At 39.5% G+C, this 227968-nt stretch overlaps 3 protein-coding genes across 10 annotated transcripts; all 3 read left to right on the forward strand.

The window, feature by feature from the left end:
• Nucleotides 1-11003: 11003 nt before the first annotated feature.
• On the forward strand, nucleotides 11004-212899 carry LOC147226309 (neurexin-3a-like). Of its 6 annotated transcripts, none has more exons than XM_086160544.1 (25): nucleotides 11345-11595; nucleotides 28343-29485; nucleotides 44130-44150; nucleotides 45156-45182; nucleotides 46601-46669; nucleotides 104060-104361; nucleotides 106290-106358; nucleotides 109271-109432; nucleotides 129695-129988; nucleotides 131538-131685; nucleotides 132997-133380; nucleotides 139379-139582; nucleotides 141313-141339; nucleotides 146088-146207; nucleotides 146457-146577; nucleotides 150509-150769; nucleotides 153279-153469; nucleotides 153748-153921; nucleotides 159490-159609; nucleotides 187663-187844; nucleotides 189687-189858; nucleotides 194160-194249; nucleotides 194732-195039; nucleotides 195232-195310; nucleotides 207631-212899. In XM_086160544.1, exons 2-25 carry the CDS (start codon nucleotides 28801-28803, stop codon nucleotides 207933-207935), a joined length of 4515 nt encoding a protein of 1504 aa, XP_086016670.1. In that variant the 5' UTR covers nucleotides 11345-11595; nucleotides 28343-28800; the 3' UTR covers nucleotides 207936-212899. The 6 variants fall into 6 exon arrangements, with proteins under 6 accessions (XP_086016675.1, XP_086016670.1, XP_086016671.1 ...); XM_086160545.1 differs by having other exon boundaries at nucleotides 106290-106337; XM_086160546.1 differs by lacking the exon at nucleotides 106290-106358.
• Nucleotides 206060-207645, forward strand: LOC147226310 (neurexin-3-beta-like). Its single transcript, XM_086161087.1, is given in 5 exon segments — nucleotides 206060-206063; nucleotides 207009-207247; nucleotides 207249-207299; nucleotides 207301-207410; nucleotides 207412-207645. Coding segments are annotated over 5 exon segments (501 nt in total). The 3' UTR covers nucleotides 207509-207645.
• A 525-nt stretch (nucleotides 212900-213424) lies between the features above and the next one.
• On the forward strand, nucleotides 213425-217672 carry ldah (lipid droplet associated hydrolase). Of its 3 annotated transcripts, XM_086160599.1 has the most exons (9): nucleotides 213457-213509; nucleotides 213602-213686; nucleotides 213854-213920; nucleotides 214719-214880; nucleotides 215176-215310; nucleotides 215949-216118; nucleotides 216281-216521; nucleotides 216673-216755; nucleotides 217227-217672. In XM_086160599.1, exons 4-9 carry the CDS (start codon nucleotides 214742-214744, stop codon nucleotides 217413-217415), a joined length of 957 nt encoding a protein of 318 aa, XP_086016725.1. In that variant the 5' UTR covers nucleotides 213457-213509; nucleotides 213602-213686; nucleotides 213854-213920; nucleotides 214719-214741; the 3' UTR covers nucleotides 217416-217672. The 3 variants fall into 3 exon arrangements, with proteins under 3 accessions (XP_086016724.1, XP_086016725.1, XP_086016726.1); XM_086160598.1 differs by lacking the exon at nucleotides 213602-213686 and having other exon boundaries at nucleotides 213425-213509; XM_086160600.1 differs by lacking the exon at nucleotides 213457-213509 and having other exon boundaries at nucleotides 213520-213686.
• The last annotated feature ends 10296 nt before the right edge of the window (nucleotides 217673-227968 follow it).

A 227968-nucleotide genomic window follows, 5' to 3' on the forward strand; every position in this document is an offset into this window, starting at 1 on the left:
AGTTTAAAGTTCCCATTAAGACTTCGTTAAAGAAGTCTTTTTTTTTTAAATTATTTTCTGTGTGAAATTGTAATTGTGGAATTTACTATTTTGCCTTTATATACATATTAAAAAAAAGACGAACTTTTGCAAGGTCTCGCAAAACTTTTAACTTTATGAGCAATGTCTTTCTGGGTCATCTACGGTCAGAGCGGAAACACAATGGACACGACAATGGAGTGGGAGAAGTTTATTGAATTTTATTTGTCCTTGTTGATTAGTTGTGTTCTCTATAAAAAGGGAGTCATGGAGGACGATTTACTGTTTCCTGCAGTTGAGTGACGACATTATGCAGATGAAGCGAGACAAGGTGGGTGTAACATTCATTCAATAACTTAAAGTAGCAACACAGTGTTCAAGGTAAGCTGATCTCATTATGCTCTAACCATTGAGCCTTTAACAATAAGTTATGCTAGTCCTGCCAACCTAACATGACATCGTTGGGGTAAACAGTCTTGCGAGATCTCACAAATGTTTGTGTTTTTTTTTTTCCCGCCACACTTTGCAAGATTTTGCAAAACTTTTGTGAAATGTAATCTTTTTAATTCATTTTTTTTTTAAACTTTCCCTCCATATCCCCTGAAGGGCTCTGTATGTTTTATATTTAATGAGACTCAAGCAAAAGTTGTTTTTTTTTTGCTCTGTTATTCTCTATCTTATTTTTTAATAGTTTTTACATTTAAATCCCTGACCACATCATGACATTTGCCATTTAATACCAACGAATAGTTGTCAATGGAGTCGAATCTACTCTCTACTGACTAGCATCTTACTGCTAACCCTCTGGACTTTCTCTTCCTGATTCTTGCAAGTACTCCTTATATCATGTTTTCTTCCAGCTTGCAAGAGCAGGGTTTATAAGTCTTCTTTGTAGTAAGGTTTCCATCAGTAATTTGACCCAAAATGTCTGATCAAGAAATATGTGTCCATGTGAACTCAGTGCCTGACTCATCTTTCACTGTAGCAGCTGGTAACTTATTTAAATGTAACTTGACATCAGTAACTGCAATGTTATTATTATTATCATTATATTATCTTGAAGAAGGGTGTTGCACACAACGATGGTGCGATTTGCTATTCTGGGTATTTACTTTTACAGAAAACACTTTGAGTGGAAGTGAGGAATTATTTTGGTGCGCTTTTCTCGATTCAAAGAAAACTTCTATATGATATCAACAAGTTGATGCGGTAAACTGGAGTCAGAATGGATCTTTGTTTTTTTTGCATAGGTTGCATAATGCAGCAGGATAGGAGGCAGAGTTTGGAAACCAAAGAAGAAAGTTCAAGGCTATTCTTTTTTAAACGTGTTGGGTTTTTATTTTTTTTTGACTTTTTCCCTTAAAATTCAACATTGTTGACCAACAACAACTTTTTTTCCCAGAGTAACTGCATTTTGGTCCAGTAGTGGATCACTACAGTACAAAGTAAGAATGTTTGAATGTGCAAAGAGGATGAGGAAAAAAATTAATGTGCTAATTGTGTTTGTGTGTATGTGTGAGCGGCGTGTGTGTGTGTGTGTGTGTGTGTGCGTGCGTGCGTGCGTGCGTGCGTGCGTGCGTGCGTGCGTGCGTGCGTGCGTGCGTGCGTGTGTGTGTGTGTGTGTGTGTATGTCTGTGTTATTTCAGGGTGACACTGCTAGTATTGAACTAACCACAGTGAATTTACATTGCTGTGTAATCACTCTACATTATGGAGGAACTCAATACTGTCAAACTGCAGGTTACTGGCATGTCGGGTAGCTTCTGCTCATTTCCCTACCCATAGATCTGCACATATTCAGCTGACAGCCATTGTTCTGTGGCTTTGTCCGCGCACACAAACACACACATGCAGATTTGTATCCAAATATTATGGAGACCTGGGATTATTTATTCCATCTGCACAGCGAGACGTTTGGCCCTTTCACTAAACGTCTAACTGAATTTGCTCACAAAACATCTTCCCTTATATTTTGAATATAAAATACATCAGGTACGAAGAAACTTGGTAATGTAGTATGTTAAAATCAGAAATCAGTTTTATTTCTACACAACAAGCCTTTTTTTCTCTTTTTGTCGTTGCTTACCAGCTCCCAATGTGACAACCAGAGTACGATCCTTAATGCAGCATCCAAGGGGCATCTTCGTTGGTGGGGCCAAAGCAGTAGAATGTGGTACCTTTACATTTTTTTGTAAATTCAACACTGTTTTGATGTTGCTGAAAGGAGGGGAAATTTTCTGAATTATCAAAAAAAAAAAAAAAAAAAAAAAAAAAGAAAACCATTATTGACTTTTGGTAAAACACAGCCATTAGCAGATTTGAGTCCTTTTCACTCCTCCATGTGTCACAACATGAAGTTGTTTGCTTCGAATTATTCAATAGAGAGAGGCTTTCTATCAAATTTGAGAAACTGCTTTAAACAAAAGAGATTGTTATGCCTAATCTTAACAAAATCCCAATTTTGTCATTAAAATTGAAACACATTGTTTTTAAGGATAACAGAATTGTAATTTCAAGTGAACATTTGGAAACTTCTCAAGTCAAGAAGGATCCTGGTTTGATTCTGACAAGATCGGTGTGTGTGTGTGTGTGTGTGTGTGTGTGTGTGTGTGTGTGTGTGTGTGTGTGTGTATATATAATATATATACACACACACACACACACATACTCACACATGTATAAGCTTCATATATACACACATATTATTCACAAACACATATTTAGGGTTCTAACCGCTGTGGAGTCTCTATGTTCTTCTTGTATCTGAGAAGGTTTCCTCAAGGCTCTCTGTGTTCCTCCCACAGCCCAAAATCATGCAGGAGGTTCACTGCAGACATGTGAATGAGAGAGTGAATGGTTGTATGTCTCTATATATGGCTTTGTGAACCCTACATCTTGCTGAAGGACAGCTGGGAAAGCCTCCACCCCACTTTGACCCCGAGTGCAGGTTAAGCCGCATAGATAACAAATAAATGAATGAATGAATGAGCTGACCAATGTAGAATCCAACATTAACTGCAGGCCATCACTTGATGGCAGTGAACCGTGACTTTTGCGTAACGATTATCTGAGTATTGACTTTCAGCTGATTTGATGTTATGGTGTCGATGACCGGCGATGTCAAAACAACGTGCTCTCAAGTGTTTCGGTCACCTCGTTGTTTTTTTCCAGCTGACTGGGTAGGTCCTGTCCCTTTTGTTCTTTTTTTTTTGGCACAACCAGTCGTTCCATTTCACAAAAATCATATTACAATGGTAATCCATTGCCGCTGGTCCTCCGAGGCACATAATGCTGTTTAAATCCATGTATCAACCCGCTGAAGGTGTCTTATAATGTGACTGGCCAAAGTGACCAGCCAAAGTGCCCTCACTGCAATAATTTAAAAAGAAATAGCCACACACACACACACACATTTCTGCACAGGTGCCAATGCAGGCACTTTCTTTATGCGGAGGTATTGTGCTGGCATGCAAATGCGCAATCTTCATTTCCCATACACACACGGCGAAAGCTTTCCCTGTGGGCAGGCATGACTTATATAGTCTGAGGATGAGGAGATAACGCTGATGTGATCAATAGCACTTTGGTGGTAACACTCCCCTGTTCCCCGAGGATATATACTCTTTGAAGGTAGTAAAAGTCCTAATGGATTCACTCTCTCTCTTTATTTCATGGTATCTTTATCACCATCGCTGTCCCTCAGAGCTCCGTCCTAAACTGTAAACCATCTGCTCGCAAAATGAAAAAAGGAACGTACATTTTCTGAGATTCATCCGCGGCTTCGGATACGGGTACGCAGAATGTTGTGATGTAATCGAAGCAGTTGATTGGACCAAAACGGACACAACAAAACCATAGGGTTTTGTACCAGTCACATCTGGAGGCCACTGTAAAATGAACTGGAGTCCGGGAATTATTGTTTGGAAAGAAGAAAAATCGATGCAGTGTTGTGTGTGTGGGGGGGGGGCAACATTGTGATATATTAATGCCTTATCGATAATTTTGCACAGCTTTATTCAGAGCCCTACGTCTCCCTTTTCTGCTTTCAATCCAGGGTGGGGGAAAGTATTACCGCACAGCTCTCTCTTGTTTAAAAGTAAATCTATCTGGCCCAGCAGCTGTTCTCCCTACTCCACTGTCTCTCTCTCCCTAATCATACAACCCTCCAACAAATACTAAAGATTCCAGTCGGAGCATTTAAAAAAAAAACAAAAAAAAACAAACAAACATATTTTCTTGCATACAATCTAAAAGCTGGTATTGCGATGAATGAAAGGTCTGTAAAAAGGAATTAATAATAAAGAAAAACAAACACGGTATCATGAAAATTGTCCCGGCAGGTGGACTCAGACAAAAGAACTTGTGGCAGGCAGGAGAGAAACCACCTCGTTTTTTATTTTTTCTTTCTTTCTTTTTTTTGTATTGTATGAACAAAAGCAGAGAGAGGGCTTCCGGGAGCAAACTAAACAGCCGAACGACAAAATGATAGATACGTTTAACAAAGACAAAAAGAACGGATGGAACTAAATTACTCATAAAAACAATAAGAGAGAACGTGAGGGAAGGGCAGGGAGCTCATTGGCTGAGCGACAACGGCATCGGGACAAAGATGACTGATGAACCGACAGCTGGGTAAAACAAACAACATTAAGCCCGAACAAAGATATATATGCCGTTCATCACGTATTATTATAATGGTTATATTCAGGCTGTTGTTTGTTTTTTTTGTTTTGTTTTGTTTCCCCGCAAATGGAGCTCACGTCACTGCTTATTGGCCTCACGTGCAGAAAAAGTTAGATCACATCACAGATGTCTCGGGGGGAAAAATTTAATACAATATAATAATTACATAATAATTGAATCATAATATGAATGATAATAATAATAAAAATATTAGTCATAATAGTGATATAATAATAATAATAATCTTTTAATTATTATCATTATTATCATGATGGTGGTCATCATCATGATGATAAGTATAATTTATAATTTATAATAATATAATTTATCCTTTATTAATTGCCGTGGGGAAATTCATTCTCTACAATTAACTCATCATGGATGAACCATGGCAGTAGGCATATTGTCGAACAGCACTAGGGGAGCAGTTAGGGGTTCAGTGTCTTGCTCTGCAACACTTAAACACACTAGGAGGAGCTGGGAATCGAACCAGGAATGTTCAGTCCCAAAGATGATTAGGCACCATGCCGCCCCAATGATGACAATAATAATAATAATAATAATAATAATAATAATAATAATAATAATAACAATAATGATAATAATAATAATAATAATAAATGCATGAAAGTGAGAGTTAGTGGTTGTATGTCTTTATGTGAGACCCTCGACTGGCGACACGTCCAGGATGAGCCGTGCTTTTCGCCCAATCACTACCCTGATAGGCTCCAGCCTCCCCGTGAGCCTAATACAGGATATGGTACAGAGAATGTATAAATATTTTTTTTTATGGTGCCAGCAATGTGCCTTATAAGTGACAACATTTGATCTGATGTATTCATTTTTCATGGCTGTTTCTTACATTTAAGCGGTCCCAAAATCTGAGTAGCCTCTTGAGATCCAGATGTAGATGTCTTGGGATATGGACTCCAGGAGCCAAGGTTCTTGGTCAACATCTTTGTTGTCAATCGGGGCGTCCTGTTTTTGTAACCCTTAAAATCTATCTGGTCACAATGGGTCAAAAATACCGGGCAAAGAAATCGAACATGTTATCCACAGGAAAAGAGGCTTTTACTGTAGGTAATGATGCAGCATCAAGACGTTACGTTTACACCTTTGTGTACTGGAACATTGGACACTCTATCTTGGGTGCTCGCAGCAGGTGTAGAGGGAAGCTGTTCTGTTGCAGACACAAATGGCTCCTCAGATGTTTCCTAACTGAGGAGTTTGAGGATCACTTCCTCTGCTGCAACAGAACAATCTACCGGGGAGAGACTTAGCAGGGCTGAGCATCACACTGCTCTTCAAATAGCCTGCAAAAAACGTTCCTTGCAGGACTTGGATCTAGATGTTTTCACGCTGTGTACTTTCAGAGTGTGACGCGTGATTTAATCTTATAGATGCACTTGCTTAGAGGTCCCGATGTTGCTGTGACAGTGGTAGCAGATGTTTTCTGATCTGAGGTTTGAATACAATTATCTTTATCGCACATATCACATATTTCCAAAAATAAGAGAATTGGTAAGGGGAAATACCAACCATTGTGTTGACAGCTGAGCGACCTTTAACTGCTTTAGGTCTTGCTGGTGAATTCGATCAGGGCAGATGCATCCAGGGGCTGTCAGGGTTCCATGCATCATCTTTAAGTTACACACATGTAATCTTAACAAGCACCAATGTAGTGTTGTTGTGTGGTTGTTAATTTAAATCATATTTTCTTCCTCCTCTTTGCTTGTTTGGTTTTTTCAGAGGGAATTATGCAAATGTAACAAACTTTTGCGAGTGTTCTCAAGACATAGATAACAAATGGCAACGACAAACTTACCATCCTCTGCTTCATGCTGATGATATTAGCATACTATATATATGTGTGTGTGTGTGTGTGTGTGTGTGTGTGTGTGTGTGTGTGTGTGTGTGTGTGTGTGTGTGTGTGTGTGAGAGAGAGAGAGAGAGAAAGAGTATGTGCGTATGCAATGTATTTGTGAATATGTATATATGTGTGTGTATATATACTATATATACATAAACATACATAAATGCACACGTATATACACATAACTACTGTATAGATATATTAATGACTGTTTATCCTTGGAAAAATTTACCCTTATTGCTGTAACAAGGGAGAACTACAATATTGAAATATTTGTTTATGTGCAGTAAAATGCATCAGAAAATTTAATATACTTTGTAACTTTGGTCAGTTATTCAGGAAAAAAATAAAACACAGCTGAAGAATAGCGAAATGTTTTCCTCATACTTTGGACTCCAGTGCCTCTGGAGGAAACTCCTTGGATTTTTTTCTTCCTTTTTTTGTCACATCACTTGTACTCTGAGCTGAGTCATTCTAGCATCCGAGTTTCGTTGAAAAGCATTGATTTTGATGTTGCTTGTTTTGTTTTGTTTTGTTTTGGTTTGGTTTTTTTCCAGGATCTGGTAAATGATGCATATTTTTTTTAACCAGTTTTAACAAGACAGTGTGGGATTGAGACATTCTGCTGATCTAGACTGAGTTCACTTGGGCGTGTTGAATTAATTTGATGCAAAATACAAATATAATGAAGTTCATGGGGTTAAACTGTAGAAATGTCTCTTAACTTCAACATTCCCTGTTCTAACTCAACTACGTATCTTTGTGCTTGAGCGTTTTAAACAATCCATCACCATTACGATAAGCCGTGAAATGTCATCATTTTTCGTCCCGGTCTTTAATGAGCCACAAAACAATCATGTTGTAAAAAAAATTAAAGACAAACAACACAACGATGAAACTCAACGCAAGCTGTAAAACCAGACGAGGCTACAAGGGCCGAGGTTTTAACAAATGATTCAGAGAGAAAGTGTATGAGGGGAGATAAAGGCCATCGAGCAGAGAGGAAGTGCCACAACAAGCCTATTAGCTAACGTATCACTGAGGAAGATAACAGGAGGCTCGACACACTTGAAGACTGCGGTGCACCGGCAGTGACAGTGCAAATAATGAACTAATCACACCAGATAGAAGAGACACGCCGGCTAACTAATTATTAGGTGCACCAGGATAAATCCCAAGTGTGATTATACAACAGTCTGTCAATTCGTTGACTATTTTCTGGATTTTGCAGTTTATGCGTTTTCGTGACCTGCTGCTTTATTTTGATGGACATTCGAGCTGCTGCATTTTTGTGTTTTTCTAGACCGAAAAAAAAAACAGTCCAGGTTAGCCACACTAATGTATTATCTTTGAAAAATTCCCCTGCCAGCTTGTATATGCAAGGTGGTACGTCTTAAAAAAAACCTTTCGATGAAGAACAGAAACACTTTGCAATTAACATTCATCAGTGTGGTAGAAAGATTGAAAAGTTAAATGCATCTGGTGAGTTTATTCAAGAACAAACATCGCCGCCTGTTAAAACGAATAAATTAAAAAGGCTGTTAATGTCAACAATTATCATTTATTAACCTTTATTTAGAATTGGTATGTAAATGAATTCAAAAAGAGCATTCACAAATGGTTAGCTTAAGTAATAATTATAACGCAGTGATGCATTTATGGAGGAACATATGTTCCACTTGAGAGTATTCAACACCGGCAGGGCAGATAAGGAATCAATAACATTCCCTAAAACGGCTACGAGTTAAGGAATGCTATATGTAGACAAAGGAAGAAGGTACACGTTGGTGGATTTCATCAAGTCCTCATTTGTTTTGTTTTACCCAAAATGCATTTAAAGGCTGACTGATTTTAGGTCTCAGTTTGAGTGTATCCAAATGCATTCCCATTGGGGTTTGCAGCATCCCCCTCTGGGATGCATTAGACTGAGAACAATCCCCCCTTACGGCTCTTTCAAATGAGGTGAACGACATAAGTGCCTCTGACATATTTGGACATTGTGCGTTTAATGTGGGGAGGGAAAATTATCTGAATAATGAAAAAGTAAAAGAATGATTTTGAACACTTAAGTTCGGTCACTGCCTTGAACATGTAAGGAAACATTTGTAAATGTAGCTGATTTTGTAATATTCTTATTTTACATGAAATTTCAAGACGGAGCCGTGTGAGTGGCTGTTTCTTTGAAAATATGTAGCAAGTTTTCTTGGATCGATAATGAACTGTGAATGATGTTGTATAAACTTGTAAGGATTTATTCAATGTGTTTTCTTTTTTTTTTCATATTGAGCCATCTGATCAGGTTTGAGAAGTTTGTTTGGTATCAGAATAAAGGTTTTGTTTTTTATGACAGGGCTGGTGATGAATAGATATCCAACCAGCGGCAATTAATGGCACCATGAATGGGATAATCCCTATACCATGGTTTGGTAGCATGTAGCAGTGGCTATTGCATATGCACAAAAAATGCAACACTCAAATAGCTGAATAGCTGAAAATATTAATCAAGGGATTAGAGATCATATTTCAGTTTTGGTTAATGTACGTCATGCTTCAGTTTGGGTTAATGTAAACAATATTTATGCCATCCTGCATTTTTGATTACTTAACTGCTGCTCTCATTGGCAAGGCATGAAACAAGATCTGTTAGTTATTGTTGTCAACAATTATCATCAGCCACCAATTAAAATAGCCTTTTCTGAAGAATAACAATAATTATATCCACAATATTTTGATTGAATATAATCAATTTGGGAAGCTATTCTTCTGACTATTTTTTAAACTGGCCCATTGAGGTTATTCTAAAACCAGGAAGTAAGTCAACTTTCAGCACCTTGGACAGCACCAGCACCCAGGACCGCCGCAGCTCAGAGGCAGAAGCTTCGTCTCGGCCTTTGCGGTGGAAAACACCAACATGCAGATACTCTAGAACTCATTTGAACTTCCAGGTGGTTAATTTTCACCTTGGATAGTAAATTACAGCTTTGACTCTGACTGCCTTATCAGGAGTTAACGTCTGAATGCGCTCAAACAAATTGGATTCAAATGTTTTTTTTTTTGTCTTAAAAAAAATACTGAAATGTATCCTAACGTTCAAATACTGACATAGTCAGGTGCAGTTGCTGGATGGAAGTAGGGGAAAGTCTAATCCTATGATCAGATTTAACCAATCGCTTCAGAGATATAACATATTGAGCATTTCTGCGTGTCCTGCCTCCATGTCTATATCTTTACAAAAATGCAATTACATACATATTAGCTGTGACCCCCAATAAACCGTACAAACCAGCAAATTAATAAATGTAGGCCCATGCAGCACTGGTCTACTTTTTAGTTAAACTTGAGAATAACATAAATAGATATCAATCAGTTCTTTGATATCCTTCATTCATGAATCCCCAAAACAAGGCATTTTTCCCATAGTTTCCTTTGTGTATTTCGTTTTATGTGAAAGGCAATGATTATTGTGCTGTGAAAAAAAAAAGAATAACAATTCATCATGTGATTGTTTTAATTAGTTTAAAGTATTGAATGTATTGTGTCATAAACACTCCTTTATTTCATTTTTTTTCCCAAAACTGTTCCATGTTTTGTACAGTGTATTCATACTTTTCAATAACCTAGTAGGTTAGTTAAAATACTGTGAAACTACTCTTTTGTGCTAATTTAGTCTTAATGTTGGACACATATTTGATGATTTGAAAGCAAGAGCGTGACACTTTTTGGGAAGTCACATGTGTAAACAGGAATCACAAATCACCCAGATATGACAAAGGTAATTAAATTGGTTAAAACGATAATATGAGAAATGCAAGGAGTAACACAGACACGGTTCATTTCGAGACATAAGATTGCAGTAAAAAATACAAAAACAAACCTCTATTATTTATTTATTTATTTTTTAATAGTGGGAAATTGTGACTTTTTAAGATGTACGGCATGACACAGCAAGACACCCCGTTTTCAAACAATCCCACACGTTAGAAAAATCGCGTTTTTTTTCACCTTCGTGTGAAAACAAGAAAGAATAAATAAAAATAAAATAATTTTCTATATCATCTCGAAAACTACCGACGACCAATTCACTGCGTAACGTACGGATGGAAGCCCCTAGGGGCGCGATCATTGGATCGTCCGGCGTCCAATAAACAGCGAGTATTTATATTTTTACTCTCATAATAGGAAGCCAAGATGAAAATAAATGAAAAATAGGAATTAAAAAGATGGATTTAGTGACGAGGCTGGATGACTCTTCCTCCCCGCCGCCTTGACGACTTCCGCCCGTCCGCCGTGCGCCTTTAAATGTCGCGTTGTCGGCGCGTAAGGGGGCGTGGCCTAACAGTGCGCGGCGGCTTCTCTCCTTCTTTTGCGTATGCATGCATGCATGCGTGTGCGTGTGCGTGTGACGCGCCGCGCCGTGCCGTGCCGTGCTACGACACACCTGTGAGAGGACGCTGAAGCCGAACGCCCTCCCTTTTCTCTCCGCCCCCCTTCCCACCGCCCGGCGGACACCACCCAGCCGCACCAGCACCGCCCGCAGCGGCTACGACCGCCGCGCACAACCAAAGCCTGGATATTCTTTTTTTTATTGAAAACAAACAAACAAAAAAAAAAAAGGAAAATCAACAACAACAACAACTACAACTACAAAAAAGGAGGAAGAAGAACTACATCTCTCAGGGGTGGGGGTGGGGGGGAGGGGGAGTTTTTACATCCGGATATTCGTGCTCAAGGTTCGGACGCAGGTCAGTAGCTTCTTCGCTTCCTTCCTCGTCGTGGTGGCTGTTTTTTTTTTTTTTGTTTGTTTTCTTCAGCAAAATGTAACTTGGAGAGGCAGGAGGAGTGAAGACGGGGAGATAAAGGGGGGGGGAGAAGAGGAGCAAGTCTGACTCCTGACGCACAGGTAGCGAGGAACTTGCCACTTTCTTTCTTCTTTTTTTTTTTTTTTTTTTTCTTCCTCCTTCCTCCGTCCACCTTTCCCCCCCGGTGCTTCCAGTTATTAGACGGCACCGGAAGCGGAGCAGGTGAGAAGCCGTTCGAATCAGATGCGTTCACGGGAAGGGGGGATAAAATCGTTAAAACGGGGATCTCATTTTATTTTTATTTTTTCTCTCTTCTTTTTCTCTGCCATGTTGAGGCCTCTGGATCAGTCCGGAGGAGCCGTGTAAAATTCTACCCCCATCCCCGATGGCCATGTTTACTCCACGAATGATCCATTTTAATGCCCCCCCACCTCCCCTTTACAAATACCATGCGATGCCAAAAGCTGTGTCCTTTTTTTTAACGGTAACCGAGAGCCTGAGCCCCCCCTCAAACCCGCGACCTGCGTGTTTTTTTTTTTTTATTTTCATTTTCCTCCTCCTTCCCTCCGTGGCGGCTGAATAATGGATGACCCGCACGCAGGTGTCCGGTGTCCGAGCATTGTTTCGCCCCTGCGGGTTCACGTTGACATGTCCGACGGATGCCGCGCGCATCCCTTTGCGCAGAACACACACACACACACATACATACACACACACACACACACACAGACATACACACTTGCCATCGAGATGCGGGGGGGGGGGGTGGAGGATAAAAACGTTCGTTATTGTTCTTAGATTATCTCAAATTCATTTTTATTTTGTTTATTATTTTATTTGAGCTCACAGCGAGTACGTGTACGCGCACGCACCGTCACATTCCTCCATGACGGCGCGTCCCCGCCGCCGAACAGCTGCTCCCCCCCCCCCCATCCACACACACATTTTTCCAGATGCGTCGAATCGAACGCGGCTGATCCGCGCGTCCCGGCTCCTGGAAGAAAGGGCGCGTCTGGGTGGAGGGGTATTAAAAGCAAAAATAACATTAGACTTCCACCGTAAAGCGACGGTTTGCGTGAGGAAAAGGTTTTTAAACAATATTATTATTTATTATTGTTATTATTATTATTATTAAACGGCTGATTATTCGTCGGGTCCGCAGGGACTGCAGGGAGGTGCGTTTTCTTGTAGCTTCTCCGCTCCGCATTTTCACCCTGCACCTTCAGCTGACAACTTTTTTTTTTAAATTATTATCTTTATTATTACCCCCCCCCCCACCCCTCCAATTGAAAACCCACCGGTTTGACGGGGCCTTTTCTCCGTAGATCAAGTTCAAACGCGTCCACCCAGGAGAAAAATTCAAATGTGAATCACAACCGGCGCCCCCCACCACCACCAAACCCTCCCCCCACCCTCTCCACCTCCTTCGCACCGTTTGTCATTGACACTGCGGCGGCTGCCGGATGTCGAATGTGGCGGATTGTCGGTGCAGAGAAGGAGAGCCGAGGCCTCCGGAATCCACCTGCTGGAGGATGAGAACCGGGGAGGAGGGGGGAGCCTCCATCCCTTTCTTATCCACTCCGGCATCTTTCATTCCCCCTGTCCCCTTTCTCTCTTGCTTACTTCCAACATTCGCAAAAAAAGAAATATATAGATAGAGATTTTTTTTATTTATTTTAATTGAAATTCAGATGTACCGCTTTAACCGGCGCTAATTGACGAGGCCCCGGACGACGACGAGTGAGTTAGATTTTCCTCTTCCTCTTCCCTCCACGTAGCCTTCACATGCATTTTTGGATGTGCCGGATTTGAAGCGTTAATCGGATTAGACGGTTCTTTTGCGTTTATGCGGGGGGAATTCCTAATCAGGGTTTATTTATTTATTTTCTTAACCAAAAAGGGAGGATGTGGATGGGCGTGACCCAGTGACAGGATGCGTCTCTCTCTCTCTCTCTCTCTATCTCTTTCTCTCTTCTCCATCCCTCTCTCTCTGCAAAGGGCCCCAAAGTTGCCTCGTCCGTTTGCTCCTGGAATAAACATTTCATTTTCCCTTTTATTTTCCATATTCGAGCCCCGACAGCAGTTTTTTTTTTTTTTTACACCCTCAGGACGGTTCTGTATTGCCGAGTGGAAACTGATCAGCTCCGAATAATCGTGAAAACCCCGCGATCTCTATCGATACCCACTCAGCCTTGAAATTGATCCGGTTTTGTTCACGATGCGCGTCCAGTGACCATTTTTTCTTTGCCCGTTACGCCTCCTCCTCCACCGGTATTTGTAGGGGTTATTAGGGCAGGATGGAGCGTAGACTGTTTGGGTACTTTTGGCTACCCCCCCCCCCCCCGCCCACTCGAACACCCACGCATACACACGCACACACACCCCTCCCCGGTTGGCACACGATTAACTGCGCTGACAAATCAAGCGCAAAAAAAGCCAAGGGCTCTCAAGGTAACTCTGATCCCTCCGGGCGGGGAGGAGGAGGCCAGTATCACAGTGTTTTTTTTTTTTATTATTATTTTGTTTTTTTTTGGGGGGGGGGGGGCGCATCTTTTTTCTTAAAAAACATAATTTTTTGGGTGTTTTTTTTAAAACGATGTTTTTTTTTTCTATTTTTATTTTTGATTTAATATTCTTAAAATTACTCGTTTTCTGTCTCATGCTTAAACGAAGTGCTAAATCGCGGGGCCAACCAAATGTTTTTTTTTTTTCAAAATTCTTTTTACCCGATCAAAATGCCTATAATTTAACCCCATGTTCAATAGATTTAGGAAACTAGATTTAAAGCAAAAGTATGCCGTATCTGTCTGTGTATTTTTTTTTAAATCACCATTATTATTTCATTTTTGCGGCCTTACAAGGGCGGTTCATATCCGGGAAAAATGTGCGTAAATCACGTGGAAAAACGTCTGTGCGTGTGCGTGCGGGCGCGTGTGTTGAGAGAGTGTGCACAAGACCGGAAACGCAGGATGATATTATATAAAGTGCTGTTGAGGTAAAAGGCGAGGTGTGTGTTGGCGTGTTGAAGTAAAACGTGAGCGCCTTAGAGTGAGTGTGTGTTTCGACACGGAAGTGTGTGTAGCCAGGCTTTGGTTGCTGGTTGGCGTGAATCGAATTTTGTCTGCAGTCATTTTTGAATGCGTGTGTGATTGGTATATTCCCGTGCGTGCGCGCAAGCCCTGACGAGGAGGTAATTGTCTGAGAAAGAAGGGTTACATGTCGTCTAGCTGCACAGACTGAGGTGTAACTCTCAGCTTGCGTGTGCGTGCATGTGTGTGTGTGTGTGCGTGTTGGGGCGCTGGGTGATGTAATGCCGTGAAGGGTGCTGCAGCAGAACCACGGAGCCCTGAGAAGGCGTGTCCTGCCTGCAGAGTAGCAGGATGAAAACACGGTGCCCACGCTGCACTCGCCCAAACACCAGACACGTTCGCCCACCCTGCGTCGCCACAACACGCACAAACACCCGCCCTAAAATCTTCTATTATTTATTCTTCTCCTTTCTCAATGCGTTAGATGAAGGCAGAGGACGCACGAATACTGAATTTTGAATTAGAAATAAAAATAAATAAAAAAAATCAATTAAACCAAATTTGTTTTTAATTATTTTTGATCAAATATTTTCATTATCGATTTCAAAAAGGGAATAATTCGATCGTGCCCACTCACACACACACACACACACATACACACACACCCATCCCACCCCCTCGCCTCCTCCAGTCGCAGCGCCGTGTTGATCCGTGGGCTGCGACGGCAGACAGACCGGTGAGACTTGGCACCGGGGCTGCGGACAGACTGTGCTGTGCAGCAGACCGGACCGGACCGGTACCCGGGCCAGGCCGGGGGGGCCCAGACCCCTCTGACCCCTCCCGGGTCCCGGTTCTCGCACGAACTCTCAGGGTAACAGCATGTGGGCAGACGTGCAGGAGCGGAGGGGGAATAGTAAATAGAGAGCAGGAGCGAGGCGGAGGCGCAACCACCGACACACCCAACCTGAGAGGACCTCGCAGTGAAATACCTAAATTGAATGAACACGACGTTTGATGAGAAACTGTAAATTTAGATATTTTATGACCTGAAATAGCAGGTTCATACACGTCGTTATTTTGGCCTCAGTCATCCATTCAAACGTTAAACAAAAAAGATTTTAATTATCATATATTTGTGATCGCATAATTGAATTTGCACTGTTTTTTTTTTCCTATGCGAAAATATTACCCATATCTATCCATTATGTTTATCCTAATATTTTTTTAATGCAAACTGGTCAAACTAATTGGAGCGGTGCCACATGACGATGTCATACATAAATCTGTGCTAATTATTGTAAGGTGTTTTTTTTTAAACACACACACACACACACTCAGTCCACCTTTAGAACACGGATAATAGACAAGGTGTTTTTTTTTTTTTTAATCTGATGGTACACGGTGTGGTACTGGTATAAGACACACCCTTACATCTTACTCCACACACACACACACAAACACACACTAGAAGCTCAAGCTGAACATGTTTTTTTTTTTTTCTTTCATGGATCACGACATTTACTAGGCCTTGTGTTCTTTGTCTGCCATCGATTTTTTTTTTTATATGACACCACATATTTTAATTAATTATCTTTGCATTCTCATTTATTCAAACGCGTCACCTTTTTTTGTGTGTGTGTGTGTTTTTAACGAATACTACAACTTATACCTATTCAGACCGAGCTCTGATGGTGGGGAGATGCTGCTGTTGCAGCTGGTTTGTGACTTTTCGGGTGTCTGCAACGTGATGAAGAGAGGGGAGGAAAAGCAGGGTACTGCTGGGCGGGTCATGAGACGCATGAGTGGGAGTGGATGAGGTGGAACGTCCCTCCTCCCTCGCTGTCACTCCATCGCTCTCCGCTTCCACTCGTCTCCTCTCCTGCTGCCTCTCCTCCTCCTCCTCCGCGTCCCGATCAAATGGTTCTGGAATCGTACCGCCGCAATGCAAACGTACGCGTCTCTGCTGCGTGGGAAAATCTCACGTGGAAAATGACGTCAACACATTTGTAAGGAAAAACGGCCGCCTGTCCTGTTTTTTGTTTTTTTTTCCCCGATGCCATCTGCAGGAAACGGAAGACATCTTGTGTGTGTGTGTGTGTGTGTGTGTGTGTGTGTGAGTGTGTGATTGAAGCACCTGCTGTAAAATTACAGGAGTCCATTTAAACACAAGGGGCTAACTGGTGGGTTGTTTTTTTTTTATTTTTATTTGCATTTACACACATGTACTCCATTCCAGTGTGTCTGGTTGTTAATAGGATCCATAGTGCTGCTGCCTTTTGTCAGTGTGTGTGTATGTGGACTCGTCCCTGTGGTATTCCTCCAAAAGGGCCTTTCACCGAGAACAATGATCCATGTCGTTTAGCCTTTTAACCCCTGACGCTCCTGCACGGCAACAAAAGAATGGCCTGTACACACACACACACACACACACACACACACACACACACAATAACTGAAAATAATGCAGTGACATTTATGTACACAAGTGTGTTTGTGCGTTTGAGGTGGAATCAATTTTACACATCAAAGTGTGTTTGAGATGCGGGTATGTGTGTGTTTTTAACTGAAAGAAAGAAAGTTCCTTTCATGCCTTTTGTGGCTCTGAAGAGTGAAATCTGATAAGTGTTCTTCATCACAAATCTCACAATGTTCCCCGAGCGCTGTGGACTATTCTTTTAGTGGGAATGGGGACATGTGTGTGTGTGTGTGTGCGTGTATACAATCCTGTGTCAGTGATCCATTTCCCCTCTCCCAGTGTCTCTGGCCTCAGTGTGGGTGCTGCTGGGTGGGAAAAAAAAAACAAAAAACTGATGATCAGCTGAGAGTGTGTGAGAGCCGGGCGGCCCTGCTCCTGCAGAGAAATGCGTCGATAGGATGAAATGAAAACCGAAGAGTAGCTTTGTGATTGTCTGAAAATGGCTGCCACCAGGCCGAAACTTTCTTTGCATTGAAGCTGCACAAGATAAAGGTTTACATTTAAATAATCATACATAACATCTTTCCGTTTTAAGAATAACATTTTTATGCATTTTGATTTACACTAGATTCATATATTGTTGCAACATTGTCAGTGTTTCTTTTAAGTAATGCATTGAAATGCACTTAGTGAATAGGAAGAAAAAATATCTAGATGTGTGTGTGTGTGTGTGTGTGTGTGTGTGTGTGTGTGTGTGTGTGTGTGTGTGTGTGTGTGTGTGTGTGTGTATTTAGTTGCTTTATAAAAATAATGCATTTTTAGACTTCCTTCAAATCATATTGTAGTATACACAATACTGTAAATGTTAGATCAAATGCTTCATTATGTTTAGTCAAAAGAATGACTAAACTGTATTCCACAAGGTTTTTATGAGGAAAAAATATGGACTCATCTTATGAAATGATGAATATGTAAATGTTCTCACACTCTTATTTCATCGCAAAACTAATTCATGTGTCTGTGGAATATTATATACGGATTGGCTTCCTCTTATTAGCACCTTACTGTAAATTATGTTCCCCATCAGCCTTTAAAGAAACAATCCAGAAGAGATAAATTGGTCAATTAATGTGAAATATTCTCTACAACTATACAAGTCTATATTTGCAACATGAAAAAATAGTTATTGGCCTAAAAGGGCATTTTAGATATTTAAGAAGACAATGGCAATGTTAGTGGTGTGTATTTGAGTGGAAAAAAAAAACATCAAAATGACATGCCTTTATAAAAATGTATCATTAAGTTATTTGTGATTTGATGTGAGCCCTCTGAGATGTGACAGATGATTTTTCTGGATAGAAGCTTGATAAGCAGCTCTGTTTGTATAGATTCAACCTGGAGGCTCCAGGGAGAGGCTGTGCTGTGGATTGATAACAGTGAAGGATTAAAAGCATTAAAAAAAACATGTTAATGGGTGAAGTCTGCCAGGGGGAGGCAGGACTGTAGCTGCCGAACAGAATTACTTAGCAGTAGAAATACGGTAGAAATTGACAAGTTATTTTGGCATACATGCTTAGTGTTCCCAATGATCCATGTTGTTGAAATATATGTTTTTGAAATAGAATATATATAATTATTTCCTATCACTTCAGGTTAATTCAAATATGTTCAAACTCTTTGAAAATTTCTGCTACTGCTCAGACTTTAAGTAGCTATTAATTAACAACTAGCCCAACTTAGAAGTTGCAAAAATACTACCATAATATGAGCAACGCTGTAATAAAATATACACGCATCAATATACAATGCAGCTCATTCCTGTATATCTTATTGTTCCGCAGTGGGTTGTATGGGAGCACACTTCTGTTACAGTGCTATATTCATAAAAATGTACCTGCCCTTTGACCTGGTCAGTGATGATGACAGAAAACAGTGTGTTTATATTGACCAAAATGATCCCTGTTTTTATTTCTGAAAGACCATTATCTCCAAAATGTCAATAAGATAAACACATTTTTTTTTTCTTAATTCACAAAACCGTCCTGTCTAGCATGGCTATTTAAATTTTATCATGTTACATAGAGGTATTTTCCACTTGTTATTGACACTTGTCTTCATATGCAATCAAATATCTATTAGTTTCAAGCAAATACAGTCAAAGAGTATCTGACATGTGTTTCAGAAATATGCACCAAAAATGTATTTACAGAGTCCCAAAGGGACAAAGTCCCTGTGTTAGTTCCAACAACAAAGCGGACATGTTTTTTTTTTTTTTTTTTTTATCAGAGAAAAATTGACAAAATTTTTCCAAATTAAACTGACGAGCATCAAGGAATGAGATGAATGTTAACTTGCGCTGCACTGGAAGCAGCATTTTCCGCTTACAGGGTTACCGTGGCAACCATCTCCAATTGACTTTCTCCTAGCATTTTGATAAAGGCCAAAATATGGTCACACCTCAGACTTAATCCTCTTACAGGGCTGGAAGAATTCTTGAGTGCTGTCACTGTCTGCCATGTTTTCAGTCACATAAACAATCCCACACTGTTTGCTACTCGGGAGACTTTTGCTAATGTTTGCTGGTGTCGGACAGAATCTCACCTGTTTCTTCCTAATCTTTGAAATGGGGCCGTAATTGCTTGTTCGTGTGACCTAATTGGTGGGCTGAATCGCAACATGGAGACGGACACTGGAGTTTCCAAAATGATTGTAATCGTGAACAAAAACAAAATAAGACCTAGCTAAGAATCTCTCTTTATACCATTTATCTTGCACAGCTGCAGCCTACCCCAGCTGTTATGGGGTGAGAGGTGGGGTTCACCCTGGAACCTTCGGCAGTCAGTCACAGGGCCACATGGAGAGTCATACAACCATTAGCTTACTCATTCAAGCATCTCGGCAATTCAGGGACTCCAATTAACCAGCTGCGTGCTTTTGGACGGTGGGTGGAAACTGGAGAACCTGGAGGAAAGCCACACAGACAAGGGAAGAAAGTGGAGACCCAGGGACTTTTCTTGCTGTGAGGTGGAAGTGGTAACCATTGTGCCCCTGTGTCGCTCACAAATCTTCAGGTTTAAATTACGACCATACGACAGAACCCTTTAAACCTCTGCAGTGTTGGGCAATCATAGTATTCGGCTATGAATGTAGTCCGACATCTTCACAGCACCTTCTAGACCAGTGAGGAGCTCCAACACTTTATTCATCATTTTTATGTTTTTTTGTACAGAATGTAGTCTTGATTGGGTTAATCATCAAATAATCTAGGCTAATTCAAGTGTAAAGCTCTCAATCAAATAGGCGAACTCCTCAAAACATGGTAAAGAAGTCCTTAAATGCTTATCGTCAATGAAGTGAAATCCCCATCCGCTTTTGTGGATGGGGATTTCAAACCAGGTTTGCTACTCTGTTGCCTCCAATGGGGAGTTGGGGTTTGAAGCAAATATCTCTATCGATATTTGCAAAGTTCCGCAGGCTCTTTAAGGCTGTGGCTCGCTACGTATTGACAGGCGTTATTGCTGCTGGATGCCGCTGAGTTAATGATCAACTCATTGTTGTACAGGATGATATCATCCAGCTGATAAAAATTAGGGACTAATCAAAGGCCACTTAGAGCAAGAAGCCAAAGTCTTTAAAAACTAATTTTCATCTTGCATAGTTTTCTCTCCTTGTGCTTTTCCTTACCAAAGTGGCTATCAACTCTTGCAAGACCTTTCCATGCTATCATATCCTTTCAAGATGCTGCACACCTTTTGGACACTTTCTTGGATTGTCTCTGCTTGAAAGATGTTTTGAAAAGTCAGCTGCATTTATAAGCATGTCTTTTGATTTGGAGTGAGTTGGTTGTTAATTCAAGTAGCACTTCTGCCTCATAGCACGAAGGAGCCTTGTTCAATTCAATTCTTTCTGTGTGGAGTTTGCATAATTTCCTTGCGTCTGCATGGGTTTTTCTCCAGTGGGTTCTCCATTTTCCTACCACAGTTCAAAAACATGCAGGGTGTTCATTGCAATAAATTGGAAAAATTGCCCAAATGTGTGACTGAGAGCGAATGGTTGTCTGTCTCTATACGTGGCCTTGCAATTGACTGGCGAGCACTCCAGGGTGTACCCCGTCTCTTGTCCAATGATAGCCGGGATAGGCTCCAGCATCCCCGTGACCCTAAATGATACATGGGTGGTTGTTAACCCATCTAAACTCTCTTAGATATAATCAGCCTGTATGTTCGTCTTCTTGCTCCAGTAAAGCTTCTTGCTTCTTGGCGACAGTAAAATTTTGATCTAAAGGCATCAGTCAACAGTGACCCAACGAAGTTTGCAAAAATATCAAAGTTTAGCTTTTATTATTTTCCATACTACAACAGCTGGTTTAAGTTCAGAAAATGTGATGACTACAGGCCTCCGAGGGCATACCAGCAGAGAGCTCTTCAGCCAAGTCAAATTCCCACAGACTGGTTGCTTTGACTTCTCTGTCAGTTTGACATTATTTCAGCTAGATCAAGTATCAGAGCCTGAACTTTGTTGGTGACAGCCCTGCTTGCATGTTATATGTCATGGCAACTCAATAGCTGAACCAAGCAGCACTTCCAAAGCACTCTTTGGGGTTTCCCGAGGAACATCTGCATTTCTCTGTTTGCATCCAATCAATTTCCGCTAACTTTAGTTATGGCTATACAACTTTGAATGGTAACAGCAATAATACCACAAGGAGGCACAGGAGCATTTCTGCATTTCTGCCTTTAGGCAAGAAGGTCCCTGGTCTGATTCAATGTCTGTGTGGAGTTTGCATGGCCTTCCCAGTGTCTACACGGGTTTCCACCATGTTCTCCGGTTTCCTCTCACAGTCCCAAAACATGCAAAAAGTTCATTGGAGACCCCTCAGATGTTTGAGGTGAATGGTTATATGGGCCGGCGATTGACTATCAACTTCTTCTTATGGCAACCTTCTTATGTCCCTACGCTGGCTCCCGGTAGCCGCCCGCATCACGTTCAAGACCCTGGTGCTTGCCTACCGGGCAGTGAATGGGACAACCCCAACTTATCTCCAGGATATGGTCAAACCACATGTCTCTACCCATCCCCTCCAATCTGCCACCTCTTAGCGACCGTCCACCACATCTCTCAGAGCCCCTGGCTGCCGATCGGACCGGTCTCGGCTCTTCTCGGTCTTGGCTCCTCAGTGGTGGAATGAACTGCCGAAAAAGGTCAGAACAGCAGGGTCGCTGCCCATCTTTCGTCGTGAGCTGAAAACGTACCTCTTCACCAAGCACTACCCCACTTATCGAACTCAGCCCCCATACCCCCCGAAAAAAAAAAAAAAGGAAGAAATGTATGTATGTATGCATATGGTTTTGAGATGGCTATTTGGCAGAGTGGTCACTTCTGACTTCCGACTACTGGTACTTCAGATCTTCGGTGACTGAATTGCACTTTTTGTAAGTCGCTTTGGATAAAAGTGTCTGCCAAATGACTGTAATGTAATGTAATGTAACTGGTACAGGGTGAACCCCACCTTTTGCCCAATGACAATTCTGAGTTCAGGAAAAAGTGGTATAGATAATGAATGAGTGAATTAATAATACATACAGCAATTATTTTTCTGCAGTAAGTTTTAGTCCTGGGTAGACAAGGTTGTCTTTCATGTCATGAGACACTCACTGTGCATGGTTTCATGGTTATCTGTTCTACGACTCAATGATGGCAGAGAGAAAGGCACCTCTAAAAATGGCAGTTGTGACAGACTCAACTATGGTGCTGTTTTTGATTAATCCGGAATACGCCCTGCTCACTCCTTTTTTTTTTTCTTTTTTTTTTTTTTTTTCCGCAGAGTGAAACGTGAGGGTGTTAACTCGCTATGGAGCTTTGAACTCAATTAATTTTGAATTACTGGTGGAGACAGTTTAGGAAATCAAAAAAAGGAAATTACACCCGTGGTCCTGAGGCACTCCACAGGATCGGGTTCAGGGCTGATCAGTTCCCCTAAACTTCCATTTATTATTTTGCTATCTAAACTGGATTTTTTTTTTTCCCGATTTATTTATTTATTTATTTCAATTATTGAGCTGTTGAAATTACGGGAGCATTATTGTATAACGAGTTTAAAATTTAATTTAACAATCCAACACAGTAATAAAGTTCAGCTAGAGGAAAATATTTTAAAAGTCACTGCCGCTACAGTGAAATGCAAAAGGCAAACGTACATTGGGAGGTTGAAAACATGCTTATACTTTAGGGGGAGGGGAGTAACCCGAATGCTTGGTAATAAAAGAAAGAAAAGAAACATATTTACATTTTCTTTCGTTATTTTAAAGAAAAAGTCCTCTTTAACCTTACTCCCACAACACTCACACCACCAATGACTGGTCTGCCTACATTTAAGTCCTCTCCACACAGCACTACAGCCTGGCAGTTGCTGTCATTCAAAACCTGTCGGGATTAGAGTTTGTATTGGGGATTGCAAATGTAACAGAAAAACTCGACGTATGTCCTCTTCACGCAGAGGCTGCCACTTGCAGTTGGTTGTAGGTCATCGTCCCATCTGATGTCTGTCATCCATCTACCATGACAGTATAAGACAGGTCATCAGCTGTGATTCTTTTGAATTAAAAACCAAAACCAGTTATTTGTATTGACTCCTTGTACTAAGTGCTTTTTTTAAAGGCAGAACTGTGCAATCCAAGCTATTTGGGGCTAAGTGTAAAGGACCCAGCTGAACACAAACAGGTGTTTATGTGGGATGTCAAAGAAACAGGCTGCTTTTTGTATGGGATGTGATTCAGTATAGCCCACTGTTCACATTAGAGGTCAAGGCATACAATCAGGTTTTTACATGGAATTTATTGGAGTATGATGTTGACAGGTCAACCTGCTTTATACACCGCGGCGTTCTACATAGTCTGGACTGTCCAAAATAACCATCTTTTAATTATATTTCATAGCAGAATGGTTTTTTTTCTTTGTTTTGCAAGTATTGAAAATCGTACCGCGGTAGCCTTGAATATACTTGGTAACCATACATGTGTACAAAGTTGGTGCTAAAGCTTCTGTCCTTTAGGCTTCTTGATAAGTGGCCCTTACACAAAAGGCTCCTTCTGCACCATTTATGCGCTGTTGTTATTTTTCAAACTCGGGGCATGGCGTTCTCACTCGAGTTTCGGTACGTAGTGTAAATATGTGCGCCCCTCTCAGAATTCGGTAAGATTCAGCAGAAAGCTGTCTCCCTCGACTCCTCATCAGATTAAGGGGATTCTGCTTGGCTGACTGATAGTCATGCACCGCCACGAGAATAATGAGACTAATTTACCCAGCAGATGACCGATAACTCCAAACAACCTTTGTGAAGGGGGGAAAAATGCAGCAATATCAGAGGGACTTTTTAATTAGGATAGGTGACTTCAAGCAGCACAATATGCACTTCACTGTAAGCAAAGTACATGAACAATATCAAATCATGTTCTTGTTTCCAAGGAAACATTTACTGGTATATTCAACTAAATACTGCTTGTGACAACCTTTCATTAAAACACAATTATAAAGCAATACTTTTGTCGTAGGAAAGAAGATATTTTTTTAGGAATATGATTCATTAATTTATTAGCTATACCACTAATCTTGCACGGAGGGGTGCCGGGGAGTTTGGGCGAAAGCAGGGCTCAACACGGTCCAATCTCCAGTCAATAGGAGGGACAAATATACAGACAAACAATTCACTCCCTCATTCACACATTTGGCCAATTTAGGGTCTCTTCGCAGCAATTTCAGCTTTTCCTGGGCTTTACTTAAAGAAGGCTGAAGAGCACATGTGGATATGATATTCATACTGAGAACAGGAATTGTCCTATAACCAGAGACGACATGGTACATGAAAGGCCAACATAGAAGCGATACTGCGCAATAATTATCGACTATTGAAGCCCTTGGCTTTGAGGACAGTGGCTGCAGGATAAAACAAAGAGAGGGACATTTATTTCCTTAAACGCAGGAGTCACCATGGTCTTAACAAGGACCGTGGTCTCTCTTCACTGCTGCAGTTTGAATATATAGACATTATTTAATTTTTTTTTGTTTGTTTGTTCATTCCTTAGAGTTTTTTTTTCCCCTTAAAAAGATCCTTTCAGTTACCTCAATCTGTCATTTGCTAAAACAGTTACTTTCATAATGATACGGTGCCTCAAATACTGCATTTTACATTATGTTGTCCTTCGTTGTCAACACGATAGTTACACAAATGGTGTTTTAACCAGTGTCAGTGTTGTGTGTATTTTTTTCATAAGATAAGATAAACTTACAGCAGCGTAGCAGATTATGTGTCAAATAAATATGAGCATAGATATAAATAGAGAGACAATTAGGAGACAATTAGAAAAACCAAATAAAAATAAATAAACAAAAATAGACAGGAAGCAAGTGGGATGAGACCAACAGAATAAAAAAAGACATGGGCATGACACATGAATGAATGAATGAGGTAGTGAATGGAGTGAGGTAGTGAGGTTGTGGTATCAGCACAGACGCACCTCAGGCCGGTCAGAGTTGTGTGCCGTCCAGACTGCTGTTATGCAGTCTGATGGCTGTGGGCACAAAGGAGCATCTAAAGCGTTCAGTTCTGCATTGGGGTGGGATGAACCGTTGGCTGAAAGAGCTGCCCATCAGCCATAATTTGTCGTGCAGGGGCTGGGAAGGAATGTCCAGGATAGCTCCCAGTTTGTCCTTCACCCTCCCCAGTGCCAGCGATTGGAGATGGTCCAGGTTCAGTCCCGCCACCAAGCGGGCTTTCCTCACTAGTTTTTTGAGCCCGTTGACCTGACCAGTCCTGGCACCGTCAAACCAGCACACTATAGTGTAGAAGACTATGCTGGCTACCATAGACTGATAAAAGGTCTCGAGGAGCCTTCAACTGACACCAAGCGACCTCGGTCTCCTCAGGAAGAACATGCTGCTCTCACCCTTCCTGTAGACTGCATCAGTGTTGTGTGACCGGTCCAGTTTATTCTTAATGTGGACCCCAAGTTACTTGCAGGAATCCTCTATTTCCACCATTTCACCTTGGATGGTGATTGGTACCTGTCTTCTCCGATTCTTACGGAAGTCCAAAACCTCCTCCTTGGTCTTGGAGATGTTGAGTAGAAGGTGGTCCTGGTTGCCCCACTCCACGAAACTCGCAATTGACCTCTGTACTCCTCCTCCTTGTCATCGTTGATGCATCCAACGATGGAAGAGTCATCGGAGAACTTCTGGAGGTGGCAGGAACCAGAGTTGTAGCGGGAGTCAGAGGTGAAGAGAGTGAAGAGGAATGAAGAGGAATGGAGACAGGAGAAGAGGGTGAAGAGAAATGGAGACAGATATATCACGATTATTCATTTTCAGCTGCCCTTTACAGCAAAAAAGTTATTGTAGGTGGGAAGACTTTTTTTTGTACATCCTGTCATATTCATTGGATGATCCGCCTAAATGCCAGAAATAAGATTGCAGATCTAACTTTTGTTTCCTGCGCTCTCCTCTGGTGACTCAAACGTACTTATCCTGCTATGTGGGCCACATGGAAATGATTTCCCCCAAGGTGGATATAGGAAAACAAAAAGCACTGGGCCAAGGAACAATCCCTGAGGTATACCAAACTGTCACAGACCTGTTTTTATTTTGTAGCTCATATATTGGGTGGTTCTTCAAACAATTAGTATTACCTGGATACTGATACTCTTTTTAAACCAGGCTGGCAATATGCAGACATCATAAGTAGAAATAGAGATACTACATTCACGTATATTAACACTAGTAATTCATTTTGTACGAAGATTATAGTGATTTTTATAGTCAGATTGGAATTGATGTTAAAGACTGTAGTTGCTAGTTAACAACTGACAGCCGTACCAAGACACTTTCACATGAGGTCAAAATTGGAAATGACTAGCGGAACAATCGTATATATTTTAGCAGTTTATGACAGCATTTTTAAAAGAAAGACAATGCTCAAAAAACCATCTCGGAAATACTGTTTCTACTGCGATGTCATTACATAGTTAAACATGAGAGAAAGCCTTCCAGCTAAAGGAATCTGGTGCAGGTGCCTGAAGTAAAAAGATGATTAAAAATAGATGCTTCATATTATTTTTGTTTCGATTTGGTCAGGATTTTTTTTTCCTGCAACTCTGCAATCCTACAATTTTGAAACTCTCGGCCCAGGAATGATGAGAACCCTCTTGTCTTGTGCCGATTGCATAAGTCTCCTCCAGTGAAGGAGTGTCATGTGAGACCATCATGCTGATTTGATCGGAAAGCATTTCTGGTTGTCAGAGGAGTGACTGAGTCAAGCAGTTCACGTACAGTGGCATTCAGTTGTTTTTTTTTTTTGTGGATGGCATTCAGTGTTGGGAATATTCATGGTACACATGTGGTTCATGTTAATATTGTGAACCTGGATTTATCAATCTGTGATAAACAGATACTGAAGATGTAGGCTAGCATTAATCAGGCATTCTGATGAAGTGGTAACCCTTTCAAGGGGGGAAAAAAATCACATCTTGCCTCCTGTCAGCTGTGATTAGAGCAAAGTGCCCGTGAATCTTTACATGATAATGGATCGGTGGACAATCCTTGGGTACGTTTGTGGATCAGGGATCAGCTCCCAGCACGGACAGTGACTTTCATCAAGTAACAGTTACATTCCCAGAAACTGTAACAGCTGGTTTGCAAAGGGGCAAAGTAAAGGCCTTACCTTATCTCAATATACAAAGGATCCTTAGGTTCAGAAATATGTTGGAGGTCTCCTTCTATTGGACAGATGGTCCAGAGTTTGACTCGGAGCGTATTTTTATATTTAACGATCAAACCAAATTTTATGAATTCGAGATTTGAAGCCTGATCCTGTGAGATAAATCAGCAACAGTCTTAAAGCAAAACATCAGAAATATACAGTTATTACTTCCTTCATGCAAAAAATTTAATAGGGTGGCTTGAATTTTTTTGCATATTTATTTAGAGTATTAGTATTACTTTTTTTATATTATTATTATTATTATACTATTTAGAAATCTATTAAATCTACAATTTTACAGAGTTTTATACCACATTTCTGAATATGTGTTTAATCATCATCGATTGAGCGGTAGACCTTCTTGTTCACCTAACATTTAGGCAATGCCTCTAGCAGTTATAGCAGTTGTCTGAAAAAGCAAAATGGGCTGCTTTCATACCATTTTTGAGAACAAATTTATGCCATGCTCACCTGTGACTTCTTGCTGCAAAGGAAAGTTATTTCAGTGTGTGATTACTTTATGTACCTGTGTATGGGCATGCATAGAGATCTGATTAATTGAAAGTCTCAAAGAATTTAAAGTTGTAGTTTGGGTTATGGTGCAATTCATCCCGTGTCTGTGTTCATTTTTTTTGGAGTTTTAAACTGTAACGTTACTTTATGTACTTTGTCAACAGTGGTTTTAACACAAAAATACCCATGCGATGCATGTGGTTGGACTCAAATCAATAGTGACAGATCCTTTATAATCCTCTGTGTCTTTGTTTTTGACAGTGATGGAACATAGAAAGGCCAGAAGATCGCTTGTCAGCTTTATTTCCCAGTGGACGACATGAAGCAAGAGGAGTAGGACCTTGCACCATGACTCTTGATTGCATCTGTTCTGAAGAGTAAAAGACATCACCTCCTCTTCATCCTCCTCCTCCTCCTCCTCCTCCCACTTTGCTGTTCCTCCCCTCCAGCACTCAGGAGGAAAAACCACTGCCTTGCAGTTTCTGGATAATTTACTGATGTAATCGGCCTCAAGACTGTTAAACACAACGACTGTTCTCCTGCTACTGCCCTTGTCCCTTTTAATTAAAAAGCATATTTTTTTATAACAAATATTTATTTGAATATATCTGTAAAAAATACATATATATATCGTGGATAAAGTTAAAGATCCCAGAAATTTATCTTAAAGTCCGAACTTCAGTCAAACATCTTGTTGGATTAATACATTTTTTGCAACCATGGATCTTATAGGTTTTTCTATCAGGCTGCAGATGTTTCTCAGCTCGTGTGTAGGACTGGAGTTTTTAGGCACACCGGGTCAGTGGGCACGCTACCTCCGCTGGGATGCCAGCACCCGTGGCGACCTCAGCTTCCAGTTCAAGACAGAGGCCTCGGAGGCACTTCTGCTGTACTTTGACGATGGCGGCTACTGTGACTTTCTGCAGCTGTCGGTGGTGGAGGGCCGGCTGCAGCTGCGTTTCAGCATTGACTGCGCCGAAACTACAGTAGTGTCTGACAGACGGGTGGATGACAGCAGCTGGCACTTTGCCACTCTTCGCAGGTATAACTTGCGCACAGTGCTGGTACTGGACGGCCAGGCCAAAGCAGATGAGGTGCGGCCTCAGCGGCAGTTCATGAAAATTGTCAGTGACCTGTTCCTGGGTGGGGTGCCTCAGGACATCCGCACTGGTGCGCTCACGTTGCCCACTGTGCGAAACATGCAGCCCTTCCAGGGCACAGTTACAGACCTCAAATATGGTAATTCGCAACCTCGTTTCCTGGGGAGTCTGAATGTGCCGCTGGAGTCCGAAGGCTGGTGCACGGTGAATCCCTGTGCGAACGGTGGGATGTGCTCAGTGGTGGATGGAGAGCCTGTGTGCGACTGCTCAAATACAGAATACAAGGGGCGCCTCTGCAACGAAGGTAAGCTATTTTAAATTTTTGATTGTCAAATTTCTGTTTCTACTGTCTGATTGTCACATTCATTCATTCAGAGATGAATGTTAGATGATTTATGATGATTTTTTTTTGTCACCCTGGAAGCCCTTTTTTTTCATCTTTTAACTCATTTGATGATTTGTGATGGAGCCCGTTCTGATATGATAACTTGAAGGTATTCACATTGTTTCTGATAGCAAATTTTAACCGATCGCACAAGGAAAAATTGTGATTGCTCGGATGCCAATATCAGAACACTTCCGATTCCTATGAAAATATTACAAATGCAAACATAAGGGGAAAAAAATGTGATCCCTGTGCTTGCAAGGTTAGCCACTGACCTGATAAGATGTAATTTATGAGCCCTGAAAACCTGCTACTTCCCTGCTAGTTGTGTTATCTCTGACTAATTTTACATCCAGCAAATTAGTTCCTCTTCAACGCTCTAACAGTAGCCTAGTCCTACACAGGAAGTAATGCTGTGCCGCCACTGGCAATGTCTGTTTTAGAGCAGCGTTATGAAACATTAGTCAGACAGAGTTGTCACCAATTTGGCAATTGTTTACACCGGTAAAACTGTGACAAGCTTGAAGGCTGTATGACAGAGTGTTGCTTCTGAAAATAGTCAAATCCGCATTTTGCGACCTGAACATTGATGCAACATGCTATATAGTATAGTTAGTAATATATAATATAATATATTTTTACCATTACGGGAATCTTGATCAGAATGGCCGTTATTTTCTTCTTTAAGTTTCAGTTATCCTTATTTGTTTTCACAGGGTGACACCCCTTGAGGTCAGACATAACAATCTCTGTCTTTCTGTTATTCGTTAAGAAAGAAAAGAAAATACATGAAAAACAACACCTGTGTGTGTGTGTGTGTGTGTGTGTGTGTGTGTGTGTGTGTGTGTGTGTGTGTGTGTGTGTGTGTGTGTGTGTGTGTGTGTGTGTGTGTGTGTGTGTGTGTGTGTGTGTACCCATGATTTTCATCATGGGTACACTTCAGCTATGAGAGATAGAATGGGGGGAAAGAATCCAAGAAATCACATCGTAGAATTTTTAATGATTTAATTGGGAAATTCCTTGGTAAAATAAATATTTGGTTACCTACAAACAAGCAAGATTTCTGGCTCTCACAGACCTGTAACTTCTTCTTTAAGAGGCTCCTATGTCCTCCACACGTTACCTGTATTAATGGCACGTGGTTGAACTGTTTATCAGTATAAAAGACACTTGTCCAAAACCTCAAACAGCCACACTTCAAACGCCACTATTGCCAAAACCCAAGAGCTGTCAAAAGACACTGGAAACAAAATAGACCTGCAGCAGGCAAGGAAGACAGAATTTGCAATAGATAAGCAGCTTGGTGGGAAGAAATCAACTGTGGGAAGATGGAAGACATGCACAATCAGTGCTTCCTCAGGACGGCACAGGCTGGTGTCTCCCTGAACTGGTCCCAAGCCCAGATAAATGCATGGGTTGTGTCATGAAGTGCATCTGGCGTAAAACTTTTACCAAAATCAAACATGTGAATCAAACCTAATGACCAGATCATACCGGATCAGTCGAGGCCTGGGTTAACAACAACCGCCATTGGTACACATGACCTACAGGGTACCAATAGACACTGGGCTACTGTAGGTGAAAGAACGAGAAGAGGACGGTGTGTTTGGAAGCAGAGAGAGAAGCGGAAAGGCAAGAGTCTGTGACTGAGAGTAGGGACTTTGAATATTGGAACTATGACAGGAAAATGTAGAGTTGGTCGACATGATGCAGTGAAGGAAGGTGGATAGACTTTGTGTCCAGGAGACTAGGTGGAACAGTAGTAAGGCTAGAAGCTTAGGGGTTGGATTTAAGTTGTACTATCATGGTCCTGACAGGAAGAGAAATTGGAGTAGGAGTTATCTCGAAGGAGGAGATGGTTAGGAACGTTCTGGAGGTGAAAAGAATGTCAGATAGACTTATGAGTCTGAAACTGGAAATTGAAGGCGTGATGCTCAATGATGTTAGCGGCTATGCCACACAGGTGGAATGAGTTTGAGGGGAAGGAGAAGTTCTGGAATGAGGTAGATGAAGTAATGCAGAATATTCCCTCAGATGAGACAGTGATAATTGGTGCAGAATAGAGAGGACGAAGAAGTGATGGGCAGATTTGGTATACAGGATATGAATGCAGAGGGACAGATGGATGAAAATGGCTGTAGTGGACATGTTTTTTCAGAAAAAAAAGGAACACAAGGTAACTTATAAGAGCGGAGGTAGGAGCATGCGGGTAGACTACATCTTGTATAGATGAGGTAAACTGAAAGATCAGTAATTGCAAAGTAGTTGTAGATAACAGCATAGCCAGACAGCATATGATGGTGGTTTGTAGGATGACTCTGGTGACAAGGAAGATCAAGAGGACAAAGGCAGAGCAGAGGACAAAGTGATGGAAGCTGAAAAGGGAGGAGTGTTGTATGGTTTTCAGGGAGGAGTTGAGAGGCTCTGGGTGGTCAGGGAGAGCTTCCAGATGATTGGACAGCTACAGGTAATGTTATCAGGGACACAGATAGGAGAGTTCTTGATGTATCATCAGGAAGGAAAGTAGATAAAGAGACTTGGTGGTGGAATGAGGAAGTGCAGGAGTGTGTACAGAGAAAGCGGTTAGCAAAGAAGTGGGACACTGTGAGAACTGAAGAGAATAGACAGGAGTATAGGGAGATACAGCGTAAGATAAAGATAGAGATAGAAAAGGCAAAACAAAGGGCTTACGATGACTTGTATGCTCAGTTGGACAGTAAAGAGGGAGAGAATGATCTCTTGTTTCACTAGGTTGGTGAAACAGAGAGATAAAGATGGAAAAGATTTACAACAGGTCCAGGTGACTAAGGATAGAGAGGGGAAGGTATTGACAGAATCTAGAAGAGGCATGGGAAGATGGAAAGAGTACTTTGGAGAGCTGATGGATGTGGAAAATGAAAGACGCAATTGTAGAAGGGGTGACTTTTGTAGACTAGCAGAGATTAGTAAAAGTGATGAACTTTTTGAACTTTTTGGTAAAAATACAACTTGTCGTGTTTTGAGGAGAAAGAATGCTGAGTTGCATCCAAATAGCACCATACCATCTGTGATGCATGGGGGAGGAAACCTCATGCTTTGGGGCTGTTTTTCTGCAAAGGGACCAGGATGACTGATCCGTATAAAGGAAAGAATGAATGGGGCCATGTATCGTGGGATTTTGAGTGAAAACCTCCTTTCATCAGCAATATGAATATGAAACATCGCTGGGTCTTTCAGCATGACAACAATCCTAAACACACTGCCTAGGCATCGAAGGACTGGCTTTGGAAGAAGCATTTCAAGGTCCTGGAGTGGCCTAGCCCGTCTCCAGATCTCAACCCCATAGAAAATCTTTAGAGGGAGTTGAAAGTCTGTGTTGCTCAGCAACAGCCCCAAAACATCACTGCTCAAGACGAGCTCTGCATGGAGGAATGGGCCAAAATACCAGCATCAGTGTGTGAAAACTTTGTGAAGACTTACAGAAAACATTTGACCACATTTCACCATAGTTTGCAAATAAATTATTTAAAAATCACGTATTTTTTCTGGATTTTGATTTTCTCATTCTGTCTCTCACAGTTAAAGTGTAGCCGTGATGAAAATTACAGACCTCTGATCATTTCAGGTGGGAGAACTTGCCCAATTGGTGGGTGATAAATACTTTTTTCTCCCCGTGTGTGTGTGTGTGTGTGTGTGTGTGTGTGTGTGTGTGTGTGTGTGTGTGTGTGTGTGTGTGTGTTCCAAATTGTAGTAATAGTAAAATGCGATATACTGTAAAATATAGTAAGGGAAATGGCTGAAAGACAAACACATGAATGAATATTATGTATGTTTCCAACGACATAACTACATATAACTGTGCTAAATCATCAAAAATCCAGATTCCATCAATTTGTGAAAAACCCACAGATCCTGGGCCTCTTTAATCACCCGCTTTAACGTGGAAAAAATTGTCTCAACTCTGATGCCTTCCTAAATTGTTTCCTGGTCATCTCTGACTAGAATGGAATGGGCGAAACAGCCATGTTTGCATTGTAACTATCAAAAAAAAAAATTGACGGAAGTGTTTCTTCTTCACAGTTGTTGTCACCTGTCCAGTGTGATTTTATGTTTTTTTCTTGTTTGTTTTTTTTTCCCACACTATCACATTTCACAGGAGTCGTCACTCTCGTGACCTTCAAAGTGCTTTTCCACACGTCTTTTATTGCCCCTCTTCTGCAAGGGGGGTTTCTACCACTGCACCATGGGGCTTGGAGCTGCTTTGACTGATGGGGGGCTTGTTTGGTTCTTCCAAGTGATTGTTATTATCCGTGTGTGTGTGTGTGTGTGTGTGTGTGTGTGTGTGTGTGCGTGCGTGCACACCCTTGACTGAGCAGTTAAAATCAGAAAGCTAATCTAAATGCTGTTAGCCAATGAGGCGCAGGTTAATGGCATGGGTCCTGCAAGCGCTGATAAGGATGCCTCCAGAGAGAATGGGGCTTCCCAGGACCCTTTTCTTTCCCCAATCACAAGATGGCAGGTGTTTTATATCACTCGCTTTTGTGCCTGTGCCAGAGCCGTGCCCCCAGCCCCCCACAAATTTCTTACCCCTGCAACCCCCCCCCCCCCCCCCCCCCCCCACACACACACACACACACACAGAAAAAAACAAAACAACAACCGTGTTCCAATCACTTTATACAGGCCTTCCTGAGTGAACACTGCGCACACATACACTTTTCCTGCGCTCTGGAAAAAAAAAAATGTATGTACTTAATTATGCACAATCAATACGCATTTTCCAATCCTTCTAGCTAGAATCATCTCACTACTTTATCAAGTAATCAATACTACTTTTTTCCATGTATTCAAATCTCTTTTTGTTTTATAAGTATTTGCTCGTTTTTTTTTTCTCCCCCACCTCCACTGTTGTATTTCAAGCTCTCGTTTTTTTAACCTTCTACAAATATGGAATTTACATCCCATTTGAGTTGACATAAAATCCCTGGCATGCAGACAAAAGGCCAGAGAATCTGGAATTTAAAGATTAGGATTTTTTTTATCTCTGTCTGCAGGTGTTTGAAATAAAGGGGTGGGGGCAAGGGGGTCCTGCCTGTGTCTTGGTGGTTAGCTAAAGGCTAGGAGTATTTGCACATCAGTGCCTATCCCAAGATTTTCTTTTAGTGCAGACATGTGACCGTAGCAGAAAGCTAGTTGTGTGCAAAGTAGTAAACATGATATTCAAGTTTGTTATTGAGTTTATATGAGTTGGTGTTTGTCTCTGGATCGATAAATGAACTGGAGCCGCTCAAAGACAAAGGAACACCTCCTCCGCTGCTAATTATTTTTCACTGAAATTAGTATTTTCCCAACAAATCAAGTCATCATTTCATTTACAAACAATAGCAGTACTGTGAAAATTACTATTATTTAGGGTTCTATTATTGAGGTTTTGTCTGACAGTCATTGATTGTGTTTTATTTGACACAACCAGAATTAACTCAACTTATAGGACAAACTTTATTGAGCAAATCTGTGGATTTAAAACTAAAACAACATGAATTAGTTGCCCCTCAGTTGTTGTTCAGTTGGTTTTTCAACAAAATATTGGGGAAAATATGCACTTGATTATGCACTAATGCATGCATAAGTGGCAATTATCACTTCTACTCATTACTGAAAAGTTAGTCTTACGTGATTGGAAAATATAAATCTGGCTTAAAATGATAATGCCAAAAGCTGTATATATTGTCAAAGTATAAATGTATACACACACAGAAATATTAGTAAATTCAGACTGATTAACATAATTGTTGCACAATTCCTTGTATATGAAGTCCTTTGAAAAACCGCAAGTGACACAATCAGGTACTTAGACAAATCACCTCTCTGTGACAGAGAATCCTTAAGAACTCCTCTAAATTTGACTTTGTCGCAATCACCAATCACCTATTTTCTACATTTCTCCTGTTTTTGCGTCCGCAAACGTGAACGTCACATTCATTCTCTTCATAGACATTGCAGAAAATATAGATGTGGATCTTTCAGCCCCGGCCGTATAAAATAAAGATGGTAACTATTAAATATTGGACAGGAGGTCGTAAAACAAGACAAAGATACTGGGCTGTTTACATAATTATTTTAAAAGTGAAGCAAGTTCCATCCCTTCAAGCATAGTGAATGACACAGTCACTCCCAGAGTCCATTGCAAATAACATCATCCCTTTTTGGTTGCTCCGTGCAGAGAAATGCAACACAAATCAGGTCAGAGTACCTGCTGCCCAGTATGAAACACTGTCAATACACTTCTGACTCATTTGATGATGTGGTATGTCTTAGCTACATTCCACATTAAGTGTGGGTATTTTCTTTAAACTTCAGGCACATTTAAGAGCAGATTCCATAGTTACACAGCCAGACAGCATGTGGACTAACTGTCCACATGCTTTTTTTTGCAGATAATAGAAATTCCTTTTGGCAATTCCCTTCAGGGATCGCCACAGCAAATAAACCTTGTCCAAATAACCCTATTCTCTATAACCTCCTCTCTCACACCAACCAACTTCATATCCTCTCTCATTACATCCATAAATCTTTACTTAAGTCTACCTCTACACCTCCTTCCTGGCAGCTCCAATTCCAGTATCTGTCAACCAATATATTCACTATCCCTCCTCTGTACATGACCGAACCAGCTCAGTCTGGCTTTTCTTACCTTCTGTCCATAACATCTAACATGTGCTGTCCCTCTGATGGACTCATTCCTGATCCGATCCATCACTCCCAAAGAGAACCTCAACATCTTCAGCTCTGCGACCTCCAGCTCTGCCTCCTGTCTTCGTCAATGTCACCTTTTCTAAACCATACAGCATCGTTAGTCTCACCACTCTCTTGCACACCTTTCTATTCTGGCTGATAGTCGTCTATCGCATAGTACCCCTGACACTTTTTCCTACCCTTTCCAACCTACTTGAACCTTTTTCTTTACCTCCTTTCCACACTCAATTGCTCTTGACTCAATTCCTCCATCTTCTTAATGTCCACTCCCTGTACCTTTCACCGATCCACCCGGGTTCCTCTTATTCACAAACAGATATTCTGTCTTGCTGCAACTAACCTTTATTTCTCTCCTTTCCAGAGCATACCTCCACCTCTCTAAGTATTTTCCTCAACCCGTTCTCTGCTCTCACTACGGATGACAATGTCATCTACAAAAATCATGGTCCATGGAGATTCCTTTCTAACCTCATCTGTCAGCCTGCCTATCACCATTGCAAACAAGAGGGGGCTCACAGCTGATCCCTGATGAAGTCCCACCTCCACCTTGAACTCCTCTGTTACCCCTACAGCATACCGCACCACTGTCTCACAGCTAGCATACATGTCCTGTACCAACATACTTCTCTGCCACTCCAGATTTCCTCATGTAATACCAGAGTTCCTCTCTTGGCACCCTGTCATATGCTTTTTCTAGGTCTACAAAAGTGCAATGCTGCTCCCTCTGACTTTCTCTGTACTTCTTTATTAACGTTCTCAAAGCAGATACCACATTTGTAGTTCTCTTTCTAGGCATGAAGCCATAGTGCTGCTCACAAATGCTGACTTCTGTTCTCAGTCCAGTTTACTACCCTTTCCCATAACTTCATTGTATTGCTCATGTACTTTATCCCCCAGTAGTTTCCCCAATTCTGCATATCCACCTGGACCTGCTGTGCGTCTTTTCTATCTCTATCTCTCAGTTTTGCCAATCTGTATAAATCATTCTCTCCCCTTTACTGTCCAACCGAGCATAGTTATCGCATCCCAGTCCCCTCAGTGTTCCGCTTCTTCTTTGCTAACCACTTCCTCTGTATATACCCCTGTACTTCCTCATTCCACCACCAGTCTTTTCATCTACTTTCCTTCCAGATGACACACCAAGTACTCTCCTAACTGTCTCCCTGATAACATTAGCTGTAGTTGTCCAGTCATCTTGGAGCACTCCACGACGACCCAGAGCCTTTCTCAACTCCTCCCTGAAAACCATACAACACTCCTCCCTTTTAACCTTCCACTACTTTGTCCTCTGCTCTGCCTTTGTCCTCTTGATCTTCCTTGTCTCCGGAGTCATCCTACAAACTACTATCCTATGCTGTCTATGCTGTCTATGGTCACCTACCACCACTTTGCAGTCACTGATCTATTTCAGATTACCTCGTCCATACATGATGTTGTCGACTTGCTTGCTTCTACCTCTGCTCTTATAAGTTACTCAATGTTTCTGTCTTTTCAGGAAAAAAGTATTTACTACAGCCATTTCCATCCTTTTTCCAAAGTCTACCACCAACTGTCCATCTGCTTTCCTATCTTGCATACCAAACCTGCCCATCACTTCTCCATCCCCTCTATTTCCCAGACCAACATGCCCTGTTGCAACAGTCCTGATAATCGAAGTCCCTACTTTTAGTCCCAGACTCTTGCCTTTCCTCTTCTCTCTCTGCTTCCACACACACCTTCCTCCTCTCCTTCTTCAACCTAGAGTGGCCCAATTTCCACTGGTACCCTGTAGGTTATCATTACCAATGGCAGTGGTTGTTAACCTAGGCCTTGACCAATCCTGTGTGAGATTCTTAGGTTTGATTCACATGTTTGGTTGTGGCACAATTTTACACTGGATGCCCTTCCTGACGCAAAACCTCTGTATTTAACTGGGGTTGGGACTGGCTCACAGAGACACTGGCTTGTTCCTCCTTGGGCTTCATTAGATAATAGAAATACTGGCTCAGAAAAATATAATAATAATTATCATAGATTTTCAAATCTTGAACCATAATGTCAAGCTCTAGTTCTACGATTTCAAAATTTTTCATTATCTTGAAATTTAGCCCTAGATTGACATTGTATAGTTTGGTGAAACCCTCCTCCCAGAGTGATTTTTAATCATTTCTATTTGAAACAAATTGTTTAATCTTAATCCACACATTATTTTATAGTGGAATACTACATGTCAATAAGGGAGTGTTCTTCAGTGATGCGATGATTTTCAATTTAGGATATGGGCAGCACGTATTGTGTAAAACACCCTGAAAGTCAAACATTTATAGAACTATTTATGGAATGATATATTTCTAGATATTTCCCTTCTCCTGAAGCCCCAATACACACAGACTCTCCACCTTCCAGCTCCCAAATACTTTGAAGCGTGACTCAGTGAGGCACTGACGCAAGGGCACCGGTGACCCATGTAGGCTGAAAGCCCACTTTTCCCACTGTTGATTTACAGCCTCCACATTGTGACCCATTCCCTGCGTTGATTTATGTCTGGTTCTCCCTCCCCACTGACCGGATGGCTGACTCTCGCAATCCACTGCAGAGGCAGCGTGAGACTCGAAATTGTTGATTGTAAGGGGATAAATAACACGCTTAATGAGGGTGGCGTAAGTGAATGGCTGTATTGGCCAGTGTAGACGACATCAGAAAGAGAGTATGACATGGCCGCATTGTGTTCGGAGAAGTGTACGCAAACTAATGGTTGTTCATGACGCTGAATTCGTATCAGCGGACAGGCGGGCTCAGGAGCTCTGAACATTTTGGAAAAATATGGCTCTTGACCATTTGAATGTGTTGAACTCCTTGGACTGACCCAATAGTATTACTGCAGAACCAATGTCAAGACAAGTTACAAAGACATCACATTGAATTACTTCAAGAAATTGAACAGTTTAGATGCTGAAATCCTTGTTATAATTGAAAAAAAAAATCATATACTCTTTTATGGGCCGCTCAAAGGTGCTTTAAAATACAATAAAAACGAGTATCTTTCTGTTTGAAGTTGATATTGTTACTTTATTGTCCCTAACAAGGCCATTACTTAAATGTTTTGAATTATTATTGAGATTTTATATTTGATCAAGCTTGGTTGTTGCATGTTTTAGTGTGCGGGTCTGTTTTGTGCACCAGCCGCCCCAAACAAATTGCTCTTAGTGAGATTGATAAGTTCTTGAGCTACTCTCAATTGAATCCCATTGAGCTGAATATTGATCTGACCAGGCTAATGCAGGCAGTGGATTAGCATTGACGATATTCCATATAAATCAGATAAGAGGTCAGTAAATTCTTGGGAGCGTGAGGATAAATCGCATGCCCTGGTTCATAAGCTCAACCACTTGAAACACCTATGAAAGATTTTAATCTGATGCGTTTGACAAAAACCTTCCTTCACCATCTTGGCTAGTTCCCGCCATCCGTGTCCCTCTCATCATTTTTATGTCTGTAATCAAAAATCACATTGGAAACCCTGAAGCTTAGAGAGAGTCCCTTAAGGGTTAAAAAAAACAAAACATATATACATATGTATAAAGAAAATGAAAAAAATACATTTATGATATATCCAGAGATTAAGATGTTGAGGTTCTCTTTGCGAGTGACTAGGATGGATAGGATCAGGGATGAGGCCATCAGACGGACCGCCCATGTTAAATGTTTTGGAGATAAGACCAGAGAAGCCAGACTGAGATGGTTCAGTAATGTACAAAGGAGGGATAGTGAATATATTGGTAGACAGATGCTGGAGTTGGAGCTGCCAGGCAGGAAGTCTAGAGGAAGACCAAAAAGAAGATTTATGGATGAGAGAGGATATGAAGTTAGTTGGTTTGAGAGAGGAGGATACAGAGAATAGTGTTAGATGAAGGTTTTTTGCTGTGGTGATCCCTGAAGGAATAGCCGAAAGGAAAAGACATATATATATAGATATATATATCTATATATATATATAGATTGATATATATATTCAACTTCACAATTTTTCTATTACAAACACATAATATGTTCTTTAAAAAAAGGAAAACTGTATCAAAAGTATATTTTGCATTCAACCCCACGTTCAACACTGAATGCCACAAACAATCTTTTTATTATATAATAAGGTTATTGAATGTCCCGTGGTTCAGATCGCCGGTTACACTCCAGCTGTGTAAGTACACACGAGGAAAGGGCAGGCGTAGGTTTAACACAGTTCTCCCCATAGGTCAGTTTATCAATATCTGATTTGGACAAGTGCAAATTGTTGCTCTCTTTTAATCAATGATCCTTTTAATGAAGTCAGGAAGGAACAGAAAACCGGAGGGACTGCTGAGTCGGACAAGTAGAATTGATGATGGGAGGGAAAAGCTGTGGCTAAAACTACTTAACTGTAAATAGATGAATAATTAAAGCATCAGCCTTTAATTATAAGATGAAAATCTCTCTCATTAAGGTAGTTACTTTACATTTGTTGCAATGGACATTATGCATTATTGACTGAACCACACCTCCAGTCCAATAGGTGGCGATGAGAATTTCCACCGAGTATTTTCCCCCTCAGACGTGTTGAAAAGAGCAGAAGGATTCCTGAAATATGTCGATGGGAACACAGCGGTGCTTTTTAGAATTCTGGTTAATTCAAAACCTACAGTGGAAGAGGGGCCTTAGATGCCAAAGACTGAAGAAACACAAGTGTTTTCTTTATATAATTTATCTTTAGTTTAGATCACATAGAGCATTGTGGAGTGGCATGAAAGAAACGTTTCGTTATCTAAACTCAAGCCTCCATCTTTTTAATCTCAATTCTCACCAGACTTTAACTGTCGTGTTGATAAATTCCGATTTTTACATATTGGGGTTGTCTCCAACATATAGCTAATTAAGTTTTGTGAGTTCATTTTAGTCTTTTCAATTTATTGAATGAAATACATACAATTAATATACATAAATATATGATAACGTATTGCGCAATATTTATTGGTAGACCTAAATAAGCAAGTAACCCATATCAAAATCCCCAAATAACAGCTGTCCTCAAAGCTGTCGGCTGAGGCTTCATCTTATTTTGTAAACCTATCTTACATTAACCCATTTTACAATCTGAAAAAGGTGAAAATGTTTATATTATTGATACAACACGCAGTTTATATGCACGCTGGTGTTCATTATTCAGTTTTTTTGATTATGAATAGTATAATTTCTAAATATGTTCTTAAATGTTTTAAATGCATAGCATGTTTTTTTTTTTCTATTTCTAAATTATCCCAATTATAGACTGGCTCCTCAATGAATGGACATCTTACAATGTCTTTGCCACTTTCAACACGATGGTGAAAGTGATCCCCCACCACTTTTTTTGGTGGGGGAATTACTGGGAATAGGTTTGTAATTTCAGCAAGAATATGACTCATATGCAGAAAGGAGATACTGACCGACGTCTTTATTTATTGAAAAATATAAATAAAACCCATCCAAATTTGACTGTCGCGCTGTCTTAATTGTATTTTTGCACCGACATGGTGTTGGATGATAGAACGACGCAAATACCAACCAGCGGTGTGATGACTCATATTGCTTTACCTTCAATGGTGAAATCGTGAGGAGAACAATTGCTTACCGTTAAGCCAGCAGTGACAAAATACACCAGAATATGAGCAAGGGAAAAAAAAAAACTCATTAATCACTGTATTCTCCAACATGTGGTGAATCATCTGCGGTAGTAATCCACTTTGAGCGCTAATCCCACTTCTATCCTCACCTCACCTTTTTGGGTTTTGAATTAAAAGACGGTGTCATATTCTCACCACTGATGAATAAATAAGTTTGTCAAAGTGCCACTGAGTCACCCTCAAAGAATTCATTAGGTGGAGGGAGAGCGGGCGGATATAGATTTATTACTACAATGACACTGTTTCAGAGACGAGTCGGTCTTTGTAGGGACTTAATGCTTCTTGGAATTGAACCTGGAAATGTCTCATTTGTTACCTGACCCCATTAAATTGTACTCTTGTGCTCCTCCTCCACAGATTCACACACCTAAGATAAAACTCTTGGGTGGGGAATAAGGTTATAAGAAATAATAGATAAGTTTTCAAATCTAAACAAATTATAGAGTACTATTCTTACTTTATGTTACATGTTCACTTCAAAATTATAATCTACAAAATCTGGAAAGTAGAATCAGAAAAAAATATATGATATTGACAAACCTCAACATCTTGGAAAGTCCAGGCTTCTCTACTTCGCATGTGGGTTGTGAGAGACAGATTAGCAATAATTTGAAATTACAGAAGTCAAATGCTGTAATTTTATATTTTATTTGAGCAGAATCATTTTAAGTGATATGTAATGTGTGTACAGTATATCTGATAGTATATTGTCAAAATAGTCCAACAAATGTCATAACATTTCTAAGATATTAAATGAATGGAGAATATACTTTTGATGGGAAAATATAAATCTATGTTTCACACATTATTTATTCATTTATATTTTTTGTTTTGAGATATGGCTCCAACTTGAATTCAGATACTTGATGCACTTGTACAACCACTAAATTAAAAAAATAATTTGTCAATGGAGTTTAGCAATAAAAATGCAGGCTTCAGCCTTATCATTAAAAAAAAAGAACATATATATATATATTTATATATATCAATCATTGTCTTGAGTTAATATACATTCCAATAACCCACCTTTTTTTCCCCAACTGATAACACAGCTTGGTTTCTGTTTAGTTTTTGTAATTTATGGTTGACATTTTACTTTGAATTTTTTTTTTTCATACATGCATACATGCATGGGATAGTTGCACACCGGTATAGCAGAAAAGTAGACCCGACAAAAGGAGATTAGAACAGATTAAGTGTGTATGTACAAACACACACATACTCATGGCCAGACTCCCTCCCTCGGATTCCCTGATGACCATTTGACCATGTTGGAGCACAGCTTACACCAGTTCTCATTTTAAAGTGAATTAATATTTAATGCATATCTGATTGACTTCCATCTGCTTGTATTCACATGGAGCGACCACACACCAAATTAGTCCCACCCAAGGACATGGAATGCATCTTAAGGCAATTACAATGTAATACATATCCCAGTTACGCGGAGCTGGCAGAACCAGACAAGTATAACGCATTTCTATATTCACTGGATTTATGATGAATAAATATTGCGGTTATCAACTTCTATAGTTTGTACATGTAATTTGTTAACTTATTTTGTGTCGTACATCCTTTCCTTGTACATTCCCATATAATTTGTTGAGAAAGTACTGTCCCTTTTTTAATTATTATTTCTTTATTATTTTAAGTTATATATATATATTATAAAATTAATTTTATATATATATATATATATATATATATATATGTATATATACATAAATACTGTTTTGACATTTTTTTTTTCAAATCTTTTGAATTCTCTGGTTTATATATGTCTGCCTATGTATCTTCAATCACCTGCTAAGTATTTGCCAGCACTGAAAGGGAAACTGATCGGTCTAAGGGTGTGCACGTATGTATGTGTGTGTGTGTGTGTGTGTGTGCGCGTGTGTGTGTGTGCACATGCGCACCAGGGTCAATTTTGTTTTTACCCTGTATTTTCTCTAATGACGCCAATGTTTTCCTGATTCCAGGTCTAATATTGCTGCTTTTAGCTTCGCTGTGACAAACATGCACATGGCCGTGCCGTCTGCCGGCCCTCTGTATGGAATCGCGTGTGTTATCAATTATTTGCATGATGTGAAACATGCAAGTTACAAGAGTGTTTCTAATGCTGCCTTTCTTTGCTTCCTCTTTGTCCTCTCCTCTAGAGGTCAACAGCAGAATACCAGGTGAGTTTTTATCAGAGTATAAATCAGAATTTGAGATTTTATAATAGCATACGAATGATGTGAAGACCCTCACGTGACTGAAATCCTTTGCTGAACTAATTTATCTGCTCCCACTATATGAATCTCATTTATCGGGTCTAGGAAAACCCTGAATGAATTATTTTGAAAAGTTCAGCGCCTCTTGACCAGCAGGGGCATTGTAAATCCAGTAAATAAATGAATAAATAAAGAAGTTCAGCCAAGTCTTTGATATGAATAAAAACAATTTCATAACAAACACCAACAAATGTTAAACAGAATAGTAGAACAAGGTACTTTTGTGCCACCTATTTTTTACTGTAATTCTTCCCGAGCTGCACACATGATCTGTGCAAGAAATGTATTACATATTGTATTAATGTATTACATATTATGATAGGTTTTATATCCCCCTTTCAACCCTTATCAACCTCCAGAATAAATATTTATTTCCACATATATTGAACAGAGATAAATGCATTCAATATGATTTCATATAAAATGCATATAGGTCTCTAGCCAAGACTAATTTGCGGCCGTTGTCCCTCGTGAGGCCTTTATTATAAAAACAAACGACCAAAAGCTAAGCTAAAGCTGTAAAATAATGTTCAAATACAAATCAAATCAAAACGCATATACATTTTGGATCTCCTCATTTGTTCCCATTGGCTAACTTAAGAAAATTCAGTTTACCAACATGTCCTGAAAGTGTCCTTCACTTGTGATCGCAGATATTATCCGATTGTCGGGTTCATACACCAGGTCCGTATACATGAACTATACTTCTGAACTTCAGCTTGAATCACAAACAACCTGTCCTGGTGTTTGTTTGCTTAAGGATTCCTGCTTAGCCTTAGGAAGCTTTGTGTTTCCTGTCAGTGTTTTTCTGATGCCATGCTTTCCCTCCTGGGGAGAAAACATGCGTCATCACAATACTAATCAGTATTGGAATCTAAGAGTTTTCCTGTCTCTTTTCCTTCTCTCAAGGCCTTGCACATATGATGGCAGAACAAGGTATGCACCCTGTTTTTCCTTACTTCCTTTCCTGTGTGGAGTTTTTTCTCATGTTACTGATGTGGAAAATGTGAACAAAGATGTTTTCTGTGCATCAGAAGACACCATTCTTGTTTGGTTTGATTATTTCGAATCGCCCGACAAAGCCGAAATGCAGCGTATACACATTCGACCAAAACTGAACTAAGACTCTTTGGGTGATATTGACTGCCTGTAGACACAATGTGAACTACGCAGTTAAATCAAAGTCAAAGTGAAATAACCCTGGCTCGATAACCACCAGCCTCCAGTAAGAGCAGGAAGGCTTTTAAGTTCAAGCCTGTCCTAAAGCTACATGTACTCACTGGTTGCTTGAGCAGCTTCTTGTAATTGAAAATTATTCATTTTGATTAAACAGTATCATGGTTCTTAATTCTAAACCATTTGTGTCCACCCCATAATGTTAAATTCCCTTTGGTTGAGACACTCTCAGGGATTAAAGTGTTATTCTTTATTCTATTTTATTTATTTTTTTGGTCTTTTCGCAGCGTTAACTCGAGACTGCAGTCAAATCCCTGTGCTGACTCTAAAATTTAAATAATTCATATTGAATCCAACATAAAATATTTTGTGATGTCGATAAATTGACATCGCTTCTTTAGATGTATGCCTATTTTGGATGGATTGACTGTTCAATAAAAAAACAAATAGATCATTTAAGATTTATTCCATCTCAGGCCTGGTTTTTAATAAATGTGAGCTCAAAAATAAAAGTTGAATATAAAGTTTTATTACTTTTTCCTTTAATGGGTACCAGTGAGGAAATTATAAAGGATTCACCACTGGCATACTGCAATTTATTCTAAAATAACGATGCAGCATTGGTACATTTGTACATCCCTAGTTTCAATCTCTAATGTCTAAAACTTTCATTTTGCACAGCAAAGACTATGTTTCGTGCCAATGTACCAAACTCTAATGACACACAAACCAAGTTCACTATGGATACACTCAAGCTCATTGGATGATTTTTTTAAATTGTTTCTGACTATCTAACTCTTTGAAATGGTCTGTTGACATGTCAACGCAGTCGCATTAACGCATCCAACTGCAAACGGGGAATCAAAATTTTATACTTAATCTGCTCATGAGGATCCTGCATGTCTTTGTTGGGCTGCAGAAAAGGAAAATCCTTATTTGTCTTGCCACAAAAGGACACTTTAATACCTGATGAGTTTTCATGTGTGAAGTGTTCAGTGTTGGATTTCATGACAGTAAATGCAGTGCATGGATTTTTACCCCCCTTATGACATGTATTTATAAATACATTGGTATACCTGCCAGAGTTTGACTTGATGTCTCTGTTTTTTCTCCGCCCCATTTTGGCTCTCTCTTGGCTATGGACTCTCCTCTTTCTCCGCCTCCTCCTGCTCTTCTAGCTAAAAGCAAAGGTACAGCTTTTTCGAAATCTTTCCTTTTTCGCCTCTATGAAAAGCGTCGCTTGCTCTGTGAGTGTTTTAGCGTAATTTCTTTGATGCTGAAATGTGTTTGCTTGTCTGTCCCTTCTGTAATGGTTTCTCAGTGACAGAGTGAGGATTAAGTGAGTAATTAAGCAACACTTAATTGAAAAGGAAGGGGAAATAGAGTGTGTGTCTTTGTTTTTCTTGCTCTGTGTTTTTTTTTTTAAAGGGTACACGGTGTCTGTAGGGACACTTTGACAACTCCAAGTGAACAACAGTCACAGTGGATAGGTTTCCACAAGAAAAGGCCTCTCCACACATTGTCATTAAACCAGCGTTTCAATTCGCTGGTGACGTATATCTTAGCTGAGTTACATGGACAGTGGTATAACTCATTGTTAGACTGCTTGAGAAAAAACAAAGGGTGGGCTGGACGTGGTTTCTATGGGCACAAGAGCTGAGAGGAACTTGATAAATCCTCATATCCCATTAAGCTTCACCCCCGTCCACCTACTTGAACTTTTCTTCATGGCGTCACTGAAACCGATTCTGAAAACATCAAACCGATGTATCACGATCACCCAAAATACTTCCAAAAAGTTACAACGCATATATTACACATACTCTACCAGGGATCAAAATTTGAAAGTTCATTCATTGATTCATTAATTCATTGTCTATGGTGCTTATCCTGCGCTCCCAGCTGTCGTTGGGTGTGAGGTGGGCTTCAAATTTCCAGGGTTTCCAGGGAACCTACTGCATATTTTTGGACTATCCCATAACATATAAAACCTGACATCATATTTTACAAGTAACTGCCATTCCTTATCCAACTACAACAAACCTCACCAAGGGCTCTGAAGTACATCCACATATGCTGGTAATCTTGTCTGGTTGTGGAATCTGTGTTGTTATTTGTTGTTTTTTTTAAATTTATTTTTCGCCCTTCTGTCACGACCATAGATCAGAAATATGACTCATTTAGAATACGAAATTTAGCCTTGTAGTTTGGTATCATTTAGTTAAATAGTCGTCTTCTGCTATATGCTCTTTTGAACTATAATAATCCCAACTGTGACCGCTAACATTAGCCCTGCTAATTAGTGTACATCGGCACTCTCAGGGATGTGTCTACAGCAGAACTGTCTGATCACAGCTGGGTTTTCCAAGGTCTGCACTGTGAACAACAAAACCGGGGGCCCAGGGTGACGCAACACGGGCACAACCCGGGCCGGATTAACTGTAAATACCGACATCCAGTGAACTGTATGTTGGCATTTCTTAAAACACATGCATCCTGCAAGCACTGCATTCTCCGGGAAGACCACAGGCAGATTCCGTAGAGGGACACATCTTCGGGGGCCGACAGTCACTGTCACGTCACGTTGGAGCATGTCTTATCATTGTGACAGCGGCTCCTCATACACGCTTACACTTTTAATCTGCTCAAATATTAAACGGAGGAAAAACAGACCGGGAATACTTGAGATGCGCTTCCGATAGAATTTATAACGTGTTGAGTTTTGCCTTACAGAGCCCGCTCACTGCACCTGTAGTGGCTTTCCCCATTCACAGAACTGTTTACTAAGCCCCCGGAGATTCCTCTGTCCTCACCACCTGTCTCCCTTAGTTGTTCCTGTGTCTAATCCCTGAGAGAGATGGCAGACATTATTAGGCATCAGACTCTTTGTCGCCTCCTGTTAGTCAGGGAAAAAGCTCATCTCTGACGCCAGTGTGTGACGGCTTGCTCGTGACTGCAGGAGAGGAAGAGATAATAGAAAATTGTGTTTCTGCCAGTAAGTATTCATATTTTACTATCGTTGGCTGAGCCATTGCTTGTCTCATCTCCTTCCCTGTCTCTCGCTTTTGGTTGCCATTAATATTCCCCCCTTGGTCATTATTCTCCTCTAGATGTGCTATCTCCTTTAGGTCACTTTTTCTTACCCTGTGATTAATCTATTCTTTGAATTTCTTTTGGAATTTATCCTACAATCACAGCCCCTTTACACTGTATATATATTTATGTGCGTGTGTGTATGTATATATCGATTTTTTTTTTTCACCCCTTGCATACATTACATACCCCTCACTCATAAAAACAGTCTTACGTCAGTGTGCGCAGTAACAGTAAATCACTCATCACAACCTTAGAGACTAAAACAGCAGTCAATGCAAAGCCAGTTACACAACACTTAACCCTACAACCTTCAGCCATATTATGATCAGACTTCACACTTCATCATAATCTTTATTCCCTTTATTTTGGAACAGACCCATTGTATTAAATGACTAGCCACAATACATATGGCTCTGGCAAAACAGTGACACACATTGAGCTGCAATTTGCTTGATTGAAGTTGCTCAAGAATACTCGGTTGTCAGCCACTAAGGTTCAGATGTAAAATTGAGAATCAGCTGTTCCTCAGTTTGGTCCTGGAATACATGTTGATAGCAATGGTGTGGCGCACATCCGGTCTCAACTTGTATTACAGGGAACTTGGAACAAATCACGAAATGAACCCCGAAGTGATGCCATGAACACCATTCATATCACATATGTAGATCATTGTTCTCAAACCTGCCTGATATTCTGAGAATGAGCGGGTTTTTAAAGTTTTGTTTTCATATAAATCAAGAACTTGTGGTTTGGAAAGCAGCTATACACTTTCTAACAATCATGATACTCAATTATGAACCCATCTCCAGCTCCACATTTTTTTAATTTTATTTTTTGCAGAAAGGGTACGCAATGATGGCACAGCTTGGTTCGAAATTATGCGTGATGGGCATGCTGGAGTAAGACGTGAGTCAGCAGGAGTTGACACAAAAGTCAGATGGTGAACCTAACAGGCAGGTTGACACCGGAGAGTTGACTCGCTTTAAATGACGGGGGCAGGAAGTGTCACACTGGAGGCTTTGATGGATGACATGACATAAAAATGAAGGAAAAGGCAAGGAACCCTGGACACGGGGTGAAACACGGAAAAACAAGAATTGTATCTTGGCTTAAACAGAGTTTCCCAAAAGAGTGTAACTCTAAAGTTAGCTTGGCTATAAGTAGATGAAATCTTAGCAATTATACACAACCAGTTAATAATGAATAACCATAACCCTTCCCATCACACTGTCTTCTTAACCTGATTATTTGGAAAGGTTCACAAAGCTTATAAAATGGGAGCCATAGTCCCGTACCGATGTGATAAACAGTTTTGGGGGGAGGCAAAAGAATTCTTTGAGTATTGGTGCAGATATTGTCTGTGGGCAGTTAAGGTCAACCAGAAGCATTCTTTGATAAAAGTCCAGGGTGTTCGGGGAGACGAGGTGGATGTCCACGCAGGAGGATCAGTTGCAAACTATATCGCTGATGCTGCAACACAGAGACAATTAATTCAAACCCTCAAAGCCAATTTATAAAAAGTCAAATGTGTTAAGAGCTACCTGGCATTGCTAAAACTGGAAATGCATGTGCAGGTTAAAAAAAAAGGTGTCAAATGAAATTCTTTAGGCCATACCATAAAACAAATTTCTCTGCAAATGCAAAAATTCAATTAGTTTCCCCAAATTGCATTTTCAATGTACAAAAGCAGCCACCAAGAGGATGCACCTTCCAATTCATAGGCATTCACTGCAAAGAAGACGAGTCAGATGTCCATTGTGTCTCTATGTTCCATCACCAGCAGATTAGGTTAGTTCGACATTCCAAAAAAAATAAAAAATAAAAATAAATAAATAAAATCTTGACAATGATTTCTTGAAATGATTACTTTCAAAACTCACAAACTTTGGATTTTTGTGTCCGAAACTAAATGAAAACATGCCAAAAATGCCAAACGTTTTATGTTTTGATACTAGGAATAAAGTCTGGCTCCTGACTTCCCTCGTTGCGTCAGCTTGTGTAACAACTTGAGAAGATATGAAGCACTATGACTATGGCTATTCACTTGGGAGATTTATGGGTGAGACAAACTGTCACCTGATGGACCTTCAGAATAAAATGCAGGTTGAGCATTTACAGAGCCCGTCACTGCGGTTGCTGTGAGAGGTTGACACAGGCTGTGATGCCGTTGGGCTGCCAGGCAGGTTGCTGACTGAAAACTCACTGGCTTGAAATGAGTAGTCTTGATAGGGACTGATAGGGATAGGGATGATGAGCTGACATGAGGAGGCAGGAGAGGGAAAACTGCACTTGGAGGAAAAGAGGATAACCAGCAAGGGTGAGCGAATTGACCTGGCGATTAGTATGAGATTAGCCAGGGTCGGTGAGGGGATTGGCGACGGGTGAGAGGAAGTCTGGACAATGAGACACCGGTGCTGAAGTTTGAGCCATGAGCACTGTGAGAAGCTTACTAGAATGTTTTAAACCCGATAGCTTAACGGCAATACAGCATTTCTAGCATCAGTTAGGTATTTAACACCTGTATGAGTATGTGGAATCTTATCAATGGTGTCCTGTACACTTATACAAGCTATTCTATTTTGTTATGTTAATATTACAACAACGTTTTTGTAGAAATTAGAAAATATCAGTGTCAAAGTAGAGCAATCTCAATGACTGTTGTTAAATCTGTTTTCCTTATGGAATCTGAGATTTCATAAGGAGAACTGTGACCTGGATGACTGAGAACCTTCAGTAAACCCAACTAGACTTTTGAGACTTTGAACCCAACTAGACCCGAATTGCACAATAACTTTTGGCTAGATAAAGGCGATCCCAGCTGGGTTTTGGTGCTTGCAGGAGATACTTTGGGAAAATAGCAAGCATGGAAGTGTGTTGCTCGCACAGAATCAAGGAGAGACGGGAAAGGCTTCTCAATTATTCTGTTACGCCCCCCCTTAGCAAGAAGAAAACAATTCGCGCCCCCCCACTCTCCGCTGTGACTATAAATACAATAATTTCTCTATAAAATTGTTATAAGTACACTTCTGCGTATATCCTTATTAACATTAAAGAAAACAAAAAAGAAAGAAATACACTTCAACTTATAACAAAGAATAACTTTATTAACATTGTTTTTAGGTCTTTCCTCATCTCCCGCTGTAGTCAAAGTGAAGTCAAGCGCTACATACGCTTTGTCATATTTCCTCGTCTTAGCTTTCGGGTGACTTTCTTTTGTCTCATTATCTTCCTCTCTCTCCGCCTTTCTTTTCATCCCTGTTAAAAAATTTTTTCATGTTGTCTCTTCAGGGCTTGTTTACTTCACTTCATATTGCCTGCTCGGTGCAAAAAAAAAAAACTCTACACTATAGAGCTGATACTCCGCGCCTCTGCCAACTAATGTAGTTGATGTGCAGTTACACTTTATTCTAGTCTAGTACTAGTACACTTCTTATTCTACACTTTATTCACACGCGCACCCCCTGGCATCGCACCCACTATTTGGGAAGGACTGCTGTAGTGACAATTGCCCAGAAGTAGTATTGATCAGGTATGTAAGAAGAATGGTACTTGTATTGTGTTCTGATACGGGCCCTGAAATGTATTGGAATAATTTAAGGAGTAAGGCCATTATATTCAAGTGGCAATGATGACAGTTGAAAAAGTAATATACACTATTCATTTTTTAAGCTCATGTCTGTCCTTCAGCAAAAAGTCTTTGTGGAGAGCAGATGTCAAGAGAACTGCCAGTGTAGGATCAGTCTTTGCAACTGACATTCTTTTGTGAGGTATTTTGCGGGTTCGCTTCAAAAAATACTGTATGCAGCCCCGACCGAAGATTCCAGACGGATTAAATCAATCACAAAAAGAACCTGCGCTGTAACATATGACACCCTGCACCACCACCACCACCACCTCCCCTCTCACCCCCCACCCAAATCCCTGCGCTCCCATCTGGTCCCAGACAGAAGCCTTCAGTCCAGAATACGGCTCATTTCAATTGACTGTCTGTCTCGGGCTGCAGTATGTGGAGGAGGGTTCCACGTCATATATGTCTGTTTTTGATAAGCATCACCTACATTTACGGGCCTTTGTAGGTAGTTAAATTAATCAAAACAATATTGAGAGTGGCTGTAAAAGACTAACACCTTGCCATATGACTCAGCTGCTCACAACCAAGCTGTCCATAGAGAGCCATACTGTGTGACGTCCTCTGCTGCCAGAGAGCCTGTAAGCCAACACACGACACACCGAGACATAACAGACACCCGTACGACAGAGACAAATTCACCATTTAGGTAAGTTTTGTAAACTGATAATCTCAGGAGGTGGTGTGAAAACCATATTAGCTGTTGGTGCTGACGTTATAAAGCAACTAGGATGTGAGGAAATCTCTATTGCCCTCCATCTTCTATTATCAACACTATGTTTTCAGGTTGTTCTCCGCCTGCCTCATTGTCTTGGCTCTGCTGGCGCAACACCATCGTGGGGATTTTCTTTAGATTTGTTGCTGATGTTTACTTGGACTTAATAATGAGGTGATTTGGTTTCAGTGGTCGAAAGTCAACGTCTCAGCTAGTTCGCAATTTCGCAATGATTTGGAAGACCCTGGAAATTGTAGTCCCTGGAAGTATCAAAGGTCCAGGTCAGTGAGACATGTGTGCTATATAATGTGATTATGTTAATAGCCTGAAGATTTTACAAAATAGAATAGAATAGAATTAAATGAGTTAGCCATTTAATTTGTATTTCCAATAGGTTAAGGTCAGTTTTAAAATTCAAGTGGAATTGAAATAGATAAGTAGTGTGTTGTCCATGTTATTGGCCTTCATACTGTAAACATGCTTGACAAAATATAACTGTAAAAATGTAAGAAAAGATATATTTGTAATTCAACACTTGAGAGTTTTCATCACTGTTTTCTGAGCATTAAGAATTTTTGTTGGAGCTCCCAATAAGAGACATGCATAAAAGAGGCACAAAAATTTTACATTTCGTGTCGAATATAAACAAATGTTCGCGGAAAGGAAAAACATAAATAAATGAATAAAAAGGTGGTTGTTGTGAATAAAGTGAATGCATCAAAATTGTACAGCAAAATGCAATATAATGCATTTACAGCATTGCATAATGTCTCGTTTAGAATCTTTTAAAATGCAAACCCCAAACAATATCTGCTATCGTGCCAGAATTACCACCCATAAATCATTTTTTGCATTACAACATGTACGGAAAGAACTTGCTCCATTTCCCAAGTTAGCACGATTTGTGCCAAAGTGATTAGAATAACACTATTCGTTTATGTCCTTATTAATACTACGATTAATACTACGATCACTAGCGCAGGTACAAGACCTGGTATTGCCTTGTATGCAATGTCTGCACGGGTATGTCAAGGAAAGGGATCAATGTTTTCTGGAGATAAATCTGAAGTTCTAAAGAAATCTGGAGTTCTGAAGAACTCCCTCAACAGCTAATGAATTGTTCTCAAGTAGTATGCTGATCATGTGTGATTATACTACAGAGAGAGCGTTCACTAACCTGCTACCCTTGATGAGACTCTGATAATCAGGCGTTGATGAGCACTGGGGATTTTTCAAACCACGGACACCTTCTTACCCCTCGCACTTTGGTTGCCCACTCTCACGGTGATATAAACCGTCAGAGGCCACCGGTGCGGAGTGGATAGAGCGGGTGAGTTTGTAATTTAACACCCAAGTTCCCCGGGAACCTCACTCGCGTACGTATTTCGAGCTTCATTGGCTTTGCCGCTCAAACCATTGGCTCAAAGTGAACATTTGGACGCTGGGGATGAGCTCTTTTTTTTTTTTTTTTCTCCGTTACCATTTGATTTCAAATTCAAATAGATTCAAGTATCTCAGTTTGAATTTAGATGTGTGGTCAGGTCTACCGTTCTCTGATGTGAGGGAAATGTAACCGTTTAAATGCGCACGTAGGCGTCTGCGCGGGCTCTATGTAGGTTACACTATGGGCCTTTAAGTGCTTCTACAGCAAAGTCAACTCTCTGTCTTCACAAGGCAACACCAGAAATAACACAACTTCTGCTGAAGCCCATGCAGAGGCCCATAAAGCTCGGCACATTAGGACAGCATCCTTATAAGACTTTTTTTACTGTCTATTTCACTTAATTATAAGAAACACACAGACCAAACAGGTTTGTGTGTACCTCAACTACATGTCTTTTGCACACTTAGTGCAGATGCAATGCTAACTGCAGAACCATGGTTGTGTCACTGTATACTAACATTGAGAGCAGCGTGAGAAGAGGAAGTTGGAGTTTATTCACTGAGCTGGTCCGTTTTTGTGGCGAGTTAGTGCACAAGCAGTTGTCGGGAAATAAGCTTTAATAGGGACGAGCAGCAACCTCTTAGAATTTAGAAATATTCCGCTCTCAAGTCCTTTTTTTTTTTCAACACCATGGCCTTTTAATTTTGAGGGTTTTAACATATGTACGCTCGTCTTTGCTTTCAAGTTACTCACACATATGATTTGTTTTGCTTGACTCGTGTGCAAAGTGAACATTCATACACACATTTACAGCTGCTTTCATGGATTTACTTATTTATTTGGTGGTGCTTTCACTCTTGGAGTTTATTTTGGTTCAGCCCTGTCATAATTCTCGAGCAAAGGAAATCATCTTCATGCTGCTAAAGATCCCTTGCTCACTGTAATTTAGTAATCAAGACAGGCAGAAATACTCCTTATAGGATATAATTGCAATGCAAGGGATTGTGTAACATGAGCGCATTTAGAAATGTAACAAAATCAGCTTTTCATAATAAATTGCAGTAAAAAACAAAAAATGGCAGGAGTGATTCACAGGGAGTCTGGCTGTGTTGAACCTCCACAAATATCAAAGACCTCAAGTATTTATTTATTCTAATTATTATTATTATTTATTTTAATGGTGAAGCTATGAAGTCAATCACTGAGACAAACCTGAGGTGGTGTCAGTTGCCAACAAACAGCTTTCCCCCATTTAAATGCATTTTCTCTTTGTCTTAGTAGGGTTTTGCACCCATTACGAAATGAACACAATCTAAAATAAATAATGAAAAATAAATATCAGATCTGCAAAACTCCAGTTTTTTCTCCCAATTTTTCCTGGATTGAGTTCCTCGATGCCATGTAGAGAGTTATAGTCCAATTGTATTTGTTGCCAGGGTGACTTGAAGCTTCAACTCCGAATTATGATATTAGTATTAGTATTAGTATGATATTAGTATTAGTATTAGTATTAGTTTCTGTGCAATATTTCATTTCATAACAGTACACTACAATTTTTCCTTTTATCATACTATTGTACACTCCTTACCTCACTTGTTACTAAGACACTTATAGTTTTATCACTTGTTTACTAAGACACTTTATAGTTTCACTGAGACACTTTATAGTTTATTTTATTTCTAATTCTGCCTTTTCTTTTTATTATTTATTACTGTTATATGTTCTGTAACTCTGGCACAACAATTTCCTTCGGGATTAATAAAGTTGTTCTTATCTTATCTTATCGTATATTTACAAACCATCACTAACATCTATGCTAGTATGGACAGATATCGGTGAGACGTCTTTTAGATGACATGAAAAGCCAGCTGTTGGAAATTAACCTACGTTTCATGTCCACCAGTTGTGCCTGTTAAGAGTTTAACCGCAGGTAGCGAGACATAGATGATCTGGCCGACAGAGCGGCACGCAAACTCAAACCCATTTAACTCTGTACTCGTCTCACAAATGCCTGCCCATGATTACAGCTGAAGTGTGTTGTACTTTTTTTTTTTTTTCGTTTTATTGCACGCTATGTTGAAAACACTTGTCGGCCTCACATGGAGCACCATGTTGATCAGCAATGCGCTTGAGTCATGCTTCAGATATAATATCCTGAGGTATCATTCACACAAATTAGGAGACTAGTGTGTGAAAACTGCTATTTTTATATGGTTCACTCCTGGTAATTTCAATAGAGTGAAAATCAATTGCTTTTTTTTTTTTTTTAAGAATTGGATGTTTACCATTCAGAATTCCCTGACATTTTAGAAAAAAACTTTCTTTGAAATCAGTTTCATGAAATAATCCACCCAAGTTCTTTTCATTCTTTCCTCTCACCAGAGCTAGTTTTGCTTTATTGCAACTTGTTTGTCTCGGTATTCTGTGTTTTCTTATCTCAAAAGATGTGTGACTGGAAGTCGAAATCCTTTTCCCCCGTCATACATCAAAGAATATGACTGATACCTCCGTTGTTTTATGTCGTCTCCTGCCGAAATCCACTTTGCAGACCTTTTACCATTTGGTGCCCATGCTGCTTGTTGCATCATATTTTGACTAAATACAGATGCCAAAGTGTTCTAGTTATTTCTGTGTCTTTCCTAGCATGGATTTCATCTTGGCCAGTAGTAGTCAGTGGTATTGGCTGGTGTTTCAGTTTTGATGAAAACAAACTATTCAACATAGGTCTAATGCACGATTTGGATTTTATTTGAATACTATGGAGTTGTAAACAAGTAAGAAAAGTAACAATGATCACCTTGATCTTGAAATAGCTTTTTAATCTGAGTTCTTCTTCAGAGAAATGTGTGTTACAATTGCATTATAAACCTTTACGCCTCAAACCAGAAACTCACCCCAAATTTTTGTTTTGGCACCTTTCACCGTGAAGTAGATCACAAAGGAGGAATGGTGTTTATGAGTATTTCTCAAAGTATGTTCTCAAATACCTAATTTTTGAAGCTGTGCAATTGACAGAATATGTGATTTCATGTGACGTGGCATTTTATTCATCTCTTTTACGATTTTCCTCAGCTTAAGAATGCAATTCAGCATTTTCACTTTCATTTTAATTCTCATTTTAAATGCCCAGGCATCTACAGTAAGTCAAATCGCAAATTATGTGAAAAAAATTGTAATTAAATAGAAAAGGTTTTTCTCTGATGACTGGTTAAACAATACGTTTGTGACTTGTACAAATGTGAAAATCAGATATCAGCATCAGCATGTTTGACAATTTTTCATTTTGATTAATCACATGCTAAACAGTCCTAAACTAAAATTCTATAAACACAGAAAAACAATATTTGATGACCTCAAACTAAATTGATAGCAATGGGATTGTCAATAAACCTTTTGAATTTAATTCCAAATTAAATCATTGAAAGAAATTTAAATGAGTTTATTCGTGGTATTTTGTTATCTAGTTAATTATTCATTAATATTATCTTTTAAGGTGGCAATAACCCTTCTGACAGTTTATAAAATGAATCAAATTAAAAATCATTTTACGGGTTGAATTACGACTTCAACCCCGGGCAATCAAGTAAGAAACTCAGGCGAGCGTGTCAAGGATTACTTGTACTTCATCACAATGAAATAGAGATAAACGACAGGGTGTTGAATTTGTAAATTATCAGCCTATGACTTTTCTCGGGACAGCGGTCGGAGCCAGTCGGAATATATCGAGAGGCAAAATATCATTAGCTATTTATGTTGTTGCGAAACTGTAAAAGGTTAATTAAAAACAAGCAAACCATGTACTTCCTAATGGGCAAAAGAATTACACGCCCGATTTATGTTTTGTTCTTCAGCATACGGTGTTCTTCCACCACTTACGCCGACGTAACACTGAACCGCATCTGCAAAGCAAGCAGGCACAGCCCGGCTGCGTTGTCGCACAGACCCCTACAATCATTTGTAACCCGTTCAGCTGAAGATGTCAAGCCCAATAGTCCAATTGCCCTCTGGCGAACACATTTCAGCTGCAGAACACTCCCTAGACGACATTTCAAAGAGGAGGAGGGGGGGTGCAAAGGATGGCGGTGGGGGTGGGGGGGGAGCGGGAACATGCTTCAGGCGTCAGAGGGAAAAAAAATGGCGTCGATCTGAGAAACGATTAAATCCAGATTCCTAGCGACAACTTTTCTCTTCCCTCCCCCCCGAGGGGGGTGACACAGGGAGCAGCGGCGCGGAGAGAAATATGGACGGAGAGAGAAGGCAAGAGAGACAGAGAGAGAGATTATGAGCGAGAATCTGCTGGTTATCATAATTAAATGGAAGTGCATTTTATCCTCCTCCTATTGATTTGTGCCAGGGGCAGCGTGTGTATTTCAAAGAAAAAGTCTGCTCTGTAATTCTGGTTCGGTGGCTGTGTGTTTTTCGCTTGTGGCGGCCGCGACTATTGCAGTCAACAAACTATTGAGATAGTCATTAAAAGGAACAACAAAGCTGAGCTTGAAGAAACAATGTGCAGCTGCCAGACTCAATTTGGCTCAGGCTTTAATAGTGTTGAGCCACAAGTACAAGTAGATGACATATGATATGCATGGCGGGGGGGGGGGGACATTTGCAAAAGGTGTCTGTTTGCATGGTTGCATTCTTTGTGTGTGTGCATGTGTGTGTGTGTGACTCTATTTGTTGGTGTCAATACCATCCGAGCCGCAACAGCCAGGCCGCAGACCAAAAGCAATCCATTTTGTTTTTATTTTCCTACCTCCCTGTCCTTCGATCATTCCTTTTGATTTTAGGAAGCGGATGTTCATAGTTTTTTTTCAAACGCACTGTGCTCCAGGCAACACTGCTTAAGTATATCTTTGCAATTTAAGTGACCTGCTTTCTGGCAGGGGCTTTTTCCCATTACTAGGAATGACATTTCATTTATGCACCATCATTCATCTCTCCTAGCTTTTGCCCTCACGCTTTCTCCCTCTTTGTTTCTCTTCATTTCTGCATTGCCTGCCTACACCTGTCCTTTCTTGCATCTGTTTGCATATTCATGGATGTCCCGAAGATGTGTGGCCAGGGAATTTAAGCTTGATAGAAGCATCAAATGCCAGATCGAACCAGTTAATGTTTAGTTTTCCTCAAAGTCTGCTTTTCCCCTTTTGCAGTACGCCAGTGGCGTTTACTCACCTTCACCTGCCAATCATTCAGTCTCCATCCATCAGCTGGTCACCACAAGGTTGACGTTGCACCTGCAGAGAAGCACATTTGTAATTAGATTATTTCACACAAAACATGTCCGGAACATGTTGAAGGGATCCCTAGTTATCGAGACGTTATCGTCCCATTTGATCAATATTTGTACCAGCTATATAAAAACAATAAACCACTCAACATATCTTAGATTGTATAAAATTGTAAAAAACCTTTTCACTCGTAGGCTGCCATTGTTGTTTATTTCGCCACACTGTCTGCATAGTGACGTCACACGGTTGGTCTGGGCTTGGTCTCTATCATTTTACCGTACAGTGCAATAACATGTCGTGTGCAACCCAGCTAGAAGGATAATGCTGAAGTCTGAAGCCAAAATGAGTCTCAAAATGAAGATGAACAAAGAGGCAGGAGTCGGGGGTGTGTATGCACCAACTGCGCTGCTATGCTAACAGAGAGTTGTGTATGGAGCTCTACTTTTTTCCATTGGCTGTTCACTGTTGTCTTACGGACCGCTGTGCTGACTGACAGACTTGACTTGACTGTCAGCTTCCTCCCTGATCACACCAATGCCCAGTCTTCCATCATCAGATGCTACTTCTGTAGTAACGGGTCATTGACGTCCTCTCAGGAGATCATCCGGTGTCTCCTGCCCGTGGCATTTCTTCGAGCGGGCGTCACTTGTTTCCCGAGGGCCTTTTGTATGCTTGTGAAAGAAAACTGCAGACACACTGTTTGGCCTTAGTGTCAGTTTAAAACTAGCAGCACCCGTTAGCTCTTTCAGCAGCTTAGCACAGCTATATGTGTTAAATGTATCTGGAGAAAAGCAGCAAACACAGCAGCAAGTCCTTAGGAAGTTGTGAGCATCAACAAACAATTTCACACTCATTTCTTGTCCCTTGGAGTCCCTTTGTTACCCTTGGACTGCAAATTGCCACTAAACACTAGCATGACGCCAAAGTTAGCACCAGCAACCTCTATATGTCATCAACCCAGTGTGCAATGTGCTAGTAAAACAATGGCCGTGCCCATGGTTTAAAATATGCGTTATAAAAATGGCGATTTTTAAAGAAAGAGCAGTTCTTGCTTTTCTAACACCGCATTCTAGTATGAGACAAACAGTGAAGCATATTTATGCCTATTCGTCTTGTCAGGCAGGCCTCCCTTTAAGAACCGTTCAAATTCCATGTATGAGGTAGTATCTGTATTGTTAAAACAATTTGCATAAAATGTGTTTGGATTCAAGTGTGTCCAATGAGAATATAAGGTAGGACTTTTGTTTTGTTGTGTTCTGTGACCAAAGTCCAATCGTCTCCATTTAAAAGCTTTTCCCTTCGGCACGAGTTTGCTCAACCGGGAGCCGGATGCTTGTTGTGCCCTCTCTGACTGTCGTCCCATCCCTGCCAGGGGAATTATATGGCTCTCTATAAAAGTTCAAATACGGCCCTGTCAGTATTTTGATGCTGAGCTGCTAACCCAGAAAGCACGGTGCCGATCAGGGTTGCTGTCAGCGCTGCTGATGCACTCTGTGAATCACACTGCAGGTCTTTTGAGCCAAACTTTCCTCTCACCGTGAGCGTCGGGGAAAAGTCTGCCTCAGCCAAAGAACTGTCACTGTGGAGGTGCACTAATCCCTTCCATGGTCCACGTGGAAGAGGTCTGCTCCGGGGGTACAACAGAGACAGCGTTTCCAGAGAATACTAAGACTCTTAGATGCGGCCAAGGAAGTGCAGATTCTACTTTGTCATAGCAGAACTTCGCCTGCTTGATTCATGGCTTGGTGACCTTATCGTGAGGTATGGCTCTGGTCCTATCTTCTGTATGAGAAACAAAGCCATCAGTCTGTCTGTGTGTGCTAATGTGATGTTTTGACTGAGGTTTAAGCTTCTATAGTAGATGAAGATCATTATATTGTTACATATTTTTTTGTTTGTTTGGTCATTTCATTTCCCTGTTATTAATGTTGCCCACAGGCCACTATTAATGCAATCATGTCTATATTAATTTCACCCTCAAAGATGAATCTCTCCTCTACTGGATGTCTGACCTGGTGCCTGCAGAGGAATTCTTTGATGTCGCGTATGATCACGTGTCTGTAAAGGGAATGACCTTTACCGTGCAAATTGACTTTGCGCCCATCAAACAAAGACTGGGAGCATTTACAGCTAATCAGAGCAGGCATCCCAGAAATCCATTTCTAGGATGCCGGAGCTGCGACTGCACAAGGCCTATATACAGTGGGGAAAACAAGTATTTTATACACTGCTGATTTGTCAGCTTTTCCCACTTACAAAGCATGTAGAGGTCTGTAATTTTTATCATAGGTACTCTTCAACTGTGAGTGACGGAATCTAAAGGAAAAATCCCGAAAAACACATGGTATGATCTTTAAGAAATGAATTTGTATTTTATTGTCCTATGATAAAAAATTACAGACCTCTACATGCTTTGCAAGTGGGAAAAGCTTTAAAATCAGCAGTGTATCAAATACTTGTTCCCCCCACTGTAGAACTGGTCCGGATGCCACACCACTTTGAATACTTAACGTTTAGGTTAGCAGTTGGTGTCACATAGCGTTTCAGCAGATTCATATAAGGAAGCTGCTACATGGCAGTAAGTGTAATTATATTTATATTACCGGAAAAGAAAAAATAAAACAAGGCTATATCCCGAAGTACAAGTCAGAATACAAGCAGTAATGTTGGCCCAATATCCATCTTAAGAATTAAACATGGCTACGTAACTTACTTCGCCTCAGTAAAGGTGTCTGTTCCTTTCTTAAGATATATTATTTTTGACACCCAATTTTTTACACCTGCCTTTGAGTGGGTCCCCTCAGGTCGCAGACTACACTGCCCTGCCACCAAAACTCAGAGGAGAAGGGCAACCTTTATCCCCAAACCTGTCCAACTCCTCAGTTCCCAGCAACCCCGTGAACCCCTCATCGCCATACCAGCCTACCCACCCATTTATTACCCATTTATTGTCTCTTACCAATGATACAATTTGCACAAATCTTTACAGTATTTATATTATATTATACTATATTATATTATATTGTATTATATTTACACCCATTTATTTATTGTTGTTCGTAATTTTATGCTGCTTCCCCTTGTGCCCCCAATGGCCCCTCGGGAACAAATATTTTTTTTCCAATTCTGATTTGTTAAAAAAAAAAAATGGAAATACATTTACATGTCATTTTTAAGCTGGGATCAACAAGTTCACAGAATATGTTCCCGAGGAATATTTACAGGTGTGTAATGATAATGCGGTCTAAACTGTCTTTTAATTGGGTTTTAATGGTCTTCCGTTAGGGAGGACCGCACTGTACCGGACTGCGGTCAGGCTGCCTAGTTTTGATGGAATGACTTGCAATAAATGAATCCAAGTTAAAGAAAAAAATAAATAAATGAAAAGAGCTTGCCAGGCAGCTACTAAATTCACCACTACTGCCCGTGTGTCTGTTTAATGGCCTTTTGCATTCACAAGAATGACATGCAGCTTGTATGTGGGCCGAAACAAAAGCCCAGTTGTCGCGGTAACATTTGACATCACTAAAGGTTAAGTATTTCTCTCCTTGAAGCATCCTTATGCTGAGCTTTATGTACACTGATTGTTTGCACACTTGGTTTTAGAGTCTTTTTAATAGCAGATTTAATAGGTTCGTATTTTGCTTGTGTTTTAAACCTGGAAGCATGAGTGACTCGCCTGAGCTTGTAGCCTAACCGCTGTTCAGCGAAAACCGTGCAAATGATGGGGACCTTGACCACAGTGTATGAAAAGAAATGAAATATCTGTATTTGATGAGGAGTCCTTATACATTTGCTGATAGAGATGAGTCGTCAGTGGGTGTCTTTGAGACTAGGAAATCAGTGAATTGGACAAAGAGCCCTTCATGAAAGTTAATGATCCAAAGGTACCCGCTAAATTGGTTGAAGTGGGTGGTAAGACGAGAGGAAAGAAAAGTCTACAAAGAAATATTGTTGTCTTGAGACCATCCAAGTAATCCTTTTAAATCTAAGCGTTTCGCATCCTGACCAAGATGTTTAAGTAGTAAAGGAATGCTATCTAAATTTAACTTCAAAACAACAGGATACTAAAAAAAGGAGATGAGAGGCAAGGTATCTTCAAGGAACTTTAGTAACTATCATCAAGAACTATGACCTGGAAGAAAGATGATCCTTGGACATGTCGTGGAAGCTTGAAAAAAAAGGGTGTGGAGTGCAAGTAGCAGGAAGAGCACTTATGGGTCTTTGGCCCTAACTGCAGCGGTTGCTGGTTTGTAGTCTGTGAAATTGGACTGACTTGTCAAATAACATGTAGAGTGGTTTTTCAAACTTTATCTCCGTCAAGCTGTGGGTTCTTCTCCAGGGCATAACCTGCAGCTTGACAGGGGTCATGTGCAATGACAGGGGGCCAGAGGAAAAGCAATTGACTGTTTATTCTGGATGTATGTCGCCGGGTATTTGTCAAGTAAACATGTTATTTTTTTATTTATTTAGTCCAAAATAAATGGAGTGGAAATGTGTCCGCTGTATGCTGTGTCCAGATGATAACATAGATTACATTGTTGCAAATTATAACCCCTGTCAGCGGTGCAAGTCAATTCTAATGGCTGTAAAATGGCTGTTTTTTTTTTTTAATGTTTAGAAAATATACAGCGAGGGTAGTTTCAACGAGACTTGTGAAAAAGAGAGGTCAACACTGCTTGCTTTTCAAGAATCACGTGCCATCAGAGACTTTCATTCGAGAGGCAATGTCACAAAGATACATAGAAATATTCACAGTCTCAGTCGCATGTCTGGGCAATTTGGGGTCCCTTATTTGCATCCTGGTATGGTGTGAAATCTTAGAACTTGGAGGAAACTTGTGCGGGCAGATGCTAACGCTACACTAAGAGGCCCCCTTTTGGAGTCCAACCAGCTGTGAGGCAGAAGCGCTAATGCCTGCGTGGTTGCATTACATGAATTTTTTAGTTTTACAGCAGTGGTTCTTAACCTTGTTGGATGTACTGAACCCCACCAGTTTCATATGTGCATCCACCAAACCCTTCCTTAATGGAAAAATAAAATGATGTTTTTTTCAAATTCAAGACATTTTACTGGTGCACGAAATGAACCGTGCGTCAACATCGCCGTGTTCAAGAACAAAACCAGCAAGACATGATTTTCACACAAAAACATTGTAATGAATACTTACTGCAAATCAGTGTGACTTCTGCTGTTGCCTTTGAGAGACCAGTTCAGAAATGCACGGTTTCACCTTGGCAAGTGCCACTCGCATGTCATTTTCACAACAAAGTCTGCTCCTTTTCCTCGTTTTTATGTCCAGCATCCTCAAAGGATTGCTCGCAAAGGTACGGTTTTGCCGGTGCTGGACTACAATTGCTAAACTTGGCACTACAAATCATGCAGTTCAGACGCTGATTCCCATCACGTTTCATTATACATGTGAATCCATATTGGACATATTCGTACGACCATTTTCTTCCTTTTTCTTGACATAATTAGTATGAAGGGATTAAAATATTGAAGAAATAGCACGACGTACCATCGCGACAGTCACAAGTCGACTACTGAGCACAGCAAAATCCCTGCAGTACGGATAGGCCAAGCTATGTAGCGTGATCACGTCCAGCAAGTGATGGCCAAGAAGGGCGTGTCATCACAAATTATGATTCAGGTATGTGTCTCAACCTCCACCGAACCCCTAAAACTGACTTACCGAACCCCCGGGGTTCAATCGAACCCAGGTTAAGAAACAATATTTTACAGTATAACAAAAGCAGCTAGTATAGGTCAGCCAAATAGATGTGATATGTCACTTAAAATTTAACAACTCATGGGCATGAGTTAAAATACAGAAGATGGTATGTTTAACCATTTGCAACACACCAATGTCGACTTCCAGAAGCTCTGTGAGAGATGTCAACATGCATTTATCATAATCTGACTTTCAAATTGCTTTGTGGGATTATGCACATTTGCAGGCATTGTGTGTACAGTGTACTCTCACAGTCACTCTTTCATTTTTACATGTATGCGTACAAGTGCATGTGAGTGGGAAGTGGATGCAGATGTGTCGTGTCATCGTCGTATGTCGGACTCTGGAATTCTTTGATGTGCTTCAAGAAATCGATTCACTATTATTCCATAGTTGATGCATGGACTGCATTGACTCTTAACCCATTATGCATCTGTCAACAGGCATGTTGAATAAGATAAGTAGAATTACATTAATCTCAATCTCAAAGTGCTGTATTTCATATTCTTCATGACAGGTGTCACAGTGCATTCAACAGTTCAGAATGCATGTTTCTTTAACATGACTGCCTTGCATGAGATATGTTAATATGTTATCCAGAAGATGAGTGTATTAGGAAAGATAAGTAATTCTGAATCGATTCTCTGTACGCTTGGCATCTTCATCTGTCACCGAGAGGGAAGAAGAGCAACATTGCCGTTATCTTTCGGCACAAAAATAAGGCTTGCATACATTTCCTTCTTTGCTCACTACTTGACAGTCTGAGTATGCCTTCCATGTCTGTCTATTTATTTATTTATTTATTTATTTACTTGCAGCTTTTGCATTGTTCCACATGACTGAATTCCAATGACCATCCAATCGTTTTTTTTTTTCCTCAGCTGTAACTGCAACGAATCATGAAGTTATGACCGAGAGATACAGGCCTTTTTTTGAGCAAAAAAAAAAAAAACAAAGGCTGAAATGCCTCAACGTTGGCCACATATTTTGGTATTCTTAAAGTCTGGCTGGTAGAATTAGGGCCCAGGACAGGAATTATCCCACTTTAGTATTGTGAAATGAAGCGAAGTAATGTTTTCGCATGTTGAAGGTGACCTGCAATCTTTCAGCACCGTAACTCGGAAAATTAGAAGTTTGGTGATATCAGATGGAGAAAGGCTAAGCGGATATACACACCGCATTCGAGATGGCTGAGGTGAATGCCTATCGCTGATTGATCTCCCTTTCAGATTAACTTGTCTCATGTAATTCTCCATCAGCATAATTCAGTCCACTAAATATTCCCCTCAGCCCTTAGGTTCATGTATATTCCCAGAGAGGTAGATGAGTGGGAAATATTTGTGCTGTGTATTGTTACTGGAAATTAGATTGCTTTTTTTTGTGAAATACCTCAAGGTTGTGCATCGGGCCCACAGAGCTTTTTACCATTTATAGGCTCAGATAAGAGAAGTCCATTGTGTCTCATGCAGAATACTTATTACACTCAAAGGCCGGCTTTGATGCCTCAAAAGCTGTGAAAGCTTATTTTCTCAGAGGTCAGTGTAGAATTCAAATACGATCGGTATCTTTGTGTCCGCTCATTTAGAGGAAACTTCTCACACATTTCACAATACTTTTTAATACTTAACCCCCCCTCCCCGATGAACGACCCCATTTGTCGCCTGTTGCAACAATCGAAGCTGTTTTTACGTTTGCACAATGTGCATCCCGTTGCCCAGAAGTCTGGAATTAACTGCTTTCCAATCAAGTAAGGTATGCAGAGATTGCCTAACACGGTACCACATTTCAAAAATGAAGCTTCAGGGTGTTGTGGAGAATACAAAATGCCAGTTGCAATAACAAATCAGTGTTGGTTCTTTTTAATCCATGTAGTTGTTATAGGCTATATTGTTTTTTGTGAGTCCTTGAATGCATGCATAGCCTTTATTCTCTGTGTCAATGTATGTTTTGTGGTTCACTGGTTAGCAGTAAAGAATCCAGGCTCCCCCGCCTCCCAGGGATAATCTGGTGAATCTCATTTTCTTTTTCTTTTTCTACGGAATAGCATTCAAATGCAATGGTCCACTATTGCCATTAGCCAGAATTGTGCTTTTTGGTGTTTGCTTACAGCTTTTTCCTGTCTTTGGCCAGCTTAAATGGAGAAAGAGACATGGCACATTGAAGCGTATCATACACAGTACTGTTGTCCATCTGACAGATATTTCCAGTGTTTAGAATCTCCGTGCTGTCCAGTATGTGACAACCCCGCATGGGTTACGTCGGGCGACTTGACACTCGCACACATCACGTTATAGCTGCTCAGTTTGCATGAAACATGAGCTTTCACTGTGTTGAACACATGTTGCATATTCGGCGCCGTCCCGCCGAGTGTCCCAATCAAATAGCTCATCAATGATTTTTTTGCCCTCCGCCCTCCGATAACCCCCCCCCCCCCCCCCCATTCTGTGGAGTGAGAAAAGCTTTTCTTCAGAGGCAATAACAACACTCATTTATGAAGGGAGGCGGGTGATGGATTGGCTCTCCATGTGTGGCTGAGCTATGTTCACTGGCATCTAATAGAGTTGCTCTTTTTCCTGATAGAGATGTCATTCTGAATGTGAGCACAGACTTCAATGTGAATGTGTCACATGGATGAGCTGACCATTTATCCGCAGTTATTGGTTTTTCGTAGATTAGTTGATATATAGATGCAACACAATCATCAATCTCAAGCAGCACATATGCACAAATCCCGGGACAGACTTATGAATGCAACATCAGGTAATTATTGTTGAGCCACTGCTTGGGATTTAATATAGACTATCTTGATGATTGCGAAATCAGGCTGGTATAAAAGGTATATATCAATATATATTCAGTACAGGGTGGCACAGTGGTTTGTGGGTCCACCTCACGTTGAGGAGGTTTCCTGGTTGGTTTCCGATAGGTTCTGTGTGGAGTTTGCATGTTGAGGTTTCCTTTGGGTTCTCCAATTTACTCCCAAAACATGCTGTGAGTTCATTGGAGACCCAAAATTGCCTCTATGTGCCTCTATGAATATTCAGTACGCACTATTTTTGATCCCTTGCAAAGTCTCTAATACTTAATGATAGGGAAAAGTTCAGTTTAATTTATTTCCTCCAATAGGGCTTTTCGGTGCCTTTAGTTATTTCTTGTCAGTGACGAAAAGACGATGATAAAACAAAATTATTTAGCAAGGTGGCTCAGTTGAAGAAAAAATGGCATCCTCCCTCAGAGCTGTCGTATTTATCAAATTTTGTAGAAACCAGCATTTAATTCTCACTAAGTGAGAAAGCTGGGAATTGAAAAGAACATTATTTACTTCTCACCTCTCAGTTAACAGAATGACCTGTTGTTTGCAGCTGCCTTTTTAAAATACATGCAAAACTAGGCAGCTCAGATTGAAAATCCACCTTCTAGGCAACAATACATGATAACCTACAAGAACTTTAAATACTGAAATAAAACAACTACCAATCTGTCACAAATACTACGATATTAATGTGTATTTAACAGATTAATAAATTAAATATGAATATGACCCGCAGGTAGCCAACTAACCAGCTGTAATTCTGCATCGCTATGGCAACCTTGGATAAATACAAGTGCCAACTATTTAATTTGGATTGTAGAGATCGACTGACCTGTCACTTTGTTGAAGTTGTATTCATGTGAACAATGATTCATTTTTTTAGGTTGGATTGAAAACGTATGACTGTTTTTCTACTCTTTTTTTTATTTTTTGATAAGCAGGAATTGGATGAAAATCATACTCATAGAACTGCTACACAAAAATCTGTGTTACAGCAGGACACTCAGTAGTAAACACAACACACATTGGCTGCAACACACACACACATCTCGCTGTCCTGTTGCATGTTAGGTTAGGTGACCGTAGTCCCGGCTCGAAATGCCAATGTCTTCTCAGCTACCAAGTGGTGTTTGGCATCTGTGAAGAGTTTAAAAAATGTTTTTTTTTTTTATGCTGTGCCTCTTTGGACTCCACTCATCTCTTGATGCTCTGTTGTGGGTTTGTATCACGGCTGGTGAGGTAATATGGCGTAAACATAAAAACTGGACCTCGCCAAGCCTGGGAAACGTTCCAGTGGCGCACACAGACACATACGGCAGTGCTAACACATCGCGCTTCAGAGGACATTATATTCAGTTACTTTCTCTTCTAGGGAAACTTAACCCGTCTGTAGTCGCTGGCTCTTCACTCTGCCCCAACTGAAAATCAATACACATCCCAATCTAGTCTCTTCCCTAAAATCTAGGGATTAACATTTTGGTGATTGGTTTCCTCTTCAAAAGGGACACAATGTGACTGTGTACACAGAATTATGTCACCACAATATAATTACCATAAAATGAATATAAAGGGATTTATTTATATTTATCACAGAATCAGACCAGCGAGAGCTTGGAACAAGCTCTTTTTTTTCCAAAAGTATACTTGATCAACTGCTATTGCTAGTAGGACTAGATGTATTTTAACTCTGTGTCAATATGTCTAAGAAAATAGCAAAAAATGATAAATGGATGCCTATGATGAAATAATTAGCTTGTGTGTGTGTGTGTGTGTGTGTGTGTGTGTGTGTGTGTGTGTGTGTGTGTGTGTGTGTGTGAGAGAGAGAGAGAGAGATAGAGAGATGGGGGCATCTGTCGCTCACAGTGGTATACATCTGTTTAGTCTTTTTGCTGATCATTTCACGTGAAAGGGAGCTACTGTGGCAGCCTGTCGTGGATTCAATCACCGGTTAAGTGTCACTTTGTTGAACGCTTTCTTCCTCCACTGGCTTGAACAGATTTGGGTTTTTATCGAGGTCTCGGGGTAATTGGGGTAATATGTATCGTCCAATATTTTGTTTTTCAATAGAATTAAACTGTTGTATCGTCCAATGGCGAGATTGTTAAACAAATAACAACATGATCTTTCAGCCAAATGGTGGTAAACATTGCCTTTCAACAAATATCGTGCATTGTAGCCTAGAATCCAGCCGGTGGTCTCCGACTAATAGCTGATAAATTCTCTTGTAAATGGTAAATGGTCTCCACTTATTTCCCACTTTCATGACCTTGCGGTTTCAAAGTGCTTTATGCTGGATTGCGTTCACCCGTTCACAATCACACACACCAATGCTAGCGGAGCTGCCATGGGAGGCACTAACCAGGTCTTCAGGGGCAACTGGTTAGTTTCAACATCTTGCCCAAGAATGTGCGCCTTCTAATTTAACTGAGAAATATTTTTGTGGACCGTTCATGAGGATTTCATTAGATCCGTTTTGGCTAACTCCTGGACGTTATAGAAGAAGAGTATTCAGGGCCACATTTGCTTTATTCTTACATTTCAATAATTGCCACAGTAATATATCGTGTACCATTATTCACCCCAATGGGGATCCTGTCAGATTCTGTGGTAAAGACTTTCCCCTCCTCTCCTCTATAAGTTCTATGACTTGCAGTAAATTATTTTCATTCACTCGCACACAATGATTGATTGATATTTCCATGCAAATCCTTCTCATAATCTTTTCTGACATCCTGCCAGCAGACAAAAAGCCAGAGAAAGAAAAAAAAAAATCTCAAACGCGGCTGACAGAATTTTTCTTTTTTTATGTACTGCTAAAAAGAAATGTGGGTAAACCAAAAACAATGCATTTTTACTTTTTAAAAAAAAAGTACATTTTAGATTTATGTAAATTTAAAATGTTTTTTGGGTGAAAATAATTAAACCTGAGTGCAAATTTCATTATGTCCGTTAACATGGATACTCAAATTGAATTCTTGCTCATAGGGAAAAGTGTTTTTTGCTCTTGTTTCATTTCCCTCAGCCACAATCATCCAACCAGTAGTTCTCCAAGGAAAGGAGAACGTGGGGCAATTAGACTTTACTGGGGATCCTTGAAAACCGTCAGGCCAGTAGCCGCTACGTAATTTCAAAGAATGCTATGTTTACTTGCTCGCGGCGTCAGTAGAAGGAGCACAGCTTTTGAATCTTTTGTTTTCACCCCTATCATTACACTTTTCAAGAAAAAAAACCCTCCAAGTTAAGGAGCCAAAGACTCATGACCCGTACCCATTACCCATTGAAGCGTTGGCAATTTTTTTAAAAATCTCTTTTTGTGTTTTTGTGGGCTCTTTTGAATCATGTCTTATATTTGCATTGCCTTTAGAGGTACTGTTCATACTCAGCCAAATTGAAAGATTGATATGAAGATATATTTTGTGTGCATTTTTTAAACAATTCCCGACTTATTTTGCACAACATTGTCATGTCATTTCCGTTGGGATTTAACATAATCAATAGATCAGCAAATCCATTATTAATTAAAAAACAGTAAAGGAAATCATTTCAACAATTAAAAAGACAAGATTTTACAACATAATTAGCGCAAAAGGTAATTCTTCCCCACCGTGGGAACCCCTTATTTACATCATCTGGCTTATCCAGCGCAGTAAAGTAGTCCTTAAGCATCTAGCATCTGGCTCTTGTCATACTGATACAATGCAAAGGGAAACTAGATGTCGAACTGTGGCGCGTTCAAGGCCTGAAAGCACGAAGGACCCTGGTTTGATGACAAGGTGATCGTTCTTTGTGGACTTTCCATGTTCGCCCCGTGTCTGCATGGGCTTCCTCCGAGTTCTCCAGTTTTCTCCCACAGTCCAAAAACATGCAGTAGGTTAATTGGAAAAATTGGGAAAATTGTCCCGAATGAATACGTGAGTGAGTGAAAGGTTATGTCTGTCTGTATGTATTGTATATGTTGTCCTGCAATTAACTAGCGATCAGTCCAGGGTGTGCCCCGCCTCTCGCCCGATGACCACTGGGATAGGCTTCAGCATCTCCCGTGACCCTTAGTGCATGATAGGCGCCACAAGATGGATGGATGGACAGATGTCTATACATACGTGTATGTATACTTATACATACACGTGTATATAGACACATACATTGCATTACAGTCATTTGGCAGATGCTTTAATCCAAAGCGACTCACAAAAGGTGCAATTCACTCACCGAAGATCCGAAGTACCAATAGTCAGAAGTCAGAAGCGACCACTCAACCAAATAGCCATCTCAGAACCATATACATAAATACATTCATTTTACATTTTTTTTTTGTTTTTTTTCCGGCGATTAGTCGGGTAGTGCTTGGTGAAAAGGTATGTTTTCAGCTCACGGCGACAATATATACATATATTCTCACATATATGTATGTTTATATTAATGTGTATGTATGTATACTATACTTATACATGTATATATAGGTATATTTTATATAACTGAATTCTGGGAAATTTTATAACTTTTTTTTCATATTTGAGACGTCGATATGAACTTCTACAACAAGTTCTACAAAGATGCCACTTTAGTCCCGGGTGGGATATCTGGACATTATCTGCAGCGCCATCTTCAATTCGGGCCTTGCAGTCAGAGAGCGGGGCAGACATTGTCCACATATTATCTCTTGTCACTGTGGCAGCTGTGGATTCTCATTATCATACACAGTTGGAGAGAATGTGTTTGTGTGTGTGTTGAGGTAGGTTTGGGGTGCTGATGTTGATTGAAGCACTTGGACAAAAGAGCTAAATTATTCTGACTGCAGAGGGCAATCTGTAATCAGTGCCCCCCCCCCGACCGACCCCCGTCCTCCACCCCCAGCTGATGCAATTATGAGACTGATGAAGGTGCTTGTGTGTTGAGACATCCATCCATAGACGCTGTGTGAACTTTTACGTTTTTGGACTCAAATACCTCAAGGAAATTATGAAATCTGGATGTGTAAGCTGGTACTGTAGGTTTTTAGTTAATCACATGTGTGATTTAACCTTTCTCATTTCCATGTGCTTTTTATGTGAATTTATAGTACACTTTTTTTTTTTTTTTTTTTTATTTATTTTGTCAAGTAATGATTTTGGCCTCGTTATGCGCAACTTGTAATTATGAGTACATAAATTATGTTGGTTGAAAAAAAAAAGCACATCTTGCTTACAGACTTGGAGGTTTATTTTACTTATCACAAGAGAATAAGCACTAAGAGATAGCAACTAACAGTCCATTGGGGGGGAGTGATGTTCTAGCATAAAAGGAATTGAATTAAATTTCAACACATCATCAATGAACACACAAGCATTACAATTAAAATCATCGAATTCCTCATTTTTCTGAGGGAAATGTTATTGACCTGTTTTTTTTATTTTATTTATTCTGCAGAAGCTCACAGGGCCTCCTTCAGTCAGACAGCCGGATGGAGGCAGCATTTATATATGTGTTTATTTTCTATCAGAAATCCGAGGAAAATAACGATTCCATTAATCACCAAAAAAAAATATTGCATCTGATAACTTGGCCGGCGGGAGATTGGTCGACACCCAGTATAAGCCACCTCGTGTATAAATCAAACGGGTTCACAAATACAGATATTCTGTTCACATGTCAGTGCCAAAGTGCTCTGTTCGTGCTATCCATTTACCCTTTAGCATCAGCCCCATATGAACATGTACAGCAGAGCTCATTCCCTCAAACAGTGCTTTGTTGGATGAATGGTGGACGGTTTACCCAACGTACAGGTTTTGATGAACACCTCGCCTGAGTAAATTTGATTATTCGTAAGATATTTATGTATGTGTATGTGTTTGCTGAGCAGATTACTGAGGTGGGCCCCGGCCCTATCGCTGTAGGCCAGTTGCTCGCGGTGACACACCACTCACATGATGAATCAGAGTGAGAGAGAGAGAGCGCGAGAGGGCCGTTATCTCTTTCTCTCCAGATCCTACACCCTTACCCCCCTCCCCTCCCTTTCCCCCATCAGCCTCGCCATCCTTTCACATTACTTCCTATTGTCTGCCCCCCCCCCCGCCCCCACTCACACACACTTTTATCTTTATTTTTTATTATTTACACAAGACAGTTGTAAATTTTGGTGCCTTTATCATAATCACGAGACCTCATAATTTGAAACGTGTAAAGAACCAATATAGTTTCCCAAAGAAAAACGCGGTGAAGATCAGATCCTGGTTTCCGCTCGTCGTCTACACCTAATTCTTTTTCGCGTGCTATCAAAATAAGATTTGAATATATTTCAGGCACAGAGGATCTATTTAAAAAGAAAATCATGTTCCGTTATGGATCATTCGGAATATATTGATGTTTGCTTTGATATTTTTTTTTTATATATTTTAATCATTCGGTTGTGCGTCTGATGCATTATCAAATTCCTTTCTACCGTCTTTTTTTGATTTATGAGTAGATGTACATTTCATTTTACTGGCTCTGTCACTTAGTTGATCATCTATTCTCAGGCCTTTTTTTTTTTTTTGTCATCCCCTTTGTCTGATACTGTACGAGGGAGAAGTGAGGGCAGTGAAATGGTACCAGCAAAGGAGGGTGAAGGGGGGGATGCTGCTGCTGCTGCTGCTACCGGGGAGGGGGAGGTGAAAACGAGCCAATCAAGCAGGAGTGTGTGTTCCTTTACACTCCAGTAACTACCACTTAAATACCACCCCCATGCCTGGTTGTTCGGTCCCCCTCAACACACACACACACACACACACACACACACACAGCAGCACGCTTGCACCAGGATTTATATAGCATATGGAAACTTTTTTTCAGGGACTTTTTTGAACCCGAGCTCTCCTCACCGCTTGTAAAGTTAATCGGATGTAATCTGATTTTGATTAAAGAAAGCTGTTGTCAGTGGTATTATAAAAAAAAAAATCTGATTATAGCTGAATGCGTAAGTAAATTGAATGGATAAGAAAAAAGATAGTGTGTTGTTTTATTAAAGGATTTTTGGCATCGTGGAATGGGTCCTGCGTTGATACTGTAACTTGGGGTTCTAGAACTGAACAGATTTTCCATTTTCTTGGTTTGTGTTTTCAGATATATCTCAATTGAATCATCCATTGTTGACCTGAATAGATTTTTACATTTTATAGTAATTAGGCCTTATTTAGAATTTTGACAATAAAAATTTTCATTATAAAAATTTCAAACCGTTTCTATTTCAAACCGGTATCATAAAGTGGAATAGATTTTCAAACTCCTGATTTTATAGAAATATGATGACCCTGTGATGTGACTTCTTAAATTTGGAAATGGTGTCAAATCCCCATTTGAGTCAATATAATATGAGTTAAAAATTGAACACTGTCTTAAAAAAGAGACGTCAGTGCTTGCATGCTAAACACTGAAAATATTTAGGCATATTTTTCCATATGTTTTCTTTTTAATGTTGTTTTTTTTTTCTATCTGGTAACAATGAATTTAAAGTAGGGTAGCCATACACTTTGAAACAGACAGTGAGCAATTTTTTGTCTTATTTTGCCATTATTTGCAAATAAGCCTGATTGCAATTCTGAAATTCACCATGCAAACCCCCTCCCCCTCATTGTAGCGTCTTTCCCAGAAAGAGGGTCTGGGGCCAGTGCATGTTGGGGGGTGGCGGGAGAGGGGCGTGTAGACGGAGGTGATTATTAGGGGCCCTTTGGGGCTTTTGTCTGGGCCCCATGAGAGAAAGAGGTTAACGCCACTTAGCCTCAGGAAAGCCTGCTGAGGCCCATTGTGCATGTGTTTGTGTGTCTGAATGATAGGCCTTCCCGCTGTGATCCAAAATCACTTACTGTTTTCCTCAAGCCATTGTACCCCCCGCCCGGTCGAATTCACGCTGACACAAAGGCCAACATGCATGTGTAGATAAACACGGCTGGAAAAAATGTCATGTGTTTTGTTCCGTGGCGTTGTCAAAACCCATCATGGCAACTGGACTTGGTGTCTGTCCTTGAAGGCGTTTTACCTCTGAGAGGCTTCACCACTTCTGCAGAAGAACCAAATAACCATGACTTGGATGACTGAGAACCTTCACACATGCGTGTGTGTGTGTGTGTGTGTGTGTGTGTGTGTGTGTGTGTGTGTGTGTGCTGATTTTCTTTTTGAATTATTGCAGTAAGGGCACTGTGGGTGGTCACTTTGGTGGCTTTTTTCTGCAAATCATATTTATTAAAGATAATTACAACTGACTGTACATCTAAAACTTCATCATGGATAATTTATGCTTAATTTTCAGTCATTCATTACTATAGATTCTTTATTTAAAGGGCACATCAACATACAGCCCTCGGAGTCATGGGATCATAGCATAGCATAGCTTACCATAACATAACACCACAATGCTTATGTCATGTTATTCACCTGAATAGGAACGTGTAATGTAAGCAGTTACCCCTGAGCAAAGTACTACAATTAACAAAACGAAAGAAAATAACTTGCAATCCTCAGCTAAACTCATCAGTTTTTGTTTTTTTTTTTGTCATTTCTACAATCATCCAGAAACAGCAGTGAGTTCAAGATCAGATTTTTTGCTGATCCAGTTAACATTTCGCGCCTCTGTTTCATTTCCGGTGTTCTCATTTTCTTTTTAAACTCTTCGATTCTTGTGTTGAATGTTAATAAATATACAAGCAACATTTTACAGATTACTGCTAGATTAATCAAGGATGACAGATCACACACATACTGTCAGAGCCTGTTGCTCCTCCGAAGAAAGTGCAGTTTGACAGGTGTCTCATCAAGCCGACCCCGGTGTCCTCTCATTAGTCCGTGGCGTGCACATAGTATTAGCCCTGCCACATCTCATTGCTGCAGAAGTGCATTTTGCATGGAGATCACTGTATCGCCATGCCTCACAACTGTCTTTCAGAAATGAGTTTAGCGTTGAGATTATTCTGGCCCTCGTGTCATCTGATCCTCTCAAAACGCAATTATGTCTTGGAGGTAAAGGACAAATCGTCAATCAGACAAGCTTTATTACAAATCAGGGGGAAATGGTGAGTGACACTGGAGGAAGAGATGGTAGGATCAGATAGATATTGTTTACAAGAGAGGCAAAGAGGGAGGTGGCAGAAAGTAAAAAAAATCCATTGTTATTGATTTTAACAATTTTTTGCAAAGTACATTGTAGAACACATTTTTTGTTGCAGTATTTTCCTCAATCTTTTCTGTCTCTCTTTTCTTCCCTTTTAATTTGTAATAACACAGGGGTTCCTCAACTTATGTTGGCATTCTGTACCAACGGTGCGGCATAACGCGATTTTCTCTGTAATTTGGAACTTACATACCGGCAAAAAGTTTCCAAAAAAATAACACAATTGAAAGACAGCAAATGCAGCACAGTGCAATACTGTGTTCAGCTAGCAAAGGTAAGACCAAGGCTTTATACATTGTCACGCTGCACTTTATGAGGAATACAAAGCCATCTTCCTCATAAAGTGCTGCGTGACAATGTATTTATCCGGGCCACTCGGCAACCAGCTCCCACACAAGGGATGTTTTAATGTTGCAAATGCACTATATTAAAATGATGGAACAATACTTTCCTCATAAATTTGTGGGAGATGGCCACATAACATGAAATGCTGTGTGTCAAGGAAATCATAAACCCAGGGATGTCTATAGTGTGCTCTTTGAATGGTCACGGCAGGGATGTGTTTCCCAATGATCCAGGGAGAAGTGTTGTTGGGAACCTATGTCCCTGGTGGGGTTCCCAAAGTGAAAGTTGTTCTGGGTATAGGTGCAGTACTAAGAGAAGAACCCTGCTAATAGAAAAAAATAGAAGCCAGCAAGGCACCTCCCTGGATTAGGGAGACTGGGACAACCTCCTTGAGCCAGGGCTTGGAGGGGAGCTCACTGATGAGGGCCTGCTGGCTTGGCCTGGAGCCGTAAGGGTTGGTTGGGCACAGCCCAAACAAACAACATGGAGCTATTGCCCATGGGGGGGGGTTCACCACCCACAGGGAGAGACATCACAGTTGGGTGCTTTGCATTTTGGGAGGCATACTGAGGTCCAGACCCGAGCATGCTGGCCCCATCATGCTCAACTGCTTCTTGCAACATGGCGTGTTTCTTTTCTGGCAGGGATGGCGCAAGACCTAGTGCAAGAGGTGGAGCAGTACCAACTAGAAATAGCTGGCCTCTTCACAATGCATGGCTTGAAAAAAAAAACATAAAAAGTGTTGGACTCTTATTTTCAGGAGTTACTCAGCGTGAAATGCAACAGAAGGTGTGGGAATACTTACAAGACCCTGGCTTGGTGCCTCTGTGTTGGAATTTTGCCCTCTAAATGACGCATCTTTGTGGTTCTGTGGAGAAAGAATGAGATTTCTGACAGTTAATTGCGTTTATGCACCAAACTGTCTGTCAGAATATCCAACCCCTAATTGATGATGTTGGAATTTGTCCTGGAATGGGCACCATCTTGTGACCCCATTGTTCAGCTCGAAAGCTTGAACATTCGGCCATAACAGCCACGTCTGAGCACAGGGTTTTCATAAGTGTGCATGGAGCAGGACCACCTCAGGACAAAGATCAATCATCAACTTTGTCATTGGATAATTGGGTCAGCAGGCATATGTATCAGACACTCACTCAGAGCAGGGCAGAGCTGTGAATATAACCTCAAGTGAAGTAGTTTGAGTATCTTGGGAGTTTATTTCACATGTAAGGGTAGAATGGATGGTGAACTGGAAAGGCGGTTCGCTGCATTGATCTGTTGTCATAAGAAGTACCGTATTTTCCGCACTATAAGGCGCAGCTTCAATGAATGGCCTATTTTAAAACTGTTTTCACGTATAAGGCGCACCGCCGTATAAGGTGCATAGAATAGAAACTACTGTAGTGGCTGGGGTTGCGTTATGCATTCACTAGATGAAGCTGTGCTAAAGGGATTGTCAACAAAACAGTCAGATAAGTCAGTCAAACTTCATCAATAGAACACAAACCAACGTTCTGATAATTCTGTTCCCTCCCAAAACAAGTTAGTGCATTCACACTACGGTATTGTACGTACCGGTAGCTCCTACCAGTATTTGCGCAGCCTTTGTTGAAAACAATGTTTTTCAAACTCCATTTGTCACAGTTCAAAGGGCTTCATAAAATGAAAGCACCAAGAAGGACCACCTCTACATTCATTGATGTTCATGTCGCTAGCTAGCGCTGTTGCCTTCATTTGAATAGTGACTGTAGAGACGCTTCCATTTGCTGCTCTCTGTTCAACAAACCATAGTTCCAATTTGTCCCCCAACTCTGGCCGTCTTGATTTGTTTCTTCGGAAACTCTGTTTAGTCTTCTTTACTCGGCGCAGGGTCATCTTGTTGCTTCCTCCACTTCTGCACCATTGATTCATTAACGTTGAATTCTCTTGCTGCTCTATTCCCATGTTCCGCTGTGTGACTGATCGCCTTGAATTTGAACTCTGCGTTGTAAGCGTGTCTCTTGACAGGTGCCATTTTGGGGTCTTTATACACACACAAGTGGTGTGGGAGTGGAATTCCCCTTTACCGTTTTTACCGCTGCTACTTCGGCAACGCCCCCTGGCGCACTGTTGGTTTTTGAGAAAATTAAAGTCTTTTAGGTGCATCTTATAGTGCGGAAAATACAGTTGTTAAACCAAGACGGACTCATAATTTACAAGTCTATTTATGTTCCAGCTTTCACTTCATAGTCTCCAACTTTAGGTCAGGCTGAAAGAAGAGGTCTTTGACACAAGTGACCGAAATTAATTTGGTCCCCTGGGTTGCTGTGGTTAGTCCTACAGAAGCGGAGAGACGCTCATTAGCATCAAACAGTCAATTGTCGTGGTTCAGGCAACTGATGAAGGTGCCTGCTAGGTTCCTGCCGTCACAGGTTTCCCGGGAACATCCACCTGGTGGACGCTGTGGCCCCTGAGGCCCTGTGCTCGACCAAAAATACACTGGAGGGACTCCACCTCCTCTGGAAATGGCTTTGGATACCTAGGTTGACCTACTTAGTCTGCTGCCACCGCGACCAGGGCCCAGATAAGTGCTGGGTAACAAATGATGACAAATTATAAATTTAATATATTGAAAATGTGTATAAATAATGCTTTTGGAGGATTAAATAAATTAAAAAATGCATAGTTTAGCTTCATATATGATCAGGAATAGTGTTTTGCAACTGTAAAGTCATACCCTTAGCTGTCCCACTGAAAGATGATGCTCATCGAGGAACAAGGAAAGGATTACTCAGAAGGTGCCATCACTCATCTAGCTATCCCACAGAGTCTAAGCATGAAGTCTTACACGTGCAGGTACTGAACTGTAGCATTTAGTTCTACATAACACAGCTGGCCCACCCACCCCCATCCTCCCCGCACAGTTTTAAACATCACCTCATGGTTTCCTTCACCCCCGCTGCAACTAAGCCTCTTGCTCCAGGGATTTACATCATATGTTAAATTGAACATGGTGTCGGGGTGAACTGATATGACTAGATAGTGTCATTTCCCACGGGAGGGCAAGTCTCTAAATATAAAAAAAAGTTAGACTGTAAAGAGCACCACCTCCCTGACATTGTATTCCTACATAGAATTAATGTATGATACCACATATTTTATGGGAAGCGTTATGACTGCAACTCTCTGCTACTGTACCAACTGCTGCTCATCTAACCTTTTTATCTATCTTTTTATTTTATCGCTACATGTATGCAACATAAAGTCTGGTTCAGTGATCATGAAAAAAATTGTCACAAAAAAGCATTAAATAAATTTGCCTTCAACAAATTTGATGTTGAAACCCCCTCAATTTTTCTTTTTAGTTATTTTGTTTTTGGCTTTCACCTTAGATACACTCATTTCTCTTCCTCTTCCCATCAACTGAACCGCCTCCCATGTCACCATGGTGACCATCAGCTGAGAAATAGCAACCGTGGCCCTTCATTAAGTATCAACAGTCTCAGACAGCCCAGATAATAGCCAATAAGGGTGTGTGTGTGTGTGTGTGTGTGTGTGTGTGTGTGTGTGTGTGTGTGTGTGTGTGTGTGTGTGTGTGTGTGTGTGTGTGTGTGTGTGTGTGTGTGTGTGTGTGTGTGTGTGTGTGTGTGTGTGTGTGTGTGTGTGTGTGTGTGAGAGAGAGAGAGAAAGAGAGAGAGGGTTGGCGTGGGGATGTGTCATTATGTTGGGCAGTAAATGAAAAGCCCCCAGGGATGAAGCCAACCTTGCTGTCATGCTTCAGGGAGTTATTGGGGTGTGTGTGTGTGTGTGTGTGTGTGTGTGTGTGTGTGTGTGTGTGTGTGTGTTACATATGTGAGAAGATGTGCACCTGTGCATGTTTACACTTGTACACTTGAATGCCTTGTGTTCATTTAAAGTCACTTACATCATGTCTCCTTCTCAGCCACATAGGCTTTGGTTTGGATTTTCCCTCAAATAATCCATCCACTCATGTCTTGTTTCAAATAATTAGAATAATGCTCGCTGTATCCATGAGAACCAGTGAACCGTTGGACTGATTTGATGGATCTCCAAAAACACATCTCAGCATATTTAAGTCTGGCTATATTAATATCACTAACCAAACCTATTTTTAATGTACAGTACTCTGATCTTTGTTCGAATTCTTTCACTGGACATATTGAGAGATCATATTTCAGAACTTTTTATTCAGGAACACAGTTATTTGGAGGGTAAAAAAAAAACTCAAGCTATTTTGATTTTTACCACTTTTACATTTTGCTCACTGTTTTTCTAAACGTTTTTTTGTTTCGTCATTTATTTATTCTTTTGTTTTGTTTTTACTAAACAAAACAAAATTGTTTATTATATATATTTTTTTTATATCTTTTTTATCTCTTTTTTTATATCTTTTATATCATTTTTTTCTCAAGCTGTCTCCCATTTACCTGCAATATTGTACCAAGAGCTGCTTGCAGTGGAACGCTTGGGTCTCTGAAAATGTAATTAATATATGGACTGAGCCTTTACGAAAAGTGCCCAGAGATAATATCTACTATGAATTGGTGCCATACAAAGTGAATTGAATCTGGGGCGGAAAAAAAAGAGGCGCTGCAACACAGAGCGGATTTATTAAGCAACAACCTTTTAATGTAATAACCACATTTTCCAAATTTAGTGAAAACCAATTATTTGTTACTCAGCAATAGATGGACCACATAATTGTTGAATTGAAGGGTATCTTTTGGTTAAGTTGGATTTTTAATTTAGTGGAAAAGCATGAGCGTCTGCTTCTTAGATGATATTGTCATTCTGAAAGGGAGGAGAACTGCAATATTTCCTCATCAGGATAGACTGGTATTTTTGAATTGACATTTTTAAATATGATCTTGTTCATGTCTCCCATGTTAATCTCAAAATTCATGAACGAAATATATCTAAAATTTGCACTGAATATATTGACAATTTTTTTTCTGTATGTGCAATTAGTTCATGTTCTATAATTCTCATGTGTTGTGAATTATATAACTGTTCATGTTCTTCAAGATAAATAGGTCAACTCTGAACTAAAGGATGGGTCATTATGCAAAGGTATTTATTGAATTAATCACTATATAAGCAAAAAAAAAAAAATGAACCGGGCAATCTCTAGTCTCTAGAAACAAAGGGCTTAAATCCAGATTTTAATCATTTTAAAATTCCTTCAAATTTCTCAAAATAGTCTCACAACCAACTCTTTTTTTCCCCTTCCAAGCACCTAGGAGGTCCAGACCCCCCAATACTTGATCTTAAAAATAACAGTCAAGCTGTTTGTGTTTCATCTAATGAAACGCTTACGAACACACGCGCTGAATCCCAATCATCCAACATCCGTTTACTTCCAATGAACGCGGGTGTGGGAGAAACCATTGTTTAAACAACTCAGCCTCATCTGTCTGGATAGCATCAAAATGGCAGCACTTCTTCCTTTTTTTTTTTTCCCCCCTCCGAACGAATGCTTCATCAGCTCCGCCTCTCCTCCGCCGTGCCTCTGCCTCCGTTTGGCGCAGATATCCCATCGCACCATTGGTCAAGCTGCTGAACAAATGGAAATCCACCCGCACGCTGAAATTACTGATGGTTATCTTTGTTACGTGTCATTGACCCCACCACCCCCACCACCATCTTAGCAGACTCCCTTCCCACAGCCCCGTCCCTTGTACTCGTGTCTCCTTCAGCCATCCTTCAACTACAAGTCTTTTCATTGCGGAGGATTTACACATATTTCTCTCTGCGTATCTTCGATCTGTAGATTGTTGTACACTCGTCAACTCGGGGCTGTTCACAACATAGGTGCTCAGTTTTGATCGCATGGGATCGAACCGTATCATACACGGCGGCGCTTTGCTTTGAGTGTAACCCTCCAGCTTCCTACGTAAGGATTTCACCCCAGTAGCCATTTGCTGCACACACAAAAGACCAGCGATGGAATGGGATGCTGTTTTCTGTAATAGTGGCATTTTTAGGAATATTGTACAATAACTTGAAAGTATGAGTATTTAGGTTTCAGGTTTTTTTTTTTTTTGATTAATGCATTTGTTTTTTGTTTTTGGCATGGGATGATTTCCTTAAATTTGATTTTATTTATTTAGTTATTTATTTTAGAATATTGCCACAATCCCTTGAAAGTATGACCATTTAAAGCCAGGTTTTTGCTTATTATTTATTTATTATTTATCTATAGTTACTGTGGATAGATTACTTATTTTATGTATAAATTGCATTTAATTATTCAATAATTGATTCGGTAATTTATTTGGAATGTTCTTTTTTTTTAAAATTCTGATGGTATTCATATCCTTTACTTTTGGTAAACGTATATCTGACAAAATATCAGCATCTTGTCTTCGCTGACCTTCTGCTGGCCCCATGCTAGGACTGGATGACAAACTGATCAGATATTATACATATTGATTGTTGATCAGGCAGCTTCATTCTCGGACCCCAATCAACATCCAGTCCCCTGTGTATTATATTGTATTTATATCTAAGGGGTCTGTGAAATTGGGCTGTGGTTTATACACACTGACACAAATAGAGTTATATCACTGGGTTTTCAGACATTTTTAACTTTTATATTGCAGCATTATAAATCATCAGATTACGATTTTACAGTATTACTAATATGTTTATATTTAGCCCCTAATGCTGTGCATGGCTATTCCAAGCATCAGTAGTAATCTCCTTTCCCTTGCGTCTTTTATTTTTTGCCATCTGAGCTCCATAGGCCATCATGTAATAGGTGTGAGATCATAATGCACTCACTGGGGCATGTAATAACTTCTTTGCTGTGTGCCCTTGCTTGTGTGTGTGTATGTGTGTGTGCATGCACGCACACAATGCGGGCTACATTACCGCATTGATCAACATCAACATCATCCAATGCAAATCTCGTCTAGGCTGGGATGTTTAGAAACGGTCCCACCCCATTGTCTGTCAACCTTGGATTTCTCATCTGATATGAAGCTGACCTCAGTGCAGCCAAGCTGTTTTTGTCCAGCTTCCATATTTATGCTTGGAATTGCTTTTCCACGAAAACGTAGAATAATGCATATAAACTGAATCACGAGCTATTTACACAGATGATGGCATTTATTGTAAAAAGCACCAAATTGTGAGGTGATGGGAACAGAAATATTCTGTGTAATTCCACTGTGTATTAGCTTCAAGTGAATTTATAAGAAGCATCTTATATCACAAATATTACACAGTAAAGTGTATTTGCCATTTCTCAGTACAGAGTCCATAAAATTGAGAGACCTCTTGGAGTCACGATATTAAGAAGTCATGAGATCATGTCTTGAATTGAATTATCATTTTCACTTTTTATTTTTTTTAAAACCAAGCATAACGGACATTTTTCATATGATGCTGAATATGTTTCCTTGAAGCCATTAACATTTCATTAATGATCGTTTTATGAATTTGAATAGGCTTGTGTTGCCTTCATATTCCGCCTGTCTTGTGTGATAACTAACCCATGCTACCCAGATTTGAGGTGAAAGAATAATCTTTTATTCATTGTATTTTTCTTTTTTTTTCCCAACACACCCAAGCAAGAGCTGCATATAATAACAGCCGCTATTTTAAAACACAATATTCTAAACGTATAGCCTTCAGGAACCATATAGCAAAGACAACTGACGGCTTATCAGGTTTACTGTTACCTTCATTTTAGAGCATGAAAGTGGTTCCTATAGATGTTTTGCACCCAAAGTCAGGGATTCAGCTAGGCACAGATTGACAAGCTTATTAAAGGAAAAAAGAAAAGTATTGCAACGCCATTTCAGATGTATCGCAACCCTGCTCACCTCTTTAAGGCCTCAACTCTCTTCTGTTACGGCTCAAAACCCAACAAATGAAAGACCGATCCTGCAAAATAAATGACGAAGGACTTTTCAGCTAAACAGCTCAAGCTAACGACTGCAAACCTTCCGCGAGATGGGATCAAATATTGTCAACAACAGAAAAATAAGCGTCAAATGTAAGGACAACAAATCGAATGCAGCACAGCTCAGTGCAGGAACAGCAACAGAACAAATACAAAATTCAAAATCAAAAAGGGATTTCAAGCAAATTCAGCACCCTTTTCCACTCTCGCAGTTGATCACACGTACTCGCATACAAGTGTCTTCCTCATCGGTCATTCATGTCCACTTCTTCAAGTATGAATTCGCCCCATATATAATTGCAGGCAACCCCCTTTTTTTTATTCATATGGAAAAAAATATTCTTCAGAAGTAAATTCGTCAGATGCCGCCTTAATAGATTTCTTCTCAAAGATTCAGAGTTCGGTCATTTCAAACAGAGTGGAAATATTTTGCAGAAATAAATCATTCCCTAGAGTCAATTTTGGGTCTTTTATGGAAAACAAGTATCAAAGTGCTGAAGGCTGAAATATGTTCCTTTGTTGTTCATTAGAAATAAATCTAATTTAATTGAAAGAAAGGGAAAAGAACTATGAAGCTTAAGTGGAACATGAAACTAAACAACTTGACGCTGTTAATGCAAGTAAGCCAATGGAAAAAAAGTGAATCAGGAAAGTATGAATTTCAGTTAAGTGAAATTATACATAGGAAAACTCAATTTCTGCCGCAGAGAATTTTGCAGAAGTTCTACCACAACAAAAGCAAACATAGTAAATACCTGAAAATGAAATTAAAATAATAAAGAAAAAGCAAAAACTTAGACTATTATGGACTCAGCAGGGGACCCTACAAAATCCCCAAAGATGTCAACCAATCTGAGGTCGCCATAGCGAATCAGCCTGCTCCATCTAACCCTATTCTCTTTATCCTCTTCTGTCACACGAACTAACTTCATGTCCTCTTTCATTACATAAATCTTTTCTTTGGTCTTTCTCTAGACCTCCTGCCTGGCGTTTCCAATCCCAGCATCCTTCTACCAATATATTCACTATCCCTCCTCTGTACATGACTAAACTATGTCAATCTTGACCTCATCTCTGAAACATCTAACCTTTGCTGTCCATCTGATGGACTTATTCCTGATCCTATCCATCCTCATAAGAACCTCAACTTCTTCCCCTCTGCTTCCTCCACTTCTGCTTCCTGTCTTTTCTTCAATGCCACTGTCTCCAAGCCGTACATCATTGGTCTCACGTCTGTCTTGTACATCTTTCCTTTCATTCTGGCTTATACCTGTTTATCACGCATTACCTACCCCTGACACTTTTCTCCACCTGTTCCGACCTACTCTTCATTGCTCTGGACTGTTGACCAAGTACTTAAAATCCTCAACCATCTTTTTTTTATCTCCACTCCCTGTAACTTCACCACTTTCGTCCCTCTCATTCACAGACACATCTACTCTGTCTTGCTGCCGCTAACCTTTATTCCTCTCCTTTCCAGCGCATACCTCCAACTCTCTAGAATTTCTTCCACCTGTTCTCTACTGTCACTACAGATTACAATGTCATCTGCAAACATCATGGTCCATGGAGATTCTCTTCTAACCTCATCTGTAAGTCCATGAAGGAGCTCAGAACTGATCCTTAATGTGGTCCCACCTCCACCTTTAACTTCTCTGTCACACCTACATCAGACCTCACAACTGTCTCACAGCTCACATACATGTCCTGCACCCTTTTCTTAAAAATGGGCACCATCACACTTCTCTCCCATTTTTCAGGCATCTGACTGTCTAAGGTCCCGTTGAATAATCTAGCCAAAAGTTCTACTGTTGCCTCTCCTAGACACTTCCATACCTCCATTGGTATATCATTAGGACCAACTCCATTTACACTCTTCATCCTCTTCAATGCCCGCATTGTCACTTTGTTGTCCACAATATTCACCTCTGCTACCCTTCTGTCTTTCATTTTCCTCATTCATCAGTTCTTCAAAGTACTCTTTCCATCTTTGTTTTTTAAATCCATCTATTTATTTAAAACTCTTCAAATGACTCTCCCTGCCTCTGGTCTGCCACAGTCAAATAACGCTACCCTCAAGAGCCAGAAAATTAATGAACATCACATCATTACTTACCGAAGGAACATATTCATAGTTTTAAACCCTATGGGAAATATCCTCACCTGCATCAGTGGCGTTGTTGCCGAACTGATTTCCAACAGGTCACCCGTCATTGATGGCCTTTAAACTGTACCTCCAATTTTCTTTTCCTTCTTTCCCCTCCCCTTATTTATATTCATTGTTGCCTGTCAAACGACCCCAATATGAGTGCGCTTCTTAGCATGGTATTCTGCCTCTTTTATTAAATAATAATCTATAGATGTGGTTGTCTGTCCGGCAGTGACCCCACCTTTTGCCCAATAGCAGCTGGTATCATCTTCAGTTGCCCACAACCCTGTTCAGATCTGGGATCGGGGAAAATTCAGTAGTGGATATGGTGATATATCGTGTTTTTTCATGCACTGATTTAAGTTATATTATTGTTAGATTTTCCTTCCTACATCCCTCTAAATTAATAGAGGGATGTCAGCATCATAAAATCTGTCCTGAAAATAAAAAAAAAGAAAAAAAAAATCAATCAATCTTCACGTGTGTAGCTGTAAGGTAGTGAGTCCATAAGAAATGAATATCCCTTTGAATATATAACAGCTTTCTTCAAGCCTCTCTCTTCTTGAGCCTTTTTCAAGTAGATCATTTTATAGTCATGTATCCTCTATCACTTTTGGTACCCAGCATATTTTCTGGGGTGTTACATATAATAACATCAAATAATGGTTCCACCACCCCACATACCAGCACAGCACCACCTCCCTTCCACCTTTGCTGTAGACATGAACCTGTAATTGAAAAGTTGAGGGAATTAATGAAATACAGCTAATGCCAGAAGATGAAAAAGGATTTGTCAAATTCAAATTAGCTGGATATGAAATTGCTTCTGCAGGACAGCTGCTTGGCAGCAGCTCAGATGGCTTCTGTGGGTTTGGTGGCATGACCTGCAGTTCTGACAAAATGAAATAATTTTCATCTGAGGGGAAGAGACAGAGACAAAGAGGCAGTGGTATAGATGAGCCAGGACCCCAATAATAATTCAGGAAAGCACGGGTGATGCGATAACAGTTGTTTTCTTTTTTAATTTATTTCCTCTACTTTTTTTTTTTTTTTTTCAAAAATGCTTAGTGTTATCCAAAATAAGCTAGGTAGCTTTTAAGGTTATTTGCAGAGTCTTTGCACTATTGAACTCAGTCAGCATTATTACATTACTGTTTTGCTCCCCACGATACCCGAGTAAAACACGGCTGACTGCTTTACTTTGAAATCCACATCACCTACATGTTACTGAAAAGTAATAGCTACACGTTGTCCGACCGAGTGCAAGGCTTTCAGCTATGAGTTTAAATTTTCCCCAGCAAATAATACGCCCCTCATAAAATGGTCAAATAGCTTATTTACTAAAAAGAGGTCGCCTTTTCACGGTTGTTCCCACGCAGAGAGCTGACCTGGGAGGAGACACTTAAAGAGATGGATGATCTATTCACTAATATGAAATCTGGAGGTGGGGCAACACCACCTCTGTGGGAGTGCAAATCCTCCAGCTTCTTAAAGAAGGTCTAGACTGTTTATTTGATGCATGAAGAGGAGAAACTGTCACCGTGGAAGTTCGCCGATGACTTTCTTCCACATTTGTTTTTGTCATCACATTGATTTCCTTTAGTCCACTTGGGGGACGGTGTTATTATTCAAACTCGGTCCCACAGGTCTGCCAGGGTTTGTTGTCCAGCTCTCGCACGCATTGTTCAATTTGCATGCTAGAGTGGTAGAAGTGATGATGATTAATGCCGGTCGGTGCTTCCTTCGTCCATGCACAGTTACGAATTCATTATTTTGTCCAGTTGTCTGAGTCACACATTGCAGTTAGAAGGCAGCGGGTTGCTCTGATTGCACGACCAGCCGTAGGTACTGCACATCCAGCGTAAAATGAAGTGACTCCCCTGGCTGACCAAGCTGCAGCTTGCACAACACCTTCCTGTATCAGTTTATCATACCCTCAGGACCTTGCTAAAACTGCGTTCTTTTCAAATTGAACAAAATTCCATCCCAAATATATTTTTGTTGATGCCTAAGTCCATCGTGGTTATCTTGCTTTATTTTTCCAGCTTTCCTTTGTGCAATTTGATCCTCAATTTCAGTCTATTGGTTTATCTCAGCTGCCCTCAGATAAACCAGCTAAAGGCATTTATTCACCATTAACAGTCCATATTCCATTTTTTTGACATTACTTATCTGATGCAAGGGATTTTAAAATGCAAAAGCTAACAGGAGTTTCAGCTGGGGCCCTTAAGTTTGATATATACCTTTTGCATTTTTTGCAATTTTCCTCTTGACTTTTTCCCTTTTTCTGCGCTTTACATGGCATGAACCTACTGGCTTGAAGTAGAAGCCCACTTTAACTCCAACCACCAAACAGTACCCCAAAAACCTACCTATGAAAAAATCAGTTTAGTATTATCTTCAGTCTTAGTAAAAATAAAGAAACATTGCTTATTGTATTTTTTGACCCATGGCTTCATGCTACACGATGCGTGTCAGTCAAATCTAAATAGAGACATCGGTCCATCCATCCAACCATCTCCTGCACTCAGGGTCGTGGGAGATGCTCGATCCTATCCCAGCTGTCAGTGGGCAAGAGGTAGGGTACACTCTGGACTAGTTGCCATTCAATTACAGGACCACATATGTAAAAAAAGCCTAATTTGCTCGCTCATTTGGGGAAATGTTCCCATTTTTTTTCAATTAACCTGCTGCATGCTTCTGGACTGTGGGTGTAAACCCACAATGACATGGGTAGACCATGCAAAGTCCAGACAGAAAGTATTCAAAAAAGTACAATTCTTTCAGGTCCATTTTTTGGTCCAATCGCTGTTATCCTTCCTGCGCCTTGGCCAATTTCAGTATTTGCATCCTGCAGCTGTTTTTAGAGCTCTTTTTGTCTGAAACCATTTCCATGTCCTGGAACACTGGCGCATCTCCATCGAAGATAAAAGCATTGTCGTGTTGCCATAGCACCAAGACCACCTGCATGGCTGGCGCACATGCATCCCAAAGTAGGAAGAAATTGATTTGGGCCGAGTCTCCGGTTAATTAAATCCAGTGCACTTTGCCCCAAGAATTAAAGTCCACAAATCAATTTCCCCTTGACTTTTCCTCTCTGTTTCACTGTAAAGAAAGAAAAACCCTTTATTTTGTCACATTGAGTTTTACATATGGAGCAACATCAGCAAAAGTTGACTGCAGCATTTAACCAATCATTACTTAGCAGCCCCTGGAGAGCAGTCAGGGGTTCAGTGTTTTGCTCAGCAACAGTTTGGCAGACTAGGCGGAGGTTGGGAATTGAACCAGGAAAATTCAGAGACAAGACAACCACACTCACGCGATAAATATGATTTATGTGATTTTTAGTCAATTTGGTATGGTATGCATGGTAACATAGTGGTTAGTGCTTCCGCGTCACAGCAAGAGGGTCCCTAGTTGGATTCCGTGGAGTTTGTATGTTCTCCCTGTGTTCGATTGGATTACCTCCAGGGGCTCAGATTTATTTCTATAGTCCAAAACATACAGTGGGCACTGAAAAGGGTGAATGGTTGTATGTCTCTAGATCATATGTGAATGAGAGAGTGAATGGTTGTCCATCCTTCCATCCATCCATCTTCCCCCTCTTATCCGGAATCGGGTTGCAGGGGCAACAGCAGTGAGGCCCATTCCTCCCACTCCCCGGCCACATGGCCCAGCTCCTCTTGGAGGTGCCGATCCTCGTCCCGGCTGCTTCACACTCGGCTGTGAACCGTTTCAGTGAGAGCTGGAGTTCATGGCCTAAAGAAGCCAACAGAACCTCATCACCTGCAAAAAGCAGAGACCCGATCCTGCGGCCACCAAATCGGATCCCTTTTATGCCCTGGCTGCGCCTAGAAATTCTGTCCTTAAAAGTTCTGAACAGAATTGGTGACAAAGGGCAGCCCTGGTGGAAATCCAACTCTCATCGGAAACAGGTCCGACTTACGATCACCAATGCGGACCAGGCTCTGACACCGATCATACAGGGACCGAGCAGCCCATACAAAGGGGTTCAGTACCCCATACTCCAGGAGCACCCCCCCTAGGATTGCCCGCGGGACACAGTCAAATGCCTTCTTCAGATCCACAAAACACATTTAGACTGGTTTGGCAAACTCCCACGCCCCCTTGAGGACCCTGCCGAGGGTATAGAGCTGGTCCACTGTTCCTTGGCCAAGACAAAAAGCACACTGCTCCTGCTGGATCCAAGGTTTAACAACCCGGCGGACCCTCTTCTCCAGCACTGCTGAATAGACCTTACCAGGGAGGCTGAGGAGTGTTATCCCCTTGAGATGGAGCACACCCTCTGATCTCCTTTAATAAAAGGGGGATCACCACCCCAGTCTGCCAGTCCAGCAGCACTATCCCCAACGAACACGCAATGCGGCAAAGGAGTGTCAGGCAGGACAGCCCTACAGCATCCAGAGCCTCGAGGAACCCAGGGTGGACCTCATCCCCTCCGGGGCCCTGCTACTGAAGAGCTTTTTGACTGTTTCAGCAACTTCAGCCCTGGAAATGGGTGTGCCCGCTCCAGAGTCCCCCGGCTCTGCTTCCTCATTGGAAGGTATTCCTGCCACCGATCTACAACGTCTCAAGTTAAGGTCAGCAGTGCCCCGCTCCCACCGTACACAGTGTTGACGGTACACTGCTACCCCTTCCTGAGCAGCTGGATGGTGGACCAGAATCTCCTCGACGCCCACCGGAAGTCGTTCTCCATGGTCTCCCCAAACTGAATGGTTGTGTGCCTGAAAATGTGTCCTTGTGATCGACTGGCAACCGGTCCAGGGTGAACCCTGTCTTTTGCCCAATGACAGCCGGGAGAGCTCCAATGTCCCCGCGGCCCTTACTGTAAGACATGCTGCATAGGTAAGGAATTAATGAATGACTGAATATTTCACATCCACAATATCACTATTATTACTATGGGAGAAAGAAAACTGGCCTCAAAAGACAGCATCATGCAGTGACACTACATGTAATTGTTATTTAAATATATGTAGAAGCATTTCACTTCTATAACTTCTCACTTTATAAATTTTGTCTTCACACAAAAAAAAAACTACCCCAGAAAAATAGGTAATGTTGACTACAGCCACAAAGACAAAATTACTTCGCTTATAAAAGTAGTGATTATGTAAAAGATGCTTCTGCTAAAGAACAGGCTGCTCCTGAAAGTGGAGTCATTAAAAGATAACAACCAGATGCTGCAGACACCAGGTACCAGGGGTTGTTTTTGAAAAGCCATCAACGCTGGATGGAAATGAACTTTCGTCCATCAAATCATATCGCCCTCACACGAGAGCTTCCACCACGATAGACGGATGAACGAGGCGGACATTTTGTGTCTCTCCCGAATGTCCTTTTCCTCCTCTGCCTGATGTTGAGTTTGTGTGTTGCAAGTCAGTCATTAAACTATATTATATTTTTGCCCCTTCAAACGCATCATTTAGCATCACTCATAAAATTTTTATCATCATTACACTCATTTCAGCAATTGATATTTAAGTAAATAATGTGCTGAAATGCGGTCGATTATTATCATTTTAATGTTTTCTTTGTGATTTTGGTGTTGTCATGATAAGGATTCACTCAAACATGATTTTACAGCAGGCTGTAATATTTTGATTTTCCTGTCTTCGATCATTCCTTTTTCATGATGTTATTGCTCAAAAGTCTGTTTCCTGAATAAAAGGAAATACACTTTCTATAATATTATTTACTTAGATCATGTAACCGTCAGCTCTGAAATTGAGGTGTGTTTTTTATTTTTTATAGTCTCTTTTGGATAACGATCATTTTCATCGCCCAGTTATCCATTGTTGCCGATGAGACAGAGTCAGCCGCGTTTCCAAGTGCCAGAAGTTAATTCCAGCTCTGATATCTTACATGAACTCCCATTCAGTTGGAAGTATTAGGAGTTGGTCCATTAAGCTCTAAGTGTCTGTCTATACCACTGCTTTGGAAAATGCAAGTGAGCATGAACAATTTTGAACATATGTGGTCCGTGCCGACCATCATCCACGAGGCCTTAAGCATTTCACCCGGCAAACAATTCTCCGTTGGATTTCTGCAAGCAAGATGCTGTCTGAAACATTGCATCGTCAAAACTTGTGTTTTTTCCTGCTCCCTTAAATTACAGCATCTCTTGTGACAATCAGACTTGTTGGTATGTGGAAACAAAAGAACAGGTTTTCCAACAATCAATAATTGCATCATATATATATATATATATATATATATATATATATATATGTATGTATATTTATAGAAGATAAGATAAAATTAGATAAGCTAGAATTTCATAATCCCATAACAGGCAAATCCTTTTGTTACAGCAGCATTACAAGGTAAGAAAGTGTGCAAATAGTACTGATAGAAGTATATGCTAATAAGTATATAGATACAAAATTAATAAAAACTGTTCTATATATACACTAGAATATAAAATATAAAAAGAAATTAAAGACATAGCAGGTGAACAGTTAACATGATGTGGGTAGCAAAAATGAAATGGTAATAGTAAAGGTGTCCAGAAGAATGTATAAATATAAATATTGCACAGATGAGAGTGGTAGTAGTGGTAGATGCGGTTGTGGTGTAGTGCAAAAATATTTTTGTGATGCCAATAAGCAGCATCAACATCGTACTACATTCAAAGAAATGTTTCTACATAAATATACAAATAAAGAAAACTTAGTGATTGGTATGTTGCTCATGATGAAGCTGTTTGGCAGTAAACTGGTCAAGAGATTCGAAGGCATCAAATGAGCAGTCGGGGACGGTGCAGTAATTAATTCGCACTTCCACCTCACAGCGGGAAGGTTTTGTGTCTTTCCTCCTGCAGTCAAAAAACATGTAGTAGGTTCATTGGACACCCTAAATTGCCCAGATGTGTGAATATGAAAGCGAATGTTATGCGCATCTACACGTGGCCTGCGATTGACTGGCGGAACGCAGCATCCCGCCCAATGGGTTGGCTGGGAGAGGCTCCCGTCCTCCAGCAACCCTGCATGCAGGATAAGGGCTCATTTATGCTCAACATCAAATGTATGAACAGAGAATTTCTTGCCGCCCTATGCACTCATATCTTGTGTCATTCTTTAAGTTTTGGAGCTTACTAATGCATAGCCAGACGCAACATATGGGGCACTACCAGAGAAAGTCATTGGGGGGGGTAGCGTTATGCTCAAGTTTGACTTATACAATAGCACAATAGCATATATACAATATATACACAATATATATATATATATATATATATATATACACAATATATACAATAGCACCGGCTCCTTCACTGCCGCCATGTTTGTTATTGTCTTGGAAGCGAACGTCATGCGATATACTCCTTTCCCTACTATCTAGACTTCGACTGCAGAAGGTAATGCCTCGTTGTGGAGTCGCTTCTTTTTGGGTCTTGTCAGGGAAAAAAAAGAATGTGATTGTGTTTGCAGCTCATCATTAAAAGCTCATTTTGAAAGGTTACGTGAAATATAATACGAATAAGGCTGTGTCTGTCTGAGACGCTGATAATTTGTTCCGATCAGAGCCTTTGTCAGGCTGTTGCAAGACAAAATGGCCACTCAGACTCAGCACAATGACTTATCACTCACCGCGCTGGAATCTAGAAAGAAAAAAAAACCTCATATCATAAATCATGATCTCACTCCATTATGTATGAGGCGATGACTTATTTATTGCCGAATCATATCCAGACAGCGACCATTAACCTGGTGCTGGTGAGGCCTGTCGAAGCATTTATGACAAAACAATCCACATAATTTATTCATCTGGGCTTTTTCAGTCATTTATCATAAATACACGTTTAACACTGGTCTGAAATGTTGAAAATGGACTTAGTTCACTCGCAGTCCACACTCCACTGCCTTAATTTGTGACACTGAAACACTGAATGTGTTTTAACGGCACATGAGTTGTAATTCTGTCAAATCTCAGATCTTAGTTTTGCTTGAGCTGGAAGCTTCGGATTAGTTAGAGAAAACTAATGGATGTTCGGAACTTGATAGGAGGGTAGAAGGCTACCTCATTGAAAACCCGATGTGAACAAGCTGAGGGACCAACAGGAGCCCTGATGCGTGTAACATGGAAATCTGTAGCATCAAGGTCAAAACCACCTCTGCCACATCTGGGCGACTGTCCACCCCATCACTCAGAGCCCCCGGTCGCAGATCGAACAGGTTTCCGAAACTGGCTCCTCAGTGGTGTAACGAACTCCCAAAAAAGGTCAGAACAGCAGGGTCGCTGCCCGTCTTTCGCCATCAGCTGAAAACATACTTCTTCACCAAACACTACCCTATTAATTGCACTTAGCCCCCAACCCCCCCACCGCCAAAAAAAAAAAAAATGTATGTATATGGTTCTGAGATGGCTATTTGGTTGAGTGGTCACTTCTGACTTTCGACTACTGGTATTTCGGATCTTTGGTAACTGAATTGCAATTTTTTTAAGTCCCTTTGGGTAAAAGCACCTGCCAAATGACTGTAATGTAATGTAATGTAAAAACATACAGACCCTTTGGAGAGAGATATGCAGGGCCTTTTGTCCAGCACCTCAAATCTGATCTGTGCGTTCAAATTTTCAAGAATCTTAAGGGGTGAATGAATGAAAAAATAGAGTATAGTACCATTTTAGCAAAAGGGCAAAGCTGTAGTAGCTCTCCAAACATGAGCGCAAGCCTCATGTCGTGGATCACCAGATTGTGTCTCTTTCTCGTGCCCCCCCTTTTCTTGATCCCGCCGCCTTCCGAGACAGGATCTGGGTCTCCTTTTTATTTTATGTATTTTTTTTTTGCCCGCATTGTCCTCTCAATCAGAATATGGTCCGTTGTGCAGCGGGATTGGTCGAACAATGGTGCTGTATTCACTTCTTGGCCTGTGGAGGGAATCTGTATGTGGGAGCACTGATAAAGAAATGTTAGGAAAGGCGGTTATTACTAACTTTGAGTTGTTTTTGTTTTTTTTATGCTCAAGAGGAAGTTAAAAAGAAATGTTCCTAGAAACGTGCATGCAAATCAGAGGTCAGAATTGACCAAAAAAAAAAAAAACTATTGCCAAAAAACACACATTTTAGGTTTAACTTGTCCTTTGTCAGGGGGCTTTTTTAGATTGTTCGGTTTTATTGATATTATTCAATAACTAGATGGTAGCGCTTTCTTTCATGGAGTTTGCATGCTCTCACCATGATTGCATAGGTTCCCTCCAGGTTCTCCGGTTTTCCTCCTACAGTCCAAAACCATGCAGTGGGTTGAAGACCATTCATTTTCCAGACACATGAATGAGACAGTGAATGACTTTGTCTCTATATGACGTGCAAATGCAGGGTGAATGGTTGTATGTCTAGATACAACTTGTGAATGAGAGGGTAAATAGTCATATGCCTCCACCTGATGTGTGAATGACAAAGTAAATGGCTGTATGTCTCTATGACATGTGATTGAAAGGACAAATTTAACATTTCACCCTCTCATTCACATGCAATGGCTGTCCCTCTTTAAATGATATATGAACTAGTAATCCAATGTTTTTTGTCCAAATATGATGTGAATGACAAAGTGAACAACACTTTGTATCTATATTACGTGCAAATGAGAGGGTGAATGGTTGTTTATCTAAATACAACTTGTGAGCAACCGAATATTATTTACATCTCTCTATATGACATGTGAATGAGAGAGTGAATGTTATGTTTCAAAATGAGGTTTGAATGAGGGGATGAATGGCTGTATGTCTCTGTGTGACGTGAATGAATAAGTGAATGTTTATTTGTCTCAGTTCGACATGTGAATGAAAGGGTGAACGGCTTAATGTCTCTATATGACATGTGAATGAGAGAGTGAATGGTTGTCCAGGATGAGCCCCACCTCTCACCCTATGAAAGCTTGGATAAGCTGACCATGACCTTGAGTTTCGGATGAGCGGTATAAATAATAAATGAATAATTTTTGTTATCGTCTAATCAGTTTCTCGTCTGTCTGGCGTCAGATATGAGAATAACAACAATTTTGCACATCCTTGTCAAAAGAAAATGAATGAGCCTGTTCTGAAAATGTTACAAGTTCAGACCTATGTGTGAAAATTGATTTGGGGTTAAAAGAAAAAAAAAAAGAAAATGAAATCCTCAAGTGAACCAAGGCTTTTAAGGACTGCTGTTTCAAAATACCAGAATTCTGCAATTTAAATGTGACTGCTTTTGCAATAATTCTTATTGAGAAAGTAACCTTAAAGAGAATGTGGAAGTCAACAATAAATAAATAAATATGTTAAAAACAGAAAATGCCTCAAAATCTGGGTGCGTGCAGCTTGGATAGATTAACCTTGCCGATCAATTTACTTTTTTCTTCAAGTGTGACCTGTTACTCTACAATCAAATACAATGTTACCACGGGCTGTTCAATGGACGACCCGCGGATCAAAACATCAAAACACAGAGGTCTTCACGTTGTCGCCCCGAGAGCCAATGAACTATCATTTCACAAAATTACACTGTACCCAAAATTTAGAAATAAAAACAAATGAAGCATGGCACATCGATGTACTGGCACACAGGCTTAGGTACAGCACATTGTGATGCATTTTAACTGCAAGTCTTAGATTGTATATTGACATTATTAATTCATCCAAAAATGCTACCGTTTTTAATAACGTTACCAAAGCATTGTTGTTCATTACTGCTATCTGTAACATTAAATAATTAGTGTAGCACACTTTGCAAAATAATAGGTGCATAATAGTGATCTACCACTGGTGAGACACCAAAGGTCCCCTGAGAATGTTCTTGAAAGCAAAAACAATAACATTTGGAACGATAGCGTAATTTATGGCGTACGCTACTGCAAAGTGGAAGTAAAAGATTCAGCTCTTTGCCACGCAGAGCACACTGCGTCCCATTACCCTCCAAATATAAGAGAGATTTACCGTAGCCGTAACTTTCCCTTCTGCCAACCCCTCTCCCTGACATTTTTATGGATGACCCCTTGCAGGACTCATCCAAGCTAATCCATCATACGAAGGCTCCCAATTGAACGGCATACGGATGCCATTAAAAACCATTATGGGCTGATAACAACCTCCTTACTTCATCCTCGTTTCAGTCATAACATTCTGTTCGGAGTCAATTCATTACCATTCCATATTTCAGCCAAACAGCTCCGACTACCTCTCTGGGTGACTGTAACCTTGCGTTGAATTTTTATTTTTTGTGTATCGCCCCTTAAAGCTTCAATCAGTCATTTCTTATCACACATAACAGAGGTTTTATATTCATGCCAGATATTATGACATGGCAATAAACAATATTTCTTGACCACGAGGGTAAATTGGGTCCAAAAGTACAAATTGTTCTTTTCCCAGGGCGTTTTGTCTTCACACGCATGTACTGTATGTGCGCTATGTGAAGCAGAGGAAGGCTTGTACTGCAGGTTATCATCCTCATGGGTGAGCTAGCATGCTTCCTCTTGCACACCGATAAAGCTGTTTTTTTTTTATTGTTGTTTCGTTTTGGTTTTTTTCTCCCGTCTCACAGTGTGCAGGAGACAGATGTTCTCTCAGCCACGGTGAAGACAAGATGCAGTTTGGCTTCGCCAGCTCAAAAGTTAAACTGTGGGAGCGGGGGGGTTTAAATGGCAAAGGGGCAAAGTTTTCCTTATTTTATTTTATTTTTTTAAATGTAATAAATCAGCAGGTCTTCATCCAGCTTGGACTATTTCTGCACTTTTGTCTTTCTCTGGGTGGCAATACGGTGGCACAATAGGTCAGTGTTAAAAATAGTCTACACATTTAACATTTGTTTATGTATTATATAATAATAATAGTATTTGCCTTACAATTTTTGCACTCTCTCCCTTTTGTTGACATTACTTGACCCACCTCAGTGGCTCCTCTGGTCAGTGGAGCCTTTGGAAATGGTTGAGGAGATCCTCCGGGATTAACCGACAGCTTCACTGAATCTGAACATCTATCTTGTTGACCATTCTGAGGTGTCCTCAAGTATGACATTTTGGTCTGGACATGGCTTACATGACTATCAGTCTGTCTGGATGTCGTTTGACATCAGTTTGGCGCACACACACACACACACACACACAAACACACACACAATTGCCCCAATCTAATCTGCAATGGAATGTTGTAAGATAAGGATATATATGGTCTCATTGTGTGCAGCTTGTAGAAAATTTTATTGATTATGTATCTGGTCAATGGATGACATTTTTGTTTTTTGTTGTTTTTCTTAAGTGATTTGAAACTCGATTTGCATCTGTGTTAGTTTGTGTGTGGATTTTTTTTTTTTTTTTTTTTTAATCATGGGAAAAATACTGTCAGCTACCATCAAGAGCCAGAACTTGCCTATGTCAAGCTTGAATATAGCCGTTAAAAAACAACAAAAAACAAAGTTCAAAACATTTTTCATCCATTGACATACCAGCTTAAAGTTAGAATAATTTAAAGTAGTTGAATAAAACTATGTATCTTTACATTAAAATTAGAATGCTTACATTTATTGTTGTATCTGAAACAATACTTCTAGAGCAACTATCTTTTTTCATGGTAATTCTTCAATATTATTAATTTGTCTCCTTTTATTATTAACGAACTAAACCAATTAAATTTTAACACAAAGGGGCTTAAATGCTCTAGTCTACCCTTTGGACCTGTTAAACCCCGTTAAAAAATTAAGAAGAGCAGCGTGATGATAGTTGATGTAGGTAAGCAGAGTGAACTCAAACTCTCGGTCGGCTTGAAATATTAATAAGTGCTGGAGACACTGGAGCTGACAGCCAACACCAGGAGTTGGGGGATTCCCATAGCATGTCTTTTAAGGTGTTGGGAAGGACTTTATGATAGGTTCTTATTGAAAAACATTCGCGCTGATTAATAATTGATCACTGACCCGATCGTTGGAGGTGTTCTACCAGGGTAATGTTATCTGTGATGTCAAGTTGTCTCAGTGAGTCAGATAAAATGTCAGACTGTTGTTCGGTGTGCAGAGAGTCTCTCAAGGGATTTAAGGTGAGCACCATGTTTTGAAATAGAGCACTCTGAACTTTAAGACTGGGGGTACAAAAACACAAAGTAAAGTGACACAAGTTGTAGAAAAAAAAAATCTAGTTTTCATCACAGTGAAATGAAGGATAGATCAAATCCCCTACATTAAATAATTAGACTTGAAGATTTGTTAAATAAATGTATCACATTTATCATTTATAAGTTGATATCTTATTTTTCCAACCTCTTTTTTATGATTATGTTTGTAACATGTAATGCGCGTACTGTTTCAGTTCAAATTCCTCTTGATTCATTTATTTTCTCATCAACGACTAGAATTATTCTAATAAAAAATAGTAATAAATAAGCTCACAATGGGGATTAACTGCACTTGCCCCAGTCAGGATGACACACCTCGTCTTTCTTTTGAAGGGGAATTTATACTCTTATTAAAAAAAAACAACAAGAAGCCACAATATTTGTGAAAAACAGGGCTTTGACAATATTCCATTTCATTCGACAAATTGGACCTTTATGTCGTTGCCGAAGAGAAAACAAAAATGTTCCTTTGCCGAGGTGACCTGAAATGTCTGTGTTAAGAAGATGAAAGCTGCGGCCATTTTGTTTCATTCACCCCCCCCCCCTTATTTTTGCCGCGATAGGGGGACGGGTGGAGGAGGGGCTGATCAAAGCTGCACTCACGTTGCGACTCGTAGTGCCTTCACGGCTGATAGATTGCGCTGGCTGAGCCCACATTCGCCACTATTTCTGCTTAAGAGACAGTGACTTAATTGAAGATGATCTCACTGATAATGACTCCTGACTGGACCATTTTTCCGCGTTATCCCGCGGCTCTGCTGTGCCCTTCCCCTCCATTCCTCTCAGCGGTTTGCTTTTATTCTCGCGCATTTCCCTGTTTCTCTTCTATCAAGGTCACAAAAACAGCTTCCCTCCCGTCCTCGGTTCAAAACGCCCGACCGTTCCGTGTCACAAGCTGGCTATTTGACAGGAAATGTCCATTTCACCGGCGAGATTAGGTCTCTGATGTTATCCGCACGCCGTTTCCTGCTACAGCTTCCATTACTTAAATTCATCAATGTCAGAAGTTGAATATATCTTAATAGTCTAATTTTGTTGATGGGTCCTTTTGTCAGTGAGGTTGTAATTATATTGCAATATGCTATTAAATATTTACATATTTACGCTGGCTTAACGCTATTTATCGTGGGGAAACACTCCTTCTAGGATGCAAGTTTTTCAGAGTTCGGTTGTTCTGTACATTCCTGTTTACGTTTCATTTCATAAAACAGAGATGCCTTGGCGGCAGGTCAGGGTGACTGATGACATTCAAGATTTAAAATTCCCTTCCTAATTTCATTAAAAAAAAAAACCCGGAGCATTTGCCCTCGTAGTGGAGTTCATTCGGAAAGGTGTGAAAACAGCAGCTGCACTTAGGAGACCTCATAAGCGAGCAAAGGGGAGGCAATGACCATTACAATGTGATGCGGAGCCAAATGACGGCAAACATTTAATGAGCGATTGTATAAAAATAGTTTATAAATGCACCATTGAGTTCAGGGACACTTTGAACTCGTGCTAATACTTTAGCATTGTTCCCAAACGTGCGGGTTGAACAACATGGACGCATGTGATAACCGCAATCATAAATCGGTCAAATTCTTCATCAAATAGAACTCAAAGTTGAAGTAAATCCAAAGTATTAGTGCAAATATATCAACCCGTGGTGGTTTGTCATGTCTCGAAGCTGGTGGGAGAGCTCTCCATTTCCTCCATGTCATTTCGTTTGGGAAAGACTGGTTGTTCTTCCAATTCAAAAAAGCAAGGCATTGCAATATCATGTCTCGATAGATGGCAACCACCGAGCTACTTGATCTTTTTCTTCTTCTCCTTTCGGCATTTCCCTTCAGGGATCGCAACGGCGAATCAACCGTCTCCATCAAACCCTATTCTCTCTATCCTCTCGACACCAACTAACTTCATATCCTACCTAGCTACTTGATGATGTGCGTTTTTTTATCTGTCTTGGGCATTGTATTCTATGTATTCCCCTTATATTCCAGTAGCATTCCATCTCCCCCGGCCACATTCTATCTTTTTTGTGGGGTTCAAATGGATGGTAATTCCATCTTATTGTGGATATTGTACATGAGTATTAAATAGAGGTATTTGTATAATCAAGTTATCTTGATCCATAGCACAGAAGCAAGATCATACTTTCCAACTTTGCAACTGTACCTTTGTTTCCAAGGGCAAGTTTGACATTTCTAACATATTTCTGAGTAATGCCCTGTCAAAACCAGAAAAAAAAAACAATTTAGAAAAGCAACTCCTGCACAACCAGGTTTCACTGTAACCCTAAAACCGCCATCGGTGTTCAATTCGATTTACATTGATTTACAAGGTGTGCGGTGCATTTACTTATCATTCTTTTCTCATCACACCGCCACAAAGAGACACTAGTCATAATAACTTGGACCAAATATTGCAGACTGGGGGTCTCATTCATCAAACTCGAGACATATAGATTTATTATGGAGTATTTATATAGATATTTTATGTTTAATTGATAGCTGAGCTACAGCTTTGAAAGGAATTAAAGGGCAGTTTGTGAACTGGGAGCTAGCTTGGAGACGTGTCTGTTTATCACGTTATTGAAATGAATGCAAGCACCCCCCCTCCAATTTGTGAAATCTGACTTTATGTTTACATTTCTTATTAACTTTTGGTGCTACCCGACTCACCTTTTGGAAAATTCTCGGGGGGTTCGATATTCCATGGGAGAAAAAAGAAAGTGAAATATATATTTAAACGCTAGCTTCGGGTCAATATTAGCCGTCTGTGTTTCTACTTTTAAATTATCTGTACGATGCTTTTCCATGCTTAGCAAGGTTTTATTTACTTCACCTGTAGTATTCACAGTTCATCAAGCATACTTAAGACTGTTATGGAGTTTTCTGAAAGGCAATGTACAGATATTAAAGAGCCAAAGTTAATGTAGCTAAACGAATTGCATCTGCTAATGTTAGAGTACTCATGTTAGCTCCCAGTGCCAAATGCTAAGTGATCGTATGTGAAAATCTGGGAATGATTGGAAATGATTGTGCACGACTTCATTCCCACGTAAGGGTTCACACGGCGAAGTTAAAACTGAGCTTTCACTTTTAAGAACTTTCCATATACCTTATCGTTGGGATGCATTTGTCTTTTAGAAATTTGAGGTGAGTTTGAGATTTATTCTAATCACTGAGGTTTTTTTTTTTTTTTTTAATCTTCCTCTCAAATATCAAAGTGAAAGTAATACAGTGTTTTTTTGTGGCTTCAAAGTTTTTTTGGATCAAACATTGCAGATGTTATCAACCCTAGGGCTCGCATATTCTGGGGAAGAGAAGAAGTTCCGAGTTATTTTGTAATTTTGTTATCGAGCCTGAAGATGAAAAGACAAAAATACTAAGCCGCACTGTTTTGCTTGTTCTGTTCTGTTGTCCACATCGCAGCGAGGGAAGAGAACGTCGCCACGTTCCGCGGCTCAGAGTACTTCTGCTACGACCTCTCCCAGAACCCCATCCAAAGCAGCAGCGACGAGATCACCCTCTCCTTCAGGACGTGGCAGCGGAATGGCCTCATCCTTCACACCGGCAAGTCAGCCGACTATGTCAACCTGGCGCTGAAAGACGGCGCCGTCTCCCTGGTTATCAACCTGGGCTCCGGAGCCTTTGAGGCTATTGTGGAGCCCGTCAACGGGAAGTTTAATGACAACTCGTGGCATGACGTCAAGGTGACGCGCAACCTTCGGCAGGTAAGGTACCGAGGTGGGGAAAGTGCTCCATGTTTTGGGAAGAAAAAAGGAAAAATCTTGGCTAGTTTTGATTATTCTTTATAGTATAAATTTTCATTACATTATACAGCTGTCTATTTCATGATACTGTTAACTTTGTGTTTTATTTACCACTGCAAATAATCCTAGAGCAAAGTCATGGGATGTGTTGACTGTAAGGATCAGTTGCTTTTTTTTTTTTTTTTTTTTTTTTTTTTACATTTTATACTGCCAGCATGGCAGTGCAAGATACTGTATGTGGTGTTGATTTAATTTTCCCGGTGCTCAGACTTATATGTCTAAATTCCCGGAGAAAAAAAAAAAATGTAGCTTCTGAACTTGGCACGCCTCCAGGTTCGGAGGAGTTGATCATTTTGAGTTATTGATGTGAACGACACTAATGTTATGCAAGTGCACTATAGGAAACAAATCACTGTGGTGGAGCTCAACTCAAAGGAGTTGGCAGTGGTACAAAAGGGAGTTTCTTTTCCTCACATCTTTGGCTGAGCACAGACACTGGCTGCAGAGAGCACACAAATATGACTGCCAACTTCTGATTTTTCTCCCAGGATTTACATTAATCATCTGAGGGCCAAGTGGTAACTGCCTGTTTTTGGTTTCTGTCACTTTTTTTTTTTTTTTTTTTACTAAATGCGCAGCTCAAGATCTGCCCGTCAGCGGAATCGGGACAAATTATAATCATGAATAAAGTTATTTATAATGCTTATATCAGTAATATAGTAAGGGTTTTGGATTTGATATAGGCATCTTTTAGTTACTTGCCCATGTGACACAAATTAATCTAATTTTTTCACCACACACAGATTTTTACACCTATAATTTTTTTTTTTTTTTTTTTAATTCCTACAGCTCAGCTGAATTTTTACTGACTTTTGTCAATTAATTGTTGGTTTAAACTGAACTAACTGTGGCACTTTATCTGTGGCAGAATCAGTAAAACAATAAATCAGTCATATGATTTAAATAAACCACATAACAAAGTCATTCAGATAAATTAACACAATATCTGTTCTTTGGAGATTTCTTTTATAAAGAAAGATGACTTTCAAAGCCACTGGATTTGACTGACAGATTGTGCAATGAGTGATGGCTGACATTGCATTGAATGAGTTTCTTTCAGCTTTTTTTTTTGTTTTTTGTTTAACTGATATTGAGTTGACCTTTCCTTACAGGGCAAAGACAGATAAAGACAGAATAGATAAAATATTCCATAACGGAGAGAAATTTGCACATTTTAATGTCAAGGATGCTCAAATGCATCAAGTGACGTCACATTCTTGACACAACCCCACTTTATGTCTGTCCAAGTTACAATAATGGATCGCTCGTAAAGTTTACCCGTCAGTGAGTAAGAGGAATTTTACAAATTGGAGTCTTTAGAAATGCAACCTAAGCTGCAGTGGTAGATGTGTGGAAATTATAAGACACAAAAATTATATTAGAGACGTCATTAACCTTCCGTCCATGTGCAGGTAGGGAGAGAGTAGAGAGTTTCCCTTCGTCTTTTGTTATGCAATATTTAAGTATGACGGCATGTTTTATAGAAATGTATTTTGGTAACGAAGTTGTTGAATTTCCAGATCGGGGTATATCTGGACTGTGTTTTCCCTGAAACATCAGATATGCATCTGTCACCTGAGAGTTTGCGATTTCCATTTGTACAATTCAGGGAAGCCATGCACAAAGCTGGTTTCGTTTTTCCAATCCTTTTTTTTGACCACATGGTTTCACCCTCCCCTTTACTGCTGGTGACTCAAAAAATTAACATCATTTGTTTTACTAACATGTTTTTTTACTAACTTCATATCGCACTTCATATGTTGTCATTGTTTTTTTTTTTTGCTTTACTCTATGTCTAACCCTCACTGTTCGTTCTAATTGTTTTTTAGCATCCATTTAACTTCTCAGCCAAGCAATCAGCCATTGGATACGCAATGGTAAACACACTCCATTGTATGGTAGATATCATTTATTCATTATTGTTGTTTGTTTGTTTTTGATTTGCCGCATGCTCCTTCCCTTCCTCTCTCTTTGGCTCCTGTATATCAAGATATCATTCTCCAAACTAGAAAAGATACGGGGTTTTATATTTCTCGGCTTTTATGTGAGCTTAACTCTTCTCATCTCTGTATTGTTCACACGGGGTCTCTCATGGATTTCCCGCTTTCCTTTTTACCCTCTTATTCGGCCGGTGCCTTTCGAGTGTTTAGGCATTACGCCACTGTCTCTTGGGCTTTTGGGGTTTGCATGCAAAATACAGTGGGAGCTATTTGGTGCCCTTTTTTTCCACAATCCCCCAAAAAACGGGGAGAAAAAGTAATCGCTGGGGCTCTGTTTACTGTTCTGTCCACACATTTTGTGGTCGGAAATGGACTGTACCCCACTTTACCCAGACTCCTCTTCGCCATTACCCACCCTGCACGGGGATTCAGATCAACAAGATGATTTAAAATAAAGTTTAAACAAATAATAGTTACATGTTACTCAAGGAAATGTATACAGATGAACTGGAAACTGTGGAACATATCAACAATATGACAATAACTTGTCAAGTCGGTTCAAGAACTGACACAATTTTGCAAAATGATATGTGTAAAGTCTTGGGGTTGGAATTGTTTGTGAACTTAGAGAGACTTCTCGTAATATATTTTCAGGATTGCTGTTAAGGTCCAACAAAAGCAAACGCTTATCACACATTATCTCAGGCGTAGATCTAAACTGCTCTGAAATGCAGCTATGGAAAATAAATGTTTGTTACTCACACTATACAATATATTTATATGATGTAGAGTGCTGAATTATATAACTCAAAGAGATAATCTTGGGTCAAAGGGTGCTGAATCCGCAAGGAATGTAGACATTCCCCCACACACTGCGTTATAGAACTGCTGTCGGAAAAGTCAAGGAAAAAATTAATTTATATATATACCTATTTTACTCATTTATTCATGTATTTATTTTTATTCCAAATACTGCACATAGTGAGTCTGGGCCCACTGTACCGGCAGGCAAATTTTAACTCTCCATGCTGGTGGATTGTAATTTTCAGTTTCACCCTCGAAGATTATCTCTACAGAGACGAAGGGTGAAACAGGATGTGGTGTCTGCCCTTCTGGGTCTGTCAAGCACTAACAACAGGAGAGTGTCAGGATGTCTGTCGAGATCAACACCTCTGAAATTAAAAGATTCCTAACACGGCTAAGCTAAGTGCGCAGGGATTTTTCCGGTTGTTTATATCTCGACGCATATACCAAAACCTCAGAACATTACGATTTGGACAAATGAATACTTTCACCTATGTTGCATTCATATTGAACCCAGCAGCCTATTTACTGTAAATCTCATTTTACCAGACAGCATCAAGGTAGAATATACAACCAAATGTAATATAAGTCAGAAATTAAAGTGCAGGGCTCCTAAAAATATTGACACTGGAGATGAGCGAATCATTCCTGCTTTTGAAAGGCGAGGGTTTTGCAAATTGAATCTTGAATTTTTCGTAGACTATTAATAGAAAGTTGCATTGTAAGAATCAAATGCACCACAAGAATTACAGCATAAAGTTATACCAATAAATGAATTTAATGTTAAATATGTTCAACATCATCCCTTAGAATGGGTGCCAAAATCAAGGCAATCAAGGATTGTCTTAAAATAATTTTATGCTGTTTTTATTCCCGAAACTGACCATAAACTATATCTCCCACAATGCATTTGTTTTCCGCAAACACAAGCTAGACGCCTTTAAGAAAAACAAAGAATTGCAGCAGAATTTAATTTTTACATCCATGCAAATGCATAGTTAATATTTCTAACTTGAACACACAATTAATACAGAAACAGTTATTTCACAATATAATAATGTGTACTTTAATTTATTTAAAAACAATTTGCATTTATCATCTTAATCTGGCCCATCGAGGGCAACCGTTTTGCTGATGTGGCCTTTGGTGAAAATGGGTTCGACACCTCTGCCTTACAGACCATGAAACAACATGGTCATAGCAAGAAAACCATGTATATCTGGCCTTCCTGCCATTACGTTTTGATTTTTTTGTCTTTTAGTCCATCTCCGTCCCCCTTACAACGGCTGTTGTAGTCCGAAGATCATTTTGGTAACTTTAGCCATGGTTCTAAAGTTACTCATACAGCAAGATATTTACATGCGTAATTGCTATTCTGCAAAAAATTGCTAAATTTCTTGAGGCATAAACCAAGTCACAACAGACTTCTAATATTATAAACCCATGGGTGGTCTAACTTCAATTTGAGTTACATGTCATGTCTGTTTTATATTAAGGTGTAGCATACACCTATAAGCAACATTTTATAGTCAAGGAGCTGATTTTGGTTTTATTAATCAGGGTTTTAATTGGTGTGAAATTAAAGGGGAAACTAGCATGGGGAGGGGGGTCTGGATAAGTTGCTTACAACCACAAAGAGCTATTTAACATAGATTTCCTCAACCCCTAGGAAGCCTTATCCTAAAAAATGATCCCCTTGTTTGGTGTTTGAGAGCATTGTTTGACCAGTGTGAAAACAATCATATCTTTCATAACGTTTTCATCCTTATCAAGCTCCATGTCCTCCTCCATCTTAAGTACACAATTTTTTTTTTTATTGTCCATTTCACTTTGATCCTGTTCTGTCACTAATTGCTTGGTCTAATGAAATTCAGCCAATATTTTAATTGATTTGGATGGATGAATCACTCCAAATCGCATAATTAAGCATTTTAAAAGAATCACATTGCTGGGCAGACTGGTGTCTGTCTTGTGATTCATCACGACGACGAATCGGGATGTTCTTGGAAAAGTCGTCCCTTCTTTCTGCTGAACCTCCTCTTCTACTGCTCACTCCTTAATGTCAGGTAACGATATCAGTGGACGGGATACTGACCACCACAGGTTACACCCAGGAGGACTACACCATGCTGGGATCCGATGACTTCTTCTATGTTGGTGGAAGCCCCAGCACAGCTGACCTGCCTGGATCTCCAGTCAGCAACAACTTTATGGGCTGCCTAAAGGAGGTAACCTGCTCTAGTTACTGTTTTTTTTTTTTTTCACGCAAGCATGATTTTGATTGGTTCAGGGGCTTCACGCAACCTCTTAAAGGATGTAAAGCAATCATTCATTCGTTATTTATACTACATTCAGGGTCGCAGGGGGGTCTGGAGCTGGCTGCCATTGGGCGAGAGCCAGGGGATCTTGGTGTACAAACTCCCAAACAACCTCGCTCAACAAACTCCTACATTGTAGCATAACGGCAATCATCCATGCTACTCCACGTTGTTTAGATGGTTCATCATTGTGTTTTTTGTGTTTTTTTTCAGTAAAGTTGTCCCTCAGTATGTCTCCCAAAAAGGTTAAAAGTGCTGTTGATAATAGTGTGAGGATGAAGTTGAGATTTTCAGTGGCTAAAGAGATGACTGCATTAACATAGATGTAGCGTTCTACGCATGATGGAAGCAAAATTATTGATAGTTTGGATTATAGAAAGACAGCTTGCTGGAGATAGCGTTACTGAGGGTCTCATTTTTGAGAAGGCTTTACTTTTGCTGATTTAGTGAAGGAAACACTGGGTACAAGTGATGGCAATAAGAGACAGAACACCAGAAAAACAGCAATAATTAAGGTTATCTTTAATTCCTTTTTGTATTTCTGCCACAAATAACATTTCAGTTTTTGAACCAACATTTCGGTTTGCGAACAGAGACAAAGAATGAATTAAATTCGTAAGCCGAGGTCCTACTATAGAAGCATACAACCAGCTTTCTCAGCGTTATGTCTTGGCAACTTAAGGTGTCCAATTAACCTACAGTTGTATGTTTTTGGGAGGAAAACTGGAGAACCTGGCAGAAAGCAAGTGCAGACACGGGGAAAACATGCAAAACTACACGGAGGAAGGCCCCCGGTTGGGATTGAAGCAGGCACTTTCTTGCTGCATGGCGGAAGTGCGAACCACTGCACCACAGTGATACCCGGCTAAGAAACAACTGAAGTATTTTCACAACTTAGTGAGACATCAATGGTTATGATGTTGAAAAAAAAATGCCACAGTGCCAGCTCCATAAGAATTCACCGCAGTGATGAATATTCAACCGGTTTTCTGATAACCTGTGGTTGTGCCTGAACTCTCCACACGCACACACACACACACACACACACACACACACACACACACACGCACTGCTGCTTTCTGGATTAAACCTTTAGTTCAGCTAAACAAAGGGACACAGAGTAGATAAACAGTAGCTCTGAACACCCTGTTCCTTTCTTCCTCTGCATCCCCCTAAAACGACAATGTAGGTGTCAGTATAATGCCAGGGAAAGCCCTTTTCACACGTGAACCCAGGTTGGCGTGCTAAAAATTACACTTGCACTGAGACTGTTGCCCCTTCTGCACGTGTGGCTCAAAGATGGAGGTTTATTTTCTAGGACAGATACAGCGGATATGGGTAGAAAGGTCAGGAGGCTGGACTGCAGCCAAATGCTGACAGCATCTATTATTTACAGTATATAAATATATCTTTTAGGTATATTTTCTAGAAAAGGATGTTTAAATTCCGTTCCGGTAGCATGTTAAATATCAACGTAAACTCTCACTACGAATTCCCACAGAGAGAGAGGAGCTGCGGCTTGATCAGCAATAACAGTGATTTTAACCAGCTGGTTAAAAACTGTTTGATGTCCAATCTGAATAATCCTGTTCTTCTTTTTTTCAGACCTGATCCCAAACCTGGTACAGTTTTATATTCCTTTTTTGTTTGAATAAGTTGAGACTTTATAATATGCAGTAACTTACAATGATTATTGTTTACTTACATAAATTCGTAATTGAAGATAAAGTATCGTTTGGCACCTTTGCTACTAGTGCACAATCAAAAAAAAAAACGCAAAATGCACAATTATAAATTCACTCATCTATAACTTCAAGCAAAAGAACTCAGACAATTTTCTGAGACATAAGTTTCTCCAGACCATTATTTCAATGATTTTCATGATTTGATCAAATACAATTTTAAAAGTCCTCTGAGCACTTTTTGAATACATTTCTGTAAGATGCTAGTAAAATATTCAATACCTCAAATAATACATGCAAGGTGATACGATAGGGTGATACAAGGATATACTATAGAAAATTTTGATTTGATACAACTTTATTTCCACCAAAAAAGGTTTTGACTCAAGTTTGGTAGTATGTGATTTGTGTATTTCCTTTCTCCTTATTTTGTAGAATACGAAAGGAAAAGTTATTCAAATATCGGATGCAGTATTGAATTACCTTCTTTGTAGCTTGATGTGTTTAAAGTACTCTTTGTAGATCTGTTCAGGCTGGTCTTATGAGACATTGTTGTTGAGTTGATCTGATTATACCAGTTCTCAGGGTGTTAAAGCTGCCCTGCTCAGCTAACCCATACGCACTCCAACACAAACACACACCCACACAAATCTGCTGTTCCCTCAAGCTCATGATGTCATATCTAACACTTGAATGGAGTGAGGTGCTGCAGCATGGCAGCAGGTCCCTGGCTTTCTGTGTCACTGTTCAACACGCACACACACGCGCACACACACTCGCACGCATACACACTGGAACCCATAGGACACGGCATCATATGGGACACGGGGAGAGAGAGGAAGTGGCGCAGTAGCCCTTTAATCCCCCTCTGGCCTACTTCCTACTCTGTGCCATGCTGGGCAGGCCTGCAATTCCCTGTACCACCCACTCCAGACACACACACACACACACTGGGCTGGCTTCATTTCCACAAGATGGTACACAGACACAACATGACAGCATCACATAAATAACACAAACATTGCAGGCTAATGCACTCAAAGATTCAGCGTAAACGCTACCATTCCAGGCTGCGTCGTCTCCGTGACGACCTCTGACCTCGGAAATCTGCAATTGGGGCGGGCATGCCAAAATGAAAACGGCACCGTGACGTTTCTCATGCACGGGAGTCGGCGTCTGCAAAATGAAATGTTTTCCGTCGTCCCCAAATAATAAAGATGAATCGCAGTCAATCTTACATTATTTATTAAACATTGAATTATACTAATTAGTTGATTGTATCTGAAGGAACAGTCATTTCATTTTGTGATTGGACGTAATCGAGATTTAATTTTTACTCTAATGATGACTTAAATGATTAATGGAGTATTATAACTGCCTGAGTTACAAATGGTGGGGGCTGAAAAACGGCAACAGCACTTTGCGAGGAGCTGCATATACTTTCAATCGGCGTATTAGACGAACCCCCACTGACCCGAGAGTCAACGACTCCAGCAGCACTTATAATTTATAACAACTTTATTAGAGGATGATTCTGCTCGTGCTCTTCGTCTAGGTCGTCATCATTCAACTCACCTGCCGCAGAGGGCTTGCACGCATAAGTGCCTAGTTACAGAACTCAGCAACCGACTGAAAATGTGTAACATTTAGAACCGCTCACTGATCCATTTTGTTATCGTATGGTATCGTGTTATCGTATCAAAATGTATCCATTTTGTTTTACAAAAAAACATTTTTGTACTTGATAGTTGATACTTACCTTTTATCACATTGAGTCTGGATGGCATATTCGCTACACATGAACCACAATACCTGGTATTTATTCTGCTGACAGTTGGTTTTAATATTAGATCGGGGAACCAGGAAATGGTTTCCCGAAATAGATTTAAACATGGCCCCTTGAAGTGCATAGAAATATAATTTTTGCTAAATGCAACATTAAAAGATGGCAAACATAAATCCATAAAAAGCTGACAAGTGTTTTCCACATAGTTCTTGCAGAGCGCCAGTTTTGAAAAATGTTGCAGTGGACGGAGCCTGAAATGAGCCAACGAAGAGGTCCATGCTTTTCTGGCCTACGCCAGACTGCAGAACGTAATAACTTTGGTTAAAATAAGTACAAAGTTCTTATAAGATAAGATAGGATAGGATAAGATAAGATAAGATAAGGTAAACTTTATTGATCCCCATAGTGGGAATTCCCTTGTCACAGCAGTGTAACAGTTATTATGTCAAAAAATAAAAAGTAACATAAATATAAATATAAATAGGTAGACAGAAGGCAGAAGATTTTAAGACATCCACGAATAAACAACAACATCAACAACATCAGGGACTAAACGGCAATAGAAGTCAAGTGACAATAGCAATGACAAGAATAAAATAAGTAAACAAAAGTAGGTAGGATGTGTGCGGGCTGGGACCAACAAGGATAAGAAAGACAGCAGAGTTAGGGTATGACATGTGAATGGGTGAGGCAGTGAAGGGGGTGAGGTAGTGAGTCTATAGTGTAGTATAGTGTATTTGTAGTATAGTGTATTTGCAAGTGTATTTGCAGTCCCTATGTCCTCTATTGTAAGTCGCTTTGGATAAAAGCGTCTGCCAAATGCAATGTAATGTAATGTAATGTAAAGAGTCTGAGGAAGCAGCAAAGATGCACCTCAGACTGGTCAGAGTTGTGTGGCATCCAGACTGCTGTTATACAGTCTGATGGCTGTGGGCGCAAAGGAGCATCTGAAGCATTCAGTTCTGCACTGGTTTGGGATGAACCGTTGGCGGAAGGAGCTGCCCATCAGCCACAGCTAGTCGTGCAGGGGTTGGGAAGGAATGTCCAGGATAGCTCCCAGTTTGTCTTTCACCCCCCCACTGCCACCGATTGGAGATGGTCCAGGTTCAGTCCGGCCACTGAGCGGGCTTTCCCCACTAGTTTGTAGAGCCTGTTGACCTCACCAGTCCTGGCACCGCCCAACCAGCACACTATGAGAAGAAGAGTTAGCTGGCTACCATAGACCGGTAGAAGGTCTTGAGGAGCCCGCTACTGACGCAAAACAATCCCAGTGTCCTCAGGAAGAACTTCCTGCTATGACCTTCCCTGTAGAGTGCGTCTGCGTTGTATGACGGGTCCAGTTTATTGTGACTGTGAACCCTGAGGTACTTGTAAGAGTCCAGTATTTCCACCACTTCACCCTGGATGATGATTGGTACCTGTCTCCCCCGATTCTTCCGGAAGTCCACAACCACCTCCTTGGTCTTGGAAATGTTGGACTGGCCTGCCGGACAGCTCGGACCATTTCTTCCGAAAGCTGCTATTGTTTTTTTTCCCTGAAATGGGAGGATAGTACTTTTTGTTGAGGCGGAATTTGACCGATGCATTGCTGTTTGCTCGACATGCTGGGGGTAATAAATCAGTGAGAGTTTTTTTTTTTTAAATAGTTTTTTCAGACCAATTATTTTAATGGATTTCACACAAAACTAGAAATGAAAATGGGAAACAGATGATAAACACTTTCCATCTGCATGAAAAACAGCAGATTAAATATTCAAGCCAAAGCCACGTGCTCTGGGAAGATACTTACTTCTTTAGATAAACCCTTCTAAAGAATTAAGAGTTAGCTGGCAAAATCATCTCATATGTTTTTACTGAATGAAAATGATCAAGTATGGAGTACCTGATATATTACTTGTATTTATATATGTTTTCACTCTATTTTGCACGATTTGAAAGAGGTCACAATTACATCAGCTGCTGCTCGAAGCTTATGTAAAAGATCTCACGTAACATTTAATTGCAAACATGACTCCAGACCAGTTATGCCCACCTTGTGTTTCACTTTGTGAAAAATAAATACTGCCAGAGGGAAGGTATTGAATATTAAATCGTCTGAAGCCCTTTTATTAATATATGCAACTTACCCCATCAGAATCGTATGCAGTAATTTTCCAGCCCAATAGGAATATTAGCAAGTCTTTTTTCTTAAATAATTTGGGTTGATTATCAACTGTCACTCTGCTTGATTTGAGAAATAGGGAATCTGAGAAAACTTATCTAAGCCTTATCTTTTTATCTTTTCTGCTTAGCTCGTCTCATCCTTTTCATTTTTTTTTTAGCTTCCAGTTGCTTTTTTTTCATATTTTCTTAGCATCGCAGTTTCTTTAGATTGTATTTAGTTATTAAGTATAACAGTCATGAAAATTGAATGAATGTAATTGAACTACATATATTTTCTTTTACTTGTCGTCAAATTCCCAGAGATTTAATGGAGTCATTCCTGCATGGGGCTTTAACGTTGACTGTGGTTTAAAAATTCACTTTACAGCTGACAGATTTTGCCAAGAGGTAAATTGTGATAGGGGAACATGTTGTTTATCAAGCCGGGCTGGCAGCTCATGCTGGGGTGAGAATTGATCATTGCACATTGCTGGCTCTCGACTTGCAGGGTCAAAGGTATCGAGGTTGCCATTCGGTCTTAGCAGCCGCACACAACTGAAGTTGTGATTGTTGATGTTTGCAGGATGTTGTATGGAAAGCATTGGACTGCATGGATTTTGCAGAATTTTTTGGTCGCTTGCATCATCTACTTTAAAAAAAACGGGGACTTTCCCCTGCGATGGCCCACCTACGCACCTTGGGCTCTCAGCAGCTCTCTCTCTATCTATCTGTCACCCAGCACCCTCTCATCCTCCACTCCCTGCCATTAGGCCTAATTTGACCGCTACCAATGCTCTTATGAATAAATGTTTTGTTACCATGGCATCAGATACTGGTTGCCCTAGGTAGCCCCTTTGGCTGGCTGGTCTGGGATTATTATGCCTTTCATAAGCCAGCAATTACAGAGAAAGCCTACATCTCAGAGCCTACAAAATACATAATGGCCTACAATAACACATAATTGCTGTAATTGTCAGCGTCATTACACCCCCCTCCATCAGCTGTGCCTGTAGACTGCATTCAGTGCTGAAACACAAAGGACTATCACACACTGAAGATGAGCAAAACAGCCCTGACTAGTGCTCTCACTTCCCCGCTGGAGGTAACACATCTTTGTTACTGTAATTAAACTTCTCGATTGAATTTGTAACACTCATTAGTATTAATCTTTCCGATTTCTCTTTTTTACTACAACCGCGAGATTCTGCTCACGAGCTCACCCTAAATTCAAAACAAGCTCCGGCGTTTGTTCAGAAGGAGTTTGAGACGGACAAATCGGCGTAGCTGCTTATAAAAAATGCGCGGGAAATGATGTTATATATTTATAATGCTCTCTAAAAATAATTTAACAACCTCATAACATTGAATCAAGTATATTTCAAGTCTGTGTATTAATTATGTTTTTTAAACAATTTATAGGGGAATAGGAATTTTCTCAATTTTAACATCTTTATTACAGGATATGTGTTTGTTTAATAATGATGAAAGTCTCAATACAAGAGATTCAGCTCTTAATGTTTGAGATACAAACCAAATGAGTAGAGCGTTGCCAGTTGTAAGTCCCATTCGGCGGACATCTTCCCCATTTTGTTTGTGTCCTCCAATTCTCTTTGCACAGTTTGGTCCAAAAATAACTTGGAAATCTCTTGCTAAGTATTTAAGTCTGGAAAAAAAGAAGTCCAATGGTGGTGAGACAGTTAAACTCTGTCAGTAATGCCAGATTTTGTGCAGGAAATATAGTACATCAGAAATGTTTTCATGTATTTCGAGTAATGAAAATATTCATATTAGTTTATTTATAACCATAAAAAAATGTATGGCCACCTTGCTGCAAGACCAAAGCAGACTTTACCAATAAAGACTTGAATAAAGAGAGTATATTGTCAATTAGTTAGCTCATCATGGATATAAATATAAGGTAAAATCCCAAAGGTGGTCCCTCAATGATGTCTTATGATGACTTTGTATATAAATCTGATAATTCAGACACTAGTTTGCATCAATAAATTATTGAAACTACCGTTGCCGTGACTCGGCCGTCTGCATGCCTTGCATGGCAGCTCTCCATATGAATATGTAGGTGAATGCTTCTCAGTGCAAAAGCGCGTTGAAATTTAATATTGGTTGAGACCATTCAGCGTTGGTATTGATCCCCCACCCACACTTCCACAATGGCCATGATGTCTCCATTGATCATTCTGCAGGAATTCAGCACCAGTTCATTGATTGACAGAGACCCGTTGATATTTAAAGAAGAGTAGGTGCACGGCAGAAAGAAACCCGCGCCTTGAATAGGTGAAGAAAATGATATTTTGTTTGAGAGAGCAAAAAAAAAAAAAAAACGGACGGGCTGCGAAGAGAACAATTAATAGCCCAAAGTAAGAGGGGATGGAATCCTTTGGCAAAACAAAGAAGGGAAGGTAAAAAGAAGAAAAAAAAAAGGGAATTACATAATTACATCTGTTTATAAGCATCACTAAGAAAGGACTTGGACAGCCATGGGCCTTCTCTTGATGAAGATACATAATGGCATTTGGATCTAATTGCCAAACGCCGTAGGGAGAGACTTTAGACTACTGGAGGCGAGCAAGAGGGACCGCGATAAAGACTCGCCACATCGGTCGTGGTCGGCGAGTGTTTAGTCAGAAAGGAAGACTGGCAGCTGTTAGAGGCCGGCCAGCTTGGAACGATAGCAGCTGTTGGACACCACACCAGGGAAGGATGAGTCTTGATTGACGCCAGGGGAGGGGAGGCGTTTTTCACGAAAGGCGCACAGAGACAAAGTGAGAGAAGAGATTGGTATAAATATAAAGAATGTAGGGGATGGAGGGAGACCCGAGGTCCTTTCCCCGTTAACTTTACTGATTTTGTGGCATTGTTAATCGCGGCAATCTCAAGAGCAGAAGATTTTATGTAATTAATGATGGCTAATGGGCTTTTCAGGAGCAAAGGAAAGAGGATGAATGCAGATTTAAAATGTTTTTTTTTTGAATCATGAGCACAAGAGCAGTATTATTAAATCTGACAGGGAGCTAGAAACACACATTATCATCAGCAAAAAATGTGTCCGAAATCAATAAATGACACACTTAAATAACGTATTTCATCATGTAAAAAGAAAATTAAGTAGCTTAAGCTGTTTATTACTCCGATATAGCTTTCTGTTGCTCGCTCCGTCTTCCTCTAACTGCATTGAATGACTACGGGCATAAAGTAGGTGTTAAGATGTCACAAACATGACGGCAGGTGTTACACCTCATTAAAGAAATGGAGGGAGCTAATGTACATGAACGTGGATACGAAGCCATTCGGGAAGATTTGCCTTTCTTGCGAGGGCAATATGAGGGAATGTCACATTGATGACTTTTGATGACTAAACAGATCAAGCTTTTACTCAGGCTGTGTGATTAGACATATATTGTGAAAAAGGTGATAAAGCAAACATCGGTTTCTTACAGGGAAAGTGATGTTTCACTCAAATCCAAAAATCTCTATTCCACTCAATGAATATTAAGAAATATAAAATAAATAGTCAAAAAGGTATGCTCTTTCGTGATACTTAGCATTCATCAAAATCCAAAAAACTCTATTCCACCCAGTGAATATTAGAAAAAGAAATGAAATAGTTGCGTGTTCTGTTTAACAAAGAAAGTAAGCTATTTCATGATGCTTAATACTCATAATTTCATATTACTCTAGAGTAGGCTAGGCCAGGTGTAAGGTTTAGGCCAGTGCCTTTTGGAATATATGTGTGTGCTCTGGGAGGGGAAAAAAATAGGTCGCCAAAACGATGTACAGTCTTACCGGGAAGGTTGTCAGGGAGTCGTGAGTAAAAAAGAGTGGACATAGAAGCAGCATGTAGAGTAGCCAGGGTGAACAGGATGATAAGTTGATTGTAAGAGACCATCGGTAGAGCGGCCATAACAACCAAGAGAGCCGGCGTCACTGATGGATGGCTTTGGAAAGTCCGCTCCAGATCGTACTCTCTATTTATGGCAACGAATAGCGGCGACAGAGGGGTTTTTTCGTGTGCTCGCAGTCGTGAATGGCTCGCTTTGGACCCGCTGCCAGATCAGCAGGAGCAGATGGTTCTCGAACAGATGGGGGGAGGGAGGGAGGGTGATCCTGACACCGAATGAGGTTGCTGACATTAGTCAGTGTTTTAGAGCTGAGGGCCATCCATAACGGGAGCTGGGTTCATGTTTTGGACTACCGGCCGATGAGGAGTGGTCACTTTGTCACGTCGTTGCCAGAAGCAATGCGGGAGCTACTTCCTCTTGTCTCGTAACTAACGGCATTAATCACGATCGCGCTTTGAGTTTACCGGAAGTCGATGCCATGATTTAGCAATCCTGTACGAACCAGTTGAAAATGCAAATAGAACAAACAGTTCTGTGCTGATAATTTAAAGGAAAGGAAAGCATCCAGGAAGGAGCTTGGGTCGGATATGCTGACGTCACATCTGTGAATTGAGAGGATGCTGACAGCATGGGAACGTGTGAACAGTATGGAAGAGATTGGAGCAGGATAGAATTCCAATTAAGAGTGAAATTTCAGATAAGCCCTGCGAGTTGCTACATCGAGCCGCCCAGACAGAGTGAAAATATTGTGTACACAATCATAAAAAGAGGAGGACTGGTCCAGTAACATAATGTACTATGAGCCTATAATTGCATAATCAAAATAAGAGCCTTTTTTTTGGGCTTCTTACTGAATAATCTGAGTTGGTAATTTTAATATTTTGTATTTCCATTTGGGAAAGCCACAACAATCATCGCAGTTATCACAATATGAAGTACAGCTGAGGCTAAAAAGCATTGTCGGAGATTTGCCATTACAAATATCAGTAATGCAATTAGACATTTGTGACTCTGTAACTACATCACTCGAATATATTTTTGAAATCCACATAGTTTTGACTATTTTTGTATGCAATTTATGTAATCTAAGAAAAGCTCCCATTACAAGCATCGGTGCCACTCTGCAGACATTTTGATTCTGGCTGAATGTAACTTCCTGCATGCAGGAGTAATATGGAGTGGACATAATAAAGAAGTAGGTTCAGTATTGTTGAGAAAATGTGTGCAGAGTAGTCACAATGATTTTATTCTATTTGTTTAATTTATTTTTGGTCAGGTGGCACAGCACATAATGTGATTTTATACAAGCACAACATTTGTATTCTAGATTTGAATTATTATTTTTTTAAAAATCCATCCCCTTATTTCATTGTATAGATAGGTGTGTGTCGGTTCGACAAATTATCTACACAAAAGGTTATAATGTTGACACTGCCTTCCAGCCCCCTGTGTAGAAATCTGTATTCTGTTAAGAAACCAAAGTGTCTGCTCTGCATTTATATTGTTAACAGTTATTGTACACAGTGTCACGCTCATTCTAAATCAATGAGGAAAAATCTAGTCAGTTAAATATGATTACGGTTTTATTGTATGTGCTGAAGTGTAGCTTGATTTCCAAATGTTGCATGTTATAACAACGTCCATTTGTGTATTAAGCAAACCCATTGTTGAAAATGTGACGCGTGATGTACATGGCTGAAAATACAGCTGTCCAAAAACGTCAAAAAAAAACAAAAAAACAGAGATCCCCCACCCCCGGTAACCCATTACCCCCAACGCCTGCTCACAACCACCTGCAATCACTCTTGCTAACATGCCTTTTTATCTCATCAAATTAAAGCTGGGTTTTTATCAAACTAATCAAATCAGTGTATAAAAGCACCATCAGCCTCAGAGGATGAGAGGATCTCGTTTGATGAGCGAGTTCACAACCTGTTTTCTGCTGAGGAAATACTGTCACCTTGTGGACATGGGTGTGTCCTGCAAAACCATGTTTTTCGAAGGAGGGGTTGGAGACCATGGAAGCAATAACACAACCGCCAAGTCCTCATTTGACTTATAATATAAAATATTTTATGAGTATAAAACTGACACAAAAAAAGCATCTATCACTCATTATTTATTGACAGCTCTTATCCACTCAGGGTAGGGGGGCTGGAATCCCAGCTCTTATTGGGGGAGAGGCTGGATTTACCCTAGACAGGTTGCCAGTTGAACGACATAAAGGAGACATGCAACTTATCACCGTCATTTACATGACATATAGACATATGACATTTCACCGTCATATGTAGACATCTATGTATGTATGTATGTATGTATGTATGTATGTATGTATGTATGTATGTATGTATCTATCTATCTATCTATCTATCTATCTATCTATCTATCTATCTATCTATCTATCTATCTATCTATCTATCTATCTATCTATCTATCTATCTATCTATCTATCTATCTATCTATCTATCTATCTATCTATCTATCTATCTATCTATCTATCTATCCCTTCTAGAAAGATATAGATCAGTAGATATGAAGTGAATGCAGGAAAACAAAGCAGTCCGTCAGCTGGTACTACATTTCCACAGAGTTTGCTTTTACTCAAGCATCCTAAATGATCACATCTTACTTGCCTAAACCACTTGAATGATGCATGTTTGCGCGGAAAATATCGCTGAAGGTACTATGAGGTAAAACCAAGTGAATCCACGGTTTTCCGTTCTACCGGTGGATCATAAAATAAGTCACGTATCGAAGCCCCCTGCCTCGTTGTCCAAACCAAGCTGAAGGACAAACAATCCTTGAATCCTTAAAGATAGAAATCTAAAGCAAAAAATGTGTAAGAATAACTAAGGCGAGAGAAGCTCATGTGAACCCTAAGGAATAAACGCATGGAATCTAGAGGCTGGGGTGATCTCTTTGTCCAAAAAACAACAACCAAAAAACTTACAATACAATTTAACACTGGCCACAGGGGGCACATACCAGAGACTAGCACAACCTTGAGAATTTAGATCGGGAGAGCACGTTTTGAGTCCATTGATGGCATGGTAAATTTTCCGGGGGGCAATTCATGCTCAGACATTTGGAAGGTTCTACCATTGCCCCATCAGAACATTCAATGTACCTATATCCTTCTTTGTCCCACAGACTGCAGCAAACTGCGAATGCACCGTTCACCATGGGAATGTTTAATAACAGAAACATTCCTTGATCTTATCACATCGTTGATAAATTCAGTCACTCAGCAACACAACAAACACCCGACAAAGACACCAGATAGATAGAAACCCCTGAACCTTTACATCTTTTAAAAAGGCATCAGACGAAACAGAGAAGGGCCGCTATGCCCACGTGTGCACTCATCTATTTATCAGAGGAATCAATTGGTTTTCGATCGGAATGAGATTTACCTACATCTCCCAATGTGTCTGTTATCTCAGGAGTTGCCGACGGCAACGGTGAGATAACGTGTGCAAGAAATATTGAGAAATCTCACATTTTACAGTGTAAGATTGTGACAAGGAGGAACCAGACAACTGGATGCCACCTACACCATGCACAACATTCCACAGGCTGGCTATGTTTGGTTCTGATGTATATCAATGAGGTTGAGGTTAGGTGTCTCAGGCTGTTTGTTTAAGTTTACTTTCTTCAATGTTACTGGAGTTCCGGTAATTTCATGACAATTGAGCGCACCTGAATATCCTGTAAGCCGCACCGGCTAACAATGAATAATTAAATATATGTGTACATATATACGCCCAAACTTTTTTTTTAACTTTTAATTAAGTACATACTAGTCTTCTTCTCCTTCTCCTTTTGGCTTTTCCCTTCAGGGGTCGCCACAGCGAATCAACCTTCTCCATCTAACCCTATTCCCTGTAACCTCCTCTCTTGCACCAATTACCTTCATATCCTCTCTCCGCACTTTATCCATAAAGCTTCTCTTTGGTCTTCCTCGAGACCTCCCTGCCTGGTAGCTCCAATTCCAGCATCTGTCTACCAATATATTAACTATCCCTCCTCTGTACATGGCCCAACCATCTTAGTCTGGCTTCTCTTACCTTCTCTCCAAAACATTTACCATGTGCTGTTCCGCTGATAGACTCATTCCTGATCCTATCCATCCTGGTCACTCCCAAAGAGAACTTTAGCATCTTCCTCTCTGCAACCTCTACCTCTGCCTCATGTCTTTTCGTCCATGTAACTGTTTCCAGGCCATAGTCTTCTATCACATAGTCACCTTTTCTCCACTCATTCAAACCTGCTTGAACCCGTCTCTTCACCTTCCATACTCCCAGCTGCTCTGGACTGTTGACCCCAAGTACCTGAAATCCTCCAACGTCTTGATCTCCACTCCCTGTAGCCTCACTCTTCCACCCGGGCTCCTCTCAGTCACACACATATACCTGGTCTTGCTGCGACTAACCTTCATTCCTTTCCTTTCCAGAGCATACATCCATCTTTCTAGATTTTCCTAAATCTGTTCCCTGCTCTTACCACAGATCGTGATATCATCTGCAAACATTGTGGTCCATGGAGATTCCGGTCTAACCTCATCTGTCAGCCTGTCCATCACCACTGTAAACAAGCAGGGCTCAGAGCTGATGCCTGATGAAGCCCCACCTCCAGCTTAAACTTCTCTGTTATCCCTACAGCATACCTCACCACTGTCTCACAGCTAGCATACATGTCCTGCACCAGTCTAACATACTTCTCAGCTACTCCAGACTTTCCAAAACAGTACCAGAGTTCCTCTCTTGGCACCCTGTCATATGCTTTTTCTACGTCTACAAAAACACAATGCAGCTCCCTCTGGCCTGCTCTGTATTTATGTATTAGCATTCTCAAAGCAAATACTGCAACTGTAGTACTCTTTCTAGGTATGAAGCCATACCGCAGTTCCCAAATGCTGACTTCTGCCCCCAGTCTAGTTTCCACTACTCTTTCCCATAACTTTGTTGAATGGCTCATCTACTTTATCACTCTACAGTTGCCACAATTCTGTACACCCTTGATTCTTAAAAATGGGCACCATCTCACTTTGTCTCCATTCCTCAGGTATCTTCTCACTCTCTAAGATCCTATTGAATAATTTAGCCAGAAACTCTAATGCCGCCTCCCTTAAACACTTCCATACCTCCACAGGTAAAGTATATCACCAGGATCAACTGCCTTTCCAGTCTCAATCCTCTTCGATGTTTTCCTCACTTCACTTTTATTAATCTCTGCTACTTTGTGGTCTACAATAGTCACCTCTTCTACCCTTGCCTCTCTTTCATTTTCCTCATGAATCAGTTCTTCAAAGTACTCTTTCCACCTTCCCATCACTCTGTCAATATATTTCCCTCTCTATCCTTAATCACCAGGTCCTGCTGTACATCCTTTCCATCTTTATCTCTCTGTTTCACCAACCTGTATATATCATTCTCTCCTTCCTTACTGTCCAACCAAGCATACAAGTCATCATACGCCCTTTGTTTTGCCTTTGCTACCTCTATCTTTACCTTACGCTGTATCTCCCTGTACTCCTGTCTGTTCTCTTCAGTCCTCTCAGTATCCCACTTCTTCTTTGTTAACCGCTTTCTCTGTATATACTCCTGCACTTCCTCATTCCACCACCAAGTCTACTTTTCTTCCAGATGACACACCAATTACTCTTCTACCTGTCTCCCTGATAACACTAGCTGTTGTTGTCCAATCATCTGGAAGCTCACCCTGACCACCCAGACCCTTTCTCAACTCCTCCCTGAAAACCATACAACACTCCTCCCTTTTCAGCTTCCACCACTTTGTCCTCTGCTCTGTCTTTGTCCTCTTGATCTGCCTTGTAACCAGAGTTATCCTACAAACCACCATCCTATGCTGTCTCGTTACACTCTCACCTACAACTACTTTGCAGTCACTGATCTCTTTCAGGTTACCTTGTCGATACAAGATGTAGTCTACCTGCATGCTCCTACCTCCGCTCTTATAAGTTACCCTATATTCCTCTCTTTTCTGGAAAAAGGTGTTCACCACAGCCAATTCCATCCAATTTGCAAAGTCTACCACCATCTCTCGCTCTGCTTTCCTATCCTGTATACCAAATCTGCCCATCACTTCTTCATCCCCTCTATTGCCTGCACCAAGATGTCCCTTGAAGTCTGCACCAATTATCACTCTCTCATCTCTGTGGATATTCTGCATCACTTCATTAGACTCATTCCAGAACTTCTCCTCCTCTAACTCGCAATCCACCTGTGTGGTATAGCCACTAACAACATTGAGCATCACACCTTCAATTTCCAGGTTCATACTCATAAGTTTATCTGGCACTCTTTTCACCTCCAGGACAATCTGTGCCCCTCCAAGACTGGCTCAGGGAGACACTGGCCCGTGCCGCCCTGTGGCTACATTAACTAATCATACTCGTCACATCCACAAATACATACTGGAAGTGCATTTGTCTGAACAGTGCCTGTTACACGGCTGATGAAAAAGATTAATGATAAAAAACACAGGGAAAATTCCATACATACATCCATTTTCTATCCCTGCGTCCTACTGCAGCTGATTGCTATCTTTGTCTTCCTCCTGCGCGCTAAAACCATTAAAGTCGTCTTCTTCGGTGTCGGAATGGAAGAGCCTCAGAATTTCACGGAAAATTTCATCGGTCAGATGTGAGAAGGCTAAATGTTTTGGCGGGATAAAGCTCTTTAGCCCTAAAAAAAATCCATAAATTAGCCGCAGTTTTTGAATCGTATGAAAAAAGTATCATCTTATAATCTGGAAATTATGGTAATATCAGGTAATGACGATAAGAATGGGGCGTTCCATTCCTGAAGTCCTGGGTGACTTCGACGAATGTGAACCCGGGTTCTGTCTCGGCCCACTAAAGCTCCATGTTCGACCTGATAGCCTGTGGAAGCTGTAGGTCCGAATTTCTGAGGTTGATAAGAGAGATCTTATCTTCTGTGGTTAGATTGGTTGACCTCTGGGCAGTGGAAGTCAGAGTTTGGGTTGTGTGTTCACTCTGATGAGGTACATTCAAATTTCTGATTTCCATCTTTCGGTCATTTTCAGCCTCTCGTGTTTATTTTTAAATGGCGTCTTAAAATAGCTGTAATCCAAGACAGGCCACCTGTGAAAAGAAAGATCCCAATTGTGTTGTCAGAAACAGACATACCATAGCCATATTTCAACATAGTTTTGTTTTTTGGCAAATCCTCCAGACTGTTTGTTTCTTGCACAAGGAGATCAGCGGGGGTGTCAAATGGCTGGAGTTTTTGTGCTTATCTAGAGTTTATTTCTGTCAAATATTGTCCTGCTTGATTCGACAATAATCTGTCCTGGCCTTAAAAATGATCAGGTTTGACCATCATATTTAGCAATTATGAATCCCCCCAGCTCATTTTCTGTTAATTTCTGAAAATGTATCCCAAATTCTAAACCGCTGCAGTTTTATTATAACACCATCTCTCCTTAATTACTGTAATTCCTTTTGTCTGGATTACTGAATGAGTAACTCTCGCAGTTTTTTGCAAAATTGTTTGTCTTTTAATTATAATAAATAATAAGTCATATAACAATCAGTGATCATCAACTCCAACTTTCCCTGTTCTTGAGTGTCATGAAAACATTATGGGGTATTACTTTAAAAAAAAAAAACAGATTCTGCTGAAGATTTCTGAGGGACTCAAGGGTGTTTATGTTCAGTCTGAGCACAAGAAGAGATGGCCACAGCCACTGGAAAGGTGGAGGGAGGGAGGTGGGGGGGTTGTAATACTGATGGATGAAGGAAAGGAGAGAGGGACAAGTGTAACAAAAAAAGAGAAGAAACACAAAGAGCATTAAAGGAGAGAGGAGAGGAAAAGACAATTTTTGCATCCAGTCCCCGAGCACCTTATGGGATGAGTTGATTTACTGTCAAATCTGCTGGTGGATTATCGATAATCTCAGCCGGGCCCCTCAATCTACCCACTCAGACGGACCCCTGGGCGAGGGGAGTAAAAAAGTGAAATGGAGGAGAGTGTTTGTTTTGTGCATGAATGTGCCCAAAATATATCCAGACAGAGGTTGTTTCTCTGCCCAGAGAATTAGAGGAGGGGGGGGAAAAAAGCCTTCAATTTTCCACTTCAGCAGATTTCAATTTGCACACACATCCCCCTTCATGACTCCATCCTCCCTTTGTTATTGACAGCCTTTAGGACTGCTGTGATAAAAGATTGGCCACTTCGTGTTTATTTATTTATTTTTTCCCTTTCTTTGTCTTCCATCATTGGACGGACATTCGCTCATACAGACTGCTTCCGTCTGCGTCCAGCTTTTTGGCAAGAGATGTAAACTGTGGCTGCAACACAGACTGATGTTTTTGTTTTGTTTGCTTGTATCTAGTTGATTCGAGGGTGGGGTAATATGGGTTATATGTTTAATATGAAAAAAATAATATTCACAGATCTATATTTTGGTACCATTGTATCTATCACAACCTGGTGCAATGGTTAGTGTTCCACGTCACTCCCAGCAAGAAGGTCCTTTATTCAACACCAACCTTTTCGTGTGGCGTTAGCATGTTTTCACCATCTCTGCATGGGTTTCTTACATTTTCCACCCATCGGAGACCCTATATTACCCAGACATGTTCACGACAGAGTGAATGGTTATATTGTATGTCTCTACATTACAAGTGAATGAAAAAAGAAATTGGTTGTATGTCACTATAAGACCTATGACTGAGGGAGTGAATGGTTGTATGCCTCTCTATGCAGCCCTGTGATCGACTGATGGTTGAACCCCGCCTCTCACCACGATGTCATCTGCAAACATCATAGTCCATGGAGATTCATGTCTAATATCATCTGTCAACCTGTTTGTCACTATAGCGAACAAGGACAGGGTTAGACCTGATCCCTGACATACTCCCAACTCCACCTTGAGTTCCCTTGTCACTCCTACAGCAAAACTCACCACTGTCTCATAGCTGGCATACATGTCCTGCACCACTTCAACATACTTCTCTGCCACCCCTGACTTCTTCTCACAGTACCACTTCCTGTCTCTGCACCCAGTTGTATGCATTTTCTAGACCTATGAAGGCACAGTAAAGCTCTCTGTGACCTTCTCTGCTCTTTTCAATCTACATCCAGCATAAACTTTAAAGATTATGTTCACACAATATTGAAAATTCAGCTACCATCTACTGACTCCCATGCCGAAGCAAGGAGACAGGGGCCCAGCTTAAACCTTTACAGCTGAAGTGCACAGTGACCTAGATTCAGATGTACTGAATTTACCAAAAAAAGCTCATCTGGCTTAATCCGACTCTCCAAAAGCTCCAACATGAGATTTAAAAAGATAGCGATGTCCGCTGTGGCGACCTGGTTTGAGCATGTGTGCATTCAAAGATTCTGTGTTTTTTTTTTTTTGTTTTTTTTTTTGTGAGATTGGACTGGTTTCTGCTTGAGTGTGTCAGGAAGAAGTGCAATAAGCCGTAGGGGTGTGTGCGTGCGCGCAAGAATTGAAAATTGTTAAAATGTTTTACCTCCTCAGCTTTGGCCTCTTTGTAAGTTATTCAAAATCTTGATGTTTTCCACAATTTTTGTTGTCTAACTAGAATCTGTGATACCTTCTTTAAATGTCACATTAAAGCAGTGAATACCAGTGACTGATGATTAAAATACTTATTCATCAAATTACTGCATGAATGTCATGACCATGTCAAGACATCGTGAATATTCATAGAAAGAATAGTGATAGAACAGCCATCAGACCATGAGTTTTTCAAAATGAACACCAGGATATATTTTGTTTTTAACAACTAAATGTCACAGAGGGGCAGAATGGCTATTACACAAGTATATTTCCATCTAACGAGCCATTAAACAAAAAAATGCAGCTATTGTATCAAAGGTATACGTCTAGTCCGCTCTTCATTATGGATTTGTTCATCTTACAATTCAAATTGGGACACTATTAGATTAGATGGGAGCGGAATATCATGTAATTAATCTGTAACAATGAATCATACATTTTGTCATGTTAATCTGTGAGATAAGCTGTTACTTTCAACCACCAGATAAGTGTAGTGAAATAATGCAGTTTATACACGGTTAATCTCATTTCACAGATGAAAATCTCATTAACTCTTTATTATACAGTGCTTGTACTACAGTGAACTGGTCTTCATGTATGCTTTCTATAGACCACTTAGTCTCATGTGTTTAACTATATTGTGTGACTCTTGCTCCAAGTTAACACCTGCACTGCTTACATTAATGTTTTTTTATCTTCCCTACATGGAAAACCAATAGCAGACAACCAACCAGATGCACCACTATATCACGATCCAGATTGAATCCTCTGTTCTGATTGGCTGAGGCAGATGCCGTTTAAAGCATTTATGTGCCAGTTGTCTCCAGCTTGATCACTGTTTGAGGTCTATCCTTTGCAACTGATTCCGTCTCTTGTCGGTTTCCTCTAAAAGGGGATAGAGTCCGTCGTTGTCATGGTAACCAGGACAATCACCATTTAGTGATGCATGTATCAGTTTTATAAATGATTAGTGGAAATGCGCTGGACGTTGCTTCACGTGCTTCAGTGCCTTCATGTCATTCCTGGAAACCGTTTAACTACTTTCTGGTTATCCCTCAACTGTGATTTCATAGATAAAGTAAAATAGACCAATAATTGCAATGCTGTCCTCTCCCGATTGCAGGTGGTGTACAAGAACAATGACATCCGTCTTGAGCTGTCCCGCCTTGCACGAATTGTGGATCCAAAGATGAAAATTCAGGGCGAGGTGTCCTACAAGTGTGAAAATGTGGCCACTCTGGACCCCATTTCATTCGAGACCCCAGAGGCCTACATTAGTTTGCCCAAGTGGAACACCAAGCGGATGGGATCCATCTCCTTCGATTTTCGCACAACCGAGCCCAACGGCCTGATCCTTTTCACCCACGGAAAGCCGCAGGAGCGCAAAGACACTGCCCGTAGCCAGAAGAACACCAAGGTCAGTGTCCAATCCTCATGAAGACCCTGATAAAAGACAAGCCGACCTAATCCCTCATCCGACTGATAGTGGGCTACCTCCATTTCTCAACTGGATGAAAAAGAATCTTCACTCCCACAGAGAATTCTTTAGTCGAATTGTGCGTGGGCAATCAGCTCTCAAGCACATCATCAACACTAGCCAGTAGAAATGGCGGCCAGAAATATTTATGTCCCATAAATCATGAACCCCCGACCCCTGTGATATATCACCCAACACACGCAGTGTGTTGTCTAGTAAACATTACGCTACATACAATGATACAGCACAAGAACAACAGGATGAAATATTCCCACCAATGTTTCCATACCACACAGGTTTTGCTGTCACAGTATAACAATGCGTGATTTGCGCACGGAAATTTGGCAATGTATGCTGCAGATAAATCCCATCCTCCACGGCCCCTTATGACAAGGGAAATAAAATACGAGAAACCTCGGGAAGAGGATCGGGGGGGCGGGGTCGCTCTGAGATCCCTGTGTAAAAAACTATACAACCATTGGCATCATGTGTCACGGAGAATCCAGATTTTGAGACGCAACAGATGTGGTATCCCAGTCCTACAGGAAGACCTTCTCATTGGCAAGGAGACACAAGGCATTTAAGTGAAAGGTGTTTTATGATACTCTAAGAAATCACAATGCAAGGGCGTTTGATTATTGTTGATTATGGAGAAAGGATCTGGATCCAAGGGGTTTGAAGAAACGTGGGTGTCGTAAGAGCCATCCGAACTCCTTTTAGTCTGGATAAGGGAGCCTTTTTCAGCTGTAGACAAAATACAAATCAAACGGAAAATTGGGGAAAACAAGAAGAAGCTGGACGTGGATATGGAAAAGAGAGGAGCTTTAGGAGTCAAATGACCAGAATACAGGACATAGGATAAAAGAGATGGAGCCCTTTATTCCATGACTTCTTGTTATATCGAGAGACAGGACAGATGTGAACTAATACCTGGGGTTAGATCAGACACTGAGACCGCGGCCAATCCACTTCAAAGATGTCGATGACAGATATTTCACCTCAGATGATCTGAGACCAATCGGTATATTGGAATTAATGAGAATAGACGCGCTCAGCAATTTTATGTCGGAAAGCCCTCACAGAGTCAGATTATTCCATGTCAGCGAGGAGGTTAGTCTGAAGACAGCAGTAGAACAAAAGAGCAGCTAGCTGAGGGCCAGGCCTTGTGGCTTTGTCAGTCATCAGCGGTACCGTCAAGTCTAATTGAATTATTGTGAATTATTGTTATGAATAAGGAGCCAGAGGAGTGATGCTTAAATGAGACTTGCAGAAAAGTTGTCTGAAATTGGAATTCTCCCAGCATCAATATAAACTGTGTGAAATATCAATTGCAAGTTACTGAATGCATTACCTTGTTATCTTGTTGTTGTTTTTTTGTTTTTTTTTCTGAACAAATAGAACTGCAAAGGTTCCATAATACTGAGAATATTATTCATTTTATTGGAAAACTAACATTGCATTGTTTTCTTTTGATTTTCCTTATTTCTAGGTGGATTTCTTTGCAGTGGAGCTGCTGGATGGAAGTCTGTACCTGCTGTTGGATATGGGCTCTGGGACCATTAAGGTGAAGGCCACCCAAACTAAGGTTAATGATGGTGCCTGGTATCATGTGGATATTCAGAGGGACGGACGCTCAGGTGGGTTGGAGTCGGTTAAAAAATGTACAACCAAATTCTGCACCAGTTCTTCAAGAACGACCTCAAAATTATACACAATTATACACTGAGGGAATTGAACAAAAAGATCACACAGCATGACCAAAGTAACAGTAATTATCTTACCATGTTTTTTTGGAGAAAGGTTTTAAACTTGAATTATGAACTGCAGATGTGTAAACAGCAGAAATGTTAATTAATTTTGATTATACCCCAATGGCTTAAACAGACTGACAGTCAGAGGGGAAATGCAAATCGCCAGTTGCAGAATTTTGCCTGACTTAAAGAACAGCAAATGTTACTGGTGGCAATAAAATATAATAACCTTAGCACCGTAAGTAATTAGTTATCAAGGACCATATGGATGTAAAATCTGTACAGCTGCTTTAACTTTGTTTATATGCAATGGTAAAAAAAAAAAAAAAAAATGGCCGTCAAATACCCTGCCGCCCACTTTTAATTAACTATGTTTGGTTTGAAAACTGACTGGAATTTTTTAATGAATGACCATCCCTTCTACTCCAATAACATCTGCTGGCACACAAACCTTCTCTTCTTACAACCAGTACCTTTTCAGTTTCCCCCTTACAATAGGATGTCAGTCCCAGTTACGTTTGCGGTAAAATAATATTTTATATACATTGCTGTACCTTCATCAAAAAGTAGTCGCAAGTTGTACGATTGTGTTGACGTAAGTTGGATCTTTTCAGGTTACAACTTTTCAAGTTTTCAGGATCCCAAATCTGAAGGTACCACAGATTTGTCACCCCACCAATGTTAGTGGATGTCAATATTCACTCAGTGAAAACCTTTAAAAGCTCCTGCCACTGTTACGGTTATGCTGCACGAGGATCGACTTTAATTTTGAAAGTGACCAAAAGATGTTTTATACATAATGCTTCTACACTTCCTGTGAATAATCTCCCTCCGATGAGGCGGGACATGGCAGGGTTATCGATACAGCTCCATTTCATAACGCAATACCGTCTCGGATGCCATAGTTGAAGTGCGGAGTAAGACGTGAGAATGGAAATAGATTAAACTGTCAAGCAAGGAAATGAACCAAACTCTGTGGTTTAATGAGAAGCAACAGTAAATAAAGGCGTATTCACCTCTGATTTGGAAAAGGCTAGAAGCACACATCTAGTTTTCTTGGCTATGGGCTTCAGATACATTGAGCACAGGTTAACTGGTTCTTGGTACTACAGTACTAGAAATGGTGCGACTTGGTACTACAAATGCGACCAAACATGCTATGACCCAAAACCAATCCTCTGCCCTGTCCCATATCAGGCACCATCTCCGTAAACAGCCGAAGGACCCCTTTCACAGCCAGTGGCGAGAGTGAGATCTTGGACCTGGAAGGCGACATGTATCTGGGGGGACTTCCCACCGACCGCACAAACCTCATCTTACCGACTGAGCTCTGGACAGCCATGCTGAACTACGGCTACGTGGGCTGTATCCGCGACCTTTTCATCGACGGCAGAAGCAAAGACATCCGCCAGATTGCTGGGGCGCAAAACGGCGCCGGCATTAAACCCTCGTGCAACAAGCAACCTGGCAAGCAGTGCGAGAGCTACCCTTGTAAGAATCGGGGCATCTGCAAGGAAGGCTGGAATCGCTTTATCTGCGACTGCACCGGAACAGGCTATTGGTCACGTACTTGTGATAGAGGTAAATGTGAATGTCTTGAATTTTTCTGCAATTTTATTTATATTCATATTGTGCCAAATATCAACACATTTGTCTCATGATACTTTACATGCAGAGGAGGTCTGGACATCACCTTTTAAACTAAATGACAGAAACCCAACATTGCCCCATGAGCAAGCACTTTGCAATAGTGACATGGAAAAATGCAGTTTAATCAGGTAGAAACGTTGGACAGATGCAATTCAATATGGGCAGCCTTCTGCCTCGACCGCTTGGGGTAGACAGAGAAAGAGAGTGAGTGAGAGGGACAGAGAGATAGAGAGCAAGACTTGATAGACAGGGTTTGGGTAGGGAGGAACAGGCATAAATAATCTAATACTAGTAATAAAAGTATTGCTAACAGCTACATGGTAATAGGTATGAATGATAAAATAATAGGTTTAAAATTAACAAAAGAAGTAATAGTGGTGGACGCTTGTCAGATCCGCTCTGTGACGCAAGTATAGCTTGCAGGTCACGGTTCGAAAAGGGAAATTCACTTTTACCCTGATTTACACCAGTCAATATAAGCCAATGTTTTTACTGTATCCCAGTGACTCAGTTGAATCCTGTGAAATGTCCCAATCAATGTCTTTGATTGAATATTATACTTTGCTTTTTTATTTATTTCCTTCACAGTGCACCATTTTAAATTGCACTGAGGTGCACTTCCAGAATTACCTTGGGATATTTTGATTTTGACACAGTAACCACCACCTAAAAGGTTTAAAGCATTTCTTGTTGTTTTATTTTCATTTTATTTTATTTTAAATTTAGCAATAGCATTGGTTGGATGGGCACATGATTAACATACATTGCTATCAATTACAAAGGTATTTTAATAAATAAATAAATACAAAAATAAATAAATATTTTTGATAAAATATACATTTGAATATCAATAAATATCAATAAATAACTTGTTCCCTTGTTGTGAAACTTCAGTGCTTCAAAATGAAATACAAGTGCCATGTAAGTGCAATTCATGTAATGGAAAAAAAACTTTAGCTGCCAGGTTCCCTCCGTCAAGGTGGCATTTTATAATCTTAGTGAGTTTTTTTTTCAAATTGACAAATCGGAACAGTAAGTTATTGCAAGGGAATGGGATATAACAGATGGGAAAATCTGAGAATAATCTTGTTTTATGAAGCCAGAACTAGTCTAGTCCTCCCTTGTGAGCTGTCCAAATCCATTATCTTCTGCTGCCAGTATCGGAGCCCACAACAGACATGCAGGCACACACACACACACACACACACACACACACACACACACACACACACACACACACACACACACACACTAACATGCATACACGAGCGCACACCCATAGATGAAAACATCTGATTCTCCCTGGCACTGTATGGTGATTGATAGTGTCAGTGTAAATTAGTAGCTCAGACTGTTATATCCCTTTACAATACAACAGCTAGTATTATATGCCATTTCTGTGTGCCGCACCAATACCATACCAATTAAATGGAGGATTAAATGATGAATTAAAATGCATAATTTTGTAAATTAAATGCATGCAGTCAGCCCAGTGAGCCAGGACAAGTCATGGCTCCACATTATTCAGTCATTCCTCTACATTTGTGTGAATTTAAGAGCATTTATGCTCTAAGTATAGAGCTTTATTACATATATGCATTTATTGGAGTCATTTCTGAGTGACATCTGTAAGTGTTTTTGGCCGTTCCATAATTTAACAAAGATACTGAGACCAAAAAAATTCAGAATTCACAAATAAGCTAAACATCGCTAGACAAATATTACTTTCCTCATAGTTTTGCACCAGATAAAGTTGATTACAAAAAGCATTTTTTCTAAACTCTAGCAGCCTGTTAATGAGCAAATTAGCCGTATGAAAGCTGTGACACAGAATATTGGCACTATTTCTGGGCGTGGTAATTATTATATTTATTCGGGAAACTGTACTCATCACTCCAGACGACAAAGAGGGGTTCACGGGTGGCATTATCTTTACAATTAAAATATCTACAAATAACTGATAGTAAGCACAAGCCTCTGGCCTTTGGGAGTGTGTTATTTCTCATTTTTTAATTTTTTTCTCCGCAGGCAGAAATGATCTGGGATCTCCATAAAAGTGGTAGCAATCATTAGAAACCACCAATTCAGTATCTTTTTTTTTTTTTAAATGTGCAAAAATAATTATTCAATTCTTTTCAAATCCTGACCTTATTTTACATTAAAATAATAGTCCAGGGCTCCCCTGCCCTAGCTGTCTTTGCACGTACGCGGCTGCCATAATAGGAATAATCCCCTGCCCTTTTGACCATTTTTTCTTTTATGGTTTCTGGATAGTTTTATAAAAAAAAAATGCTGTTCAAAGATGAAAACTAATTAAGACGTCCCTAACCCCCACAAATTGCCCCCATTGGTTTTTAGCATATCAAATAGCTGCGTTTTGATCCTATCTCCATCTGACAGTTATTCTCTTTTTTCATCTTGTGGGCTTTAATGAATTTCCCCTGAATATAATTTTATTCTAAAGAAGAACATTTTGAGGGCATCATCAGTTCAGTAAGATATAGGGTGCGCGTTTTGCTTCGGATATCATGAAACATTGCAATATAATTATTTTGATCCTAAGATAGTCAGGATCATATGATAGCTACTCATTCAACACTGTAATTAAGCTAGTATCTTGAAGTATTTCCTGTGTTGCGAGGGCCTTGCGGGCCAAATATTGAACACGCTGCACTCAACCAACCCTTGACAGACAAGTGCGCATTTCAGTCAATGAGGAAACAGTGGTGACACTTCAACACCGTTTGCCAAAAAGAGCTCAACTTTGAGCGTGCCACCATTCCATGGTACTTGCTTCTTTTTACATCTCCACGCGTAATTCGAATCACTGGCAGGCGATGCACATTCGCAGCATGCTGCGTCAGCCTGTTTGAAATGCAGGGGAGTGTATCTGTGGCTTTGCAGTCAGGTAAGAACATGAGCCACACAGAATATCCTCGAGCAAACAAATGACTCATACAAGGTGGGATTTCATGTGTGGAGCTGCAATTAATTGCCATTGGCAGAAGAAAGTGCCTTTGTGAAAGAACCGCCGCAGGGTTGTCAGGGATTATTTCAAGAGGCTGACAGAACTTGGGGAGTCTCCAGGTAGTCCAGCTGAGATCTCAAACAGCCGCCTTGTCGGGGTGCCACAATAATTTGGCAATGAACTATTTTGGTTTCATTTGGTTGGGACCATTAAGCGTTTGCAATTGGAAACCAGCCGGACAACACAAGACAGTTCATGTCAAGCTGAATCGTATTCATTTCTGTACCACATTTAACAAGAGCACAACCTCTAAATTATAATAGATATAAGGGAAAAACAGAGCCGTTATTGGAAAACAGTTACTGTTAAAGAATATGGCTTCAGGACAAACAGCCATGTTTTCTCTTCAAATTGGCCTCATGTCCTTTTTGGGGAGAAGAAGCAATTTCCTCTACTCACACCAACTGTTCTAACCATTATCTCCTCATATTTGAGCTCCTACCATGGATGGAGAAGAATGTTTTATACAGTTAAATGTTTAATGTGGTCTGTTGTAAATCATCGTGATTGACGCAATGTTCTATATTGTGCTTCTACATCCCCAGAAACACATATTTATTCACTTATTCCCACTTGCCCATTGTGATGTTTCAAGAAGAATGCCATTGTCACGAACAATGAAAATCCTGGATTTCTGCCTCTGTGTCAACAGTTAGCACACACTTTTAGCAATGTTGCACTGGAAAAAAAAAGTCCCTGAAACTGTTTTGTCTTGAAACTCATCTGGAAGCTGTTTGTCGGTGTCTTGGCTTTTTGTGCCCAAGCATTTCCTTGAGTCTTCCGTGTACTTCGGCAAACTGCTGTCACTTCGTGCATAGCCTCTTCCAGAATTTTGTCTTCTTCTGAAGTGCTGTGATCGGCCCCGGTGGCTAAGATTTAATGAGTTGCATGTGAAGTTAATCAGACGCCAAGAGATTGTGACTTACACCAAATCTGCACTATGACTCTTTAAACCAGAGTTCCCTTACCACTGGGCCATGGACCATTTGGTACCAGGCCACAAATAAAGATTAGTGTTGTTTAAAAATAAATACATTTTATTTTCATTAGTCTTTCAAGTACTCCCGCCTGTGCCTCACTCTTGCACTCAAAAGTCAGTGTTACCCATACATCACAAAACTTTGAAAAGACTTGGAAATGACTCGTGCTCACATGTAAAGACAAGTTTTTAAGAGTTCTAAGTCACAGCCTTGTCTCAGACTGAGAATTTACAAAGACTGTGACTTTTACAGGGTCACTATGTAAAATAGATTATTTCAGCATTTCATTCCCAGCATGCAGTGTTTTCACCAGGTATTTGCATGGCCTCTGCTATTTCAGTTTAGCGCTTTTCCTTCTCCACTCCGTTGCGATACGTCGGAGAGTCGACACCGTACACTGTTCTGCCCACAGCTCCACCCTCCGCTTTCTGGATGGTCCACACTAATCAGCACATCCTTCGCTGTACCCATTCATCAATACTGCCAACAAATATCGTCTCTATTACCAATACCGCTCTGTTGGTTTGTTTGTCGACCAGGTTTCCTGTTGCCGGTTTTATTAGAGCTACTCTATTGGTTGTGGTTTGCGTTAAGTCACCGTAATCAAAAACCATATCAAAAACCACTGATATTGTCATAAGTCCAAGACCAGGAAAAGACTGATCTAAAGCAACTCAGATTACCACCTTATATTTAATCCAGATGATGGGAGCAGGCTGCAACTCCAGTAAATCTCCAAAAATTTTCTTCTGACATTCAGTATTTAGTCTACAAGAATGAAAATCTTTGGGCGGAAGCCCAGCATAAGGTGGCAAGCCCGCACACAAATGTCACCAGGGAGCTTATTTGAAAAGGGAGACCGAGCCAACGATGAGACACTGGAAGGGTCAAGCTGCATTTGAAAGAAAACACCAAAAGTCCTATTTAAATGGGTTGATCGCATCAGGTGAAAAAGCCCTACCTTGCCCCCCCCCCCCCCCCATGCGCTCTTGAAAAAAATTGGTTCATAGCACTAAAAAAGGTCATGGACCACCACACTGAAGGACACAGTGTAGGTTCATAGTATCAATGTGTTTTTTAGTGTTTTTTAACTTCAAAATGTTGCTTATTTTCCCATCAGTTGAGGACACAGACCAATAGATGAGTGCAGCAAACACATTAATGTCTCCTCCCTTTCATCCTCATACAGCTGCTGGATTTGTTTTGACATTGTATTTCTTAATAGCAGTTCATAATCTCCATTAGCTGTATGGATCTGCAACGCCTCCTGTAAGTCTTGTGTGAACGGCTCAATTTGTCTGACGTGGACTTGAACGCGTTTTCTGAATTTGAGCTCCAAAATCAGATTGCAAGATCAGAATTAGCATTGCTGACCTTGCATGTAAGCTCCAGGACGTTTTGTATTGAGTGCTAAAGAAGGGTGGAGGTGCTTCTGTGATACGCAAGTTCATCCACTATAAAGTGCAAAGAACCGCATTTTTGTTTATTCCTCCGCCCGAACGTTTCTAATATTCAATTTCCCTTCCAGCTGTATTATTGCTGTGCGTCTGAGAAATCTCTCCCCTGGAACTCGTGCACTGAGAAAATTTCACTGCAGTAGAAATTAAAGTTTGATAAAAATGCATACATTTTCCTATTGCGTTCCTCTTTTCCCTGTAATTATTTAATCAAATTTGGCACATTAAATTCTCAGCCCTACTGTTTTTTTGATGTCATTCTCCAAAATAAAATGACGGCACGGTTCGAGAAATTGTTGGGCATGCTAAACATAAAGTCCATCTAAGTTTGCATTAAAAATAGCATCCACCAGGGTTCAGATTGAACTCCTAAAAAATTAAAAGAAATTAACTACTGGAAAATAGTCTATGTTCATGTCTGGAAGGATGATTCTGACAAGATGTTTTCTCTCTTCCTCCCACAGAGGCTTCCATCCTCTCCTATGACGGCAGCATGTACATGAAGGTCGTGATGCCCAACATCATGCACACCGAAGCCGAAGACGTGTCCCTTCGTTTCCGCTCCCAGCGGGCTTATGGTCTGCTCATGGCCACCACCTCCCGAGACTCGGCCGACACGCTTAGGCTAGAGTTGGATGGGAGTCGCGTCAAACTCACGGTCAACCTAGGTATCGTATGCCTCCTACACCCATGTGTGTCCACTCCACCCTCAACCACGAGATTCTTTCTCTGTCTTTTTTTTTTTTCCACATGCCTTCTCATTACGTTGATCCCCTTAGGGTGTTTCTTAGCTTTGAAACAAAGACAAGATCCTTTCTATCTTGTTTGCATGGCTGTCAATGCAGTTTGTGCTCCCAAAGTAACCCAAGAATACAACTGTTTAGTGAATAACGTCCCGAGCTATACCATCATGACTTATTCCATTTCAGTGATAAATACGTGATAAAAAAACGAAAACAAATCATTCATACCAATGTGTTTGTTTGCAGAGCTTTTCAGACAGTCACAGCACAACAACTACAACCCATTTGACAGCAGGCACACATTTGAAAATAAGAGTTAACTCGAGATAATTCCAAATAACCAAAGTGTGCTGAGACTTTCTAAAAGGTGACTTCCAACTATGATCCATCATTTAACAGGACATTCAACTTTTCTTTCTCACTACTCACATGATTCTGTCTGACATTTCTCATTTCTTTGTTACCCTCCTGCTCTTCTGGGTGATCCCTTTTCTTCGTTGTCTTCCTGGACGCCTACCCTCTCACCGGTGTTTTATTTTCATATACCGATGTCTACTCCATTTCCCATCATGCTTTGTCAAAAGATGGTATTCACCCCTTCAAAGGCCTTAAGCCTGCGGCCCGTCAGGCGAACAGCCCGAGAACAGAGCCCAGCAAAACCTGCAGCTGGCTGCAACCCCAAGTTCTGCTAGACAGCGACCCTAGTGTCCAAACAATACCCTTTAGGAAAACGAGTCTCACACCTCAATTTTTTTAATATCTTCTAAAAGTCCGAATTCGTCACATGATAGCTACGTTTGTCAAGCCAACAAATTTTTAAGCTTTGCTCTTTCCCACGATGTTACATTTCAACCTAAAGGTTTGCAGCAGTAACTCTATAATTGGTCCATGATCATTTCTTTACATATATATTTTTTCACATACACATATATATATATATATGTATGCTAAGAAATCTTTATTTGCACAAACACATTACTGTTGTGTGCGTGTGACACAGTTAAGCGTAGTTTGATGGTTGGGGTCCTGGGCCTCTGCATGGTGCTGGTGCTGATTGGATCGTGGCTGTTTGCTCCCACTTTTCTGTTGCGGTTGACGGCACATGAAACCACCAGCCACATGGCAACCAAGCCTTAGCGTCCTCACAGCCACACCGAGGTGTCAAACGAATCTGTTTTCTCATTTGACCTTTGACCCCCATCGACTTCCAAAACACAAGCCTGTGATCACCATTTAAAGATCCATTTAAAGATCAAGTCGAGTCCGGGTTGGAAATCTCATGTAGCTGGTACCAAAAGCGGCCATTTTAACGTGAATATTGCACTTAAATATTTAATTGCTAATATCATTACATTTTGGATTCTGCCACCGATGGGTGAAAAAGATGGAATGCAATCTTTTACCAACTGGCATATTTCAATTGAGCGAAAAAAGACATTGTATATAGTGTGATATATTTTAAAAATTTCAAACCCATTTCCATTTTTCAACCGCAATTAGTCACTATGTTTAATCAAATTCAAAGACCAAATAATAAAATGGCTGCCTTCTCACATGTGTACGTCCCCGGAAGGGTGGACTTCTTGTTTTTGGATGTCTGCAGCAGTAACCTTGAAGGATGCAATTTCATCTGTCATTTATTCTTCCCCATCTAGACTGTATGAGGATAAACTGTAACTCCAGTAAGTTAACACTCAAGTTTCATTTTGCTTTCTATGTCAATGATATGTTGATGATGTTTTTCTTTTTTCTTTTTTTTTTTTTTTTTTTTGAAGGAAATGTGTTTTATTTTAAAATGTGAGTCCTGCGCCGCTCTCCACTCTCTCATGTAGAGGATAAGTTTGTTCACTTGCTGTGATATTTCAGGGGTTACCAAGAAGAAAAAAAAAACAGAAAAACACTCAGCCTATTGAAATGAGTGGTGATTTCTTTTGTATGAATCAAACATTAGTTTTCATTATATTTCTTTTCATAACATAAAGTAGAATATATAAAGTAAGCTTTTTTTCCTCCTTGTATAGTCTTTGACAATATACCAGACATGTCATGTTTAAGCAGTTGGTTATACTTTCAAGGTAAGGATAGGAAATCACCACTCATGAAATACTTTATTTTATTTTTGTATTTTTTTATTTTTCTATTTTAAGCAAAATTATCAAAAAATAAAAGCTTTATAAAGTTCAAAAGCAGATTTTTAGGCAACTATATAATGCTATCTTTTAACCCCACCCCACAAACCCCCAGGTAACAGGCAAAATAAAATTAAAAAAAACAATATTGAAGTCTCTGGTTTCCACCTTTGCCAAATGTATTTGTATTGGTTGAAGTTGAAGGGCAAAATACAGCAACGTTTCATTAAACTTACTCGAGGTATGATTCTTGAGAATATGAAATCATGTGGTCGAAAAATATTTTTGGACAATTTACTGCATTTTTCAAAAAATAAAGAAGCAATCACAATAAACATGACAAGGCATGTCAGAACACAACGGGTCATAAATAGAATGTAAAATATAGATATGTGGTTTTTGAAAAGTTGTTGTGTATTGCTCTTTTAAGGCCACATAATAAAAGACCTTTCTGTGATCTACCTTTGAAGGTAAAGCCTTTTTTTATTTTAAGTATCAATACGCCAAAACAAATCTTGCACACATTTTTAGATCTGTATTATCTATCCTGCTCGCATGGACGCAGATTTCAACGTCCTTTAAAGAAACCACAAAGAAGAGTTTTAGGCAGGGAAACACAAAATACAGTTTTGGTTTCACTTGGGCCATTCTTTGTAAAATCTCTCATGCAAGGTGTTCAATGTTATTTTCATTTTTATAAAACCCGGGGTCAATCAGCGGTTGATTATGTACGGACCTCCTTATTGCAAAAACACTTGAGTCTGTTTTGTCTTAGTCCCACACTTTGCAGAAGCATGAGGTTGACATTAAAAATAACAAATTGAAGATCTTCCTTGAAGAGATTTCAGGCTAATATACCCAACCATAATGCAAACTTAAACTCTGTCTTATCATGGGTATTTATATATTTGTTTGTTTTATTTATATGTCGCCACCAACTGGTATTATCATAGTTGAGGATTTTTTAACTTGGTCACAATGTGAGGAAACCTTTTGATTCAGTGATATTGACAAAAGGGTCTGAAGAACTCCATGACACCCAAACAGGAAGGAAGAAGGGGATTTCCTGAACCACACATTAACTCAGGTGGTTTTCATGTGTTTGGTTCCCCTGCTCTTCAAGCGGAGATGCATTTTAGGTGCATTTATAATTCAATCAACTTGTGAGCCATTCTATTTGCATCTGCATACTTTTACCGGGAGCCTGTAAAGTTACTATGTGAAAAGGATCTCAAACGTCAGTACCCTTCTTTTTGGGGACATTTTCTTTTAATAAATATCACAGAGGGGAAAATCGGATATTTACTCCTGGAGTGGAGAAATTTGTCTCATGTTTTATATTGCCTGACTGTAATTGTATGATGCTTCTTTGTGGTCAAACATAAGTTAGGTAAAAAAAAAAGTACAAACTATAATACTACTACTACTACTACTACTAATAATAATAATGATAATGAAAATAATAATGATAATTTTAATTATAAATAACAATTTTGGGCTATATTGTGACATCAATATGTGGTGCCCTGAATAAAGTATAGTGTGTTATAGCCTAGAGCTATTGAATATACAGAATTCAAAGCGGCTTACTTTATAATTCCTAAAATATGAGATTCTTTTCTTTTTGCCCACCTATAGTCCATATTTCATATGTTTTTTAGATGTATTATATATTTATTGATTTTTGCATCAGCTATTTTCAAACATTACAACAAAAAAAACTTGTGACTTTAAGGACTTGTTTGCATCTTGAAAAGGATTGTCGAATGGGAAAGAAAGATAGATTTGTGGAATGATTTTGCAAAATAATCATTTTAAAAAGAATCACATGAACAGCAGTCTCTCTTGGAAACTTGGGATTTTCCCATGAAGGTCAGTTTTTTCAGTATTAGTATACAGGTGGCTGAAACATTTATGCCTAACTAGAGTCAGCTTGGGTACAAAAGTTGAGATGCAGAGAAGATGCTCTTCCTATTTCGCTGCAGGTGTCGGAGCAAAATATATCAAAGTGGAAATATCATTTTTTACTTTCCTTTTTTTCATTGAGGCGAACAAAATTGCACCATAGTTCCTCAAACATAGCACCACGCAGTTGACACTGTCAGCCTCTTTTGCGTTGCACCTATCATCCCACCGAGGCAAAGAGGGAAAAACACAATAAACAAAACAATCTGTCACAGAAAATAGCACTTATATTTGAAAATAGCTAACATTACGGGGTACAGTTCACTTCATAGAAAATAGCAATGAGATCATTACATTATCACATCATGGGAGGTTACAGAGAATCTCCACATACCCTCTGAACATAAATCAGTTCAAGCATCGGAGCTGTAAGATTTTAGAGGAACGATGACAAGAACGATAGGCTCTTTTATAGATCCATGAACTTAACCTTAGCTTTATCAAGGGGCCGCTCGATACACCATAACATTACCTCCAACTTATAACAAGTACATGAATCCATTACAGAAACGAGCAACAGTAACCTTAAAATAGATAGAAAATAAGGCGGCTGCGGGTCATTAGTTGCTTTATTGTATTAATCATCAATTGCATTTATTTTAATTATATTTGAATAATATAGTCCGTGCCCCGACTTCATACAGATGACTTGGCAACCTTATGAAACTGCAGAGCTATTGGATCATTTCACTGCATAGGCGATGTTTGCAATGTTTAGCATCTTCTGCAAGTTTAGTACAGAAAGACCTGGACGCTGTGTTAATGTTTAGAAGTGAATATGAATACTTAAAGCTCTCTATGATGGGAGACATGCGTTTGCTGAAGTGAGGAGGGTGATTTTTATCATGTCAGGTCTGTCATCCTCAGATAGTTGCAGGGATGTCAGCGGTAAAATAGGCGTGGTCTTTCTGCAGCAGTGATCCTCATCATCAAACATGCACCAGTTTCTTGTGGTCAAGCATTGTTTTATACATCAGGGAACATTCTATTTATTTAATGTAATATATCTAAATTGTATACTAAGACATGTACATGTATCGGCTTATATTTTGTATATGACTCCCTTAACTTCAGTGCAAAATGCTAAAGATTTTTCATTCAAGACTAGTTATAAATATATTTTTAAATTTACAGATATTTTTAATGTGTTTATCAGATAATTCAGGTCAAGTTCCATAGCTACAGATTTACCTTCTCTATAATTTTTTATACTTATTTTTCTGATAAGGAGAGTAATTGTTTCAGTTTTTCCAAACAGGTGAACATTCATTATTTGGAACCCACAGCCATCAGTTGTTTTTTGGGAATTTTACTCTTCAATCCACTTGATTTTCAGATTTCATATTTGAAAATAAAAGTTTATGCACTGTAACTACAGCAGTAACTTTTTTAATGGGATTAGGTGAGATAGGGTAAAATAGGATTCTCCTTTATTAGGCCTGTAGTGAGGATAGTGGCCAACTGTAACATTCAGGTATCGTCTGCGCAAGTAATGCATCATGTCTCTATATTCAATCAATTACATTTAATTTATCTGGCATATTTTGATTACCTTTGATTATCAACAGAGGGCAAACTAGTAAATTGATCAAGCATGGAAATATAAATGTAATTGCAGTGCCGGGTTTCAATGCTTAAAAGTACAACTTGTTTATTAAGTACCAAAACTACTGAATTATTAAATATTACGTGAAAGCTACAGATAAGTGTTTATGCACTTAGTCAGTGTATTTATATTTCTCCTTTTATGAGGATTTTATTCTTTGACAATTAACAATCCTATTTCTTTTTTAATTTGTTTATTTATTTACGGCAGTTTAGAAGAATGACAAACACAAATTGAGATTGAGGGTGTGGAGTCAAGTATTTATCCATTTATGTGTTATTTATTTGTATGGTTAAGTGTTTTCTTTGACCAACGATGCACTAAAAACTTTAAAGTCCGAGTTGAAAAAATTATTGGAGTTCAATAAGCGCTCCACGTTTTGTTCCCAGTTACATAATTTAAAACGGTTAAAATCGGTTATTTGTTTAGTGTTAGCATACAAATTTGGTTATTGCTTCAATGGGTGCACGGACGCCCCAATGAATGCAAGCCGTGTAGGTATCTGCCATTGCTCTCCGAGGTCAGGTGTTTAAATACAGAATTTCAGGTGATTTTTTTTTTTTTTTTTTCACTGTGTATTGCACTGACTAAACCAAGCCTTTGTTTTCCAAAGGTATAAGTCTGTTCTAGTTCCACGCAGTATTTCTGCAACTGAGTTCAGGCTGGGAAAACAGAGGTTTGGTTTGAAGCTCAGGATGTCTTTAACTCTGTCATTGACCATTGTTCTCAGGCAAGGGACCGGAGACCCTGTATGCCGGGCAAAAGCTCAATGATAATGAATGGCATACGGTGCGTGTGGTGCGCCGCGGCAAAACCTACAAGCTAACCGTTGACGATGATGTAGCAGAAGGTACTTACCTGCGCCAGCCAGGGATCATGCCTAGTTAGTGGAATTACACAATGCTGTTTACCATAGTGACTCATAACAAAGCATGTGTGTTTATGTTAACTGCTAATGTGAGAGTGCATCCATCTAATACAAATAATGTAATTTTCTCCTTAAATCAGCCCTTTTGTGTTAGTGTCAGACAGTGTTCTCTTTTCTTTTTGTTTTTTGTCTTTCTTTTCAACCCGTCCCCTGCACCCTCCCCATCTTCAGGCCAGATGGTGGGCGACCACACTCGCCTGGAGTTCCACAACATTGAAACGGGCATCATGACGGAACGCCGCTTCGTTTCCAGCATCCCGTCCAGTTTTATCGGTCACCTCCAGAGCCTCAGGTACTCGCCGTTCAATCACTCCCCTTATGTTTACGTCTTTTTCCATCAGTAAATCCATCTATGAATTATTAATTAATTGATGCACAGGATTGTCTCAGGAAATTAGAATATTGTGATGAAGTTCTTTATCTTCTGTAATGCAATTACAAAAACAAAAATGTCATACATTCCGGATTCATTACAAATCAACTGAAACATTGCAAGCCTTTTATTGTTTTAATATTGCTGATTATGGCTTACATCTTAAGAAAACTCAAAAATCCTATCTCAAAATATTAGAATATTATGAAAAGGTAATTTTTGTTTATTTTAATTGCATTACATACAATAAAGAACTTTATCACAATATTCTAATTTTCTGAGACAGTCCTGTATTTATTTAGTCAGTCAGACTCTATTCCATATCAATACTGTAAATTGCACCGCGCCCTTCATGCATGAGTTACATAAAAAAAATAAAAAAAAACATCCCAACATTCATTAAAATGGCAGGAAGCATCGCAAAAAGAAATAAGGTTTGGCTCAAGAGGGAATTTATAACAAGAAACAAAAATGAAATGAAGATATTTTTCTATTTTAAATCTAAGAAAAAAAATCCCAATGTGATTTAAGACCGAGTCAAAGACAACAGATCCACATAAATAAAAAAGGAAAATTAATAAATACATTTCAATTAGAAACCAGACTGAATTAGTCATATTTTTAGAAATGACTCACTGATGGGTTTATCCCCGGCGCCCTAATCGGCCGCGTTCCTGACAGCAGTGATGGATGTCATCGAGCCAACAGAGCAATTATGAACACGGGAAAAAGGAAAATCAAATGATGTTGAAAGAAAGTGAAAATCAGTAAAGGGCAGAGACCAGGGCGGGAAATGATTCTGACAAAGGCAGATTTTGACCATCGATTTTTGATTCCTCTCAGTTGCCGCTTGAATAATATTTTAGGAAAGTGTGAAAATTGTAATTTTATATGTCATGATTGTCCCCGAACTCTTGAGCAATTAGAGGAAAACATAATGTTTGTAAAGGCGATGAATACAAAGATCCCCAGGATCTCAACTAAAACGCGCCCTGACCTCAACCATGACAGGAGAGGCGCTGCAACTTATTCAACACAAGACGTCCAATTAACAAGAAAAAAAATGAAAATAAATGTAACAATTTACAAATTATAACATTATACATACTATACATTTATTATTATCATTTATTATTTTCATTACACAAAGTGCAACAAAACTGGGAGATAGCAGCTCTCAGAGCCAGTGATGTTTTAAAAATAAAATAAAAAGGAAGAACGCTACAATGGCAGCAATTATAAGTTAAAACTATATGACAAATAAATAAGACAACGGCTGAAGGAATAAATAGATCAATGAAAAACCCAGTAGATATGTAGGTTTGTGCAGTGGTGTCATTCGGCCTTATTGCACAGTACTGTATTTAATATTCAAGTACTCGGGATTTTTAAAGAATTCAATGCAATGACAACTGTGGGGTAAAAACAGTTTTTTAATCTGTTTGTTTTTACTTTGATAGTCCAATACTACTACAATACTTGGATGCATAAAATGTATGCATTTTTTTATTTAGAGTCTAATGTTTTTTGCACGTATTCATGTACTGCCTATACATGTATATTTATATATATGTACATATATGTGTGTTTGTGTGTGTGTGTGTGTGTGTGTGTGTGTGTGTGTGTGTGTGTGTGTGTGTGCATATATGTATGTATGTATGTATATATCCATATGTATATCAGGATTCATATTAGCTGTCAAAACTTTGACAATAAAATAACCTTTCATTTCTAAGCACAAGAGCCTTTGAATTTATTACATTTTGCAGGTAGCACATAAAGTGTTTTCACCTTTTATAGTTATTCATGCCCCCACAACAATTATCAACCAGAACCACCATAATGAAAATTCTATATAGACTTACTGAATATTACTTACTCCCATTGTCTCGGCTAGTTTGTTGCATGTTTTCCCCGTTTCGGCACTACAATTTACATTCAACAGCCCATATTTTTTCCAGTGATATAGAAGCAGACAAGCTCTATTGCCACTGAAAATCGCAATAAAAAAAAATTAGTGTGTTTACAATGAATCAAAGAATGGGAGATAAATGTCCAGATTTACATGTTTTCATAGAATATTGCATATTTGAGCCCAAGTATCCTTATTTAGTTTGTGATTGGTCATCCAGAGTTAGTTGATGTCCATATTGACAAACTTTGGTTCACCTAACAAACAGACGACCGGTTTACTGACACTGTCTACCCCTGGCCGGTGTGGATTGCTATTTCTCCAAGCCGGATCGATTAAAACAGCATCCCGGATGCGGTGAATTTGCTTTGTGATACGGACAGTCAACCCCATATCAGCATCAAAATGATAGGGCTCGGATTTTATAGGAAACTTGCTTGAGTATTTCTTGAATGCAAAAACGGAGGGTAGAAATAACCGAGTGCGGTTTTGAAGGACTTTCTCTGGCTCATTACCGATTGATCCCAACACACTTTTTTTCCCAGAGACTGCAAGCTCAATATGTTTCGCTGTGTGCATAACAATCACCTTGTGTGCAAAAACTGTGGCAGTGCGGTGCCTCTGCCGGGAAGAGCGCACTATGTAATTTAGTGTCAAGCAGTTCTTCTGTCTTCTTCTGAGCGCTGACATTGACTGATATTGATTGACTCGAGTGATTTTTTTTTTTTAAACGAGCTTTCTCAAAAGCGATAGCTCCTTTTGTAGCCAGAAATGTATCTCAAAGCACGTGTGGTCCACAGCTCTCCAGCAGGGATTCATAGCCGAGTAATAATCTGTTTTTGTTCTACGTGCATAGCACTAAATACATCTTAATAACAATAATAATAACAATGATAATAAAAATAACAAAAATAACAATAATAATAATAATAATAATAATAATAATAATAATGTTTTTTGTAAATGAAAGAGCCAGACATTTCAAGTCTTTTTTTCCCTTTTCATTTGCACTGAATCTTACAGAGCCGGTGATGTTTTAAACTCCTTTTAAATATAATGAGTTATCATTACAATAATTATATTATATGTTATTATATATTATTATTCATAGTATTATTATTATTACTATTATTATTAAGCTCTATAAAATCTTGCTGTGAATTTATATTTTGAAAGGAGAGTTATAAAATTCAATCCATATGATGGTTATATATTTTTACAGATAGTAGAAAGCATGCTATAAAGGGTCCTCCCAATGTTATCTATGTTAGAATATAAAAAAGTAATTGAAGTATTTTCATTTGTAGCAGTTCTAATAATAAGTTATTGGGATTTTTGTATTCTCTGTGGCACGGCTCACCATTCAAAGTCTGTAGGGTTTGTTTTTGCGGGCATTAATAACCAAGTAGTAATGCATTTATTATTATCCTAAAAATAATATATAAATATATATCTTAATATATATAATCATCATTATCATTGTTATCATTAGTATTAATGTGTTCCTGCCTCTTGCCCGATGAAAGCTAGGATAGGCTCCATCATCCCTTACTACCCTGAGTGCAGGATAAGCGGCACAAGATGGATAGATGAATATAATATAATAATAATAACAATAAAAAACCTCAATAAAATATTGCAATAAATGTATCTTTTCAAAAGAAAATTGAAAATTCAGTCTATATGATCGCCAAAAACGTTATATAGGCGGTAGAAAGCATGCTGTCAAGGGTCCTCTCAGTGTTGTCTATGTTAAAATTAAAAAATTGAAGCTATTTCATTTACAGAAGTTATAAAGACTAGCTATTATGAATTCTTTTAAAAAAAACTCACAACTCAAAGTATGGAGTGTTTGATTATTTTTATTAATTATTATTTGTCATCATTGTGTTTCAGGAGGGTAATTTCACCGACCTTTTCATGTTGTTCTCTCCTCAGATTCAACGGCATGCTCTACATCGACCTGTGCAAGAACGGCGACATTGATTTTTGCGAGCTCAACGCCCGCTTTGGGGTTCGCGCCATTATCGCCGACCCTGTCACCTTCAAGTCCAAGAGCAGCTATTTGAGCCTCGCTACCCTGCAGGCATACACGTCCATGCACCTGTTCTTCCAGTTTAAAACCACCTCTCCGGACGGCTTCATCCTTTTCAACTCTGGGGATGGAAACGACTTCATTGCTGTGGAGCTGGTTAAAGGGTAGGGTTTATTTCCATTGCTTTTCCTTAATCGCTTTTTTAAAATCGTGTTGTTGGAAAAATAATAAAATGACATTCATGAAAATAAGTTGGTAAAACTTGATATTCATCATAAAGTCGGTGAGGCCGTAAATTGGAAACATTTTTTATGAATTATCAATTTTTCCTTGCAAAACACAAAAATCAAAATAAATAAGATAAAACAGTCTAAATAAAATGAATGAACTAAGGAGGCATTACGGAGCCGCAGTCATTACCATCCCCACCTCACAGCTAAGTTAAATTCGAACTAACAGCCTCCTTTTTTTCCAGATTCTCTGGTTTCCTCCTGCAGTCCGAAAACTTTCAGGAGTTTTTTTTTTTGGAGACTCTTAATTGCTCAGATATGTGAATGAAACGGTGAATAGTTGTATATCTCTATATGTGGGTCTGTTATTGACCAGCAACCGGCCTCACTCTTGCCCAATGACACCTTATCTACAACCCTGAGTGCAGGATAAGTAAAACTGGTGAGTGAATGAATGAATGAATGAATGAATGAATGAATGAATGAATGAATGAATGCAGGTGCTGTGTATTTGATTCTGAAAAAAGCGGGTTGACAAAATATCTCGCACTTTCAGTTTGGAAAAGGGTGAGATGCCCCGATCAATGATCTATCTATCTATCTGTCTGTCTGCCTGTCTGTCGCTGATCCATGCATCTTATAACCAGCATCTTGTCAAGTAGCATCACAGCAACATAATGGACTTTACTTTTTTTATAAGAAAATGGAACCTAAAATGGAATGTTGCTTATTTCAATGCCAAGGGAAATGGAAAAATATATATACATATCTATATATCTATATCTATATGTGTGTGTGTGTGTATGTGTGTATATACACACAATGGGGCAAAAAGTATTTAGTCAGCTCCCAATTGTGCAAGGTCTGCCACTTAAAAAGATGATAGAGGCCTGTAATTTTCATCATAGGTACACTTCAACTATGAGAATTGGGGGAGAGAATCCAGGAAATCACATAGTAGGATTTTTAATGAATTAATTGGTAGATTCCTCGGTAAAATAAGTATTTGGTCACCTACAAACAAGCAGGATTTCTTGTTCTCACAGACCTGTAAGTTCTTCTTTAAGAGGCTCTTCTGTCCTTCACACATTACCTGTATTATTGGCACCTGTTTGAACTGGTTATCGGTATAAAAGACACCCGTGCACAAAGAGTCACAGAATGACCTGCAGAGATGTGGGACCAAAGTAACAAAGGCTACCATCAGTAACACACTATCCTGCCAGGGACTCATATCCTGCAGTGCAAGACGTGTCCCCCTGTTTAAGCCAGTACAGGGCCAGGCCCGTCTGGAGTTTGCTAGAGAGCATTTGGAGGATCCAGAAGAGGATTGGGAGAATGTCCTTTGGTCAGATGAAACCAAAATAGAAGTTTCAGGTAAAACTTCAACTTGTCATGTTTGGAGGAGAAAGAATGCTGAGTTGCATCCAAATAACACCATACCTACTGTGAAGCACGGGGGTGTAAACATCACACTTTGGGGCTGTTTTGCTGCAAAGGGACCAGAACGACTGTTCCCTGTAAAGGAAAGAATAAATGAAGCCATGTATCGTGAGATTTTGAGTGAAAACCTCCTTTCATCAGCAAGGGCAGTGACGATGAATCGTGGCCGGGTCTTTCAGCTTAACAATGATCCCAAACGCACTGCCAAGGCAACGAAAGAGTGGCTTCGGAAGAAGCATTTCAAGGTCCTAGCCAGTCTCCAGATCTCAACCCCATTGACAATCTTTGGAGGGAGTTGAAAGTCTGTGTTGCCCAGCAGCAGCCCCAAAACATCACTGCTCTAGAGGAGATCTGCATGAAGGAATGGGCCAAAATATCAGCAACAGTGTGAAAACCTTGTGAAGACTTACAGAAAACAATTGACCTCTGTCATTGCCAACAACGGATAGATAACAAAGTATTAAGATGAATTTTTGTTACTGAACAAATACTTATTTTCCACTATAATTTGCAAATAAAATGTGAATTTCTGGATTTTCTTTCTTATTCTGTCTCTCATAGTTGAAGTTTACCTATGATGAAAATTACAGGGTTCTCTCATCTTTTTAGGAGGCCGATCTTGCACAATTGGTGGCTGACTAAATACTTTTTTGCCCCACTGTATGTATATATATATATATATAAAAAAAATTTAAAAGGACAAATTCAATTGTTCCATTCTGACAGGTAATATCAGTCTTATACAAGAAAGGAAGGCTATATAAATGAAAATAAAAATAGATATGTCTCTGCAGTGTATTTTCATATTGTATCACATGTACTTCATAGTACATCCAGGAGGTGCCAGTACAGTAACATTTTTTGGAGTTATTCTTGATATAGTTCAATCTAAAGTAGATATAAATGGTTAAATGATTAGTTAAATGTTGAAAGTTAAATGATAAAGAAATCATTAAAAATGACAATGAACATATTTTCTCGCAACCCACCCCTTGCACAGATATATCCACTACGTATTTGATCTGGGAAACGGACCCAATCTCATCATGGGGAAAAGTGAGCGGGCCTTGAACGACAACCAGTGGCACGACGTGGCGATCACGCGGGACAACAGCAACACGCACACGCTGAAGGTGGATGCCACGACAACCAGTCAGAGCATTAACGGGGCCAAAAACCTGGACCTGAAAGGTAGTTTTTCACTGTCATTGTGAATGAACTGATGTTTGTCATCATAACCAGCATTAATATTGATAACAATTATGACCATGAAAGGTGATGCTTCTATAAAGACAACTAACTGTTTTTGTTTTTTTTGTATGCTTAATGTTCCCGATATGTTGTCTAGACATCTCGAGAGTAGATGCGGTGATTCCTCCACAGTGTCAGCACAAGAACATTTTTACATTGTATATATCTGGATTTAATCCGGATATATACACCATGTTGTATTTGTCTGTTTCCTGCAGGCGACTTGTTCATCGCTGGTCTGGGTCCAGGCATGTATGGCAACCTGCCCAAACTGGTGGCCTCCAGAGAGGGCTTCCAAGGCTGCCTGGCCTCGGTGGACCTCAACGGCCGGCTGCCGGACCTCCTCAGCGACGCCCTGTTTCGCAGCGGGCAGATCGAGCGAGGATGCGAAGGTACACCGTCCCTCCGAACCTACCCAGATTTAGACTACTACAACACAAACTTCAACCCCAACGGCAGCGGCCCATTCTTCCTGCTCAATGCAAACAGTAGTTCGACCACCTCGCATCTGTACGGAAGCCCTTCCTTCCTGCTAACTGTACTTGTCACCACGCTTGCGCACAGCTAGAGTCGGGCCGAGCGTCACGCACCGTCCTACGTCGTGTTACCAGCCACATCGGCTGCCGCCCGAGTGCTAACGCTGTTTAAATATCTCACCTGTGTGAAGTTTTATTCAGAATTTTGTGCATATTTGGTCAATATCATCACCCCGAGATCGATTTTTCTTTTTTTTTTTTTTTTTTTACGATCGCATCTAGAGGGAGCACGAACCGAATGTTGGACTTTTATGAATCGTAGATTTATTCTACTTGAAAATAAAATATATTTTGTTTTTGTTTTGTTTTTTTATTCCAAGTTTCGAAGGTTCCCCCCGTGTCTTTGCTTGATTTCCATCAAATGGGTTTGATTGACACAAATTTAGCAAATTTAAAAGTGCAACCCCTCACTTCCTGTTCCTCGCAGGGTTTTATGATTTAATACTGCACATCCTCATATTAACTTTGTAACAGCAACGCAGGCAGATGTCAGTCCAAGTTTGCAGACAGAATCAGGTTGTCAGTTTTAGTCGGTGCCTTTGTCTCTATTTTTTGTACCGAAATCAGGTTAAGCAAGGAAAAAGATTTTTTTTTTTCTCAAAATCCATAGGCTACTTTGATGCCAATTTATTAGGAACACTGAGCTCACGCTAAAGTAGCACCGTCTAGCTGTCCGGTACATCCTCCCTTGATAAAGAATCAGTTTTTAATAAATTTGTTTGTGGAGGGCCTTGGATTCCTTGGAATGAAAAATGAAAATTATTTTAATTCACTTTTTTCGAAAGGGTTTCTGTACCGTCTGGTCTCAGGTTTCACTCGGGGAAAATGATTGTGTCAATTGAAAAGAAGGGTTAAACCAAGTTTTTATCCTACTGTGGAACTGTTAGCAGCAGCAAGCAAATCACCATCGTTAGAAATGTATACTTTTTCTCACTTTATTAAAACACCAACCAATAATATAACATAATATTATTATTTTATTGTTATTACTAACATTATATCGTCACATAATATAATGTAATAACACATAATGGCACAAACAGCTAAACTACCCAATGTTTACTTGTAATGGAAAAACAGAAATATATATTTATATACATATATCAAAAAAAATTGCGCAAACCTTTATATCTTATGTACAAAAACTATATATATTTAGTGACAAAATGTTAAACTCACACAAAAGATCTTCACTTTTGAGAGCTTTAATATAAATCATAATGTTTTATTGCAAATAGAAGATATATATATATATATATACACACATATACATATATATATTAAAAAAATGTTTCAATGATATATTAGTTGAGCTTTTTTTTTTGTAATTTTCTTTGAAGACACAAACAGAAATGCATTATTAGTAGGGTCCAGTGCAGGAAATGAATACAAATCTATTTGAAATAAATAGTTGCACCCGAGTCAAATGCAGCCGCTGTCGAAAAGGTTTCCATTTCATCACGTCACTGAAACTGACCTTTAATTTAGACTATTGTAAAGCCCGTATTTCAGTTATGCATTTGTTAAGTTACTTATTTACTGACTGATGGATTTCCATTTAATATTTTAATGCCGTCCATTCAATGAGGAGTCCATGTATGCCTTGGAAATGCAGTGTGATTTGGCATAAAGTGGACAGTCACGCTCAAGCACCTACAAACTTGCCAAATGTTTTTTTCATTTATATATGCATATAATCATGTGGCAACCCTCCGGTGGTCTTGTTGAAACATTTTTGCACGAGCAAGCAAATGTTTCCATCTTCCTGTGCAAGTCGTGCTTTCTTCCTGTCGTCGTGTTCGTCATCCTCTTTCGCCTCTGGGTCCGTTTTTGGTTTTTGTTTTTACATAACCTGCTCTTGTTTGCATGGAAATCATTTTTCTGTATAACTGTTTTGTTTTTTTGTTGTTTTCCTCTGCTTGCCATATCATCCAGCTGGACATTGAGTGTACTGTATCCGTTTGCATATTTTTCCAGAGTCCCGTGTCGGACAATTGAATGTGTTATTCTTTATAGAAAAATGAAAGTATGTAAACTGGCTCTGGAAATCTGGATGGGGTTGATCACAATGTTTCTAACTGTACAGCAAGAACGTAATGGTTGATTGATTTATTTCTCAAAATAAAATCTCATCAATCACAGTTTGTCAGTCTTGTATCATGTTCATGGCAATCTAATGTCTCATTTATATGTGTGCTTGTTTATATATCTATGTATAAATATGATTTGGTTTCTTTGCTGATATATCGTGCGCCGTTGATAAGCCATTTTACTGCATTGCCATGCACGGCCTGACTTTTATTTCAAGCTTTTAATTTTTTTTTTGAATGGATTTTTTTATTTTTTGTTTCTTTCTTTTATTTTTGATTTTAACAAAAAGCCTCAATCCCAACCCTTTTCTTGAAGACCTGTTTTGCAGTACCACTTCATGTCACAAGATGGCAGTGGTGCAGTATTGCTTGGAAATGCTCCCCGATGGTCTCAAAGAAAATTAAGCTAGATGCAAAATGAACTCCAGGAAAAGTTATGCTTTCATTCTCAGGCAAATGAAGATCATTCTCATTTCGCTTGAATTTGAATGCCTGGAATGGTCATCTGAATACAACTTTCATATGCAGAACTTCAAAAAAAAATAAATAAAAAATAAAAAAAATAATGAAAAAAAAAAAAAAAAAAAAATATATATATATATATATATATATATATATATATATATATATATATATATATATATAAAAATATATATATATATGAACTGCAATTATATACTGTATATCATGTAGTCAGGACATAAATTTATTTATTTTATAAATTGTTTATTTTTTATAATTTATTATTTTTGCATTTGCTACTGCTTTTGCTTATGCATTTGCTTTTGCAAATTTCCTGGTATTCTTGTGATTGTGTGGGGGGCGGTGTAAGCAAGTTTGAAGGTACTTATTTTTTTTGTATAATTTTTGATAATTTATTCATGAAATGCATTTTCTATGTGTCTTTCTACACACACACACACACAGACACACATACACACACACTAAGGTATAAACATGCAGGCACTGGACACATATGGCATTATAGTATGTCATTTGTTCTGTTTTATAATTTACCATAACATCATTAATGCTCATATGCTTACATTCAACTTTATTGTTTACACATACACTGCTCAAAAAAATAAAGGGGACACTAAAATAACACATTCTAAATGTGAATGAATGAAATATTCTGATTAAAAACTTTGTTCTTTCCATAGTTGAATGTGATGACAACAAAATCACATACAAATTATCAATGGAAATCAAATATATTAGCCCTTGGAGGTCTGGATTTGGGGACACACTCAAAACGAAAGTGTAAAAACATACTACAGGGTGATTCAACTTTGATGTAATGTCCTTAAAACAAGTCAAAATGAATCAGTGTTGCTTCCGGAGTGGACAGTTTGACTTCCCAAAAGTGTGATTGACTTGGCGTTAGATCGTGCTGTTTAAATGTTTTATTTATTCATTTTTTTGAGCAATATATTTTACTAAAATAGTTAGCATCCATGAGCCACATTAAACCCTGAAAGAATACCTTGAGATAATCAGAGATGCTGCATCGCTTGCTCAGGTAAGTCTTTGTTCAGACCTTGTATTTTATCTGTATATGTTTTGTATAATAATTCCCCTTTTTCCATCTGGCACTGGTATTTGCATGGATGGTGCGTCATCACTGTAGAAGGACTGATCCTGTTTGAGAGCAGAGGCTTTGTCCGCCAAATGATACAAACCCAATGATAACAATTGTCGTTGAAGAAGAAGAATATGATTGTCACGTCTCTAAAATGTTACAACAGCAAGAGATCCAGTGGATTTTTTGAAAATATTGCAATGAAATTCTCACAAAATACTCTGTTAACTGACCACCTAATTTAAGTTTAGGTTGGTATAAAGGGAAGCTCATGGTAATAAACCATAAATTCATTAGCATCATCGCCATGTCATGTCAGATAAACTAAACTGTGATGAAACCCCAATAATCCACTCCCCTCCCAGCACACAGGGAAGATAAATGAAAATGAGAAATATCCCATTCATTAGAAACATATCTAGGAAAGAAAAACCCAAAAGCTGCCCGTTAGGATGTTGCCCCCACTTTCATAGCAACAATTAAGAAAATCGTAAGAATTCATTCTTAGTGTCCAACTGGTTGTCATTTCACAAAAAGGAAAACAGAAATTAAAAAAAAATAATATTCATTCATTAATATTCTCCTGTCAAATACTTTGTTGAGTCAGGATGAGGTGTTTTGTTCAGTACTTTGGGGCGGCTGTGGATCATTCGGGAAACCGGGCTTCAAAACAACTGCAAGGTTGTGATTGGATCGCCGGCTTCTACGATCTGCATGCCGAAGTGTCCTCGCGCTTTGAAGGAACAGCCAGCCCTGCATAGATATCGTACCAAGTTTCCAACAAATGTAACGGTTCCCAAATCATCTAAAACTACTTTTACGCCTAAACAAAACGTTATTTATGATCAGAGCAGAATGGAGCCTTCAGCTTCCCACCCAATTTTCGACCTAGGTCTATTCCATTTTCATCGGACTCCGAATAATATTCCCCTTGTACAATCCTTGTGCCTGTCTATAAAAATCCGGAATACTTAAAAATAAGGATAAGACAAAAGCCAGCCCTGTTCTCTTAGGAGCGCTGACAATTTCAAATGCTGGATCCACAGGTTGAGTGAAACACACCAAATACCAAAAGCGCAACCATTCTTTTCAAAGTCAAACAGAGTTAAAACCGACTGACTCGTTTCAACCATTACAATCTACTATTTGTACTATTGAGCGTGAATATAAAAAAAGTATATGTTAGGCATACACATATATTTTGCTCTTTTTTTACTTGGAAATCATCGGTAAGTGCAAACCAAAGCGTTAAGTTAAGCCGTTCATACATTAACACAGATTTTTGATAACACACGGCCTCAGTTGTCCAGTGTTGAGAACAATTGAAAAACTTTTAAGAGATTCTCTATTAAGATTCTCATTAACTTATCATTTTCTCCCTTTTATCAACCATTTTAAAACTTAAAGAGCTTTAAGTTGTACCTGTATATCAGACCTGCTGCTGAAATGTTGGCTTTTATAGGTTTAGATGTTGCTGATCAGATTCGGACTTCACGTAGCAAACTTTCATGTAATTTCTTACGTTAAAATCATGACCGAGTCTGTAAAGCAACTCCTAAAAACAAGGACCTGCGTTCTTTTAGGCTTCGTCAAAAGGTTTCCTACAATTTTAGATTGGTTAACATTGCAACTTTTAACAGTGTAGGTTCGTAAAGATTAATTGTGAGTGTATTAAACCCAGGATGCGTGTGTTTGTGTGTGTCTTTGTGTGGGTGGGTGGGTGTGGCTGCGGGAACTCCTTGGTTTCCACAGGGCCGAGCACCACATGTCAAGAGGACTCATGTGCCAACATGGGGATCTGTATCCAGCAGTGGGAGAACTACACCTGTGACTGCTCCATGACCTCCTACACCGGCACCCAGTGCAATGACCGTGAGTACCGCAGAATTCCGAATGCGTCCCGAACACACACCTTTTGTGAGGAACTGCCCGGTGATGGACATCAGGACAATGAGGAGAGTTTCATGAAATTTTAAATCGCCATTGGTGTTTTGATGTGTGATATGTATCCGTCAAAGGTAGGTGCTGGATCACGTTTGCTTGCTTAACAACACAACATAAAATGGAAAACCTTTCAGAAAATACCATTCTGTGTTCAACATTGACCTGGCATTGACTTTTGGTCAAATGCCCAGTTGTACTTAAACATGCCAGTGGAGGGTATGTACGGCTGCATTACTCACGGCTAAGGTTGTAACAGTCCCTTCATCCATATTCCATATTTTGCAGTCTCTTTTACATACCGCACCTCTTGGCCAATCAGAGACCCGCCCGCGAATAAAAAAAGAAATTCCGCCGTGATAGGTTTTGCTTTGGAATGAAGAGAATTTCCAATATTCTGCGTGGAGTCGTGCTTTGAGGAACTCTCACTGGTGAATTCTTGTTGAAATCTTCTTGTCATGGCAACTGGACTTGAATTTCTTTACTCGAAGACATTTCACCCTTCATCCGAGAGGCTTTTTCTGTTCTAATGACCTGCGGGGAGTTTCCAAATATAGCTGCCGGGATTTTGGGTGGATCTAGGTTATGGTGGCTTGGTATGGAAAGGGAAGAAATGATCAGCAGAAGTACGTCAAAGGGCGTTGTTATGCTAATGGTGTCGTTTGTTGGGACGAAATTGCAACTTTTGTGGGATTACCTGGATCCCAATGTGAAAAGGTAAAGCTAAACAAAGGAGTGAAACCTGTTGGATGTCATGGACCGAGGCTCAGGTGGTAGTTACCGTGGGCAAAGCCATCTTAATATTGATCCCAGTATGGCGTAATATATTTGTAAAAGGTTGTGTCTGAGACCCCTTCCTCTGTTCAGAGATGTTTTTTCTATTTCGACAGATTGCTTCTTTGACACCTCTCTGAACCATCTGTCTTCTCTGTCCAGAATACGGACATGCTGTCCTTCAGGTGTAGGTGGACGGTGGGAGTCCTGTCCTGAAATGGTGTCTCTCCTGTGTTGGGGCATCCGTTTGTGCAGAGGTTGTTTGGTTTCTCCAATGGAGACGTCAACACAATCCTCAGTGCAAGTGACAGCGCACGCCATATTCTCTATCTTATGCCTGCGTGTTTTGTCCTTTGGGTGCATCAGTTTTTGTCTCAGGGTCCTGTGGGGGTTGAAATTTTTACGGTATATGGTGTTTGTTGAGCACCCTTCGGAGTTTCTCCGAAACACCAACAACACTGGCAGAGGAAGATTGGGAGCCTCCGACTGATAATTACTTTTAAACTTAAAAAAAATTAAAACAAAGTGTTGTTTCCAACTTGGCAGCCACATGGCACAAAAGCAGATCAGTCAGGAAGGTAATTAAAAAAAACGCAGGGTGCCATCCAGGTGACTCTCACACACGTCCAATGAGTTATTTTCCAAAACATCAAGTACTTTGAGACAGACATGCTTAAAAGAGACGTTTAGTTGTGTTTGCAATTCGTTTAACAAATCCTAAACATTCCATCCAACACTAATTGTCAGATTTTGCTATCTTGCACGGGTAGTAATCCATCTGATTTTCTCATAAAAACATGAGAAGTTCTGATGGGTGGAAAAAGTCACTTACATTGGCAGCTGGCCCATATCCCAAAACTTTTTAATCATATTTTTTATCATGTTTATCAAATATTTATCATGAACATTTACAATTTCTGGCTTAGTTGTTTATCAGCAGTTTGAAACCCGAGTAGCTTTGAAGAAAATGGTCATTTCGTATATTTTCAGGACACTTGTGCCAATCTAAGGGAAAATAAGAATATTGATTAATCAATTCGTGGAGCTTATCGCAGCTGTCATGGGTTAGAGGGGTGGGGCATTCTGGACTGGTCGCCACGGCAACTTATAGAGTCATACAACCATGTGGTTTTCCCTGACGGAATTGAACCAGAGACTTTCTCACTGTGAAGCGGAAGCACTAGCAACTGCGCCCCAACATAAGGGCGTTATCTTGATAAACTCTTGTCCATCTGCACATATATGTCACATATTTTTCCCGAACAGAACTGATAAATATTCATATATGCTTTGATTTCATCTATTGAACATGGTGCAAAGCTGTTACCATGGTGATATACTCAGGGTTAAACCTGAAGTAACCTTTCAATCCGATGATTTTAAAGTAGCCCTGGTCTGAAGTCACTGAATTTTGCATATCTTTGTAGTTGTCAGGAAATGATTCATTCAATGGTAAACAGTTCTTCTTCAGAAGTTTTTGCAACGAGGTGCTTAACACAGAAGTAACTCAACCTGTTGCGTAATGAAAGGAAAAAGCAAGTTTACACACAGCCATGGCTAGGGTGGATACTTTTGTAAAATCCAACAAGCACTTTTTAAGACATGAATATGAATTAATATTGATGTGTTTATTGTTGTCAAGTCAATGTAAAAAAATGACCAAATGGACGTAAAGTCTTGCAAATATAAGACATCAAGCAATACAGGAAGGGATGTGTTACTATCCAGAAGGCAGTAGTCAGTTCTCTTGGTTTTTTGCTTTAAGACGTACATGCACAGCGCCTGTCGATGTGTGGCGACACGCACACACACACATACGCACAGACCTACTTCCGTGTTCCTTTGAAACCGCCAGTAGTCTGTGTTGACACTGGGTTGCATCATCGCCGTGGTCCAGACAGAGGGGCAAAAGTTATCCACGGGGCATGCATGCACCAATCCAACCCCTACAACACAAGACACGCTATAAAATTGATTTTCCTTTTTCTTTTTTCCAACCCCTCAAGGTGTGTGTACCTATATCTCCCACCAGCGGCAGCAACAGAATTTCCATTACACTTTCACTTTTCTCAGATGCATCAGGCTCCCTAAATAAAGGCACCAGAATCTTTAGGTCATCACTATCTAAGTGTTTTGGGGTTTAAAGTGCAGCGAAATATGGTGCAAACAGTTATAATTTAGGGCATGAATTTTGAGTTGATGAGTATTCAAGATCAATTTCTTGTGATATTTTTCTCGTTTTCTTTCAAATTGGCCCTGACTTCATTTAAGGTAGATTTGCAGTGTTTCACTGAGTAAAGAAGTCTACCTCAGAGACTCAGTGAGTGATAACAATGGCTGCAGATGCAATTATCTGGACCGACAACAAATCAGAATAAAGAAAAATCCAACATCTAATCAATGATGGGTGTTCAGTGGAACAACTACTTTGTGCTGTGAGTTAGTGCTTCAAATCAAGAAGGTGGGGAGGCAGGAGAAGCTGTGCCTCACTTGCCAGTCATGGAAAGAAAAAAATGTAAAATGAAAAAAATAATTACATGGTTATATTTATCAGTGATTTGCACTATAAAAGCATTTTCCATTTAACGTCACCAGTTTTTATTCAAAATTGCTGAATTTTCACATTCACTGTTCAACTACTGAGAAGAGGCGTGGTGAGGCATCGGACTGTTGAGCCTCAACGTAGATTGCACAATGACAGCTAACTACTGGCATGCTCTGCACTAAAACCGTATTGCTGTCTCTTTGTACGTCACTTTTAAAATGTTTTATATAGTTTTATATAATTTTTTCAATAAATATTCTATATAGCAAACACTTTTGATATATCAACTATATTTCCAATGTAAAGAGTATTTTATCGGCTATGAAGAGTCACTAGGGGAGGCATGCAGTTCTCCTGCCTCGTGGTAGGCGTGCCTTACCAGCCACAAACCTCACTGCACATCCCAATCGATATCTATATACTCAATTAAAAATTCTACTACCATTGGCAAGTTCAGCAAATATCTCAGCGAAACCCTTTCATCCAAGTTTGATCATCTTCCAAAGTAAATATACCTTCAAGGTCATTCGGCTCATTCTGGTAGCAGTGGTTGTCCTTGTTTGTTAAAAAAAAAAAAAACACTTCTGTGAGAATACCCGGAGCGACATTGGTTGATACCATTCCTCATCCGTTCTTGGATGGTCCTCATATCAACCTTAACATGCAGAAAATTAGTGGATGGGATATGAAACTATCTGAGAAATTGAGGTGGGGGACACGCCTGGATCTTGAAAGTGGAAGATTTTGGGTGATTTATAGCAGTGCTGTGTGTCATTTCAGCCACAATTTAAAATAACACTACTCATCTTTTGGTGGACATCTTGCTTTTTCTCAGGGAATTTTTCTAACAGCATTTCTCGCATTTCCAAGCGATTGAAAACAGTACTTGATATAGCCAATTGGCAAAGTCACAATTTGAGGTTATTTCATAAAAATAAAACAATTACAACATAGAAGAATTGCATGTAAATACAATAGAGAGCAACATTTTCAGTATATTTTGGGTACAAAAAAATTTGTGGAGCTTTAATAATTTTAAAATCGCATTTGATTGCCAGCCTTTGACCTCTCCCAGCCGAGTAACGCATCTGAAAACACGCAATATGTCTCAGCCATGTGCTAGACTAATACTGTTCTCGAGGGTAAGTTGATTAACAACACTAATTAATTCCTCATTAGCTGGCCCATTGCCTGACCAATGAACTCGCCCCAAATGAATGAAAGCCGTAGACCACGGTCTGTTTGGTTGAAGGGAGATTTAGAAAGTCGGGGTGTGACGCCGAAGACACTGAACCTTGTTAAAGAATAATTTATTGGGAGGAGATAGGTATGTCTGGCTGCGAGGCAGACAGAAGTCGACTAAAAGGAAGGTTGGCGGATGAAGCGGGAATACCGGAATCAGGCTTCGGGCACAGGACACAAGGATTAGTCTGGCTGGAGCATGGCAGACTGTGATAACGGTTTATACAAGTGTAAAGTACGGCCCGGGTATTTGTAGCGGGACTCATCATGTGAAGTGGCAGCGGGTGAAGTCGATCCTGCCTCCGGCACACCTGCCTTCCCCGACACAGCCAATCAATCAAACAAATGCGCAGCGGGAGGTGAGGCAGCGCGGGTCGGCCTCCGGATACACGATTGTTCCACGTAGCCTCTGTTTTTTTTTTGGCTCCTAATCTGATCAGAAGGCAACGGCGGCTCCCGTCGCGCCTTTGACCTTCAAGGCTCCGATTTCACAGGTGTTTTTCGAAGAATCATGTTGAAAATATTTTGTTTCAGTCTAAGGAAAGAAATTCAATTGAGCATACCCAGAAAAAAAATTCCACGTTTATGGTTTTTACATCCATATTTTTGCACATTCTGTCATTGCATATTTTAGAAAAAAACGTTAATATTCATGTGATCTATCTATTGTTATGTTTGTTTCTGATAAGATTAGCAAAGTTTCATACATTTTTGAAGGCATTTTTGTGGAGTAGGGGATGCTGCTGTTTTGCTATTGTTGTGTTTTCATTTCCTATAAAGTGTTGACTCATTGGACTTTTACAAGTTTAGACAAAAAGCGATAACCCCCTGCTTCCTTTTTGTTACAGTTTTGTCGGTTATGCGGACAACTTTGCTGAGACGCTCAGAGATGAGCTGATTATTTGGTTTGTTTTCACGTCAGGGGGGGTGGCATCCCAAAATGAATTGGGAAAGTCTGTCAGGTCTGATACAACCCTGACATGTGGGGGAACCATGCAACTACCTGTCAATCATTAAGCTGGTTGCACGTTGGTTTCCTTTTGACTTTTTTGGTGTCAAAAATTGTTTTACTTGTTATTCTGTCTGCGTCTACATACTCGACGCCTTTGCTTGTTACATTTTTTCAATGTATCAGTTTTCCGTCTCTTGTAAATGGACGAATCCTATGAGTGTATTAGTGATCGTACCGCAAAAACACAATGTCAAGGTCGGCACAGAACTGCTTCGAGGTTAACAGTAAATGGTTGTTTTTTTTCTGGATAAAATCTGGTTTCATTAATTTTTAATTTTTGTTTGTGCGAAGGTATTTGCCAGCGTGGGTGTTGCAAGTGTTGAGATGTTAATGCTTTATTTTTTCCTCACCTCTCCTGTGCAGAGTTCAAAATACTTTTTAGAAATGTCAGATTTTGTCAATTTATGAGAATGCATCGTTTCAAAGAGCCACTCCTGTACCATTTCACAGTGTTCCGACAACTCGCTTAAAGGAAGAATAAGATCCCAGTACGACTGTCTGTCTGATATCATGAATATTTGAGGAAGAGGCCTTTTGAGTTGAATAATACAATGCTAACTACTTATGAGCCTCCTGAGACCCATTTTTGGTTTAATGTACTTCTTCTTTTTCCGGCATTTTAGGATAATTTAAAAATGGAATAATAATGGGGGAAATAGAGCAGCACTGTGGCGCGGTAAAACGCTTAGCGCCTCGACCGCAAAGGCCCCTGGTTCGATTCCAATAAGAGGACCTTTTTGTTTGGAGTTTGCATGTTCTCCACCTGTCTGTGTGGGTTTCCTCCCACATTCCAAAAACACGCAGCAGGTTAAAGGGGAAAATTGGGAAAATTGCTCACTGAGTGAGTGTGTGTCTGTATTTTGCGGCCCTGCGATTGACTGGCGACATATCCTGGGTGTAAACGCCAAATGACAGTTAGGATAGGCTCCAGCATCCCCCGCAACCCTGAGTGCAGAATTAGCAGCATGATGGATGGATGAACAAATGGGGAATACGAAGTATGACACATTTTTGTTGTCGTTTTTAACTTGTTAATGTTATTATTTTGCAATTGTAGTGGAATTGTTACGGAGACTGCCGGGCTGGATGGCATTTGTAAAATCTCCGCTGCACCTCACAGTTTCCAAACAAATGCCCCTGGATCAGAAACTCCATTGCTAGTTTGTTTTATATTTTCCATGATATATCACACTGAATGTTGGCAGCCTTTGAGTCGGGAGTGGTTTAAGCAGAAATACTGTTCATAGCAGTTTTAGATGTTGGATACTAAAAGTGCTCGAGCGTACTTATGCTCAGCACGGTAATCATAGAGAAACCTCAATATGGCTGTGAACCGCCAGAAATTAAAAACGTAACGGCTGTGCATTTACTGTACAACATGCCTCGGCAGCATCATTTAAACATTGTTTTTTCGGCGGGTTGAGAAATCATCAACCCGTTGAATATCTTGAAATCGGGACACGGCAGCTTTTGATCTGGCAATTGAATTAATGCCATCGGGGTTGCTGGAACTGAACCTCTGCTGGAGTTCCTACCAATCATGAGTCTGTCATAGGACTTGTGATGAAGAGACGGACAAAGACAACCAGGCAGAGACATTAAGAGTAACAACCCTCCGTGATGGACAGCAGACACTAAAAAACGGATTACAATATATCACATGATATATGACAGGGAGTCTCACTTTAAATAAATGCTCTGTGTCCCACACATTCTTTCGGGGACTTGAATTGTTTACTATTTAATGTCCGGCCCTGTGAATAGAGAGAGAAGTGGATGATCCATCATTTTTATTCTGAGGAAATAGAAGTTGCTTTAGATATATCGTCTAATCGACTGACCGTCTCAGGCTGCCAATTTTTTTTTATTTTATTTTTTTTCATATTATTTGTGCTTCAGAAATGATGTGCTTGAAATGTATTGGAATTTGGAAGGGGATTTGTGAAATATTAATGTACATATACAGTAATATAATTCACTTTGGAGTGCGTTTATGGAAGTAGTCCCTCTTGGTGGCCAAATAAGAGGTTATAGGAAGTGAATGTTTTGGTCAAAGGGCATCATTCTAAGGTTCAAACACTCCTGCTGCATGCTTGATATTCAAAGCAGAGATCAGAAAAGTGGGTCCAGTGTCAAAATCAAGAATATTTTTAAACACTTAAGTCCGCTTACTTGCTGTTTCCAACACAGAAGCTAAGCGACACACACGCATTGGTTCACAAGTTTCATTTTCTGGAGATGGTCGCTCCGCATCACCGCTCAATCAAAATGCAACGGTATGAAATAAATAGCTGTTTGCATTTACGCCTCACTGCCTCAGGTGCAAATGTAAGAAACCATCCTTCGGTTGAATTGACACGCTGATCACTGGTATTTCAGCTACCTCACAAACCTGTGTGGGAGTAAAAAGCTCAAAGAGGCTGCAGTAGATGACTTTTTATCTGATATGTTAATCTGTGAGGTGCCTGAGAAGTGAATACCCATGTCGTAACAGTTTAACCGAGTAACTGTACTTCCTGTGGGAGTTTGAGATTTTACGAAACGAGCAGATTGGCTGACGTTTACGAAATTGTTACCGACCACCTTGGATAAGGAAACCCTCCTAAACAGTTACATTTTCCTCTACTTTCCCTTTCAGCTGTTCCCTTCAGGGGTTGCCAGAGAGACTCATCTTCCTCCATCTAAATTTATTCTCTTCATCCTCCTCTCTCACACCAACTAACGTCTTGTCCTCTTTCACTCCATTCATAAATCTCCTCTGGTCTTCTTCTAGACCTCCTGTCTGGCAGTTCCACCTTTCCCATCCTTCTACCCAGATGTTCCCTATCACTCCCCTGTTCATATGCAAACCAATTCATATTGGCTTTATCTCCAAAATATCTGACTTATCCTCCTCCTAAACAGCTCCAAGCTCTGAATAGAAATGATCTTATTTCTGTAACAAGAAGAAAAAATTTGGCTATTCAAAAAAAAAGCTTGCTATATCCTAGACTTTAGGCTTAGTTGTAAAATATGAACCCATAAACCGGCTCGTCCTTGATGGAAACTTTGTTCCGGGCAGGGTGTCGGGCATTGAGGAGAACTAGAGCAGACTTCATGGCCGATGCAACCAATATAATGAGAAATTTGTCTTTTATCAGAAAAAATATTCAGATAGAGGCCACATATTTGCCAGAGGCAGAGAGTAATGGAATTTGGTAATTCGGTCCCTCTGGGAAACAGTCTCAAAAAGTGAGGATCTTTTTTTTATTATTTATTTATTTTCCGATCAGGCCAGCTCATTTGTTAAAGAACTTCATTTTGGGTTTTTTTTTGTAAATATTACCGCTTTGTGCTTTCCCGATTTGAGGGTTGAATTTCCTGTTGTCAAGGTTACAGTTGCTGGATATTCAGAGCTGAAGTGTTTAGGGTATGATGGACTTTGGGTACAGTTCGGTCTACATAGGGGTGGGGGGTATACAATCCCTGCAAGCCATCCCCCAAAATATTAATCTTTTTTTCATTTTATCGTCTTTTCCAAGTTTTAACAGTTCCTGCCCATTCAACTATCCACTACCTTCGTCACGCCAATTGATCTTTTTCTTCAAACCTTTCTTTAAGGTGCCCAACCCGTTCCCTGCGAGCTGAAATAATTTATCACTAACAGAACAAGGTTTAAGCTGTCCAGACTGTAAACTGCAAACAATTTGGGCTCATTTTTGTGCAAACTCTTCTGAAACAGCCAATGATCTATCTATCAAGTAAAAGTGAAATGGTCTCAAAAAGCATGGCACATACATGTTGTCATGGCGGCTTTGGTCCAGTGACTTAGCCCAGGGAATAGCAACATTTTTAAGTATTATACAAAGCTCATAACACCCTATCCTTGTATCCCTAATTCATTTTTATCTGTACATTCAGTTAACAAAGTTATTATTGGGGAACTTTTGACCACCTGTCAAAGGATGCAAGTGTGCCATGGTCCTCTTGAAATGCTTGGAGAAATAAAGATGTAGTCTGCTCTGATTAAGACAGGAAATCAAAACATATAGGATTGGTTGAAAAAGCCATAGACACAAGTTTAGTCATTACGCCCTCAACATGTAAACAACGACAAGATTGTTTTCAAATCGTATTGTGGCAACTGGACTTTCCTATATATAAGCGCAGGGGTTGGTGTTGGTCCGAGTTGAGGTGGTTTTGCAATGTTCATGAGTGAGTTGCTCTGCAGAAACTTGTATGTTAATATGTGTACTTTGGGGAGCAGGGGTATGAATCCAGAGACTCCCCTCAGTTAGAATCTAAAGATGGGATTATATAGCAAATGTGTAGATTGCATAAATCAAAAGAAATTTGTTAGTCCACATGGGCTAAGCCTATGGGGGAAGTTGCTGGGGCCTAGTTTGGGTTGTAGCTCTCATTGGGTGATTTGCAAGGTGCAAAGAGATCTGGTCTGTCTTTGTTAATCCACCTTGGTATGAAAAGTTAGTTCTAAAACTCCCTCCTCCAATTTGAAAAATGTCACTAATGACTTCTCTCAAACCATCTTCTTCACCAGAATGCAGACATTGCCGTTGTCAGAGGAGTGGTCTTTGTCCTCAAGGTGTAAGTCGGCCTTGGAGTCTTGACCTAAAGAGGTGTCTCTCCTGTTTCGGGACATCCGTTTGCGTAGAGGTAGTTTTGTTTCTCCAGTATTAGAGGTCATCCCAAGCCTCATAGCATTTGACCGCATACACAACATTCACGATCGACAGAATAAGAACCGAAAACTCAGACAAAGTCAGTAAATAATAATTTACTACAAAATCATTTACCCTTACAAAACCCTATATGTTCACAAACATTTTGTCAACAAAATAGTAGCTTATCATCAGACAGTGTGAACACTGAGTAAACATGATGAAAACACCAACTGAACTATCAGTTGAGTTAATGTGCTTTAACTTTACAAATTTGTCATTTTGGGAATATCTTAGGGGGAAAAGATGATAAAATATGAGGGCCGTGAAGTCATGGTTTTGGAGATCTTCAGGTTCCCCCCTGTCTCTCTCTCTATCTATCTGTATGTGTGTGTGTGTGTGTGTGGGTCATAGCAAGGAACACAACAATCTAGAGGCCTAGAAAAACCTTCAAGAGGCTTGTTGATCTTAAATGTGCAGCTTGAATGTACATAGAATCGAGGTAAAAAAAAAAAAACATCCATCCATCCATCAAACCTAAAAATTAAAAATGTAAAGATGTCCCTTTGACGATTGTCCGATCCTCTGGGAAGAGGATCCGGAAAGAGCAGCTGCTGTGCATGCTGAGCGCACAATCAAAGTGGATATTAAACAAGTAAAGATAACCCACCTGTACAGCAAAGTAAACAGCATGGTGAATTATGAGTGCTACTGCTCTGGCAGAGGTCACCACAGCTCTGTCACACACACACACACACATACACGCTCTATTCTGTTTTGCCCTCAATGACATTTACTTGTTCTTCTCTAATCCTCTGTAAAGTCATGGTTTTTAGATAAACCTCAGTGTCTGGCTGATACGGTGAGATACGGTTTGATTTTCGCTCTATTTATCACAGACACGTACGTGCTCTCATGTTATGTTGAGATGTTTGATGAAATAAGTGCACTTTGTCTAACTCCCCATTTTTTACCATTGCCATGCATGACTTTTGAGATAATTTTTCTTCCTTATCCAAACCCAATTGGCTAGATTGGATTTTGGCAGTGTTCATTTGTGTTCTGTGTTCTATCATAAAACTCGTCAGTATTTATCAGTGATGTGCAGTCAGGAGAGGCTGTGCCTCACTTGCCAATCATGGAAAGAAAATTAATATTTAAATGGTTATATTTATCAATGATTTGCACTATAAAGGTATTTTCTATTCAATGTTACCAGTTTTAGATTGCTTATTTTCTTCAAAATCACTGGATTTTCACATTTACTGTTCAAATACTGAGAAGAGACATGTGGTGAGGCTGCGGACTGTTGAGCCTCGACGTAGATTGCACAATGACAGCTGGCTGTTGGCACGCACTGTACTAAGACCATATAGTTGTTTCTCTTTCTAGGTCGTTATTCAAATGTTTAAACACTATTGCTATATGAACTATATTTCCAATGTAAAGTTGTTTTTTTTTCAACAGCTGTATATGTGTTTCTTGTGCTGAGCGATCATAAAACAACTGTGAAGAGCCACTACGTGAGGCACACAGTTCTCCTGCCTCATGGAAGTCAGTTACTGTTATTTATATATAACGAATGGTAAAAGCGGGCTAATTTGAGGCCTTATATCAATCATGCAAATTATAACAGAGAGGAACTTCTTTACAAAATTCTAGGTCTTATTGAAAAACTTGATGTGAAAGGGGGCTGGGAGGCAACGGGAATATGCTACAAAGAAGCCAAAGAAGCTGGTTTAACAGTAAATGACCTGCCTTAGAGCTTTTGCTTTGCTTATTTCACTACATGTGTTGCTGGAGGCCCTGAATCCTTCCAGAGAATGATGAAATCAGAGGGTTGTCAAGGCATCTGCAAGCAGAATGTCTTAGCCCGTTTTCAAGAAGACGGTTGAGATTTTTACACCTGGACAATGACGGGACACACATTTCTCAAAACAGAGCAAGACATGCTGGCCTAAAATTGAATACATTTATTTAAATACGACACCAGAAAACTGATCACATTAAGGAAGTGTGTGAGGAAATATGAGTGGACTGTCACAAGAGAGGCAAGACCACTTCCGCACTCGTCGCTGTTCAATCACTCATTCACTCGCGCGTCTTGGCAGTTTTAGGTCCTTCACTGAACCGTCCGCATGTTTCTCACACATGGACTGTGTGAGGGAACCAGAAAATCCAGAGGAAACCCAGAAACGCAGAAACAAGGAGAACGTGCAAACTAAGCCCTGTCAGAATCAAATCAGGGAACAGGAAACCCTTGTGCTAAGTCAATACCAGTGTTGGGAAAATTAAAATAAAAAACAGATGAAATCTGATCCCCCATGTGGGAGGTTGCTATACTATGCGTCCATTCAAGCTCCTCTCTTTGAGATCCGTCGTCATTATTCCTGGGAAAGTGACGCATGAGCCCAAATGTTGGGGGAGAAGGGGGCTAGCGTGAAAAGGAAGGTTGGCCCTTCTGGCCACAAGTGAGCAGGCTGGCAGGCAATCAGAGCAATCGGCGGCTTGACAGAGAGTCTATTTTCCCCTTCACTGGTCTTTATATCTGTCCTGGTGTGCACTCGATCATTCCCATCGATTTCCCCCACCCCCGCCCCCAACCGCTACACCTCCACCCTGATCATCAGCACCGAATGCCGCTCGTAAAGCTGCGTCTTTATGAACGCCGGCCCCGGTTTGACTCCCAACCTGGCTTCCCCTCCACTGATGTTATGCGGAGAGTGGGCCTCGGGGCGGACGAATGGCAGCGCTTCCAAAAGAGAAAAAAAAAAAAGGAGGGGCAGGAGATAAAGTTTAATGTCATTCCTCCTCGCTCAGGCTCCGGCTTCCTCCCTGGGTGGTGCAGATATGTGAGGTGAGAAGCCGATGTGACCTAGTTTGTCCCGGTATAATGCGAGCCGGGAATGAGCTGTGTTAACGCAGTGTTGATAAGCGGAGGATAATGTGTTCGCAGACCTTCACGTTGCCCGTCTCCCTTTTGTTTTTTTTTGTATAAGCTTTGCCCCCCCTCGCTGTTTTTCCTCCTCGCATAAATCTGGAGGAAGAGGTAAAAGGGAGCGAGTGGGGAAACGGCGAATGAGAGAGAGAGAGGGGTGGGTTTTTACCGGGCGTACTTCACTAGGTGGGCAAAAAACTGCCATCCATCACAAAGGACAGGTCATTTGAACAGTGCAATGCTGCATCTGAGTGTTGCTGAGATTAGGGAGGCTAATAATTTCTGAGGACCATGCTTTATGTTAATGGGACAGGCCTCGCTTTATATTTCTGCTGAGGCACCGTCTCTCTGGCGGTTAATTTAGGTTTAATAGAACTGTTGTGTTAGTATCAAGAGCCAGCGCGGAGATTTAGACCGGCCTCGCTTTTATAGCAGAGGACGCTCTCTGATTAACTCTCACGTCTGTAGACATTACCAAGGACATTCGAGACGAAGAGTCTCGGCCAAAAACAAGAATAGAATTTCAAAGTCTAGGACGGGCTTTTGATGGCATTTCCCTGGAAAGTGAGGGAGCGTTTCTCCCCTTTTTAATTTTGTGTTTTTCTTCCCAGGAACAGACTTTCAGCTATTTCGGTCCCACCGCATCCGAGCTGCTCCACAGTTTGGAATTAACATAGTTTGAAGTGCTTTTGTGCTTTTTTTTTTTTTTTTTTCCCCTCCTCCTCGAATCTCGTCATAAGCTGGGTAAATAAATGGCGGTGTGAGCGCGCAAGGGCGCGCAAACGAGAAACCGAATTGTAATCAGCTAGCGCATGGTTGGAATCCGCTCTCAGACAGAGCTGGGTGCCTCCCTTCAAGTGAAAGTTAAACTGAGGACAACAGCTGTTCACTTTAAGTAGCAATTGCACCGGCTGCTTCAGTTTTCTGCAGAATGCAGTTGGTCGGCCAAAGAGTCATAATCAATTGAACGCCAGTTGCCTTTTTTCCTTTTAAATATTACCCCTTAATGGAAAATGCAGCAACAATGAGTCCATAACTGTCTTCCTCAATTTTTATTTGATTTGCTGTTATTTCAAAGGTAATATTTTTAGCATTTTTATCTTGAGCCGGCCCTGCCCAATGTGCAATGGGGGAGATTTTATAGGTGCTCCCTTTCCATCTGCAATTTACATAAGTTCCCCCAAAAAACAAACAGCATTGTTTTTACTATTGTCTAAAATTAAGAATGTCAACCAATTGACATTCTTTGCAAATTGCATACAAATTGCTTCCAAAAATGTGGAAAATACAATTAGAATACCTTTGCCATAAATAAAAATCCTGAAAATCAGTGAATAAGTAATAATATTTGTAATAAATTATAATTCGTTCCTCTCCCCACTATAAGCAGATACTATTGAGCTGGACTTGGTTGGTGTTATCATTGGCAGTAATATTGATTGGGCATTGCTTTACATTTGAATCATGTGACTTATTTGTAATAACTATTTTTTATATGGTTATAGTAAAGGTAAATTTGATATATTGCCCAATGGGCCTGCCAGCTCTGATTCCATTGACTTTTTATATTTCCATTAATTATTTGTTCCAATTTTCAGTGAGGTGACAACATTTTATTTTAAGGGGTTACCTTACAGAAATAGACATTATACCAGTGACATGCAGTCAGGGGAGGCAGGAGAGGCCGTGCCTCACTTACCAATCTTTGGAAGAATAAAAATGTAAAATGAAAAAAATTAATAGTTATATTTATCAGTGATTTGCACTATAAAGGTATTTTTCATTTAGCCTCACCAGTTTTAGATAAGACCACGCACTGTTGCACAATGATGGCTGACTGCTGGCATGCTGTGCACCAAGACTGTATTGCTGTCTCTCTGTATGTCGCTATTAAAATGGTTAAACGCTTTTACTATATGGACTACATTTCCAATGTACAGTGTTTATTTGTCAACAAGTGTATGTTTGTTACTTGTTTCTTGTGCTGAGTGAGCCACTAAGTGAGGCACGCAGTTCTCCTGCCTCATGGCAGTTAGTTCCTCAGCAGCCATCAAACTCACCGCACTTCACAGCATTATGTATGCCGATAAACACCTACATTTGTTCTATACGCACCAAAATAGAGGTGTACAGGCAATGACAACTGTGGATTGTCCACAATTTGAATCGCTTTATGATACAGTATAGATCGCCCCTGTTAAACGGCTGTAATGTGATGTGAAAGACAAAGTACTCCGCTCTCACAGTGCTTTTCCTCCTCCAGCTTGTTTCAGGGCTTACATCCGAGTCGAGCTGGGTCTCCATGGTTCGGTGGCCCCATTGATTTCCTAAGTATTCTTTTTAGAAGACTTTGTTTGCTACAGATTTGGCAGGAGTGAATGAAAGGACTCTCAAAACATTGCAGGGGCATAATTTGCAACAGCATGCAGTTAGATGTATAATGTTGGAGGACATAGGTAATCCTTTTTTAATCAATGATCCATTGATAAGCCATGTTTTTTGCAAAATGAAACATTTACTACTTGAAGTGTCAGGTAACTGTCATATGTTTTAATTTATGCAATTTTATCCATGATAACCCACTAAAATTACAAATGTAAACACTTTTGTGAATGTTAAATAAATCCGGCCGAAAATGTTCTTTATTTTTCATAAATTGATAAATCTCAAAGAATGTGGGACTAATTTATTGCTAATTTCTGAGAGAAGAAATAATCAGGACAAGTGTTTTTCATAGTGCCAAACAAATTAACAGATCCATTAGAGTGTCAAAAATAGCTTGACATTGCCAATATTAACCAGTCATCGTTGTTCAATACTGGAGCAATCAACTCACTCAAATAAATCAACAAAGCTCATTATAAACTACGTAAAGGTTGATTTTAGATGTTTCTTTCACAGATGGCTTTTATATCTTTGAACACTTTCTGAAGGGAGATTCTTGCACATTTTCCAGCATCCATGCCTGGATTAGGAACTCCTCCTGATCTTGAAGGCCGTCTCTGGGTTGCCTGCCTTGCTTTCTGCACGTGCCTTATTTAGTCTGAATATTTGGGCTATTTCAGTTTCTCAAAAGGTACCGAAGTACCCGCTTACAACCACGGTTTTGTCCAAAGGGGACCAAAAGAGTTGATACCAGTACGGACAAAACTGAATATTGAGTTTAGCCTTTTTGTTTGTGGTGTGAAATAAAAACAACTGGGATTATTCAGACTTTTTGACAGGCTTCAGGAGACATTCAGGTTTTCATTCCAGTTTTCTGTTGCAATCAGAACTGGAGGATTTTTTGTGAAACTACACCAAGTAGAACATATCACCTACTTATTGTCAATATATATTTGATTTCCTTTGGTTGAAACCTGCTACGGGCTTGCCTGAGCACACAAACGAGGGATTTATTTTTGAACCATCGGGGCTGGTTTATGAGACGTTAGACAGAAAATGGAGCCTCACTAATTGCTTGACTGAAATCAGACTTTGAGCAGAACAGCTGTGATCCAGCCCAGAATACAGCGCTGATGCCCTCTGTGACAATATGGCGAATTGTAGTGGAGAGTCGCTGCTGAAATGCAGTGTTTTGCTTTTGGTGAAATCACGATGATCGAGCGGCCCGGTCGGCCTCCCTTAAGCCAGATGGGATTTTCAATGGGGTTTAATTGTTTCACCTTTATCCGTCTCTGTTAGTGACGAACGCAGAAATATTCCCTTTTTTGTTTTCGGATTGCTTGAGCTATTCTTTTTCACTGACAAAAGTTCTGTGAAAAGTTTACACCAGACTCCCAGAGGAGCGATTGCTGCAGGAGTCTTATTTGTTACTTTCAATGTGCACCGTCCGCTTGGATTAGAATAAATACATCAATGTATCACCGAGTTCTAAAAGCACTTTAAAAACTAGAACAAGCACTCTTATTACAACAGTTCATCATTGTGACGATGCGCACGTTTATGGAGCGTTCACAGAAAAACTTCAAGTTTTTGTGTTGATCAAAGCAAAAATTAGATGATGCAACATTTAGCAATGAAGAGCGGTTGTCTGCATGCCTTCTTACAGATTCAGATGAACATTAATGAAAAACAAGCATCGTTAGGAGCAGCTGCTTTTGTTTTGTTGCAAGAACATGGCATGTTTGTTTGTTTTTTTTTTTTGCCATATATTTTATAAATATCAGTCATTCATATTAAGATTTCATACTGACTTGGCACTTTTTTGATTATAATATCCCTGCTGTTGTATGACAAGTCTAGCATAGACACGACTTGCACATGTTGGCGCAAATCCATAAGAATACAACAAAAAACAACTTTTAATCGACTTGCACCTTACTATGTTTTAAGATGCACTGTAATTATACATACACTTTAGTAAGATATGTCTTGCCCATTCACCAATTTAGAACCCTTTATGTTGTTCTCTTCACCTGCCTCATGTGCTTGCACACGAATTCATAAATAGATGTTGTGGCACCAATATCAGTGATCAGAAATCATGCAACTATAAAGGGCACGTCCACCACCGCATATACTGTTGGATATATTATCAAAAACTGACTAATCCAAAAAAAAAAATTCAAATCTTTTCTTTTTTCATACTCTGAAAAGATTATCGATGAAAGTATATTACCAACGTCACTGAATAATTGATATTTTTCATTTGATTTAATTTTATTTCTAGATATCTTCACACTTTTTTGTCAAATGATAAAAAAATGTTTTTCAAAATATAGCTTAGTTTTTTTCTGTTTACTGAATAAGTTGAAAAAATGACTTGATTATTGATAATTTCAAGAAGGTGACAAATTTATTTATCCATTTATTCATCAATCATTTTTTGTCATATGTCCCTTGGAATTTATCTCCTATGCTCCACCCAAGAGATAAGGGTTTGTTTATAGAAAATCCCCTTAAATTATTTATTTACAAAAATAAAAAAAAAAAAATTGTGGTTAAATGTAGATCACCAGCAGCAGAGCAGGTATGCGGCTGTTTTTAGGTATACTGGCTGTTTCCAGGGACAAAAACCAAATCTATAGAGGCAAGCTTTATGGCACACAAACTCTATCCAGCGGCCATAAATGTGAGGGCTCTTCGCATGAGGAATTACACCTATAAATTTATGAGTGAAAAGTCTTTATCTCTAGTGCATCCTCTGCAGTGGCAATAGAAGTGGCAAATAATATTGTTGGAATTACGTAGAGGTATTTTTATTAATGGCTGTTGCAAGGTGCATTCAAATATACGGCGTTGTGTTCGACACAAACGATAACATCGCATAGAGATTAATCGCAGTGATGCACACCAGCATGGCACTCCACGGAGAGTGCTATCGAGGCAGAAACCTCCGGTTTGGAGTTAGCGCCGTTTACGTTTTCTAATCAGACACTGAAGGTGGCAAATTATTGAAAGGAAAACAAGAGACCTGAGGGTATTTGGCAGAGGCTTTTGATTTTCTGACTAATTCATTGTGATTCTTCTGTTGTGGTCAATATGACTCAGAAGTTTACTCGAAATAATGCGTTTTAATTTTCCGTCCTTGTTACGCCATTGGCACTTATGTCAGCAACCATAGAGCTATCAAGCTTCAGTAACTTACTATTTTGGGAGACCCTGATGTCAAGGCAGCCTTTCAGTGAAAACAGTGGAGTTAAAGATTGTTCTGTTTTAATTATTTCTCAAGTCGTCACCTCTAGCGTTACCGTTCCAAGAAATAAAACAACAGGTGAGTCTTAACTGTTCAGCCCCAATTGTACAGATGAAACCAAATTGCTCTGTAGATGTTTACAGGCCCACAAGAATCACTGAAACACCAGGCCATTACCATATTATACTTCCTGTATTTCTGATTTATCATCCAAATCAACAAAATCATTGTAAGGTTCCTTTTCAAGTGCGTTTTTAGTACATTGCAATTTAAGTTTTAAGGCTGAAATAGTTACCATTATAAAGGTAACAATGAAAGAAATTCTTGCAGTTACTATAACTGTGGTCATTCCATTGTTATCAGTACCAAGTTGAGTGACACTAGTTAAATAAAAAATCATAGTCATTCAGGTTCAGGTTAGGTTAGGGGGTTATCACTGCCACCACCTCAAAATGATTGATCTAAAGAACCAAATAGAGATTTGGGCAATCCCCACATTGTCTCGGGTTGGCTTTCTAATGGTAACAACTAAATGCAGTCCAACTTACAATTGGAGAGAGAGAGATTTCCATTGGTACCAGTAACAATAGCTGAAATGACAAAATAATACTTTCAGTACTAATAAAAGAAATAAAAATGTTTGACACCTGGTGAGATGCTGGGATAGATAGAGCCATGTCCCCTGAGAGAGAGAAATGAAGTGATGTAAGCTCGGACAGAGTAGGAAGAGTGGGAGAAATTTGAAAACTGCACCATGGAATATCCCTCAGTGGAATAATCTAGCCTAACCCTTGCTATTAGCTTTCTCAAAAGGTTTTAAACCTATTCCTAAAGAAAGAGTGGGTGTCCGCCCACCCGATCGAAATCGAGAGATGGTTCCACAGAGGAGGAGCTTGGCAAGCAGTCAGCATGTTAATTTCCTGGAGTGAGTGTAAAATAAATGTTCTATATAGATTACCTCCAATGTTGAAACTGACTAAGTCACCTAGAAGTAGTGTTGGGAAGTTTATTCCCATCGCAGCCACTTGTATAAATGAAATGATCATCGTGTGTGACTAGTATCAGCAGGTAGGGCGTATTTTTTCTCATTCTTTTGGGTTATGTGGTGCTGCTGAAACAAAGTGCCTGATAATATGACTACTTGTATAAAGTAGAAGTAGTCTTAAGATCAAAAAGTTGCTTCTAATGGCAGCGTGACAAATAAACTGAATGAAAGGAATGCCCTGAAAGGGGGGTAGTATGGTGGCGTAGGGGTTAGCGCTGCAGCTTTACCAATGTTCCCGCTAATTGTTCATATGTCTGGGCATACAGGCAACCTCGCTGAGCACAGTGAGAACCACAATGAACAACATTAGATGTGCACGTTGTGGCCACACATCAGTATCACACCTGGGATCATAGCTTCCATTTAGTCCATATTTTCCGTCAGAAAACTCGCTTACTATCTTAGCTTTGCTGCATGTTTTGCAGAGCAGACCTTTCACACTCGAAAAAGAAAAAAATCTCACCCAATTTCACTGCTGGTTCTTCTATTTGTACATACTCCGGGACAGCCAGTCCAACTTAAAAGAACCGCATTTCTTTTTTACTTTGGTTTGGTGAGTGGACGTATCACATTCGCTGCTCATTTCGCCATGATAACGGGCTAGCATGTTAGCATTAGCGTCACTTAACTCTGCTACACTGTTATTATTGTTATATAGCGTGTATGGGCGGAGCACATGTGCAAGTACTGTCAATGCCGTGATTGGCTGCGTAGCGTAATAGCATCGTATCGTATGATTGGCTGGACACCAGTCACTTACTGAGTAACACACTTCAAAATGGTACAGAAAACATGTTATGCAGGACTGTCTCAGAAAATTAGAATATTGTGATAAAGTTCTTTATCTTCTGTAATGCTACTAAAAAAGCAAAAATTACTTTTTCATGATATTCTAATATTTCAAGATATGATTTTTTGAGTTTTCTTAAGATGTAAGCCATAATCAGCAATATTAAAATAATTAATGGCTTGCAATATTTCAGATGATTTGTAATGAATCCAGAATGTACGACATTTTTGTTTTTGTAATTGCATTACAGAAGATAAAGAACTTTATCGCAATACTCTAATTTTCTGAGACAGTCCTGTATATCTAATTCATTTGCAGTGCGCTCAATGCGCTGGATAGGTTTTCTTGTAAACTGAGAGTGTGGGAGCAGTGCGCAATTGCGCAGTTGCGCAGCTTAGAGGGAACATTGAGCCTCACAGCACGAAAGACTCCGACAAGGGGACCTTTCTGGGTGGCGTTTGCATGTTCGTCCCGGGTTCCTCCCACACTCCTAAAACATCCAGCGGGTTAATTGGGAGAGAGTTGGGAAAAATGAGTATGAATGAGCAAATGATTTTATGTCTGTATATGTGGCCCTGCGATTGACTGGCGACCAGTCCAGGGTTTACCCCGCCTCTTGCCCGATGACAGCCTCGATAGACTCCAGCTATACTGAGTGCAGGATAAGCAACAGATGATGGCTGGATGGTTAAGGGAGGAATTTCTGTTTTTGGATCGCGGTGCATGATTTAGTCTTGTGGGCCTTGCGGGAAAATCAAACGTGAGACATCGCCCATTATCTAACCAAAGTTTGAAGCCGACTACATGACGAGGTGCAGCGAAAGTCATATTATTCTTCTTGAACTTCTGGGTAACAACTTGCACAAATCGATTCAAACCCTCCGCAGACACTTTCTTTGTCCCTGTATTTGGTCATTTTCAGTCAACCTAAACTTGTATTCTATATCTACCTCCACGAAGCTGCTCCTCCCACCTTTACGGATGCTGAGATTTCCTCTCTCTCTCTCTCTTTTAGCGCTTCCCACAAACCCCTCCCACTCTAACCTCTATCTCTCTCCCCCTCTTGCCGTGGCCACTCTGGGATCCAGATCCAGACCGTTTGCTGTTGTCCTCTGTTGAAGCGGGAGACTTGAGCACAGCGGAGAGGATGATACGATAGGCGAAAAGAGCAAGGACAAGGAAAATGATTTTTCTTGCTATTGTGATTATAGTGGATTGAAGCCTCAGAAGAGGAAGACTGAGGGGGAAAAGTGAAGAGTACAGAAGTGGAGCAAAGAGGATTTTCAGTGATCTGTCTCTTGACCCATCTGGGTGTGAAGTTATTTCCAATTCAATGGGATCAGACCGTGACAATGACTTTGGTGGAGTGGTAGATTTTCTGTAGAGACAGAAGGGGAAGCAAACGGGTCTGGAGCGAGCGGGTTGGGGGGGGGGTTTCTATACGGGCAACCGGTGAGCTGGCAAATGGATCAAACTGAGTCTTGCACAGAGGAGGATGCGGGAGTCTTCCATCCATCCTGACTGTAATCCAGTTACTTCGGGCTAAAATCCAGAAAAACAGAAAATTATTCTCTTTCCTCTCAAAGACATCACCTGGAAAGTGCAGAGTAAAGTTCATTTATGATTTTTTTTTTTTTTTTACCCTGCTGCCTGTTGATGCGAGGGGGCTCGGCAGCTCCGGCAGCTGACAGGTGTTTTCTACTTTTGTTTTTTTGTCAACCATGAGACTGATCCTGTGCCTCTGTTTAAATGGTTTCCATCATGAGGCCCACGGGTGATTTTCCGCCGCGTGTTCCGATGAAAGAGGGGGGTCCCAGCCTCCCGGCCCTCTATCAGGCAGCCTGGATGGGATGGTTGATTCTTGGATGTATCGCCGCAACACAGAACTCGGCCCCCGGCTCTGTTGACACGAGTAGACCTCTTGTGGCGCTCGGCCACCTGCACGTGACCAGGCACCACCAACACCCTCCGCCCATTTCCATTTACAGGTCACACCCACTGCTCAAGGGAGGTCATGGTGAGTGGCTAAATTTTTAGTTACTATTAAGCCTAATCCAGAATAGGAGAGATAAACAGAAGAGTTTCCTCTTCTTCACGTGCTTGATGTGAGTTTTAAAGATTTGCATTTATCAGTTCATTGCAAAGCCAAGAAGTCATGTGATGCACTGGTTTCTAAATGTTTTCTCTTTTTTCTAAAATATAAATCAATAAGAGAAGTGACTCACAGATCTTTCCTTTTAATTAATTTAACATTTGTTTAAATTGAATTCATGCTTTTGTAAAATCCTATGGTCTCGTTTATTACTAGCTGTCTGGGTGGTTTTTGAATGATTTAACATTATTGGGACTCAACCAGCTATATTTCACTTGCTTTTCCATTTTTTTATCATTATACCTTATTATGCAGTCCTTTTTTGTGGCTTTTAGTCATTTGCTCTGTCGTTAAATTTCTAAATTCAACATTTTATAAAAATAACATTTTAATGACAATTAGCAGAAAGTATGATATAATATGGTATATTTAGATGGTTTATTGATCTTTATCACTTTTCAACATTGGTTGAAAGTAAGCCGTATCTAATTAGTTTAACACATTTAAAATCCCATTATAATCCCCCAAGGCGCATCCTATACCAAATATATAGCTGTGCTTTTGAACTCAAATCATTCGCTAATTATCCAGCCCTGCCAACCTACATAGGTTTGTCCTCTTTCTTTTTCTTTTTTTTTTTTTTTTTTACACAAAAGAACCATTTAAATTATCTCTGGGTTTTTCCAAGGGGAGAGCGTAGGATAGAACTCGAACAGGAGAGACGGACCAGTGCAGCGTCCGCAGGGACGTGGACAGTCAATGCCCTGAGGAAAAAGGAGAGGAAGCAAAGCTCCGATTAGGATTCGACTGACTTTGGGTCAGAAGAACCAAAATAAGATAGCGGCTGAAATAAGTCTTCTCCTCAAGTAGTCTGACTGGGCATTAGAAGTAGTCAAGGAAGTCAATTGCGGAATTTGGAGCACTTGATCGGTATGCCTTCTTGGCGCTTCCTGTTTGAGGGTTTCCAGGCATGTCGAGTTGGAGGCCATATCATTGACCCGGAATAAACTAAAGGGAATACGTGCAGTCTGGCACGGGGATTCCTTTGGATGTCTCAACCAGAGCTTCAGTCCATCTTGGGGAGAGTCCCCAGATAAAGACATGCTAATGAGAAACAGAGCGAAAGATTTGCCCTAAATCCATATCCCCTCAGGAAGTGATTTATTTATTTTAAATTTAACATTTTCTTTCAATCCAAAAGTACAGTTGACTTTCACGATGAAGTCACAAGGGTACCAAGGAGTTAACGAGCGATTATTTTCTTGACTTCAAGGAACGATGCATGCTAAATTGCATAATTTAAACCTGCCGCTGGAAGAGTAATTAAGTGAAACGTCTGGAAAGGTTTTCCCGGTTATCCGGGTCAAAGTAGTTGTTTTAAAGGTGTCAGCAGAATACTGTCAAGGGCGAGGGTCCCTTGGTCGAAGACCGTAATGTCCCCGCATTGGCAGGGGAGGATAGACGGTTTGAGAAAGCAGTAAAAGAAGCCATCAACGTCAAATTGGAAACATCAGTGCTCAAGAGAGGAGGCAACAAATTCTTTCAGCCACCTACAACTCTGTGCTTGGATTAGTTGCAAGACATAGAAACACCCACTCACTCTTAGACCCGTGGGAATTTATGGTCAACTTAAACCTGATCGTACAGAACCACATTTATGTCCTAAATCAGATACCCAACCATTTCCTCCAGTTGAACCAGCCTGAGACACACAAACACACACCACCAAAAAAATTTGGATTAAAACAGCCTACACCGCATCAATGGAAAATAGTTATTTTATAATGAAAGCAGTTCTGCCTCACAGCAAGAAGGTCCCTGATTGGATTCCTGCAGGGGGCCTTTCCGTTGGGATTTTACATATTCTTCCCATTTTTGTGTGGGTTTTCTTCCGCATTCCAAAAACACACAGAGGAGTCATCAGAGACCCCAAACTTTGCCAAAACATGTGAATAAATGGATGAGTTGGTGTCTCTATATGTGGTGTTATGATTGACAGGTAACCTGGTTGAAGTTGTATCCCACCTCTAGCCCAATATGTGGATGATTAATGAATGAAAGAAAACAAAATAATGAGACACTTTCAGTTTTATCACCCCGTATATATTAGTTTGCACTTTGGAGTCAATTGGCAGCCCTTTTGCTGTATTCATGAAAAAATGAAAAGCCACTTCCATCAGGAAGTGCAATTCATTGGGTTTTAAGTTCATTCATAACATACAGCTAGTTTATAACAAAACAACTACACACATCTCAAGGCCTGACGTTAAGATCAACTGGAAACTCTAAACCGGTCAAAAAACATTTTTTTTATTTTCTTTTTACAGTACACATTGCGGTACTTTGTTTTTGGCAGGTTTCAAGCATCCTGGCAAAGAGACAGAATTTTTTCAGGCAAATGAACAAGGATGTCACAAAGAAATGATATTTCTGACAAACTTTCTTCTCTAATCTCTATAAAAGGCTCGTAAGAGCGCTTCTGTTCTGTCCGGCATGCCAGTCAAACACCAGTCCATTACGTGATCACTCCTCAATCCTCGAGCCACAGTTGTTCCAGAAATCATTCAGGTCTGCTGTTATGAAGGGCGCTCCAGTTCCCTTATTTGTGCTGTCGGGGTTGAATCCCATGGGAGCCCTGAATGAGAATATGTCAGTTCCAAAAAGTAGCGATATGATCTGCACTGTGTATTATTAGCTACTTTGGACTTCATATACCAATATTTGAATTGGTCAACCAGGCATCTACCTCAGGCTTGGCCCTAACCTCCCAAGCAGCATGGCTCAGGGGATTATAGCGGTCGTCCTTGGAACTGAACATTCCTCCTGTTCATGGTTCATGGTTCATCCATGATGCAGTGGTCAATTTTCGCTGATGTTGTGCTCCATGTATGTGACAATAAAGGTATTTCTTCTTCTTAACAAAGTACAGCAACCTCTGTAACCTGTAGGGATACTGTACTTAATTCGAATTTAAGGTTATGTCAGGCCCATCATGGTTAGTCAGCTGGACCCATGATGGAGGATTCAGGTACGAGGGGGAGTCGGGAAAAGGTCGAGCATCAAAGATGTAGTCAGGCAAGGGATGGGCGGAAGCAGAGTGGGTTTTCATATTTAGAGACTCAGAAAACAGGATGGCATGGGGAATGTGCTGAGAAGCAGAGAGATTCTGTTCTTCTACTTTTAATTTCTGTTATTATTCATGGAATAGGATTATGCTACATCATGATTAATGTTTGTTTTCTTGAACCTAAGCAAAAAAGGAAAAAAACTCAAAACATTGTTCAGCAACCCCATCCAAACTTATCAACCCCTGTAAATCGTATCTACAATGACGTACCCTTCAAAAAGCGTACAAAATGTACTGTTCTTCCGTGACGGTTATTCTTCTCAGAGTTATTTATGCTAATGAGTCTGGATGCGTTGAATTAATTTGGATGATTGAGACGATCCTATTCTGTTGTAATCACTGCAACTTGATTATTTTCAAGAAATCAGCCTCTCTTACGAACTGCGTCGGCCAGATGTCTTCCAATGTATGTGTGTGTGTGTGTGTGTTTGTCTGTCTGTGCATTGAAGTCTGAGTGTGCACAGCTTTATACACATCTATTTGTATTAATGTTTGTATAGACGGCGTTGGTAAATAATGACTTCATGATGAGACCTCTCATCAGTTTCTTTCCCAGACACCCCGTGTATTTTTGGACCCTCAGACTCACCATCTGTCGCCTCCCGCAAATGCAAATATAATCGAGTGCAAGCTCTGCTCTACCTCTGCCTCCCCGCTGCCGAGCATCAGGCCTACGCGACGTTCAGTCGCTCACATCCAACACCGGCTGTTGTCCTTTACTGTCAAGGAAAGTCAAAAATATCAAGTGTTGGATGAAATTGGAAGAAACCAATGCAATCACTTTTTTTTTTTAATCGTCTTTTTGTATTTGACAACTTATGTGGATTCGCAAATACAGTACATTCATTTTTCACTTTTTTTATCCTTTATTAGGAGCACGAATGATTTCCTAATCATTTCAGCTGTCGTTTGAATTTTTTCTGACACAACATAATTTGTGACTATTCACGGCATTCAATTGTCCATTTAGACACTTATTGTTATTCAGTACACAGAAAGTTTACACAGTATTGAGAAATTTCATGGCAAGTGACTCGACACGGAATAAATATTGGAGAATAATATATATTCAACAGATGTGCAAAAAGTTTTATGCATTCATATACCCTCTCAGTTACTTTCTAATTATGTAGTCATGATGACAGTTTGGGCCTTATTTCCTTGATTTTTTTTTTTTTTCATTGCGGTAAAAACCCAACCAAATCTGGTTGTAGCTTTATGGTAATTAATGAATAAATGTTCCTGAGTACATTCACATCATTTATCATAGAATGACGTCCCAACTGTTTGTTGTTTTTTTCCCAACTGTTTTTTTTGTTGTTGTTGCACATTTGTGTGCGTTAATAGAATGGGGGGGAAATGAGAGGATTAGCTGAAATGAGATGCTTCATCATCCTGTCCATTAGTATTACCTGGCCTTTGGGTGTGTCTGTGATTTTGTGCAGCGTGCAGAAGTCACTGTGAATGGAAATAAATTTGGATAAAATTACAGAAAGCACTTTAAAAGACCTAAGAAAAAGACGCTTATGCAACATGTGTGAACGTAAAACCACATTACGAAGAATCTTTGGCTGAAACTCGAACGGCAACTTTGAACATACTTTTAAAAGAACCTTTCAGATAAGAAAACGGACAATATATCAGGGGATGATAATTACAGGTTGAGAGGTGAAACAGAAGATGCAAGGTAGACACATACATCACCGGAACAAAATAGCAGAGGGAAATTATTCCCAAAGACAACCGAGCACACGCAGAATTTCAAATGTGAGAATTGGAAAGCACGTAGAAAAAATGTTCTATTAGACTTTAACTTGTGTTGATGCAATATTGTTCCTCAAAATGTTACCCTACAATGTTGTTTATGCTTGGTGGAGCCAAACATTCCTGGTTTTATTCCCAGCTCCTCCTTGAGTATCAAAGTGTTGTTTAGCAAGACACTGAACCCCTAATTTCTCTACTGTCCCTGGTGCCTATGGTTCATCCATGATGGGTTATTTGCAGAGAACAAATTTCCCCAAGAGATAAATTATGATTATGTCCCATTGTACATGTGTATATCTTTTATGATATTTTGGATGGCAGGTTTTCTCACACATGCAACCTCTCTTTGTGTACTTTAGCTGGGACGACCTACATCTTTGGCAAAGGAGGAGGCCTCATCACATTCAAGTGGCCGGCCAATGAGAGACCCAGCACGCGGACCGACAGGCTGACGGTCGGCTTCAGTACGTCCCTGAAAGACGGCATTCTGGTCAGGATCGACAGCGCGCCAGGCCTCGGGGACTATCTGATGTTACACATAGTGAGTTGTCACTTCTTTTGTTGAGGTATGGGTGGGTGTGTGGGCGAGCGTGCAATAGACTGATAGACTGACCTACACAGAAAATGACTCATACTGTTCTTTTTATTGTCATCCGCCCCCCAGAAAAAAAATGTTAAATCATGTCTATTTTTAGCAGGGCACTCAAAAAGATTTATGTTGGTTCAGGGTGAACACAAAATTCAATTAGCTGGAGCCGGAAATACATATTTTCAATAGGACTATGATATATTGTGTTGCTTATAACACTGCTTTGAGCAGAGAGCTAAAGATTGATGGCACAATTAATGAGACATCTTAATTCACAAAAATTAAGGGTATAATTTCAATAAAATTACAAGGGAAATTAGCAAGTAGAATAATTATAATCTTGAAAAGTTGTTGTATATGTATATATATATGTATATATATATATAGATATAGATAGATATAATGGGTGAAAAACAGCAAAAGTTAGCAAAAAAATATTAAAAAGTGTGAAATAAATAAAAAAATCAGGACTTTCTCAAAATATTTACATTTAAATCCCTAATATCCTTTAGAAAAGTAATCAAAATGGGCCAGTTTTTTCATTTTTTTATTTTTTTACTTGTTTTCATATAACAGTATTTATGTTTTTTTTTTTAATATATGCACACATTGGTTTTGCGGTTCATTGACACACACTTTCCACATGAAAGAGGAAGGTCTGTGCTGGTCTGTGCTGCTCTCTGCTGGAAAACACTGAAATCAGTTGTTACACTATTAGCATTTTAATATCTAAAACTTTGTTAATATGCTTAAACCACCTCTATATGCTGTGCAGATCATCAGTCCCTGACATTCTTTTTATTTCTGAGTTCAGACCTGAATTGCTTAAGATCCATATTCCTACACATTCTGTGAATCGAGGAGCTGTTTTCTGTTCAGGGCAATTCAGTCTGAGCAAACCATTGTTTGATCCCACACAAATGATGTTGATGTCATTCTTAATACATCTTAATATATATATTTTTAATCTGGGGCGGTTGTGGCGGTTGTGGTGAACATGAAATCTGATGTAAAGCCATGTCCAAGCACTATAAAAGTGGAGAACATTTATCGGTCTATTAAAATATCTGTCACCATCATAGTGCCTGCATCTATATCCTTTAATTGATCTGTCACTTATCCCTATGGAGGATTTTCCTCTTTCTACATCCCCTCCACCATTTACTCGACTGTTTTTAACATTTTTGAACTCAATCAAGTCCTTTGCATGTCTGGTGCTCCGTTAAGGTCTTACATGCATCCCCAAAACATGTAGTGGGTAACACAAAAACTTTTCATGTTTATTTAATCCACGTTCTTTTGATATCTCTCTCATTGATGGAAAATTCTCAATAATTATGATTTTAATTGTTGTTATTGCTAACAACTTTCAACGGTAGATAAAGAAATTTGACTTTCGGAATCCTCAGGAAAGCTTTGTTTAAATGACTACCAGTTTAATCTTGCATTACCCGTAAGGAGCCCTTTTGTTCATGCCATTATTTCCGTGTGTAAAAGATACAAAAACTTCAATTTACTCCACAATACACTCACCTTATAAACATATATATTATGCAACAGGCATATACAAAAAATTGAAAGAAAATTCAGGCAAGAGAAGCGCTATGTAATGACTGACTGATTAAATGGTGAAATAATAAACAAAAAAATAAAAAGAGCTTTACTTAATGTGGAGTAATATGCTGGTGTGCTTTCCATGAAGTGTGCAATTAAGGTTTGATGCTGAAATATATCTCACGTTTAATAGCTCCTTGTCTTTGAACGCAAAGCCAATTGGTCTGTCTCTCATTTCAGCAACAAGGCAAAATAGGTGTGACGTTTAATATCGGCACAGTGGATATCAGCGTGCAGGAGAGCAGCACCCCTGTCAACGATGGAAAGTACCATGTGGTGCGCTTCACCAGGAATGGTGGAAATGCCACGCTGCAGGTGGACAACTGGTCCATTAATGAACATTTCCCCACAGGTACAACTTGCATTTCCCCCACTACTGATTTTACAATTTCTACTTCCACTTACATCTTTCTAAACATGGTCATCATAAAAAGTGTCAATAACCATCCACTGAAATACTTGGTTATATTATCTGTAACCAATAGTATCAAGAAGGGATAATATGACAAAGGGTGCCGCTCTGGACGATTTAGTTACTGCTTATTATTTCACCTACCTGGTTATTTCAGCTACCACCCATCTGCTTAAAAAGAATTAAGGTCCAAATCCGCCATCCCTTTTCTGCCAACGTATTGAGCAGAACTTTTTTGCAACCTTTTCAACAACAATGTATGACAGACTCCAGCAAGTAACGCATGTTGCTAGAGTTGCAGTGGATTATTTATTCATTTTTAAATCTTCTGTCTTATTGATGATCACATTAATTTCACAAATACATATCATTTACAGTTTTGTTTTGTTTTTTTTTGCTTCTTTTTAAGATTCATAAATGTATGTCTTTTACCATGATTTTTTTTTTTTTTTACATATAATTTGCATGTAGTTTACAAAGTATCAGAAACTTGATCAGCACACAAAAGAATAGAACATAGAAGAGAATAGGGATTATTGTTGTTTGGGAGCAACAAGATTTGGTTTCCAGCTCTGTAACATGTTCACAATAAAAACAACATTTACAAGGAGAGAGTCAAGCAGAATATAATGTGAGCCCAATAGATTATCTAAATTTAACTTATGGAGGTGGCATGGCTCAGGTGTATAAAATGTATATAGAAATGAAAATATAAATCTGGCATGACTAGAATAGACAGATCTTGTGAACAGTGTTGTGAGACATGAATATAAATACGGACACCCTTTTTAAGACTATAAAAATAGAGTAGACAGAGAGGAACAGAAGGAGTGCAGTTATGCCTTTTCAGATATTATTTATATTTTACAGTATATCTGTCTCTTAACCAATGACACAGATGCTAACATGCATAGCAAGTAAGCGGCTGCTTTAAGAGCCAAACTCGAGCGGAAGGATATTGGATGGAACTTTAATTACTTTTTTTGATTGTGTAAATTTTACGTGTCAGTGGAACCTTATACTGAATGCAGTGCTGAATCTAAATCTTAGTCATTACTTCGACTGCCGCACTGCGAAACGGTACCGACAGCCGAGGAGACCAAAATTGTTGGCTGAAGCAAGTGGCCCGACCTTCTGTTTTGAGACAAGACACGCTTCTGTGTCAGGGCTGAAGTGGGCAGACATAATGTGGAAATAGCAAATTCAGGTTAATATAGTAAACGGGAATGTAATAAAAATAATGTTAATTAAGCCGCGGGATAGGTAGTTTAAATCAGTTTTCAACAGGTTCTAAAGTTAAAGTTAAGTTGTAAAGTTGAAAAGTTAACATCTTAAGTGCTTTGCAAAGGTTTCATTCAGTGACTTCAAGATGCTCCAAAGCTATTTTTACCAATTATCCTCAAAATGAGCATACAAGTACTTGCATGCAGTTTCCAAAGTACTTAGTAAGCAGGGTGTTCCAATCACTTTGGAAATCTTGGCACAATTATGCCTCTTTGGGGCTTGGACCATCTGTTCCAGGGCTCCTTCTGCTTCCTCTCGCTAAAAATGGTTCGTAGCCCTGGTTGTTTGGGGGTCTTGTCAAACTGCAAAATGGCTTTGGGGGTGATCAGACACCTCCCTGCTGCTATGATGGAGAAGCACTCACCTTCCTGTAAGTGTCCGTATGAACTGACTGTTAATCTATCCAAATATGCAGACCTTGTGTCTCAATTATGCAAAAGAAGCCACAGGATAGATTAGAATTTCAGGTCCTACTGGGACATATTTACTGGTCTTTTGTTATAAGACTACTGGACTAAAGCATTGGAGTTTTTGCTGAACTGAAGAAGCTTTTTGGATAAGAGGTGAAACCTCTTAAAGGGAAGCAAATCAAGTCCCGTTACTACAATAAGAAGATTTTGACAAGAGGTAGACTTTCTTGTTTGTATTATCATCAGTCTTTTTCCGACTGTCCCTTATTTAAATACAATGTGAGCTGATCAGTAAGATATTGCAGTATAGTTTCAGGCCAAGACAAAATACTACGTATGCAGCATTTGAGAATGTTGATAGAGAAGGTTCGAGTAGGTCACAGGGCTGCGTTGTCCTTTCGTAGATCTAGAAAAAGCATATGAAAATATGATGAAAGGAACTATGGTACTCTATGAGGCAGTCTAGATTGGTAGAGAAGTATGTTAGACTGGTGCAGGACATGTATGCGAGCTGTGAGACAGTAATGAAGTGTGCTGTAGGTGTGACAGAGGAGTTCAAGGCAACACATCCTCTCTCCCGATTCGTCACCTGACTGACGAAATCTGAAAGTTCCCCGTCAGAATCCGACACATTAGACACCCCGTCTTTTTTCGACCAAGTTTGAGCTTCACTTTTAGACACACCTGGAGAAGTGTCTACTTTGGGTATAGCATCAGTGGAGGAGGAGGTTTCTTATTTACAACAGAAATATGTGGAAAATACACATCTTTTGTTAAGGTTAGGTTTAGCGATAGATACTGATGTTGATGAAGATATGAAGCTCCAGGTTCGTCGCAAAGTGACAAAATAGGGATTCTAATGTGTAGGAATGTTCACATGTCAGACGCATTGAGAGTGAGGATGGGTTCTTCAAGGGGAAGGTGGGACTACCTCATGGATCAGCTTTGAGCCCTTTCCTGTTCAGTATTTCGATGGACAGCCACTGCTAGACAAAATACATGTGTGAATGAAAAGGATCCACATGTAATGGTGAGGCTACAGAGAGCAGAGATAAAGAGGGTGGGGGGCTTTTGAGTATTTAGAGACAACAGTCCAGAGCAATGGAGAGTGTGGAAAAGAGGTGAAGAAATGAGTTCAAGCAGGTTGAGGCAGGTGGAGAAATGTGTCAGGGGTGATATGTGAGGAGAGTGTCAGCAAGAGTGAAAGGAAAAGTCCACAAGACAGTGGTAAGACCAGAGATGTTATCTGGTTTAGAGACGCACATTGAAAAGCTGGAGGTAGCACAGATGAAGTTAGTTAGGTTCTCATTTTAACTCGCCTGGATGGATAGGATCAAGAACGAGTCCATCAGAGGGAAAGCCCATGTTGCATGTCTTGGAGAGAACGTCAGACTGAGGTGGTTTGGACATAGTGAAGGTCCATGTAGAAGGATGCAGAGATTAGAACTGCAAGGCAGGAAGCCTAAAAGACAGCCTGAGAGGAGATTTATGGATAGAGAGAAAGAAGACGTGAAGTAAGTTGGTGTGAGAGAAGAGGATGCAGAGGAGAGGGCTAGATGGACACAGATGATTCACTGTAGAGTAACCGAGTAAACCGTGAAGTCTCCCACTGATAGATATGTACAGCATTGATTCACAATCCAGCAGATTTTCTTTAAATCTTCACATGTAGCCATGGCTGCGATAATTCTTCCATCCAACCCTGTGAAGGAACATTCATAACTGGAGTCTCAAGTCCAGACAAGCTGTTGAAATTGTTAGTTTCCTTTTTTTATCCTTCCATTTTCCATGCCATTATCCACACATTGTCTATTTATGCATGGTTTTTTTTTCAAAATATGTAAATTAATAATTTGCCTTCGAGACAGCATGTAATTACCTGACCAGAAAATACCGGTAACATGTACTAAACTTAACAAGGGATGCAATCTGTTGTATTCAAATGTTGCCATAGTTTCAGTACGAAATATTAAGTCATTTGAAAATTGCTCTTCTTATGGACATATTAACCTTCTTTTAAAATATAAGGGATAATATCGTAAAATGAAAATATAAAGTATAATAATCTTCTAGAGTCTATTTCAGTGTGAGAACAAAGTTTCAATGATGTTCTGTATATCATTGCAAATATTACTGTGAGATTAGATATTTTAGAAGGACGAGTACTTTGGAAGTACCAAGGATAATTAGCAGGATGTTCTTTCCTCCTGAACACCCTATGACTGAATTATTACATCATGTGTTAGCCTTCATTGCCAATGCTTTCTAAAATGCAATATTTCTATTTTAATGCAAAACATATAATTTACAAAAACTTCTATTTATAGACGTGAGGACATTAGACGGGATTTTGATTTAGAGGAGCAAATTAAAATCAAAAAGGAAGCACAGACTGTGCTGCAAATAAACCGTGTTTAATAAGAACGTAATCTTCCCTTTAAAAACATTATTTTAAAGGTCGATGTTAAACTTTTATGGTAAAAGTGCTGTTTTCTGCTGATGGTGGTTCAATAAATGTCCTCATAAATGTCTTTTTAAACTCCAAAGGGAACAGTGACATTGAACGCTATCAAATGGCCAATAAGAAAATCCCATTCAAATACAACAGACCAGTAGAAGAGTGGCTACAGGACAAAGGTAAATTCAGACATGTTTCTATTCTTATCTATTCATTATCTTGGAATAACATTTGTTTAAAAGCATATCTAATTCCATAATGAGTAGCTGAACCTTGTGCATGGTCTCTTTGTGAAACAAAAATGGGTTGTATGGTAAGAAACCCGACATTCTCGTATTAACACAGATTATAATACATCCATATAGACTTTCTAGAGCTCAAAATTATGACTTCTCATTTTTAACTGTATTACCCAATGCATGCAATAACTGTTCATGGAATCATATGCTATTTAGTCGAACAAATAACTTTGCATAAAACAAACGTGAGGAAAGTCTTAAATGAGGACTAAATTGGCCAAAACAAATGGTTGTTTGTTTAAACAGATATTTGCATTAGCTGCACCGAGCACCACCATAATTATGCTTGCTTTTTGTTAAACACTGATGTTGTCGTGGTTTCTCCGTGTTGAAAATTTTTCACATCTGAATGTTTCCTCCAGGGCGGCAGCTAACTATTTTCAACACGCAAGCGACGGTCGCGATTGGCGGTAGTGATCGTGGGCGGCCGTTTCAGGGTCAGCTGTCTGGCCTCTATTACAACGGCCTCAAGGTGTTAAACATGGCCGCCGAGGGGAACCCCAACATTAAGATAAATGGCAGCGTGAGGTTGGTGGGCGACGTCCCCGGCGTGGGGGGCTCGGCCAGGACTACAGCCATGCCGTCGGACTTGTCCACCACCTTCATTGAGACCACGACCATGATGTCGACCACCACCTCACACAAACATAGATCCTCCACAACCATACAGGTGTGAACACTACCTCACTATATTTATGCCCTTCCTAGAAATACAGTATGCAGATGATGTGATGGTGGCAGTAAATAATTAGACTTTTCTGTGGCAGCTAAGGTGCGGTTTTGGTCTGACTAATAACGTCCTTTCTGCATGTTCTCTTGTCATCTCACAACATCTTACGACTGCCACGGTCCCTCAAAGCAGACCGGAGATGAACTCGTGTCATCTGCGGAGTGTTCGAGTGACGACGAGGACCTGGAGGAGTGTGAAACAGGTCAAACAGGTTAGTTTGCATTTGCTTGCCTTCTTCGTGCTTTCCATTCATCTGCACCGGGGCTTCAAAGCATCACATCCCCATGGTTAGTCTAAGTGTAACTTGAGCCCTAATTTGAACAGAGACGAAAATGTGTGTTCGATAGTCAGAGAGCCGATTTAGTTGCAGGCGCAGTTTGGTTCGGGGGTTTCACAAAACTCCTCAGTTACAGTAGCTAGAAATGCATATGAAGGACAAACAATATCCAACGGCCCGTTCTGAAAGGCAAATATTTGAACACCAAATAATTTTTCAGTTATTCCTGTCGCTTGTGCATAATTCAAGTAAACATACTGCAGTTATTTTCACCAGATAACGACACTTCTGCGTGCCAGTTCTTCCTCTCTTAGACTTTGTCGTTTTTTTTTTAAAATGACATCACTGTACCCATCGTCAAAGTCCAAATGGTTGACAGCTGTTTCTGTCAGCACTTCTAGCTTACTGAGAATCTCCGTAACGCTGAGAGAATGTCAAAATGATCAGGCTGTTTCCAGAAAGTGCCACACAAACTCCTGGCAAAATGCTGAATATATTCAACTCATTCATTTATAACCTTGGAAGAGCAATTCAGGTCATTTGCATTACTGGTGAAAAATCTAAAAATGATCCTGTGGTTTTGGCACGCCATTAAACAATAGGATTTTGCGATTGTTGGCAAAAAAAAAAAAAACTTTTAAAAAGACCATATCAAATAATAACCAGTTGAATATTTAAATCAAAATTACTTGAAAACTGGAGGGGCTGAAAGTAAAAGATTAAACTACACTAAAAGAAGATCGAAAGAAACAATTATGGAAGTGTGTATGAGTAAACAAAAGTGTCAAAATGTTGCAGTCTCTTAAATTAGGTGGCTCAATCTATTAAAAATATCAGATTTTTATTGTGTATAAATTCATTTTGCTCGGGGGAAAGACTACAGATGTACATTTATTTTTGTTTTTCCCGTGAACCCCTGGACCTTAAAGTTCAAACTGCACCTCTGAATGTAGCACGTTGTCACTGACAACGGAGGGTGTCTCGTCACAAGCTACACTTGCCCATGGGGGTCGTTCAATGTGGTTAACACGGTTGCCCTGCAGACATATACAAATTTTGTCTGTTAGGAGATCAAATAAGAGTTAGTAGTCGTGATCGCAGATGTGCAAAATTTGTATAAAGGTGAACCGTGAGAAACCACCGATGCTGCCATCCACCGCTCCCATCACTCTCATGGTAGAACCATGTTTATTATTAACTGAAGAATGATGTCGTTTTCTTTTTTGCAATTTGTTTCCATAAGTGTTTTCCCCATATTTAGATGCTTGCATTGTCAGTACGTGTAATAGAGAACAGATATCATTGAATTTCTGTGTATAAGTTTTTGCATTTTTTTTGGGTCATACTTTTGCTTCTAGGTGTATTTTTATTCTGTCTTTTTTTTTTTCTTTTCTTTTTTTTTTTGTATCAAACTAATAGAAAATCCAAAACAGCAGAGCATTGCTATCACTTGGAGAATCCGTTTGAAAGGATTTGGGAATTTCTGAAGGAGTGTTCTGTATTTATTTATTTACTTCCAGATAGTTGTGTTCATTCTTCAGTTATAACTATTTCATAAAAAAATTGCCAATTCATTTTAATAATGCAAAATGTCATGATATTTCTGAATTAAACTTTATAATTCAATGAATTTTGATATTCCTTTCATATTGAAACCTAGCTAAATACAGTAAGAATAATACATGTATTAAAGATACATGGGAAAGATGATCGCAAGAACACCATGTTATAAAGCATATCTGCAATAAATCCACTGTTTGTGGGGATTTTATTGATTTGTAAAATTACACCAAATTTAGCTCACATATTTTGCATGTGTGTGTGTGTGGGTGTATATATACATGTATATACCTGCACACCTCCAGGAAGTCATTCCCAAATTTTTTCAAACACCCTGTAAGAAGTCAAGGTGTAAATGGGATTCAAACTGTGCTGTGTATTCTGAGATTCATGGGGATTTGTGAAGAAAGACAAAGAAAGGGCCCCAGTCATCCAGTCATGTGTTTACACAGAAATTCACACCATTCTAACCCCAGCATCCCTTTGGTGTGGACATTCAGTGGCATGCTCTGTGGAGTGGAAATTCCTTGGTCGTATTGTTTTGTCGTCCGAGCTGTGTTTATTTTTTTACAATTTTTTTTCTTCTACTTTCATTTATTCTTGCTTTTCTCCGCTCTGCCCGACAACGCTCAACAACCTCATTGTATTTTTGTCTCATATTTTGTGGCGTGGTATTAATGGAGGCTATTCGGCATTTCCATGGCATTTATTTTTACCATGTCAATTATTTCTATTTTACTTTATAAGCCAACCATAGGCCATTAAATATTTCTATGCCATCGATTGGTATTTTTTTGTATTTCTCACAGCGACTGTCTTTTGAAATTGAGTAAAACAGTATTTTGAAAAGCTCTACTTTTACTCAGCAACAGCCGCTGTCCTTAGACTGCGCTGCATCTTCAATTGGCATAAAAATGTTTTTTAGCCACCATAAAGCTTAGCTTTTGAGATGGTGTAGTAGAGCCATTGTAAGTGAATAAAATAATTGGAAATGATTGGGAATTTATTTTTTTATCTATCCATCTATATTTACAGCGCCTATCATAAGTATTCATCCCCTTGGATGTTTTACCCTTTTTAGTGCTTTCATAAATCAATCATGGTCAATAAAATTTGGCTTTTTTAGCACAAAAATTTATTGGAAAAAACTCTTTATATTTTTGGGAAAGATTGAATTTGCCATAGTAAATTCATGGGCTTGCGAGCAGTTAAATATGATTTAAGGTTTAAGTGCAAATCAATGTAAGATGTTTCATTTATTTACACATTTGCATTGAAAATGGTTCAATTTTTGTAGCTTCAATGGGTCTAACATGCCTTCATGTGATTTGGTTTCGGGGTGTTTTTACATTTTGGTTTTACCTTAATTATCATGATATTACAATCTCTTCATCTTAGGTTGACCTTTGTGAATGTGATCGCATGTTTTTTGGATTGCATGAACTGTTCCCTGATTCCCATGGCCTTGCAGTTAGACAAACTGGAGTGTTTTGTCCACATTTGTGTTTTATTTGGAGACCACGTTTGAGGTCGTAGTGAGGTCAAATGACCCAGTCTTAATTTTTTTGGTGTGCGTAATTGTTGTTGTCTTTGTGGAAAAGTGGTCAAGTGATACTGTTCTCTGTTGTGTATTTGTCATGTCCCCCTTTTTGGTGAATTTTTAGCAATTACATAAGATGGCTCTTGACTTTTACACCCTTTTTAAAATGCATAGTTGCATGTTTCTTCTTTGCAAAAGGACTGGATGAAATACTAAATATTCCAGGCAGCTCTTTTAAAAACAACAATTAATTTGAGCAACCTGAAAGCTAGTCAATAAATGTAGTGACAGCCTGCGACCTTCACTGCTGCACTGCCGGGATTTAAAATGCAAACAAACCTCACTTGATACAATAACCAAATAAATGAACTTAAGGTCTCTGGACTGATGAGACCTCAATGAAGTTTCAAAATGCATGTCATTCTTGGTGGAATGTGATCAACATTTTCATTTTTCCACAAGAGAATCGAAAATCTGACTATTTATCACACTGACACAAATTTCATTTTCACCTTCCAATTTAGGGACTGATTTGACGAAAAGGAAGAATCTTAATTTTATTTTCACCTTAATTCACGTCAATTGCAAACACAATATTTCATTTCATTGACAATGTGAAGACTAAAACTGAACTAAAATAACCCCAATGTTTAATGGAGCCGTTTACTTAAAATGATGATTACAGTAATAATGCAAGATTTTGTAGTAACACACAAAACAGTGTGCAGTGAGTTTAAGGCTACATATCTAATTTCCATCTGTTGTCACATGGAAAAAAAGTGGAATTGACCAAAACATCAAATTCATCCATATATTCTGAAATTCACCAGAATTCATCCAGTCATTGACAAAAAATTGGTTAATCAATATACTGAGTTAAACATTAAATTTATTCAATCATCAGTCAAAAAGTAAAGAGTAAGTGGTTTCATTAAGCCTCTTCCTGCATTGGGATATTCATATTTGGTGTGAATACAATAAATACAATGTTAAAAAGAAAAGAGGGGGAGAAAAAGCAGCGTTGAAAGGATTTGTTTCTCTGCAGTGTGTCATTGGTGTCGTAAAGAAAATGATATTTTATATGTTGAGCGTTAAAGGCCGTAGCAATCACGACAATGTGGCAATAAAACCAAAACACTCCACAGTATTAATGTTTAAATGAATTATTAATTAGTTCATAGAATGTGTTGAAAAAAAATAACAATATGTGTACATTTCACTGGGCTGTTGTTTAAACGGCATTTAAAGATTTTCATATCTAATGGTCATACTAAAATAATGACATATAATTTATACTGGCACTTCACCTCTACGCTGGTGCAGTGCTCAATTATATATTTCAAAACGATTGGCTGAGTCTTTTAGGTTGCAGTTCTTTTACAAGCTACCATATTTCTATTTAATACGCCCAAAGTAATGCCATCTTATGGAATTCCTCCCTCGTCATATGTTTTGCATGTGTGTGCAGACCGATGTCAATATTGACTCAAGTGCCCAAAGACAGGGTTGAAGCTAATGTCAGGTTTTTTTTTTTTAAGTTTCTCAACATATAGAAAGGGGATTTGCAATGGTTTGACTCTAAATTCAGGTTAGTAAGACGGCTGATCTCTGGTTTACTAAAGACAACTGGTTATGGAAAGATTTTATTAGACCTCTGAAGTAGAGGTCTTCCCACTTCTGCAAACTGTTAGCTCAAACCATATGGAGACGCTAAACCTAAATATTTCTTTTTTTTGGACGTGTATCAACATATTAACTCGTAAAAATATGAGCCTAATTGGGGCCAAATCTCTCTCAGAACTGGGAGCACTGAAATGGGAGCAGCCGTTATTGAGCCTGAACCCAAAATCGGTAACTGAATTCCTATGGGATCTCTGGATTGGATCACAGGTCATCCTTTCTGGATGAGGAAAAAAATCGCATCCCTTTTATTTACATCTCGTCAAAACAAATGAATTCATCTGTTGTGCTGATAGTGATTGTAGATCATGAGATAGATGGATAAACCGAAAACCTCCGCTGCCGTCAAATATGGCGATTTGATATCCACAAGGTTACTGATATCAGCTTCAATCCCGTTGTTTGACTTTGCCATAAATCCAGAATCCAATGCATTTCACTGATAGTACATCAGCACATAACACTATACAGGACTGTCTCAGAAAATTAGAATATATTGTGATAAAGTTCTTTATCTTCTGTAATGCAATTAAAAAAACAAAAATTACTTTTTCATAATATTCTAATATTTTGTGATAGGATTTTTCGAGTTTTCTTAAGATGTAAGCCATAATCAGCAATATTAAGATAATAAAAGGCTTGCAATACAGTATTTCAGTTGATTTGTAATGAATCCAGAATGTATGACAGTTTTGTTTTTGTAATTGCATTACAGAAGATAAAGAACTTTACACAATATTCAAATTTTCTGAGACAGTCCTGTATGGTAAAATGTTTTTCCGTTCAATTTTGTGTTTTTTCCCTTGCACTATGAGTTAAAATCAACCTGTATCCCAACCGTGTACTGCAAATAGTCAACTAGGAAAAAGGGGATGGCAGTTGGGTTGGGAAAAGTTTGTCAAATCTAAACATTGAAATGAAAATCGAGTGTTTATTTTTTATTGTGCAGCGAGCAGTTGGGACACAGAGTCTGTCACACGTTTCAGTTCCCTGTGATATTTTTTTCTACTTTCCCTAAATGCAACTTACTTTGAGCATGCATCAACATCCTGCAGTACGACTAAAAACAAACCCGCGACAGTAAATAGCGCGAACCCATTCCCAGCCAGTTCCGTCACTCTCTGATGTACACCCAGACTGCACGGCCGGTTCATGTTTAAAGATTAACACACTGATTGATTTGTCATCCAGAAACACTTGAGAGAGAGGAGCCCGGCCCCGTGTCGAGAGCCTCTCTCAACCATGTCTGTTTTTTATTTTCATTTTTTCTTTATTGTGTGCATCTGGTTGTAGTGTGTGCAAAAAAAATTTTTTAAATGGCTTTGTTCGTTCATCTTAACATTTTTTTCATTTGGTAGCTTTTAACAGGTCATATTTTTTGTATTAATCCAATCAATCAATGGTATTTTGGTTCTGATTATGGTTTTTGGCTTATTGATCATGTTTGTTTTCTCATGAATTGGATAAAACTTAAATCTCTGTGATTGATTTTTTTTTGTCATAATTTGACCTTTTTGGATTTGGAACTTCTTCAATGACTAACTTGTGTGTGTGTGTTTCTTTTCCTTCAGTATATTCTGTATCAAATATTTCATATCAGATAATGTGAAATGCTTAATCAGCTCACTTTTATCCACTTCAAACTCACAAATTAGTAGGCAAAGCAGTTCCAGATCCACTTCTGACATATTATCTTCTATTTTTCAGATTTTTATCTTTTTAAATCAATTTTGATAGAACAAAGTAATTTTAAATGAATAATATTTTGGACTGTAAGAAAAAAAAAAAAGAATTGCATGGCTAAGAAGTTGCAGTTTAGGGTTTGTCAGACCTGTCAGTGTTAGAGTTCTTCTGTTCTTTTATGTAGATGGGCATGTATATGCTCATTGTTTGTATATCCCCATCCCTTCCTTACAGCCAAAAGCTCTAATGCCGCCCGACCGCTTCGTACTGCCTTTACATGGACATGGCAACTGACTTACACTGTCACCCTCATCACCCTCATCTCCTATGTAGTATGTTCATAGGTCCCACCCCTTCTTCACCTGCTCCCTTGTCTTTAGACTTCTTTAAAATAAAAAAGAAAAGCGATCCATCCATTCTACTCTAAAGAACAAATGACGATTTAAAGCAAAAACTCTTAACATGAATAGATTTTAGATACTATCGAGGTCTATCGCAATGGAAAAAAAATGTAGATACGCATTTTTTTTTTGTAAAAAAGAAAAACAAAAACAAATTATTTACCAGGAAAAAAAACAAAATATAAAAACAGAATTATGGTGTTTATTTTTTATGTTATGTGGTGTGGATGTGTGTGTTGTTGCCTCCCTGTACTGTCATGTTTAAGATAGAACACACTCTCCAATGGATAAAAATGATTATTATTTTTTTGTAACGGTACAAAGTGGCTATCAACATTGTTATACAACTTTTCCTTTGTAAATTCTTTTCTTCCTGCTTAAATCATGCGGGCAATATGTTGATGTAAGTTGGCAATATTCTCTTTTATTCTCCTTTTGAATTTCTATTTTCAATGATGCATTTTGTGAAACTTGAAGATTGATCTCAAAGCTTTATTCCTGTGTACGTTACATTAAATCGAAAGGCACCAAAGGTGATTGGCATTATTCAGTGAAAACTCGTGGCATTGTCAGCATCGGTATACAGTATTAGAAAAGCTCATCAAACAATATAATAAAAACATTTAAGTGATTTCAGATTGAGAAACATGAACATGTGCCAATCAGAAACCTGTTGGTAGTTTATGCTTTGCATAATTGCCAATGATAGCAAAGAAAAGTCACACACTGAGTAACTTAATACCATGTATACATGCTTTATCTATAATTCATTATCTCTTAATATGAATTGATGATAATCACTCCAATTTGCAATAACAGGTACATAATAGTAAAGCATGCAATACAAAGAAAAGCACACAAGTTGCCAATGGCTACCGCTGACAAAATGAATAAAGAAACTGGACTTAACAAATAAGCTGTTATAATCGTACGTACGAATTGTACATTGTACCGCTAATGAATGAACGAATTGTACATTTGTTCAGACTGTCAACAGGTTTCTTACAGGCACCTCTTAATGTTGTACAATCTCACTATAAACATGTTTATTATTCACATTTGTAATGTTATTGAATCTTATAAGGGCTTATTCTTACATATTAAATGTTATTACAAGGATCTTCACAACTAGCACATAATAATGGTACACATTTGTCAAAAATCTCAATGTAGTTTTCAAGACTTGATTTGTGACCTTTTTAATATGTCTTCTTATCATTTATTGAATGTGTTCTTAAATTATGCATTGATATATCAAGTTCAGGTTACAAAGATGTTCCTAAGAGTTCATTTAGCAAAAGTTTATTGACAAAGCACTATGTAGCTATTTATAAGTATTGCTGACACACTGGCATGCCTTAATGATTTTGAATTTCCAACTGCATAAATAAATTAACGATAAATCCAACCTATAGTTATGCAGAAAAAAATGATAATATCCAGATTAAAATCTAAAATTCTAAGCATGAGATATGTGTTTGAATCCTACATTTACGACACAGTCTTAAATCTAAACGCAATGTGAACACAGAGTGTCACAAATTCGAAGATCAGAAGTAGATCATGTCCAAACTGATATTGATTCACAAATTGATTGCTGAACGGCGTGCCAGATATCGTATGTCTCTTCAGCTTAAAATAGCGCTTGAATTTTAGTATCAGAATGGATAAACATATTATCAAATAAAAGGTAATGGTTACGCGGATCTTACTATGCACATTAGCAAGCTATTTAATGTAACGACTCAGTAATAATCAAATTGAGACTGTGTCTGCAGTTCCGACATCAGAAAAAAAAAAACTCGCAACATGTATTTGAGAACTGCAACATTGAAAAAAGGTATATAGTGTAATTGCACAGGAGTGAAAGGCAAGGAAAATGTCTTCATTGATTAATCAAAGATAAGTGTCAAAAATATATAGAGAACATTTCCTTTCAGTTATATTGACTGCATTGTTGAAAATATACATGGATTTATTCTAAAAGGTTGCAAACTGCATCACTGAGCAGTATGTATCTTTGACATTGTCTGAAACAGAATAAAGACGGTTGATCTCCAGAGGTTTTGTGCTTGTGAATGTGTGTGTTTGTGGCAGTTTGTGAGCCGAAGAACGGGATGTGCATCAGATGTTCCCGTATGCACATGCTTTGTGGCGTCGGATACTTTTCATGTCAATGGCAGTGTGAATGTTCACGTTTTTTAAAATAGTTATAAAAATAACGGCTTTAGGGCAAAACACAGCTCTTTTTGCGTTGCTTTGACTTTGGGGATTTCTTGCTTGATGGGCGATGTTGTGTTCGGACCAAACACCTTCTCTCTTTGGCCTTGTGTGCACGTTACTCACTGGATTGTGCAAATATCAGCGTGAATATTCACTTTTCTATGGAGGCAAGACTTTACATAATCCCATAGGTGAAGTTTAAGCACGTTTCCTTCCATCGTCAGGGTTACCAAGTGCACACAAGTTCGGGGTTTCACATTAAATTTGATACGACAGGAAACTCGGATTTTTATTGAATGAAATTACATTGAAGTGATGAAATCATGACACAGATGTAAATTGTTTCAAGACAGCGAACATGTAACTCATGAGGAATCTTTTTTTTCTGAAGGGATCCGAGATCAGATGGAAGTTTAACACTACATCACACGAATCTGAAATGTTTGAACTTGTTGAAATTGCAATAGTGACGCAACTTTGGGACAATCATGGTTTTCTTTTCCACTGTGTTACTTTAATTGGCTGTAGCCCCAAAGTTAATTAACATGAGGGTCAAAAAGTGGACACAATTGAGAATAATAACCGCCGTTTTTTAAAAACAAAATTAAAATCCAAATTCATAATGCAGTTTGACAAAGGTATTGTGTTGTTTTTTTTAAATAAGTGAACTAACGTTTGCCAGGTCAGGTTGTACAGGTGGGTGTTTAACCGCACTTGTGTTAAAAATGTGTTTGATCTTGACACAACATTGTGACAATAAAATTATATTTTGTTGTTGGCGCCCATCACTGAGATTGTCCTTTTATAATTAGTGTGTGTAATTACTATTCAAGAGTGTCAAAATTTATATTGACACTTATACTAAAAAGTGGTTCATGTTTATTCTGTAAAATGGGGTACAAGCACTTTGAAAGCTCTCATTATCGCTGTTGGGTAAGATTTATATTATATGTTAACCAATGTTTTACCCATTTAGCAATCTTTCGAATCTAAAGCTTAAAAATATCTACGATAAAATGGCCTTTTCTGACTATGATGACATGCAAAACAAGGGAGCTGGAATTCATTCCACCATCCAGCCTAAAATTACTTTAAACTCTTTTCTCGACTTCAAGTTATACAGATAATCTACATTTTTTGTCATAAGGAATTACTAGGTTTGCCAATCTTTTTTTTTTTTTCTCAAGTTCAATGTTACTAACTAGTTGGAAGAAAAAATCAGTCCTGGCCTTTCTAGTCAAGACATTGCTATAGAAACCAGAATTGTCAGTCCAAAGGGGAAATCTCATCACACCTACCTGTACTAAATTGAAAGTCAACAACTTTGACTCCAACCGGTGTTTGAGAGAAGGTGAGCATTCAGGCGCCTCTGCTCTGCCATTGACATTGTGTAGCGTTACAACTGTAGTTCTAGTTAAACAGCATTCTTCTTGGTTACAGAGCTGCTCTGACGAAAGTCCAAGTAATGGGGCATAGAATCCTGAGAAAACAGAAGGGGATTACCAAAATAATTGGGATGTCTCTGTCGTGAAATTAACATCTTCAGTGCTTCCTCTGATGTGATGTATTCTAGTTGTTTGCGCTTTCCGGAGTGCCATGGGTAAAAAGTAATTCACGCACCCTCAAGTATTTGGAAAGGGGAGAGGTCATGCCCGTCCAGCTGCTACTCCACGTCAGTCACGTTACCCCGACCTTGACGTCAGGCCAACTCTAAAATCCCACTGAGTCCCAATGAACATAAACCAAAATGTTGGATTCAAAACCAACAAAACACATAACTGACCAAACTTATCACTGTTTAAAAGTGTTAAGAAATTTTCCATAGTGAAGGGTTTGCTTTGGCTTTGCCAATATCTTCTGTGAGATCGTCCCAGAAATGCAGATCTTGGGCGAATATCAATAAGTGACCCTGGTCCTTTTTGCATGGTTTATTCAATTTAGCCTTTCTAAAATGATCTTCTCAATATTTCCCCCAATCGCTGATCAATGTTTAGTTCTTCACTTGTCGGTCTTTAAGGTCATAATCGCCTCCAAAACAGCTCTGCAACAGGAGAATGTTTGTTCAGCTATACATGTACCTTTATGTCTGAGAAGAGGGTGGTAAGCCAGAGAGAAGTAAAGCCGCACCTGTCTTCATGAGGATATTTCAACATGTCTCGATTAGTGCTTCGAATGTGCCATGATTTTTATTACATGTCGATGAAACCTTCACTTTTTTTTTATAATCAATGAACCAATTAGCAACGCTGTCCTTCAATATTACTAAAGAGGAAAGGTTGTTTACCTGACCAAACATCAGGAACCTCTCTGGTTTACACTCCTCTTCCATTTTGGGAAGTACCAAATGAAATTAAAATCCAAATCTGTGTGTTGCTGTCAAATATATTATCTCTGATTTAGCAGTTTAATACAGACATGCAATATTTACACTCGTGGTTTACTTTGTTGCTTGCTTGATATCACTGTTTAGATTTCTATACCAAAAAAAACGATTTGACCAAGTGCTGCCATCTAATGTTTTTTACATGTCTGTCTTCAAAACCAGGAGCTGTATTAGTCCCAGGATCCATTAGGCACCCCTTTGTAGCTCCTCGTGCACCCTTCATTCCCACTCCCTCAACCCACCACCCACTCCTCACCATTATTGAGACCGCCAAAGAGTCCCTGTCCAAGGCCACTGAGGCGGGGGTACCTTGCTTGTCGGACCGAGGCAGCGATGATTGTGATGATGATGGCTTGGTGATATCGGGGTATGGCTCTGGGGAAGCGTTCAAGTCTAACCGCCCCCCCCCCAACCGATGATGAAGATTTTTACTCGACCTTCTCCTTGGTAACAGATAAGACCTTGTCCACGGCGGGCTTTAAAGGTGGTTACAAAGCTCACGCACCCAAGACTTTTAGACATAACAAACCTTCAGTCTCCAGACGCGGTAGGACTACCACTACCGCACTAACCGCCGACCAGAGCCGCACCACCGCCACCTCCGCCTTCACCGCCACCCTCCACACTGCTCCCGCCAAACAGCCAGCTGGCAAAATGAATAACCGCGAGCTAAAACCCCGGCCCGACCTAGTGTTGCTTCCATTGTCCACATCCTTTGAGGTAGACCGCACCGAGCTGAGGGGCCCATTAATAACCTCCCCCATGTTCCGTAATATACCCACAGCACTCCCCACAGAGCCGGGCGTCAGGCGAGTTCCAGGGCCCTCGGAAGTGGTCCGGGAATCTAGCAGCACCACCGGGATGGTCATCGGAATAGTGGCAGCCGCTGCCCTGTGCATCCTCATCCTTCTTTATGCCATGTATAAGTACAGGAACAGGGATGAAGGCTCCTACCAGGTGGACGAGAGCAGGCACTACATCACCAACTCAGCCGTGCAGAGCAACGGCACCGTTATGAAGGACAAACAGCAGAGCTTGAAAGGCAGCAACAAAAAGCAGAAAAACAAGGATAAGGAGTACTACGTGTGACTGTGAGACATGAGCGAGAGACGAAAGAGAGCACTAAGAGAACATTAACTTTCCTTGCAAGGAGGTCTGACAAATGATGGTATAATGTGGAACTTGAATAATCTGATACTGTGCTGAGTAGTTGAACTGACATGTACTGTAATATAAAGCACACTTACTATTGTAAGCATAACCAGAAGGCTACATAGCAACTTTAGAGACCTTACTCTTCTATCTGGTCAGAGACGCTATCAGTATAGAAATATTTCCCAGCTACTTCATTCTCCTAAGTGACTTTTAGAGCAATGTGATCCTTGACATTAAATGAAAAGAAAAAAAACTTTTTTTTTGTAAAATTACAAAAGGCTCATAATCTTGACCATTTTCAGCATGTAAGCATCATGTAGTGCTTAACAAGAGGGGGTCAGGCACACAATCGTTGTAAAAGTTATAAAAAAAAGGACTCTTGTTGTATCAGAATATGACAAATTTGTATGGTTTATACATAATACAAGTGTGGTGTCTTACTTATTTTTGCTTTGAGCAAAAGGGAAAAAAAGAAAATAACATCGAGAAAAGAAACAATTCCTGTGTATTAAATGAGAAAATTGTCAAGGACAGATCTGATCAGGTCTGGAATCTGATTTATTACAATTCTTCTCATTTGTCTAACAGACTGTGACTGACTTTGTTGAAAGAAGTGGTGGTTCTCTTGGTAACAAGCTGATTGTAAAATGCATGCCATCCTAACTTTACAGTAAAGTCCAGTACAAGTCCAGTATACGGTGTTCAACTCGGACCATGTTCTATTCAATGCCAAAACCGCTCTTCGGCATCAGATCGGAACTCAGCCCCTCCCCTCAAAAATGTTACTCGTGGAGAAAAAAAAAAGAAAAAAAAAGAAAAAGATCTCTTAAAGAAGAGGTCTACTATTAAATGCACAGCCAGTGGTGATCTGATCTCTTTTGCAAAACTGTATGTTGGTTCATTGCCTATCGTTCTCTTTTTCTATGGAGGTGTCAGGAGAAACACAAATGCAGTACTACAACATTGTTAACAAATGTGTATACAGAAATAAATCAAATGGTGAAAGTGTGAATTCTATCTGCTGTCACAGTCGACTGTGTCAAAAAAAGGAAAAGAAAATTTGTTTACATATTTTATTACATGCTAGCCGTTGTACTTTGTAGGTAGGAAATTGTACATATACCATGACAGTTGTAATTTTTTAGTACCTCTATTGTACAGACTGAGCATATGAATTATTAACAATATTTCATGACAGAAAAATCTATTATCTGTTAATTTACATGGAGAAAAAAAACTTCAGTCAGAATGTGGAAAACACTATTGATATTTCATAAAAGAAATAAAAATGTATTGTTAGCCTAGAGATCCAACCAGATATGTTTCTAAAGTTGCATGAATATTTAACTACTTGCAGTTGTTGGACAAATACAAGGTGCCCTTCCTTCTGTATCATGGCTTTCTTGTTCTGGGTCACACAGGTGTTTGATTTTATTTTTGAAAGAGAATAAAGTCAGGGATTTCACAAGGAGGCTATAATGGATCGGGGGGGATCACAGTTTAGTTGAGTTCAAAAAATAATTGTTTATTTTTTTATCATTGCTGTTGCCCTCCCTCCCCCGAGACATGAGACGGGTCACTTCACTGTCTCGTCGCTTTTTTTTACCCATTATTACTTCACTATCCATTTCCATTTCCATTCCTTATCTAATGCTGTGGAGGTACATTCCCAATATTTGTGTTCAATTCATTTTTTCATTTTTTTTTTCAGTTTGATATCCATTTGATAACAAATAAACTAATTCTAAAATATCACATTATTCTTTTTCTCTGAAATTGTCCTTGGATTAATAGCTCTGGGCGTTCTTGCACTTGTGTACTCCTCCTTTCCAAGGAATCATACAGACCCAGCGGAAAGAAGAAAGTGTGGGCGGCTTTATGATCACAAACTATTTCATTTCAAAAGGCCCACTATTCTCATGTACTTTTTTGGGGGGTTAAATCCTCTATTTAAATTAATATGACAAATGAGCACGATAACAGCCAAGAAAAAATTGGAAAACTTACTAAAATGCAGAAGGTGCTGGTATTTGTATTCTATCTTTCAAGGCTTTGCCGGTGTAAAAAGTGAAATAAACAGGGCTGCTATTGTTTATGAGCTAATCAGGTTAAAACTAGAAATCAGAAAGCAGTATTTGATCCAATGGGCGCATCATTATTTTACATTTGCTACATGTGGGGGTGTCAATTCAGGCCTTTGACCGGCTGCTTGGCCAAAGCACTAAAATGTGTTTTTGTTTTGGTAGTTTGAGAATCAAACTGTGGATGGAACAAAAGCCAACACGTTGATTATAGAGAGAGACAAACGCAGTCGACAGCATCCCTTGTCGGTTGTCGGGTTCACACCGTCGCGTCTCCTTAGTATTGTATTTATTCTCGATCGAGTAACTCTGTTGCTTGGTTTGTTGACGGGGAAATTAAAAATGTGAAATCTTTAACAATGCAACGTGCAACACGAAACTAATGATGGGGTTGAAGAATGTGCCGCAATAACGAAAACGTATTGACAGCCCCAGAAAGCAACATAGTAAGTTTTCATTTTAGCAGAAGTCTTTGTCTTGATGTCAGACCCCCATCACTCTTTATGGCAAACTAAACGTGAAACTCTGCAGGGTTTTTTGTTTTTTCTTGACAGGATGAGTTCACATTCTGGTAACGGCAGACATTCCTGTTTGCCTTATTCCACAGACTGCGAAAGAAGCCGAGACGCTCCATCTGGGGAATTACAATGCAGACTGTCAATCACAAAATAAGCTAAATCAACAAACAGTAGAGCCATCTATTTTCGTTTTTATTTTTTGTCTGATCTAGATGATGTAACTATGTTTCGATGTGACACGTGAATGTGGTGTTTGGAGGAGTTTAAGGCCTTTTTTAAGTAAACTAGTTTGAAATTAATAAAGATGAGAGTTTGGTCAGAAATTGATGGAAACAATTACGACATTCTGTGTGAGCCCTCTGATGTTATGAGTTGCAGCAGAGATTTCCAGATGTGGTATCTACACAAACATGAGTTTCAATGTTGTAAAAGGACCTTTAAAACCGGGTTACAACTCTGTTCGCTCTCCTGTTGTTTCTACAGGATCCCTGAAATGCCAGAGCTTTTTAAATCCTTCGAAGGCCTCCCATTCTTTCATAATTCCATTTTTTGTTGCACCACTCAATTGCACCTGTTTTTTACAAATATATAGAGGAATAAATTGGTCTCTTCATTGATTATAGAAGTTTTCATGTGTATGAAACATCCTGGGAAATACAACAATTGAGAAAGCTGTCATGTCATTCAACTGTTATGTGAGAATATGTATGACACCATATGTTTTATATTCATAAAAACACACAAAGTGAATGTGATTTTTTTTTGAGCAACAAAAACTTTTTTCATTTCTTGTTTTCACTCTTATGAACATCTTATGAACATTTCCTCTCCATAATCAACCTGACTTAATATGTCTTGATACAATAATTACAATATAATCAACATTTATATGGTTATCTTGGTGATACATATTTTGGATTACTTTACTTTTCTTTTCAAAGGGGCATGGTCATTTCAAAGTTTCAACTACTTGGATATTAGCCGGGGAATCCTGGAAAATATCACGCAGAAATCAAATCTATAACTGATAAAACATTCAGCACTTCTGAGGAACAAGTCAATTTTTAATGAATACTTCACTCACTGGTCTGGGATTTTTCTTAGGTTTGTTTTTTTTTTTTTTTTTTTTTTTTTGGGTGGTGGTAATTTGAAATAAATAATTGCAAAGGTAAACTAGCATGATATCTTCTAATGTTGCATACCTCAGGTTGATATTAACATTGTTACAGATCAAATTGTCAATATAAAATCTTGCCATAAAGTTATTTTTATTTAGAATTCATTTAACATTAAGCAGTTGCAGATGGGAATTGCTGGACATATCAGGAGGGGATTGTCACAGCACAGAAATTTACCATAATGGTCTTTTGTTTGTATGTCCTTGTTTTTCAATGCGAGAAATGTTCTTCAGTCAAGGTTTAAGATCAGTATCAACAAGCAAACTTCAGTCATAGTTGGACCCAGAGTTTGGCAGGACAAAGATCATAATTGACTGAAAACCTCCTAAATAAGAAAAGGTCACAGCCCGAGCAGTGAAAATCCCGCTGTAAATTTGGATGCTTTATTTGGATATCTAGTACCAATACAAAACTGTTTACTTCAACACTCTCCTGCAGTCACTTTTTTTTTGGCTGGTGTTTTATTAAAGGCTAGTTATTCTCCCTTTGTCACTGGTGCTTATTTTACCAACAACCTTGATCATCTAGCCTCTCTGCTGCAATACAATTTTTATGTTTTCAAGGATCATTTTATGGGATGGTTGTGGCTCTGTTGCCGGAGCGGGTGTTCTTCCAATTGGAGGGTTACTTGTTCAGTTCCCGGCTCCTCCTGTCTGCATGTCCTTGTGTGAGACACCAAACACCAAGTTACTCCCAATGGCCAGGTTATCACCGTTGTTTTGAATGCTTTCTAATGTCAAGCGCTTTGAAACCATAAGGTGTGAAAGTGGAAACCCTTTACAGTTCAGAACTTGTATTTTTATTCACTACACTCAAGGGACATCTTGTCTTCTGTGCAAAGTCTCCTTCACTTAACAAGAAAATCATGCAGAAACATCAATTTAAAAACTGCTGTCTGTCACAAAACATGAGTATTCTTGGTAACTAGAGGAATCAGCTTCGTATGCAACATCCAAGACTGAACAAACTTTTTAATCATCTGCATTAATCCTTTTAAATCTGACCCCGAAACGTCAAAAATTAGTAGAGATCTGTTCATGCCTGACGACATACTTCACACTAAAATCTTACAATAATTTCAGAACATTTAACTGTCTTGTAAAGATAGGAAACTTACTTGTGATACCAAAGTTGTAAAATGCTGTGAAATGCTGTAAAATGATCAGATGACAAACTTGATTCGAGTTTCAAACTGCTCCATCAGATTGTACAGCCAAAAGTGTAATTTCACAACATTCAAGTGGGCAGAATATACACAATCGCAATACATGCTTTCAATTTATAAAGAAAAAAACTTCTGATATACTAAAATACTAATTCATTGTCTAAAACCTTTAAAAAGGCCAAAATAACATTGGTTGCACTTTAGTACTCAGCACTGCCCGGTCAACAATTGTGAAAATAGGCTGATGAAAGAAAATGGGAATGATTTATCCAAAATATTACTTTTATTTCAATTAAAATAAAGATTTATTCAAAAGATGACTTTAATTGCACTGGTGTGTTCTGTGTGTCAATACACTCATTCTGCACTCAAAAATCCCTCAGCTGATTTTTTTCAGACTTTTGTGTTGACCATTTGTGCTATTTCCCTCCAGACCGCTAGGTGGCAGTATACTTGCTGTGAGTTAGCGGGTTTGAAACATCAACCGAAGAAGTCGGTCAACAACAACATTCACAATTAGCCTGGAAGCCTCCCGGTGTGTCAAACAAGGAACCGTACCTTCGAGGGTAACAACTCGTCAACCTCTGATTCATTAATTGTTATTGACTGTAAAGGTTTGAAAAATAAAAAGAATAAAATATGCTAACGGTTTGAACAGTGTTGTACAAGTGACAGACTGGTAAATGAGGTCTTACGGCTTCGGCTTCTCTTCATTTTGGATAACCATGTACCATCAAAGCTAAGTATGACAACGTAATTGTGTTAATTCGTCAAAAACAACGGTGGAGATTAATTTTCAAATTGGAAGGGACATGTTAAATTCTGAAATGTATTTGAAATATATTTATATATTACGCTGCCTACTGCTGCGTTGCCACTTTTTAAGTGTTGTTATTCTTGTATTTTGTAGATGTCTGCTCGAAAAATGTGATGAGAGCTGAAACTGGCGGCGAACCTTCGGACTCCTCCGAAAAACGGTACCGGACATTGAAGACCCGCCTTGAGATCCCCTCTTTTTTTATTTTTATTTATTTGTTCACATTTTGCATCAATAATGTTTTTTTCTCACATTTGGTACATGTTGCTTATTTTCTCAATACATTCAAATCTTTTTTAAATAAATATTTGGCTTTTAATTAGGTCTATGTTTGTGTTGTCTCTCCTTTTGTTTAATTTTCCATATAGAACTCAGGATATTGTGTTTTTAAAATATATGGCAGTCTACCACAACCATGAGATCAAATTTTACTGGAGATAAAATGGTTTAGGATCCAATCACCTTTTTATTAAAATAATAGACATAAAATGAAAATGGCGGGAATTTTTTTTAGGTTTTTCCTCAATTCCGCATATTATTGCAGATCACTTCTTTGACTGTCATGAGACACAGAATTGTCCATGCTTTCTATTCAGCTACTGAAGAAAACCATGTTTTATAATCAAAATAACTGTCATGTTCAGTTTACTATCTGTGTTTTGACCAGAGTGTTGAGATAAAGTATGTTTTATGAAATAAGGTACTAATCTTAAATTAAGGTGCCTGTGACTTGTGTGTGTGTGTGTGTGTGTGTGTGTGTGTGTGTGTGTGTGGTGGGGGGGGTCTGTTTTTTTAATAATTCTTTTGTAATATATAAGTTGTATGCAAATTACAAAAAAAAACTTGATTTAATTCTAGCCCTAATGATTTTTAAAAAATAGCAGATTATGACTCCACAAACCACACAAGGAATTGCACATGTATTGCACACACTTTCTCAAACTGTATTTTCTCTCAGTTCCCATCCTTTCCAAACGAACAATGGCGAACGTGTTGACAGACAGCCAAGATGACGCTACAACCGACTTCCTCTACTGCTGTGGAGCTGTTACAGAGGTCCTCAAATGTGGTTCCTGTCAGCTTCACCGTGGACATAAAATACTTTTCCTCATCATTCCCGGTTAGTCACCTGGACTCTGACATGACAATCAAATAATTCACTCAACCTTTATATATATCTTTGTTTTTCATAATGTTGATTCATAACATGAACTGTAATGACCATAATATCAAATGAAATGCAGTCTGAAAAGTTAAAATGCTGGATGATATAGTTTATCTAGTTGTACGAGCATGCTAGAATATAATTGGGCTAATATGTGCTACTATTTTGTTATTAAATACATGTGTAAAACAAAATATTTGTATTGTCCCTTATTGTCCCTTATTGTCCCCATACTGCGCTCCCCGTACAGGTAACCCAGGTGTTGTTGGCTTCTACAGAACCTTCATGCAAACACTTTATAGGGCGTTTGGCTGCCGCCATCCAGTGTGGGCTGTGAGCCACGCAGGCCACTGTACAACCCCAGACAACATGGACATGGTGGCAGGTACGCTTACATGTATTTTTCCTGCTTTAGCAGGGGAAAACACAACTTTCCTCATATTACCTCGAGATCCCATACATAAGTTGTCATTTTATTCAATAACCCAATTATAAAGCTGACATCAGCATGCTAATATGTCACTTACTGATAGAGATAGACCAATAGTGGTAAAAATGATTGAAGATTCAGGCAATTTAGATTTTTTTTCCATTTAACTGTAATTTCTCTCATGTCAACAAAATAGGAGACACGTGTTCTTTATATGCTCTTACTTTGTAATTAAATTTCAAGTCACAATTGTGGTGGGTTATCGTTCCTTCAGAACAGTGTGATTTGGTACTTTGTTGGGAGACATGTTAAGATGAGAATTTATAATAAATAGTCCAGAGTTGTGAAATCAACCATATTAACCAATAAGCAACAAGGCTACATTTGATATTGAGAAACAGTTTTGTGTCCAATTTTTTGTCATTGAATTCTTCTAAGTAAATGTGAAATTACTTTTTTCCTTTATTTTCCTAAAGCCCCTGTTATCTGTAAGCTTTCACCGTGTGGTACAAGTCCAGATGCTGGTGATTTTTTTTACGATTGCGCCAGTATAAACATTTCAATGCAAGTCTGATACATTTTCTTTTGTGCAGACGCTGCGTGGACCGTCAGCCAGGATGTGTTTGGCCTTAACGGTCAGATTGAACACAAGCTGGACTTCCTCAGGAAATATGTCCCCCTTGAGACACAGCTGGTCTTGATAGGACATTCCATAGGCTGCTACATCATTTTGGAGATAATGAGGAGAAATCCTGAACTCAAGGCAAACTGCATTGCTACATTTCTAGATCTGCAAGCCTTTTTTTTTTTTTTTTTTTTTTTTTAAATATAAAATTCAAATTTTTTTTTTTTTTATTTTACCTTGTGTTTGCCAGAGAATTTCAAATGAACCAGGAGATGCTAACAGTGACTTTCTTCCATGCAGGTGTTAAAAGCTGTCATGCTGTTCCCCACCATTGAGCGCATGGCTCTCACACCTCAGGGCAAGATCATGACCCCTGTGTTGTGTCACATGCGCTACTTGGCCTATCTAGTTCTGTTCTTTGTCTCTCTGCTGCCCGAAGGACTTAAGAAGAGTCTCGTCAGGATGGCGTTTGGTAGACTCAGGTCCCTAGACCAGTCTGTCATCCATCCTACAGTTGGCCTCCTCAGTGGGGACTGCGCAGGTACGGCACTGAAATCAGTGCTGCTGTTTTTCAGGATTTGAAAAGAATTTGAGTTTTTGAAGCTACTAGTGCCAAATCAGTGATTTCATCCATATGTTAACTATATCGAAAGATATAGAGCAAAATAACTATTTTTCCCCTCTCTTTGTAGCAAATGCAATGTATATGGGGGGTCAGGAGATGAGGAAAGTCCTGGAAAGAGATAACATAACTATCATGAAACACATTGAGAAGGTATGCAAAAGCTCCAGTGGTCTGATGATTGTCAGTCATCAATAAATGGGTTATTATTTTTGCTTTTTTTTTTATTTATTTTTTTCTAATTAAAAGAGGATTGTCTATTGTTTTCATAAATCTTGACTTCTGAAAAAAACTTGATTTCTGAAATTTTGATTTGATTTATGCCAATTTTTTCATTGGATGATATAAGGAAATGTGAGTTATAAAAAGATGTTAGTAATCTCATGAACCGCAGGCGCCCAAGTGGATTTAACAAAATATTGCACAATGGTATATAATTGTCAAATAATTTTGGCAACAAAGTATCATGGTTAAATCTTAATTGTGTGATATACACCCCTGGAATTATATAAGAAATGGAAAAAGGCATAGGTGTAAGGGACCACTGCGTAAGTTTTAATGTATCTAAACAATCTTTTGAGTGTGCAATTTAATGAGGTGAATTTTCCACACGTCTGTTTTCAGCTGATATTTTATTATGGAGCAACAGACCACTGGTGCCCGGTGCAGTATTATCATGACATCAAGCAGGACTTTCCAACTGGAGACTTCAGACTGTGTGAAAACGGCTTCCGTCACGCCTTTGTTCTGGATGCGGGGCGAGAGGTCGCAGAGATGGTAGCAGAATGGATCCAAGACAATGTGAGGACTTGAACTCCTGTCAGTCACAGATGAACTCTGAAGATTAATTGAGTTTTTGTTTTGAAGTTGATTAATTTATGACATTCCTTAATCATGAATCAACACATTAAACCACAAACAGTAATAATGATAGTTTTGGCCTTGGGCTTGATGTCATAGAACAAGTGCTGTGATATTGTCTTTTTATACGCTGTAATTTATTGATCTAGCAGATTGTTTTGACGAATGCCATAATGTTATGGTGTAAAAAATAAATCATGTAAATTCCACTATGTCCTTGTATGTGTCCTGAAGAGTAACATTTACCACATGAGAACTGAGTCCTGTCTTAGGCAAGATTCCGATTTTTGAACTATTGATTGATTGTTAATTGAATTCTATATCTAAAAGCATATCATAGGAAATGTTTAAAGGCCACCTGCCTAATGATCATGTTTCTTTTGGACATTGTTTGGTCTACTTCAGCTGTCAACCCTGCAATAATCAAAACATGTGTTACTGTCTTTTGCTGATACACTATCATCCAGCGACAAGCACCATGGGTACAAAGTCTCATTTTACAGCCTTATCTGAAAGTGTTGTTTTTTTTTCAATTACATCTGCTGGTACAGGCCCAAAAATTGCTTCTGCTATTGCCCTCAGTGCACCAGTTAACTGAACAACAGATATTTTTTTCAGTGAACTGATGGCAATTTGCAAAATATGTTTTTTTTAAAAAAAAGATCTTTAGGAAGCGGCTCAATCAGGGCTCTACATATCAACATTATGAAATATAACCTTAGGAATGTAGACAGCCTAAGGTTAAGTAGTAGAACACGGTGAATTGGGAGAGCAGCATGAGGCAAGAGGGTCGCTGCAAGTCTAATGGAGGAACAAGAATAGCCAGTTGCACCCACGACCAAAGCCCCGATCACGGTGAGTTATGTTACACCACATTGTGCACTTCAGTTTGTTATAGTGTAATATAGCTGCCCCTAATTTCTTCCAGGTGACACGTCTTAAACCAGACATCCAACTCCTGCATTCGTGGACAAAGGTAACCTCACACACTCACCTGTCACACATCGGTGTAGCAGTCCCTCCTATCATTGGTTGTAAAAACAGAGCCAATGATAAGTACGTTGGTTAAATGGCCTCATTCAGGCCAAAGACCATCGATTTTTCTGCATATTAATTTCACCAGCCGCAGTTTAAATCTCCACTAACAGTGATTTGTAGATACAGCCCAGAAGGCACTAGCACCTCTTGAGAGATTTGTGGCTGGCCTGTCAAATATATCCTGCCAAATATATCCGCTTAAACGTGGTTTGCCGGCTCATCCCCTGGGCCAGCCGCGCCGAGTTAAATTCTGCTCAAGATGAAATATTAAGTGCCTCACTAATGGAGAGCCTGTCATGGACACACTAAAGTTGTCTTTTTATTTCACTCTGTTAGCTTCACGCTAAGCAACCATATTCGTCCCTTGTCTTTCACACCAAACCATCTCGTGAGAGTGTAGTGCCCGATGTTGTGTGTGAGGTGTATAAATCTAGACCAGGGGTGGGCAACCTACGGCTTGGGGCCACATCCGGCCCGCCAAAGATTGGTACAGAATTCATACTTGATGTGACTGATTGGATCAATGAATGTGGGGGCAGGAGATAAACAGGAGATTATTTCAGTTTTGTAGCTACTTGAGAACACTTGGGAATTTTCCTGAGCTGAATGACACAGATTGGCTTTGTGATTTAGCCTTCGCTGTGGACATAGTGACACACGTGAATGAGCTGGACGTGAAGCTACAAGAGAAAAAACGGTTTGTGCATGAAATGTAAGCAAACATCAGAGCCTTCAAAACCAAGCTTGTTTATTTTCAAAGCAAATGTCACACGAGTCTGATATGTACTGTTAACAAATGCGTTTTTTTGTTTTAATGTGTATTGTATCACGTGCTGACCCGGCCCATCTGTTAAATTTTAAAAGTCATTGCGGCCCCTAAGCCAAAAAGTTTGCCCACCCCTGATCTAGACTGTTGGTCAATGTGATGTATATTATTTAAAAGCAACATCTGCTCTCCTTGGTCTTGTCACTGCATCTGACTGTCTCCTTACACCAGGGGTGTCTAAATATTTTGCAAAGAGGGCCATATTTTGGTGAGGCGAAATGTGAATTACCACCCGACATTCTTTTAACCAATATCATTAAATGCAACTGAACTTTATCAACATTCCTTTTTTTAGCTCGTCACAATTTTTGAAATGGGCTGTAAAGATCACACAATGCCCTCTGACCCTTGTGACAAGGATCAAAAGGGTCAAAGTTTCCCTTGGTGAGAGTGTAGCGACAGGTCTTCTGCCATCTTCTAGTGAAATATAAAATAGCTTCTGGTACACTGTGTTTTATACTGTGGTCAACTGTGCTGGTGGCTGCATATGATTGATTTATGACAGAGGCTGCGGGCGGGTGTAAATTTGAACGCAGGCTGCATTTGGCCCACGGGCCGGACTTTGGACATGCCTGCCCAATACAGATGGAATAAGCAACATCTGACTGATATGTTGTGCGTGGTTCTCTAAGGGGAGAGGCTTGAGCATAATAAGATCAAAATTTCCTGAAAGCACCCAGAAACAGAATCTTAGATCGTCATTTCTGTAGTTTTGAGTTACATAACAAGTGGATATTCTGTCATTTCTAGAGGCACAATTGATGGATCGCATAAAGTATAAAGGGCATTTATGTGAACCCAACCTTGAGAGCTTGCAAATTTCTGTCATTCTGAGTCATTCCAAAGTTTTGCCATAAGACACAGAAACACGCTGTAGGAAGTATAATGGGGGTAGAACTTACAGAAGGGCAGCAGTGGTCTTTTCCCATCAGTGTTTTCAGCAACTGTTATCCATCCACATCATGTTCTTCAATATCATTCCTGTTCAGTGTTATCTAAATGGTCTCTTTCTAATTATAAGAACTTTACTGTCATATATTTTTGTTATAACGTGTATTTAATTCTGTGCTAAGCTACCTCCGGGATTACTTTTAACTGTTTTTTCTTGATACCACTCCATCAATGTTTTTACTGCTCTCAATAATTGCCTGGTTTTCAGTCTGCAATTTACAAAAAGAGCTTTTATTTTATATCAAATACATGTGTTGCAGGTTAAGGGCCTTTACATTTGAGGTAATTGGTGTCCTTTTTTGTTTTTTTTTTTGCACTTCTAAATTGTTCTGAAAATATTTGCTGTCTTTGGAACTGGAATGCTGCTTTTGTTGGAGCAGCTTAAAATGTGGAGTTGGCAAGCTTTGACTCTTAACCCCGCAGGTATTGACTGATGTCATTAGGCATACATTTTCCTGAAAAGGGTCCCAGAGCTCCCGCCCCCTCTGCTTTGTCAGAATGGAATTTATACCGATTTCCAAAACCGCGTCTTCACACAGCAGGTGGTGTCCCCTTTTTTATTCGGGCCAAATTTGTCCCCTCCTTAGCCATAAAGTTTCCAGTCCTCCCACTCTAGACTGCCTGACGAGGTTTTAAAGGAACAAAAACAATGCCTGGGTAAAGAATGGATTTTCGTCATCTTATCGGGTTTTTTAGCATCCTGTTTTTCACGTACTCCCTGTAAATTTATACGGTTTGTGAAGGGAAAACAGCCTTCCAATGTGTGCTTGTTCTTATTTCTTCCTCGTCTTGCTGGGGGAAAAGGCTGTCCTCGAAAAAGTTCATGTTATTTCTTCATGCCGGTAAAACTTGCACAATTTGTGAAGTCCTCCAAGGCATTCATTGTAATTAGCGGTGTCTTTGCCAGTTTACACAGGTTGTATTGAGTTAACGTGAAGTGAGATGAAGATCCTGATAAGTGCTATCCAGTTTTGCTTGCCCAGGGTAACTAAAACTACTGAGGAATATATATTTTTTATTATCGTTGCAGTGCAGTTAAACAAAATGATTTAGGCCTGATGGAGGACAGAATACTATCAGTAGCGAAAATATGGAGCAGACCATGGAGAAACCATATTTACCACAGATTCGTAATGCAATTTCTTCAAAGTATAAATAAGCGTGTGTCGTGCAGATCAGATATCCTGACTCTTTGGTTTAGTTTATTCTTTTTGTGGAGTTTTGCTTCCCAAGTTCATTGTATTCAGGTTAAATGTCACATTTCAAGCAATCAGAAGTCCACATCATTGGATTTGAATAGCACTTTTAACTGAGTTGGTCAGGGTCTTTTGCCAGCACTGTTACTTCAGATATTCCTGATCAACCATTAGACCCAGCAGGAGGCGGCATTGACCCAGAAAGTGACATGTGGTCACTCAGCAGCTGAGCTGAGACGCCACAGGGAGTAAGCTTTTTAGACACGCCTGAAAAAATGCGTATAAGAATGAGTATAAAAGGAAATGTTAGAATGACGAAAAAATTAAAACATCCTGTTAAAGAGCGAGTCACTTGAAAGTAATAGTGGTAACCCTCTGGTTGTGATAGTTGACACTTTTTGGCACATGACCGTCTCTCTATTTCATGTTTGAGTTTAAAATCACCTGTGTCAGCACGCTGTCTTCTCCCTAAACAGGTGTGCAGAATAAGTATATCAGAGATAGGAGTTATTATGCCGCTTTAAGAACAAATTCACGCAAAAGAACCAATGTGCTTGAGCAGTAAAAAACTTTTTTTTACATATTACATGAAGACAAAAATAAGGTTCAAAGTAATAATCTTCAGGAAAGGTGAAAAGATACTAGACAAACACATGTTTATGATAATTATAACATTCTGTTTTGACACAATATTAATATTTTGCCCAGAAATTGTCGTATAGCTGTTCTTTCAACCATCAATATTCGAAACAGCCATTATTATTTCAAAATTCTAATCTGTTCTTTATCTGAATGCTCAGATTCAGTTTCTATGTGGTGAGGTATTGCTTTCCATAAAATGCCTCCAATTCAGTGACTCTTGTTTTAGTTCAAAAACGTGAAAAAAGGGGGAAAATAATTTTAGTGCGTCTCTGGAAGGATGAACCCTAAAACAGTGTTTTGTTGAAGGTGGAAAGCTCCATCTAAAAGTGGTCCAAAATCTCCCCTGTTTTCATCTGGTTTGGGATCTGGTGACTTCAGAGGCCAAAGTATGTTATTCCCATCATTTCTGTCTCAATAAACTTTTGGTCGACCCTCCCGTATTTTACTGAACCGACTCTTCCTCCACAGCCTATTTATTCAGCTTGGTTTTTTTTCCTGAACATCTTTCCCGTGGGTTTTACTGACTTAATGTAACACACAGTAATAATGTGTTTTTTTTTTTGTTTTTTTTTTTGCTCAAATTAAGGAAAAGCTGAACTTTCTTGACATCTGTTTTTGTTTCTTGTAAAAAGTTCAGAGTACATCTTGGCCTTTTGATTCTCCCCTCTGCTACCCATCTAGTAACCTCAGCAGAGGAAAATGTGAACTAATCATATTGTAGTGAAACTCATAAGGCACATCCTACCACAGTTTTGCAGTGATTGCAGTGATTTTCTTTCGTCCTCTAATAACAAGAAGTTTTCTTGCCGTTAGAGGAAGAAATATTAATATTGAGTCTTTTTTTTTGTTTGCATGATTTATGTTTTTAAGTCTGCTATTTCTGGCTTCACTGCTCTTGAAAAAAAAAGACCTATCTGATCATGTTCTTGCAAACTGTTATCTGTAGAGAAATACCAAAAAAGTTAATTACTTTAAATACTCTAACCCTAATAATAACCCAAAAAAACACTCCATACTTTAAAACATATATTTCAATCCAATCAATGTGTTTTTACTGTGATGAAATTGCAGTAATTTAGGACTTGATGTAAGTCCTGGGGACCTGAAATGAAATATTAAAAAAATATTCACTAAATGTCAAATTCAAGGGTTCAGGTTTGATGCCATTGTGCCATCCTCACACAAAAAAAGAGTGAGAATACAGGTCTAAAAATTTCTTTACTTACATTTCTTTTTGATGCATTTTTTGGAAAGCAAACTGAATAGAAATAGGTTCTGAACAATTTATTATCAATTGATTATCAAAATCATATTTATTGTATTAATTGTGGTTAAAATTCGACAGAACTTGCCAATGAATGGTCAAAGCGCTATCTTATCCTCATTCCTCTGTGGCACCAATACACTGACTTTAACTTTATATAAAGAAAAAAATACATAGAATTAAAATACCTACAAAAAATGACAGAACAATATACTAGCAAAAGGCCACACCGCTCTGCGGCCTGATGTCTTAAAAGCAGTTTGCCTCCCTAAAATATTTTCAATGATTCATAATCCCAGTATAGACATTTTGTCCTGTCCTTACTTTTATCCATGTTCTTATTTAAATTGCAGGTCATTATATTTTTGTAGACACCTCATACAGCATTCAGGAAAACCAAGAGAGTATTCAAGTCCACAGCGGTGGCAGCATTTGTAGGGCACAGTGCCATACAACACACAGCCTGCATATATAATTGTTCTGCAGGTCCTCCTCCAGTACATTTCATAAGCTTGTTCTGAAATCGTGCTTCTCAGTTAAAGTGAAATCTTATCCTTTAACATGATGGATATCTCTCCTTAATGGCAAGAGGAGGCCCACAGAGTTCATACATGACGGTTTCTTACATACCTGTATTCCACCAATCCTTAGTCGTGGACTTCAGCTCTAACTCAATTTGGGGAACCTCTTTGTCAAGCTTGATTGTCGATTTGAAGGTCATGATATGGGTTATGATTTACCCATCAGGAACTTTCTGACCTTTCCCTATCTTTTTTATATTAGATTTACATTTAACGCAGCGTTCAGCGTTCAGGTCAACATTATCTCCCGTTTGCCTTAATAGCAGAGACATACATTAGCCTCTGTACTTAATTGTTGTTGCACTTTTTTGACAGTCCTTTGTAAAGCTTATCCCGTTGGCTTGGGTCTCCTAGTCATCCATAAAAAATGTGTAGCATGCTGCTCAAACTTAAAATTTCCATATAAAATGTGTATCATGCTGCTAATACTTAAACACCCATAAAGTAACCACATGACAAAAAATGGGGGCAACATGTCTGGGAAGGTTCTCAGTCATCCAGGTCAAGGAACTTGTAAAACCTTGTAATAGGAACGAGACTTGTTCTCTTCTTTTTGTTTTTATTTTTGAGACTTATCATTTCCTCTTAGAGGGGTTTCATAACAGAAGAGGCCTCTAAGAGTCTAAAGATCTTAAAAAAAAAATAAAAAAAATTGAACAAATCCAATTGCCATGACCAGATTTTAAAAGGAGCATATGACTAAAGGAATCCTCTGGGAAAATGTGGCATCTAACACTGTGCAATGCCTCTGAACCTTAAATTGACCAGATTCATGAAATATATAAAATGAATCATTTTTAAAATTATTTCTCGCACCATGTCAAATGAAGAGCATGTTGACTGGAATCACCTCATAGGTGTCTGCATCAGGAATCCATTTGAACCATTGGTTTTCACCTAAATCCTGGTTTAAATTGGTAAAAAATGAATATAATTGTGAAATTGTGTACTTGACCTGGATACATTTTATAAGAGGTCAGCTTGGCCCATTATTGTTACGGTAGATAGTCTAAATCAAGGTACAACCAAAACAACAAACATTTCTTGGATCTGTTCCTATTTTAGTTTTTCTTTTTATAACTTTCATATGAACACATGTTCATATAAACCCCTTTCAAAACTGAAAATAGTAGTAAGAATGAATCCAACAATTTTGGAAGCACTCTAATGAGAATGTCAGGGACAGCAAGATTGCAGCATTTCAATTTGAGACACAGGGGAGACACCACCGGAATGCAATAATTCATTTTGTTTTTGTGATTGTTGTGGCACACAATATGGGTCGTCGATAAAATTATAGGTCAGTAATGCAACAGTGTCCCTGGCTCTCTACAGAACCTCAGCATAAATGCTCTAAGTCAAAACAAACAAACAAAAAAAAACATTCTTCATTTTATTTAATTGTATGATTCGGAGAAAGAAAAAAAAATACTCTTGTGTCACCAAAGAGTACAGAATTATTACAAGCTTGATCAGTGGCAAATGCATGAGCTGGCAGGAAGTATGAAAGGACTATTGACCTGTCTGAAAGGACAGACAGAAAGCAAACATCCAAATAAATACACAAATCTACAAGGCAGATACAACATCAACAAGATGGACCTAGTTATAGCATGTGAATGAAATGTATTTTATATTGATTTTACATCTGGTCAACATGTCCTTTCAAGGTTATCTCTGGTGGTGGCCTGTTGTCATTGACCACTCATTGGTAAACACAAGCAAAATAATGGTAGTTTTGAGCAACCAGGCAAATATACTGAAATACAAGTCTTTAAAGGGCTGCAGAAAAGTCTGTTTATCGATGTTAGTCTAAAGTTAAAATGCTAGATTCTTTGGATGGTATTTGAAAAAAAAGTTACTATGTAGAGGTTTGCTTAAATCCACTATGGAGTTTTTTTCTGTTTGTAAAAAGGATGGCGGGGATTGCTGGTATGCTATTACTGATTTATAGGAATAGAAATCAAGAGCAGGAATCGAAATTTCTTCCTCAATGGGGGCTAGCAAATTAATTGTGTGCCGTTCCAAATGTTTTCCTGCGATGTTTGAGAAGATACCCAAGCTGCTTCTCTGTACGAAAGGAGACTAAGGCTGGATGGAAAATAACAGGAGCACGAACCGAAGATGCATCATTGACATAAATAACATTTAAGTTGGAATCAATTCATTTTGGGTTCTCCTCAAAGCAAAGCTGATGAAGCGCTTACATGTCAAAGTATGTAATGCAATACTGTATGAATTAACATTAAATATCTCAGATATTCTTCCCCTATGTAGTTGTTTGAAAACAAAACTACATGATTGTACCTGCATGGCCATTGTCACAGGGCTGCAGGGGTTTATGTGAGAAAGGGGCCTGTAAAGGTAACCTTCCTTGACCCTTACCACTTATGGCTGCAATCAGTTTTCCTCTCTGAACACATTTTCCATCAGTTGTTACACCAACAGCACCTTAGATTTTCCAGTTCTACCTGCATCCCCTCTTTTATTGAAGGCAGACAGTTGTAGGGAATCTGACAAAATCAGGGCACCTGAAAAAAAAAGGAAAATCACTTCATTTCATGTCTGGATACAGATATGTGATAAAGACGGTAAATGCTTTCTGAAGAGCCTTTCCACTGTCACAAAGAGGCTTGAAAATAACGTGTTTATCCTCACAATCATTCAAACATTGATGGTGGAGCATGTTATTTCAAGCACACACTCCACCTAAGGGCCATCTAAGATAAGATAATACTTTCCATTGGGGATGTAAGATATACATTTGCTAATTTTCATTTTGCTCCATCACGTGAACACTGCTTCCTTAATTGGTACGTTGCTAAAATACATAGGTTGATATATAGGTTGAGATTTATAAATCTCTGTATTCGTGCATTCTTGGGGGACCAATTTCACACATCTTATTCAGATGGCACATCCTTTTTTGTCTTTATCCATTTAAGTTGAACTTCTAGTCATCTTTGGTGACCGTCTTTTGATTACTTGATTTCTGGCATGTGGTGACATTCATGATGTCTAACTGGGCAGCGGATTTGCGTGTGTTTTTTGTTTCTAACTTTTTTTTTTTAGAGACAGTGACATTGAGGAAAAGACAGGAGGCAAAGCTGGAGGTCATGGAGATGAAGATGTATAGGAAGGATGAAAAGCATCTGGAATGTGTTCATCAGAGGGACAGCACATGTTTGGTGTCTTGGAAAAGTCAGATAGAGATGGTTTGGAAAATGCACAGAGAAGGGATAGTGAAGATCTTGGTAGAAGAATGCTGAGTTTGGGACTTTCAGGCAGGGGGTTTGAGTGAAAGAGGACAGGAAGGTAGTTGGTGTGAGGGAAGAGGATGCAGAAAAAAGGGTTAGATGGAGGCAGATGATTTGCAGTTGCGACCCTTGAGGGGGCAGCCAAAAGGAAACAAAGCTAACTTAAACAAACAGTTGATGTCTCCAAGACATGCAGTGTATGTGCCAAATGCCTGCAGAGCTTGACGCCATAATGTTTGCCAATGATCCAGTCCATCTTCTCAGACTAAAACTGAACTGGAGAGCCTTCACAAAGAGTTGTCGTCTGCTGTACAAGGACGGTGTTTGTGCTACCACTACAAAAAAAGGAACAGAGGAAAAGAACTTGGCAATAATTGAGCATACAGTTGACTAATGGTATCTATAGAGACATTTACAAAACTAAAGGTTTAGTAACCCACGTTACTTGCAAGTCATTTTTTACAGCTCATTTTTGACTCTGCTTCAGTGGCATAGGCCAGTCTCGAGTGTTAGATTAAGTGTTGAGATGGGAGCACAAAAATTTTGGTCCGCAACCCCCTCCCTCTCCCACAGTCCCGCATTCGATTTCACGTGAACTGAGGACTTCCACTTCTATGCTGCAGAACTCGTCTCAGCCTGGAGGATTAAGCCAGGATAGAAACCTCCAATCTCTCCTTTGCCTGTGCCCTGTTTAATTTATCACCAATATGAGGAGAGTGAGAGAGAGGCTGCGAGACAGAGAGTGCATGC

This window comes from Fistularia commersonii, chromosome 15 (genome assembly GCF_037954325.1).
Source record: "Fistularia commersonii isolate RoL2024-O1a breed Wild chromosome 15, RoL_Fcom_v1.0, whole genome shotgun sequence".
Lineage (NCBI taxonomy): Eukaryota > Metazoa > Chordata > Actinopteri > Syngnathiformes > Fistulariidae > Fistularia > Fistularia commersonii.

Excerpts from the sequence above, each read along its gene's own strand:
- LOC147226309 (XM_086160544.1), top strand. The coding sequence starts at position 28,801 with ATGGATCTTATAGGTTTTTCTATCAGGCTGCAGATGTTTCTCAGCTCG. Across the intron at positions 129,989-131,537 it reads GTAGCCAGAAGAACACCAAG|GTGGATTTCTTTGCAGTGGA; the intron begins GTCAGTGTCCAA and ends CCTTATTTCTAG. Across the intron at positions 194,250-194,731 it reads AGAGTGGCTACAGGACAAAG|GGCGGCAGCTAACTATTTTC; the intron begins GTAAATTCAGAC and ends TGTTTCCTCCAG.
- ldah (XM_086160598.1), top strand. The coding sequence starts at position 214,742 with ATGGCGAACGTGTTGACAGACAGCCAAGATGACGCTACAACCGACTTC. Across the intron at positions 216,119-216,280 it reads GGAGAAATCCTGAACTCAAG|GTGTTAAAAGCTGTCATGCT; the intron begins GCAAACTGCATT and ends TCTTCCATGCAG. Across the intron at positions 216,756-217,226 it reads TCATGAAACACATTGAGAAG|CTGATATTTTATTATGGAGC; the intron begins GTATGCAAAAGC and ends GTCTGTTTTCAG.